The sequence below is a fragment of the Daphnia pulicaria genome, chromosome 6, assembly GCF_021234035.1.
Source record: "Daphnia pulicaria isolate SC F1-1A chromosome 6, SC_F0-13Bv2, whole genome shotgun sequence".
Classification (NCBI taxonomy): domain Eukaryota; kingdom Metazoa; phylum Arthropoda; class Branchiopoda; order Diplostraca; family Daphniidae; genus Daphnia; species Daphnia pulicaria.
In genome coordinates, this window is record NC_060918.1 from 1,276,613 (window position 1) to 1,520,763 (window position 244,151).

The 244,151-nt window shown below is 40.7% G+C and overlaps 23 protein-coding genes, 13 long non-coding RNA genes and 2 other non-coding genes across 59 annotated transcripts; 18 read left to right on the top strand and 20 right to left on the bottom strand.

Moving 5' to 3' along the window:
• The first annotated feature begins 14,949 nt into the window (after positions 1–14,949).
• LOC124343913 lies at positions 14,950–15,837 on the top strand. Its single transcript, XR_006919437.1, has 3 exons — positions 14,950–15,039; positions 15,110–15,184; positions 15,251–15,837. It is a non-coding gene; the product is annotated as an uncharacterized LOC124343913 (long non-coding RNA).
• Positions 15,838–16,154: 317 nt separating this feature from the next.
• LOC124343597 lies at positions 16,155–28,529 on the top strand. Its single transcript, XM_046796979.1, has 5 exons — positions 16,155–16,693; positions 16,820–16,923; positions 23,078–24,556; positions 25,398–25,868; positions 25,945–28,529. Exons 2-5 carry the CDS (start codon positions 16,879–16,881, stop codon positions 26,515–26,517), a joined length of 2,568 nt encoding a protein of 855 aa, XP_046652935.1. The 5' UTR covers positions 16,155–16,693; positions 16,820–16,878; the 3' UTR covers positions 26,518–28,529.
• A 157-nt stretch (positions 28,530–28,686) lies between these two features.
• On the top strand, positions 28,687–32,945 carry LOC124343686 (sensor for unfolded proteins in the ER ire1-like). Of its 2 annotated transcripts, XM_046797115.1 has the most exons (4): positions 28,687–29,603; positions 31,246–31,573; positions 31,645–32,261; positions 32,343–32,945. In XM_046797115.1, the coding sequence occupies exons 2-4, from the start codon at positions 31,263–31,265 to the stop codon at positions 32,495–32,497; spliced, it is 1,083 nt and encodes a 360-aa protein (XP_046653071.1). In that variant the 5' UTR covers positions 28,687–29,603; positions 31,246–31,262; the 3' UTR covers positions 32,498–32,945. The 2 variants fall into 2 exon arrangements, with proteins under 2 accessions (XP_046653071.1, XP_046653070.1); XM_046797114.1 differs by having other exon boundaries at positions 28,687–31,573.
• Positions 32,630–33,739, bottom strand: LOC124343816. Its single transcript, XM_046797306.1, has 4 exons — positions 33,557–33,739; positions 33,413–33,470; positions 33,295–33,345; positions 32,630–33,170 (listed from the first exon to the last, which is right to left on the bottom strand). Exons 1-4 carry the CDS (start codon positions 33,587–33,589, stop codon positions 32,947–32,949), a joined length of 366 nt encoding a protein of 121 aa, XP_046653262.1. The 5' UTR covers positions 33,590–33,739; the 3' UTR covers positions 32,630–32,946.
• An 800-nt stretch (positions 33,740–34,539) lies between these two features.
• On the top strand, positions 34,540–36,421 carry LOC124343888. 2 transcript variants are annotated; one of them, XR_006919408.1, is made up of 6 exons: positions 34,540–34,611; positions 34,680–34,816; positions 34,887–34,952; positions 35,014–35,165; positions 36,166–36,277; positions 36,342–36,421. It is a non-coding gene; the product is annotated as an uncharacterized LOC124343888 (long non-coding RNA). The 2 variants fall into 2 exon arrangements; XR_006919409.1 differs by lacking the exon at positions 35,014–35,165.
• A 546-nt stretch (positions 36,422–36,967) lies between these two features.
• Positions 36,968–37,432, top strand: LOC124343869. Its single transcript, XR_006919382.1, has 2 exons — positions 36,968–37,136; positions 37,240–37,432. It is a non-coding gene; the product is annotated as an uncharacterized LOC124343869 (long non-coding RNA).
• A 2,199-nt stretch (positions 37,433–39,631) lies between these two features.
• On the bottom strand, positions 39,632–41,227 carry LOC124343907. Its single transcript, XR_006919432.1, has 4 exons — positions 41,111–41,227; positions 40,787–41,043; positions 39,883–39,999; positions 39,632–39,797 (listed from the first exon to the last, which is right to left on the bottom strand). It is a non-coding gene; the product is annotated as an uncharacterized LOC124343907 (long non-coding RNA).
• A 1,250-nt stretch (positions 41,228–42,477) lies between these two features.
• Trnag-gcc lies at positions 42,478–42,548 on the bottom strand. The gene has a single exon. It is a non-coding gene; the product is annotated as a tRNA-Gly (tRNA).
• LOC124343759 (neurocalcin-like) lies at positions 42,515–48,396 on the top strand. 2 transcript variants are annotated; one of them, XM_046797231.1, is made up of 10 exons: positions 42,518–43,518; positions 43,663–43,887; positions 46,453–46,522; positions 47,167–47,237; positions 47,316–47,350; positions 47,423–47,473; positions 47,540–47,572; positions 47,642–47,819; positions 47,956–48,059; positions 48,135–48,396. In XM_046797231.1, the coding sequence occupies exons 2-9, from the start codon at positions 43,681–43,683 to the stop codon at positions 48,034–48,036; spliced, it is 726 nt and encodes a 241-aa protein (XP_046653187.1). In that variant the 5' UTR covers positions 42,518–43,518; positions 43,663–43,680; the 3' UTR covers positions 48,037–48,059; positions 48,135–48,396. The 2 variants fall into 2 exon arrangements, with proteins under 2 accessions (XP_046653186.1, XP_046653187.1); XM_046797230.1 differs by having other exon boundaries at positions 42,515–43,518; positions 47,167–47,350.
• LOC124343921 lies at positions 44,783–48,595 on the bottom strand. Its single transcript, XR_006919446.1, has 2 exons — positions 48,524–48,595; positions 44,783–45,696 (listed from the first exon to the last, which is right to left on the bottom strand). It is a non-coding gene; the product is annotated as an uncharacterized LOC124343921 (long non-coding RNA).
• Positions 48,596–49,531: 936 nt separating this feature from the next.
• On the bottom strand, positions 49,532–74,601 carry LOC124343574. 7 transcript variants are annotated; one of them, XM_046796938.1, is made up of 13 exons: positions 74,468–74,601; positions 69,993–70,195; positions 61,972–62,116; positions 60,968–61,061; positions 57,564–57,827; positions 56,105–56,314; positions 54,458–54,713; positions 53,823–54,384; positions 53,535–53,746; positions 52,965–53,467; positions 50,899–51,882; positions 50,325–50,531; positions 49,532–50,259 (listed from the first exon to the last, which is right to left on the bottom strand). In XM_046796938.1, the coding sequence occupies exons 1-13, from the start codon at positions 74,599–74,601 to the stop codon at positions 49,966–49,968; spliced, it is 4,068 nt and encodes a 1,355-aa protein (XP_046652894.1). In that variant the 3' UTR covers positions 49,532–49,965. The 7 variants fall into 7 exon arrangements, with proteins under 7 accessions (XP_046652894.1, XP_046652891.1, XP_046652898.1 ...); XM_046796935.1 differs by having other exon boundaries at positions 52,554–53,467; XM_046796942.1 differs by lacking the exon at positions 50,899–51,882 and having other exon boundaries at positions 52,554–53,467.
• LOC124343916 lies at positions 68,630–78,576 on the top strand. Its single transcript, XR_006919440.1, has 3 exons — positions 68,630–68,742; positions 74,483–74,723; positions 74,808–78,576. It is a non-coding gene; the product is annotated as an uncharacterized LOC124343916 (long non-coding RNA).
• Positions 78,577–79,115: 539 nt separating this feature from the next.
• Positions 79,116–91,719, bottom strand: LOC124343622. 2 transcript variants are annotated; one of them, XM_046797017.1, is made up of 6 exons: positions 91,437–91,719; positions 85,807–85,978; positions 81,402–81,837; positions 81,211–81,333; positions 80,197–81,061; positions 79,116–80,106 (listed from the first exon to the last, which is right to left on the bottom strand). In XM_046797017.1, the coding sequence occupies exons 2-6, from the start codon at positions 85,867–85,869 to the stop codon at positions 79,596–79,598; spliced, it is 1,998 nt and encodes a 665-aa protein (XP_046652973.1). In that variant the 5' UTR covers positions 85,870–85,978; positions 91,437–91,719; the 3' UTR covers positions 79,116–79,595. The 2 variants fall into 2 exon arrangements, with proteins under 2 accessions (XP_046652973.1, XP_046652972.1); XM_046797016.1 differs by having other exon boundaries at positions 85,807–85,981.
• On the top strand, positions 81,844–85,796 carry LOC124343904. The gene is made up of 4 exons (XR_006919428.1): positions 81,844–83,042; positions 83,122–84,360; positions 84,542–84,641; positions 84,863–85,796. It is a non-coding gene; the product is annotated as an uncharacterized LOC124343904 (long non-coding RNA).
• Positions 91,720–101,503: 9,784 nt separating the features above from the next.
• On the bottom strand, positions 101,504–104,235 carry LOC124343678 (carboxypeptidase B-like). The gene is made up of 16 exons (XM_046797103.1): positions 103,995–104,235; positions 103,739–103,876; positions 103,618–103,666; positions 103,433–103,549; positions 103,277–103,352; positions 103,107–103,193; positions 102,977–103,017; positions 102,786–102,896; positions 102,684–102,713; positions 102,532–102,623; positions 102,404–102,453; positions 102,198–102,316; positions 102,092–102,119; positions 101,963–102,019; positions 101,792–101,884; positions 101,504–101,707 (listed from the first exon to the last, which is right to left on the bottom strand). The coding sequence occupies exons 1-16, from the start codon at positions 104,063–104,065 to the stop codon at positions 101,610–101,612; spliced, it is 1,257 nt and encodes a 418-aa protein (XP_046653059.1). The 5' UTR covers positions 104,066–104,235; the 3' UTR covers positions 101,504–101,609.
• Positions 104,236–105,509: 1,274 nt separating this feature from the next.
• Positions 105,510–108,045, top strand: LOC124343917. The gene is made up of 4 exons (XR_006919442.1): positions 105,510–106,235; positions 106,296–106,598; positions 107,832–107,937; positions 108,009–108,045. It is a non-coding gene; the product is annotated as an uncharacterized LOC124343917 (long non-coding RNA).
• A 4,532-nt stretch (positions 108,046–112,577) lies between these two features.
• LOC124343784 (protein jagunal-like) lies at positions 112,578–113,717 on the top strand. The gene is made up of 4 exons (XM_046797267.1): positions 112,578–112,880; positions 112,960–113,101; positions 113,169–113,384; positions 113,457–113,717. Exons 1-4 carry the CDS (start codon positions 112,792–112,794, stop codon positions 113,592–113,594), a joined length of 585 nt encoding a protein of 194 aa, XP_046653223.1. The 5' UTR covers positions 112,578–112,791; the 3' UTR covers positions 113,595–113,717.
• A 65-nt stretch (positions 113,718–113,782) lies between these two features.
• Positions 113,783–119,162, bottom strand: LOC124343645 (ran-binding protein 3-like). 4 transcript variants are annotated; one of them, XM_046797055.1, is made up of 9 exons: positions 119,103–119,162; positions 118,710–118,802; positions 115,894–116,142; positions 115,293–115,819; positions 115,153–115,230; positions 114,892–115,087; positions 114,697–114,821; positions 114,542–114,634; positions 113,783–114,478 (listed from the first exon to the last, which is right to left on the bottom strand). In XM_046797055.1, exons 1-9 carry the CDS (start codon positions 119,116–119,118, stop codon positions 114,230–114,232), a joined length of 1,626 nt encoding a protein of 541 aa, XP_046653011.1. In that variant the 5' UTR covers positions 119,119–119,162; the 3' UTR covers positions 113,783–114,229. The 4 variants fall into 4 exon arrangements, with proteins under 4 accessions (XP_046653011.1, XP_046653010.1, XP_046653013.1 ...); XM_046797054.1 differs by lacking the exon at positions 119,103–119,162 and adding an exon at positions 118,909–119,094; XM_046797057.1 differs by lacking the exons at positions 118,710–118,802; positions 119,103–119,162 and adding exons at positions 116,333–116,788; positions 117,758–117,943.
• A 707-nt stretch (positions 119,163–119,869) lies between these two features.
• LOC124343676 (carboxypeptidase B-like) lies at positions 119,870–122,410 on the bottom strand. Its single transcript, XM_046797100.1, has 16 exons — positions 122,263–122,410; positions 121,995–122,132; positions 121,874–121,922; positions 121,688–121,804; positions 121,547–121,622; positions 121,386–121,472; positions 121,254–121,294; positions 121,075–121,185; positions 120,970–120,999; positions 120,800–120,891; positions 120,692–120,741; positions 120,505–120,623; positions 120,401–120,428; positions 120,257–120,313; positions 120,093–120,185; positions 119,870–120,032 (listed from the first exon to the last, which is right to left on the bottom strand). Exons 1-16 carry the CDS (start codon positions 122,331–122,333, stop codon positions 119,935–119,937), a joined length of 1,257 nt encoding a protein of 418 aa, XP_046653056.1. The 5' UTR covers positions 122,334–122,410; the 3' UTR covers positions 119,870–119,934.
• Positions 122,411–123,248: 838 nt separating this feature from the next.
• Positions 123,249–125,896, bottom strand: LOC124343677 (carboxypeptidase B-like). The gene is made up of 16 exons (XM_046797101.1): positions 125,711–125,896; positions 125,454–125,591; positions 125,330–125,378; positions 125,144–125,260; positions 124,988–125,063; positions 124,817–124,903; positions 124,692–124,732; positions 124,499–124,609; positions 124,397–124,426; positions 124,245–124,336; positions 124,113–124,162; positions 123,909–124,027; positions 123,801–123,828; positions 123,672–123,728; positions 123,511–123,603; positions 123,249–123,426 (listed from the first exon to the last, which is right to left on the bottom strand). The coding sequence occupies exons 1-16, from the start codon at positions 125,779–125,781 to the stop codon at positions 123,329–123,331; spliced, it is 1,257 nt and encodes a 418-aa protein (XP_046653057.1). The 5' UTR covers positions 125,782–125,896; the 3' UTR covers positions 123,249–123,328.
• A 2,730-nt stretch (positions 125,897–128,626) lies between these two features.
• On the top strand, positions 128,627–130,566 carry LOC124343806 (barH-like 2 homeobox protein). The gene is made up of 4 exons (XM_046797295.1): positions 128,627–128,938; positions 129,019–129,102; positions 129,293–129,396; positions 130,466–130,566. Exons 1-4 carry the CDS (start codon positions 128,695–128,697, stop codon positions 130,520–130,522), a joined length of 489 nt encoding a protein of 162 aa, XP_046653251.1. The 5' UTR covers positions 128,627–128,694; the 3' UTR covers positions 130,523–130,566.
• Positions 130,567–133,068: 2,502 nt separating this feature from the next.
• Positions 133,069–153,146, bottom strand: LOC124343690 (cyclin-dependent kinase 4-like). Its single transcript, XM_046797121.1, has 7 exons — positions 152,552–153,146; positions 148,965–149,303; positions 145,064–145,232; positions 135,443–135,584; positions 135,108–135,275; positions 134,845–135,005; positions 133,069–134,766 (listed from the first exon to the last, which is right to left on the bottom strand). Exons 2-7 carry the CDS (start codon positions 149,116–149,118, stop codon positions 134,385–134,387), a joined length of 1,176 nt encoding a protein of 391 aa, XP_046653077.1. The 5' UTR covers positions 149,119–149,303; positions 152,552–153,146; the 3' UTR covers positions 133,069–134,384.
• Positions 153,147–157,187: 4,041 nt separating this feature from the next.
• LOC124343596 (methionine--tRNA ligase, cytoplasmic-like) lies at positions 157,188–162,270 on the bottom strand. The gene is made up of 14 exons (XM_046796978.1): positions 161,847–162,270; positions 161,662–161,790; positions 161,431–161,490; positions 161,226–161,320; positions 160,003–160,133; positions 159,756–159,945; positions 159,607–159,696; positions 159,337–159,523; positions 159,110–159,274; positions 158,826–159,039; positions 158,535–158,748; positions 157,861–158,470; positions 157,586–157,795; positions 157,188–157,466 (listed from the first exon to the last, which is right to left on the bottom strand). Exons 1-14 carry the CDS (start codon positions 162,186–162,188, stop codon positions 157,293–157,295), a joined length of 2,811 nt encoding a protein of 936 aa, XP_046652934.1. The 5' UTR covers positions 162,189–162,270; the 3' UTR covers positions 157,188–157,292.
• A 46-nt stretch (positions 162,271–162,316) lies between these two features.
• On the top strand, positions 162,317–165,333 carry LOC124343632 (conserved oligomeric Golgi complex subunit 6-like). Its single transcript, XM_046797035.1, has 12 exons — positions 162,317–162,649; positions 162,708–162,818; positions 162,885–162,918; positions 162,987–163,116; positions 163,173–163,523; positions 163,603–163,730; positions 163,797–163,889; positions 163,965–164,125; positions 164,234–164,461; positions 164,523–164,684; positions 164,744–164,908; positions 164,970–165,333. Exons 1-12 carry the CDS (start codon positions 162,569–162,571, stop codon positions 165,195–165,197), a joined length of 1,872 nt encoding a protein of 623 aa, XP_046652991.1. The 5' UTR covers positions 162,317–162,568; the 3' UTR covers positions 165,198–165,333.
• Positions 165,334–165,960: 627 nt separating this feature from the next.
• Positions 165,961–167,009, top strand: LOC124343774 (mediator of RNA polymerase II transcription subunit 29-like). The gene is made up of 3 exons (XM_046797252.1): positions 165,961–166,440; positions 166,500–166,561; positions 166,633–167,009. The coding sequence occupies exons 1-3, from the start codon at positions 166,135–166,137 to the stop codon at positions 166,922–166,924; spliced, it is 660 nt and encodes a 219-aa protein (XP_046653208.1). The 5' UTR covers positions 165,961–166,134; the 3' UTR covers positions 166,925–167,009.
• Positions 167,010–167,148: 139 nt separating this feature from the next.
• Positions 167,149–168,912, top strand: LOC124343730 (keratin, type I cytoskeletal 9-like). Its single transcript, XM_046797185.1, has 3 exons — positions 167,149–167,747; positions 167,814–168,323; positions 168,387–168,912. Exons 1-3 carry the CDS (start codon positions 167,736–167,738, stop codon positions 168,813–168,815), a joined length of 951 nt encoding a protein of 316 aa, XP_046653141.1. The 5' UTR covers positions 167,149–167,735; the 3' UTR covers positions 168,816–168,912.
• A 53-nt stretch (positions 168,913–168,965) lies between these two features.
• Trnak-cuu lies at positions 168,966–169,038 on the top strand. The gene has a single exon. It is a non-coding gene; the product is annotated as a tRNA-Lys (tRNA).
• A 1,199-nt stretch (positions 169,039–170,237) lies between these two features.
• Positions 170,238–171,885, bottom strand: LOC124343729 (protein Star-like). The gene is made up of 6 exons (XM_046797184.1): positions 171,643–171,885; positions 171,365–171,558; positions 170,926–171,296; positions 170,632–170,841; positions 170,426–170,565; positions 170,238–170,362 (listed from the first exon to the last, which is right to left on the bottom strand). Exons 1-6 carry the CDS (start codon positions 171,654–171,656, stop codon positions 170,335–170,337), a joined length of 957 nt encoding a protein of 318 aa, XP_046653140.1. The 5' UTR covers positions 171,657–171,885; the 3' UTR covers positions 170,238–170,334.
• A 2,122-nt stretch (positions 171,886–174,007) lies between these two features.
• Positions 174,008–174,849, top strand: LOC124344448 (collagen alpha-1(I) chain-like; the record flags this gene model as incomplete). Its single annotated transcript, XM_046797991.1, has 3 exons — positions 174,008–174,209; positions 174,353–174,463; positions 174,569–174,849. Coding segments are annotated over exons 1-3 (594 nt in total), but the record flags the coding sequence as incomplete, so codon positions are not given.
• Positions 174,850–176,803: 1,954 nt separating this feature from the next.
• LOC124343724 (protein Star-like) lies at positions 176,804–179,087 on the bottom strand. 2 transcript variants are annotated; one of them, XR_006919302.1, is made up of 8 exons: positions 178,965–179,087; positions 178,703–178,893; positions 178,466–178,641; positions 178,203–178,397; positions 177,898–178,116; positions 177,639–177,778; positions 177,423–177,525; positions 176,804–177,339 (listed from the first exon to the last, which is right to left on the bottom strand). XR_006919302.1 is itself a non-coding variant. In XM_046797178.1 (7 exons), exons 1-7 carry the CDS (start codon positions 178,976–178,978, stop codon positions 177,486–177,488), a joined length of 975 nt encoding a protein of 324 aa, XP_046653134.1. In that variant the 5' UTR covers positions 178,979–179,087; the 3' UTR covers positions 176,804–177,485. The 2 variants fall into 2 exon arrangements, 1 of the variants encoding a protein (XP_046653134.1); XM_046797178.1 differs by having other exon boundaries at positions 176,804–177,525.
• A 1,312-nt stretch (positions 179,088–180,399) lies between these two features.
• Positions 180,400–184,188, top strand: LOC124343875. Its single transcript, XR_006919390.1, has 7 exons — positions 180,400–180,731; positions 180,808–181,055; positions 181,304–181,766; positions 181,857–181,972; positions 183,514–183,782; positions 183,855–184,008; positions 184,071–184,188. It is a non-coding gene; the product is annotated as an uncharacterized LOC124343875 (long non-coding RNA).
• A 324-nt stretch (positions 184,189–184,512) lies between these two features.
• On the top strand, positions 184,513–185,057 carry LOC124343928. The gene is made up of 2 exons (XR_006919453.1): positions 184,513–184,661; positions 184,737–185,057. It is a non-coding gene; the product is annotated as an uncharacterized LOC124343928 (long non-coding RNA).
• A 2,673-nt stretch (positions 185,058–187,730) lies between these two features.
• Positions 187,731–188,028, bottom strand: LOC124343881. Its single transcript, XR_006919398.1, has 2 exons — positions 187,865–188,028; positions 187,731–187,802 (listed from the first exon to the last, which is right to left on the bottom strand). It is a non-coding gene; the product is annotated as an uncharacterized LOC124343881 (long non-coding RNA).
• Positions 188,029–190,200: 2,172 nt separating this feature from the next.
• Positions 190,201–192,252, bottom strand: LOC124343857. The gene is made up of 5 exons (XR_006919363.1): positions 192,142–192,252; positions 192,013–192,106; positions 191,490–191,899; positions 191,110–191,389; positions 190,201–190,998 (listed from the first exon to the last, which is right to left on the bottom strand). It is a non-coding gene; the product is annotated as an uncharacterized LOC124343857 (long non-coding RNA).
• A 1,549-nt stretch (positions 192,253–193,801) lies between these two features.
• LOC124343670 (mitochondrial fission regulator 2-like) lies at positions 193,802–196,443 on the bottom strand. Of its 3 annotated transcripts, none has more exons than XM_046797093.1 (6): positions 195,979–196,443; positions 195,694–195,911; positions 195,379–195,629; positions 194,971–195,304; positions 194,419–194,737; positions 193,802–194,344 (listed from the first exon to the last, which is right to left on the bottom strand). In XM_046797093.1, exons 1-6 carry the CDS (start codon positions 196,102–196,104, stop codon positions 194,303–194,305), a joined length of 1,290 nt encoding a protein of 429 aa, XP_046653049.1. In that variant the 5' UTR covers positions 196,105–196,443; the 3' UTR covers positions 193,802–194,302. The 3 variants fall into 3 exon arrangements, with proteins under 3 accessions (XP_046653049.1, XP_046653047.1, XP_046653048.1); XM_046797091.1 differs by having other exon boundaries at positions 194,959–195,304; positions 195,979–196,442; XM_046797092.1 differs by having other exon boundaries at positions 194,959–195,301; positions 195,979–196,438.
• A 265-nt stretch (positions 196,444–196,708) lies between these two features.
• On the bottom strand, positions 196,709–199,520 carry LOC124343626 (integrator complex subunit 9-like). Its single transcript, XM_046797027.1, has 11 exons — positions 199,370–199,520; positions 199,106–199,300; positions 198,839–199,041; positions 198,571–198,772; positions 198,375–198,508; positions 198,198–198,310; positions 197,942–198,122; positions 197,434–197,873; positions 197,167–197,357; positions 196,935–197,102; positions 196,709–196,864 (listed from the first exon to the last, which is right to left on the bottom strand). The coding sequence occupies exons 1-11, from the start codon at positions 199,376–199,378 to the stop codon at positions 196,748–196,750; spliced, it is 1,953 nt and encodes a 650-aa protein (XP_046652983.1). The 5' UTR covers positions 199,379–199,520; the 3' UTR covers positions 196,709–196,747.
• Positions 199,521–199,659: 139 nt separating this feature from the next.
• Positions 199,660–202,541, bottom strand: LOC124343895. The gene is made up of 2 exons (XR_006919419.1): positions 201,550–202,541; positions 199,660–200,170 (listed from the first exon to the last, which is right to left on the bottom strand). It is a non-coding gene; the product is annotated as an uncharacterized LOC124343895 (long non-coding RNA).
• Positions 202,542–203,818: 1,277 nt separating this feature from the next.
• LOC124343589 (replication factor C subunit 1-like) lies at positions 203,819–214,704 on the bottom strand. Of its 6 annotated transcripts, XR_006919297.1 has the most exons (10): positions 214,546–214,704; positions 213,479–214,471; positions 213,164–213,343; positions 212,375–212,762; positions 212,221–212,310; positions 212,033–212,101; positions 209,669–210,856; positions 208,650–209,054; positions 205,587–205,652; positions 204,779–205,476 (listed from the first exon to the last, which is right to left on the bottom strand). XR_006919297.1 is itself a non-coding variant. In XM_046796967.1 (8 exons), exons 1-8 carry the CDS (start codon positions 214,546–214,548, stop codon positions 208,705–208,707), a joined length of 3,261 nt encoding a protein of 1,086 aa, XP_046652923.1. In that variant the 5' UTR covers positions 214,549–214,704; the 3' UTR covers positions 208,060–208,704. The 6 variants fall into 6 exon arrangements, 1 of the variants encoding a protein (XP_046652923.1); XR_006919296.1 differs by lacking the exons at positions 204,779–205,476; positions 205,587–205,652 and adding an exon at positions 203,819–204,192; XR_006919295.1 differs by having other exon boundaries at positions 204,779–205,652.
• Positions 214,705–244,151: the final 29,447 nt, after the last annotated feature.

Below are 244,151 nucleotides of genomic sequence, written 5' to 3' on the forward strand. Positions count from 1 at the left end.
ATATTTTTTTTGTTTTTTTTCGGGAATTTCATTCGGAACTTTTTTTGGGTTTCGCCAATGTGCCGTAAAGAACCGAAAAGAGCAACAGGTGGTCCGATTGTTTTACGCACGGCAGTCTGGAAGACTTCCGGACTCAATTTGTACCTCCCCCCTCCCCCTCCCAAACATTCTTAAAATAAATATCCAGGATCTAAATTAAAAGAAAGCGATTTCTCATTTTGTGTTTTTTTTTTTTTTTTTATTATTTCGTCCAATTTTTTCTTCTGCGGGACTTGTGCGTGTTGAGCTCAGAGGCCTTCTCTGCCGATATGCCGTTGCACACGTGTGTGTGTGTGTAGAGAGGGGAGAGGGAAATATATATGTATAACGCGTGTGTCTTTTTTACCGAACCGGGTCAACACCTAGCCGCAAGGTATATTATATACCATCCGAGCAAGAAACGGAGGGGTCTTCTATAGGGCTGTACATACATTCTCGTTCCGTTGCCAAAGAAATTATAGGTACACGTCCGTGCCCAGCACACACAGCGGTCGGGAGAGAGAGAGAAAAAGGACCTAGACAACATAAGAGACGATGATAATGTTTTTTTGTTTACCTGTTATATATATATGTATGTGTGTAAGAAGCACACCTGATTATTAAGATTAGACCCCCAAAAAATGGTTGCGTAAATTTTCTTACCGGAACTTGTGACAAGTGCAACCGACCGAAAATTGGCATCCAGGTATTTAGGACTCGTCCCGAAAAGTATCCAAACATATACAGATATGGAGGATATATTAAGATTGACCCGCGCAATTTAGATAGACTGTATATATATACGATGTGTTATATTGTTTGGCTAGAGTCGTTTTCATTTTTAAGGATAGTATGGCACTTGTTGTAATACGAGTTAATTTCTTTTATTTCTACTTCAAACTGTTTCCTTTTGTCATTTTATGGACCTTAACATTTTTTTTTCTTTTTCACGTGTGTTCTATCCCGTTTAACGTGTTGATCGTTATAAGCACAAGTTGTTATGGCGAAATGGTACATTTGGGCCTTGGGCTATGCAATTGGGGGGGAAAAAACGACAGGAACTTGTTCCTTTCAAGTCGAAAAGAAAAATGTAACAAAATGAAGCGTTACCGGCTGATTATTATAACAGCACTTTGGCACCGGAACCGGTTGCTGTGTGTTGCCTATTGAATGGGATGTTACCTATACACATCCCGCGCGTTCAAAAAAAAAAAATAACACATAGCACCCGGTTTGTGCTGCTTGTAACATTCCAAAAAAATGTTTTCCACACCGAAAACATATTTTTATTTCCTTCCTCTTTTTTCTCTCGTCGTAACTGTAAACGTCAAGTGTAAGTTTTTTTTTGTGTTTGGCCCGGAGGAGAAGAAGAAAACAAAACAAGGGCGCAAATTTCGCTGATAATCACACATTCCGGCGCTATTCCGCCCGTTTTTTATTTTTTATTTGTTGTTCCGGAAGTGACCGAACGCTATAAATAAACATTATTATTATAAAAGGCCGTGTGTTGGTATATATAAAATAGCCTGCAGGGTTGGTATATTTCTTAAGCGAGGGGCTACTGGTGTATGTGTATACGTGCCATATCCTTCACCTTTCATTTGATTCATAAAAGAAACGGTGAAAATGACCAGCAAAACGGAAGGGTTAATTTACTGCGTTTACTGCCTTTAGACTTTTCTCTTTTAATGTTTTTTTTTTTGGGGGGGGGGGGGGGAAGAATGGAAAAAAAAAAAAAAAAAGAATAAGAAAGGGGGTGTGTGAAGTGAAGACTAGAGATGAGCGTACGGAAGACTGGCGGCGGAATTCCTTCCTTCTCTCATGATCGTAAAAAAATCAAATAAGAACGAAACTATACAGTCACGCTGCTGCTGGATCTTGTCCTATGTAGTAGTGTACATGTAGTCTGTATATAGCCTATACCCTTTTCGTCAGAGCAGCAGGTTGTTGTTTTTGTGCTGTGCCTTTGTAATCTTTTTTTACGAGACATTTAATCTTCCGAGATTTTTACGACGTTGCTCATCAGACTCATTTTTTGAAACACAAAAAAAATATTTTTTCCTTTTTCTTTTACCCTAAAAACAAGAAAAAGCGGCTGCTGCTGCTGTACAGACGCTTCCGGTCCCGCGTTTAATATGACGTACCACTTCTTTTTTTTCCCCGGCTGGTTTTTTTCCCGTCTTATATTTTTCTAAATTCAATTCGTTCGTATGTATCGATTGAATTGGCGGTGTATTACGTGTACACAGTATAGGCCCCGGCGATGATTTCCCCCCCATCGATGACGCAACTTTTCTTTCGATTGGGCGTGAGCGTGAATCATCACCAGAGAGACCGACCAACCGAATGGAATAAACCAAAAAATATAGCTTGTTCCCCTCTCTTATACTCTTGACGTCGTCATCATCATAATAATCATCGCGGCAGCAGTCATCATCATCATCTTATGTACATCGTATGTACTCTATAGAGAGAATATAGCGTGACCCACATTTTGGCTTGGGCGCGCGCGTTTTGGACGGGTGCTACTATAGCCGACGACCTCCGACCCCCCTGTTCACTTCTCTCTCTTTCTCTCCCCCTTTTCTTATTTTTATTTCTTTCCCCCTCCATCTCCTTTTGATTTCTTTTTCATCATCATCAAAACAGCGGCAGAAAAAACTTTTATTTTTTCCGGGTGGAAATGGGTCCGACGAGTTTAAATTGCCCGCCCCGTTTCATTCAACGGTTCGGCGCATGTGCCGCTAATTGTTCCATCTCCCGCCAGACACACACACACACGGAATGTTTCCTTCACTAAGAAGATTGTCGACTATACAGAAAAATAGACACACACAGGGACCTGTCGCTCTTACATCACCCGAGGGCAACAATTGGCAATCGTCCAGAGGTCACGCGGGGAAGAATCGATCGTGAGCGATTGGCCATTTTCGAGCCGAGAACTGAACTCTTTTGCTCGTTTGTTTGGCGATTGACAACAGACTAAAAACAGTCAACTTGTTATTCTATTTTCCGGTTTGATGGCAGACGCGATGCGTATAGTGTCGAGTCGTGAAAAAACAAAAGCCAAACATTTGTTTTTCTTATGTGTGTGTCTCTCAGTATATATGGCCATGACATAACGCAGTCGACCTGATTGGAAAATCTTCGTTTTCGTCTAATGGGAAAAAGAAACAAGAAAAAGATAACCTGCGTTCGTGAAAAGAAAAGAAGAGCAGCCCAATAAAATTCACAACAACCGCCACCAAAAAAAAAGAAATAAAAAGAAAACAAATTCGAAATGTTTTCACGAAGAAGAAGCTCGCGTTCATACGCGGAAGAAGAAGAAGAGAGAGAGGTGAATACATCAGTGTTGTTGTTGGGTTGAGTCTTATTCTTTATGCAAGTGACCCACTTTCCTGTAGAGGTTGGCCGTTGCGCCTTTCCACCTGCTCGCCCGCGTCCCTCACAGCCCTTTGACTTTTGCCTCTTCATATTTTTCTATAGCCATCGCTCTTTTATTTTAAGGGGGGGGGGCTAGCTGGATAAAGGTGCAGCAATGGGAGAGAGAAAAAGAACATGGATGGTTCTCTCTGCATCTGGAAATTTATTGAAGAGAGACACACAGCCATTTCTTTGGCTATTCTTTCTTTCGTCTATTTACCCGCTGGCCGCCGTGTGTGCTGTTGCTGGCGGCCGCATACCTTCACAATGAGCCACAACGTGTATATCTTTTCTTCTTCTTTCTTCCGTCATCTTTTTCTATTGCCTTTTCTCTTTCATCCGCAGGGTTAATTTCAAAAAAGATGAAATAAACCTTTGTTCATTTTGATTCTTCTTTTTCAGGGGGTCGTTACATAATTGGCCGTGTTACAGCAGTAGACAAATGTGGGCCACATTCTCTTTTTTAATTTTTATAAATCTGCGCAATTGCACAAATGAGAAGAAAAGCGGGGATCGTAATATATATAAAGGGCGGTGATATCTAATTCTTCATTTTGATTTGCATGATTGGATTAATAATCTGGAGGGAAAAGTCGTGCCGAGCAGATTCTTTTTTTCTTGCGTCACGGGGTAAAAACCTACTATATCTAGCTAATAATCATATCTCTGGCGATTGGGCGCACATGAGATTTCCCCAATTTGATGATGATGGGGGGGAGCCAGCCCAGCCCAGCCCTAGATCATGATCTCTCGCCCGATCAAAACACTGGATAGAAAAAAAGTTACGTCCAAAAGGAGCGCTGAAAAAGTTTGTTATCGCTAGTTTTTCTCCTTTTTTTTCCAGCTTGTATATACTGTGCCATTATTTGTTTGAATTTCAGATAAGCTGATCGAGTGTGTATCGATCTTGCGCTCTCCTATGTATTATATTCTTCTGCCACATCATCATCATCATCGTCTATGATGGACTCCAAAAGATTTGCCGACAAACGATCTGCCGTGTATTATTTGACATGAATGGCTCCGAGCGCACAGCATGTTGATTATTATTAGCCCATAGACCGAGAGTGTTGTTAATGTTTCTTATACCTTGGCCGAGCCAATATAATACGTATATATTTTCAACTTTTCGATTCTATTCGCTATATATCGTATTCATATGCAGTTTTGAACCCCCCTTGTTATTATTGGCTCGTGTCTGCTGTTGGTGTTGAAACATTTTCTCCTTTTTGATTTGACTGGCGTGGTCGATCTCGTTCCGAATCGTTATTATTTCAAACATGGCGCGCTTCTTCTTCTTTTTGAATGCTACATTGCGCGAAAATGGGCGTTTCCCAATTGATTCCCGATTGAATTTTCATTATGACGCCATTCAAAAAGAAAATGAATCGAGACCAGATGAGCTCCGATATGATTTCTGTTCTTTCAAATCATCACGTTTCGAACGGTGTTGCTAGAATATTAGATCTAAGGCGCTACATGGAGCCTCTAGGCTAATTCAATCCTGTTTCATGAATCCAGAAGAGCATGTTATCCTCTTTTGCACCCAGCAAGTCGGTCTAAATGAAATGGTGGCAAGATTCAATTCCAGTCTAACCGGATCGTTGAACTGTGAAACCTTTTCAGAAAAGAATCTTGGCGCTCTATTGAAATTTCCAAAAAGAAAATAAGATTGAAACAAACTATAAAATACCAAACATGTCTGGATGTCTGTCTATATATTCGATTCTTGCTGGAGATATAAGGAAAAATTCAAACCCAGAAAACGATTATAAACTCAACCACCAAACATTTCCCAATTGAAATCTTATAGACGTTCTAACAATAACTGATGAGGGACTTTTTTTTTATTTTATTTCATCTCATTCGTCTATAATGAGTCAAAACGTTGGGGGGTCTTCGAGTCCCCGGCTGACTCGAACGATTTTCAATGGCCGTCCAATCAGTAAAAAAAAATAATAATAATAAACTTGAAGAGGAAAAAAGCAAAGAAATCAAGGGGAGAAATAGTTTTTGAAACGAGCGCTCCGTTAGATTAACAAGATGTCCGTTATATTAAATTTCCGTGTTGTGTGTAAAATACAGCAAAGGGGGGAATTGTTACCCCCATAAGTTGGATATTGTGTACACACCATTCTTTTTACTTGCGGGGGCGTTGGTCTTCTTCTATCTTCGGTCAACTGGCACACGAAAATAAAAATAATTATCTTATAGACCGCCGAGCATTCTATAAAGCTACATCTTATTAAAAAGGACATAAAGCTGTCAGTTTCCTCTAGACATTTCTTGAGCCGATATTATATGACGTGAGCTGTACATTAGATGTTGCGTAGAATCGAATGTCTAACCCGGGAGGGATATAATAATAGGAGGCACCCGTTGTGGTCTTTAGCCACGCAAGCGCTCGCGCCGCTGTCATTTTCTTAGAATATTTTTTAAAAAAACTTTTGTGTCTACTCGGTCGCCCACCTTCCTGTGTGCAGTGTGTGTGAGGTGTTACATACACACTCACACATTTTTGGTAAGTGAACGAGGGAATTCACGGGATAAAAGTTATATACCGCTACCTATACATATACCTCCCCCGAACGACTAAATAAAAATCAAAATGGTTCAACTGAACGAAGAAAAGGCGACCGATCGCCCGGTCGCCCACCCGTGTCCTCCACGGGCGATACGCTTTAGGCCCAGTCCGTATTATAGCTACACACTACATAGTGTGTATGTATACAGTACATGGAAAAGCAACCGTGAGAAAAGCCTCACCACTTTTACATGATTACGCATAGAGAAGACAATACGCAGCAGGTAGGACGTGCTGCCAAGCTATATTGCCCACCACGGACTATATGCTGGCGGAGTGACCATGTAGTGTATACAGCTAGACACTTGTATATTAGATCGGACCCGACGAGAAAGCATCGCCCTCCTATGTGTCGTCCAGTCCCAAAAAAGAAAAAAAAATAACATTTCTTTTTTTGGTTTTTGTTATTTTTTCGAGGGTCCAATTTACAACAGTTAGACACTCAACTCTCCACCGGAACTTCTCCTTAGCTCTTTCATGTGACCACGACCGAAAAAACCCGCCCAGTTGAAATTCACTTGTGAAAAACAAGAAAGGGACACACAAGAAGAAGAACAAAAGAAAAACGACAGATAATAATTAGTCTCGTGATATTATCACAGGGTATACATGTCGTCTCTACTGACCTCCCCTCTAGGCAGTTATAAGTCATTAGTCGACTGTCATAGTTGCTTTTTTTGATTTATAGTTTAGGTGTAGACGGAGAGAGGCCTAGTCTCATCAAAAATAATGGGGGGAAATTCAAACTGACGGGTCCTTTCACAACAGACAATCAAAAGGGGGGAGAATATGATGATTTTGATGACGATGAGAAAACAAAGGTTGAAACAACTGTTGTTTTGTTACGTCTTTGGAGATATTGGAATGCATAAGGGCCGACCGAATCGAAGCTCTCTCTCGTCTAATTCATTCCTATTGTCTAAACAAAAATAAAGAATAGATGGTTTATTTTCTTTTTTCTTTTTTCTAATTTATTTATTTTTGGCGGAGAGAGCCGAGCCGAGAGAAATGTAAGATTCGAAGGAGCTGATACATAACGAGCGCAGCCCAAGACGGGCAGCGAATTCTCCGCTTTGATGTAGATTTGTGAGGCTATATAATATTCTTTCTTTCTTGTTTTTATTTTTGGGTAAAATATACAATAGCCGACAGCCATTTTGAAGCTCAACGCAGTAGCCATCGACAATCCCCCCCCAAAAAAGAAGCGCCAAAATCGCCAAAATACAAAAATGGCGAGTCGTGAATAATAAAATCGACCCGCCATTTATTCCGTTAACTTTTTCAAAATATAAAATGGCCAGTTGGGCGAAAACGGGTCATCTCAGCTCGGTTGAATCGGGATAATAAGACGAGGAAAAACACATCAAACCATATTATCTAGAGCGCATGTGTGTGTGTCCATTGTCCAGGTATAGAAGAGAGAGATCCAGGTTAGAGAGATGACCGATAGAAATATCTAAACTGTATATACGTCAGATTACCATCGCCAGATCGCCGATAGATAGATATACAGAATTCAATGGAAGATTGTCAGTGACAGTTGCGTGAATAGGTATATAGGTATCAGCACCATATCATGCCGGCCCATTGTCTCGTATACGTTTCGTGGTTTGATCAATGACGGACGACGACGGCCGCGTCTAGATTCTCTTGGCTGGCATCTCAGTTTGAATATTGGCCGAGTGACGAACGGTTTTATTTTTGGGGACATCCTTATACTCTTTTTCCTTTCACGGTTGGCTTATCTATTTCTGTCCGTCCAAGTGCTGAAATAGCCCAAAAAGAAGATGTTGTTGACAAGCGGAAGACGCGCGACAAGTCGGCGGAACCATTGGCCGATATCAATGGCTAGCAGCACTCTCCTCTCGCTTTTATTTATTTTTCCAAGAAGAAAAAATAATAAAGTTTGGGAGGAAACCAACGGACTATCGTTTTGTGGAACAACAGACGGGATATTATTATACGATCGTCTGTGTACGTATATTAGAGAGTCGTAAACATATTGGTTTTTTAATCGATTGTGACGACGATGCCAACCGGTCAAGTTGAAATGACGTCACAAACTGTTTTTTTGTTTTTTCTTCTTTGGGTTATTGAGATGGGCTCGGTCATTCAAGACCAAACAGCGCATTTAAACGGTTTGGGGTCTATACGTGTGGGAGAGAGTCAGTCCAGCTTCTCTCTACACACATTGCAGCATGGGTTATCCCATCCCGTTAGACTTGTAATAATACTATTACGCCGGAGACTTTTTTGATATTCTTTCAAAGACTTTGGCTCTGTAGTACTATAAGACGGTCGTCTGACCGCGGGAATAAAATGTTCAAAGAGCTGCTGTATAGTATATATCGGGTTTGCTTGGTATCAAAATGTGAAGATCCAATAAAAAGGAATACACGAAAGAAGCCCTAAAGCTTTGAAATAATCTTCCATTCTGCGTGTTCCACTGAACGAAAAGGAAATATTTCTATACAGGTGCTTCTGTGATGATGCTGCCCACTTGCTTTTTTTCCCCTTTTCCTTCAGGCTGCTGGCAGCGGCTGGAACTGATGGCCCAGCAAATGCACACGGCGGGCCAGCAGCAACAGCAGCAGCAGCTCTATAAGAGAAAAGAAATAATAAAATAACAGCACTGACCCGCTTACCTATACGCGCGGTTCATTGCGACGGGCGACTGGCGGCATTCCAGAAACTGGAATTTTTCTTCTTCTTCTTTCTTTATCTTTCTCTCTTCGTATTATTATCACTTCTTCTTCTTCGTCTTCTGACTTGCCATCCCATCTTTTTACTACCGTGCAAAAGTCACGTCTTCTATCGCAATGGCTCATCCCATTTTTTCCATTTTTTTTTTTGGGCTAGTTGCCATCGCAATTTTCTTTCGCAGCGCATTCATCATCTGCGCTCTCTCTCTTTTAAAAATTTCAAGATGAAATTTAAAAAAATAAATTTAAGGAGCTGACAAATTGGATAATTTCAACCCCGGAAGTTGAGAGTTGTGGACGGGGTGGAAATATCCATCCATCCGGGCATCCGGAAAAATAAAAAAACCGCGTTCGTATATGGATAGAATTGATTGTGGAATGGGTGATATGCAAATATATCAATGACGACCTTGCCCGCTGGAAGGTTATAATATGTATTACTATTTGATTTTTCTTTCGGCCGCGGCTGTCAAGTGGCTAATAAAAAAGAAACGAATGAAATGGGCTAGATGCAACAAGTGCTCAACTCCAAACAATTTTTCTTTCATCAGTTGGCTGCATTTTTCTCATTAACATGATACGCGATGGTATGCTAAAATCACCCGCCGGCGTATAATACATAGTATCGCTGGATGATTATCTCTTCTCCTCTACAGCACACACAGAGCTCACTATACAGTCTAATATAACTTCTTGGCTGATATGCTCGTTGGCGTTCGTTCATCATCCACTTGTCAAAAAATCAGCAGACATTCAATAATGAAATTACCCACATTTAAAATTCAAACGTCGACTTGATTATCATACACGGCTATATAAACACAGCACGGAATAAATTCTTTGAAAATAAAATCATATGATAGCGAAATTGCCGTTGCGTCTAAAATAAAGTCGGCTGCTGCATAAATACTAACGAGAATTGTTGATTTGATTTATACATATACCTCCCCGAAAAAAAAATTATGAATAAACATCAAAGGGGATGAAAAAAAGGCACCGCTACTACCCGCCATTTTTGAACGAACTTTTTGAACTCGGATGCGCAATGCGGGATTTTTGCGCGCAGATTATAATAGGGTCGAATGGCACGTAGTGAGTATACACACACACAATCCAACAAAGTGATTTGTCGGTATCTTCCCTCTTTTGTATTTTTGTGTGTAAAGTCCTCCTCCTATATACATCTCCTCCTACTTTCTTCTTCTTCATCCCTCTTGGTATATGACTATATGTGTATTCATTTCTTTTTGTGGCTCTATGTAATTTGTTGTTGGTTGTTTCTCCTTTTTGATTTTTTTTTCGTCTATTTGATGTTTGAAGTTACGTATTTTTCCAACTCATAAACCTATTGGTTACTATATTATAATGCGCTAAACAAACGCGAGTCTAGATGTAATACTATTATAAGACTTTTTATTATATAGCGAGTGCTTCGTTTCACTCGGCCTGCTTCGTCTTTTGTTTATTTCTTTTCCATGAGATTATTATTATATCCTCCCTCTCGAAATGGCTGGTGAATGGCTGATATACTTTATCGTCTGGCCGTTCTTCTTCTATTACGGACAGCCACCCCGGATGAAAAACTAAAAAAAAGGCACGTAAAAAGAAGAAGAAGAAGATGATGCGTACGGAATGTTGTTTGATGTTGACGGCCCGACAAAAAGGAAAAAAAGAAAACATCCGTTAAAAACCTACGAGTCCGTGAAACTGGAACGATTTCGCCAGTTTATACGACAATTAATACAGCCGAGCGACACAGTCTTAACTAAATATCAAAAAGACACAGACACAGTGTGTACATAGCAGACGTAATACTACATAAACTGTATTTACACAGAGGAGGTGAAAGACACCAGCCGCAAATTAGACACAGCGCCACAACCCAAAAAAAAAGAGGAAGCTAAAAAATTAAATGAAAATATAAATTTTGGGGAAAACAAACAAACAAACAAACAAAATACATTTATTGATTTTTTTATTGTATTAAACTCGTTTTTGGGCAGTGTGTGGCTACTGGGTCCAGGTACTGTACAGCATTAGACATAACAAACAAGAGAAACAATTGAAAGAGAAGACAAAAACCTTATAGACCCGCCGCAAGTGTTTTGGGGTTAGCCGATCTGGATGGTTGCTGGGGTTCAGCCCTAACGAGGGACTTTTTCGAGCACCAACGAGCGCCGAAGAAAAAAAATATAAAAAAATACAGCTAATCATATAATAATGCTTGTGTCCTGGTGTGATGTGCCCAGCCGAGCACAACAGCATCGATCAGCAGCTAGCGCTCACCAAGACAATAAAGACGAGCGATGACACCATTCAAGCGCTCGTTCTCGATCTTCTTTTCTTTTTGGGCGCAACAAATATTTCAATCAAAATGAAGAACACAGAGTGTGTCCCCTTGTATAGATTGGCCGGCCAGAATAAGATAATGAATGTACATAATATATTCCCTTTTTTGGGATGGGATCAACCTGTTCTACAGCTAGAGGCGAGGTCCATCTTCAAAGCTCTTTTTTTTTTTCGATATGATATGTATACGAAAAGCGGCTCTTTCATATCCTTTTTCTTTATGTAATAATACCACAGTTGATGGCGATGCAAATGGAGAGCCACCACCACCAGCACACACAGCACAGCACACCGGTGTGGAAAAAAAGGGAATGTAGGTTATTAGATTGTTGCAACTGATGAGGTGCGCTCTTGTCTATTTTTTGAGCTCGTCGTGTTCTGGTACACTTTTTTTTTCGCCTTTGTTGCCATGTGTGTGTTTCTCGGTTTCGTTTTCGAAATGTTGGCAGATAGATAAAAAGGAAGAAGAGACGACCACACCAAGTGTCAAAAGAAGAAGAAGAACGGGAGGCGTGTCTTATTTTTCCACCTGCTACTTGCCGAAAGAAAAGATAAAAGAAAGAAAAGTCACGATGATCTCGGTCTCGCCCTACTAAATAATTGACGAATGGTTTTCTATTGTTGCAATCATTTCTTTTGGTGGGGGAGAGAGGAATCCGGATGGCCGCTGGCCATCACCATCACAACAATACAAAAAAGGAACGCGCAATTTAATGATGATAATAAGAGACCAAGCCAATGATGGCCGCCGACCAACAACGAATTGAGGATACGAAAAATTGGACCAATGTCACGGACGACATCTGACGATTTATGTGTTATCCGAGATATAACACAACCAAACGCGCCCGCTATAGTTTTTTCTCTTTCAAATAAAATTGATAATAATCGATTCGAAAATGGCGCCCAATTGTGTATAATGATTGACCCGGTTCAATTTGTGTTTCTTTTTATTTCCCTGGTGTGGATTTTGGCTGGACCATCCAGCAGCAGCACGTGATGAGGAAAAAAAGAAAGTCTCCCGGATCTTTCCACAAATTTTCATTTGATTTCAAGAATTTGAATTTGTATTCAACTTCAAAAATGTATAGTATATTCCGAAACGGAATATTTTGATGGTCTCCGAAAATCAGCGGGGGCTATATTATAGACGTAAAGTCAAATGAGTTAAACGACATTAACGATACGATTCAAAAGAAAAAAAAAAAGGTAAAAAAGAATATCTCAAAAGAAGAAGAAGATAGGGCCTGGAATTATATTGCGGTGGTGGTGGTGGCGGGGCCAGCGTCTAACGGCTTAGCCGCTTGGCCGTTACTACGTAATATCGCGCGTCACATCAAAAAAAGAAAAAAGTTGATGATGAATGAGGCAACGAGGGGCTCCCGCCCGAGAAACTTGTAAGAAAAATAGACTTGGCATCAGCAGAGGAATAACAAAATGAGAAGAGGCAAAAGTTGATGGAGCGGCGACGACTAGGCGCTCGATGCGGAGATTCGAGTACCTGCGCAACGTGATGGTGGTGGTCGCTGCTGCTGAGAGCCTCCTCCAAGGGATTTTGAGAAGGAAAAAATAAGGAAAACGAAAGAAGAGTGATAGGCACTGATTTGCTGGTTGGTCATGGGCCTTCGCTCGCGCCTCTAGACCCAACGCCGGGCCGTTAGAAGCTTGGCCCAGCGTGAAACCCAAACGTAAATGATCGTCTGTGCTGTGACTCTCTGGACTATGGCGCAACAAGTCAGACAGAGTCTAGAAATAGATATGCGCATATGCCGGCCGCCCCGTGTGCTCTGATCTTTTCCGGTCTGAAAGCCCAGCCACTTGTCATATAACATCAGTGAATAAATGTTGGAAATTTATTGAAGGAATGATTTACTAATTTTGTAGATAAGAAACGAACAAGGAAATCCAAAAGAATCTAACGACCAAGGTATGTGTACATACAATCCCAAAGAAATCAAAACCAAAATATAACTGGAGTTGATTGGAGTCTCTGCGGAGAATGAATGAGCTGTTTTTCTTTTTCCGACGCCCACCTCTCTCGACCACACCGACGCCGGCCGCCAGCGACTGGCCACCGGCTCGCCACCGGCCACACCGATAGGTGGACGAAATGATCCGGAAATTCCACGATCCTCCCCGTTCGTATTGTGTGTACAGACTACACAGAGACAACAACATGATATTATATTTCACCTTTTTTTTTCAAATTAAAAACCAAAAAAGAAAATGTGTGCAGGTGCAAATGCAACGGTATTGTGCCTGCCTTCCTCTAGCCAGTCTAGAAGCAGCTCTCATGTGAACGAAATAAATCCGCAAGAAATTAAAAAAAAAAGAGCCGGGCGACGACACCGACTTCCCCACGTCCCTTCAACACAACACCGTTTCTTTTTTCTTCATGGCGTCTATCTCCTATCCATCGGATGCGCCCAGACTTCTTTTTTGACGGGCGCGAATTACAAAAAAGAAAAAAGGGTCCCATAATACAATCAACCAGCTCACACCTTTCCTTGTGTCAGATTGAGCGCGGCTCTCCTTGTGTGTGGGGGCGGATCTTGAATCTATCTTTTTTTTAACCAGAGAAACGGCGAAATAATTTTTTCGAATAAGGAAAAAAACATCACCACTACCACCACCACCACTTTGGTTATGTCTCGTATATGAAATCGCCTTGATGTTGTATTGCGCTGTTATTGGTTGAACTCTTTTCGCACTCGCAAGTCAGACAGCATTCCTGTGATTGCCCTGAAAAAAATAAATAAGTTTTGTGTTGCGGTCGTACAGTTATATACGAAGGTTATTGTCGAGGACATAGAACACGCGTTGCGTAAGCGGACCCGCGGCGCAAAGATACGGCCGTTTGTGTGTGTGTCCGGTACTCACGGAAGAAAAAGAAAAAAATAAGGAGCGACGATATAATAGACGGTAATGGACGTCAAGTATCATCCCCGGCTCTATACAAATATGTGCTTATAGAAGAGAGAGAGAGAACTGCACGGGGGAATGTTGAAGATAATCATTACACACGGGGAAGAAGAAGAAAAAAAGGAAAAAATTATGGTCAAGCTTATAATGTTTCTGCCATCCATCCTCTCTCTTTTTCTCTATTCTATATGGCCTAACGGTTCAATAGCCACACGAACCCCAGCCAACGACCACAGGATGTTTATAGCAATATCCTAACTCTTGCTGGATATATCTATTTTTTTTTTTGACTTTGCAAAAATTGTCCGGGAAATTCTTCAAGCTGGTCGAACCGAAACGCATTTGAATTTTAATCGGCTATTGGTATTTTTAAGAAAGTATACTTGTGTATAGTCGGATCAACAGTAATATTTTGACAGCTTGTTCACCTCGATGGGGGCAACGTTCCCATCATATCGGACGGACCCAAGATTGGTGACGTTATCGCACATGTTATACGCAATATCGCCATTTGGGTACGTTAAAGGGTCATCCGGCCACGATGGTTCTAATATGATTTGGCATTAAAGTCACCAGTATATGTTAGCTTCTATGTGTTATTTCTGTCTGACATTGTCCTTATTCTTTTCTTCTTATTTGTGTTGTTCCCCCTCCCTTACCTGTTGAATATTCGTAACGTCGTGAAACAAACTGATAAGGGAAAGAAGAAAAACGGGGTATATCTTTTTCTGTAGCCCGTGAGAAACTGAAAAGAGCCCCAAAACGTCTACAACACGACGACATATGTGTATTATTGATCACTGAATATTACACAGCCATCGATCTATCAATTTCAAATGAAAAATTACCATTCAAAAATCGAATGTTTCGGCGCCAATAGGTGTCACTTCCGCAAGAGGGTTGACCCCGCTTATCGTTCGGCGATTGTTTTACCCTTTGTTATCAGTGTCATCTTTAATTTGGTAGTTCTGTATTGGCGGCAAAGGTGACGAATCACGTTTCTCCTGGTTTTGTTTGATATCTTTGGCACATGTTAAGCAGGTATTACTGATGTTTTAAGTTTCCACTAGCTCTGTAATGATTTATTTGATTGTGACCTGATAAATTCTAGAATTATTTCAAGCCTGACTTTGGCATGTGGTGTGTGCAATGCATGTGTGTGTGTAGTGATTATTCACTCACTAAGGTAATATCCATGCTGTTGTTGTATCTTTTTTGTCTAATTGTATTCCCCTCTTTTGCCTTGGAAAAGAGTTTGCTCTTTGGCATGGGATCATATCGGTCAAGGTGGGAGGTGACCTGCACCCACCGAGGTAAACGAGATGTGACTCTCTATACTCATCTTCATTCCCTACTTCTAAAGTTAAGTACATCTAAAACGATAAACATGAATGATTTCGCTGAGTTACAGTTACAGCAGAGATCTGAATCCTCCTGGCCTTGTGTGTGATCTATGCTGTGTCTCACCAAGAAAATCTGATGCGTCCCAATAATTTTGTTATTCACCGGTCGGCGGGACGCCTTCGACCGTGTGTGTGTGTGTGTGTGTGTTGTACTTGGCGAGAGGGCCCATTAGATATACAGCGTCAAAGTATTTGATTATTAAGAACGCTGCCAGCGTTTAACAGTACACGAAACTGAAGAAGAAGAAGAAGAAGAGAAAAAGAAGAAAAAGGAACAAGAGAAAATAGTTATCCTTCCTCCTTTCGAGCGAACCTTCTGGGTCATGTGGGTTTGTACATACACACACACACACGACGGTTGTATAAGCCTAGAAGGAATTCCCTCTCTTTAGCTGGTACATTCTTCTTCTTATTTCTTTTCTCTTTTGGTTTTCTCTTCGCATAGATGCGGTGGTCGCTCGTATATCCTTCGACGCCGACCCACCCCCACCCCGTAAGGGATATTCACGCAGCAGAGACGGCCGGCGTCTTCTATTATGTACAGTATATTTCACTATCAAGAAACTGTTGTTGTTGCGCGTATAGCTGTACACACACACACACACACAGCGAAACCACGAAGAGGAGAAAGAAGAAGAAGAGGAAACCCAAAGGCAGTCCCGGGGAGGTAGGTGGGTGGAACTTCTTCTTCCTTACTTCTGCTGGGGGTCTGCTGGGGCTCTCAAGCTATAAGCTATATATGTCTCCCCTCTCTCGCTCTAACGAATAGAATAGTATAGTATAGCAAAGCCAACTGTTTGTTATAAAGCAGCCGGGTGAGCACCAACGGCACGTCATTCGCTTCAAAACCACCAGCCGAACTGGAAACGTCTTTCTCTCTTGCTCTGCTCATTTTTTGTCGTCCTCTCCTCACAGTCGTACGAACATTTTTTTTTTTTTTGAAAAATAAAGTTGAAGTAGCAGTTTTGAGTTGAGAAACAAACCTGAAATCTTGTTGCTCGTGAGCACAAACAGCCCTCCCCCCAAAGAAAAAACAAGTCGAAGTACAAAACTTGAAATTACCGTTCAAGTATTGCATTTTCTGATTCCCCCCAAAAAATCTTCCGCCTTGTGTGATTTGTTTTCTTCTACCCCACGGTTCATCCGCCGACTTGGTTAGTCGTTGATGGTGAAGGATTTTCTGTCGTGTTTTTGTCTCTCTCTCGCGTCGATTGATTTGACACAACGATTAAGTGATTCGGATTATTCCACCTGTGCGCTCACCGTCGTTGCCTTTAACGCCATCCATCAAGGTTCGTTTTTCATTTGCAATTTTCCCCCCCACCAACCCAAATCAAGACTTCCCCACCCCCCCAAAACGTGTGACACAATAATATAAATTTTGTTAATCCCCCTACGATCCTGGACGGGATCTACAGGTGCGTGGTGATACCTAAACGCGCCTACCTTACAACCGAGCCGAGAGAGAAAACAGAAAATGTTCGTGTGGAGGTTACTGCTGGTCACCGCCTTCATAGGCGCGGTGAGTTTTTTTACTCCAAATTCTTTTCAAATTTCAAATTATCTGTCGTGTTTTCCCTCAAAATTTTTGGTTGGGGAGTTTATTCCTCAATCATATCGTAAAAATGATTGACAGTGTACAACCGTCAGGAATTGAAATGATTTCATTTTTCCCCCCGTCTAAAAGTAACGGTGACATTTTTGTGATGCGCCAAACTTTGGTGGTTTTGATCCGGTTGCCAATTCACGTCGTATTACGTACAGAAGCCCTTGACTGCCGTGTGTCATTTCGAGGCTCGAGGGAGGAGATGGGAACAACTGTGTACAAAAAAAAACCGGTCGCAGTGCCTGGAACTTGGCCTAGATACCGGTTCCTCGCTATAATATCCCCCGCCGTCTTCTTCTCACGTACACACACATATACCCAGCGACTTCCTCCTTCTTCTTAAGACTCTGTCGTTACGTATTTTTTCTTTACTAAGTAACGACCACACAGACAACTTTTAAAAGGGACGTTTATTCTTCTTTTTCTTCTTTCAAATTGAAAATGTTTTTAAAATTGTTGGACACACAAAAAAATTTACCAAAAGGGGGGATGAGCTTTTTCACGGATCAGGAAGTCCATTTTGTTCGGCCAGGTATAAAATAAAAAGTAGCTAAAAAAATTTCCACTTAAATAGTCACGTGTTATTTGGAGAAAAAAGCTCTTTTGCTTTCTTGGCTGGTTCAAGTTACGTCTCATTGGATTTATAACCCCTGAAGCAATAGGTTAGAAGAACCTTTCAAATAGGTGTGTGTAAGAGATATCTAGGGTTTTCTCACAAGATCTTTGTCGGTAGAAAATTAAAGTTTTTCAACTCCCCCCATCGTATCTTCTTTTACCCAGTTAACCCGGAAGGTGTAAAAATAAGAAGGGAGAACCCCCCTCTTTTTTTGTCTGGGCTATCGAAATAGTTACGGGGGGGGGGGGGGGAGATGAGGAACTGACCAGTTGCGCAAGATCAAGGCCAAGGACGGGATGACCTCTCCACCTGCGCCCGGAGCACCTGTTCCCGCTTCTTTTGATTTTATTCGGCCCACCATTCACAAAGAGTCCGCTCCTGACGGTCCCTCAGCGGGAGCGGGCGGGACTATTTTAGACCCCGAGTTCCCTATCGTGTGTGTGTGTGTACTTAGTTATTACACACACATTTAGGATATGAGGGGCATAGTATACGGGAGCGCACGCGCTGTCTTATATAATATAAAGCCTTGCGTGCGGCGAACGAGCCTGCCGGATAGTAACGAACGCAATTAGCTCTTCTTCTCCCGTTTTCTTTTTGATCGGCGCCATCTCCTTTTTAAAAAAATGTTTTTTTAATTAACTCTCCCGTTGATATCTTTGTTAGTGTCGTTGTAAATTATCCCTTTTGTTCTTGTACTGGAAAATGTGCGTGAAAAATGTGCAGGGAGGAAAAACGGTCGGCTGTCTCGGTAGTCGTTTTCATTCGCATTTTTCAAATTGCCAATGAAATGCAACGAGAAAATGAGGTTCTTATCTTGTTTTTATATGCGAGATGTAATCAAGTCGAAACGGACGGAGAGAAGTTTGTTGGCCGGCTGCTAGAGGCGAAACTTGACGGACAACATGTACAGCAACAAAAGAAGAGGAATTGTTTTGGGGAGGTTATTTCAAAGAGAAAAGAAACAGGTACACAAGTTTTAAAAAAAGGACGTCAAAGTAGGTCAATCGGTCTTGTGTTACTTCATGGTGTGTAATAAAGCAGCTAGAAGAAGAAGAAGTAAGAAGAAGTAGGAGGGATTGAGATTTTGTGCTGGAGGGGCTGGCTGGCTGGGCTGGCTGCTATATAGGAGGAGGTGACGGCTGAAAGAAGGGCGAAGAACGCGTGTGCGTGTTGTGTTATACCCGAGACATTCCTCCTTGGAGAAGAAGAAGAAGAAGGGAATGGAGCACATTGACCGTTATTATGTAGGCGCATACCTGGCGAGGTGAGGTGGCTGTCGGCTTGGCTGCCGGCGTTATTCCTCCTCCTTTTGGTAAAAAATTCTAACGGGACCTGTCGGGCTTCTTTTTTTTTGGGGGGGGGGGATCGTCTCGGCCCCGCCCACTACACTACCACGTCTTCTACCTGTTATGTTGCACCTTGCTCAGAGCTTCTCCCGTTTCCCGTCTAGCCCGTCCCTATTCGCCTCGGGGCTCCTGAACGCAATTGATGGAGCCCCTTGGGCCTTCTTCTTCTTCCTAGTAGGAAGCCATTGACAGTTTTGTGGCTTCACCTGCACACACACACACATGGGCGATACACACAGAAGAGCCGCACCTTTCTTACCGGGGTACACACATGTGCAACACGTACATGGAGCGATGGAGCGTCCCGCCTTCGGGATATGGGTCGTCAAGTTCTCACAGAGCAACAGAAAAAAACCGCGTTCGCTCGCGTCTCTCATTTTTTTTTCGATTCTTCTTATCCCTTCTGCTATTGCCACTGCTGGTGGCGGTGGTGTGGAATTATTTTATTTTTTCCCAACCCGCAAAAGACCGTTCGTTCGCTTCCGTTCGTTCGTTCATTCATTTTATTTTTCTTCTTTTTCCTTCGTTTCAATTCAGCTGTTTTTGACGTCCATTAAAGACTTGCACGACAACGCGACGACATGGAAAAAGAAAAGAAAAAAAGGGTTGATCGCGTTCACACACCGCGTTATGGGGGCTCCCTCCCTTTTTCTTCTGATAGTGTTGGAAAGAAGAAGTTTACACGTCGTAACTTCACTAGGCCACTAGTTATTTTCCTATCCTTAATAGTTTCATAGTCTTGCGCGCTCCGACGAATTAGTCGTCGAATCAACACGCGATGCGCTCGATTGAATTCTTTTTGTTTGAATTTTCCCGCGCAACATTTCAATTTTTGGGGGTGCTTGGGGGTGCTGCTTGGAGGTTATTAGATTCATCCGAGCGGGTGACGTCAATTGCGAATAAACGGCCGCGACGCGGTCGTGAGCCAAGGTTAACATTAAAGCGTAATAGATGATGCGCGAAACGGAGCAGTTAACGTTCTCTTTTATTTTAACTGTCACCTCCTTCTGATTTTAGCATTTCTGCAAAACCTGGCGGTTCGTGAGCTTCGAACAAGAAAATCAAAATTACCTGCGGTTTAAAAAAAAAACCGTACGGTACGGCTCAGAAAGATTCCTCGTCAGAGCCCCAACGACAATGGCAAATAGCCGAGTCAAATCGACGCTAGTAGACGTAGTACCAAAACATTTTTTAAAAAATGGGCTCGTCCTCAATAAATTTCGACTCTGTTTGTCTGAGTGGAAACACACAGTCTAAAAAGGAAAAAAGAAACACGACTAGTAAATGCCTGGACTCCTTCGATATTTTCTCTACACGGAAAGAAAGAAAAGAAAAAAAAGGCTAGGCCCGTGAGCGAAGGTTGGGGGGAAGACGTTGTTTTGTTGCGGTGTGGGTGGGCGGACGAGGGAGCGACGGCGGTCGGCGGCCGCGCAATTGCCAAGTCGTCACAACGCAATTATTTTCGTACATTATTAGAGACGCTGTTGTTCGTAGTACTTCTACGGAATTCCTAGCGCAGACCCCGAAAAAAAAAGAAATCATCTAAACAATTATTCACAAAGAAGACAAAAAGAAACTGTGCACCCTCCTGCGGCGTTGTTTCCGCCAAGGAACGTCTAGTTGAACACATTCATTATTTCAGTACAGCCAGTAAAAGATTTTTTTCCCCTACTTGAACCCAAAAAAAGCCCTGCAGAACTGTCTTCATATTTTATTTTAAAAACTATTTGATCATGGCGCCTAGGACTGGACTCCTGACCCCCGTGTCCGAGAAAAAACTCATCTTATGTCATTCTTCTTTCTCGTTTGTGCACAGTAGTTAGGCACCGACATACATTTCACTGTCCAAAAAATAAAAAAAGATTAGAAGACGCTTAGTAGCTAGAGGTAAACCAGCGCTGGTGATTGGCTTTCAGCAGAGGAGAGTAGAGGACTATAGTAGGCCAAAGAGAGAAGTTAAAAAAGATTCATGTGTATATAATCATAAGTTTTTTTGGTTGTTGTTGCTGGGCCGGTGCATAAATAGAGGCCATTCAAATGAAGCTTGGCGCCTCGGGTGAACCTGTCCGTTATTCTCTAAATCCCCCCCTTCGCCATAGGTAGAGAGAGAGACTCGGCCCGTTTACCTTTATGGACATTCTTTTTTGGTTGTTGTTGTTGTTGTTGTTGTTTGGAGTTCCTCCTTTTTCTTTTTTTTTTTTACTTCTGGTTAAAAAAAAAGAAATGAGCGAACCCGAGTAATAAATATCGAAATAAATGGAAAGAAAAGTCGGCGTGTCCAGAGTCTAAAAGGGTAAGCAAAGACCTCACGCTGGCAAGTGAATATTTTTTTGGTTGTGCGGGGAAAACTTGGAGGAGAATGTAATCAGACGAGAAAGAATTTTGTGCACACATCAGAAACACCCCGAAAAAAAAAAACTATCCATCTGAGATGGATAGACATAATATAAAAAGAAAAAAAGGAAGTCAAAACTCAGCGTGCAGAAAGAACGGGAGACTAAAAAGAATCTAACCGATGAGAGAAAGAGATATAGGAGGAGAATAGATAACGAACGAGTTCTAGTTCATGTTTTTCCAACGTGATGTTCTTCCTTCTAGATGGGGTTTGACCCAGACAGGGTTTTTTTTTAAGTAGTTGAAACAACATTTTTGCATTGCCAAACTTGGACATGTCGGACTTGTGTTTTCCCAAATGGTTTTTGTATTTCATTTCGTGTGATTGTCTGTGCGTAGTTATATTCCCGTCTTGGGGTTCCTTGTTTTATTTTTTTGTCTTTTTAACGGGGGGGTCGTCCTTTTCCAGTCTCGGCGCGAAATGACTGTGCAAAAGTGCTGCATAACAATGTGATAATGGCCAGCCATATAAGACGAAAATTCCTTTTTATTTATTTTCTGCGAAACAAAAGAATCTCGGGGATTTGACCGCTGCGCTGTGTGAACCGGAGTCGGTTAGGCGGTCAACTCATTTTCGTACCTCCCATCTTTTATTTGATTCCTAAAAGGATCAAACGTTCGGTCAACAGCAGAGGCTGTATGAACAAGAGACTTTAGCTTGATTTGTATTCACGATGACGGATGAAGAGAGAAAGGTCACACCTCCGAATGTTGTTTTTTAAAAATTTCAATTCAAAAGTGCTCTCTCACCCAATCTTTCATTTTAACACGTCGAACGAGTCAAAAAAGAAAAAGAAAAAGAAGAAAAATGTTTGCTGTGTGTGTTGTTCGCGCTTGTTCTTTTTCAGATGCGACCGCCCGTGATTCTTCATTCCTCACGATATTTCCCGATCGGTATTAGACTCGATTAGACTTCCATTTCGCCTAGTCCGAATTGGCCGATTGCACGCGAGCTTTTCAGCCGTTTCTTTTTCTTTTCTTTTCTTTTTGTTTTGTATTTTTATAGTTCGTTGTTGTGTGTTTGATTCATGACTATGGGGGGACGACGATAGAGGCAATTGAGGACACACCGGAAAGGCTCACACACACAAACACAAAAAGCATTACAAGATGGATGGGTTGAATTTTTATTTTTCTTTCGGGGCGCTCGACACGACTCTGAGCGCCACCAGCCATCCAACAATGCGTGTCTTCTCTTAACTCTCTCCAGGGCAAGACAATGTACTGAAAACCACGTAGTACTACTACTACTACACCAACAGTATCCCTGGTTCTTCTTTTCTTTCTTCTTTTTCTAGATGTACATAATAACGTGATAGGTATCGGTGCGTAAAGGCGCTGTCTTTTCTATCTCCCGACAGACACACACACACGTCTCATTGTTCTTTTTTCGTTGGTTCGTTCGTTTCGGAACGCGATTTTTGTTTCTTTTGTTTTTCTTTTTGGGGTTCGGGTTGCTCGTCACGTCTCTCCCTTTGGGCTGATGGCAACTCGGAATGTGATTGACCCAATGGCCTCGATACGATGGCGGCTACTGCGCGCCATCATCATTGTGTGTGTGTGTGTAACTGTGCATGGCTCCCGGTGGATTGGAAAGAACGCGCAGCCAATGGCCGCAATCAGACCGACTTCCTTGTTTCTTGCGCTCGAAATCTAAATTTTTCTTTTTCTTTTGTTTTTCTTTTTCTTTTGAAATTGATTCGGACGACAGGTGGTCCTGGCGGCCGAGGAAGTCAAGAAACCCGAAACCAAGCCCGTCGACGCCAAGCCCGTCGTGCCTTTGCTGGACAAAACAGCCGAAAAGCCCATCACCACCACCACGACCACGACCACCGCAGAAATCGCCAAATCGCCGGCAGATAAAACCGTGGCACAACCGACGGCGGAAAGAGATCCCGTTGCCGCTGCTAGCCCTTCCGCCGCCGGAACACCGGCGGCAGCGGCTCCAGCGGTTGCGGCTCCTGCGGCCCCAGCGGCGGTTGTTCCGAGCAAAGCTCCCGCCAAAGTAGCCGAGAAACGTGTGGCCGTCATCGAGGCCGTTGAAGGTGAAGAAGAGGAGGAAGAAGAGGAAGAAGAAGATGAAGAGCCGCACGCATCCGCACTTCACGCCGAACACCGTGAAGATGTCGACGAAGAGGAGGAAGAAGAAGATCAACTCGCCCTGGAATCGACCAACGTCCAGGAGAAGGACGGAGCTGGACATGGACACGGACATGGTCACGGTCACGGACATGGACACCATCACGAACAAGGTCCCAGTTACTCCGCCCAGCCATCGCAGCATTATCACGGCAAGCAAAACGGACCTATTCCGGTCCCTCTGCCCGTCCCCGTTCATCCAGCATCCGTCGTTCTGCCCACTCTGCCCAAGCAGCAGTACAATCCTCCGGCGCAGTACAAATCTCCTCCGCCCAGCCCTTACATTCCGGCCGCTTCCGCACCGGCTTCTGCCTACCAATCGGCTCCTCCACCACCACCACCACCTGCGCCTCAGCCCATTTACACGCCCCAACGCCCTGTCTACTCTCAGCCACCTCCGCCACCACCCAGGCCTCAGTATCAGCCTCAACCGGCCTACCAACCACCTCCACCACCTCCAGTCCAGCAGGCCGCCTACGCTTCCGCTCCGCAACCCAACTACCAGCCACCCCCTCCACCTCCTCCCCAGGCTTCCTACCAGCAGCCTCCTCCCCCACCCCCTGCCCAGCCAACTTACCAGCAACCGGCCTACCAACCACCCCCACCACCTCCGTCTTACCAGCCGCCCGCCCAGGCCTACCAGCCTCCTCCACCACCGCCACCGGCCGAGAGGAACTCGAACGGACCCACTCACGCTCCATCTCTGCCCGAGCCGGCCCATCAAGTCCAACAACAACAACAGTACCGACCCGAAGCCACGGTCGCTCTTCCAGCCCAGGCCGCTCCGTCTGAACCTTGGCCGGCTCCAGTCCAAGACATGCCCAGGATCGTCTCCCTGGACGTCAAGTGCGAGAAGAATCTGATGAAGGTCTTTATCGAGTTTGACAAGCCCTTCAACGGCGTCATCTTCTCCAAGGGTCACTACGCCAACGCCAACTGCGTCCACCTGCCGGCCGGTCTCGGCCGCACCTCGGCCAACTTCGACGTCTCGATCAACACTTGCGGAACCACCGGCAACACTGAGAACGGCCTTTACGGCTACGGCTCTCAGGTACGTCACCGACATTCGTTTTTTCTTGACTCATTTTCCAACCGTGTGAAATTTTGTTTTGGGAACGGCCGGCCATTTGTCAAACAATTCAACCATTCGGGACCTGAGAGAGAGAGAACACCGTACTCTATAGACTTTTCTGGCCTATTGTATAGTTTGGGTGCACTTTCCGGCGGCCGTAATAGTGTACAGTAATAATAACGTAACGACATGTGTGTGACGTGAAGTAATGGCCGAACACATGCTGCGTTACGCGCTACAGCAGATAACCGTTCATCATCGTATGCACGATGGTTAGGTTCGCGTGCCGATTTTCCCGGTATCCTACCACCGGCTGGCCTTACCCCCCCGAAAAAAAAAGTCGTACGACGTCTCGGTCTCCTTAACGGTGTCTTTATTATGCACGACAAAGCGTATAGAGCTATATAGTCTATACAGTTTCCATGTATCTCTTGGCCATGAGAAATTAGTCTGGCCTCTTCTTCTTCTTTTTAAAACAAACGTTATATTTTTTAGACGTCCGCAAATGGCTAACAATGCGTGTCCGGTTAAGTGTGTGTATGTTTTCTGGTAAGAAACAAAAGAAAGGAGAAAATGAAACAAGCAAATTTGAAGCGGAAGAAAACGGGAATAACGTTCGCCTTATTAGACGTCGTTATTAAACCGTCCAGTACGTTTTCGACCGATTGACGACCCAAAGCGATAGCCTTCAATTATCATCCGCTACGTGGTGCTTGGTGTAAACCGGAGGCTAAATTGTGCACTTGATTTATTTTGGAAGTGAATAACGGTTAACCATAATGAGATGCTCAATTTCTGGTTTGGAATTTTCACACAACAGGCCGGCTCTGGCACATTCTTCGAGAATACCATCATCGTCCAGTTCGACCCACAAGTCCAGGAAGTCTGGGATCAGGCCCGCAAGTTGCGCTGCACTTGGCACGACCAGTACGAAAAGTCCGTCACTTTCCGCCCGTTCCCCGTCGACATGCTGGACGTGGTCCGAGCCGATTTCGCCGGTGACAACGTCGGCTGCTGGATGCAGATCCAGGTCGGAAAGGGACCCTGGGCTTCCGAAGTGTCTGGACTGGTTAAGATTGGTCAGACGATGACGATGGTGCTGGCCATCAAGGACGACGACGGCAAATTCGACATGCTGGTCCGCAACTGCATGGCCCATGACGGCAAACGGGCGCCCATCCAACTGGTTGACCAGCGAGGTTGCGTCACCCGACCCAAGCTCATGTCTCGATTCACAAAGATCAAGAACTTTGGCTCTTCCGCTTCCGTCCTCTCTTACGCTCACTTCCAGGTAATTATTTAAAAAAAAAATTATTTGATTTGAAAATTAATTTCTACAAATTCTGAATCCGTTTTTGCAATTAAAGGCCTTCAAATTCCCCGACTCGATGGAAGTTCACTTCCAGTGTACCATTCAAATCTGTCGCAACCAATGCCCCGATCAGTGCGCAGGATCCGATTACGCGGCGGCAGCTTCGTCTCTGTCGGGCGCCGAGCCCAGGAATCCATACAACCGGATCGGAGCGGTGGCCAGCCGGCCGCGCTCTGAAGCCGAACAGGACGGTATCCAGCGGTCGCCCAGAAGTCAGCGTGATGTTGGCGCTTCCGAGACGCCGTCAGCCGCCGCCGCCGAGCAGCAGGACGTTGGCATCAACCGCATCATCCAGGTGGTGTCGACTGGCGACTTGACGTTCGCCCTGGAACAGCAGAGCGACAACACGACGACCATCGTCTTCCCGTCACGCTCCGAGACGGAAGGTCTCATTTGCATGACGTCGCCCGGCTTCGCCGCCACCCTCGTCGTCCTTCTCCTCATCCTGATCATTTCCTGTCTGCTCTCCGCTTTCCTTTGCATCCGGCACCGGGCCTTCGGCGTCGACCGATCCTTAGTCTCCGCCTTCGCCAATCCAGCTTTCGCCCACAAAAAGGGCCACTTTTAATTCAAATAACCAAAATGTCAAAACCACCAACCACCATCACACATTTTTAAGACTTGGGACTCTTCGAAATCCATCACTGGATCACTGATGGCGCGCCCTATAATCGAGTGTATCCAGCGCTAAACACTAAAGAAGACGCTTTTCACCACTCCACACATCACACGCAGACCCTTCACACACACACACACACAGACAGAGAGACAACACACACACACAACACACGAAGACGTTGGACGACTCTTACAACACGAAATCACGCACAGACTTTGAATTCACATTTACGGGGGACATCTTATTTTAAATATGATTTTGTTTTGACGGACTTTTTTGGACGAGACGCATCACATCACGGGTGACATTTTCTCTGAGCCTAGTATTTAAAAAAACACCAACGAGAACTTCACTTTTTTTTTAAATTTAAGATTTTTTTAAAACATTTTCAAATAAAATGGAAACGACGAACACTTGTATTATTATTACTACGTGACTTTTGACTAAAAATCACTTGACTATTTTCAAACTGACTTTTTCTTGCAGAAGAAATGACCAAAATCGAAACTTTAAAAAAAATTAAACAGAAAATTCGAGAAAAAAAATGACAAAGGGACGACTACATGGGACCGCAATGATTTTATGCTCGATTGTCATATATATAGATATATATATATATTTTAGCTATTTTTACAGACGCACACACTGACGCACACACTGACACTGACAACTTGGGAAAATCAGACGAGGCATCAACGCTTGATTGAATGTTTACATTTTCCCTGAAAAAATTATCGACGGACAAATGCACTTAATAACCAGTTTTGACGATATCATCCTTTTTTTGTTAGGTTTCGATATCAAATAGCGCGATCACGTCAACTTGTCAAATTTGATTGGCGGCATTTCTATCGATCTAATTTTTTTTCCAGTTATTATTTAATTTAACTGTCTGTTTGTTGAGGGTTTTTATCTAATCTTCTGAATACTACGACATCACATATACTATGTGGAGACAAATACTTACAATAATGACGGATCACCATTTTGTAACTCCTGATCTTGGGAATCTTCAAACTTTTTTTTTTTCAACTATTATTATTATTAAGTTTCACTTATTTAAAAAAATAACCTTATTATTTTTTTCGATCGGGAATTTGTTTTTCTCTTGCAAAATATTTGTGTGTGTGTGAGTGTGTTGTAGACCAACAGCGAAACATAACCGACGCGTGTGCACTTTGATTTTGCTCATTTTTCTCCCCTCTCTCCTTTGGCCCACAACTTTTGAATTTCCTTTTATTTTTTTATTTTTATTTTTTTTTTACTTTTGGGGAAAACAAAATTTCGATATCACGACGTACTTGTAATTTATATAATCTTCATTGATTTCCTTTTTAAAAATCACGAAAAACAATGACGACGATGACGCGTGTGACTGCAAAACTTTTATTCCTTATTTCCAATGAATTAATTTTTTGATTTTAATTTCAATGCATTTTTTTTTTCAAATTGACTACTGAATGACCATTGGACGGACAGAGAAACAAAAATACATAAATAAATTAAAAAAATTCATTCGTGCCGGACACGAAAGAAAGAGCTCAGTATAACGCAAATGACGAAGGTGATGAGACGAAATGCATAGAATGAAAGAAAAACTTTTTGTTTTTCGGTGAAGTGTACATTTCGGATGCGCGCATGTAAGAATTGGTGTTCGACTGTTCGTGTATTATTTCGGCAATTCAATCATTGAAATTACAACAAGAAAACAAAACAAAAAAATCCCTACAGTTTCATTTCCATTTTCGAGTTGACACTTTCTTCCATTTCCTGCTTCCGGTCAGTTTATTCATTCCCCCCCCCCCCCCACATTACTAATATTCCTCCTATATGCCCTACACATATGGAACCCCCCTCTCCCAATCATTTTTATTTCCCGTCAAAAAAAGAAAAGAAATCCATTCCGTGTATTGTTCATAATTGAATAAATGTGCGGGGGCGTTGTTGGACCTCCACCTTGATTTTGACGGTTTCATCAATAGGAGGTTACTTTAAAGACATTACTGTGCCTCTCATCACATGTTTTATTTTGATCGATTCGCCGACCGAAAAGTTCACACAAAAGTGATGGTTGTAAACACTAAAACACTTCAACAACGTGCAACATAATAGGCCTTGTGTAGACACGATGAACCGTGTAATAAATCTATCAAATCCTTTTTGTCTTTTTCACGAAAGTTAAAAGAGGTCAATAATCACGGCAGGGTCGCGTCATAATCTATAATGGTCGTTACACGACATGTTTTCTTTGTTCCGTTTTCATCGAAGTCTAGGAAAACGGAAGGAGAATGTGAAGACAAGAAAAGGGCGGCATCACGTTCAACGTGAGCCGTTAAAAAATGGGAAAAAAGGGGCCTCGAACTGCTGAACGAGTTTCGTATTCCAGCTGATTAGAAACAAGAAACTAAAGAAAACCCACGTTCCTACTCAAAACAACAGCAATAGTCGCTCAAATTTCGTCCAAAGGCGGGTCTGAAAAGGAGTCTAAGGCAGTTATCGTATTGCAGTTGCATGCTATGAGTGTGTTTCATATTGACTTGTCAAACGGGCAAACGAACTTGAAAATGTTAATATGTGTTAAATTCCAACGGATCCATATGAACATTTGCGTTAAATAATAATAAATGGTAATAATAAAATTTGCGTTTTCCCGCGTTTTCCAAAACTGTAATCATGGACTAGCGAAGCAAATCTAGTGTTGCCAATATCTAGTTTTCTCGTATTATCCGGTTTTATTCCACTTATTGAGTTTTATTTTATTTTATTTTTTTATCTTAATCAGTTTTATTGAATATTTATGTTATTGAATTTTATTTATGTTTTATTGAATATCAATGTTCGACTCATTTTCGAGATCTGACAAATGCAAAACACCGGCCATCCCAGATTGCAGACAATAAATTTAGGGAACACACAACACAACACATGAAACGTCTTTTTTAATTTATTTTTGAGAGTGTGAGAAAATACTAGAAACCATAGATAAAACCATGCAACAACCTACAAGGACGATGGACATTCTAATATTTTGGCAGGTATGTTTGTCTTGATTTTTTAAACTTGAGCGTGAATTATTTTGTAGTATGTAAAGCTGGCAGACACACTGACACAGGCATAGCTTTCTTTTTTGTCAGAGGCCAGGCTGAAGCCCCCATGAACGAATTAGAGGGAAAATGATGAAGACATAATTTCAGGCATCAGATTTTTCTTTCCAACTTCATCCATGTAAATAAGCGTGAATAAGTCACTTGGTCATTCTTGTTGGTGAAGCAAATTAAACACTTCTGTTTAATCAGTACAGGTTTTTTCAAAGCATTGAGGAGTGAGGACTAGAAATTTATTCATTTAGTTTTTTTATTTAGTTAAAAAAACTAGATAAATCTGAATAATGAACCAAATATCATCTAGTTTATTAACATGTTTAAGGCAACTCAATATTTATTTCATTGCATCATGTTTTTTTGAAAATCTAAATTATTGAATTTAGTTTTATCTTGTCTTTTTTTTTAAATTATTTTAAAACTAAATTTCCAACGCTATCATGGACAACCGAGAGATGAAATCACTATAACGCCGCTTTACTCTCTGCTGTCCATGCGCTCTAATTTTAATTCCTATGGCCCATGAGATGGATTTTAAAGACGAGATTACGCAAACTGATAATGCTAGACCCACTATTCTGCTGATTGCGGTGCCGGATTTCAGTGCCATCTCCAGTTTTGCAACAGTGAAATAAGCTGGATACTGTACTACTACTACTTTACCCGGAAGCTTCCAATGGTCTCTGTTCCGTCCTGGCAATGCCGTTGAGTTTGAATCTGGAACTCTCGTGTATAGTTTACCCTAGCACAATCTCAGGAGTTCTTATCCCAATTTTTCTAACATCGCATCGTGTCTATATCTTCGGGATTATGTTACGGTATGCGACATAAGTGCGGGGATTCTTTGGGGTGGGGATCAGATCACATTTTTTCCTGGAGTTTAACATTGAAATAATAAAAATTATTATTGTGTGTGACACAGTGATAATCTTTGTTGGCGGCTCTTAAAATACGGCAAGAATTTAACCAATAAGTTAATAATACAAACTAATTGGTATAGCTTTAAACATATTGAAATAATAAAAAATATTATTATGTGTGACACCTTGATAATCCTTGCTGGCGCTGTTAAAATATGGGAAGAAATAAACCAATAAGGATAATAAAACACTAAACTAATCGGTATAGCTATAACTACTGCTTCACGTGTAATACTGCTGTAAGGATCGGATCATGGAAGGATCAAATAATTTCGTTTTACTATGTGACGGGCGCCACATTATTTAACTTTATCGTAAATTGTTTCAGCTGCGCACGGCGAGAACTTGTAGGATCACCGGAGATTAAATATTTTTATAACCATAAAATTTGTTGAGTCGAAATAGACGTACATGAACACGCAGATAAGATAGAAGTGTGTGAATGCTATAGTCCACATCTAACGTCTCTGTTGGAGTTCAACAAATAATAAAAGCTTTACTCCAAATTAGATCAAAAGGTCAACAAATAAAAATAAAGTTATCGTTATATTCACAAATGGTTTTTACTTTCAATCGAGATAAGCTGTCTCCGTTCAATTGTCACCATCATATCGGGCATCATATAACACACCTTCGTATTCCGTCGTCATTTTCAGTTGACTTGTTGTATGATATGGAAGTCAGAGTGAACAGACGCAGTAGTCTCAAGACCCGACCGGATGTCGGATTTCTTTTTGAAGGTAAAAATGTGAGTTGTCGGAATCGACCGTTGCGTCTGGGTGAAAGAAGTTGTGATTCTTCCACCATTTACCGCGGAATTTGGAAGGGAATTCCCCCATCGGAACACAAAGCCGCAATCAAAAGAGTTAAAAAAACTGATTGCATGGAACACTGGGAAGTAGTTGTTGACTGGCATCAAAGAGGAACCCTCAATCACTCCAATGTCCTAAAATTGTTTGGATTCGAGGAAGATACTGAATGGAGGTTAACAAATGATTTTATTAAATTAAATTTTAAACAAATAAAGTTAATGTACAATTATTTTATCGAAACAGATATTTCGCCTTGGAACGATTCGATGCCACCCTGGAGCAATTCTGTAACAAACAGTATACAGGGCCGATGCCGTATGACAATCAAGTCCTTTATCAAATTTCCAAGGGGCTCATCTATTTGCACAAGAAAGGCCTGGCTCATGGAAACCTTACTCCGAAAACTATTCTCATTGCAAATTCTGACCCTGTCAAGATGAAGCTTGCAGACTTTGGGTTGTGCCAAGGCATTGCTGCTGATGGCACGGAAACTACTAAACCTACCTTCCATTCAGCAGAATTGAACGACATTATCGAGCGGGATAAAAATTCGGAATTGGATCCAGCTACTGCTGGTGGTGGCAGCAAAGAAGAGCTCAGCCACTCAACATTTTGGAAGAGACCCGAAATAATTGGATCGTTAAGGAGATCAGTATCGAGCTCAGGATCAAGTCGTTCCGTCGAATCGACAGTCCCAATCAAAGATATCAGCTACTCGATCCCTGGTGCTACAGCAGAAGGAGATACGTTTGCAGCCGGATGCTTGTTCTTTTATTTCATTAAGCGAGGTCTGCATCCGTTTGGTGACGCGCATTCAATTCTAAACAATATTCAAGAATGGAAACCTGTCAATATAAAAGGTATCGTAATATAAGCAGACAGATTGAAGGCGCTTAGAACTGTATAGGTTTTATCATGTTTTTTTTTTCACCTTTTTATAGAATTAGACGAACACCACTTTGCGTACAAACCAATTCTCGATCTAATTGGAAACTCGTCAATCGAAGGAAGTCAGCAATTCTTGATTGAGGCAGCATTAAAGTTTCGAGTTGGGGCGTTTGCCGTTGCTTGGAAAATGAATATGTTGAAAAAGTAAAATCATTTTGCAAGTAATATTTCTGACAAGCGACTTGCAGATAGTTTTTCTCCATTACATCAATAATTTCTTTAAAAAAAATGGTTTTGTTACAGAGAATAAATTTTTCGCATGCAAAGTGCAATCCAGAACGATGTTGCAAAAAGAGATGTATTTTCAGAAGTAGAGTAATACACAAAAGGGGAAAAATTTGTGAATTTTGAAATGATGTCTAACAATTAGAAGACAGTGTATATTGCTATAGAATGGAGAGAACACAGAGGATGCTAAACTACTTATGGGCTTCAAGGATTAGCCTACATGGTGGATAAGAAATATTGAATGAGGAAAAAGATTGATGTTGAAATATAAAAATACCAGTACTTTGTATAAAAGACATATACCGGTATGCTCACGTTAAAACACTTGTTTGTTTTACCGTGAGTTTATTCGATTTCGAAAACAGAAAGTTAGCCGAAAATCTTAACCGTACCGGTCGGCAATGGACAACAAAGTTTTTTAAATCCTGTCCAACATCTTTTCCCATTTCCTCTCTTGTCCGTCAAAGTTTCCTGATAAGTCTTGCCGCATGCTGGACTACAAAATGGAGCAGTTCCACTCCAGAAGCATCCGGAAGATGGATCTAAAGGATTCGGTGGCGCTACATTGGACACAATCTGTGGGACGACTGCAACTGTAATTTTCGATTGCATTTAATTAAAACATTGTAAATGATAACAATGAAAGAGCAGCGTAAATACAAAATAGAACAAAATTCTCTTTTGTTCGAAATAGCATTATGAAAAGTATAGCCTTACCCTGACGTTTCTCTCTCAAGTAGGCAGTGGGATTATCGCGAGTTTCCACTTCTGCAAAATAATGAAAACAAAAAAATACATGAAAACATTGAAAACTGAAATGGTAAAACAATTATACCCAAACTGTCGAAATACTGTGCATTGGTGAGCACCATCATAGCCAGCAAGGAAACCACCTTAAAAATGGTTACAGAAAATTAGCTATTTTAAGCAAATTTAGCTTTTTTTTTATTCTTTTTAAATTTTCGATTCAAATTTTTACCAGAGTAATGGAACAGTTCATGGCTGGAGACATTTGTTGAGATTGGTGTTTAAATGTTTCGGCTTTTTCTTCGACACAACTAGGACAAACTTAGTAAGTTGTCTTAACGCATCAGATTTCGAGAATCCAATGAATTCATTTTCATTTGGCTTCTAAACATCATACGGAAATGTACGGACAAAGCGGGCAACTTAAAATTTTCGTCTGTTGATAAGCGTTTACAAAGAAAATTCGTGGCCAAAACATACTACTACTAATGTGGTTTTCCATCCGTTATGCTACGAAAGCGGTTTCCGGGCTTAAGCAATGATTTTTATCACAGCGTAGGGCAGTGCTTATTCAGTTATTCCTCATCGTTCTAAATAGACCTCCAGATTCGGTATCTTTCAGTTTAAATCTAGGGCTTTAGAATGAAAAAAAAAAAAATAATAATAAAATAACCTTGTTGCGGTTTAGTTGATCTATGACAAATTTCTATAGACATTCTCCGAAAATTAATTAATTTACTTTTCATGATCTCAAGACCATAACATTTCAACAATCAACAGAATGAAATGTTTCAATGCCTACACATATTGCTGCATTGCTGTGTTTATATGTTTAGTTAAGAGTAATAACACCATTGTGGCATTGTTTACCGTAATTTCTATTTGGTAGATTACGCTAATCTCAATATCTCATACAAGGAGGATATCCGTTTCTGACAAGAAAAAAAAAAAATTATATTGAAAATCATTAAAGTGGTTAACCAACAGTACAGTCCAAGACGATAAGAAATCATGGATGATATCATGATGAGGGTTAATATTAAACAAAACTAAGTAATAACTATTGATAAAAATATTTTGAATACGTCTTAGTATTATTAGCATGACATATACTAGTTCATAAGAAAAGTTAAATATTAAAATTATAAAAAAATGAAACGGCAGCAATTTCACTATTTCAACGTCGTAAAAAAACAAATACTGCAGTCGACAAAATACAAAACAATCGTTGCGTTACGGCGTAAGCGTAACCAGGCGTAACCTCCAAGTGCGAGTCGACTGGATTTGGTAGGAAGATGGTTTCAGACTAAAAATTAATTTTACAGTATTGGCTTGAATTCATTCCCTGTTTGCAGTAAAGAAATTGCTCCATATATATAAGAACGGGAAACCCAGGAACCGAAGGATCAAGCCCAAGATTTTCCCTCCGCTGTGCTGACTCATGGCGCCATTGTTGCTCAATGCTCATCACAAAAAGTGACTCGTACTCTTGGTAAGCCTATTTACCTTTAAATTTGCAGTGATGGTTAACATGTTACATTCTCTTGTTATTTATTTCTTAGCCAATGTCAGGCTGACTTTTCAGCAAAGAGCGGCAGAGAAGAGGAATCCAATATCAGCTGTGATGTGTAAGTTGAACAGCATTTCAAGCAATTATTCATTTGTATGCAATTTTTTTATCTAATCTAGACTAGACTTATCTGATGCTGTGATTTTGGCAAGGAAAAACTTGTTGAGTGAGGGTTGTAGTTTGGAGGATAGCGAGTTTGGTCGCTTGGTTAATGAGGATGATGCTCTTAGGACCTCGTCTTTTGGTTTCAATCCAAATCAAACTCAACAAGGTACTTTATTGTTATACTTATGCAAATTCTTAATTTGTGCGTAGATTAATATGTTTTATTATGAAGCCTGTATGAAGCCCCACTTTGTGAGATTTAGTTAGTAGTGTTAGTTTACATTATATTGTACAAACAGACATCGGGCATTTGGAGGGAGTAAGAATCGAACCCTGGGTCTTTGTAAGCAACATTTAGTTACTATAACCATTATACCATTTTCGCTCATCGTTTTGAGTTATCTGCGGAAGTTGTTCATATTCTTACGAAGAAACCTGTCTGAGAGAGTAAAGGAATGTTTACTTTGATTAAGGTCCGTAGTAGTAGCTAAGTGGTTCAGTTTAGATTTATTACGCTTGAGTCCCAACTCCCGAGTTCAATTTCTGGCGCATGCTATTGTAGACTACATCAGATATTGGTGTATTGTGACATGTAGTAAGTAGGGAAATATATTACAAACGAGTAACCTGAGCCCCGTTCAAATCCGGGGAACTTTTGTCTAGCGTAAAGTCAGACTGTTTTGCTATTTAATCATCTACCCGTAATAGATTTTATCGTGGGAAATCTGCCCAGTACTTGAAGATTTCGTCATCACTGCGATGCTATAGACATCTGGTGGTGATGCTGGTTGTTGCGTCATCAAAGATTGCGTCATCACGGCGACGACATCTGGTGTTGGGCATGTTTGGGCATGTTCCATTTTGGGGGAGGAGCCTGTGTTGACACATTATCCGTGACAGACACAGGCTCCTCCCCCAAAAGCTTGTTCTTTTATTATATATGGATTTTAAGCTTATGTTTGCGTGTATGTACAGTATGGGTATTTAAATGCTAGATCTCACTAGAGGGTGTAAGTAAAAGGTGAGTACAAGGAATGTTCCAGTGTTAACATTTTTGAAGCTTTTGATAACTTATTGACCGAGAAGAGAGGTTTCTAACAAGGCTCAACTGTGTGCCCATTATGAAATGAATATGGACTGATCATGTGTTTGTGTTTGAAACTTAGACAAGATTGCAGAGGAATATTTTCAAAATTGCCGACTGTCTTTCTAAAGGTTCGAAATGGAAGATGTATTCATTCACCCAAGCAACGAGTCAAAATACTCTAATGTCAATTGGTATAAAGTGAGAAAAGTTTAAGTAATAACCATTTGTATTTGGTATTCATTTTGATATTGGTAGACCCATTCCAATCCCAGCAACGTCAAACTGCAGAAGGAAAGGCAAATTTGGATTTCCTTCGCACTCGAAGGTCACAGAGATCATTACGTAAAACGTGTGATGCAGTGGTGTAGAGGTTGGGTGAGAACGGGATGTGTTAAATAACCATTTGGTTTTCATTTTGATATTGGTTTTTGTAGACCCATCCCCAAGAAAGTCTACCTGCAGGAGGAAAGGCCAGTTTGCATTTCCTTCACTTTCGAAGGTCACGTAGATCATTACATAAAACGTGTCAAAAATTGTGTAGAGGTTGGGTGAGAACGGGGCGTGTTTCATAATTATCAAGCAGGTACAATTGCCGCAAGGCTTAAGAGGTGGAGGGATGAAAAAAATTGTATAAAACGAGAGGGAAAAGGCGATAGAAATTAGTCGAGTGAGCATCTCCGACACGGCAACAACTGTTGCAGCGACACTATTTGTTACCAATTTCCTTCTTCATCGTGTTACCAGTTCGCAATCATGGGAAAATATTATCTTTTTTTTATTACTTAGTGTTGTATTAATGCTACTTTTGACTTTTTGTTAATGTCATTAATTACTGAATATTTTTGTATAAATTTACTGATTGTCTTTTTAACTAAGGCGTCGTGCTGCTGTTGGGTGTTGTACCATTCATGGCTGGTTACTGTGCCCCACTGCCCATGGCGATATATCTGGTGCTTTCATAAAGCAACAACGAAGAAATCAGTCAAGTGATCATCTCCGACACGTCATTAACTGCTTTCTTTGTCGTGCTAAGACAATTCGCAATCATAGGTAAATATTAATTTTTTATTTCGAGTCAATTATTTCTCGTTTTTAATTGTTGATGTGACCAGATGTAACTGCAAATTAATTTTCAAATTAATTAAATTCTTAGTTAACTAAGATGTCGTGTCGTGCTGCTGTTGGGTGTTGTATCTTTGTTGGCTGGGGCGACCACTGGTATACCGATGTCTTCTGGGTATGGCGGATACCAAACCTCAACGCTGCCGCCTTACTACGCAACTCCATATGACACGACCAGTTACTACACCGAGGCCCCCAAGTACTAAACCAAGGCTCCAGATTATTATACCACAACTTATGCTGCCCTTAACTGCTACACCGAATCCCCGCAGTATTATTCTACCCCGAGCTTCACCACCAAGGCACCGGAGTACTACACCACCAAGGCACCGGAGTACTACACCACCAAGGCACCGGAGTACTACACCACCAAGGCACCGGAGTACTACACCACCAAGGCACCGGAGTACTACACCACCAAGGCACCGGAGTACTACACCACCAAGGCACCGGAGTACTACACCACCAAGGCACCGGAGTACTACACCACCAAGGCACCGGAGTACTACACCACCAAGGCACCGGAGTACTACACCACCAAGGCACCGGAGTACTACACCACCAAGGCACCGGAGTACTACACCACCAAGGCACCGGAGTACTACACCACCAAGGCACCGGAGTACTACACCACCAAGGCACCGGAGTACTACACGACTACGTATGTTGCCCCGGCCTTTTACACCGAGGCTCCAGCTTATTACGCCACTAAAGCGGAAAAATACTACACCGAAGCGTCCTAGTACTACTCTGCACCGAATTACTACACAGCGGCAGCTCCTTCGTACTACGTTGGACCGAAATACTACACTGAGGCTCCAGTTTACTACACTACAGCCCACGCTGCCCTCAGCTACCATATCAAGTCTCCGCTCCGTCGCTCCCATACCGATGCTCCCAAGTACTACACAACCAAGGCACCGGAGTATTATATCACTACTTAGTCTGCTCCAACCTACTGCACCAAAGCTGCGATGTCTACCCCGAGCTACTACACCATTAAGGCACCTGAATGGTACATTACAACCTTCGTTTCTCAAGTTTAATACAGGGAGGCTCTTTAATACTAGAGCTGAAATTTCTGATTTATTTATATGTGTTCAGATTTGCCGGTCATATCTTAATAGTTACTAGTTACTGGGAATCATTGTTGATGTTAAATGAGAAAATAAAATTTTTAATGGTAAATTATTTATGACTTCTCTCAACACCTTCAAGCCTACTACGAAAGAGACGTACTGTTAAATGTTTACTCTAAATTGTTGAAGTTAATAGCTCTATTTAAACTCAGCGTGGCTTAACAAAGTTGCGATAGTCTTTGATTTTTCATCGAAGGTTAGAGTATGTAAGTCACTTGCCTAAATTTAAGTTAAACTTCAGAGTTGAAATTTTATTGATACAACTGTTAAACATTATTTTGTTACAAGTTATAAGAAACAATCACAAAACTTAGAAAAGGAATTGCTTTATTTTCCCACCTCCACCCACAATTCCACCACATTTTACAGTCACATACATACATTCATACACATACACTTAAGTTAACCCGTTGGCTGCCACGCCATACAACCCGTAGGTTGTTATTTTACTTCTCTACGCGCCACGTCTGAAGGATCCATGACCAAGGTGGGACTTGCCATTGCTGACAAGTCCGGGCTGACACGGTGACAGGAGAAGATGGAATGCACAACCTCTAGAATCCACATGGTGTATTAGTATGGTGGGGGAACTTTTGTTGGAATCGGCTATCTCGAATGAAGCCAGTTTCCGGACAAGAGGCGGAGCTTAGTGAATTCTCAACAGCCAATTGCAGGGCTGGTCACGTATTGTTGGTGCCCTCTATGAACCAAAATACTAATCTTTTGTAAAATAATTCGTCTGTAAAATAGTATATATATTTAACATTTTCAAGTGCAGACATATACCGGTTGTCGCAATGGTTAGAGATACGAGCTACGACTCCTGGGTAGCCAGTATCGAGTCCCAATTACCTAATTTCTTTTTTTTTTCATATTTGTTGTCTATTAATTTTGAAATAATTTAAGCTGGAAAAATAATACTAAATTACTGTTATTGACTAATTTTTTACGATTTTATAGCTTTATAAGTACATAAGCAAAGTGCAATCGGACTTAGAAAATTTTCAAACCGTTTATAGCTCATAGTTCACCCAATTGTCCACCAGGAAGCGCTGATCATACGTGACCACTGGCTTCAGCCGAGATAGCCGATTCCAACAAAAGTTCCCCCACCATACTAATACACCATGGAATCCATCACCGCATCGACAAGGGGGAAGTCCCTATGGTGCATTGCCTAACAGGCGCCTTGCGGCGAATTTTGGGCTGGTGCGACTGTCCGACCCCGCGGCATGAAAACCACGAGATCGTACAGCGCGGCCCGTGCTAAGGAGCTAGGGGAGAACAAAGGCGTGGCAGCCAACGGGTTAACTAACACTAACACAGATGAAATAATACCAACAATACGATGATCCACGTTGATGACGAGTCTCGGTGATGGTCGCGATTGTCCCTTTTCGTTTTCCAGTGATGGTCCCTTTCCATTGCCAGAAGTATTTTGTTGCGCATTCTAAGTCAGATTTTAAAAAATTGGATAGGATTAAAATACAATACACACAACCTAAATGTGAGTAACTTGTAAATGATGAACTTACATCAATTCACTCCAACGAGTTTCGTTCGCACCAGGACCAGGGGCAACATTCCACGGAGACCGGTGACGATTTTTAAAGATGAGAAAATCCATCTTCTCGACCTCTCCTCTGCATTACCTGAATAGGGACAAAACAACTCTTATTAAGTGACATGCCAATAAAAGTAACATAATACAGAAAGAATCAATAATCAGGTTTTTTAGCTCAAAGATTTAAAGTTGCAATTTTTAAAACTTAAAAACAAGCTTGCAATATTGAGAACTATACACAGAACAAAGCTCACTTGCTAGTCTTAAGAAAATTTCCCGGAAGTATACCGGAAGTAACCACAGCGCCTCAACCATTGAGCTGTCGTCAAATTAAACCACATATTCGTGATCCCCATGAAATTTGGGGTCGATTAAGTGAGATTTAGACGAAATCCAAAATTTGGCCAAAATCGAGAATTTTCCTGAACGAAAATTCTCGAAACCGGAAGTACGCGTACGTAACAAAAATTACATGAATTTTACCATAAATTTTACGAGGATCACGAATATGTGGTTCTTTTGCTCGTCGAATGAATATTTTCTGAACTACTGACTAAAATGAGCAATCCGAAAGTAGAAAACAAAAACACATTTTTGAAAATCTAACAAGTGAGCTTTGTTGGTGGAATAGTTATCGTCAGTTTTCATTAAAAAAATCTCCACACAACAGCTGCCGATAAATGTTTAAAGAGATTTTAAAGTAACTGAAACTGGCTGTTTCGACAGCTGACTATTATCGAAAAGCCATCTAGCGTTAGCAAAAAAAAAACGTCTAAGTTACGTCTAAGTAGGGCCTGATTTCGGAATTATTACAGACACAAGTAAGTATACTATTAGAATAGATAATCTACGAAAATAAGTAAATTGTAGGGTACCTGGGCATAATCCCGTGGTGATTGACTGCAGGTGTGTAACAGCGACACGGAAGCGACCACTGAAGTGTTCCAACTCGTCAGTGAAGTAAGACAAGTTGTATTTTTGTGTACGAAGCGTGGAAGCGATGAAGCAGAAGCTGGATGAGCTTACGCCGGAAGATAAGGATGGAGCAGAACGTTGGACATGGACAAAAACCAGCGTTGGCTCAAGAACCTCCATGCCAGGACCACACGATTCCACAAAGAAACTGCGTGCTCTGTAAAAAAAAATTAAGTTTTACATTAATGAAAATATAAAGATGAATACACCATATCAATCTTTACTTTTTCTAACAAAAACACTGAAAAGTTCATGATGACAAAACCGTAAAAATGGAATTCAAAGCAACCAACAGCATTACTCCACATGTTGAGATAAATTTCCTGATGCTAAAAAAAGTGTCATGAAGTATTGCAGTAGCACGGCGATAGGTGGTTCACTTCACACTCTTCATGTCACTGAAACTAAGTGGAAATGGGACAAGGAAATTCTCTACATTATTTACAAATTTACACAAATTTACCTATAAGAAATAAAACTCTACCTATCTCTTAGCTGATGGGTCGCCTTCTAAACCATAGTAAAAACAGCCATAACAACAAACATGCTGTTGCAGGGTACCCCACCAAAATTGCGAGATTCAGAAAAGATCCTATGGTTCATAAGCAAGAATACCTATGTTACATGGAAATCTGAATTGTAATGGTCTGGTAGAAGTAATGGGGAATTACCTTATCTCGATACATTTGTAATCCTCTATGTGTAGGCTTCAAACATGAGTTTTAGGCTTTTGACAGCATGAAGATCTAATGGATGGAAATTGACTGAGTGCTCAGTCAACTTGATGGAATGACTGATAGTATGCATCTAGAATTTGAAGAAATAAGTTGGTACAGTACAAAAATAAGGAAACTAGGTAAAGATATCCCTACATAATTTGCGAAGTTCAATTTGGTATTTGAAATTACAGGAATCTAAGTATAAATTAGCTACGCCATTTGTTTCGCCCATTTCGCCTCGTTTCACGATGTAAGAACAACACGGGCGAGTTTGGCGACATCTAGTAATGAGTTTTTAATCCTAAGTCAGTTGCACAATCACAGCTGGTCACAGACATGAGTCATAACATATTTGTTACTTTCATATTACTTCAAATTTCAAAACAAATTGAAAAGTTAAACAACGGAGATCGGATAACAAGTTAACTGTTTTTAAGTAATAGATTAAACAATCTTTAGCTAATGATTCTTTCTACAGACTACATTCTTGACTAAATGTTTTCAGATAATTTCAGCTGAAGTTTTCGACGGATCAGACAACGACCTAGAAAAAGAGGTTGTCGTTCATTGATTAGTCATGGATTGGTTCTCTATTTCATATATTGCACAGCTGACAGCCTTACATTTCCGCTTCATAGAATAAATAGAAGCATTCCGTATTTCTTTCTTTCTTCGCTAGATGGTGTAGTAGGTAGGGAATTCCCCTTGTTACCTCCCAGCCGTTTAACTGTACCGTGTGTAGAAAAAATAATCAAAGTTTCTCTATTCAAAGTTTCTCTATTAAGCACTTGATTAAATTTCAAAATAAATTACGAGAATTAGTTGTATTGTGAACAAAACAATAAAATCATATTCATCGGCAAAAAAGGATTTGCATCGACCGGGAATCGAACCCGGGCCGCCCGCGTGGCAGGCGAGCATTCTACCACTGAACCATCGATGCTTATACAAATCCTCTCTTGTCTTAAAATATAAATGTATAATAAAGTTGAAAAGAAAAAAAAAGAAAATTTGCAATATGACAAACAGATATCCACGAAAAACTCATAAACCTGAGCACTCAGCTGTGCGAGCATCAAATCAAAACGTTAAATAAATAAATTTGAAAAATAATATAAATTCAGATATCGAAGAGAGTCACTGCCACGTGCCACGACAGAGATTGAATAGTTTTATATTCGAAAAGCTGTATGTCTTAAAGTTATTGGTAGACAACGATTCTAGGAATACGTCACGACGGTTGAAATTGCTAAGAAATTTAAAACTCTCCGTCTGCGAAAGATCCCAGGCAATATTGCAATGTAATATGAATAATAAACTAGAAAAACAAAAATGAGAGATTCACACAACCATGAAGAAATCTGCTACGTACTACATTTATAGATTTTACTAATACGTACATTTATAGATTTTAGATATAGCGCATACATTCCCATCTTATGTCATAGAAAAGGATCGGATGTGACCGGATATTCCCTGATGTACAACATTAGTAAGAGCAACAGCAGGCGCCGCAATAAAGCCCATTAACGAAAATCAACTATAAAAACACTTAGAGAAGGGAAGACAACAAGATACATACACACTTACAAAGAGAAAAACAAAATATAGCCTGCTGCTGCTGCTTGTGTTGCCGCCTTCAGCCGTCTGTGTGCTTAGTTTGCTTTTAGCGCAACTTTTTTCATACAGTATATACGCTACTATACTCTATACATCTAAGCGGCGCGCGCCGATGCAAAGCCCTCGCCGCTCTTTAACAACGACCTTGGTTTATAAGACATTCTGATAGAGAGAAAGAAGAGTTTGCGCTGCCCGGCCATCCCCGTGTTCAGTTGGTCCTTTTACGCACCCAGTGACAGAGTTATCTTCCATAATCCTCGCTCAGCTTCGTCCACAAGGGGATAGAACCGCCGGTTTGTTTACCCAAAAAATAATAAAAATAAATAAAAGTTTTGTAATCATTTTTCCCCCCCTCGCCTTTGCTCGTTTACAATTTTTTGAACACTTGCAACAAACAAATGAGTTGTACGTCATCATTTTCTGTTAACTATTAACAGGTGATATTTTTGTTGGTCATGCCGAGCTTCAGCGACAGCAGCAGCGAACAGGCGAGCATACTCGATTTCGCCGATGTGGACCTCTGCAGCAAAGCCAACGTCACCAAAGTGAGCAACGGCCAGGAGGACAAGCAAGTTCGACTGCGGCTCAGTTTGGACGAAATTTGCCACCGAACTAATTTCACCCGCAAAGAAGTTCGAGCTTTTTATCGAACTTTGAAACAGGTCAGTACCAAGTTGTTGTTCAATCTTTCCTAGTAGATTTAGTTTGGCCTGAAATAGATTGACACGCTCGGCGCCCACGGTTCAATGACCGAGAAATAATTAACCCACTTTGAAAATAAATTGAAAATAAACCCAACGATTTCGTTTTTAAAAAAAGAAAACGAAAAAAAGGCCAAGCGTCTATATGTACACTTGAAGTCGCAGGAGAGAATATCTTTTCATGCGCGCTCACTTTGATGGGTTTTTTCCGCTTTATAGATGGAAGGTTCGATCCCTTCCAGCCCATTAGCAAATCTTGGCAATATAGTCCATGGTGTATACGATGTTGGCATTTTTTCAATTCGGGGTGGGTGGGGTGGGTTTATGTCCCCGGTGTCCTAATGGGATCAAGTCCTCGCTCCAACCCAACCCAACAGCAGTCAACATTGCTACACGTCAAAAACAGTAAAGGAAATACTGGCCTGGACGCTTGCGGTAAAGATAAATTGTAGAATAATAAAAGATGTCGGCCGGCGAATAAAAGAAGAGTTTACGGCCGTCATTATTCGACGTCAAATTCTTTAGACGGAGGGAGACAAGTTGTCAAGCCGTCTCCGATCGAGAGGATCAATTGGGAGCAGCAGCAGCAGCAGCTCACCGTAAATAAAACGAAGCCGAAACACAACATTTAAATGGCGCTACAACACGTTCTATAAATACTTAGTCTTATCAAAATCGATGGGCAAACACACACAAACACAGAGTGTTGCTCCGTAATGACGCCGCAGCCTTTGGCGGGGGGGATGGAGGGGAGAGAAAAACGTTATAGCAGCAAATTGTAGAAACTAAATGGTTCCTTTCGGAACAATAACTTTCTTCATTTTGTGTACCCAGAGGAAATGGCAGGCTACAGCGGTAAACTCAATTTTCTTTATTGAATCAACAAAGCCGGGGGAAAGAAAAAAGAAAAAGAAGGAAGACAAATTATTGGCGTTTGCGGACTTGTCGAATCGACGTGACTGGAATAATCTGAACGAATCGGTCCAGCAACTCCAACGTCCAACTCAAAAGAAGAAACGAATCACACACTTTTCGGGTCTAGAATGACTTGATTTCGCAAAGTATAGCATATCCGTGATTTTGTCGCTTATCTACGCACTCAGCTGCTTATTATCTACTCTCAAAGACCTAGAAGAAGGGCATAATAGGGCCACGCCCTGGCGACAATCTCTCGTGTAATTTTTCTCTCTCTCTCTCAAAATACTTTGTGATCAAATTAGCCGACGATTGTGCAGAGCTCGGCACGTCGTGACACGCCAGAGCCATTTCTTACTGTTCCTTTTTTCTTCTTCCTATTATAGTAGTTTGCGTGAATTGCTTTTTTTTTTCACGTTGGGAAAAAAAACCCTGTTCGGACTCGGTAATACGTTGGACAAAGAAGCAGAAGAAGAAGAAGAAGAAGGGAGATTTTATATGGCGTAAGATTATTCCTATAAAATCGGGAGAATGTGGAAAACGATAATGGGATGGAACCGCGCCATGGCATCGGCATTGATGGTGGCTTTTGCCAAATACACCGAACGACGAAAGCAAAAGAAGGAAAAAAAAAGGAGCTAGGGAAGAAGCCAGTGCTATTATATAGATGTAGTATATAGTAGTACCTATACGAAAAGAAAATGGCCGGAAAGTGCGTCCAAAACTGTCGATCAATCGATATCGTCACAGCCCCAAGTTTCTTGGCAAAGGATCACGGTTTTTCTGAAATCAAACATCTTTTCATTAACGGAAGTCCTCCGGCAGATCCCCCGGCTCTTCTTCTTATACATTCCCCTGAAAAAATAAAAAAATAAAGGATTTAGGATAGGCTGCTGGAATGCCGGACCAGGCATAGTGCTTTTCTATGCTCTGCTCTGTGTATATATTCGGTGCTTAGATAAACACTATAATATAGGGTATATAACCTACATATCTCAAAGTTCCAGGTGTTGCTGGAGGCTATACTATGTAGCCGCTCTGTGTGTACACAGAGGCGCAAAGGTATTTTGGTTTCTTTTTAAAAAAGCCGCGCGTGAAAGACTTAAAAGAAATCTAATTTTAAAAAGTGCGCAGCGACGTGAGCGCGCGCTAAGTGTCTCGAGTTTTTTTATTATAGCGACCGTTTGCCTTTCCGGCAGACACACACACTCCGGCACGTGCAGCAGCAGTCTGTTGGGAGGGGGGCGAACAAAACAAACTGCGGCTGATTTATTTTTCGCCGATAAAAAGAAGAAGAAGAAGAGTTCGACGGCGACATTCAAAAACATCTGGCCCTTGCTTCTTTTTCTTTTTATTTCGCTTCTTCTTCCACGATAACAAGACGAATTATTGATTATCGTATAATCTATAGAGGGCCCGAAATTGTATAGAAATCAATTGACATTCGATCAGCACATCACGGCACACGTCAATAGATTGATCTATTAATCAGATATCGAATTCCCGAGAATAGCGTTTGAAAACTGTTCTGTTTTTGACCTCAGAGCAATGTGAATACTTTTTGTCGATTTTTTTTTTTAAATATTTTTTGTTTGTTTTTGTCTATATCAGGAATGTCCGCTCGGAGTGGTGACCGAAGAAACCTTGCGGGACGCCTATCATCGCCTTTTCCCCAACGGAAGTAATATATATGATGTGCCTTTGGCATTTATGTAACCATATCTTAAGCCCCATTTCGAATGAGATGGCAAAGAAAAGAAAAATGTATATCTGTACGTAAGCCCACGTCTATATCCCTGCAAGCACAATAATATTACAGTCGGAATGAGCGTTGCCCTCCGATAGGATTACCGTCAGCACCAGCTATGGATTATCAAATTTCATTCTTTAATTAGATTGATGCCGTTTGGCTTTTTTCTCACGATATACTTAGAAAAATAATGCCGATTGAAAGAAAAAAGAACAAAAACAAAAAAGATAGTAAAAAGAATGACGTATTACATCCGAGCCCCTTGACACTGCCCTTTTCTACTGGGCGGTTCTAATATCTATATGTATACCAGAAAACTAAAGTTTTATTACGCAATCACTTTCCCTCCTACTCGTATGTGTATACCACATCAGTCCCTGGCGAACCCGGGCCCTTTTTATTATCCAATATACATAGAGCCTAAACACGCAAATGCATATTTGCTGCTGATTCCCGAACCACAACACGTTTCAATATTGAATGGGGGGGGGGGGGGGGGGGGGCTGGAGAAGCCCTATGACTGCACTCTGTATAATATCTTTTCTACATTTCCCCTTTCTATTTTCATACATCAGACGTAGGAATGTACGTGAAATATGTTTTCCGCACCTTGGATACCCAGGGCAACGGCAAAATTACTTTCACGGTAAGATCTATAGACGTTCGATCAATGACTAATGCGGCTCCTTTCATTTTTTTTAAATATTGGAATTTCGTGCTGCAGCAATTACTCGTGTTCCTGTCGACCATCAGCAAAGGGTACATACAAGTGTGCATTACTGAAATGAACAGCAAACTTACATGTCATTCGAATATATTTTCAAATTACAGAACTCATCTTGATCGTTTGAAATGGATATTCCGCTTGTACGACCTCGACGGGTATCGTAAATTTGGTTATTAAAATATTTAAAGCCCTTATTATATTTGTATGAATGTTATCTGTAGGGACGGGGCGATTCAGCATTCCGAACTATTAAAGTATAATTCGACTTAAATGGGACGAAAATGGGAGACTAATAATCACGCTTTTTTTAAATTTCCAATCAGTTTGTGCTGTGCAATCCACGAGTTGGCGGGAACAACGGAAAAAAGAATCTTTCACGAAACTAAGAAATCCGGGAAGGAAGAAATGTTCAGCGAAAGTGAAAAAGACAGAAAATTCCGCCAGATCAAACTCTGGGTCGATAAAGTCTTTAGGCGGTGGGATTCTAATCAAGACGGACAGGTACAATATTTCAAACTATTCGAGTAAATGTAGCACAGAAATATTATATGCCTTCATGATCTGAACATGCAATTATTCACTGGTGCTTTAATTGTATGTCAAGTCGTGAAAAGGTCTTATATAATTATCCTAATAGGTGACACTTGAGGAATTCCTAGCAAGTTATTCAAATGACGATCTCCTTGAAACTTCGCTTCATTATTTTGATGACTTATAGAATAATTTAACTAATCTTAAAAGGTATGTCACCAACAATGACGAATGAAAATTTTGTTTCAATTCAAGTATGTCATTGCTTGCCAATTTCAATTTCAGGAATCTCAGCATTGTCTTGTGTAACATACTTGAATGAAGATCTGAAACTAGGACCGAATGAAATTGAAAACCATAAAACGACTCCTATATGTAGGCCCTAATTCAAAATTGAATTGAATAGACCTCGAAAACAGAGTGATGAGAAGCATTAGCTCTCAAACATAGCCAATAACAATATTACACTATATATAAGAAAAAATTATTTGTTTGACTTATAGCCTAATGTTTCAATGGGAATGTTTAATAATTGTATACGGATCAACTTAATAAACTGAATTGTATATGTAAGAAGAGCATTTGTCTGGTGAGACACGTGTGAGGCTGAGAGACAGCCAACCTGAACCAACGTGAAAACGTTTCATTATCCCAAATTAATTAACTACATGTACCTGTGCTTTCAAAGTCCGAACACAAGCCTGGCAGTCTGTGTTCGTCTCGATATAATTGGGGTGGTTTCTTGTCTTATCTAATTTTTGTCAATAGACACTATTCATATACAAATAGTAAACACCAACTGCCGGCTTCCGTCGTCTGCTCTTTTTCTTGTTCCCTCGTTGTCCGCTAGATGGCTTCCTCTGCGGCAGGAGTGCGATTTCGATTTTTAATTAATAACGGGAAATGCTAATATGACTTTTATCACCTGATGCCCTTTGTTGTCATCTGCATTTAGGAAAACTCGTGTGATGTACGAAGAGATGTGGAAAAAATTTTGTCAAAACTTTTCCCAACAATCTAAAATGGGACTTCAAGTCCTAGACGACTATTTCTCCCGTCACAAAAATGGTGTGGTTGAAAGGTTACACTTAATAATTTTAAGGACCGAGCTGAGCCATTTCGTCCTGGAAGAAGTTGTTAAAAAAAGAATGTGAAATATTAAAAAATTCGTCGGAAACCAGTTTGGTGCGCCAAATACAACCAAGTTTGTTACACCGTCATGTAATAAAAAAATTTGGTAAAAACTTCTAGATGTTATTTTTCTGTGCGTGTTAACACTAACGACCAACATTTTCGGCTTAAATGGCCAAAATAGAAACGGCTTTCACGCGAATTTTTCTCACGCCAACCTAAAAGGCGTTCAATAGCAGCTCGCCGGTAGGCATTTTCCTGGTTATACACCGCGCAACTGCCATGCCCATAAAAAAAAAACAGCCAACTCTGGAGCCTATAAGACATCAAAATTTCAACTTGAATCCCTCCAACGTTGTCCTCCTTTCCGTCTAAATATATCCGGATGCGCTCCAGCGGGTACACTCTAACGGATTCCGTTGGCAATCATGGAGAGATCTTTGTATAACTGTCTTGTTGTAAAATGGATGATGAGTGGATCAATTGCAAACCAATATCAACTAAAAGCCAAAAAAACCACTGTAAGTTTCTCAATAATACTTGAAAGAAAATCATTTCGTCAATTATTGTATTTCGTTAACCAATCTATGTATAATATTCACGTATGTGAAGCAGCCTCACTGAACTTGTTGAACCAATTACTTTCAAGATGCGACAAATTCTTCGTCATCTGATTTGAAAATTTAAAACAGAAAAAAACGGCGGACCTTCATCAAACAAATCAAAAATAAAACATGAAATTAATTCACCCTCCTAATTTGCGTTTGAAATGACAAAAAAATTATATAGTTTAATCCAGACATATATCATTTGTTTTGTTGGTTTTTGTGGACATATAAAAGATTTAAAGTCTTTGTGGCCCAGTGATGACTTGATTGCATCTTCCATACGTTTTCACTGTAATTGAGCCGCTAGACTGTGTGTGTAATCAATTTTTTTTGTTTTTAGAAAAAAAAATTGTAATTTTAGAAGATGTATATATATGTCACAGTTCGGTTTGTTTGAGGGGATATTGGCCAAGAAGCTCGTCAAAAAGAAGTCGGTCCGTTCCAGGATTGGCTCCTGGACATTCAGCCGAAGTTGAAAGACTCATGTGTCGCTGGGCGGCATCGACTCCGGAAGAAGAACCGGCTATGACGGCCTGATAATGCGTTTCCAATCGACTAATCAAGTCCAATCGGCGGGGGTCGAGACGGGCTCGGCAGTAGCGCAACAGAGCTCCTGCCAAATCACCGACCGTCCATTGTCGATCCATGATGACTCGGCAGACAATATCCAACTAAAACGACCAAAATTGAAATCATTATTTAATCAATCAAATGGATTACATTTAGATTGAAATACCTTGACGACGGAACTGGCTCCTGCCGTGTAATAAACGAGACTAGGAGCGCCAGAACGTGAGGCCGCCAGCCATTGGAGCATGGACTTGAGTTGAGCATCTCCACCGCCGGAAGAGCCGCATCCCCAGTTACCGGTGATGATGGGCAGGAGACCTCCGTTGACGTGCCTAAATGGTTTCTCATCATCCCTTGGATTCCCATTCGTCATCTGTCAATCAAAGAAAAATCAGGAAAATTAAGAATATTTAAATTTTGAATTTGAGCGCGGATTTCAAAATGGCACTCGGTGCAGGAAGCGTTAAGATCAAAAGGAGCCCAGTCAAATGTCAAACAAAGAACATGCAGCACAGCCAAGCACAGACTGACTCAAAGCTCAAGTGAAAGCGCGGGAGAGAAAATAAAATTTAAAGTAGAACCATCGACCACATCTTCACAACCAGCACCAGAGAAAGTCAATTTTTTACAAAAAGAGAAAAGATTTCCGCCCAGTTTTTCCCTTTCGCCCAGTTTGAATAAGCAGCAGGAGCAGCAGATGTTGTTTGGTTTTTTGTCTCTTTTCCGACAGACAGACTCACTTGGCCGGCGTCGCTTTCGTCAATAATGCTGGACGTGTTCAAAGATTCGAGCTCGTCAATGGCCCTCAGACTGGGCATCGAAGTGCTGCGGTGCGACCACGACATGGGAGCGTTTTGCTGCTGCTGCTCGGCCATGTGCTCGGCGATCGTCTTGTGGATGGCGAAAGTCGGACGCTCGACGCTCTCCTGTTGCGGCTGTTCCAGCGATCCGCTGTGACTGCGGTGCAGCGAGTCGTTGCTGGAGATCTTGAGAATGCTCTTGCCCGGCAATTTGTTGGCCGGCATCTTGAGCTGGCCGCCACCACCGCCGCCGCATTTGCCGACTCCGCCGCTCGGATTGCGACGGCTCGGAAGCGAAAGTTGCGTCTGTTTGGATCCGATTTCTTTCAAAATATCTTCGATGATGGTCTCGGCCATCGTCCAGCTGAATCCTTCCACCACATCGTCGCTGAGCAGCGACTCGCTAGACTGGGCGAAATTCTGCAGCTGGTCGTCGTAACTGCGATGGCGTCTCGACTGTTGAGACTCCTGCCGACTGTTGCTGCCCGGCGTGAAACACTCGTCGTCCTCCTCCGTGTTCTCGCCCGAAACGATGATGTCCGGTATGAGACTCTGCTTGAGCTGCTCGGCCATCTGCTGCTGCCAGAGGCTGAGCTGCGACAATTCCATGACGGTGGGCACACTGTTGGAGCGGGCCCTCTGGTGTTTGATGCCGCCGGGATTCTGGTGGCGCTGCTCGCGCGATTTCTTGAAGAACCACGAGCCTCGCCGGGTGCGCGGAGGCGTCGGATTCATCGGCGTCGGCGTCTGCGACTCGGAATCCTCGTCGGCTTTGCTGGAGCGATTCGACTGCGACTCGCTGATGGCCTCGCAGCATCGGCCCACCACTCCTTGCAGGAGCAATTCCGTATTGCTGGCCCCCTCCCTCTCCACTGGCGACATCCGATCCAGCAACACGACTCTCTCCACCGAATGCTGGGAGCTCTATGATATGATACACAAAATTGTCCGTTGATTTCTAAAAAAAAGTTAAAAGTTAAAAGAAAAAACACCAATTCTCCTTTTTTCTTTTTCGTTCGTTTCGTTTCGTGAAGGAACCGATGCGAAACGATTTGTGGACTCGCTCGGTTGCGCTAAACGCGCCAACACCCAAAATCACGCCGGTTTTTCTTTTCTTTCGACACGGTCCGCGTTCCTTTTTACTTCTTTCCCACCCTGATTTCTTCTAGATGGCACAGCAGAAATAATCGGAAAGATTCTCTTTTTTTTGTTTTGTTTTTTGTCTTTGGGGGAATTTCACCATTTCGAATCAGACGAAGCGAGAGAGAGAAATCAGGCCCTGATTGGGCGTATGTCTAAATAAATGCACTACTATATAAAAGGGGAGTGTCCTCAGATATCCGAGTTTAAGGCGTTGATGGCTGACGTGAGGTTTTTTGTTCGGGTGAGATAATGAGCGCAATCACAAAAATGGTCAAATCGATAATTTTAAAACGATGAAAAAAAAAAACTAAATCAAACCACACGAGAGAAATAACATGCAGACGGGCTCACGAACGGTGTTAAGTAAAAAAAATTCAGCGCGCGGACTCGCGGGATGTGGACTCGGGAGGGGTTTGAAATGTGTGTGTAGCTGCTGGCGCGCGGCGTCTTACCTTCGCAGCGCTGCCAAGAGGTGATTGATTAGTGGAAGTAGTACTAGGAGTACAACAAGGAGTAGTAGTGAGAGGAGTAGTAGGAGTAGTAGTAGTAGTGGCCGTCTGCCCTAGTGGGTTGGCCGAGTGGCCAAGAATGGCGGCGAGGCGGCACTTGGCGGCCGGCCGAGTGGCGGTGACGGCCAGGCCTCGATCGAGTCGAATGTTGAAGGAGCAGGATGGATTTTGATGGTATTCCCAGGCCACCGACTCTTGGGTTCGCAACGGTGCTGGGCAACCGCGACCGGGGCAACGGGTGTTTATTAGTGACGGCCTAGCGGCGTGATGATGCGCACTGCTTATACGTGACGAGCCGGGCACCTGCAACTCTAATTCTACTTCGGCCAGTCTCTGCTCCAGCACGATACTCACCAATTGGCAGGCCACTTTCGATTTGCTGTTGCCCAGACTGTCCTTCTTCTTCTGGTTGGCTGGACTCTTCTCCGGCTGCTCCTGATCCAGCGGATCAAGCGTTTCCTCTTCTTCGATGGCGTCGACCGGCAGGAGAGGAACAATGTCCGGCATGGGCAGAACTTGCTCCTCCATGGGGATTTCGCGCTCCACCATCTCCCTGGCCAGCTGCAAGGCCAGCCGCTCGTCGCCGACGTGCTCGTTGAGACTCCACGAGCGCTGGGTCGATCCGCGCCGGATCTCGCTGGACGACGACAATTTAATGTCCTTCATGCGCGTCTCCGGATGGGCCGACAAGTTCTCAATGTTGAGAGCCACGCTGGCAAACGAGTCGCTCAGCGCCCGCTTCAGGAGGCCGTGAGCAAAGCGGAAAACGGCCGCGTTGCGTCCGTTCTGTTGCCCAGATTCTCCGCTTTTTGGATCTTCCAGCCAGTGACTAAATTGGTCGTAGAGCTCATCCAGTTCTGTAAGTGTCAAATGGAACTTGAAATTATTATTGGACAGGTGGACGGGCCATTGGTTTGTTATTACCTGAACTGAATTCCGTACTAAAACTGTAGCGGGACGAATCCTTGGACGAAGAAGATGAATCCTTGGGGACGCTGCGGCTGTTGCTCCGGGGTCCTCGCCGCTCGCGGAAGTGATCCAGCCAACGCTTCTCACGCTCCAGACCGTCTCCGCTGAACGAATCCTCTTCGTTGTGACTGTCCAGAGCGAATCCGCGCGATTCCGGACGTCGATCCCTGTCGACGGAAATTAATGTAAACATTAAGAGCGATGGATTGAAAAAATTTGTCGATGGATTATTTTAAATTTTACTCCGGGCTGCTGTCCGACTCGGTGCTCTGACTCCTTGACTTATTATCCTCACGTCCGTCTTGGTTCGAATCTCCGGCGCTGTGTCGCTGCTGCAATCGGTTGATGAGAGCCGGACGCATTTCGTCCTCGTCCAGGCTGGTGTTGGCGCTGCGGAACTCTTCCGTCGAGCTGTTGAGCTCGTCGTCTTGAGAGTGACAGCTGGCGTAGACGGAGCCGGCCTTTCTGGCCGTCACCGACGACGGAAGCTTCGACAAATCCGGCAGCCCATCCTTTGCCTTGGCCGGCTGCTGTTGCTGCTGTGTCAGGATCTGCTTGACGACAGTGGCTTTGGCCAAGGTCAGCGGGGCGTTCCGACCTCCGCCGTAGAGCAAAGTCGGTTGAGTGGCAGCAGCCGCCGCCGCCGGCCGTCCGCGGTCCGTTTCATCGCCCGGCAAATGAGACTGAAGATCTTGACTGGGCATCGACGGGCAGAGGCTCGGCCTGGGTGACGAAGGATCGCCCGATGAGGCCACCAAAGTCGTGCTGCGGGTCAAATCCGCCCAATCTTGACTAATCGTGTGATCTGGGCCGGCAGCAAATCAAAATAAAACAAATAGAAATGACAAAGTCACGATGACCGATGCCAAATGTTGTACCAATGATCGTGCTGGCCTGTCGACTGCTCGGCGAAGAGTCCCTGGAGGCGCCGACGGGCGGCAGCCGCTGCTGTAATTGCTCCTGCGGCTGCTGCTGCTCTAATCCAGCCGCCGCTGCATCCGGATAATGTTGGCTAAATCCCAAATAAGCCTTGTTGAGCTCACGCAGGACGTTGTCCTCCTCGTACTGGCGGATTGGCAAGTCGCTGTAATCTTCGGCGTCAATCAGACACATGGGCGTCTGCGTCAGTGTCACCTGCGTATAAATAAATAGCGGGGGCCCGGCCAATCCAAAGAATTAGCCCAAACGTCACTCACAATTTCAAACGAGTTTGAAAATGGCAATCAGTTTCTTAAACAAGTCAATCTTGCTGGATTGGATGGCCCTGGAGTAGTACATATCTCTTTTATATTCACGAAGAAAAAAAGAGAAAGAAAAAATGATGACATAATCATAGAGAGTCGATTGGCCAGCCACAACTGGGCGCACATCAGTCCATCGGCTGTGTATCCATGTCGAATCTATGCAAATAACGTCTATTCAACTTCACGGGGAATCAACAAAAGAGAGAGGGGGGAAGCGATATTCACGACGAGAGTCTAAATCGTCCATGTGACGGTTATCGCCATTGTTCTATTGAGCTCGGCAACCGAGTTATTCTATTAAGACGTGCAGACATTCAACGAAAAAGAAAAAGAAAAAAAAACGGGAAATCGGCAACCGGGCAACATTCAAGTTGGCGGCTGGCGCGTCCAGTTGGCTATATAACCAAGGCCTTATAAGGGGCGGGACTGTTTCTTTTCTTTCTTTCTATCTCATCTCTCAACTGTTGATTCTCTTTTTTTTTTCATGGATCTATTCGAGTTTCTATTTTTTAAAAAGATCGCCGCCCGTCTTCAAAGACGCTTCACTGATCAAGGAGGCGTTTCTTATCCGTCCAGTTTTCTTCTCGAAATGCCGCAGCTTTTTTTTTCCTCTATCCAGCGGAGCAGCTCTATTATATACACACGACGCTGCCGACGTCTGCTGCTGCTGCTTCTCCTCTCGGCATTCACGGGTGATTTATGATTTACGACGGCCATTCGCTTTTTTTCTTTTCTTCGCCAACTTTTTCTCACGCGTATCTTTTCAGCGCACAAATATAAAATTTAAGAGTTGACGGATCAGCGCCGGAATTTCTCCCGATCGACTGGCGTGTGACGTCAAAAGTCACCAACACCAAGTCACATCCAACAGACGACCAGCTTTCTCCTCGTAAATCAATCAACTTGGGAATAGATGTCTCTTTTTCTCTACGTCTTTGGAGTATCAATTGAAATTGTAGCCGGGCCACAGCCATCTGCTGTGGCCCAGCTGGGAAAAAAAGCCAACCAGCGACGGCCAGCGGAATTCCCTCCTTTTCCGTGTCGAAAAGAAAAAGAATTGCGACGACCCCGGACCGACTTCTTCTTCTTCGGTTTCCCAATGTTCACAGGGCAACGGACATTCCAAACGGACGACAAATAAGGCAAAAAGGATAGTCGTTTCAGCGTTCAAAAGGTTACAGAGACAAGGAGAGACCCCGCCCGATTAGACGAATGGAGTCAAAGAAACAAAAGATGGTGGGGGGCTAAAAAAATTATCGATAGAAAAATTGTAAAAGTCACCTGCTGGATTGGCGTCGTCGTCGTCGCTTTGGTGGTGGCAGTTTGTTGGCCGGCAGCAGCAGCCGCGTCAAAGACGGCTTTGTTTTTCAGGTCATGAATAATGGAGTAGGTGCAGAGTCCGCTGGCCGTGATGGCCTCGTTGTCTTCCAGCGATTCCACATAAGGCAAGAGGGAGAGCAGCTCGGGATGACTGCTAAATGCTGCGCACTCCTTTCGGGACGGACGGACGGACACGGACGGTCGGCCAAAGTAAAAGAAACAACAACAACAAAGTGAAAATATAAATCGACTTTGAGCTAAGCGGTAGTACAGTAAATTCAAATTAAAAAAAATAAGAGAGAAAAGCGCGCCAAATTCAAAACTCTAATTTAGTTGAACTAAAACAAAAAGAATGAAAATGAAATAGTTCCGCTCGGGAAAAAAGTAAAAAAGATGTGCCGTGTCGAAAGAATTCAAAAAACACATGGGCCAAATGATATGCGCTGGAAACGGTCGTGTTCCGCTCCTCTGTGCCCAGTTTGTGTGTGTGTGTTGAATTGAGACAAGTTCTTCCCTTGTGTGTATGTGTGCTGCTTTGTTGCACACACGGCAGACAACCGAAAATGAATCATCCGCCCATTTTTCTTTCTAGCAGAGACTTTGATTGCGTTTTTGGTTGGAATTTTTTGGTGGATTTTGTTTTGTTTGGGTTCTTCTTGGAAGAAGAAACCCTCTGCTGGGCTACTGAATTTCAATAGGGGGGAAATCTCGCACCGGGCCGTCCTTCTCTCAACTGTTTTGTTTTTGTTTTCTATTTTAACATTTTTTTGGGGGGGTTTCATGAATAAAGATGACGTTAGACTTATACACACGCAACGTAAAGGATCTACAAGCTACACATTGCTTTTATTGTTCTACCTCCTCCTCTTTTGAAAGCTGTTGATGATGATGCTGCTGCTGCCCAGTCTGACCCACCCACCCACCACCTTTTCTTTTTGAAAACTGAAAAATAAAAAACCGAACAAAAATTCCCTCCTCCATCTACGAATGACTTGGAAGAAAAACCAAATCATTCCCGCCGCCCTCGGATAATATGGATGAATCGTGGGATGGAAAACAGAGTCATTTGGCACGGAATTATACAACAACAGCGAGACCGGCGGGGGACCAGTCCAGCAGCTGCAGAGCCACGTAACGTTGTTTTCTTATGGGTTTTTTCATGTTGCCCAGTGCCAAAAGGTAAAGACAAAAATTGTCTAAGACGATAGAGCACGTGCGGAATGGAAGGTCGGCGGCCATTCGGGATAAGGAGGAGGCCCGGGCCCCGAGTTGAATACAAAAGAACGTCGCCGGACAAATATGGACAGCCATACCTCTAAGAATGGCAGCACTACTACATACAAGAAATCTGATGAGGTGTTTGGAGAGATGTGAACAGATTCACTTCCAACATCTTCAATTTCTGTGTGTGTGTCTTTACCTGGGAAGTGCCGTCGTCGAGGAAAGTTCCGCCAATCCGGCGGCTGGCGAAGCAAACGCGAATTCCGGCCGGCGGCTCAGTCGACTGGCCGACGGTTGGCCGATTGTTGTTGATGTTGTTGGACAGCGACGACGGCGACAGGTCCGACGACGACGTTGGCGACGGGTACTCGACGCGTCCGTCGTGACGTACCACCAGCGGGCACAGCGGGCGTCGGCACTGCAGCCACTCCTCCAGCGTGCACCACTCCCGACCCGACATGACCTGACCTCGTGAGGAAAAATGGAAAAAGAGCAACAACAAACATCAAATAATAAATAAAACAGGGCCGTTATACTCGTGTAACACACCATCACATTGTAAATAATCAGCATTTGTAATCGAATGGTTCAAAAGGAAAAAAATTCGGCGCAAATCTTTCACACGATCCGCACGCCCCGTGAGTGAGCGCGCGGACGGGATCGAATAGTCCTACACACACCCATCTTGATTTACATGACTATTGTTGGGTTGTTGTGTTGTTGTTTTACTTTTTTGGGGTTTGTAACGGCGCTGGCCCGCACATTTAAATGTAAATATCGATATCACCGCATATGAACACACAACCATATGAATTACTGATGACTTTTAACTTGATAATTCTTCGTTCGGACAGTTGGAAATATGGGAGAGAGAGAGGTTGAACCCTCGTTTAATTGAATCTCGAATGTTTTACGATCGACGGTTCGATTATCTCTCGACTCCATCCGAAACTCCACACGAAACTAGTCGGTTGGGCGCGCGCGCGAAAAATACAAAAATTCAAAAATAAGAAAAGAAAAAAAGGAATTTTGTTTTTTTTACACAATGTGAATGGCTGCATTGATCACGTCCAGTCATCCAATTAGGAATGAATGCGAATGGTTGAATCAGTGGCCATATTGGGGATGGCAGAGAGAGAAAAAAGAAGAGGGGGGTGGGCATTTCGGATTATAACGTTATTGTTATTTATTTATCTTCTTCTTCTTTGGTGGAAAAGTTGACGGTCTTTTTTTATTTTTTGTTTCTGCGCTGGCCTCGTCGAATTTTGGCCGTTTGTTCCTCCTGGGTAGGACAAGACAAAAGAACCCAGAAACGACTGTGGCAAATGCGAACGAAAAAAAATTCCTCCTGCTGGCCGACGTAGTAATTGAAAATGTTTGGAGAAATCCAAATAGGGAAATTCCCCCAACGAGGAATTTCGAGTGATGTGTCTATTTTTCTTATCTATTTCCTTTTGTTCAAAAACAAAATTTTTTAAAAAATCATCATCCAACACTATAATAGCTGGGCAATCATTAAACAACGTCGGTTATCTGGCGGAGAATATACAAGTTGAGCTGCGTGATGGTATAAAAAGGTTCATCGGGTCTTTGGTATACAACAAGCCAACGAGTAAAAGGTGCCCGGCTCTCTTTCATCTCCTGTTTTTGTTTGTTGATGGACAGAAGAAAAAAAAAGAAATCGCTGGCCATCATTTCATCCCGCATCAGAGCTAACAGAGTTTGACTCCTCCTCCCTGGGAGCCGACCGCGGTACATTTTCCCTTTTTGAAATAATAAAAGAAAAGAAAAATTCGCTCCGTTTTGTTTGTTTTAATTTTCTTTTGTTTTCCAGGGAACTTGTCTTGTCTATTTCAATCGCTGGGTCACGTCAAACGAAAAGATAGGCATCTCGCTCGCGCTTAGGGGGGACAAACATCGTCGTCGCATCCCCGTGCGTATACGTGACGAGCCTACGGGACTAACCGACCACAAGGAAAAATAAATAAAATAAAATCCAAATAACTCGGCGACGAAAAAGAATCGAAAAAATGTTGAATTTCCAAACTAAGAAAGAAGAAAAATAGTTGGGACAACAGAGCAGCTAGCCAACCTTGCCTATATAACGTGTGGCCAGTCCAGTCCCGGCCAAACATGGACGTGATTTTTCCGTCATCAACGGCGGCGGCTGCTGCTGCAGCTCGGGGAAACGGTAAACAGACAAAACCTAATGGGGATGTAACAATAGCGAAAAAAGGGCCACAGTCGAAAAGAAGAAGCCCAAAAATAAAGAAGGAGGGAGGAAAAACTGGTCATTCGACTCTTTTCGGGTTGGCTTGGGATGATGATGATGAAGCAACACACAACCAATCATCCCCAACGCTGATTAGGCAGTTGTCAAAGTTCTTTTTTTCTAAGTTGACGAATTCCGTCCAATCTTTTATTTTTAATTCAAACATTATTCATTTAATTCTTTTGTTTTTTTAGCCCATGGCTTTTGCCGAATCGACCGGTCCTGGTGGGAAAAATTGTTGCAACAGGTGTGCAGCTATCCATGGAAAGAGATGATGATGCATTCGTAATAATCCCATCAAACGACAGGAATGGCAGAGAGAGCAAGAGAAAGAGATGTCTAGAATGCTACTTTTCTGAAGACTGGCGTCTATAGCTGTGGGCCATTTTCCAATGATGTCCACGTCGGAGCAAAGTGACTGGTGCTGGCCCCGAAAGGCGAATATGCCAACCAAGATAGAACCAGTCCTCCTCTTCTTTCATTATAGACGGGGCTGCTGCCTATACACTATCCATACACACACACACACAACGTATTATATAGCCCATATAATATATGGTGTGATATAGGCTCTCTTTTTTAAAAAGAAAACATTTTACAAAACAAAATGTTAAAAAGACGAAAAAATACAAAATTCTTTTTTTTTTTTTTTATTTTTAAAAGGCAACGCATTCCTTTTCAACGGGTTCCATAGTGACCGAGCCTGTGGGAAAGATATGGACAGCCATGCTTCACAGTATGTGTGTGTGTGTGTGTTATTTATACAAAGAAGAAAAAAAAGGAGAGAAAGAAAGAAAGAAACCTGGCTAGGCGCTAGGCGCTAGAGAGATCCGGGATTGCGATCAAGGATGGCATCATTGACTAGATAAATGCACCATCTATGGACACACACGGGCTAAAAAAACCAGTTGACATGGACCGGGCTCTTTTCTTTCTCTATCTCTCTCTCTCTGGCGTTCGTTGGTTCGTTCGTTCGTTTCTCCTATTATGAAATCTCTTTCCCCTTTGGACTATTGTCTCCTTTTCTCTCTCTCGCTCGCCATAAAGCCGATGGAATGGATAGACTCTGAGTAAATACGTGTGTCTTTCACATTCCCTCGGCTAGACTCTCTCGAGAGAGATAGAGCGCTATATAACGTCTATAAATATGAAAAAAAAAGAGTGATCGATACCATATTTGCCAGATCATCATGAATAAACAATATGATACTACATCTCTGGGGGAGAGAAAAGAATTCTGTTTTTAAAGATAGATAGAAATAGTTGGGATGGTTTTTTTTTTTCTTTTTGATGTGGTGTGTGTGTGTGTGTGACGGTATTGTCTCTCTCACCTGCCTGGCAAAGGTCACGTGTCCCTCGGGCGGACGTTCGTTGAGTCGCTGGAAGTAGTGCAAGACGGAGCGCAGCTTGGCCCGCTGCGATCGCCTGGATGACACGATAACCAACAAAACACACACAAAAAATATTAAAAAAAAAGGAATTAGGAATAAAACAAAACAAAAAAGAATTCTCGTACACACGGTTGCTGGCGCACAAACACAATAGCTAACACGACGACTAATCATTTCGTCCAACTAAGATTTGATTCTCTTTTAGTTCTTTTTTTTCTTTTCTCGGTTGTTATTATGATTCCCTCGACCTTTATTGGCTATAACACGCAGAAGAAAAACAAAATATATACATATAATAGTAGTATCGATGGCAGATTTCGGGATTTGTTCGGGAGACTTGATTGCTTTTCATTTTTTTGGTGGGGGTTTTGGCCGGCAATCATAAATCACGACCAGAGTTTTTGGATGCTGTTTTTTGTGTGTGTGTGTGTGTTGGAAGAGATAAATGGAACTTTTTTTTTACAATCTCTCACAAGAAAAACAACGACGATTACATGGGCCGGGTAATTTTCTCCAGACACCATTTATAGCCGCGTCTATTTTTTTGTTTTTTTTTCGTGAGTGTGTGTGTGTGTGTGTCTATACGCTAGTCGCCAGCAATAAGGAACGAACAAAGATTAGACCGTCACACATGCACGGAAAAAGCTATTCATCATCCGCAAAGGGGATTTCTATGCAGCTGCATATTTTCAGTATACATAATATAACCGAGAGAATAAGAAAAAAAAAACATGAACAAACCACATAACCCGCTCACTCATCATCATATTTCGCTCTTCATTTCTTTCTTTTTTTTTCGGTGGAGGATTTGTGCGCGTTTTTTGAATATAAATAATGAACTACATACGTGGTCAAAGTACCTCAAATGTTTGTTTCTGTCTGAATTGTTCTTTTTATTTTCGAGTTTTATTTGTGAAATATATATTGAGTTAAACATTGCTTACCTGTGCAGGTGCTGGAAGAAATGGCCGGCAAAGTTGAAATCCTGCAGAGTCGGGTGGGTCTTGAGTGTCCGTCGCGGGAAAGTGGAGAAGAAGGCGTGGGCCACCAACGAGGCCGCAAATCGCCTATCAATCTCCACTCGATCGCCTGGCCCAACAAAATGAATCAAATCCGGTCAAATTTGATCACAAATCTTTTTTTGTTTTTTTTTTTCTTTGATATAATCTTCGGGAGTGGGGCGTGAAAGAATTGTGTCGATAATAATCCCAGGATCTCACAGCGAAAGAAACAAATAAACAAAACGAAATCACACAGAAAAACCAAAAATAAAAAACCAACAACCGAATTTTGTCTTCCTTTTCTATAGGAAAAACGCGAAAAACACGACCGTCTCGGACGATGAAACAGTGTCGACTGATCTCTTTTTTGTGTGTATGCGCTCCCAGTCCCGCTGCTGCTGCTGCCACTTTGTTAAAGAAAAGAAAAGAAAAAAGAAAGAGAGAGAGAAGGGGCGCTCTCTGGCGTGTCTCTTATAAGGGCATCCGAAAAGGAAAGAAAGAAAAAGGAGGAAAATAAGAAAAAAGAAGTATAAAAATGGTGGGCAGCCCAACGTATATCGTAGAGAGAGAGAGAGAGAGAGAGCAAAGCTCCACGCCATAAATTCCCTTTTGCCCGTTTGGGTTGTCCCGTGCAAAAAAAGTTCCGAGGAAGGAACGAACTTTCGTGTCCTATAAAAATGTGTGATCAGTCGAAGAGAGACTCCTACCTATCTTACCCCCCTTTGGCCCAAAATCGGTTTTGAATTTTTTGAATTTTCCCGCCGTTGTCCTTTCCGTTCACTCCCGTTTTCAAATTTTTCCTCGTTTTTTATTTTTCACGTCCTTCGTGATCATTTTGAAAAATGCGCCAAAAAAAGGGAAAATACTTGCGGGAAAATGTCGCCCTTAAAGAAAAAGAGAGACACACATGTTCCGGTCGCTCGTGCTCTTTTTTATTCTTCACGAGACATAATCAGTGTACAGCCACGCGCGTTCGTGGGCGCCAGTGTCCGTCCCTCATTTGCTTACGTAACCGCATCCCCCCCTCCCGCCAACCAAAGGAGTGAGACTCGCCCCGTTCTTTTCAGTTTCTGCAACGGGTAGAATACAGAGGAGAGCAGCCGTAATGTGGGTCACATTTTTTTCGTTAGTAACTCAGCGCGCCAGTTGGTCGCCAATGTTTGTCAGCATTGACATTGGAATGTTTGTTTCATTCTCTCTCCCGTTTTCTTCTTTCCATCACTGTTCAAGTTCTTTCTCTCTCTCACTCCCGAAAAAACCGTCTGGTTTTCATCTTTCATCACTATATAAAGTGGGGTCCCCCCCCCACCACCACCACTATCACTATCACGGCTCTCCTGCTGGCCAATGCTGACGCATTATCTACTACTCCCGGCCACCCCAGTTTCTTGATTTCGCTAACCAGTTTCACAATTTTGTTTTGTTTTGTTTTGTTTCTTTCACGATTTTATTTTTTGTTTCTTTCACGGAGTATTTTGCAATCCGTTGGCTTTCCAGGTGGTCGTCCCTGTGGGTTGCCGAAACCTTTTCTTGTTTCATTTCCTTTTTGGACATGATGGCAGAAGAAACAATCGACAGTCATAAAAATAATTCAGAAAAAAATATGTACACGGACCCTGAAACCCCGTGCGCAATCAACCGTTCGTGTCATTTCTTCATAGATTCTGATCTATACGCAGGCGCATTCATTTCTTATATTTTCCATCAGAAGCCCCTTCTTTTTTTTAAGTAGCTAGAGCTCTCTTAGCTGCGTGTGCGTGAGTTCGCTCGGGTCCGTGCGCTTAGACACTTTTCTCATTACAAACAACCACACGGCTCCTTCTTTTAAATAAAAAAGATGATAAGAGGTGGTCCTTTTTTCTTCTGAAAAAAAGTTCAACGTTTTCAATGGCCTTTACATGTTATAAAAATACAGGCAGACTTTAGGAAAGCTATATAACATCATTTTCTATTTTTCTATATTTTCAATTGAGAGGGCCACACCAAAAAAATCACTGCAACAGGAGGGAGACAAGTTGAACATTTGGGTGGGCGGATGCTTTTGATTGAGCAAAAAAAAGGACTCAACATGGCAACTAGAGCTTTGGCCATGTATAGGACAACTGGCCCAGGATAATCTCAAAAGGAAGAAAAAAGAAAAATCAAATTCACGGCGCGTCTGCGTGACTAATAGTCATCGCCCCGTTACGCAAAAATCAAAAGTGGGATGACAAATCCTACGAAATGTCTACCGAAAAAAAAAAAAATAAAAATAAAATGGAAAGTCTAGTCCCGTTTTTTTGGGGGGTAGCCTGGGCGACGAAATGTTTTAGGTACCTAGAAACAAAAATAATCGACCAGCTTCTTATTTCTTGAAATTTATATATTTATTTATAAGATGGGGGGGCTTCTATACTACTTATCAGTGGCATGTCTTTGTTTGTTGTTTTCTCGGGATTATTACGCGCTGCTTCACGTGTAAATGGCGTGCGTGCAATCTTTGCTGGATGCTGCCAGCGCAACTTTGCGTGAGTGGAGAGTTTTCAAAACTTGTGTGTGTACACAGATTTTTTCTCGAAAGAGTTTTGTTTTGTTTTGTTTTTTGGGCTTCTCTGATGGAAAATTGCCTTTTTTGAAACGACGAGGGACTGGAGCGAGCACACGGCGACAACGACGACGACGACGACCCGAGAGTTCTAGTGGCGGATATTTACGATCTATCGTTAAGTCTACACACATCTCGTCGCCAGCGCTAGCTGCTGCTGCTGCTGCAGCTGCTGCAATCAGCGTGAGAAGAAGAAGAAAAATTCCCGTTGATTGAAAACGGATAGTCCCGACTCGGATGGCCATACAACGTTTTTTTTTTTTCCCTCGACAGATAAGAATTCACTCCGCCCATCTCTCTCTCTCGACTCGTTTTTTATTCTTTTCGGCGGGAAATTCGATTCGAAAAGATTCGCCTTCGCTTTTTTCGGCATTCGGAGAAGCTGTTAAACGGGAAAACAAAAGAGAAACAGGTAAAAGAAAGAAAACGAGCTAGAGATATCCATTACCGAACGTCAATTATCGGTAAAGAAAAATTAGAGATTCCGTAACCGATGAAGATGAAACAGGATTGAAAACTACTGAACCTTAAACACAAAAATTCCAAATGTGGGCGAGGGAAGTGGGAGTCAACAGGTGGAATGGGCGGCCGGCTCCCGCTTCGACAGATATCCCCTGTCGTAATCATTGGGTAGAAATCGACGAAGGTTATGTACAGGCAACAACCCGAAAAAAAAAAAGTTACGACACAGACGAGAGTCGTCATCCACAACAACAACAACAACAACATCCCCCGACAACGAGAAGTTGCCAACATTATTATTATTATTATTATGCGCTGCTGCCGCCGTCTTGGTTCTATAAAATTTCCACCGAGGAAATGATTTTTAAATAAGAAAAGAAAAACCCGGGAAAAAATAATACGCAACGTCGTAACAAGTTGGAGAGTCGTAACAAGTTGTTGATGGATCGAGACGGCCATTTTGGTGCTGTATACGCTGGCGAATCGAAAACAACAACAACAACCAAAAAATCACAAAGGATAAAGCGCTTGAACACGAAGAAAGAACAAATAAAAAAAAAACTGTCGGGAAAATAAAATTTGCACAGATGACGATTGTTGCGAGCGCGTCGGAATTTCCCATCGGCCGCAAACACACGTCGAGCTGGAAAAACCATCAGACTCACACCTTCTCCCGCTGTTACTTCTGATAAACATGTCCGTTTGGTTGCGCGTTTTTTATTGCGATTGCGAATTCACTTTAGAGTTTGTCTCCGTCGTCTGCTCATTACCATTTCTTCTAAAATTCTATTCGACAAAAATCGTAAAAATCGTAAAAATTCAAAATAAGCGGTTCTTTTTCCCCCCACTTGTCGTGGCTGCTGCTGCTGCAGCTTCTTATATACTCCACCCAAATGTATGGCTCCATGTCTGGCCACATTAGCCGAGCCAAAAGGCGCTGATGCTGCCGGGAGAAAGTAGCTAATACACGGCGCGCAGCTATCGAAAAGGAAAAACAGCCACACGAACATTATAGCCAAAACGATGCCATTATATTAGAAGAAAAACGGCAGGGTCGCTTTTTGTGTCTGAATTTTTATACTTGAAAATGTTGGGTTTTATTTTGTATTTCAGCTGGGGGACTGCTGCATCCACATCAGGAGACACTAAACGACACCATGGAGTGTTATTGTCGTGCAAGTCGAGGAATAATATCGATGGAAAAACCGCAGCCGAACTTAACGTCCAATAGAAAAGTTAAAAAGGATTGAGAGTGAGTGACTTTGATGGCCGATTGCCGCTCAAAAGAATCGGGAAAACATTTACAAAGAAAAAAATAAATAAATGATTTAATCATGATAAATGATTGGTCGTTGGAGTGAACTTGAAAATGCCGCCAGAATTTGAAAAATGGGGATTTATGATTTCGGCGCGCGCTCAACAATTGAAACTTGATGATGATGAAGTTTTTTTCTTTTTAAAATAAAAAGAAATGAAAAGATTCAACGTCTTGTTAGATCTCGGTACGAGATTCTTGATTTGACTCGGGGCGCACCTGCTGCTTGTTTTCTTCCCCGTTTGAATTTATTCACGAGCCAGCAGAGAGCCCCTGATTAGCAATTCCAATATGAGCTCGATATAATGCAACGACGCTATCGGAAGTCATCGATCAGCCAAAGTACAAGACCCACCCCGAAAGGAGAAAAAGATAAAGAACCAGCACACAACACATTCGCTGATTATCTATTCAACATTATGTATAGAAGAACGAACGCGCATCTATATGATGATGGCGACCAACAAGAAGAAGAAGAAGCTCAAAATCAATTTTTTTTAAAACAAAAAGGGCGTCCTCAGTTACCATCGGCTTGTAAAACTTAACCACAACAACAGCCAAAAAACAAAAAAGAGACAAAATAAATTTTTTAAAAAAGAAAGAAAGAAAAAGAAACCGGATCGAGAGAAAGATGATCGCGTCACGCCGACATTGCCAAATATAGGCCGGCCTGGCTAACATAACACAAGGCGGCGAGCTTAGATTATTTATTTTTTCCCTCATTTCATTTCGGTTTTTCAAAGTCGCAAAAAAAAAAAAAAATAACCGACCGGATTGACTCCATGAAAATATTCTTATTTTTCCGCCAGCCCCCAAAAAACAACTTTGCGACGAGCGTGTACGGAACGTGATGAAGAAAAAAGGACATGCAAGGAAAAGATAAAAACAAAATTCCCGGCTGCAAAAATAAAAAACGGGCCACTAACCGAATAATAGACGCCAAAAAGAAACATCTTTTCTGTTAAGAAAGCTATAGCAAGCTAGCTGTAGCTTAGGTCTAGGATATGATGTACGGTTCATTGGCCCGATTGCTTAGACAGTTTTTGGTGGTGGTGGTGGCCGGGTGGGCCTTATAAGGAAGCGCCGGATTTATTTGACTCTGGTCCGGGCACAGCTGTTTCGAAACGGAAGGGGCGGGTGTGGGCGAAATTTGGCCAAGGGTGCATGATGATTGCACACACGTACTACACATCACACACGGTGCACGCTAGAAAGGCTAGAGAAAACGGCAGCAGCCAATAAGAATAAACGTTTTTTTTCGCCGGGTTATGTAGTATCTCGTGAGTGTGTTGTGTGCCACGTCAGATTTTTTCGTCGAAAATGTCCAGCATCGCCAAACAACATTACTATCGCTCTCTTATATCATCGCACACACACACTAACCTTCGGGCGCTTGGTAGACATTTTTTAGGGCGATCCTCGACTTCTTTTCTTTTCACGGAGTCTCACGCTGGGCTCTCGCCAGTGATCCCCATCGTTTTTATTTCAATTAAGATTACGTCTCCCCTCGCTGAGAAGTTGGAAAACAACAAAAACCTTGGCTGTACAATTGGACTAACCCAATTGACTTTTCCTTCGTTTTGTTTTACTAATCACAAAACTTAACCCAACAGTAAACCTACACATGTAATAAGCAGATGGGAATCAATGGAGAACTTACTGGAAATTGGTCGAAATTATCCACCTGTCCATCAACGCGGTCGGTCGGGAATGAAAAATGGCGCGAAAGTGGAGCTCGAAAGAATAACGACGTCCGCCATCGATTAGAACAAGACTAACAATGAATTGATTCGACCGGAGCTCGGTTGAAATTTTCAACAATAATTCAATATTATTATTGATTTTCATGGATAAATACCAAGAATATTTTTTAAATTAAATGCTTCAATTTGCTGACCATAATCTCATGACTGTGATTCAATATTTTCTACAATTAAATTCATCGTGGTCTTTGATAACAACGTGGGTGGGTGAAAATATGGAAAAGGAGGGGTGAGTAAAGAAAAAACTACCAATCACAGGCCTCCTCTGCCCCCCCCCCCCGTGGTCAATGCCAACGATGCATTGAATTTTGAAGCATTCAGAATTAAATCAGAATTGTGAAAGGATGGTCATAAAATTGAGAAATTTTAGTAAAAAATATTTGTAATAATTATCTTTGAAATTAAAAATTTATATTTAATCATTGTTGAAAAATTGCAACAAAGCACCAGTCGAATCGGTGACCGTTCATTTTCATTGTCAGTATAGTTCGTTCGTCAATGGAGGACGTCGTTCGCGCCTTTTTCATTCGCCACGCGTCGATCGATGCAGGAGACCCACACTGGATAATAAAATTGTCGTCCATTTCAAAGTAAGTTCTCCATTTCTTGCATGTTGTTTTTATTAGCTTTTATTGTGATGTCGATACATAAAACGAAAGGAAATGATTTGGTCATGGGTCGGGTGTCGGGTCTGGGGGTCGACACCTTTCACGACCGTTGGGATCCTCAACCATTGGCAAGCGAAATCCCCCCCAAAAATCATTGAATATTCTCTCCTTTTTTATTTTATTGGTGAAAAGAAACAAACTATGAATAAGGAGCGAAAAAGATGTCTGACATCAAAGTGTGTCTGTACTACGTTGGTTCGAAAAAAGAAGGGCGACACAGAGTCGCCGGGTGTCCCAAAAACCAGCCCGAAATTCTCTCGTCTATTATTCTAATATTATGTATTATAATTTATATTACAATTCGTTTTTTTTTTTTTGTTTTTGTCTTGTTTGCTGGTTTTTCCCCTTCCAGTCGGTTAACTTTGTGAAGGGTTCAGCAATCTTGTATCTGCGATCCATTTCATTCAAAAAGACTTTTTTGTTTTTGTTTTTGTTTCGCCGTAAACGGGCAAGATCGGGGCGGCCCGTCCCGTCCCGTTTTTCTTTTTTTTTTTTTTTCTGGTTTTGTTTTGTCGTTGGGACGCGCGCGATACGATCGATGGTATGGAAAACAGGGGGGCGATATATAAAAGAAGAACCAAAGAGAAAATGATCACGAAAGAATAACATTAGCAATAGCCAGCCCAAGAAGAAAATAAAACTTTTTTAAATATTTTGACTTTAAAGATTTCTCTACACAATGTTTTGTTTTTTCCCGAATCGGTAGCCATCACACAGCTGCTGCTGTGTCGTGTTGTTGTTGTTTTTTTTTATTTATTTATTTTTATATTTTTGTGCGTGTGTGTGATGAATGAACTCGGTTCCATCATCTGACAGGTTTGCGGGGTTATCCGCACGGCTTTGCCCTAATCAACAAGGCATCCCAGCATATTCAAAGAGGTTCGGCTTTTTAACATAATGAACGGGTTCGGCCCCCGAGAGATAGAGCGCACACACACAGCTGTGTGCAGTGTGCTCTCGTGTGTACTTCATAGACTTGACGGTGTCTATTCACAAGAAGAAAAAAGAAATCTGGCGCTTTTTTTGAATATAATACACACCCGACACTCCCAAATGAGGCGGCAGAAAACCGAAATCATCCACCAATCCGATTCGTTTTTTTAGATTAGAGAAAAATGGCCAAAAAGAAAAGAAAAATTTAAAAAATTTATTTTTTGGTTATTTTTTCTTACTCTGCTGTTGGAGGCTAAAGTGGAGCCCTCGCAGCGGTTTGAGGCTCTTGAGTTGGAGGGCGTAGTCGACCATGGTGGGCAGTTGGGTGTCGAACAGGTCCTGGCGCTCGTCGTCGCTGAGCCAGGTGTCGACCACCTCATCGCAGAAAACGTCAAAGACTTTCTGGTCACCCAGAGTTTCCTCGTCCGGCTCCAAACTGGTACTGGAAGAAAAACAAATGGATGGCATTATTCAATTTGAGATTTATTTGAAATGTTTTTTTTTTTTTATTTTCAAAAGTTGAGAGCAGCTGCGTGGAGACGTTGGGAAAAAAACGAGAAAAGTCACATTCCCTTTAGAGGAATTTTCTATTGAAAAATGTTCAATGAGGGAAACAACTAATTTAGACACGAGATGTAACCCATACGTATAAAGACTAATGTAGCAAAGTAGGTTCTGCATTCAAACTTTTATTGGCTGTGCAGCGCTGGCCCTTTGAATTCGCTCACAGTCGTGGTGGGTGGGCCATTATTATCATTCAGATCGGGTTGCACAGACCAATTTCAGAGCTATAGATATATATACTACGCACATTCAATCAAGGGCTGGTTCTCTCCTATGTGTGTGTTTAGTCTTTCTCTCTCTTTTGTCGCTCCATAACAAAGAAGTCCTTAATTCGGGACTCACGATTTCACGTTGTTGTTTTGCTGCTGCTGCTGCTGCTGCCTCAGACAAAACAGCAGCAATTTCGGGAAAGAAAAGGAAAAATAAAACTCATTGTCATTTATATGAAAAAAGAAAATAGCTTTGTGTGTAGTATCTAGTGACGTAACACATAACATATCAAAGACATATAAGAAACAACCATTCCCGGGGCTGCTGCTATGTGGTAGCCTCCGCTCTGCTGCTGGTCCGGGACCATACGGGCTTTTGTTCTGCGTGCAGTTTACATATTATACATGTAGTATTTTTCTTTCCTTCTTTTAAAAGTCATCGTATAGTTTTTCTACCCCACCGTTTTTCTCTCTCTCTTTTTTAAAATGTTTGCTTATTTATTGTTACGATTATGCGTGCAGCAGTTTTTATTTTATGACGTTTCGAGGAAATGTTGAAGAAAAAGAAGACGAAAATGCGTTTGTTCTTTTGTTCCGGCGAATGAAAAATCATTTTTCGTTTTGTTGATTTTGTTTTTTGGAGGAGTTGGTTCCTTTTATTTTATTTTATTTTATTTTTTGGCGAAATTTATTTGATTTCACATAATGTTTATTCGGGAATGAGAGTTGTTGAAAGCAACAACTCTGAGCGTGCATTTGATACACGAGTTTTATTTACACTGCGACTATAATACAAAACTGGTGGCCGAGCCACTCACACACGCACACACATATGGACTGCGGACCTTGAAATCACATTTCCAGCGAAACGGACAAGAGGGGAAAAGAAAAATAAAATTTTTTTAAAAAATAATAATTTTATTTTATTATAAGAAGAAGAAGAAAAAATTATAAATATACATCTTTTTGGGTGTGCGATTGTGACGTGGAGGATATAACCTGAGAGAGAGAGAGGCAGAGAGGACGTGGTCAAACAGTTGAAGAGCGTTAGATGTTGTTGTTGTTGTTAGCTGCTGTGTTAGCCTAGCTGAGCTGTTACTAGCGGCTCGAATTTATGGCGCAAAAAACTGACATTTACCAGATGGGCGTCGACCGCCCGATGTCTTTTTGACGCGCTTCTGCGTTTCAAAAATGGCTATACGAGATGAAGAAGGCGAAATGTATATACCGTATACTCTTGTGTGTATAGCCCAAGAGAAGAAGAATTACACGGCGTCTATAAAAATATATATTTATTTATATAGGTGCCGTGTGTGTGTGTGTGTGGTTCCTTTTGAGTTTCGGCTGGTCGCGATTTGTTAGCTAATGAGCTCCAAAAAGAAAAAAGACAAAACTTTTTATTTTTTGCCGCTTTTGTGTGTGTCCTTTCCTAGTCACTCCACCCGTCATAACACCGCCGACCCATTCAAATCAATTATCTTGACTAGTAAAAATAAAAAAAACCTTGAGAAAAATAAAATAAAAAGTCCCCCGACAACACCAATAAGGAATCGCCAAAAAGACCAACCAAATCTAAAATAATTTTTTAAAAACTAATAATTTTTCAAGTCAAAAGAAATACATTTTGCCAAACAATCTCAAAGAATCAGATAAGCAACCCCCTCCGACAACAAAAACTCTATGGTAGCCACATAACAACAGCAGCTAAACAACATGAGCCGCTGTTGTTGTCTAAATATTTCTTTTGATGTCGATTCATCGACCCCCAAGTTATTTGATTTTTTGGCTTTTTTACTCTGTGGAAAAGGCCGAATTTACGAGCGTGAAAAACATTTCAACCGATCTCGAACGAACCAACGAACGAAAAAAGAACGCGTTAAGGAGGTGATGGTTTGTTGTTGTTTTTTTCCTCTTCTTTTCGGTTGTTGTTGTTGTCGAGCTGCTGGAACAGCAACACCATTCATAGCTATTTACCCGTTGGTGTGTGTTGTGTAGCATTCTGGGCACGTCGTCTATATACCTATAGCTGCTGCTTTTGTTGGCCCGTTTATTTGGGTTTGAAGCGCATTTGTTGTGTGTACATTTCCCGCGACTGGTTTACACGGTGCAGGAACCTTTTTTTTCTTCTTCTTTTTCCTTTCTCACCGCTCGTTGACCTTTTAATTCTTTGTTTTAATTTTCACAAGTCCCAAGTGTTTTTTGCCCGCGTGTCGTTATTGTCGTTCTCTTTTACTTATCTGGAAGAAATTGCGCCCGCATAATAATAACGGCGCTCAAACGGCGAAGGTTATGTGACTGCGCCATTTCGGGGCCCCGAATCGCTGCCAAAAAACTTGGCTCGATTAGTCCAGTAGTATGAACCCCCTTTTATTTCGCTGGAGCTCTTCTTCTTCGCAGAGCGAAATAAAAAAGAATTTCCTCTCTCTCTCTCAAATGACGGCCAGCAACGCCAAATACATCTCTATATAATAACGTCTTAAAAGAAGAAGAAGAAGAAGAAAAATCGTCCTAGCGGCCTTATAAGGAGCTCGACTTTTTCTTATTTTGGTGTGGGGGAGTTGTGTGCGATTGTTTTTTGTCTTTTTCTTCTCGTCCGTTTGTTTGAAAATGGGGAGTGTGTAGTGTAGTGGGTTTAGGTTCTAGTGATACTTTCGGGTAGAATCTCAACCAAAGTATCGAAAAAAGAGAAAAGTGCTGGGAATCAAAACATGTGTGCGCGCACAGTTGAATGTTGTAGACGCCAGTCCCAGTTGGTATAGAAGGAATGAAGGCGGGATATAACGTGCCAAGTGTTCAACAACAACAACAACAACAAGGTAGAAAGGCAGAGGTGATGATGAAAGGGATTGAAATGGGTTCCCCCAGCAACTCTCATTCCCATAACAGAGAGAGAGAGAATGAAGGAGATTTCATATTTATGATGGCGCATCTATAAACATTTGAAAAGGAGAATTTTTTTCTTCTTCTCTTTATACACACACGCGTATAGGTCGTCGTCGTCGTCGAAAAAAGTTTTATCGCGTGCCAGGATCGCCACAGCCCCGAACGAGCTCTAAGAAAAAGAAAAACCTTACTGGTTTCATCCATTTCCAATCGATAGAGATTCTTATCTCTCGTTCGGGAAATGAAACAGTCCCGCAACAACAACAACAACAACAACCAACCCAAAAGAAGAATAAGAAAGAGAGAGAGATAAAAAGGTGATTTGATCGCGCTATGCCGCGCCCGGCAGGGGGAACTCTTTTAAAAAACAAGAGATAAGAGAACATCAACAAAAGAGTCGCGGATATTTACGACGGCCATCAGTCGCCACAGTTCAGTTGATTTGTTTTGTTTTGTTTTTATTTTTTATTTTTTTTTAGTTGATTTCGTCTTTTTATTTCTCGCCATTTTATTTTGTCGAGCGTGATCGACACTGGGCGAAAATGCGTTTTGCTCCGTCCCAAATGCAAATTATCCAATTCCAATTGCATCGCGCCATTTCAAATTCGATCAAAATCAAATGCTGACCAAATCAAATAGCTCAATCGTGACCAGTTCATTGAACCGGTCGCATCCAAACACATCCAGACGGCCGCCACTGGGGTGATTTATGAGACTCTGGGATTTTTATTCAGCGTGTGCGCAAAATGGCTAGTCCGTGTAATTGACCGTGTTGGAAATGACGTATCCGGGACACCTCTCTACATGTGTGTGTGTCCACTTGACAGTTATGGCTGGGTAATAAGGACTTTTTGTGCTGGGATGAACATTAGCAATTGAGTCGACTGGACAACAAAAATGACAAGGTGAAATTTCCCTATCCCCCTACGCCCGGTTCTATTTGAACGCGGATGTGAAGGTGACGGTGCGAAAATGACGACAGCAAACGTCAAAATAAAAATTTTAAAAATTAAAATAATAATTTCCAAGTGATGAATAGAGGACACTTTTTTTTTTACTTGCATAAATTGTAGATCTTGAGCAGGGCGTCTTTGAGCTGGACGGCCGTCCGCACTTCCCGTTTCATGGCGTTCAGGTGACGCTGGAGCGTTGGCCAGGTGGGCAAGTCGCACGGAAGGAGCACCAGCGCCATCTCCAAGTCGATCCTTTCACCGCTTCAAGCGCTCACCCAATATCATCCGCCTCAACAACAACAACGGCCAACAACTCGACGGACGCAATTTGTTTTTTGGGTGTCCACCGCCCAGCAATCTGGTAACAATTATCTTTTAAAAAGGGAAAAATTGGGTTCAACACATCCAAAAAGATGATTTCTTCTTTTTCTTTTGGCCAGCGCAGGGCCAGCCAAAGTTCGTTTAGTACAAACGGACGAGATCAAAACACGGCGAATCACAGGCTCACATCATTTCGCACTAATGTAACTGTGGAGACGGACATTTCGACTGCGGAAATTCAAACTGGAAACTGGTTTGTTGTGTAGCCTTGCAGTGTGTCCGGTCAGTGACTGGCTGCGCTGTGTGCAAAGGAGGTAGAAGAAACGGACCGATGCTGGCCGACACAACTGACGATGGTGTCCGACACGAGCCGTCTGCCTTCTGCCCGTTTGTTGCGGGACCTCCCTCTCTCTCTTTTGGCTGTTCTGTGCAGTGCATACGTGCTTATACCCATAGAGCTCCTGCCCAGCTTCTCTGTCTCCTTCTCCTTCCTTCCTTCTCTCTCTGTTCCTTCTTAGCCGAAACGACTTATTTTTATAAATAGATCCCGGGAGAGCCAACCGACGAAGAAGAAGTAGAAGGGAGGTCGTTCGTCTAAAGGACTCACGCTCTTACTCTCTTTTCTGATTCTTTTCGTTTATTCTCTCTCTCTTTGATTTCTTTTCCTTCTTCTTCTTCTTCTTCTTGTGTTTTCTTAGCGTCGTTCGTTTCTGAGCTGGGCGGCCTCGGCACTGCTGCTGCCCGGCTCCCGTCCAGCAGCACAAGCAACAGCAGCGCATTCTTCAATTTTCTTGTTGTGTCTCTCGGGCCAATTAAACCTCCCTGGTTATGCCGGGGGTTTTTAAAAGGACCCCCCTTTTTGTCTTTTGACTTGTACGGGTGGAGATGGGGAGGGGGGGGGGGGTCGTGTATAGTCACGGGCAACTGTGTTTTTACCAATTTTTTTGCCCGGCCAGCAGCAGCAGCAGCAGCCGGCGGAGAATGGCGCCAACATCGTCACCTCGTTGTCGCCAAGGATATCAAAACGTCCGGACTATTTTATTTTTATTTTATTTTATTTTATTTTTCTTCTGGTTGGCGAAACGGGGAATTTTGTGTTTCGCCCAGCACCAGCACATCCTTGTTATTTTCTCGTTTTACAGTTGTGTGTGTGTCGCTTGTCGCCGTGATCGTTTCAATTGTAAACGTCGCGGACGGCCGCCGTTTTTCGTGACGGATAACACACAAAATCACGGCCATAGAAAGAAAGAAAGAAAGAAAAAACAAGAGTTTCCAGTGTTTTGCCCGTCTCGTCTTTCTCCATCTGTTTTTAGACGGACGTGTATACACCACACACACACACACACACACGGGTAACAGTAGATGACACTGGGGCTGAGCCGGTGACAGCAACAAAACAACTTTAAATAGATTAACCGGCCCCAAACCGAAAAAAAGAAAAGAAAACTCTTGTCGCCTAGACTATCCCCAAACCTATAAAAATAAAGGGGCCTATGAATAAACTAGAATTCTAAATTTATTTTAATTACAGGGGCCGGAGTGTACGGTGCGTTCAAAAAATTCTCCTCTCCGTTTTTCACCGGGTTATTGGTTTTTAAATATTATTACGGCGGGAGAAAATGTTGACTATCCTGGCGGGGAAAAGTCAAAATGTTTAAATTCTAAATAAGATGTGGCAGGTGTCAGGGCTCTGTCATAATTCATGTTCCACCAGCTTCCAGACATCCGCCAGTTTTTATTTTATTTTATTTTTTACTTTTTTTCGGGACTTGTCAAAACGGACGGCGAGACTCCCATCACGGACATGTGTCTGAAAAAGTAGAAAACCGATCCCGTCCCTTTTTGGTTTTCATTTAAAAAAAAATTGACTGTAAAATCTTGAAAAAGTTAACGTTACACGTCAAAATAAAAAACAAGATAGCGCGCCGAAACTTTTGAAATTTCTCCCGGAAAAAATAAATCAAAAAGGTGGAACTTAGTATATTATCGTCGTGACTTGGCTGGGCCGAAATGGCTTTCACGTGCGCCCGCTGATTTGTTTTTCATTCAATGATTGAGATTTTCAAACGTGTTTTGATCGGCTGTGTGACGCCTCGATCGAAGCCGAAACGCAATCAACTATTTTGGCCCTTTATTTTTCCCGCGTTCATATTTCGTCACGCCATGACGACAGATTGGAGAATATTTAAAAATGAAAAATCAACCACGTAGCCTTAGTCATGATTACAGTAACTCATTTTTAGTGCGACACTCGATGGTCGAGCAGTTGCGCAATAAAGTCGTCGTCATAATGATCGTTCATTTAATATCTAAGATGATGGTGTTATTTTCAATGTAACGGGGCGTTTTTGTAATTGGTAACACGCAAAGAGGGCGGAACGCGTCGTCTTGGAAAAGTGGAATGATTACATTCGATGTAATTAAAGGAAATTGGATTTCACAAAAAAAACTCAAATTAAACTAAGCGCCGGGATCCTCCCTTTGTTTCTCATTGGCACCGTCAAAAGTCACGAACTTACTCGAACGAAGAGTCGTTTCAAACCATTTTCGAACTCAGCTGCAAGTTTTAAAAATTTAAAACATTTTTTAAAAAATCCGGGTCATATTTTTTGACGGTTTTTATTTTTTTTCAAACAGCCGTTCGGTACGCAACATTGGCGTCGGTTTTTCTTTGAGTGGAAGGGAGTTTTCGCATGCGACGCGGGACTTCCCACGACGTCTCCTCCTCCCAGTATAGATCCACCACCTTCTATCTATCCAAGTATAAGCGGGTGAAAGAAGGGTGGTATATCTACCGTACACAACATCCGTCATGGGAGGAAATGACATTGAATCTCTGGCGCCCGCCAGCGATATCATCTTGCAGCAGAGCCTTTGACGTGTCGTCCCAAAAATAAACGACACCTCACGCCCAATCTCTTGCTCTTGCAGTTGCCATTGCAGTTGCCATTGCACCAAAATCCCAATCCAAGCTAAAATGAAAATGTCCGGATTCCCTCTACCGGGTGGGATAATTGAATCGTGTCGATTGCGTCTTGTTTTTTTTCCCTTTCTAAAAATTGCGTTGCCCATAGCAACGACACACAGCTTAAAATAATAATAATACCAAAAAGTTGGGGTTTGAGATATGGGCGAGTTGTTAGTTCGTCTCGCCAAGATGGTGCCAATAAAAATCGAGGCATAGACATACACGACCCTTTTCCCTATCAATCACGTAGTCAAGAATATTCGCCGTAAAGCGGGGGGTGGTGGTTGGGGGGGGGGGCCTTGTATATAAATATAGCCAAAGGTATTTATAAATATGTGACATACCAAGACGGTCTGGAATGTTTTTTTTTTCCCTTCGACCGATTCCGTGGTGGCATTGAATTCAATGTCAATCGGTTGGTGCGCCATCGCTGCTTGCCGCTGTGGTTTTGTGGCCGTCTCGCAGGAGAATTTTCGGTTCTATTATCATCTCTCGTTATCTTTTAGCTGTTTTATTTTATTTTATTTTATTTATTTTTTAAATTAGAAATAATGAAGTGGAATGAAACGAAGATTGGGGATGTTTGGTTTTTTTTTGGGTCCGGCGGTTGTACCCCGCACGACTTGTACAATTATGTATTATGGAATGATCTCTTCCGCATCGTCAAATCTCTTGATACAAATCCAAATAATGAGATAGAAAAAGGTATAGAAGAATGTAAGATGTAGAGAGAGAGAGAGAGAGATGAGAGCCTTTCAAAAGAAAATTTCATAAATGGGCGGTGAGGAAATGGGGTGGTTAACTCTCATTTTTTTAAATATATATGTTAAGGTTGTGTACAAATTCAGTTGGTCTCCTCCCTTGCCCGTCGTCTGTCTGTGTAGTAGGTGTGTAGTGTAGTGTGTAGTGTGTAAGTATGTAAATGTCTTGTGTGTGTGTGTGTAATGTAGAGTGTGTGAATAAATAATAGTATATATCAAACCGCCCCAGAAGGATGTAAAAGATAAAAAGAAAGCCATACTTAACGGGAAAACAATTCGGAAATCATTTCAGAATTCTGCCCGGTGGCGGAACAAAACCCAAAGCGAGAGAGAGAGATAAATAAATAAATAGATATTTTTGAAAAATTAAATGGAAAAGCGCTCGGTTATCCGACCGACCGAAAAAAAATAATAAAAAAATTCAAAAGAAGAAGAAGAAGAAGATCAAAATGAGATGATAGGAGGAGATGTAATTGAAGGCATTTTTGAGCATATATCGAATACGCAACGAGATAGAGACTTGATGGGGGAAGGAAATTAAAAATAGTGTCCGGCGGTGTATAGGTGTGTATAAGGTGTAGGAGGAGGAGGAATAAATTTAAAAACAAAAATAAACGAGACAAACCCTTTTGCGTTTCGGGGAAACTTAATTAAAACACCCAATATTAGAAAGGAAGGAAGAAAAAACCCATACAAAATTTTGTTTGTAAAATAAATGAAATCAAAAGATGATGGGAGAAATCCAGCCGATAGCGACGACTTCATCTTAGTCAATAACTCGCCGATCGAGAATCGCCCATTCTAGACATCTCCTCATCAAAAGAGTTTTGTGTTTGAAATAAAACTGAATTCAATCAATAAAAACCTCATTTAACCGGTCCAGCAGATGATTTCAAAAAGAGCCAAAAAAGACAGAAAGGAGATAGAGAGAACTGGACAACGCCAAGATTCCAAATGAATACGACTCAATGTGGGGGTGGGGCTCGTCTAATGAAATTTTAAAATAATGTGATAATTAAGTGGATTAAAAATTAATTTTTGTTTTGTTTTGTTTTCCCAGCGGTGTGTCGGGGAAAGGAAGTTTTATAGCCCGTCTCGTCCTATTCGTTGTGTTTGAGTCTTAGTGGTTGTTAGTTGAACTTTAAATATTTAATCAGCTTCATTTGTTTTGTTTTATTTTCTTTTAAGACTGGGTCTCCACGACGGACTTGCTGGGATTCCGGATAAAGTGGACGGTGCTCCAGTCGCGGAAGGGGACGGACGGCGTGACGACGCTGCCCATGCTGACGTTCATGTGCGGATGAGACGGGCCGTCGTGATCGGCTTTTTGCAGCTGCCGGTGGTAGCAGAGGAAACTGGCCACCAGGACGGAGATGACGACGCACATGGCCAGCAGAACGAACAGGGCCGAGAAGCCCGGAGCCGGCAGGCAGATGCCGTAGACGACCTCCTCGCGGATCTTGCCCTGGAAGATGGTGACGCTGGGCACGTCGCCGTCGCCGTTGGTCGAGTTGCTGTTCAAAGAGAAGGCCAAGTCGACGGCCGAAATGACTTCGTAGCCCACTTTGACGCCGACGTCGGCGCTGCGCACGTGACGCTCGTGAATGGCGTACGAACGCTTCGATCGGCTCTTGACGCCCTCGGACTTCTTCTGTCGCACTTCGTATTGGCTCAAATCGTGAATGTGGGCGATGCTGAAATTTGAAAATTTGAAAAATTAGAATTTTTGAATTTTTGAATTTTTGAAAATTTTGGCGGGAAAAATTAATTTTTTGAATTTTTACTCGAATTTGTCGAAATTGAGACTGCGGGGTCCGTGCGGGAATTTGCCGGGTCCTCGTTCCGAATATTTGTTATCTTCGGATTTTTTCTCTCCTCTTTCCAGGGGCCGGTCGATTGGCGATGGTAGAGCGACGCTGAGTCCCTGGTCCTGGGTCTGGCTGCCCGGAATGGGGATCGGGACGTCCACCACTTGAGCCTGGGCTTGAGGCGGAGGAGGTGCCACCTGGGCGGAGGCCACCGGACTGAAATTGTCCTTTTTCTTCTGGAAGAGTCCAGGGCGGGAAGAGCGTTCGGGAGAGCTGGGCTTGTTGCGGCCCAGCAGACCGAAGAACGGACGTTTGCTGCTGGTCTGAGGCTCCGGTTCGACTTCGCGGGCTGGCGGAAGTGGATTCCTCCTCTGGGCCGGATACTGCTGCTGTTGCTGGACTACAGGCGGAGCCACCGGCAAGTTGCGGCCGGGCAACGGCTGAGGCGGCAGCTCGTAGGCGGATGAAGATTTCTGCTGGGCCGGAATGGGAACGAATGACGGAACAGGTGCGGTGGCGGCCGGATTGTAGGAGGCCTTGGTCTCGGTGTAGGCCAGCTGCTGCTCGGCCGCCCGGCTGATGGTCTTGTCGCAGTGTTCCGGGCATCCGTGCCGGCAGATTTCCACCTTGCAGCGGATGTAGACCTGGAGCGAGTCGGGGAACTTGAAGGCGTGGAAGAAGGCGTAGCTCATGACGGTTGAGCGGCCGTCGTTGCTGCGCAGCTTCAAGAATTTCGAGACCATCTTGGGCCGGAGGACGCAGCCATGCTCGTCCGACAGCTGGATGGGCCGGTTGACTCCGTCAGAAGCTTCGCACGACTTGACGCGCATGTCGAATTCACCTGGAACCAAAAGGAATAATAAAATCAGCGACCGCAGTTGCAACAACAACAAGAAGCCGGCCAAGTCAAACGGTGGATATCCGCTCGATTAATCCGCCGCCCGTTCAACTGGAAACTGAGAATCAATCGAAAGAATTTTCTCTTCTTACCCGCTAGATCGTTGATGGCGACGACCATCGTCAGAGTGGAGCCGAGTGGAACGATGCCACTGATTGGACTGGCCCACGGCCCTTTGCCGTTTTGAATTTCCATCCAGCAGTCGACGTTATCACCTGGTGAGAGAAATGACGGTTGAGTTTTAAATTTCAAATGATTTCAATTTGATAATAATGAAATTAACCTCTGAAATTGAGCTCGACGACTTCGAGGTCGGCGATGACCATGGGCGGCTTGGTGGCCGTCTTCTCGTAGTCGTTGTACCACTCGCAGCGGAGCCGTTTGGCCTCGTCCCAGACTTCGATGAGCTCCTCGTCGTACTGGACGACGACCGTGTTCTCGTAGAATTTGCCCTTGGCGTCCGGCTTGGTCCCGCACCCGTTGTAGATGATGGAGAAGCGGAAATTGGTCCGGCTCGATTTCGGGTGGACGTAGACGCAATTGTCCTGGCCGAATTGGCCCTTGGAGAATACCAGACCGGTGAAGGGCTTGTCGAACGACAGCTGCACTTCCATGTGATCCTTGGCGCACATGACTTCGAGATTTTGAATTTGCGGCAAGTTGACGGGCCGCTCCTGTTGCCACGGCTCCTGACCCAGGGCGTTCTGCCCATTTCCTACCTAATTTCCCCAGCCCAAAACAGATAATGAAGATGTTGATTAGAAAAGATTTTAATATCCAACCGAATCTTTTAAAAAAAAAATCATTAATGATGCCATTAAAACTTGTTTGGTCCGTCGTAAAATATTTAAAAAAAAAAAACGACTGTGCTGTATAGAGGAAAGGATATTTAATTATTTATATATGGATCAACCGTCGCGGGGTGTCTTGTGTTGGAAGAATGGAAAAAAAAGCAAAAGATGAAAATGGTTTTTACTTTTTAGAATTGTGGCGAGGTACTGGCGCGAGCGCGCGCTCGACTTTCATCTTTTTATTATTATTATTTATTTTCACGACAGCGTCAACTATGCGCGCAAGTCGTTATAGATTAACTCTCTCTCTCTCTCTCTCTCCCGTCGTGATATGTCGGGGTCTTAATTATCTGCACATAAACCTTCGGGGTTTGTTCTGTCTACCTGATAGACGCTCTACCGAGTTTGAATTTGTCTCTTATTTTCTGTCGGCTGCTTCCCAGTAATTATACACGGGCTATACGGAACGAAAAAATCATCATTTACCGGTACCATTTTAAAGAAATCAAAAGTAATGGAATCAAAAGTCGATTGGCATTATTCGTCGCTTGTCATTTCAGTTTAATTTCGCCGACATTTTATTTCTTTTTAGAATTTTGACAGTTGGCCGAGGATGACAGATGGAGATTGGTACTCGGCAACAGCCAGTGCACAGAGTGATATGAAGAAGAAACCGTTTTTATTTTCTCCGGGTGTACCGGCGGGGGCGTTATACGATCCGGGGCCAAATGATTTCGAAAAATCCGAAGAAAAGAATTTGATTTTTTTTTTTTTTTTTTGTTTTTTAAAGGCGGACAGTGCACGCGATAGGGCGCTTCCTATACATCAAACGCCGTGACCTTTTGGTCCTCCACACAATACGACTATTAAAGCACGCATATTTTAAATTATTTGAAACATATAGCTACAGCAGCTCTGTTATTCTTGATAGTTTCATTTAAATTTCGGCCACTAGTCTTTAAATTTTGTCACGCCATCTTGGCCGGCAATGACTTGGCTTTTATTTTAAAAAAAAAAAGAATGACTGATTTTCCATTTTTCTGGTTGCAGCTTGCGCTGACGCCAAGGCAAATAAACAAACGAGAAATCGGTAGACCGCGCGCGATTGCATTCATGTGAATTGAAATATACCGGTGACTGAAACAGTTAGAGACTTTCTCAAGGATATCTGCTGGTTCTGTAGCGACTAAATCTTTTTTTCAAAACGTCTAGAAAGAGGTGGACATTCGTTGTGTGCATTTCCGAAAAAAAGGAAGAATAATATTAGATGGATGGTTCAATAAGAACAAGGTGTATAAATATACACACACACACAGAGACACACAATCAGGCGACCGCAAAAACCTAACTGCACTTTTCCACCAGGCACATGCAACTTCCTCTTTCGTTCCTTCTTCCTCTTTCGCCACCTTGCCTTATCCGCCTTCTTCTCCGCATTGTCAAGGGCCGTTTCCCATCAGAAAACCCCCCCACGCACAATTCCACTCTTCGTCATGTATATAACTTCACCAACCAAAAAATCGTCAAGGTTCCCTCTCTCTCTTTCGCTTTCCAACAGGGGGCAATAGACGCCGAGCCCAGTGAATTTCAACCCAAAAAAAAATAAAATGAAAATCTTTTTTTTTTTTTTCATATTATAGGCTATATCTCCCAGGGCTTGTATACGTATACATTCGATATACCATCGAGAGGGAGCCAGCCAGCTGGCGGATACACATATGCTTGACAGCCAAAACGGCATGCTATCTACTACCTACCAGAAAACTTTTTCGCTTGTAACTTTTTTCGGTACCGTTAAAAATACATGTATGAGCGCCGGCGAAACATTTGAAGAGAATTGCCAAGAGGAGACGAGTCTTTGCTTGTCACGGAACCCGCCAGGCATCGAGAAATAATGTTTCTTTATGTATCGACTACTTCACCATGTGAAATATACAAATGGGAGAGCAATTTTTTTACGCTGACGCAAAAGGCTTGGCATATTTCACATTTTCCCAACCTGCAAGCCATTCTATTTTCTGATGATTTCGCAAGCGAATGATTAATTCTTCTCGAGGGCAGATGTTATTTTTTAAAACATAGTTCTGATATAATAGTTTTTTATTCGAGCGTGGGTGAGAATTCACGCTTTTATCGTTTGAGAGGTTTGAATTTAGGCGGGTCGATTTTTAATTATGTTTCGATCGATACCTAAGAATGGCTATGGCTAATTAGAATATTAGTGTCGTCTTCTATTTTTGTTTCTCAGTTGTCAGTTTCACAGTTTCGATAAGGAGAGACCACGCATAAGATTATCAAGAAAATAATCACTTTTTTGGAGACGTATACACGTGGCTAACACGAAAAATAGCACAGCAAATATAAATTTACAAAAATGGGGTCGTCGTATCAACTCTGGTCGTGTCTCTGTAGTGTAGAATCGTTCAATCCACACTCCATGCTGTTTCTCAGGTAAAAAAACCAAGAATAGAAATGGAATGATCATGAGAGCTTTAAATAGAAGAGTTAAACCTGTTCCAAAGTTGGGAAATTTTAGCTCCTGAGTCCTGACTAGCATTTGTCATGTATGCCCTCTGTCATGCAGCGGCATGGCAGTTTGTTTCCACCATGTAACCTTTTCCTTTACGTACAGATTTGAGACCTGACCCAGCCATGATAACTACAAGATATTCAAGTTCTGCATGTGCAGTTATTGACCCGTCATCAGCAACAACCTCAGCATCATCACTTGGGTAATAATGTCTGTTACTTTTATTCCTGCAAGATGATCTGCTATTTTATTGATACTTCATGTGATGCATGACTTGCATAGAAACAACATGTAAACCTTAAATTCTCCTGTTGATTAACAATTAGGGTTTACCCACTGCCTCATTTTCCCTCATTTTCAACTTGTCCTAACTTGATGTTACTGTAAACATTTTTCGTAACCAATTTTTTTACTTTTATTTAGATGAACAGCATCCCATATTCCCATCTGATAGGTGACACTTCCCTTTCTTTGAATCCCCTCTGTCCTGTACACCCATGTGAATGTGGGTGTATTCACGAGACTGAGTCCCCTTTTACCTATCCTGCCTGGTGGATTCAACTTTTCAGCGGATGGATGAAACCCTTTGCGATGGATGCCTGGCTGTGGATTTCCCAGGCTTAAAGGTAGGACAAATTCATCTATATTCTCCCTTTTTTGACAATTTGGTGGCGTTTATTATCAATTGTTGCGGAGTACGGAATACGATTAGTCCTGAGCTAGGCCGTTGACTGGAACTGGGTTTTCTCTTGGTATTTTTGTTGACTCAGTTAGGGTTCACTAAGCAACTCATTTGTTGAACTACTGTAGATAAGGCTTGTTTTCTTTTGTACCTCACAACTTTGTCTGTGGGTATAAACCATCAAATTTCTTAAATATTTTCACTCGAAACACTTCCAGCAAAGTGCAACTGATGAAACATTTTTTGAACAAGAGGTTGGCTACTTTTGTCTTTTTCTGAAAAGACTGAAAAGAAATGTTTTTGTTTTTCACCAACAGCGCAGCCATTTCGATCCCGTTCTAATGGCCTTTTCGTGACCGGAATCGCGAAGAGAAAAAAAAAAGGCCGGGAGAATCTACTTCCGTCGTAAATATTTCGTTTCGCTTTTTTATTACATACTCGTTTCTTTTGTTCTTTTCCTCGATTGAATTGTCTCTAAGAATTTTCTTCCGTTATGGTCAATGGAATGAAGCGGCGGCCCACCAAACAGAGATAATCCACTCATTCGTATGTGCAGCTGGGTGCTGTCTGAGCTTATTCGCCCGTTCATCACACACACAGCCGTTTGGTTGAAATCGAAAATGCAGCCATTTGAGTGCTGTTTATTGTCTAAAGAGGCAAAGAAATGTTTGGTTGGTTACGATACCTGGAGGATGGCGAAGAGTAGCGCCACTTTGGCCAGAACGGTTGTCGACCCCCGGCTTTTCATGGTGGTGGTAGATGTGGAAAAGATTGTTGGCTCCGTTCGACGTCCCTCTTGCAATCTGGCCGCGGTGCTGTTCAACGCTCGGATTTGCTCGTCTGGAAAATGTGCAAACCTGCTGGAACCGAGAGAGAGAAAAGTGGCAAAGAAATCATTAGTCTAACTGTAACAAGCCGGCAGGGGTGTACATATAATTTGTGTTCCATTCTCAAAGAACTTCCTGCTGGCCAGATGGACACGACGAAAACACGAACAACGAAAGAAAAGGCTGTCGGGGGGGTAGCCTTCACCACCTGGACCATCTGCTGTCGTTTTCATCTTATAGATCAACGCACTTTCAATTCTGGATTATAACGCTCAGGTGATTGCAACTTGGTTCCGTCTTAACTGGCGTGTGTTACGACGTCGTTGCTCGTCGCCATTTTTGTTTCTTTCTTCCGTTCGGGCATTGCGACGACGCTGTGGCCCCTGGAGGGGTTGTTAGCGCTCGAATAATCATTGTCATCGGCTGATTCACGATGCCCTGATTGACTGACGAGCCGCAACAAGGCGGTCAGATAACCTAACGGAAGACAGCGGCCATCAGCAACTGTCAATTCTATGGGATTGACTCAATCACACAACGAATTTTTCGTTTGAAATTGGCCCAAGGGAATTCACACGAAATTCTGGAGGCCTTTCTTTTTCATTTCTGTAGAGTTAAAAAATACGGTTGGTTTTGTCTAACGTCGCCAATTCATCGACTTCCTACTTTGATGATTAGTCAATATTGTAATGTTTGTTGTGTTTTCTATTGGCTTTCCTTCGAAAAAGGAAGTGATCGTCACCAAAATAAAAAGCGGATGCCCGGAAGCGTTGACCAAAATCGGTGGTAACGAACGGATGTTGTACAACATTCCCCCCACCACTCGTTCGAAAATAAAATTCTTTCTCCTCTACCCAAAAAGAAAACGGAAACTAATAATGGTGTGTACAGGGTTATTGCGTGTGTGTATATATAAACACTATAGCTAGAGATAGCAATGCCATAGTCATTGGACGATTTCGAAATGTTTGATTATTGTAAACGATCGAATTTTGCTTTTCTTTTGGAGAGAATCAGCCTAATAATAGTTGAAAGAAATAAAAAGCAGTCGGCGCAATTGCCTCCAGGTGACTATGGGAGTTGTGCGGCGAGAGTGGTGTGTAGACTCGAAAGGCTCTAGGAGCGAGAGTTTTTATTTTATAGACAAGCAACGGTATTTTCTGACGAAAACAACAAAAAAATGAACGAAACAATTTTTTTTACGAGCGACTTTTTCAAGGTGGAGAGGAAGAAAAAAAGTGTCTGATGTCGTGCAGTTTTTTTTGTAAATTTTCGTTCGTTTTATTTACCTAACGAGACGCCAACAGCCGAGGTACAGCCGAGAGTACGGTCTAGAAATGATGGGATATATACACACAGCCGTCGTCACAGCAGTTCATCAAAAATTGGTCGAGGCCAATAGTCACGCTTCGACTGGCTCTGGATTTTGATGATGACAGTATATATTCCGTTCTTCTTCAAAAGATGGCAAGAAAAAAGCCAACCCTCCCAGTTATCTCTCTACACTACATAGAGAAATGCCGCAAGGCGATGTATCACGTCCCGACATATATCATCCATATTGGGGAGAAACCAGAAAGGAGCTAGCTAGAGAGATAAGCGCGTCACATCCCACCCAACCAAACCCAAAACCTATAGCCAGACTTTGGGGTTCATCCAACACCCATGGCCGATCGTGGAAGAAACTTAACGGTTTCACCAGTTCCCCCCCTTCGTTCCTTTCTCGCTCTGGTATGACCACCAGTTGCTTGTTGTTTTCTCGTCCGGCCAACGCACCTGTTACATCGCAGTTATATATTTTTAAAGGAGCATTCGCGGGAAACCGGCCCAGCGGCCAATGCGCTTGATGATGGCCACTTTTAAAAATTTTTTTCCCAGCCGAGCCAATTTTTGTCCATGCACCATTCGGGCGAAAAAAATAACGAAATAGATTTTTCATGACGCTGCGATAAAAATTTTAAAATGTCGGAGAGAATGCGGGTCATTTCGGTCCACTAAAGCGCGGCAGCATCATGCCAGTGGACCACACAGCGGCGCTCGTCTCTCTCCAACTGTTTGATTTTCATTAACGGAACCGTGTGCAATTTGTCGCTTTCCTTGATTGTCTTACAAGCGAACAGACGGACCAGACGTCAAATTGTTTGAATCTTGGCTCCAGGAAGAATGGCTAAGAAGCTGATGGGAATAACAACCAAACCGGAAAAATTGTGGCCAGCGATGTGGTTGACTCGATGACACGACCGCAGTCGCTCATCTTTCTTTCATTCTTCCTCGGCACACGCTCACGAACGATGTCCAGTCCAGGCTGGGAATCATGGGAAAAAAGACGGTCGACTAATGGCGGGGTGTAACTTTTTCCGAGTCTAGGAATCTTTGTCATTTTCTTGTTTCGAAAAAATAACATTCTGCTGCGCAAAAACAAAAAAAAAAAGGTTCGAACAGGTTGGACACAGTGTATAGTGAGCTGGACACGACAGCACGACTGACGTCACAAGCTTCAACGGTTCATGGAACCCCCTTTGGGCGGCTCACGCTAGGCTTGCCAGATGATGCGCCAGCCGGTTGGAAATCATCATTTAATCTTAATCTCAGCAACAACAGTCTATAGGCTGGCTGGCTGTGCTCTGGGTGGAAGGCTCTTTTCTTTTTCCGGGTTCCAGCAGCAGCAGCTCGTTCAAAACGCTCAGCCCTTTGAAGAAGAAACGGAATTCCAACGGGTTTACCGGTCGTACGTACATAAAAACCAGCTCTCTCCTAACGCGCAATCTGTCGGAATTTGTTGTTTTTTCTTGTTGTTCTCAAGTACAAATGGCTGGCGCGGTCAAGGGTGTTATTTCCGCACTGTCAAGACCATCCGGCGCTCCAGCAATTGGCATCTTGTGAAAAAGACAAAAAAAGCGCCAGGTTGTCAATGGTTTGAGAGCAACGAACCGATTGGTGGAAAACGCTCAATTTTTTATTTAACGACGTGTACGCCAGAGAGAGAGACTCGGGTGAGTTTGTAGAAGCAAGTCGAAGATGTGGTCGTTTTTTTTTTAAGTATCTAAATAATAATTGGATTAAGAACGATGAGAGAATGTCTTTTGCCGATGATGGCGACCTTTTTTGATTACGTCAACTTTTGAACTTGGACCTTTTGCAGTCCTAAATATCTTGTGGCTTTTGGGCTTTTGACTTTTTGTCGTTGCGTGGTTGGTTCATTTTCCTTTATTTTCCTCCCTTCTTATTATATAATAGACTGCGCCGTGTGTCTGTGTCATGATGGAATTAAAAAGAAAAAGAAAAGAAAAGGCGACGATAAGAAAGTCGAGTTGTAATCTCTCCCTATCCACCCTCACTTTTTTTGTTCGTTGTAATCCGATGGACGCGCGGGAGTCACTTGAGATGATGCGGATGTGGACTCTTCGCCTCCTCGTTGAGGCCACTAGTGGCAATTGCGGGTGAAGATCATCATCACGATCTTTCGTGATGTTGAAGCACACAACATCTTATATTTCATTTTTTTTTCCCCCCAACTTGTTATTTTATTATTTCTTTTTTCTAATTTGTTAAACCTTGCACCGGCACCGGTTGTGTGTCGTTCCTCACCGTGGGGTTTTGCGTCAAAAGGCGACACAAACAGTTATTTAGGAACCGGCTGTCGTCACCGACAAAAAGACAAAACTTTTTCTTCGAGCAAATTCCGTTGCTTTTCTCGTTTCTTCTTTGGCAGTTTCTGGTTTCGCTTGCCAACAAACCAGGAAAGATGAATTTTTCTCAGCTAATTTAGCTATTCCCTTGTCTCTCTCTCTTTTTTGAATTGTTATCCCTCGCTACCAAATAGAGACACTTGCCATTTGCGTCTGACGTATTTCGGCGAAAATGCGGAAGAATACCAAAAGGTAAAAAAAAAGACTGTAGTGGCAAATAGGTAACCCCACCCAACAGGTAAATGACCGTAGACGTCATGAGTCAACCACTCAACCCGTAGAGCAATAACACACAGACACTAAAACGGTGAAGGCCTCGGCCATGTCTGGGGATGAGACGGTGGGGAGGGAAAGCAAAATTCGTAACACGTCTCTACATAATATTCCAGTGTCCTCCAGCCATTTTTCTACATATCCCCTCTCAATCACACACCCAAGGTAACTGTAACTGTATGTGTGTGTCTGGCAGGGGGGGGGGAAGCTTTTTTCTTCTTTCCAAGATGCGTAGGGGGAGATCTTTTCTACTATTACGCCATAACTCTCCGCGTATATACCGTTGCTCGCCGACGTACCTCAAAAAGAAATAGTAGGTCTAGGAAAAAAATATACAGACGATTCTATCTGGCCTATCGAGAACCAAACTTAGCGAACCATTCAGAAAGAGAAAGAAAAAAGGTGGAAACCAAAAAGGGCTGGTGGAAGAAGAACCCCAGACGCACACGCACCTTGTTATAAAACCAAGGGCTCTCCATGTGTGTGTGTGTGAGTCAAAAAGAAAAAAAGAACTGAGGGTTATTCTTTATTTTTCTTTTTTTTCCTTTTCCTTTTTTTTTAAATTTTTTGGCTGCTGCTATCGCATGGGGATAACGGCACTTATCCTGGAACGAAGGAAGACCCGACGACTCAAAAGACGACACGCTTGAGGAATGCTTTCCCGTGTGTTAGTATAGTATATTTCTTTTAAAATCCCAAAATGTTTTTTCTTCTTCAAACCCACCCTTCATGGAGAGTATGTGTATATTCTTCTTTTTCTCTCAACAATCCTAACCTAGAAAAATTAATTCCTCGAGGCTTTTATTATTATTATTTTTTCTCTTCATTCGAACCGGGTGGGTTATTCCCAAGTTATTTTCTCTTTTTTTTTTTCCTTTCTATACATATACCGTATTGATGCTGAGGCTCTTTTTGGGGATATTCTTTTTGTTATAGCTTCTATGAACGCTGCCGCGGGATTACATACATAAATACACCACCGGTATAATCATAGAGCTCCTTTCAACAACCAGAAGAAGAAAAAAAAAGAAAGAAAAGCAGCGGAATGTTGATGAGCAGTTACCTGGAAAAAGGTAGTAGTCTATCTATAAGAAAAGAAAAAGCCCCCGAGAGCTTACGTGCGTACCTCAACCCCCCCTATCCCCGCCCATCGTTTTTTCTTCTTCTTCTTTGCCCCCGACTCATCTTTTTTTCTTCTTCTTCTCTGGATGATTGTTCAACAACATTTCTGACCAGGAGTCAAGTCTTGACCCAATTCCCCTCCGGTTGTCATGACCATGAAGGCGGAAATCAATCGACATTCTCGTCTGTCCGTCTAACTGAACTCTCAACTGGTTCTTCTTCTCGATTCTACATAACCCTGAAGTCCGGTTTCTCAGCCAACGGGATGAATTTCAAAATAATGAAACACGAATGCCGGTCAATCTCGTGGCCGCCAGTGCGCCAGACATCCCAGACATCCCCCCCAAAAAAAACTCAAAGATGGGCACGTTTTTGTTTTTTGAATATGAAAATTGTCTTCTTACCTTTTCAATTAGCTAATGGGAAACTGTCGGGTTGATTGGATGGATCCGAATGGAATTTGTGAGACACGATGGTGTAGTAGGGGAGTAGCCCAAGTCCTTCGGTTTCTTTATCGAGAGGAGGAATATAAATCAACCCAAATTGAATGATAGAACCAACGAGGAATGGCAGGAGACAGCCGAGAGTGTTGTAGTAGAGAGAGAGAGAGAGAGGAGCTGCTGAAAAACACTTGCACCGGTCGAAGCGATCCGAAGAAGACTGCCACTGACGGTCGCCGCTGCTAGGTGTATGAACCGTTTGAAAATCGTCCTCAAAAAGAGCTGCAGGTGCTGTTGCTCCAAGGCCTGCGGCAGAGGGGAGGAGCTGTAGGGAATGGGAAGGAGGAAAAAACAGCGAGGTACGTACATGAGTTTGTTGTTTGGGTGGGGGATAAGAAGGAAGACGATGAGTGAGAGATAGCTGCGGGCAGGAGAAAGAAGAAGAAGAAGAAGAGAGTTCTTCTAGCGGACTTTCGCCTCACTGGTTATTACACCAACCTTGACCGTCGCCGCATTGCACACACGTCGTTTTTTTTTAAATATTTGAATGCTTCGCCCAGCCAGCAGCAGGACCGGCGTCTCCGCTGTGCCGGCCAATCTTTTTATTTAAGGGAAATCGATTGCATACTGTACACCTTTTGCGTCTAGACAAATGCCTGGCCAATGGCCCGTCGAATATCCCAAGTGATTATTTTACCTTAAATGTTTTAGGGTTGCTAGTTGCTTGTATTCAAATCATTCTGTTATTATAAGAGATTCAAAATGCCACAGTGTCCTACATTTTCCATCGGGTAATTATTAAATTAAGACAAATTGTAATCAACAGCTAATAATATCAAACCGTTTATTTGAAATGTGGCCAATCACTGGCGACACCATCACACCAGGAAGACATAAACATATTGAGCAACGGTGCTCGGATTCTAATGGACTTTCCAATGAGAAAAGGTGGGAGGAAATATTTTCCAGACATCAGCTGGACCCGTGGAAAGTGAGAAAAAAAAGCGGAAAAGAAAAACGAAAACAAGAACGAAACGTTCCCATCAACTGAGTCTGGCCAGTGTGGGTGCTGGGCAGCAGCAGCAGCAGCTATACAAGTTGATGCGTGTTCAACGCACCGTGAATGGCCAGCCGGGGACAGACTGCTGCTGCTGCTGCTGACTGCCGGAATGTCCGTCCGCCAGACGACGACATGAGGGAATATAAAAAGACTTCCGGGTGGTTTTTTTGTTCACAGGTCTCCTCCTCTCTGATGATTCCTTTTTCCGCTTACGGGGCCATTCCGCTTATAGATTTTTCGGGTCTGTCGTCTGGTTATGTATCGAGTCTCGGTTGATATTTTTTGTTGTTCTGTTGATTCATAATTCAGCATTCAGCCGGAACCGATCGTTTTTCTTCCAAGTTTGTTGCCGACTTGTGGCAATATCATCGGCCAAAAGCGGCGATTTGAATCTCTTCTTATGCGCTCGACTGGCATTTGCATGATTATCATCAATCGCTCTTCATCACATGTTTATGCAAACCTGCTGATCATCCAATGGCTTTATTATGCAACCCCCTCCGAAACACAAAAAATATTGGCGGATAAATTCTTTGGGTATTCCATAATAATTCCGGTAAATAAAGGAAAAAATCAAACGCCCAAATTGCGGATAAAAGCCCAGCCGGAGGGGAAAAATTGAATATCGAAACGGGGCGCGCGCATCTTCGCTCATCATCATCGATAATAACAAGCGCATGTGCGTTCCGTCTCATTGCAGCAACCGAAAAGGCCTTTCAACGTGTGCGCATTTTCCCCGTTTTTTTGTTGTGTGTGTGAGTGCACACACAAATCTTTCAATAAATAAAAACACATCCCATGGGCCGGCCGTTCTCCGTTCGGTTATAGCGGATCTTTTTTTTCTTTTTCGCCGGACAAACACACTCGGCCGATGTTATAACTGAATGCCCGTGTAAATTGCCCGCCTATATAACAGCCCAGCAAACCTAAATATTAGAATACGGTATATATATCTACTATCCGGGAATCTTTTTTTATTTTATTTTTGTGTGTGTGCGATCGTGAGTTCGTGTGATTACCACTCGCACATCTAATGATGTGCATCTCTATTTTTTTTCCCCTGTCTTATTATTATTATATTATATTTTCCTCTCCGTTTCACTAACTCTCTTTTTATTTATTTTTTTTTACTTTATTCTTCCACCTGTGTAATTCTTCCGTCTTAAAAGTACCGGTAAACATACAAGAAGATGATCGAGAGAGAAAAAAGAGCCCCAAAATTATTAATAAAAACAGACGTTGTGTTGGCCTTGTCGTGAGTAATGCAATCTGGCAAGTGGTGCAGATTTTCTGGATATTTTTTTTTTTCACTGATTGCTGTTTGTTTTATCCGATCATGAGAAGGAACTTCTTTTCCTGACAAAACGGGTCGTCCCTTTTTTATTTTTTCTTCACCGGGTTGAACGAACTGGACATTCTCATCATTACGGACTGGTTTTTTGTTGTCGCCTTTTTTCAACTGATATGAATTCAACTAGTATCAAATAGAAATGAGCCAAATGGACATCCATTCGCCTAACTGGTTGTTCATTTAATCTAGACGCTAGTTTCAACCCATGTTTGTAATGTACACAATTTGTCACATCGTTTTTGGTTTCCTTTTCTTTATTTCCCGGATCGAATTGTTGTATGTACGTTTTTCACAGGTTGCACACCTGGTTATAAGTCGATGCTATGCGACGCAATTTGTGTTTGCTGGGCGTGAATTCTACATATTTAATAATCTATTACATGCCGAGCAATACAGGAAATGCGACAATAACATCACTGTTGTTGCGTTTGGGGTCTTTACGACGCACTCACACACACACAGCGTTATTGCCCGTATATATACTATAGTAGGAATTGTTAATGGACAAGGAATAATATTATTATTACGGTCGACCGGTATGCTTATGACAGCAGAAACTAGAGAGAAACCAACTTCGCATCAGATTTTTTTTTTCGCTAGGCACCACTACCGCCGTGATTATTATGACGCTCTCAAGTATGGCTCTTTATTTGATTCCGCCTTTCCGCACCACCGCCTGGGTACCGTCTAACTGAATGTAACAGTACAAGTGTACATGATATTGTGGGTTGGTCTAACGCAGATCGAGCTAATCACTCATCACGTAAATAAGGATCGGATTCGAATATTTTTTCTTGGATGCTGGTTGTCAATCATTACACCCGCCAACTCCGCCAAAGTGGCCCGTGCTTGTATAGATCTGTTTTGCCTTGGCGGAAAAAGTGCAGGGGGAATGACACGCCGTCGATAAATAACAATAATGGCGCAGCAAATCACAGCGGGAGTTTGCTGTAAGAACCTACGCACAATCTGTCTATTTCCTTTGGGGTTTCTTCTTCTTCTTCTTTTTTTAAAAATCGGATCCCCGTTATAAAGTCTTTGGCTTTTTTCAAGCCCCAGCGTTCAGATCGCTGCTGGCCGAGCAGAAGAGGGCTCTGCATACCAATGCTAAGCGTGTATATGTACCCATGTACCCAACAACCGATCCTATATACCAGCCAATCGCATAAATCTTTCGCGCCCAGTCCTCTCGACTCTCTTTGGGGGTCTTTGCACCAGCCAACGCGCCCGTTTGATGTCAAAATCTTTTTTTCCTTTTTTTCATTTTCACCACACGGTGCACAAAAGACGATGAGGAATTTGATGGAATGAATTTTGATACAAGGAAATTGGGTAGCCTAAATCCTTTATAATAATTCAATGGCCGGTAGGGGATAAAAAAATGTGTACCAAGAGTTCTTTTATATTGTGTGTTTTCTTACATTTCACGTTGAATTGATTCCAAATTTGAAATGGAACTATAAATTTCGGTTGTAGCTGGGTCAGTTCCGTATTATAGACGACAGACGACCGCTATAAGACTTATATTTTTAACGAAAGAAAAGAAATTAGACGTCTAGTAACAGTTGGACTGTGTTGTGTTGTGTTGCTTGATGTCCTGTTTTCTGCTCGGTTTGACGCTGTAAAGGGCCAGCTGATTCGCACAAGAGGGTTGGCGATGAGACGGTTGCGGGTTGCCGCACCTGAGATTCTCTGCTAGCCGCTGCTGTCCGCAGCGCAGCGCCAAAAGCCGCAGAGTCTAACCAAACTGTGAACACCGTATAGCTTGATATAAAAGAAATATAATAATATAATGAGAAACGAGAGGAGAGAGAAAAAGGAAAAAAAGATACGGTTGTATGTAGAATTGTAGAACATTCAACTATGAATGAAATTCGGGTGTCACCTGTTGTTGATGCCCGGGCTGAGACCGTTGCGGTATCATTCCCGTCAAAAATAGAAAAAATAAAAATATAAATAAGGAATCCCGGTTGTAGCCTATGTATACATATACTGCTATATAGCGCATGAGTTGGCAGTGGAATAACAAGTGGCTGCATCCTGTACATGACGAGGAATAATGCATAGTTCTATACACAATGTTTAAATCCAGTACAGCGTGATGACTCTCTCTCTCTCTCTCTGCGAGCGGACCCTGTTATAGAGTTCATCCTTCTATAAGTGGCACCCTTCACTGTGTGGTATTTGTGAGAATTTGAATAAGCCTTGATACATACATTTCTCTTTTTGGTTACCTCCTCTGTTGGAAATCATTTACATACTTGTACTACAACGCACCTCTAAAAATCGCTTAGATTTGATTTCCGGGAATTCCAGCAACTTTGAAATGAATATCGAAATGGCCGTTTTCGACAAATTGGCGTGTACGGCAACCTGTGCCACACGTTAATGCGTCATGGTCACTTGAAGGTTTAAGGGCCAGTATTTTCCCGAAAAGAACAATTATAAAACAGAAAAAAACATGTGATACGCGTGTATAGCCTCATTTTCTCATTGCTTCAATTTGCCGTGTTTGGAGGGAGGGGGGGAATGCTATCTGATCCGAGATTCATTCCGCCTCACCAGTTTGAGAATCTAACGAAGCGATCCCGCAATGTAATTATTACCGTTTGCTGGGCCACATAGCCTATACGCAGCATAGCTCTACACGGATGGTGATGGCTATGCGGGAATACTCTCGTTTTGAATAAACCCAGGCTCTGACCAGATCTGATATAGTGAGAAGCTATGTGCACTACATACACCAACACAAAACCGTCCGTAAAGGAACCTGCAGCACGCGAGATATTTAGGTGCAGTTTTCGTTTGAATCGCTAGAGGTTCTTTTTAACTTCCACTAGATTTAAATTGATTCAACTCCTATACGAATATTTCTCAGCATGTCGCCAATTGAATCGGACATAGGCCTTTCGGAGATAAGAAGAAACGACCAGTCACTAGAATTTATCAAAGAAAATTCCTCCCTTTTGTTGAATTGATTTTAAAAAAAGGCCCAGCAGTCGACAGGAGAATACGTCCACAGAATATTGATGTTTCATTCTCCAAGCTGTCGTATTTTTCTATACGCCAATCACGTGCCTTGTAAATTAGATTGCTATATCTGTAAGCTATTCGTTGGGTGTGACGAATTCCGCCCGCGCTCGAGTCAACCCGAACTAATCGAATCACAAGGTTTATGCGATTGCAAATAAATAGAATTTAAGGTTTACAAACGGACATTCTTGCAGACATTCATTGAATTCTGTTTTGATAACTGTATACACCATAGCTGCGTGTAGGTGTACATAGTATTATGCTGAGCTGCTGCTGATTCCAAGTGACTTTTCCTGGTATCGACGATCGGATAAGAATCCGATAGATGTTAAACTGGGTCGTCACGCAGCGCTTCTTTCAACCCTTTTACGGGTGTACAGTAATGAAGAAGACTTGATTCTAACGGCCAGTCATGGTCATCATTCGAACGCGTTTAGTGCGACGTGTATACAGTCGGTCGGCTTGAGCCGGAGCGGAGCTGATTTCCTTCATTTGATTTTATTTTCCTCCTCCTTCATCTTACAGTGGAAAAAGATGCGCAAGGCTTCCTGCATTCAGAGCGTGACAGAGCGCGATCTTTTTTTAAAAAACAGTTTGTTAATAGGGAGAGGCCTTATAGCAAAGCCTCATTGTCGATGCGCGGCCCCGCTCTCTGCTGTGTGTGACTCTCCTGATTTTCTTTTGTCTTCATTAAACTTCAAAGAGACTTGGCAGCCAATTAGAACGGAATGAAAGACATTGGAATCTCTCCTCTTGCTGCCGACGCGGCTTCCTCTTTCAACTGGCCCGCTTCAAGTCTACCCCATAACGATGATGACCCCACGCTGGCCGCCCGTCTAATCGAGGACGAGGTCGAATCAGTAGAAAGAAAAAAAAACGCGCACAGTTCTAGTACGACCGCGACATTGACTTTTTAAAAAGATTTCCCCTGTTATTCTCTTGGAATTGATTTGACCTCTCTCGTAATCTCCGTGTGGAAAACATTTCTGTGTTTCTATTCAATGAGAATCTCATCCTCGATTCAACAAATCAACGTGGCCGGCCCTCCAGCTAATGGCGATTTTTTTTTAAAGCGATGGATTTTGATTCGACGCGGAATGCACTTTTGAACTTATAACAATTCTCACGTCGTTGATGAGCTCATTTTGATTTGGACAAAAAAAAAATCCATCAGGAATTGGACGTGGCCGCAACAGGTGCGATAGTCCGAGAATGTGGAGGTTTTAGCGGAAAATGACGGCGCCAACAACAAGCTTTTTTAAATGTGTTGCGTCGAGCTGACAGTGAAACAGGAAAGGGTTTTTCTTTTCTCCCTGCTTTGCTGGTGTATATATCTTACACAATAAGATTAGGGAGATGATAAAGACTCAAGAAGCTCGCTATAGCCGTGTGCTTATGTACGTCTAGAAGTAATGTCTGTAAAGGTTCTCGAGCTGTTGCTGCGCTGTGGCTCGGGGAGATGGAACTAACGGGACCTGTCCAACTCGAGCGGCATGCCATGGATCACTCGCGCCCCGGACCACCTCAAAGGTATGCCGATCTGAGCGCCAGGATCTGAGAGAGGAGTCTTCTCTCTCCCCCACCATTCTTTTTCCCAAAGACATTGCCTAACTCGACACATAGCTTGAAGCGACGCGAGTCGACATATTACATGGTGCATAGTGATAAAGTAGATTTACCTTGAGGCGAGAATAAGCGATTCGATAGGGATCACGAATCAAAATGACCCAATGAATTTGTGGAGCAAACCAACAACGGAAAAAAAAAAAATCACGATCGCAAAACTATATCATCAAAGGAGATGATTCAGTTGATGGGCTCTTATACCTATGCCAAGATCGATCCATCTCTGCTGGAAGGGACGTGTCTATCTCGCCTCTGGTGATTTGTTTTTAAAAGACAATTTAATGGTTGATTGCGTTATTTTTTGTTTTTCTCTCCATCGAGATTGGGAACTATTAAACACAACATCTCTAACGGGAGTGGAAAAATTCTTCACTGCGATATATACACGGAGATGTGAAAAATGGCCATCGTATAAGACGAGATGCTCTTTTGATTTGAATATTTATGAGGAAATTTTGTTATCACATCAAAGGTTTTTTTTTGTTTTATTATTGGCTGCATTTTTGGTCACTTGTAGCATTCGGTTGTCGCTGTCAGTTTTTTTTTAATGTTTTTTTTTTGTTGTTGTTGGAGTCGGTCGCATTCTCGTCGAAAGTGCCCAGCACCTTCAGGTCACACAGCAGTAGCCGAACACATGAAAAATAAAACTCTCCGGGTCTGGTTTAAGTACTGATATGCAATCCGATCCGCTCTGTCAGATTTCAAAGTCGCCTGACGATCCGATATTGTGTTTTGGAAGCTCGTTAATGTTCATCATCATAAATAACTATCTGGTATCTATTGCACACAGAAGGAAGACGCCGTTTAAAAAGAATCTCAGCTCAGCGCAGAGACGGTCGTTTTATTGAGCGATTCAACTTGACGGTCAACTTATTGATGTCGTTTTTCAACCCATTTTCACAGCGTGATTCTTTTCATCTGTTAATCGAAATTTTTATACAAATTCTTGTTATTTTTTAAAAGTATAGTGATTCAGAATTTCTCTTTTAAAAAATACATTGGTTAGAACATGAATGGGTACTAGATAGGACATGGGGGCAGTTCAACTTGACAATGGCCGAGGATAAAATAGGGCACAACACAGTGTAATGAAAAACTTCTTCTTCTTCTTCTTTGTTGTGTTTTTTAAAAAGTTTTTAACGAGCGAGGCTTTGTTGGTGTGTGTACGTACAACAACATTCCGAAGAGGTCACACCAGAAGAGCTAACGTTTCACCGCCCATTCATTCTGAATGCTTGACGGCGGGAAATAAAGAATTTTAAAAAAATCAACACTGTACGTCCGTTTTAATATTTTCTTACTCGTTTGGTCGCGGAGCCCAGCCAGGAGCCGAGAATAAGGGTCGACGGATGTTGAGCATCGTCGGGCGCAAGGGGATGATCAAATATGGTCTGGCTTTCAGGTGACGTCTGTTTGATGGAGGAGAGGTCATCGCACCGATGTGTGTGTGTGTGTGTGTGCTGTCAGCAGACAGACATGGCTATGTGACACGCACGCACTCGAGTCACTAACTCTGGGCTGTTGGGCGTAATATCCAGTGACACAGATTTTGGGGGGTTGGTGTTCATTTCTGCTTCGTTCACCTTCCATTCGGCTGGCTGGCCAACCTCTGAAAAGCCAACGTCGAATCATTTACATTACATTTAGGTTTGGTTGTGTCGAGGCGTGGCGATAAATTAAGCGGCTGTACAAGAATATGAAGCAAAGTGATTCAATGATATTTGAATAATGATGATACATTTTGTGCAGTTCACTTTTTGCTGTTGTTTGAATTGTCTGTAGGTAATGCGACTTAAAATCGCATCTTGAATCTTCTATATGTTATTATTATTTCATTTATTTTTATTTCACGACACATCACATTTCCGCTCCATCTTCTGTTATTTACTCAAAGGTTTTTTTTACTTTTTTTACGTTGCATGGAAACGAATGATTTTCGCCTGCTAAGCTCAATAGATGGCTTTGGAGATGAATGAAATTCGTCTGCCAAGCGCAATAGATGGATTTTGAGTTTTCTTAAGGTACATAGAACTAATGGTTAAATCTGTTGCCACGACATATGTCGTGGCGCAACGGTCGAAACTGTCTATTGCCACGACATCTTTCGTGGCAATAAAGAGAAAATTGTCTATTGCCACGAAACGCCACGATACGCCTATACTTCCTCTCTAGTCCCTCATTTCCTGGCAATAACACGAAATTTGTCTATTGCCACGAAATGCGTTTTCGTATAAGTTCCACAGGAGATGTTTAGGAGAACTACTAAATAGGGTAAAACTACATGAGCATAATTCCCCAATTTTTCTTGTAAATTATTCCGTGAAACACAACCTTTGTTGTAATCTTGAAATGTGAGGCAACATCAACATCATTTGACAGCCCATAATCACTAGCATCCTGTATTGTTGACGAAATAACTTACCTTTGAGACACAGCGATGAAAATGGACACTGATATTATAAGCCAGTGCGTATATATGTTTTATGATAACGCAACTCGGGTTCTATCGTGTTTATTTCTGTACACCACGAGCGAGGATCATTAGTCAGCATTTTCTTCTTTTTAATTCAGGTTAATACATTTGATTATTTTATGCGGTTTTAAATATTTAAATTTTTCGGCTGAATGAGTTATAGGTTGACTAATGAAGAAGTGTCACGACTTTATGTTTACCAAACTTATGTTCTTGTTAAATTTAATTGAGAAATTCCACAGGAATTTCCAGTTGAAAGTTTTATGTGGAAATTCCATCGAGAAAGCAATCAATAAAACAGGAGGCTATACGCTCACTGGAAACGCTCACGATCATTTTTAATAAGAACTGGTCGGTCAATTCCCCTTGTCCAGTCCACTCGAGGCATTTCCTCGTATAATATTTCACACCGCTACATACAAAACTACTTTGTCTTTAATGTCTCGTTATATATAGTGAAACATGTGCGTCGTGCATTAAGACAATTTGAGCTACACTACATTTTATTCTGCAATCGCTCGAAATGTATTACGAATTACGATCAATCTAAATTGCCATTACACATATTTCCTATTTCTTCCATCTCGATCGCATCTACTGTAATTTGGCAGCGATCTCTTGAGCCATGGCTTTAAGTCCGTTGAATGTCTCGGTGGCCGTAGGCAGAATCTGATCCGGAGGCAGCTCCCAGCCTATTTATAGACACATACACACAAGTTTTCGTTAATAAATAATTAAGGCCACCATTGGAAAGTGACGTTCGCTATAGAAATTACCATAGACGCCAGTGTCGCGGAGCTCTAGAGCGTAAGCGTAAACGACCCCTTCGCCCATGTAAGCATAATCAGTGGAACTACCGGATGCGATATCTACAGCCAAATACCAAATGATCAAAATACTACGTGCGAAATGGTGCGAAAAGAGAATTGCATGAGGTTGAAACTTACAAATGGTGTCGGCGATAGTTCCGTACTGGAAAACAGTGCCATAAGTTGCCGTCAGTGCTTGGATAGACGGAACACACATGTTAATACGTCAAATGAAAGATTAGCTAAGAAATATAAGGGGGAACTTACCGTTGACAGAGATTTCCATCACGCGGAACTGCAATATTAGAAGTAAAGATTATTATTTGCCACACTAGTGAAAATAAAATCAGGGAATATAGCTATAGAGGTTAACCATTTCGGCGTAATCGGTGGGCAGGGCATTCTGATAACCGTAAGGACACATCCAAAACTGGTAGTACGAGTGGATCGTAATGGCAGCTACAACACGTCCTCTGTTAGCGGCCAAAACGTCTGTTCTTACGCAAACGATATATAAAGTTTTCAATCAATTCCGAGCGTATAAAGGCAACATCAAATAAATGTTGTGATTTAGTTTACCGCGGAAGGCGGAGGCCTCTTCTGACGAGAAGGCGGACGGGCCGCGGTACCTGTGAATTATAGGATGGACCATGCATGTTAATTTAGGACAAAATGCACGAGAATCCGTTTTAATTAATCAAATTCACGTGTTAGAGCAGCCGTTGTCAGATGCTCCGGGTCCACCGAATCCGGCATCAAAGTTACGGTTGGGATCAGTGCCAATGCAGACTTCCGAGTTCTATTAAAATTTAACAATTGATTCTTTGTAAATTGACATTTAAAAAAATATGTATCTTACCGGAGTTCGATTTTTGCGCCACAGACGATCCTGCAATCATTTTAAAAAGCAGATTTAAAAATTAAATCTCTTAATCACAAATTTACGTGATGGATTATTTACCGTGGTCCAGGTGTACTCGTAACCATCGGGATTGGAAACGGGAGTGATGAGCCAGTCGGCGTAGTCCAGCAGTGCAGTGATCTCGGCATCGGTACCGTATTTCGTAACAATCTGAGAATTTTTTTAGTAAATTTGAAATTTTTTGGAAGGGTTAAAAAAAAAGTCCTTGAATAAATAACAAGATTAATGACCTCATTCATCATGAAGAGACAAGTGGCAGGTGTAACCCATTCTGTAATATACATTTTTTTTTTTTTTTTTTTCAAAAGGGAGGCAAAAATAAGTTTAAGATTGAAGTTTGTATTAATCAATCGTTTATACCTCGGGCGTGCATGGCACATTCAAAGTACATGACCGGTTTAGTAGCGCTACTTCCAGTGCTGAGTGTTGCCATAATAATACCACGGCCTTACGAAAAAAACAGAACGAATAGATTATAAAACAACTGTGTTATTTTAATCATGTTCTCTTGGACTGGCGTATATACGTACCTTCATAGGTGGTGCCAATAACCGAGGAAGACACCAAAGGGCTAGTTGTTGCCAGCTCATTTACAAAGGCCTCAATCTAAAATGGGCGGAAAATCTTTTTTGAATAGCTGAAGCATTTAAATAGACAGCCGATGGCGCAACACTTATTATTATTACCTCTGAATAAGTGTGGTAGTTTTCAAAATCGAATGCCCGACCGGAGTGCATAGCCCTGCGAAGAATGATGGAACGCTCTTCATCTTCGATGTGTTTGCCGATATCGGAGAATCGAATCTATAAATTCAAAAAATAAAACGTTAGACCCAAATTGATTTAAAATTTTAATTTGAAGTTCAAATTACGGTGTGGGTGAGGGACGCACTGTTCAAAGTGTTTATCAGGTATTGGTACCTAAGGGTTAATCAAAGATAAATGTATTCTTCAGGCAAATGTTTTTGACGTCATTCTATAAACGATATGTACCTTTGAGGGCTGACACGAATATCAACGGGTTCTCCCAGTCTCGACGGTTCTCCCCAGAAATCGTAAGTTCCTTCTTGCAACTTCAACAGGAAGCGCAATTGCTCGTCGGTTTGCGGAACGACACGAATCACCTTGTGTCTTTAATAAGAAACGAAAAAATAAAAATGGCGTCATTTTATTTAGGGAAATGAAATATAATTGAATGGAATCATAAAATCATAAATAAGCTTTCATCGTTGTGTTATATAAAATATACCCAGTGTAATCGACTTTGGTAGCATTGGCCAGAGTGGCCAGAATGGCGAAAACGAGAAACAAAACCTTCATGATGTAACAGAATCACTTTTAACCGATTCAAAACTTACAAAAACGACGATTCTGTTGGAAACTTGGGTGAATTGCACTCGTCTTTATACCTTCCGTTATTCAACTGGTAATCTCTCCTTTTGCTTACGTTCAAGTCGAATAATAGCCAGAGATAGTGCCTGTAGACTATTGACGTAAGCGGACGTAAGGTACTGATGGACTAGAGTGAGGTCGAAACACATTTTTAGTCTGTTGGGAAACAAATGATATGCGATACAGAGTTGATAATTATGAGATCATGTAACGTTAACGATACTTGACAGCCATATGATGCCATCATTGACCTGAAAAAAAAACTTTGCCAACTCAATACACTACTGATAGTCTATACATGTAGGAATATCAGATTGTTATTTAACACGCAATGTATAGCTGTGGAGCTACTTTGCCAGACACGCCAGTCCACAATTTGATGACGTAAACGCGATCATGCGATGAAAAACTACTTTGATCGGTAACCAGACTCGCAGTCAGGACTATTTACCTAACCAACTTGTTGTCTATTCAGTGTTGATTCGGTCGTTTCCATTCGATATTATACTAGGGATACTATTATACGATTTGGTTGGCAAATTGTACCGAATGTCGAAACAGTCTGATTCTAATCTACTAAGTAAGAATTCTGAGGAAATGAACAATTTGCAATGGGCCTATTTCATAATGAATTAAATGGAGACTTAGCGAAAAGGATGTTGTTCCTGGTCAAAATGTAGATAGATGTAACCACTCTACATCTTTGGCACACCATAATCGCCATGCAGCACCAGTAGAAAATAAAGTCACAGTTGGAAATAGTTATTGAAATTCTGCTGGTCGGAAATTGCAATTAAAACAACGCAGAGTAAAAAAAAAAAACACCTGCACACTTGACAACGAGACAAGCTATTATGGAACACTCAGGAACAGCAACAATAGGAGTAAGGGTAGGGAAAATTCGAGAAAAAAGAAAAGTGGTCGGGAAGGGTGACATATCACACAAAGGGTGCAACGGTTAGAGTTAGCTAACCCATTCCACGTAATAGCTTGTAAGGCCATCCCCCTAATATTCTTTTCGCTATCAAATCATTTTCTTTTTTTCCTTTTTTGTATCACGAAGGTCAAAACGTGGTTTCAGAATCGCCGGATGAAATGGAAGAAGAGCAGCGCCGCTTGAATCCTTCCTCACACAAAAACCCATTTGATTTATTCTGTCGTGAGCTTTGGTTGCGCACACGGTATCTAAAGATCTTCATAAATAAATAAACATGTCGACTACTACTGTTACAACTATTGTCGGCGTCTAGTGCAGCGTATAATAATGCCGAGTTGAAAAACAGAAGATTACTTCATGAATCCATGATGAACTCAAATCATAATAATTTATTTATAAAATAACAAAGTTTAGGGGGGCAGGTGCTGCATCTGTTGATGCGTTTCAAGAGTCGCCGGTGGAATAGATCACGCGGTAACGAGTCACGACGGGAACTAATTGCGCGCCCAGCGCGTCATTTGTACATAGTGCGTGTGCACACTTGTTAATTTCTAAAAATAAATAAACGCTAGAAGATTTTCCGAGCTGTTCTCCGCGTATCAAGTTATTAAGGAACATATTATAATTCACCGAAAATCTCTTTCGCCCATAATGTACACGCGAGTCCATTGAAATGACGTGCAGTGTAACACCACGTAGACTAGATAATTCATCACGGTAGTAAGCGATATATTTATATATACCATCAGAAATCTCAGGATATTACTATTTTGTGGTCAGCTGCCACACATTTTTAACGGTTTAAATCCCTGACGGTTTTTGACAGTTCTCTAAGGAAATATGGAAAAAGAGAGAGAGCCTATTTTAACAGGTATTATGCAATCATTCGTTATAAATTTATTCTCCTCAAATCGCTTCTTTCTTTTCTGATTTAATCCCAACTGGATATTTCCAGTTCACAAGGCCCAGTTACCCCAGTATGACAGACTCCGCGTGTGTGTGTCCAATCGATTTGTCATGAGAGCTTCGTAAAATGGGCAACACCGCCAACGCCCCAACCCCAACGAGCCAACGGCCTTCCTGCTTTCTCAGTTCATCGTCTGCTTCCTGTTGTAGTGCAAGCAAAAGCCAAAAGTTATTAGCGTTATTAGTAGTTATTTGGTGAGGCTGCTAATCAGCATACTGTTGGATAGTTTAAATCATTAATTTGTTCTATTGTAGAGAGCATTCTGGGAAGTACGCAAAAACGCAAAAGTTTGCATTGTTTCTCTTGCCTAACCTGTTTTACTCACGGCCACGGGTCTCATCCCGTTACCCCCGGTGGTTCAAACAAAGTTCAAAGGAATGTTTGAAGCAGCTGATGTGTTCAGAACTCCAGATCACGTTGACATGTTGATGCACAGTGAGACATGAATTGGTTCCCCCGCTTTAGATTTTGTAATCCTCCTTACTAAAAAGAATTAAGTGCTTCACGAAGATTTCATTAGCTTTGCTTTTATTAAAAATCACCTTTTCAGCACACAAGTAATAATTATTTATTTCATAATTTGGTATCACTGCAGATTCGACCCCTCGACTTTACTTATGAATTTACTAATAAAAAAACTAATAAATTTACTAATATAAGTACTTAAAAAATTACCAATAAATGTTTTACTAATATGTCATACTAATAAAATTACTAATAAGTTAAGTACTACTAAGAATGAAATATCCACCCATACGGGACCGATGATTAAAACATGGGGTTTTGGGTGGGTAAGTAACTAAAAAAAGTAAAAAAAAAACAAGGTAAGATGAAAATAACTAGTAATAAGCAATTAAAAAGTATCTGAGTAGTAAAATTCAAGTGAAATATAAGAAAAAAACTAAAAAAGGAGCTTAGCTAAAAACAGCTAGTAAAACGCAAGTAACAAGTGTCGTAAGTGTAGTAAAAATCAATTAAGTATTAAGTGAATAAGCAAAAAAGGAGATGGTAGTAGTCTAATAAATTAGAAGGGGGCGTTTTCGACTATCAGGCATTTCACTCACGATTACACGTCTTGAGCTCTTGACACACGTCTTGTAATTGTAATCCAGGGAAAAATAGTTTTAAAACACGATTTGTACTGCACAATATCGAAACAAAAAATTATATTTTAAGAGAATTGAGATAAGGTCCTTCTCTCTCCATTTGCAAAATGCAACTGACGTTAGAGCAGACGAAATTTGCAGCATTGCCGGATAAATATATACAGACTGGCGAAAAAAATACATTCTCACTTGGCAACGTTGCCTATGCAGCGCGGGCTCCGCTCTTTAGCCGCGAGGATCTCCAGCACTCCTCTCGCGGCCGCGGGAGTGCCCCTCCGGGGCCCCCACTCCCGCGGGCTCGAGTCACGCTGGAGGTATCCTCGCTGCATCCGCTCCGCTGCCGCTTGCATCGGCAAAGTTAGAGGGTATTTATTGTGGGTAAATTTGCTTAGTGAGAACAAAACAAAAATACAATCTAATAAAATTAATAAAAGTAAAAATTTATAGTTTATAGTTTTATAAGTTTAGTAACTACTAAAAAGTAAATATTAGTATAAGTAAATATAAGTTAAGTAAATATAAGTTAAGTAACTCTACTGATAAGTAATCGATTAGTGAAAAAAGCTAGTTCTGTTAAGTAATTGATTAGTAAAAAAAAGCTAGTTCAGTTGAGGGGTCGGATCTGCAGTCGATCCCATAATTTTAAAATCTAGAGAAGTTTACATGCTGTCTTTCAATTTTTAGGCCATTCGGTGAACTCTAGTCAGTTGGTTTGCCCCTCAAATAGGCTGGAAATCAATCACATCGTGGTTTTGCATTTATAGGTTTCATCACAAAACGAGATGCGAAAGTATGGCTTTGGAAAAGAAGAAGCTTTTCTGTTCAATTTGTGTTATATGTGTTTACCTTTACTATTTACAGAGAGCATTTGAAAGTTTATCAGTAAGTACACATTTGTGTAAGGATTCTGAGATGCGCCTTTCTATTTTTGATCTGGGTCAAAGTTGATCCAAGTGCCTGTCTCTTTTGTGACCTGTTGTGACCTATCCATTTCCCTTTCTCTTGACCTATTATTTCTCACTTTCCCTTTACTTGTTTTTGGTATAAAACCCAACGCAGAGTCTCATTCTTTAGCTCAGTCTTTCTGGCTCATTCTGTAGTTCAAGTTGACTCTGGTTATGTAGACGAGATGAGGCCCCAGTCAGTATACTCTGGGATGCTATTCCTAGTCTATGTAGTTATTGGAAACTTACTATGTTCTATACCTTTTTCTTCATTAAATGTATTGATTATTATTTGTATGTCGGCTTGAAGAGCCTGAGTACCATGTTGGCTGATCAACTTTCATGTAAGAACAATACAAACTAATTACTTTCAACAAAGGATCTTTTAGTTGACGATTGAGTGGAAAAAGCCACACGGCCTATCCGCTTGATTCGTTACACTGGTGGCAGCGATTACCGAACTCAACGCTACGAGGAGATTGGAGAACCTTGGCCAACCACCCACCTACCACGAAGGACGGCCATACACTCAACATCTTCAAGCATCACGACCATCCCAGGAAGAACAATCGAAGAGGATCCGCTCAGAAGTGACAATTCAATTTAGAGTAGACTGTATGAGTAATATCACAGTTGAATTAAGAATTAAGAAACGCGAAACAAGTTATTGACTTATTCAAGAAATATTGATGGGAGCGAAAAAGAAAAAATTCTCGCCAGCCATGATTAAAGAAGACAATTAAATTTTAATGCATAAATGTGTATCTCACTGTCAGTTCTGTGCAGTTTTATGTCTCTTTATAGGTTGCGGGACGCAACCTGTCGGGAGGGTGAGTGATGTAAGGATTCTGAGATGCGCCTTTCTATTTTTGATCTGGGTCAAAGTTGATCCAAGTGCCTGTCTCTTTTGTGACCTGTTGTGACCTATCCATTTCCCTTTCTCTTGACCTATTATTTCTCACTTTCCCTTTACTTGTTTTTGGTATAAAACCCAACGCAGAGTCTCATTCTTTAGCTCAGTCTTTCTGGCTCATTCTGTAGTTCAAGTTGACTCTGGTTATGTAGACGAGATGAGGCCCCAGTCAGTATACTCTGGGATGCTATTCCTAGTCTATGTAGTTATTGGAAACTTACTATGTTCTATACCTTTTTCTTCATTAAATGTATTGATTATTATTTGTATGTCGGCTTGAAGAGCCTGAGTACCATGTTGGCTGATCAACTTTCATGTAAGAACAATACAAACTAATTACTTTCAACAAAGGATCTTTTAGTTGACGATTGAGTGGAAAAAGCCACACGGCCTATCCGCTTGATTCGTTACATTTGTATGGACGACGTTTGGTATTGGAGTAGGCAGCTGGCGAAGATACGGTGGAAGATGTTCGAACTTCGAAGAAGAATTACTTCCCATTATGTAGAAGGCAAATCATGCAAATAATTAAACTCAAATGTGAAATTCATTTATTTTATTTTTTCTACGTAGCACACCAACAAAACGCAACCATAAATTGGAATTACCTGCTAGCGGAATAGAATCTGATTGAGTTGTATGGCCGAAAACATAGATTCCGTGTTCCAGAAAACGACAGTAAATAAGTATTACGCCAATTGATGCTACATTGTGTATTTGCACTTGGTTCACAGTGTTTGGTTATCAGCTCTAACCCGGTTGTAATTTCCGCTGGTGTTGACCTAATCAAAGTCAAGTTAAAAAGCTATCAGAACAATTTTTGTTTTCTTAAACTAACAAAATTTTCCTGATTTAAATAGGCAATAAGTAGATACTGGTTTACCCCATATAATACTGAGATTTTACGAGGAGTTATAAATCAGTCGTTTCCATTTTTGTTAAGCAATATTTTTTGCAGTTGCTTTGGAAACAGTTGCTTCATTAATATAATTTGTCCTAGTGATTGCGTGTAAACAAGTTGAGATGTACTGTTAAATGTTCACTCTAAATTGTTGAAGCTAATAGCTCTATTTAAACTCAGCTTGGCCTAACAAAGAAGTTGCGATAGTCTTTGATTTTACATAGAAGGTAAGTCACTTGCCTAAATTTAAGTTGAACTTCAGAGTTGAAAATATATTTATACAACTGTTAAACATTATTTTTTTACAAGTTATAAGATAGAAAAAGAATTGCTTTATTTTCCCACCTCCACCCACAATTCCACCACATTTTACAATCATATACATAAATACAATCAAGTTAACCCGTTGGCTGCCACGCCATACGACCCGTAGGTTGTACTCTCTACTACTCTACGCGCCACGTCAGAAGGATCCATGACCAAGGTGGGACTTGCCATTGCTGACAAGTCCGGGCTGACACGGTGACAGGAGAAGATGGAATGCACAACCTCTAGAATCCATCACCGTATCGACAAGGGGGAAGTCCCTATGGTGCATTGCCTAACAGGCGCCTTGCGGCGAATTTTGGGCTGGTGCGACTGTCCGACCCCGCGGCATGAAAACCACGAGACCGAACAGCGCGGCCCGTGCTAAGGAGCTAGGGGAGAACAAAGGCGTGGCAGCCAACAGGTTAACTAACACTAACACAGATGAAATAATACCAACAATACGATGATCCACGTTGATGACGAGTCTCGGTGTCGGTCGCGATTGCACTTTCCGTTTTCCAGTGATGGTACCTTTACATTGCCAATTTGCCAGAAGTATTTTGTTTGCGCATTCTAAATCAGATTTAAAAAAATTGGATAGGATTAAAATACAATACACACAACCTAAATGTGAGTAACTTGTAAATGATGAACTTACATCAATTCACTCCAACGAGTTTCGTTCGCCCCAGGACCAGGGGAAACATTCCACGGAGACCGGTGACGATTTGTAAAGATGAGAAAATCCATCTTCTCGACCTCTCCTCTGCATTACCTGAATAAGGACAAAACAATTCTTATTAAGTGACATGCCAATAAAAGTAACATAATACAGAAAGAAACCATAATCAGGTTTTTTTAGCTCAAAGATTTAAAGTTGCAATTTTTAAAACTTAAAAACAAACTTGCAATATTGAGAACTATACACAGAACAAAGCTCACTTGCTAGTCTTAAGAAAATTTTCCGGAAGTATACCGGAAGTAACCACAGCGCCTCAACCATTGAGCTGCCGTCAAATTAAACCACATATTCGTGATTTCCATGAAATTTGGGGTCGATTAGGTGTGATTTAGACGAAATCCAAAATTTGGCCAAAATCGAGAATTTCCCTGAACTGGTCAGGAAAATTATCGAAACCGGAAGTACGCGTACGTAAAAAAAATAACATGAACTTTACCACAAATTTGACGAGAATCACGAATATGTGGTTCTTTTGCTCGTCGAATGAATATTTACTGAACTACTGACTAAAATGAGCAAACCAGAAGTAGAAAACAAAAACACATTTTTAAAAATCTAACAAGTGAGCTTTGTTGGTGGAATAGTTATCGTCAGTTTTCACTAAATATTTCAACAAAATAACAGCCAGAAAATAATAGCAGGAATCACAGAAAAATGAGAATAAAATAGCAACAATTGGTTTCGCCGTGTTTCATTTTCATGTGCTTCATGAAGGGTGTTCCTAAACTATAACCCTTCATGAATCATGACAAATCAATTGAAGTCAGTGGCATCTAGCGGTCACTCCGGTCAGTAAAGAACCAGTTCCAAAAGAACAGCGCTCGGAATACGTAATAACATAATTGAAAGTTGAAACTTATGTTTCTGACAGCTGAAAAACGATCTAAAAACCATGTAATACTGTTATAGCCATCTAGTGTTTTAAAAAGAAATGCTTCAAACAGTAAAATGAAAATGATCCCTACTCTACAACAAAATTAAAATAACAAACAACAATAACAATTAAAGACATACAAAACTTGATAGGCCTACTCACGCAATATTGTTACACAAGACTGTTGAAGATCGCAACCACAATTCTTTGGGCAGATATCTTCCATAATTCTGATCATGGTCTGAAGAAGAAATAACAAGAATTAATATATATTTTACAATAAAACATATAGCATGAAATTTTACAGGGAATTTTAGTTGAATATTTTGCATTTGTCTCAGTCATAATTCATTTCGAATGTTTGTTTACATACAATCCAAAGAAGAAGGGCGCGATCACAATCTTGGAAACCTTTTATAGGAAACATACGAAAATCCACTTCCTGATCAATCGGAGGATTCGTGTTTCGAGTTTTCTTAAAGGAAGATAAATGCCTTCTAACTCAAAGATAAACAAAACAAAAACAACTAAAAAGTCTAGCAGACAACTTTAAAGCAATGTTGCAATACACATAAAATCAGAACTGACAACCAACTAGAAGCTGGGTCTAGAAGAGAATAAATATATTTTCCTCTCGTAGATTAGTTTGAATTGTTATGAACTTATAAATAGATGAATCTTAACTAACTTTTATAATTTCTATGAAAATTTCGAGTGATCAGGCAACACTAAACAGCATACTGCATCAAAGTGCCTTCTGCTGTCTTCGTCATCGATTCGGCAGGCGGGACCTGGCTTATTTCTGGACAAGCCGGAATTCACCCTATTTGTATATCCTAAAAGAATCTGGTTTTTTTCAAGTGTTTCAGTGTTCAATAGGAAAGGGCGAGAACGTTAAATGCACACATCGTCCTAAGCTGAAAGTTTTGGTTAACGACATTGGAGACTTCTTTCCATAACAATGGCAACGAGAGGTGGTCCAGTCGCATCTGGAACTGATGGATCGGATTATGGACACCGTGAAAGAGTTGCTAACCAGTATCGGATAAGGTATACACACTTGATGTTAAATGTGCAATGGTTAAATTTTAACTGTCTTACATTTGTCTTGTTTTGTGCTGGGTTACAGCGCTCAGAGCAAGTCACGACTAAAAGCTTGTCTCTTTTTCCACATACTGCTGTTTTTTCTGATGCTTGCCAAACTGTCTGCTGACATTTTTGATCGACTAGACATCTTTATTTTGGAGATTGAAGAGCTTGAAATCCCCAAGGTAAATATTTACAGTTATAAATCCAGCTTAGTTTTTTTCTTAACCATAGAGCTAATTTCAATTGCAGCCACTAGTCTGGGAGTATGCATGGTGCTGCAGCCTGCCATTCGTCTTTTATGGCCTATCGTCATTGCGACGCAATGTCATTAGATCCATGTCTGTTTTTGTCATGGGTGATGTTGTTTTTGCCCTTCTTCCTGTCTTCTTTTCCCTGGCATACTACCTTGGTGACTTTTGGCAGTACGTTAGTTCGCGTTCTTCAGATGGCCTGATGTTATGGCAGGTAAAATCGTTTTGTTTTATTATTAACATTTAACGATTTACATTAACATAAAATTCTACTTGTATCCATTAGGGCTATCCATACGCGCTTCTGTGGTACGGATTCTCGTTAGTTGCCCTCCAGATTCACCTCTTCTCTCTGTTTTTCGCACACACTTTGATATCAGCTTGGAGAGCCCGTGGAGGTGCAACAACCAAAAAAATTAACTGAAGTCAAGCACAACAGCTTTTAATACTCGTATTCTCGTGCTCACCCTACTGGATTGATCCTCAAAGCCTGACAAGAAAATACTTGTGTTTGACGATTTGCAATACATACTACCAGCCCTCCCCACCATTGTCTAAAAATATTTCGATCACAAGCTAGTTATACTTCTAGATAACCATCAGCACTTGATGCTAGATTAATTTTGTAATGCGTAACTTAGGTACTCAACATTGTTTAACCAGCGACGATGATTCAAACTACAGGCAAAGAGATGCAAATTCAAAAAAAGGGGGGAAAAAAGAGAGACGAACGTGAGTTTAGGTGCGAGGAGGTCTTTACGCGACAAATATCTCGAATCAAGTACACATATTGTAATATACAATATACAAGTACTCGGAGGGAAAAAAAAACACAAAAAAAAGGGAGACACAGGAAGGTGTCAACCAAAAAACAACATCTTCGTCTTACCTTCGAAGACACGGCTCGTTTTTCAAACAAACACACACTTCGTCAATCAAAGGAGTAAGAAAATTTTGTGGGTACGTTTTCTTTTAATATAGTTGACTCAGCAAAATTCAAGATTGCAGAGGTTTTACGTGCGCGGCAGAGTCAACCCCCTGTATCCCTTAGTTGTTTTGTCATTCGGAACGTTTCTTTTTAGTTTCGTCGCCTAACTCTTCTTCAACGGAAAGAGCTCGTCGCTTGGGACTGCTAGTGCCGTCTTCGTTATGGGGTACAGCCGGGTAAGCTGTCGCCGAATCCGGTATGGAACTGGCAGCAGCAGCAGCAGCAGCAGCAGCGGTTGCTACTCGCGATTGATGGGCCCGTAGAGTAGCCAACCGCCATTCCAAGGCGTTGAACAACGTTTCCGTGTCTTTGAGACTAGCCTAAATGCCAAAAAGGGAACTCGATTACTACAGAACTTTGTATCGCTGCTTTGTAATAGCTACCATAAGAAGAAAAACACGAATCTGATCGCCATCCACGGCTGTCATTCGAATACTTTTGCTGCTAGTTTTGTCAATCGTCATCTCTGCCCATATCTAGAACGAAATCGATGTCAAAATATGGCAATAAAGAACAGTTATATACCAGGTGGGCATACCTTGGTGTTGAGAATAACGCGGAGACAACCCTGTGTTCTCATCACCAGCCTTGACTGCAGTGCGTGATTATCGAGCTGTTTATCGTTGAGTCTTAAAGTTCCACGGCCACGCTCTATCCATGTGCCTGTAGGTTTACAAGAGTTGACCGAGGTCATGTACCGTCCTTGCAACTTCAAATGGAAGATGATGTTTACCTTGAACCTTATCAAAAGTGAAGAGCTTGCCATAAACCTGCAGGGCGTTCTGTTCGTCCTCTTCACCCGTGACAACAGTTACTTCGTCGTATTTGCGTTTTGCAGCTCGCGCTTCCTCCAACTCCCGAGCTGAATCCGATAGGGTCTTGCTTGCCGCTATTCCATTAGTTGAAGCTGTTTCGGATTCAGTTTTCTCCTAAACAACCGAATATACATTTAATGTAACACTACCAATTCCAAACATTATCGACGGCAATTTACCTTAGGAATAACGGTAAATAGATTAGCATTAGATTCAGCACCATTGGATGTAGGTTCTGTAGAGGTGTGATTAGGGTTCTGAAAGAGAAACAAAAGTTATTTCATAATTCCAAGAAAAGTAAATAGAGCAGACGCCATACCGCTACTCTTTCGTGAAGCTTCTGTCCGAACACGAAGTTGGCACAAGCAGTGGGAGTAGGAGGGGCAGGGTTGGCAACAGAAGGAACTGAGGTCACTGTAGTTGAGAAGAGACTGCCGGAAGTAAGAGATGGGCGTGGGACGGCCGACGGAATAACTGATTCTGCAGCTGCTGCATCCGATAATGTAGCCGGAATTGTAGCCAATTCAGAAGCTTCGTCACTACCCTCGCCGGCTCGAGCATTTGATGATGCCCCAACAGCACTGACGTTGTTTAATCGAGAGGGTATCAGGAGTGTCGGTTTGGTTTCGGTCGCATCGGTTCCCGAGTCGCGTCGGGGTCCGGGCTGCTGGGCGGTGGGTGACTCTTCGACCGAAAAATCAACCGCTCTTGAAAAAGGATTTCCCAATGTGGCTGGCTTCAAAATGCTATGGTTTTGGGAATTCCCGGACGACGTAAAAGAATTCCCCGTTCCGATGAGAGACGGACGCAGTAGCGGTTTAGAGGAACCGTTACATTCTGAGGCATCTAAAAATCAAAAATATGTTAGTCAGTTTTCTGTGTAAACAAATGTGAATAACTGGTCAGTCTGTTTTTATTACCATGAGACTCTTTGAGGGAATGGCTTGTTGAAGACGAAGCAGAAAATCCGACAGCTTGAACCGAATTGGAGGAGTTGCAAGGAGACGAAGCTGTAGCACCAAATTTACTGGGCGCTATGATGGAAGCGGACGAATTGTTTACTGTGTCACCGCTATTCTCATTGTTCACTCGACCAGGAGAGCTTCTAACGGCAAACGGGTTGTTCCCGGCTCCGGTTATAATCTTTGGACTCGAAAATACCGACCCACCTGTCATAAGAAATCAACGTTCGAGTTTCAATCAATTTGATTACACAAGTGTGGACAAAATCAAAACGACTAAAAATAGAATTGGCATAGTCTAGCCCATCAAACGCATGCAGTTAGATGCAAGACACAGAATGATAACGCGATAAAATCCTACTCAGCATATTCGGTTATAAATAATAAGAATTCGTACTTAATCGACGATACTGGGAGCAGTATTTCATTGCGGGCGGCCAGCCGTGGCTGATGCCCGCTGAATGATGATGACCAAACAGCTTGCCGATCAGGTACAAGCCCACACGCAGAAAAAATAATACGCGCGGCGAGTGGATTGCACAAAATTCAAACGGAACGCGCCGCCGACTAGGAATGAAGCGGACTGAACCGTACCCGGACAAGGTCTGTGCCGAACTGCGTGAAAACTTTCGAGTCGAGCTATTTCCAACAACAGGAGGCTCGCCAACAGATTCGGCAAAATTGCTTTCGAGTAAGGTCGCGTTCTACGACGCTCAACCGCCAAAACCGATTCCGGCCGCTTCAAGTCGTTCAGGGGCGATAAGAGGGGGTTTGATCCAGCGGCGACAAAGAAAAGTGGTATATCGAGCAGAGCTTTCCTGAAGGCCGGGGTACATTCCTCGCAGCCGAACACCTAGCAATAAAGAGATGCAACGATTGGCTCTATTCTCCTCAACCGCATATCTTTTTTCATGTCATCTCTTGCATCACTATGCATTCAAGGCAATTTCCCCAAAATCGATAGACCAACCTTGTCCCTTTCCGGCTAAATCAAATTTTAACTACGGTCTGCCGACAAAAAAAAATTGATTTAAAATTCCATTTCAAATGAGATACGGAGAATAAAGACCGGATGAATGAAAGCTTCCTAAATTTCACGTAGACTACATTATTATCAGTTTCTACATCCAGTTAGAACTGGATGTAATAAAATCGTTTCACGTTCTGTTCACCTGTAATTCACATTGGACTTGGCCAGTTCCAGCCGGATTGATCAATCTTACGTATCCCAGGGCAAGACTTTTGACTCCCTTATCTGAATAGCAACAAAATTGAAGGTAGCGAAATGAAACAAAGTACGATTTGAGACGGCAGGTTATTAACAGTAGTTAAGACTTCTTGGTATAGAAGGTGCAGCACGTTCCGCCCATCCCCTTGATTTCCGCCATGTACGCTGTAAAAAGGAAACAAGAAGAAAAGGAGAAGGTTGTGTTGTTGGCAAGGCTGAAGTAGGTCAGCAGCATAGACGAACCTGAAACCGGAGCTAACCGGTTATAAGCTGTTTGGACGTTTGCGAACTTTCAAGCAACTCTTTCCTTCTAGTCTCCTACCAACCTTGGCCTTCATCTCCGCCTCCCCGTTGCTTACTCAAATACCCTACAGCACGCGACCAAACGACGAGCTGGCTCAAGGTTAAGAAAGCTTGTATACAAATGACGACGATAGAAAGAGGACATGATTGGTCAATTCGCATTGCAGTGAACCACGTAATCGCAATCGAACAAAAAGAGTAAATAACAAGAATTAGCTAATGCCTGACTCACGAACGTTGATGGCAATTCTAGAACCAAAAGAAGCAAGCTGAATGAATCGTGATCCACACCAAAATATGACAGATTGCACAACGAAGAATTCACAACCCTTGATGATTGTGACAACGACGCCAAAGCAACGGCTGTGGAAGTTAACCTGACGCTTTCTTCTAACAATGTCGGTAGTATTGCAAGAAGTGATGGAACGCCCTGTATGGCGACTGCGCGTCACGGTCAGTCCCAAACGACTGGCTCAGACCAGTCGATTCCAACCAAGTCTCGCAAAAGGCAAGCCCGCTTCACTTCGCTTCAGAAAGAGAAATGGACTGAAAGCTGAGACCACCCTTGAATTCGCGCAAGGACCAAGGACGTGTGACTGTACAATGCGCAGATCTAAAAGGGCAAGATGCAATTAACAGGATAGATCAACTTGGCTGTAATGTGAAGAATGTAACCGTGTAGAATCACCTCCGATGCCCTGCCTTTTAATAATACACACGTAGCACTACATTAGAGATTATCTAATCTTTCAACGGTAGCAGGACGAATGAAAGAAATATTTCCATAGCATTTAAGCCTTTCAGAACTGACTTTTAAAAGACAATGTTATGGAAGAGGGTCTTAGTATAATTTCTGGAGCTGAAGTCTTGCCTTTACCATTCCAAAGCATTCCACGAGAGCAATAACATTAGAAGTTGCGACAAAGTTATTACTCTTTCAGGTATGTGAAAAGAAAAATGTGCACACTTTCCTCGTAAAGGAAATACTTAACTTGTGCAAAATGCAAGTGCAAATACTATCGCTAGTCCATTTTTCTAAATAAAGGAGACTACCTAACTACTTTGTTGACAAGAAGTCAGAATGTAACAGTTGTCATTCGACAGGATCCAAATTCATAATGCCTTTCTAAAAGCAAATGAATTTCTTGGAGGGAGGTTATATCTTGATGGTATGAAGAAGCTTTACAACTCTAACACAGCAAACAAATAAATTACTGAAGTGTAGGTGAGAAAATGATTTTACCTGAATTACATGTTGATGGTGAACCGTTTACTGGATCGGGGTTATGTTCTGATGGACTGGAGTTTGTCTCCACTTCAGGTCTGACATCAGTACCTACAAAATACAATGTATGGTCAATAAAAGTGAAGGCTATAGTTGATAAGGAAAAAACAAACAAAACAAGTAAAACATGCTAAAATTTGCAATGCGTCGTTCTCACACAACAGCGTCGTAACGTCTTGCGAGTGCTCGTCTTTACTCATGTCTGACCAACTTTTACTTTAAGACATTCAACCAAATGAAAACTTTATAACAGTAACGAGAAAATCTACAGCTCAAACTGCGATTGCTAGAAACTTAATCGACGTAATGTTTGTACCACACATGAGGTTTTCAATTTTAAGTAACGTTTACCTTCAAAAGACGCCATTTTGAATGTTCTTTTTCAGAAGTTGACATGTCGTTGTATTTACGGTTTGGCGTTTGGCTGTCTATTTTTATTTTATTAGAAAAAAATAATAAGAAAAGTAAAATGTAAACCAACATTAATATTGACAGTTTTAATAAATATTTGTTTATTTATTTTTAAATTCTGGATTATATTTATATTGTAATTTTGAAAAAAAAAAAATCATGAATGAGCAAACAGCCAAGGCTATTTACATACGACGAATGACGAGTGGAAACCTAGCTCCACGTCGCGCAAATGATTTTCTTTTTTAACGTAGCACACAAACAAGTTATTTCCACACGTATACTCTAGCCCGATGGACTCGATACACTGCAAAGTGCAAATGTATAAAATCTTGTAGACTGATCGATAGATCTGCTCAGTAAAATAAGGGCAATGGCTCTGCAATCTTCTGAAAATATTTTGTCCCGCCAACATATGATGAGTAAATTATTTTTACACAATCGTGTGAAAGATTGTTTTCCAATATGCATAATATATATTTCTTAATTATTATTTAGTCGCTAGTATTAAATATTACGCTGCTTTTGTTAAATATTGAGAGCAATCGAGTTACATAAATATAACGTGATTCTCGGCCACACACGGAGATAACACGCATGAGAGTTTCTTTTTTCCCAAATGAGCTGTCAGTCAAGGTAATTAACTGTCCATCATCGTCATGAAGCAGGTCAAAGTCACTAGACGAAATAAATTTAATAAATCAGACTTCATGATGAAATGTTTTTATTGAACGTGCACTGTAAGATGCTGACTGTCAAATGCATATTATGTCTAAGGCAATTTAGCAGCGATCTCCTTAGCCATGGCTTTGAGTCCGTTGAAGGTCTCGGTGGCTGTGGGCAAAATCAACCTGGGAGGCAGCTCAAAACCTAAAAATGAAGGTTTTAATTATGAATTCATAACTGACTGGAAAAGAATTAAAAATTAACCATAAAGGCCAGTATCGCGCAATTCCAGAGCGTACGAGTACAGCACTCCTTCAGCATCGTAGGTCCAATCAATTGATCCGCCGGAAGCCAGATCTATGGCGACAAACACAATTGATATAGAGCAGGATAGAATTCTCACACCAAATGTGAATTTGTCCACTTACAAATGGTGTCAGCGATGTTTCCGTACTGGAATACGGTACCGTAGGTGGCCGTCAAAGCTGTATTCACCAAATTAAAGTCATTTTAAAATGTGTGTAAGCCCTTGAAACCTGATATTAATAATTGATGTAAAATATCGATCTTACCGTTGACAGAGATGCCCATGACGCGATACTTGAAAATTTTAAACAAGAAAATATGTTAGAATTTTACGTGTTGCAAGACACAATTAGGCTAGTGGTTATTATACCATTTCAGTGTAATCGGCAGGAAGTGTACTCTGAGAACCGTATGGGCTCATCCAAAGTTGAGAGTAAGTGTGGATTGAAACGGCGGCAACAACACGTCCCTTGTTGGCGATAATGAGATCTATACAAATAAACGATTAAATTTATAAACGAAGATGATAACATAAAAAAAAACTTTTGAAAATTTACCGCGCATGGCAGAGGCTTCTTCGGTAGAAAAGGCATATGGGCCATGGAAACTAAGAAAAAAGAAAATTAGATATCTACGTTGGTGAAGAATCTATGTGATTGTCTCACGTATCGGAGCAGCCGTTGGCAGAAGCTCCAGGTCCACCGAATCCAGCGTCGAAGTTGCGGTTGGGGTCAGTGCCATAGCAGAGTCCTCCGTTCTTGAAGTTAAAATCAATGTAAAAGAATCAAATTAATGCTCCATCCACGAATTGAAAAAAAGAAGAGCTTTTATTTACCGGGGAGCGGTTTTTGCGCCACAAGCGATCCTGCAATCAGAAAAAATAATTTGAATCTTTTTTTGTTTTTAAATCTTGTACGATCATTTTATCTGTCAAACATACCGTGGTCCAGGTGTAATCGTAACCATCGGGATTGGAAACGGGAGTGATGAGCCAGTCAGCATAGTCCAGCAGTGCAGTGATCTCGGCATCGGTACCGTATTTGGTGGTCAACTAAAAATAGGACTTTCATTATTTAATCAGTCCTTCAAAAATAGAAGAGATATTAGAGGTAAAATTACCTCGTTCATCATAAAAAGACAAGTAGCGGGAGCGGCCCATTCTGCAATACGAAAGAAACAAAACAGTTATCGATGGAAATACACAAGGATTTGATGATTCTACTGATTGATTATTGACTAGGTTTATTATACCTCGGGCGTGCATGGCACATTCAAAGTACATGACTGGCTTGGTAGCGCTACTTCCAGTGCTAATGGTAGCCATGATGATACCACGGCCTATTGATAGGTTAATTTAAGATCATGATTACAAATTTGTTTTCTTTTTACTTTATTTCGTGCACTGGAAATACCTTCGTAAGTGGTGCCAATAACTGAGGAAGAGACCAAAGCGCTTGTAGTAGCCAGCTCGTTCACGTAAGCTTCGATCTAATGTGGAAATTAATGTAATAATTAAGATGGTTAAAAAAAAAATAAGAAAAACGTTAGTGTACTTCGGGGTAGGTGTGGTAGTTTTCAAAATCGAATGCTCGGCCTGAATGCATAGCACGGCGAAGAATGATGGCGCGCTCTTCATCTTCGATCTGTTTGCCAATATCGGAGAATCGAATCTATAAATTTCAAAAATAAAAACGTTATCCAAAATTGATTTTAGATTTAAATTTCTTTGTAAACATTACAGTGTGAGACAGGGAGACACTGTTCAAAAGGTTGACCAAGAACTGGTAGCTAAAAATGAAATCGAGCGAAATTTAAAAAAAATTTAAGTTCATGTAGATAACAAAGTGTTGAAATCGTTACCGCGAAGGGCTGATGCGAATATCAACTGGTGCTCCCAGAGTGGATGGAGAGCTCCAGAAATCGTAAGCTTGTTCTTGCAACTTCAACAGAAAGCTCAGCTGCACTTCTGTTTTGGGGACTACGCGGATCACCTTGTGTCTAAATGAGAAAATGGCGTGATTAAGGTCAAGGAAATATATTGAAATAAAAATAAGACAACAACGAAAAAAAAAACCCGATTATATATAAAATAGTCTTTTATGTATCGTGTCGTTTTATTATATAATACCCAGTGTAGTCGACTTTGGTAGCATTGGCCAGAGTGGCCAGAATAGCGAAAACGAGAAACAAAACCTTCATGGTTGACACAGTCACTTTGTATGCGAACGAAACTGGAAAAGCCCAAGCGACTCTGTTGGGACGCACAAGAATTGCGCTTCTTTTTATACGCTAGCCCTACTGATTTCATAGATACAGTTTCATTGCTACATTCGAGTCCAAACGAACAATAAGAAACGTGACTGTGATATATTGACATGTACTGAGTGACAGATTGAAGGATGGTAATTCCACAAGATAAGCATTTGCGCTTACCGTCTCGCATGTCTACAAATTGATAAAACCATCGATGTTTTCCCGTCTTCTAAACGGTAACATCAACAGCATTTGACAGCCCATAATCACTAGCATCCTGTATTGTTGACGAAATAACTTACCTTTGAGACACACAGATGAAAATGGACACTGATATTATAAGCCAGTGCGTATATGTTTTATGATTTCTATCGAGTTTATTTCTGTGCACCACGAGCTAGGATCATTAGTCAGCATTTTCTTCTTTTTAATTCAGGTTAATACATTTGATTATTTTATGCGGTTTCAAATAATCAAATTTTGCGGCTGAATGAGTTATAGGTTGACTAATGAAGAAGTGTCACGACTTTTTTTTTGCCAAACTTATGTTCTTGTTAAATTTAATTGAGAAATTCCATTCCACAAGAATTTCCAGTTGAAAGTTTTATGTGGAAATTCCATCGAGAAAGCAATCAATAAAACAGGAGGCTATACGCTCACTGGAAAAGCTCACGATCATTTTTAATAAGAACTGGTCGGTCAATTGCCCTTGTGATTTGCACACACCCTTGTCCACTCTACTAGGCATTTCCTCGTATAATATTTCACACTGCTACATACAAAACTACTTTGTTTTTAATGTCTCGTTATATATAGTGAAACAAGTGCGTGGTGCATTAAGACAATTAGAGCTACACTACATATTCTGCAATCGCTCGAAATGTATTACGATCAATCTCAATTGTCATTACTATTTCCTATTTCTTCCATCTCGATCGCATCTACTGTAATTTGGCAGCGATCTCTTGAGCCATGGCTTTGAGTCCGTTGAAAGTCTCGGTGGCCGTAGGCAGAATCTGATCCGGAGGCAGCTCAAAAGCTATTTATAGACACATACACAAGAGTTTTCGTTAATAAATAATTAAGGCCACAATTGGAAAGTGACGTTCGCTATAGAAATTACCATAGACGCCAGTGTCGCGGAGCTCTAGAGCGTAAGCGTAAACGACTCCTTCGCCCATGTAAGCATAATCAGTGGAACTACCAGATGCGATATCTACAGCCAAATACCAAATGATCAATATACTACGTGCGAAAAGAGAATTGCATGAGGTTGAAACTTACAAATGGTGTCGGCGATATTTCCGTACTGGAAGACAGTGCCATAAGTTGCCGTCAGAGCTTTGATAGACGGAAAACACATGTTAATACGTCAAATGGAAGATTAGCTAAGAAATATAAGGGGGAACTTACCGTTGACAGAGATTTCCATCACGCGGAACTGCAATATTATTAGAAGAAAAGATTATTATTGCCACACACTAGTGAAAATAAAATCAGGGAATAGCTATAGAGGTTAACCATTTCGGCGTAATCGGTGGGCAGGGCATTCTGATAACCGTAAGGACTCATCCACAACTGGGAGAACGAGTGGATCGTAATGGCGGCTACAACACGTCCTCTGTTAGCGGCCAAAACGTCTGTTGTAACGCAAACGATATGAAGTTTTCAATCAATTCCGAGCGTATAAAGGCATCATCAAATAAATGTTGTGATTTAGTTTACCGCGGAAGGCGGAGGCCTCTTCTGACGAGAAGGCGGACGGGCCGTGGTACCTGTGAATTATAGGATGGACCATGCATGTATGTTAATTTAGGACAAAATGCACGAGAATCCGTTTTAATTAATCAAATTCACGTGTCAGAGCAGGCGTTGTCAGATGCTCCGGGTCCACCGAATCCGGCATCAAAGTTACGGTTGGGATCAGTGCCAACGCAGAGTCCCGAGTTCTATTAAAATTTAACAATTGATTCTTTGTTAATTGACATTTAAAAAAATATGTATCTTACCGGAGTTCGATTTTTGCGCCACAGACGATCCTGCAATCATTTTGAAAAGCAGATTTAAAAATTAAATCTCTTAATCACAAATTTACGTGATGGATTATTTACCGTGGTCCAGGTGTACTCGTAACCATCGGGATTGGAAACGGGAGTGATGAGCCAGTCGGCGTAGTCCAGCAGTGCAGTGATCTCGGCATCGGTACCGTATTTCGTAACAATCTGAGAATTTTTTTAGGAAATTTGAAATTTTTTGGAAGGGTTAAAAAAAATAAGTCCTTGAATAAATAACAAGATTAATGACCTCATTCATCATGAAGAGACAAGTGGCAGGTGTAACCCATTCTGTAATATACATATTTTTTTTTTTTCAAAAGGGAGGCAAAAATAAGTTTAAGATTGAAGTTTGTATTAATCAATCGTTTATACCTCGGGCGTGCATGGCACATTCAAAGTACATGACCGGTTTAGTAGCGCTACTTCCAGTGCTGAGTGTTGCCATAATAATACCACGGCCTTACGAAAAAAAACAGAACGAATAGATTATAAAACAACTGTGTTATTTTAATCTTTTTCTCTTGGACTGGCGTATATACGTACCTTCATAGGTGGTGCCAATAACCGAGGAAGACACCAAAGGGCTAGTTGTTGCCAGCTCATTTACAAAGGCCTCAATCTAAAATGGGCGGAAAATCTTTTTTGAATAGCTGAAGCATTTAAATAGACAGCCGATGGCGCAACACTTATTATTATTACCTCTGAATAAGTGTGGTAGTTTTCAAAATCGAATGCCCGACCGGAGTGCATAGCCCTGCGAAGAATGATGGAACGCTCTTCATCTTCGATGTGTTTGCCGATATCGGAGAATCGAATCTATACATTTCAAAAACTAAAACGTTAGACCCAAATTGATTTAAAATTTTAATTTCAAGCTCAAATTACGGTGTGGGTGAGGGACGCACTGTTCAAAGTGTTTATCAGGTATTGGTACCTAAGGGTTAATCATCAAAGATAAATGTATTCTTCAGGCAAATGTTTTTGACGTCATTCTATAAACGATACTTACCTTTGAGGGCTGACACGAATATCAACCGGTTCTCCCAGTCTCGACGGTGAGCCCCAGAAATCGTAAGTTCCTTCTTGCAACTTCAACAGGAAGCGTAATTGTTCGTCGGTTTGCGGAACGACACGAATCACCTTGTGTCTTTAATAAGAAACGAAAAAAATAAAAATGACGTCATTTTATTTAGGGAAATGAAATATAATTGAATGGAATCATAAAATCATAAATAAGCTTTCATCGTTGTGTTATATAAAATATACCCAGTGTAATCGACTTTGGTAGCATTGGCCAGAGTGGCCAGAAGGGCGAAAACGAGAAACAAAACCTTCATGATGTAACAGAATCACTTTTAACCGATTCAAAACTTACAAAAACGACGATTCTGTTGGAAACTTGGGTGAATTGCACTCGTCTTTATACCTTCCGTTATTCAACTGGTAATCTCTGCTTTTGCTTACGTTCGAGTGGATCGAATAATAGCCACAGATAGTGGCTGTAGACTATTGACGTAAGGTACTGATGGACTAGAGTGAGGTCGAAACACATTTTTAGTCTGTTGGCAAACAAATGATATGGGATACAGAGTTGATAATTATGAGATCATGTGAAGGATACTTGACAGCCATAATCACAAACATCCATCCCTTATTATTGTTCTGGAATAAAAAGCGAAAACAATAAGAGGCGATATAGCAGCAATAAACACCTCGTTTTTTTTGTTCAATTGAAGAATTTTTCACTTGAACAGATTGTAAATGTAGTGCGCGCTTGATTCCATCCAATAGAAAAATAAATTAAGCATTTCGTTGGAAATGGAATTATGCGCAGCAGAGACACGCTTAGAAATTCAGGAATAGTTATTTTAGAAAATGTGAGCAATCAGTTCAACAAAACAACAGTGATTGCCATCTGATTAGTCTGGTAAATAGTTTGAAAAGAGCAGAGGTGAAAGAACGGCTTCGCCAAAGAAACTAACCTTTGAAACACACTTTTGAAACAACACATTCCGATAACAAAATCTATGTGGTTAGGCTTATTTAGGCTACCTATCGTTGCTAAGCATTTATTTTATCGTGCCTACATGATCTTATTATTATTAAACTTCAAGAAAATCAGAGCCAAAAAGAGCGGTGATTCGAAATGTGACCTTGCAGTCTCGCCCTTTTAAAGAATTTTTGACACAAATATCATGTCAACCGGTTTCCTCAGACTCCAGAAGTTGTTAACGACAAGTTGTTAGACCAAAGCCCCTCGCAGATAGAGGCAACCATGTTCCACGATTTGCGCGGCAATTACGAATTCCTTTCGTCTTAATTAAAAAAAAATAAATAAAAAAAAATCCCGTTGCGTGATGGAATGAGACCAAAAGGAAATCATTAAACGAAAAGGAAATCAAATCACCTTGCACGGTACAAGTGCCGTGTTTTATTATTGATAATATATTTCGTCTGGTATAATAGTCTAGATATTTCTTTGGAAGCATTGACCGCGCGCGCTCAGCGCCAAAGTGCCAGAAGGGCCAAAGCCAAACAATTCAAACTTTCATGGCGAGTTAGACACAATCAGCAAGCTACAAACGTATATATGAATAACCCTGCGTCAGTTTATACGAAAAACCTGTTTTCGGGATGAATAGAAAAATATGAAAAAGTCTGTAAAATATATATAGAAACAGCCCCCCAAGAAAATTTCCGACATTTACAGAATGACAGCTTGAAGGGTTGAGAGGAAAAGTCTATAAGATACATACAGTACCCACCAAACTATTAGGTACACCCCCCTATTTTCAATGCATTCTTATGGCACTACGTGTCCTAGAAAAATGCAATAACTCTTGAACCGCTTGGGCTAGATTTTTTTCCTTTTGGCCCTGAGTAGATCTAATGATGATCTACATTTTTTCTACACATGAAGTTGTCGTAGGATTAACCCCCACGGCGCTACGGTATCGTTCAGTTTATTAGGTACACCCGTTTTCCCCCCATATGCGCCGTGTTAAATACGGCGTTTTCAAAAATTTACAAAAAATACTAAAAATCAAGCTAAAATCTTTTTCTTTGTGCCAAAAGATGCAGAATTCTTCACTCTATACGAATATAAAGAATAATTTACAATCAAACCAACTCAGAGAACCCTTCCCTATACCCTAAAGTTTTCCACTTCAAAATTTGTACTTTTTACTACACACTTGCACTGTCGCCCCCATAGGCATTAGAAATTTCGACAAATTTTGAAGTGGAAAACTTTGAGGTATAGGGAAGGGTTCTCTGAGTTGGTTTGATTGTAAATCATTCTTTATATTCGTATAGAGTGAAGAATTGTGCATCTTTTGGCACAAAGAAAAAGATTTTAGCTTGATTTTTAGTATTATTTGTAAATTTTTGAAAACGCCGTATTTAACACGGCGCATATGGGGGGGAAAACGGGTGTACCTAATAAACTGAACGATACCGTAGCGCCGTGGGGGTTAATCCTACGACAACTTCATGTGTAGAAAAAATGTAGATCATCATTAGATCTACTCAGGGCCAAAAGGAAAAAAATCTAGCCCAAGCGGTTCAAGAGTTATTGCATTTTTCTAGGACACGTAGTGCCATAAGAATGCATTGAAAATAGGGGGGTGTACCTAATAGTTTGGTGGGTACTGTATTCCACCCGTGACTGCTCGCCTGTTTAATGGTCAGTAACAAGTGACCGCGCATTTCCATCCGGATTGCAGGTAGCTGCTCTCCCAACAGAAGCCACTGTTGGATATGTATACTCGGTGAAAAAAAAAAAAAACAATCTTATAGTATACGGCACGCCTGTCATTTGAAATGCAAAAACGGAGAATTTTCCAAGACGGATGATGATGAAGTAATGCGGATAAAAAAGAACGACAGAGATCCATTCAGAATTGTTTCAATGGTCAATTCATTTCATTTTTTGGGGGGGGGGCTGAATCTCAACTACTCTCATTTCTCACGTATGTGATGTGCCCGGAGAGACGTGTAAACCAGGGCGGATTATAACCTGACCCTGACGACGGATGCGTCGTTTGTAGAACCTGAGTGACGCGGATGAGGATGCTTCACGACGTCCGCGCGTGATGTGACGCAACAGATGCAAATGTCACATTTGTTAAAAGAGGGGAAAGAGAGACAAGTTAGTCGTAGTTTCATACAAGTCGGTGGGAGGGACGAAAATTACGGACGCGTGAACAAATTTCATCCGGCCGGAATGAGTTGTCGTTCCACCGTCGACAATGCCGGTCCGATCGTTTAACATTCAAGATCTACTCGATTACGATCCTAATAACGACGATTGCGTTAGCAGCCAAACAAGATCCGCCAAGCGAGAAAAGGAATCCGGTCGTAAAGAGACGGAAGAGACGGACGTGACCGTCATCATCGACGTCGAAAACCATCACCAGGATAAAGTGTTACTTCACAAGGACGAAAATGGCATCGACCGGAAGAACAAAAAAGACCGAACCCACAATTCAGAAGGTTAGTAGGCTACCAGGCAGTTTTCTCAATTGACAAAATTGTTTCAATCTATAAAAATTAATCCGCAATTAATCAAATAGTTCCATTGCCGATTTACATCCGAGCCGATGCGAAATTCTGCGGTTCGTGGCCACCAAAGAGACGCATCCGCACCGTCTTCACAGGTCCGTCTCTTATATATTTATTTATTATTATTTACACGCACGTCAAATTAAAAAACTAAAACCCCCCTTCCCAAAAAAAATTTTGATTTGTGTTAAATTTAAACTTGTTTTTTTTTTTTCTGTATTGGCCAAGACGAGTTCCCGGGAAACTTATTATAATACTTTTCATAATTTTTTGGGATCAATCCAGTCGGTCAGATTAATCAACTTGAGAAGCGGTTCCAGACACAACACTACTTGACGGCGGGAGAACGGATCGACTTGGCACGCCACCTAAATTTGTCCGTCTTGCAGGTGTGCAATAGAAATATATATAAAAGCTAACGCAGCACCATAATCGCCCGAGCTCTGATGCATGTTATGCCCACCCTTCCATAAATAATGTAACAAATAATCTCCCGGAAAAGAAAAAAAGAAATATTTAGATTGAAATAGAAACTTTCGTTCGCAACTTTTCAGCACGTCCAGTCCAGTCCGACATCTAGAAAAGAGAGAGATCCACTTTGGTTCATTTGGTTGGAATTATTTCTTTTTTTCATTGACCTGGAAAAAAGCTTTGCCAACTCTATACACACTGCTGATAGTCTATACATGTAGGAATATCAGATTGTTATTTAACACACAATGTATAGCTGTGGAGCTACTTTGCCAGACACGCCAGTGCACAATTTGATGACGTAAACGCGATCATGCGATGAGAAACTACTTTGATCGGTAAACAGACTCGCAGTCAGGACTATTTACCTAACGAATGTGTTGTCTATTCATTGTTGATTCGGTCTTTTCTATTCGATATTATACTAGGGATACGATTATACGATTTGGTTGGCAAATTGTACCGAATGTCGAAACTGTCTCATTCTAATCTACTAAGTAAGAATTCTGAGGAAATGAACAATTTGCAATGGGCCTATTTCATAATGAATTAAATGGAGACTTACCGAAAAGGATGTTGTTCCTGGTCAAAATGTAGATAGATGTACACACTCTAAATCTATGGCACACCATAATCGCCATGCAGCACCAGTAGAGAATAGAGTCACAGCTGGAAATAGTTATTGAAATTCTGCTGGTCGGAAATTGCAATTAAAATAACGCAGAGTAAAAAAAACAACACCTGCACACTTGACAACGAGACAAACTACTGGCCACTGATGCCAAAATGGAACATCAACAATAGGAGTAAGGGTAGGAAAAATTCGAGAAAAAAGAAAAGTGGTCGGGAAGGGTGACATAACACACAAAGGGTGCAACGGTTAGAGTTAGCTAACCCATTCTACGTAATAGCTTGTAAGACCATCCCCCTAACATTCTTTTCGCTATCAAATCATTTTATTTTTGTTCTTTTTTTTGTATCACGAAGGTCAAAACGTGGTTTCAGAATCGCCGGATGAAATGGAAGAAGAGCAGCGCCGCTTGAATCCTTCCTCACACAAAAACCCATTTGATTTATTCTGTCGTGAGCTTTGGTTGCGCACGCGGTATCTAAAGATCTTCATAAATAAATAAACATGTCGACTACTACTGTTACAACTATTGTCGGCGTCTAGTGCAGCGTATAATAATGCCGAGTTGAAAAACAGAAGATTACTTCATGAATCCATGATGAACTCAAATCATAATAATTTATTTATAAAATAACAAAGTTTAGGGGGGGGGGCAGGTGTTGCATCTGTTGATGCGTTTCAAGAGTCACCGGTGGAATAGATCACGCGGTAACGAGTCACGACGGGAACTAATTGCGCGCCCAGCGCGTCATTTGTATATAGTGCGTGTGCTCACTTGTTAATTTCTAAAAATAAATAAACGCTAGAAGGTTTTCCGAGCTGTTCTCCGCGTATCAAGTTAATAAGGAACATATTATAATTCACCGAAAATCTCTTTCGCCCATAATGTACACGCGAGTCCATTGAAATGACGTGCAGTGTAACACCACGTAGACTAGATAATTCATCACGGTAGTAAGCGATATATTTATATATGCCATCAGAAATCTCAGGATATTACTATTTTGTGGTCAGCTGCCACACATTTTTAACGGTTTAAATCCCTGACGGTTTTTGACAGTTCTCTAAGGAAATGGGGAAAAAGAGAGAGAGCCTATTTTAACAGGTATTATGCAATCATTCGTTATTTATTCTCCCCCAAATCGCTTCTTTCTTTTCTGATTTAATCCCAACTGGATATTTCCAGTTCACAAGGCCCAGTATGACAGACTCCGCGTGTGTGTGTCCAATCGATTTGTCATGAGAACATTTTTCCTCTTGGTGTTTTCCGGAAAATTTTTTGTCTGTGTGTGTGTGTTAGCCTACGCATTACGGCATTAGAAATTTAAAAATCGGGTATTTAAACGGGTAGATTTGTGTTGCCATCTACCGAGTTTCCTTTTTTTATTTCTGCCCGGTCATGATAAGCCGACGTTTCAATATATAAATGGACCACACAAAAAATAACAAGGATGATTAATGATGATGATGATAGAAAAAAATAAATCAATGAGAGTGGACGAGAAATCGTGTGATTTAATTTATTCCCCGTACAGAAATAAAAAAATTAAAAAGGAAATGACATCATTTTTCGTATGTAAATTTTTGTAATTTTGATTTTTTTTTTGTTCCCCAGGAATTTCGTCTACGGTAGAAAGAAAGAAAAAAACAGAACAAACAAATGAAGAAATAAGGGAAATCCCGTTGTTAGCCGGGATTATCTCAATGAAAAAGGCGGCGGCGGCGGCGACAGCGCAAAGGTGCACGAATCGCAACGTGATGCCCGCGCGGGACTTTCTCATCTTGTTGTTTTCATTCCGAAAAAAAAAAACCCACTCGAGACGACAGACAACATTCGTTCGTGAGTTGGCAAAAGATTTAAAGAGACGAGGGAGCTCTCTGCCAGGTTTTTTCCCATCGCGAGAGGGGATTTCTTGAATATCATCGATCACCTTTCACGTAAACCCCCAACAAGTCAAGTGACAAGCCGCTCGTTTCTCCTCATCACAACACGTGTATTTACCATGGATTATACAAATATATATATATATATATACTTGCATAATTAATTTTGACAAAAATGAAAAAAAAAAAATGACAAAACATTCAAAAATCAAATTTTTTTTAAAAACATTGTGTTTACGTAGTTTTTATAAAATATAATTCCAACTGCCGATCCGGCCGATTTTGTTTTACTCGGCCGGATCTCGTCGTTGTAGCGTATGGCGCACATCCCCCCCTTTAAGTCATCGCATCGGCGATTTCGTACATGAAAAATGCCGATATAAAATCGAGACACTAACAAGATATCGGGCGATTTCCAAATGGATACAAGAAAAACAAAATTACACGCACAAATAACCAAGACAAAAACAAAAAATTCGATGTAAAATTACACGGGAAGAAATTAAGACTCCCTTTTCGCTATTTCAGACAGCACCAAAACGGATGGAGACATTTCCTATTTATGTCCGTGGGGGTGTGAAGTCAATCATATTTGAATCAAGGGGCAAGTACAGGGCACATGATTGTTTGCTTCAAGACAAAAAGTTACATAGTACAAGATACCATTAAAAAAAAAAATCACAGAACACGGCGATTTGTGAACAACAACGCGATTGGTTAACGAGGCGGTTAACGCATTTTGGTCGGAGAGAATAATAAGTTGTTATTGGTCATTGAAGGGCTATTGGCTTACTTATGTTTATCGTCCAACGAAAGGCGAGGTCGATTTCAAAGAAAGTCTGATCGTGTTCAATCAAAAAGAGAATAATTAAAAAATAAATAATAATAAAAAAAAAAATATGTTGGGGGATGACTTAGGTGGTGTGGTTTTTATTTGTTGTAGCTCGGACTGTAAACTAATTTTTTTCCTTGAATTAATCGAAAAATAATGGTTTAACTGACTTGGCTGTGGGTGGGATATGGAGGGATGGAGGTTTGAGTTGTGAGTGACATATTGCGCTGAGAACGGATTGAATATTTCGTAGGAAATTGGATTTTTTCTATATTTTCTCGATTATGGCGGATCGCCAGTGAAGGGCGACTAATAGCAAAAAAAAAAAAAATAAATAAAAAAGGAGACTACTTTGAGTTGTTGAGACTGTTGTAACCTGGCTGTAATTTTTTCTGATATGTAGAAAGTTTCAATGAGACTGTGAGGATGTGGGCAGAAGTCAGGGCGAGTTGGAGAGATGTGGAGACCTGTAGGATATGTGTAGATTGCGGATATGTTGTTGTGGCAAGAGGTTCGGTTTCCTTATTGTCAAAAAATGATTTCTTCCTTCTGTCCAGTTATTTTCAATGCTGTACAACGGGCCATAGAAAACTAGATGATATTCAGAACATAAAGTAGTATGATACAGAAAAAAGAAAAGAAAGAAAAAAAAAAACAAACAAAATTATGACATTCCATTTGGCGAACACTGTAAGGTACAAGTACAAGGTTGTTGTGGCGGGCGAAATCGGCTTAGCACTGCAACACGATCATGATTCAATTGTAATTCGTAAACGACGCCCATTCATTCGTAGAAAGAAAGAAAAATAATAATTTATTTCGCAATTGTAGAGTGAAAGTAAAAGTGGGGGAAAAAAAAAAATTATTATTTCAATGGGTAAGTGGGTATGTTGGTAAAGTAAGATGAGAAATCGGCCTTCTTATGTAAGTTTCTTGTTTAAAAAAGGGACCGGAGAGTCTCGGAAAAGTAACAGAAGCTGGGGGGAAAAATTTGATTTAAGGACATGATTTGAATCGAGTAAACGGACCGATTCGATGGAATGACGATCGCTCAAGTTTAGAATTGAAATGATATTTTAAAGGGGTTAAATTGAAGGGGAGGTTGACATCTGTCGTTCCGCCGGATACTCTGCAGAGCGAATTCGGCAAACTATCACAGTCGTTCCCTTATAGTCATTTAAAAAAACAAAAAACAAGATTATCATTTTCGTTGTCGTTTGGTTAACACGCAAAACCCAATTGCGTGTGAGGAGGAGGATGAGCTGGAAAGTGAAGTCACGGAAGGAAACTAAAGAGAAAAACTGCTGTGGCTGTTATGGGTTGTTGTACTCTAGACATTTTTGCATTGGTTGTTGCTGGTTTCGGGGGTTGTGGGAAAACTAAACTTGAAAAACAAAAAAAAGTACTGCTGCTGCTGCTGCTGCTGACCAACGGGGTTCAAAGAAAACGGGAAATAAAGGAATTTCACCCCAGGTGAAAAATGGAAATCAAAGTTACAGATAGAAAAGAAGGGCGGAGGTAGCGTGAAAAAATTAAGAAAAAGAAAAAAGTTCCACGAGTCAATTGTCGGGTTCGGGTAGCTGGCCGTCAGCCGACGAGTGGCCAGAGTCGTCGTTGCTACTGCAGGACATGGGGACGGGCGTGTCGGATCGAGCGGAATCGGCCACTGGGCTGCTGCTCGAAAGAGAAGAGGTGGAAGACGGCGAGAAAGTGATGGGCGTGTAGCCGTCTTCGCGAAAGTAGCGATGCTGCAGGGCCTCGGCGGCCGTCACTCGCCTGGCCGGGTCGAAGGCCAGCATCTGTTCCAGGAGCTCGGCACCCGCATCACACAACTCGGATGAAGACACAGCGTTGCTGATGGACGTTGGCGGCCGATTGGCGAAATTGTTCCAGGGTAGCGACGTTTCTGGCCATTCGTCGATCGAAGGCGTTCCAATCACACTGTCGAAATAAACAAAATAGCGGAATTAAAGAAAAACAATCCAGCTGGGGGACTTGAGCTGTTGGCCGTAGGCTTACTCGAAGATTTTGGAAAGTTGATCCGCTTCCGATTGGCCGCTAAAGAGTGGCTTCCGGCGGAAGAGTTCGGCGAAGATGCATCCGCACGACCAAATGTCGATCGGAGTGGCGTAGCTCGTCGTCAACAACACTTCCGGCGATCGGTACCACAACGTGACCACCTGGAGCAAAATTCACGACGTCACAACCCACTCCATTTCGTCACACACACACAAAACAAAAAACGCCATATTAAAGAATGTGAAGACAAAACTGCCACTCACCACTGAAGTGAGAACCATGTGAACGTCGTAAATGCGGGCCAATCCGAAATCCGCCAGCTTGACCTGTCCAGCCGCCGTGACCAGCACGTTTTGGGGCTTCAAGTCTCTGTGGACGATCCGGTTGGCGTGCAAGAAATCCACTCCGCTCAGTATCTGATACATCAAGTACTGCCAGGTGGTCACATCGAGTCGAGAGTGTGGTGGACATCCATTAGCCAAAGACAAAGAAAACCAAATTTCCAATCGAGATTAGACACATGTGTTCTTCCAACGCAAAAGGTAATCTCCAAAGTGAAATAAAAATGAGAAAGAGAGAGGTAAAAAATTGAACGAACCTTGATGCGTTCAGCTCCGAGACCAGGTGATGGGCACCGTTCCAGGTACGAGGCAAGATCCTGATCCACGTGCTCAAACACCATGTAGAGGACCAACTGTTGCTCGTGCTCCAGCCGCGGGCCGTGGCAAATATCCAACAACCTGGAAGATAGATAGACAAAAGCTAACGTCAAAAATGGTTATCAAGTTTCTTGGCTTTTTTTGTTGTTGTCTTGGATACCGGTCGTCATTCTATTTCTTTTTGGGGGGTTTATCAAAGAGTGCTGACATGCCAACACGGAAATAAAAATGGAAACTAAACAAAATGGAGAATTTTTGTCCGGGGACAATAGTAGTTTCTTGTTGCCTCCGCTTCAACCGACAATCACAGGACCGACACAAAAGGAAAGAAAAGAAAACGGCAGATGGCGCCATGTCACTCGAGTGCAGAAGAAGAAGTTGCGGTGGGAGGATCGGTCCGCCGTCCATCAAGGACTTCATCTCAATTAAATATCACCCATCATCAAATTTCACCTCTTCTCCATTGAAGATGAGAGAGGCCGAGCAAGTAAGAAGATAGTGAGAAAGAAATTCGATCCGACGATCATTTAACAAACAATTTTTTCTTTTCTTTCTTTCTTTCTTATAGACCCGAGTTCTATTATAAGTTTTCTTTTGAGCATTGGCCGGTCTCCATTCAATCACTAGTAAGGGGGAAACAAAAAATACATCCATCACACAAAATAGCCCCCCAAAAAATCCATCAGCACACTAGACTATTGCCCCTCTGGTATTGAATTCCACCAGAGAGAGAAAAACATCCATTCTGGCACATTCTTCCACATACATTTGTGAGAATGGTGTGTGTGTGGATGATGGCGATGGGCCTATAAATCCTCGACCGAAAAAAGCTTTTAATGATCCGAAACACGAGTCACTTCACACTCGATTTCAGAGTGGCAAAGAATCGATCATTAAAAACAAAAGAGAAGGAAACTGCTTCTCTCTGAACCAGTTTTCCTTTTTCTTTCCTTTTTTAGTTAGTAGTGGCCAGTCAAGTCCAGAGTCTTGGCGACAAAAAAAAAAAAAAAAAGATTTTCTTTCTTTTTTTTTAAATTTTTATTTCGTGTGGAATGCCAAAAAAAAAAATTTCTAGTGTGTTAAAAAGTTCAAGGCAGTGTTTCTTTTTATATATATATATTTGAAACAAAAGAAGCCGCTAGTTTTTTTTAAAGAGCAGGGCTGGGTTTCCTATAATATAAAAGGCAAACTACTAAAAAAAAAAGACGGACCATTTCGGGCTTTTCTCTGTGAATGATGGGACCCCGAAAAATAGCCCCCCAAAAAGAAAAAAAAAAAAAAAGACTCGGCCCATGGAATATAAACCCCCTCTAAGAAAATGGAACATTACAAACACTAAGGGTATATATATATACGTATACCTACAAGAAATAAAAAAGTTTTGGCCTTCCATCCTTTTGAAGAGCTCAGTCATGCCGAAGTATAGGGACGGACTAGAAAAAAGGGGGTCAAAACTACATAGAGTGGGGGGTTGTTGTTATTATAGAAAGGGGCCCTTCTTCGCTGTGCAAGAGAGAGAGAGAGAGGGGATAGTGTACACCGAAAGGAGGAGCCCCATTTCCTGTGTGTTCTCCCGCGGTTCTCCTCTTCGCTGCGGTCCTCCGACCACCGAAGAGAGAGAGAACAAACTCTCCGCTCGCGCTGAAAGGTCTAGCGTCCATCTCCTCAGAGATGTTTACTCGACTTTTTCCATTCAGAAAAAAAAGAAAAGTATTTTCTTCAAATAGAAAGTACACTCGATCCTGAAGGGGGGGAGGAAAAAATATGGAAGCCAAAACAAAAGCAAAAGACGAAGCAGTCGAAAAATGCCCAGCCCTCACCACTTACGACGACAACAACTTCTAGCACTTAAAAAACAAACATGTCTGTCGACCTCATCAGATAACATTTTCTCCTTTCTTCACGTCCAGCAGCAGCAGCAGCAGCAGCTAGGAAACTATCTTCGCCCAGTTTTGTCTTTCATCTACTACCGATTGATTTATGAAATATATTATTTGGGAGAGTCCGTTTTTACAGTTGCAAAGCTTCCAGGAATCCTCCACGTAGTACATGTTTCTCTTCCGTACGCGCATTCCAGTTTCCCAGTTGAACCAGTTTCAAAAGACCCAATTGTTTCCAACTGACTCGGGCGGTCATAATTCCATTTGGAAAATAAAGAGGCAAGCCAAATGCGGGGATGGTTTAACAACTTCCTGCGCCTCACAAATCTAAAATTCCACCAACTTGTAGATCTACAAAAGAATCCCTGTATAGTTCCTTAACTACTTGCTCTCCCTTGTAACTCTACAACTTCATATCCATCCAATTTCCGCATACACTCTTGTGTGTGTGTGTGCAGTAGTGGCCGCTATAACCTGGTTAGAGTAGGAAAATAAATTCCACCCGATGGGGGGAATAACTCGGCGACAGAAAAAGAATTTCAGACGATTGTTTTTTTTTTTTGGGTGGTACGTACGCGGCGGGCATTTCAAATGAGCTCGAGCGTTACAATCAAGATCACCGGCAGCAGTCTTCTTCTTCTTCTTCTTTCCATTATTTTACTGCTGCTGCCTGCCGACTCCGAGTTCGTCATCCAATGTGGCGACATTGTCTGAATGTCATTCAGTTAGAGTGCTCGGTCGACAGCGGTCGAAAAAGAGTTTTCTGGTTTTTATTTATTTCGCAGAGAGAGAGAGAGAGGAGCCAATCCATTAAGATCAGCCATCCATCTCTTAGTCCCTTTCATAGTCCCCCCCCCTTCACACACACACAGCCCCCCCACCAATGGAATAACGAGTTAGTGTTCCCGAGTGGTCCATTAATCACGCGGACGCTTTTGCGCCAAACCTAGTCCTTCCCTCTCTCTCTCTAAAAAGACACGCAGACACGAAAATAGAGAGAGAGAGAAAAATAAAACCTGTATGGAGGATTAGCAAACACACGGGGGCCATCGATATTCTAGCCAAGACAAAAAAAGAAAACGAGCCAACACATTGTGTGTTCGTGATTATAGAGCTCCCGTTCAATCGAAGAGCTATCTCTTTCTCTCCCGAATCAAAAAGAAAAACAAGTTGGAACAAGAAGGGGCATCGGGAAACGAGAAAAGAATTCCCATCGCATTCCAATCGAAACCCCAAAAAAGAATGAAGAAGAATGCAGACGATCCAGCAGCTACCAGACGACAATTATGTCGTAATGACGTAACGCTACCAGCGACCAATCTGGCAATAAATCATCAAATTCGTCCACTTTTGATGCGATTCCAAAATCACGAGAATGCGAAAAAATATAAAAACATGTTCTCCTTCTTTTAGGTTTTGAATCAGAGCTCGTGGTCAAGCACAGATTGTCGGCCCTCGAAAAACAGACGGAGATATAGTGCGCACCTACTATATAGACATTCCTTCAATCTTTGATCTCGTTTCTGGTTATTTCTCCCCCCCCCTTGCTGGCTACAATTTCTCTGAAATATTCAAATGATGATCGAGTGGAGAAAATCACCCAAAAACTAGTTCTCCTTTACTGGAAATTTTTATTTTTTGGGAGAAAAATAAAATAAAAACAAATTCTTTTATTTCTCTTTTATTTTTTGTTTCGATTTCTCAGCGGCAGCTCCCGCACTTCCCGCTGTGCGTGACACGCGCTGGCATACACCGATAGCTAAAAACCCCTCCGCCATTGACTTGTCCATCACAAGATGGAATGCTCTTCTGTTACGGGGTTACAGACAAGAGGCGGCACAACACAAGCCGGGCGGCTTTCAAGACACAACAAGAAGGAACTGGTGGGGGAACGAAAAAAAAGACAAGATTTTGTGTTCTTCTTCTTCTTCTTTCTTTTTGTGTCTACCTCTCCACCGTTTGACCCCCCCACCTGCTGTTTGCCGACCTCCTGTACAAGGGACAATTCAAGAGACTGGAGGAGGAAACAAGTTGACTGTTGTATTGATTGCAGTGGTGCTACGAAGGAAAAAATGAAAATAACTTTCAGGTCAGTCCAGTTCAGTGTGTTCTTCAATTATTGAAAATCTCCCGCAGAGTAAAAAGAAAAGAGAGCGACTCTCTCAAATTATCTATTGGAATGTGTTTCTTTTCTTTCTTTTAAACATATTCAACACACAATAACAAACCAATCAGAGAGCCCAAAAAGAGAAGAGTATAGGGGTAGGTAGGAGGATGTTTCCACTGAGCGCGGGGGGATATGATTAAGAGCAACAAGGGCGCGGACAGTACTAAGAGAGAGAGAGTCTTTCACGTGCGCCGGAAAGGTCAGAATGAACCGAAAAAACATCAAGATGATGATGAAGGAGTAGCAGTTGGAATGAAAAGAGCTGTGGTGTTGTGTACTACTACTTGGCGGTGGAGAGGGAATAATAATTTCTAAAGAATGCAAACAACCGGTGGCGACTCTCTGGCCCAAAATAAAAATTTTAAGGAATGTCCGTCTTATTTTTTGGTTTTGTTTTACTTTTTAGACATTTCGTTGCTCAAAGAAAAATGGCTTTCGGCCGGATGCAATCAAAACCAAGGAGGAGGAGAAAATATGCACCTTCTCTTGTTTGAAATAATAAAATCCCCACTTTCAAAACTAGCGGGCAAAATAGGAGGTGTTAAAACTAACACGGGCCGAGAAATGTGTCAACGTTGTAGAAAGAAAAGAAAAAAAGAGAAAATTCTGAAAAAGAAAAAGTTAAAAAAAAAAAGGGCGCGAGCGTTTAAAGACGCGTGTTGATTTGCTTGTTTGATTGTGTGTTGTGTGTGTGGGTCGTGAAATGTTTGACTTGGAATTCATTTTCCCACGACGCATTTTTCTCTCCTTTTAAAAAATAAAATATTATCCCCTTCTTTTCAGTCAATTTTCAAGAAAACAACGATAGAGACTTATACTATCGATGATACAAGATGACCGGCCAATTTTTATTTTGTTCCAGGGGTGAAATGGCGCATTCCAAAATAAAAAATAATTTTTTTTTTTTAAAAAAAGGGCCCAGCTATATGAGGAGGGTGAATTAACAATCGGAAAAAAAGAGCTTCCCTTTGTTAATAAATAATGATGAAACTTTTTCTCCCATTCAGGATTTTCCGGACGGAAATGAGGAGAGTAAAAAAAAAGTGTCTGATTGGTTCATTAGGCTCGATCGTTAATTCCATGTGTGTGTGTGTGTTGGACGGGAAACCGCAACCATGGGGGGGGGGGACAATATCACGACCAAACAATTCGTGAGTGTAAACTACAAATAAATCACACGTCTATTCGGATGGAGATTACTCCTCCCCTCACAAACAAAACGATTGGATGTTGCGAGTCTGTGTCACACATTCGAGTACAAAAGAGCCGAACAGTTTGTAGACAAGAGGGGAAACAAGAGTCTGAAGAATGGAATGAAATAAAAATAAGAAACACATTAAAAATGGGGGGGAACCAAACTAAAAAAAAATATATATATATAGGAGGAAACATAAAAAGATCTCAACTTTCTTTTTAGTTCCATGGCGTTTTTCGGACTCTCTAATTATTGTCGGTGGGTCTCTATCCTCTTCTTTTTTTTAAAAAAAGAGCAACCTATTTCGATATTCCAAGATGAAGGGAGAGACCTTTTTTTTTTTTCTTGGAAAACAGAAAAATATTTTTTCCGGAAATTTATTTATTTTTCTAGGAGATTTATCCCATTTTTTTTTCATCTTCTTTGGATTACGTTTTACCTTGGAACCTGTCGCTCTGCTTTGTAATTAGGAAACAAAAGTATACATAAAGAGAGACCCCCGACTAGCCGCGATCCTGCTTCATCATCGTCTATGGCAGAGCTTATACAACACATCAAGCGTGTTGACACACTGGAAGGAAAACACAAGCGGAGAAAGAAAAAAAGATTTTCGAATAATAATCATAATCATAATAAAAGAACGATTTCGTCAAACAGCGGGGCGGATCTTGGGTGCCAAGGACTCGCCGGCACTCTCAACATCTTATACACTATACCAATATTCCATTAACAAGGCGCGATTTCTCTCCATGTGCGTTTCTTGGACGTCGAAGTTTTGACACACAAAAAAAAAATTGAATGAATGGACACTTTTTTTTCTCTCTATTTTAAATTTTCACACGTTATTGTTTTTGACGTCTCTTTTGTTACGACCTCATAAAAAACAAAAAAAAATTCTCTTATGGAAGAAGTACCGCCAGTCTAGACGAATAAAAATGAGCTCGAGGAACAAAAACAAACATCACGCAAGAAAAACAAAGGAAGCGCGAAATTCGAAACGATTATGAATCATTCAGACACAAAAACAGGCTAATAACAACATCATCGTTCAGAGAGAGAGAAAAAAGAAGACTGGTCGCTCGTTATTAGACTATTAAATGTCTTGTTGTTGTTATAAATAATCACGGCAATTCAAAAATGTTTTGGAAGGTAGCGCGCGGCCAGCTTCCATCCACCGTCAGTTTGTCTAGTTGGAAAATGATGGACCGACCACTTTATTATTTTTTTTTTTTTTACAAACAGCATCATTAAAGATTTCTTATGCTTCTTCTTTTAGAAACGCAATATAAGAGAGGGGGGAAAACAAATGGACGGCTGGAATCAATTATTCTTAATTAAATCTTTATCTACGGATTACGATCAGATGGGCAAGACCAGGCGGGGGGCTGTGCCCCCCTCGCCCACAGAGAGAGAAAAAAAAATTTCAAATAAATAAAATATCTAAAGAAAACCGGTTCTAACGTGATGGAACGCAAAAGACTTAAGAAATTTTTTTTTGGGTTCTCCGATAGATTTTTGTGCGCATCTTTATAGCTGTAGCGCTCAACAGCTGTCGTCAAAATAATTTATTTGGAATTTTTTTTTTCTGTTGGGGGTGTTTTTCTTTTTCTTTGGAAAATAAACATTTCTTGTGTTTTTCGCCATTAAAAAGAAATAAATAAAATTAAAAAAAAAAAATGAGGGAAAAGAAAAAAAAATATTTCTGAAAGCCAAATAGGATTTTCCCCAATTTTTCCTATTTGAGAAAAGAAAAATTAAATGAGACCAGGTATGTGACAGGAGGAGGACACAAATAAAGGAAAAATAAATATATCGGAACGTGGCTCCGGCTCCATCCATCTTACGGAGGATTCTCTCTCAAAAGCATTATGAATGATAAATGCTGTTTCCCGTGACAGATGGATATCCCTCTGCCTCAAAAGCAAGCCCCCTAGAACCCTATTAGGTCACAAGCTATGGTCTCATCTCTCTCCCTCATCTCCTCCTTCATTTTTCGGGGGCTCTTGTTGTTGTTGTTGAATCGTTGATGATTAACGGTATCGGATTGTGTCAACTTTTTCCATTTAAATGCATAAAGAAGTGGAAAAAATGCTTGACACGGACGCAACAACAACACATGAATAGTGAGCCAAACAAGAATTTGTTTGGAAAATAAAAAAAAGTCGAATAAATAAATAAATAAATAAATAAATATTTTTCCTTTTAAATATAAAAAAAAAAAAAATAACTTTTGCCCCTTTAACTGTAAACTTCCCTTGGACAAGAAAATATGAATGAACCGCGGGAAAGAAAAAAAGGAAACCCTCATAAAAATGGAGGGGAAAAAGTGCAGCCACCCAAAAATAAAACCACCGCACTGCACCGGTAATGAAAATGAGGCAATCTAAAAATGTAAATCTTTCTTTCTCTCCCACTATGAAAAAGTTTTTTCAATTGAAAACAAAAATGTGTGTGTAAGCGGACGACATATAACGACATCATACGGTGAAGAGGAGGAGGAAGTGGAGGAATGCCGCCGTCACAGTCAACAATTGGTAGGCGTCTTACAGAGAGACGAAACATTCCACCAGCGCCCCCACAACTCCTTTAACTCCTTTTCCATTTTTACAAGTCTATAATAATAATAAAGAAAAAGGAGCAGAAGGGAAAAGAAGCTGGGACTGGCAGGGGGCCGGCCATCATCTCACAAGACTTCTTGGTTGCACAACACACGATTATTATTAAAGTCGACGTGCCAATGAGCCTCAAACCACAGGGCACCTACTACGACACGATAATAATCATCATCACCACCACCACCACCGGTAATAATAATAAAGGGGCTCGACATAAAATAATTCAAAATGGAAACAAGAGTTTTTCTTTTCCCTTTTTAAATAGTTGTCAAAAAAGTGACTTCTCCACTTTCCCACGCTCAAAAGAGTCTCTCCATAACAAGACACACGGCCGTAAAAGAGGAGGACACAATTTAAACAAGAAAAAAACGGGGTGGAAGTATATCTCTATTGGATTTCAACGATTACAATCAATCAATCAATCAAATGGTTTAATGACTTGATTTTCTCGTTTGTCAAAAGGGAAACGACAAATTCCATTCGAAGGTGGTCGAATAGGTAAAAGGCCCGTAACGAAAGCTGAAACTCGACAAGAGCTAAAGAAAAACAACGAGCCGCCATCATCATCATCCGCCATCAGTCAGTCGTTGCAAAAAGACTTGGTCGTTTGTCTTTTTCGTTAATGGACAAGAGAAAGGATTCAAGTGGATAAGATGTCGTGAGGGTATATAGGAGAAAAGCTTAAAGGTAAATGCCAAAAACTGTCTCTCCAGTCTATATAAGAAGAAGAGGACATAAAAGAAAAAGAGACGTGACGTCACCAAGAGAATGTTCATTCATTGTCCCCTCAATCCCTTTTTTGTCTCGTCAAGAAAAACCAAATTCCTTTCCCGATTGTTTTCGGTTCAAATAAATAAAAAAACAAAAAAAACAAGTCTGGTTTTTATTTTATTTTTTTGGGTGGCTGTTGTGACAATCATGGCCGTCATCATCACCAGGTATCGCAAGCCAAGGCAATAATAATCAAATAACATTCTTTTTATTGTCTCTGTGTGAGTGTGTGATTGAATACTTTCGAATACAAAAGGAGGTCCTTCAAGAACGACGAACCCGAATGGCAGGTTCAGGTCCAGCGAATATTATTTCTTCTTCTTCTTTTTATTGTTTAAAAAAGAAGAAAAAGAAGAAGACAACGAGAAAACAACAATGTTTGTTGTGTTATATTACCTACAGGATTGTGTCTATCTCTTTTTTCTTTCAAAAGGTTATTTTTATTTTCAACTTTAAGCCACCCCGAATTCTATTCAAATGCGACAGACCGAAGCCCCCCCAGCAATCTACGAAAAATCAAGAGCTCTCTACAATGATGAAATGAAATGGCGCCTTTATTGTTCAAAGTTGACGGGACGGGGTCACACCGAAAGAAACAAATAATACGCCAAAAAAAGAATTGAGTTGGTTATTATTATTAGACTGAGAAAACTATTTCTCTTGTCTAGTCTCAAGTTTGACTTTTAAGAGAGGAGGTCCCTACAAGGAATTTTTGTTTGGTGTGGACCACCGCACTTTTGGATCCGCACCGGAGCATTTTCAGAATTTCTTTTGTTTGGCTCGGCAAATGGCCTTAGTCAAAAATTGAGCCGTCAAGTCCGTGTCGGGACATTTGGCAAGCGCAATGAAAAGCAAGGAGGAGGAGGAGGAATGCGCAATTGTTTGAACTCAAAAGAGAAGGTGGGATGCTTAAATTTTAAAAATTGACTTACCGGACGATGTTGGGGTGTTCGTATTTTTCCATCTGTTTGAGTAGGGAAATCTCCCGGAGCGTCGACATGGGCACGCCCTCTTCCGTCAGCGGCACCCGCACCTTCTTAAGCGCCACCATTTGACCCTCGTTGGCCGTATCCCGGGCCTTGTACACCGTTCCATAGGCTCCTGTTTTTATGCGCGCGATACAAATCAAACGAAATAAATCATCAAAATTGCTCAGTCAAAAATAACAAAACCAAAAAACAGAAAAATAGAAACAAAAAAGTGAGAGAGAAATGACGGCCTCGTCACGGATAGTTGGACATGTTATGCAAATGCAAATAGCTGCGACTTTTGGAACGGCTTCGTGACTACTGGAACGGGTTATAAAAAGAATGGAATAAATATATATCATTGGACGCCAAAGGGGGTGAACTGAACCTCTCTCTCTCTCTCTCAATCTATAACTAACTACCAGCATCTTGAAAAGAGTTTTTCGGACATTGCCAACATTCCAGTCCTCATTCCCATCCATCCAGATTAAACGAAAAGGAGTCAAAAGCCACCCACCCACCCAACCTCGGACGAGGAATCTCATCACTTGATACAGGATAGAAAAAAGAGCCTGCAGGAGGTCGATAATATGGAACAAATCAGAAGAAAACGAATTTCATCAAGTCTCACATTTGAAGAGATTTAGAGCATTAAACAGGTTTCATCTTCTTTGTCTCGAATGTCTGTCTATTTTGTCTGTCTCATAAAAGCGAATTCGACTAATCACAACAACAACTAGAGACACAGACAACCTGCACAACATTTGCCAAGGACCTCAACTGGTCCAATATTTCCAATTTCGCAAACTGGATGAACAACGTGTGGATTATTCTAGTCATTGGAGCCATCCACATGAGTGAATAGCCCACCCATTCTCCTTGAACGAGGAAAAAGAATTGACTTGATACAGGCAAAACCATTCCAATGAAAACGAATTTCATCAGTCTGACATTTAAAGAGATTTCGAGCATTAAACAGGTTTCATCTTCGTCTACAAATGTCTGAAAATGTCCGTCTCATAACAACGAATTCACCTAATGACAACTAGAGACACAGATAGAGGACCCAAGGACCTCAACCGGTCCAACATTTCCAATTTCGTTAACTGGACGAACAATGTGCGAAGGCTCCTTTTTTTACATCAGTCTGCAAAATCATTCCGCATTTCAATCGAATAAATTGAATTTAACCTCAAAAGATATTCGAGTCTGAGTGGCCAAAGACAATCAGAGACGTCGAGTGGATCGCAAACGAATTGATGAGCAAAGATTCGGGATTAACGACGCGCGGCACAACCACAACGCAAAGTTCAAACGAAATCATTTCGCAGAATAGACAAAAGCGTCAAAGATAATGCGCCCATCTGCCTCCCCCTGAACAATTGTCGTATTTCTTCTTTCTGTCTATCAAAACACAAAAGAAGAGAAGAATAAAACTTTCTTATCGTCTATGAGGGTCGCCTTTCGGCGACGAGGCCAGAAAATAAAACAAAAACACACCAAGAAAAAAGCCAAAAAGAAGAAGAAAAGATGCGAGAAAATTCCGACAGGCAGGTGCGAATCCCCCCCGTCTCCCTTTTTTTCTTTTTCAAAAAAAAAAAAAAAGGAGACAAAGGCCAACAGTTGAGTAATAACGAGGTAGCAGATGTTTTCGTGTCCTTCCCGAAAAGATGTGTATGTGTTTTTTCTCTCTTTCTCCTTTTAGAATCTCCTCTCTCAACCTCGTTCCTCCTTTTTTCTCTCTGATGGGGGTTTTAAATTAACACAACAATGAGGTGGCCGTGCAGTGCTGGTGCTCACGCAATACACCCAGGCAAGTAATATAGTCACGTGACGGTTGACACACAAGGCAGATGTGGTTCTGATGAGGGATGTGCTTATTATAAATACTGTCCAGGTGTTATGTGTGTATATACAAGGGGAGAGAGAGAAAGCAAGGGGGGTTGGCGCGTCATTCAAACGAAAGAGAAAAAACTCAAATTCACTCACGGCTTTAAAAAAAAAAAAAAAAAAAACAGACGCATGATAGAAAGAGGGGGGTGAGAGATGGGGAAATGTACACGACCCTAAACTTGTTGAACCGGAAACAGCTGACACCGATCCCTTCGTTTTTTTTTTTTTATAGTTTTTGTTTGTTGGAGAAATCGGAACTCGCGATTGGAATTTCCGATCCGCAGGGAATCGTCAAAATTCTTACGACTAATAAGCGAAAAAATGTCTGCCCTTTTATTTGACTTTTCATTTCGCATCCCCCGCCTCGGTATAGAAATTCCTGGGCGAATTCCATCGGAAATGCTATCCGCTCACGATTCTCTTTATTCAGTGTTATTTCGGCAACACATTATAGATCCATTAGGAGCTCAATCGATCAAACGATGGACGATCAACGGAATTTTCTTTAGACTTTTGGGGAAATACGTCAAAATGTGTCTGACCTCTTTAACGTCAAAACTTTACTATTTTTTTCCACCAGGGGATTTTCTATCTCTGATATTTTTGCAGAATAATGTTCCAATGATGTGCACCCCTGGAAGAAGAAAATAGTAAAGTAAGAGGAGGGGATATCGAGGGCAAAGAACCTTCTTTCACAAGAAGATGGATCTTTTCTTTTTTTTTCCTAAAGAGAGGGGGGAAAACTCGGGGGGTTGTTGTTGAATCCCTACCAATAGTTTTCTGTATAGAAGTACAGAGAGGAGGGACGGTATTGTGGAATTCTTTATTCCTCCCCAAAATCTTTTTTCAACCGAAAGTCTATACCCAAAAGCAATGACTAAGGGCGAAAAACCGAATTTCTCGGTGATTGGGGTAAACATGAAAATATTCCAATTTTTGCAATCCGTCGTCTACCTGTTGGAATGATGCAAAAACATGATGAAGTAGCCAAAAAAAAGTAAAAAAAAAACCAACATTAATAACATCTCTTCATAGCTCGGGGATTTTGAAATTTTCATTAAAAACTTTTGGCCAAGAAGACTTTGTTGCTCTCCCAGGTAAAAACAGTTCAGGTCAAAATATACACATTCCTCGGCTACTTTATTTTATATACGCCATCCCCACCCCCCCTTCGCCCTAATATAAACCCCCCAAAAAAACCCAAAGGAAAAAAAACCGCCCTAAATAAAAATTCGATGAAAGAAGAAGAATGCCAAAAAAATCCCTAGCTAGGTCTTACATGGCCATACTTTATTATTATATAGAACAGCCGATGTACAAGTCCCCCCTTCTTTTTTTTCTGGTGGGGGTAGTTATTTTTATATCTATATATACACACAGCAAGTATACACACATATAGACCTAACCTAGTATAGAAATAGGTCTTTTCATAAGAAACCCTATATATATATATAGAATCCCTATTGAATCAACCCCCCAATACTACAAGTCTAACGGGAACAAGGGAGGAAAACGGTTGCGCAACCTACTGTACTTGTACGTAATAATAATAAAAAGAAATACAAGTAGGCTTTTTATTCTCTAGCTTCTCTTATGGCTCCTTTATTATATATATACGTGTACTACGACCCCGTAAGGAGACATTCCTCACTTTCCTGTTCTGATATCCCCCAAAAAGCTCTTTGCCTCCTCTATCTCTCTATCTCAAAGATATAACTGTATTATCACACAAAAAATGTCCTAGTGTGGGTGGCAGCTCGGCGTGAATGTCGAGAATGTGTTGGGGAGGCGATTTGTCCACGTCAAGTCCCGAAACGACACACACAAAAAAAGGGGGAGAAAAACTCTGCTTCACGGAAACAAGTTGATGAATAAATTCGAGCAAAGTGTTCCGAAAATGAAAAAAACCCCTTCGACTCTCGTTTGGGATTATGTCGGCCATTTTGTTTCACTTAGTTGTTATGTAACGTACCATTGCCGATGAGGGCGATTTCTTCGTAATGACTGGAATCGCCCATGGCACGCCTCTGCTGCTGCTGCTGTTGTTGTTGTTGCTCTCCTACAACGACGACTTTGGACGACATCGAAGACTTTTTGTAAGCCATCGATCCTGCAGTGCTGGGCATGACTTATTTTTGTTGCTTCTTGTGCTCAAAGACGGGGTGGAACGTGCGGGGGCCCACCAGCCGGAACTTCCGTCTTCAGAGATGACGACGACACTCCCCAACTCCTTTGCGTCGCCTCCTACACCGACAACAACCAGGAGACCATCACAGCATTAGCCAGTCCGCCTCGTCAACATCGCCATCACCTAAATAAAGTAAATAATCGATTAAAAATATGCCAAAACGATCCAATAATCGACTCGATAAACACAGATGATTATACACAAATATCAAACACATGAATCAATAAAACGGCTCCTAATTTACTCGGCAGCATCAACGTGTTCACTGGCTTCAGTTTGAATTGATTCGTCACCATCAAAATCTATAAGCGTCCGTCTTGAATCTCAGAATGAAAGAGCCCAGATGGAGCCCAGCAAGTCTTCCATGACTGAACAAACACAGAAAAAAGGAGGAAGCCGTTTCTATACAATTCTAACGTCTCTCATTCAAAAACTTCCAGTTCCAGTAGTTTCCTTTTAAACATCTTCGCGTCTATTGTTCCAGTCACCAGAAGAAAAAAAAGTCCGATCGGATCCTCTAGCTCACAAGCAGCTGTTGCTTCTGCTTGTTCCAACTGCTTTTTTTCTTTTTCGCTCTTTCCTCTCCCCTTCCTTTGGCAAAGATGTATGAATGAATGGATGAATAGGGGGGATAAGAAATGGAAACATTTGTGAGTGTGTGTGTGTTTGTGTGAGGAGAGAGGAGGAACCCCACAAAGCTCTCTTTTCCAACACCCCCGGAAGCGGAGTGTTAGTAAACAGGGCTATAAGGACAGAGGGGGTCATATCTACTGTATCTGCATCTTTCCTTTGCCTGTTTTTTCCCCTTATATATTTTTTCACGGAGCATTCCGGTGTGAGTGCGGAGGAAAAAGATAGTGAGAGAGAGAGCCTTAAAGAGGGAAAATAAAGGTGAGGAAGAAGAAGAAGGAAAAATATACATACAAGGGAAAAAGAGAGAGAGAGAAAAAGACTTTGTCCAGTCATCTTATCCGGTCAAACATCTGCCCGACAAGCGCGTACCAGGTCAAACAAATATCAATGGAAACTTTATATTCTTTTAAATAAAAACTTTTTCTTCTTTTACCTTTCTAGATATTTTTACAACCTACTTCTTTTGTTTTTATCTGTCAATATTAAAACTGTACTAGCCCAAATAACCGCCAATAACGAAAACACACATTCCTCTCTACACCGCCGACTGACTGCCCACTTAAAAATCCCAAGTCCAATTTTAATCGCTGATGGCAATACAATTTGGATGAAAAAATGCGTTTATCGCACATCGAGATTAACGGATCACACATTTTGGTAGACGTTAATTCGTGGAAGAGATGATTTAGTTTGCGCAGTGCGTGATATTTGTTCCACCCACCCAGGAGGCCAAAAATGAACGAACGCCATTTAAAAATAAAAATTGGTGTGGGGGCACTGTCGTCTGCATTCACGAGATGGAAACTGACACAAGCGCTCATAATACGCTGATAAAAACTCATGGGTAAGAGAGAATGAGTGAAATCAAACAGACGGGAGAGAGAGAGAGAGAAAGATGTGAGAAAGGCCAGACAAAACAGGGCGCCACCACATGGGGAATGGGGGGAACAGACATACAGACAGTCGCACAAGAGTTAATAATAAAAAAATAAAAAAAGTTGCTTGTTGAATGTAATTTAGTTATGACAAGACCAGGCCATGGCAACACGCACATGTGTCTCAATCGAGACTAAACCCTCTCACTTTGACTTCCGCATCTGATAAAAACAAAAGATCCATTTCCTCGAGTGCCAACTGCGGGATTGACGAGCATCCAGATATCGAAGGTAATGGCTAAGTCACTTGTTCATCATTTCGGCTTAGAGAAGAAGCTCGTGCAGTTCAAATTTCCACAAGAAATCTCATCGAGATAACAACTAGACTGTAATTGATCAAATGCCCAGCGAATTTCAGCGATTAATCGAGGAAAATATCCGGACTCACGCCAGAGACACACACACACACACACACAACGTATAGACACGTCGTGTGTATAATAATCGGCAGTGATGACGTCTAAAGTCTCTCCCGAACGAAAATAAAAAGACAAAACTGGCTCTGGCACACACACGCCACTAGGGAATAAAAAAACAAAATGGCCGCCGCCGCCATTTTAGGCAACTCACGAGACGCGCCTCTCACGGTTCTTGCCAACATGTCGTGCCATGTCAACTGCGGGATAAAAACCTTTCCCCTATTCCTACACATTTGACAAATCGAGTCGCTGTAATTCAAACTTTATTGAAAATGAAATATTTTCAATAAGATAAGAAAAATCAAATGAATGGAGTGAAAACCGGACGTCATATCACGAAAGGACACGTGATCGGATCATGGGAAGTCGACGTCATAAAAAAGAATCAGTGACGACACGATCCATTAATTTTTTTAAAAAGGATTTTGCAACGATTGGTGTAATTTAGAATGGGGCAGTAGTAAAGTAAAGAACGATGTTGCATGAACATCGTTTACCATTTACATCGATTTGCTTTTTCTAACTGTCGGTGAAAGAATCTTACAAAATTATGCAGCAATGCAGTCGGTTAAGTGTCTAAATAGGGGAAATTCAAATTTGAAAAAGTTAAAAACAAAAAAGACCATGAATGAAGAACAAGTTGGCCGAAAACCAAAAACACTCCACCCTGGAAACTAAATAACCAAAATCCCTTTTTTAAACCCTCTCGAGCTGCTGCAATGACGAAATGATTATATCGTGGTTTGACGAGGAAACCTCAAATGTATAATCAGTCGGAAATTGACTTAACGTCCTGGCGAGTCATACTATCAAAGTGAAATTAGTTTTTTTTCGAAAGACGAGTTAACTTTAAATATAATAAAAACATGTAGGCTCATGGAAGATAAGGAAGAGAAGGTCAGGACTTTTTGGGGGAGAAACGGAGAGGTCGCCAAAACATAAAAGGGAGATCCCCGTTTTTTCACACGGTTCTCTCGGTGACAGGACCCTCTTCTTCTTCTTCCCACACACACACAAAACTATATACTGTACACCCTTCTCTCCTAGAAATTCAATCAAATCTAATGTATCGACCAAGTCGAAGCTAGAGAAAAAGTGTCGCGTTGCGTCTAGACATGGCAGCCATTGGAGCGATCCACACAAGGAAATCTTGTACTAGTCGGCAATTTTTGACTCGTTTGGCCATTTCAACATGTGTGTGAGTCTGGTTGCCGTATGTGTTATGTAAAGAACGGCGCAAAGTCTGCGTTGCTTTGCCACGAAGCACAAAGTAAACAATCAATATGGCCGTCAAAATTGGACATGGGGGTCATTTAAATTCCATCACGTTTTTTTTTTTTTTACCCAACGACCAAACAAGAAAAATAAGGAAAATTTTACGTACCAAAAATCAAGGCTCAAAATCGGCAATCCGGTCACTTGAAATCGCTAACCACGCGACAGAAAAATGGCGAATCCCCCCGGTTATCGACGTGTTGATTTCACTTGATTAATATTTTCCCAAAATAAAATTTTCCAATTCAGTGTTATTAAGACGTGTCAAACTTGTCGTTGGGTTCAATTGGGCACAGACACGATGGACACTTTTTTGAATGGCAGTTCAGTTCATATAATTGATGAGAGATTAGGAATATATAAATGTGCTCAAGTTTCTTTGAAATTGTGTTTTTAGAGAAGAAGGAGAGCGAAAGACTTGGAGATCTGACTGGGACGCAGAGTTGGGATTGAATGGAGAGAGACCATGGAGAAAAATGGAAGGGGGCATGGCCAGGACGATTTTTCAGACCCCCCCTTCTTCTCCTGCCTCCCGGTGCACTACACCCAATGATGGCCCCTCCCCTCTCAAATGGGGTCCGCTGTAAACCGAATGGCGGCTTTCGAACGGGCAACACATTCCGGTAAATCTTTTAACAATTTGCACGCAAGTCCTGCTACTCATTTTTTATTACCAATTTTATGTTTCACTTGAAAAGATTAAGACTGTTACTGTGTGCACTTTCTCGACGGCACAGGCGATTCTAGCAGACGATGATAAAAATCCAACACGTGTCTAAACAATCGAGCGCCATCAGGTGGCCATTTTATCGGACACAATTTATTCACAGACTTTTACAGCCACAAGTTGATCGTTTTAAGTTATGTAACAATTTAAGTTATCTCACATTTTACTGGAGATCGGACCAAGGGTAATTCAATTGATTGCACAAGTAAAAAAACGGAGATATCGACAATTGTAAACAAAAACACAACGGTGAGAGCTTCCATCTATCGGCCAACTCGTAGTGATTGGAGTCATTTCAAAAATGACTTTCAAGCTCGTACTACTTCCGGAGCTGAGCTTCAAGCAACATAACCCCTCCCTTCCTTGAAAAAATGTAAACATTGTTCCTACTCGAGTGTCTCATTTTACTAATAAAAAAAAAATAGACTTAAGAAACTAAAGAAATAACAAGGCAGAGAGAGACCGTGTCGAAGAGCGCCGGGAGTTCGCAACCTTGATTCATATCTTAGTTCCTTTTTTTTATATTTATTTATAATAATAATTCGTCGTACGAGTGCTGTATACAATTTTTATTTTTTGTTTTTTGTGTAATCCTTCGACACAAATTCCATTTTCAAAATTTTCCCTGCAGATAAGTTTGTCGTTATGCCGGTATTTTATTATACAATAGATTCCAGCGCTATCTGTGGCAAGTAATAGCTCTTTCAGGCTTGTGTGTGTATAGAACTCGATCTTCACATCGCCTTAAGCCCTTCTCCAATTTGAAACATGGAGACTTCTTGCATCATAGATCAGCAGACCAAAGTACACGGCGAACCAACTCACGAAAAAACAAAACAAAAAAGTATTCCAAATATTTTGTCTCCAAGTTATTCTGCCTTCGGGGAAATGAACGCAAAAATTGTGAACGCAAAAATGATTTAAATGTCTCTAAAGTGATCCTTCATTCGAATCTGCCTGTATCCCATATTTGTCAAATACTTAATAAGAATGCATTTTAAATAGAAAAGCGCATAAGCTTGGATCCGATCGACGAATATAATTTAGTCCAATAGAAATAGAACCTTCGTTATATTAACAGCGTTGCTGTCCGGTTACACTCTGTTTGCGGCAGGATTCCTTAATGCATTTTGTCACATATTGACCGAGTTTTTCCCTTTTATTGAAAAATGTCAATCATTCCAATAACTTTTGCCGAAAATGCCGAACCCATTTTCAACAAATTCGTGTAGAAATTCTTGCACATTTCTCTGTGGGTTTTTTTTAGTAGATTTATCTTTATTTGTTACGTTGCGCCATATAGTTTAAGAGTCCCGATCCATGAATACCAAAAGTTCACACGATAATCATTTGCACTTACCTGCTAACTGATAGAGTAATAATGTGTTGCCTATACAGCCCGATCTGCCGCGAAGAAAACAAATAGGATTCCCGTGTGATAAAATTGTTAGCGAGTCAAGACTAACTCACAAAATACAAGAAATTCGAAGCTTTATAAGTCTCAGAAGAAGAGAGGCATTATTAAATGTTGCTGGTTCAGCTTCGAAATCTTTTTTAACTGGTTTGCTATACATCAATCCGGCCACGGATCGAAAGTCAAGTTGATTTATTTACGAAACTTATCAGTGATTGATCGAATGGAATGACAAAAATGGATTTCCCCTATCAAATTTCTTTTCTCTTTCTCTTTTGTCTTTTTAGTTGCAGAGTCGATTGATACCAGAACAAGGTACGTCCTTTGATTCCAACGCGCGTCTCTCATAAGGAAATGGACATTTATATTTGAATGGATGCGCCTTTTTGACTAGTTATTATTCGCGGATTTGGCTAGTTGGTCGTCGTGATGCATCATATCATTACTCTTCGAGATTGTCGCTCTGTGTTCTGAATTTTCTGTGTGTCTAGGGTATTCGCCGCCGTCGCCCTTACCTTGGCCTTGGTTTAGATATATCTATGGCCTGGTGATTGGACGGAGATGTGTATAGACACACTGGTGCTGTGTGTTCACATAAAGGCACCTTGTTTCTTTCAACAGCACACAACCAGCATCGTCGTCGTCGTCGCAAGTCTGATTTGAATACACCTTTTTATGGCGTGGAGAATGTCGTTGGATTGCCGGATCTCTTGTATGGCAGCGCAGGGATTTTCCCCTTTTAACAATTTTTAATGAACACACATACTGGGCTATTTGTACACACAGCGCTTTAGGGGCTTGTGTGCTGCAACTGGGACGATCGAGGTGGTCGATAAGTAATTTCTCAATAATCAATGGAATTGTTTTAATGAAAAAAAAAGGACTGAATTCCAATTGGTTTATATGCTTGTATCGAAGAATCCCGCCCTCCGGGAGCAATTCTTACATAGTCTGCAAGCCAATGCGCTAACAAAGGCTATCTTTTCATCCGCAGCAAGTCGTGCTGTGTGTCTTTTTTCGGGGAGTCATTGGTAACTGGAGAACCGTGAAGCGAAAACAAGGTTCGTTCCTTGTTTTTACCTTCGCCAAAATTAGGCAATTTGAAAAAAAGAGACATTGTCAATATAATATAGACTGGTACGTCATTTTCATCATTGATTTTGTTTGAGCAATGTAATCTCGGATTAAGTGGAGAAACGGGAGCTATAAAAATCGTGACTGGATTGAACTTATAGGTCCTATACTTACGTAACTATATAAATGAAACTTTAAAAGGTACAGCTGCGTCCTCTGCGACCTTTTCGTGTGAGGACCCGTACATTTCTAGCACTTTCCAGGACACTTTCATTTTCTTTGGCTGAATTTCGAACGCTCTTGACTTAATTTCCCTCATCTCTGCCACATTTTGCGCAACGTCGATTGAGAACCTGATTGTTGGACGGGTGTCTGGCCAGTCTTCCCTTTGTTTCTGTAGCTAAATCATGTTATATAATTTAGAAAACACGGGTTGAAAAACGTACAGTATTTCTGTTCTTTGAAAACCTGATTATTGTCGATAATTTCCCAGTGAAAGTGAACTTGATTGAAAAAATTGGCAAATCCATAATAATGGCAAACATATCTAGAGCAAATAGACAAATGAAATCCGTGTTGGATCACATACTTTCTTTCGGGCGATATATTTAATTATTTATACATTCATATACAAAATATCGAACTGCTCCTTCCGTGAATTCCAGCCATGCCATGGAGTTGACCAAGTTGGGTGAGTTTGGAAGTTATTCTTTTGAAAAACAAGTCTGACGACGAACGACGACATTTCAACATGCATTTCAGAGTGGCACACTGGTCGGCAAGAAGAAGAAGAAAAAAAAGCTGCTTGTGAGGGGCTTTCGGTTAGTTTGAAAGATTACAAGTGACGCTGCCGGACAAGTTGAAGAGAATAGTTTCGATTGACATCATTCCGCCCTTTTTTTTCTCCCCGGAGATGGTCATGAATTAATCTCAGAATTTTCCTATATAACCAGCATTGTTGTTTTTATTAAACGAACATGTTATTTGACCGAATTAAACATTCCGTGAGCTGCGAACTCAGCCGAGCGTGTGAGGTTGGCTGCTGGAGCAGGAAGGGCATGGAACACCACCACGGGTGTGGCGGCAGGTTTTTTTTTTCATCTCTCCATTCATGAATGAACCTGCCTGCGAAATATTTTAAAAACATCCAAATGCGTCCATCTCAGTGTCAGGTTAGATGATCATTCCAAATGATATCCTCCTCCCAGTTTTTCTCCATAAAGTGATGGCATAGAAATGATACGCATCGCAAAAGTTGTCAAGATCATTTATAGGTTTTTAGTTTGCTCTTGTCTTGTAAAAATAATACGATTATCTTTTATTCCACTGAGACTTGAGTGATTCAATCAAATTATTATTGAAAAAAAAAAAAAATCCCGTTACTAATAATGGGGCCACCAATTCGTAAAAGATATTTCAACTAAGGAGTTTCTTAATCATTTATTGCCAAAATAAACCCACTTATCAAACCAATTAAAAAATTTCAATCAGTTCGCAAGGAGGGGTAAAGAATTTGAATTGTAAAACAAGTCAATTTGCAACCGGTCTTTCCCGACCGTCTGTATTGTCTCTCCCGTTTAATCGAAACATTTTTTTCCCCCTCCCAAATAAGGAACAACATACCAGATTGATTAATCATTTTTGTTGCCCCTTTTTCTTCCCTTTACTGGCGGCTGGATTGGCCGGAGCAGCGGGGTCTTTTCCTTCGGCCAGAGCCAATTGTTTCTTCAAATCCAGGAGAACAGCTACGGCCACATCGATGGAAGCCTTGTCTGCTTTGGCAGTTTTCAACCCACGAACTTTGTCACCCTTATATCAAATAGAAAATGATATTATTTTAGCGTTGTTAAATCATGATTAAAAGTGAGCACTGGAGCGGATGCAATCAATCATCTAATAATATTTTTGTTTTTTAATTTTCATTCAACCTGTTCGGCAACTTGTTTGGTCAGATTTTCAAGGTCGCTGGATGACGGCGTAGGCTTCTCGGTTGCTGCAGGTGGTGGCGCTTGATGGATTTGTTTGGCTGCTTCCTCCGCAGTAGCCAGCCTTTTCTTCAAATCTAAAAGTTCAGCTACGGCAGCTGTAACAATGGATTTCTCGGCCTTGGCAGCTTTCAACTGGCGCACTTTGTCACCCTTTGGGGAAGAAATTAAAGATGTTAAAAGTGTACATGGAGAAAAGGAGTGTAGCTCAATGAAACCTGCTGGGCCACTAACAGTGCCAGATTTTCTGGTGTTTCAAGGCTGTCTGAAGCTGCTTCTTTTGCCACTGGAGTAGCTGCTGGATTCCCTGGAGGAGGAGCAGCGGATCCAACTTGGGCGCCAGAAAACTTTTGCTTCAATTCGTCTATAAGTGACTGTTCAATCTTCTGGAATAGGGGGGCAGGCTTGCCGATCCGGTGGCCGGCAGGCAGACGACAAGTGAATTCCGGTATCAAATGGTTGACGTCTGATGTGACACCCAATTGTTCCTGAAGTTTTCCAGATAGGTTTGGCATGTACGGGAGTAACATGACCGACAACTGACAAATAATGTTGGCGCATAGACCGATGACTGTTCCGGCCCTCTTTTTCTCTTCATCTTTGGTACTCTTAATCAACACCCAGGGCTGGGCAGCTTGCATCAATTGATTGCCTAAACGTGAGATGCTAAAGATGGGTCTGATGGCATCGCGTAACTTTGCATTCTCCAGTAGAGAAATGTATTGCTTCAGTTCGCGGTTGATTCGAACTAGCAACATGTTTTCTTCTTGACCCAGTGTCATGGAAGGTACACAACTGTCGTAGTTCTTCTCCAGGAAACTCAGGGCTCTGTTGGATAAAACCGGACAATGTAAAACGTCGGCATTCTCGAAAAGTTAACAATTTTAGGTACCGGTTGGCGAAATTGCCAAGGTTGTTGAGTAGTTCAGTGTTGTTCTTAGTCATCAAATCAGCCCATGAAAAAGTCGAGTCTTGCGATTCCGGACGGACGTAAAGCAGATAAAAGCGCCAGACATCAGCTGGAATGCCCGTTTCCTGGGCATTGTTACCAAAAACCCCGACACCACGACTCTTGGAGAACTTGCCATCCTCGTAATTGAGATATTCTAATGAAACAGTAGAAAGCTTTAAACATTCTCTTCTAATCAACTGGAAATACAAGTTAAACGGAATGTTCGCATACCAGTGGCAATCAGATGATTGACCAGCGTGTACGGGTCGTGTGTGCCCAGTTGAGATGAAGGGAAGACAACGGAATGGAAGGGAACATTGTCCTTGGCCATGAATTCGTAATGGACGACCTGCTCGCGATTTTTCCACCAGCGTTCCCATTCTTCCGTGTAGCAAGCCGTGATGCTCAAGTACCCAATGGGGGCATCAAACCACACGTAGAAGACCTGTGTGCACACAAATTCCGAACATGCCATTATTACAGTTCTAGATAAATCTCAAGTACAGTTTTGTCACCTTGTCAGTGTATCCTTCAAGAGGGACAGGAGTGCCCCATTTCAAGTCACGAGTTATGCAACGTGGCTTCAGGCCTTCCTTAATCCAGGAATTTGCAATGACGCGGGCGTTATGAGTCCATCCAGCTGTCACACTTTCCATCCAGCTTGTCAACTTATCCTCAATCTGCAATAGTTTAAATAGAATAAGCCAAATCAAATCAAAACCAAACTAAAAATCTTATAAACCTTTGGTAAATTGAGGAAAAGGTGCTTAGATGTCTTAATCACGGGAGTATGACGGCACATTTTACATCTTGGTAACTTGAGTTCAACGGCATTGACCAGCTTGCCGCATTTGTCACACTGATCACCTCTGGCATCTTCGTAACCACACAAGGGACAAGTGCCTTCCACGAACCGATCAGCCAAGAATCTGTTGAAAAGTGACGAATTTCACGGAATGACATTGGGATATTTTTTTTTCTGACGAATTTAAGAGAAAAAACAGATCGTTACATCTTGCAATGCTCGCACAACAGCTGTTCCATAGTATCCTCCACCAAGTAATTGTTGCGATGTAATTTCAAGAAAATGTCTTGAGCAATCCTGGTATAATCATCAATGAGTCAGCAATTCAATAATAATCAAAATTTTTAATGAAATACTTGGTTTGATTGGGGGTAGTAGTACGTCCGAAATGGTCGAAGCTGATATCGAACCATTTGTAAACCTCATCGTGAAGTTTAAAATATTTATCGCAAATTTGCTGCGGAGTTAGACCTTCTTCCAATGCTTTAGTTTCGGTAGCTGTTCCATACTCGTCTGTTCCGCAAATATACAACGTGTTGTAGTTTCCTGTAAAAATATATAATTAGAATTTGAATTACTAGTCACAATACAAAGAAAACTTACGCAATCGGCAGTAGCGAGCAAATACATCAGCTGATAGCACACAACCAATAATATTGCCCAAATGGGGGAAATTGTTGACGTAAGGTAAGGCGCTCGTAATCAGAATATTACGTTCTCCTTCAACAGGTAACCTGTAGAGAAATAAACGTTTACATTTAAATTTAAATCACAGTTAATAAAATCTTAATAAAGTAAAAGAGTAGACAAACAAGTTTATCACGTTTACCAAGAACAATTTTTCCCTCTTGGGAACTGAGCATCGGCCTAAACTGTCTGGACTTTGTGATATTACTGTACACGTGTAAGTAATTTTAAGTTGGTAAAAGAAAATAGTAATCTCATCAAGCAAAAACTCAATATATTTTTCTAGCACAAAAGTTTATCGCTTCTTTTCCTTCGTTTAACAAGGTCAAATTATAACCTTGTGTCAACACCCCAATGGCGCGTATTACTTATCTGCCAGACAGCTCTAGCAAAGTAATGTAAAATATTTGTTTTAATACTAAACTCGTCATTAATCGAAGGAAAGTATGATAAATTATCAGTGGAATTCACTTAAGAAGAGGGTGAGAGAGATTTTCTCAAAAAAATTTCCCTCTTTTTTCCTTTCTTTAAGCATTCAGCCATGCCTTTAGGTAATGCAAGGTCACATCATCCCATCAGAAAAATGCAACGAAAGGAAGGAGGTGGAGAGAGAGAAAGAAAAAAGATGGCGGATTTCCCCCCTTCGACTAGCCTAGTATGACCTCGGCTGACCTAACTCAAGGTCAATCCCCTTTGGTTCTCGTTTCCTTTTTCCCAAATAAAAAGCCGGGAGATGTTCAGAAATTCATCAGTTCAACGTTGTCTCTTAGTACACTCACTTGTCTCAGCACAATTCCATTTCAAGCTTCCAATTACCACCCTGTTGCTACCAGCTCCTGAGAGCTCTACACAGAAAGCTGTTTTTATTCGACACTACATGTATCTAGTATGACCAGTTATTACGAGTCACTGGGTATTCATTGTAGGGTCGAACAATTGCAGCCATTTTCGTCAGTTCGTGCTTAGGTAGATTCAACTAGTGTAACTTAATCTAAACTGTTTGTTTGTAACTACATTATTTTGCTCGACTGGTGCTCTTGGTTGCTCGGTCTTTAGGATTATGATTTAACATTCCTAAAGCTCGGCTAGCAGGATCCACCAATTAAGCTTGGACTACTTACAATCTACATAATACTTACACTGGATGGATGATGGTTTTTGGCTTAGGGATGTTACTTTGTGCCCAGTACTTTACTGCCTCTTCTATTTCCTCTGCGCTGATGGCTGCTTCTTCCTGAAAATATTGAAAAATAACCTGGTATTAGTCTAGGTGAACTTTGCCCAGATTAGACTTGTAATTGTTAGTCACTGGGTAAAGTTTGTCCGTTGACTAGTTCCACTTACCTCTTCTGCCTGTTCAGTGGGCGTCTCCTTTATCTTGAAATTCATTTTTAAAGCTGTTGCCTGCAGAAAATTTGATATAGTTTGAGTCCAGTTTTACATACCCCATAGAATGTATTTAATATCTCTGGGTTATGATTAAGACTGGGCAAAAGCTATTTGCCACAACGTGTAATGAATACTTTGAAAAACTGTTACATGTACTACAATGATTGGAGATTAAAATACATTTACCTTAAACTGATCACTTGTGTATATTTGGTTGAACCACTTCAGTAGTGTCGAGTAGCTATCCATAAGCTTTCCGTTTGAGAGTTCTAGTAGGGAACTAAACACTATCACGTCAGCTGCAGACAAAGAATTCTGAAATTTGTGAAAGGTTATTAGATGCATTAATTTTTATTGAAATAGTATCTTACTCCAATAAGAAACTTGTTGCGAGTGGATTTGTCAAGATGTTCCAACACAGTGACGAGTTGATGAGGCTGCTTGTTGGTCAATGCCTGCACTTCAGGTTGTAGGATCGTACTTTCCCAATCCATCCATTTGTCTTGTGATGGATTAACTTTCTTGTGGCCATTAAAACAGAATAGATACCATACAGCCGAGTTTGACGAGAAAAGTCGACAGTCTTCGTTGATGATAAGGACCGGTTTCTCAGCCGATGGCGAGATTTCTAATTCGATCGAGATATTGAGATATTCTGCTGCCAGCAAAACCTTCAATCCGGAAAGATCGTTGGAACGTGTAATCAGTTTCATTTTTCTAATGAAGTATAAAGCTTAACACATGTCAAGATCCGAAGAAAATTTTTTGAGAGGGGATCTTTTCGTCTGTATACTTATTGAAGAAGGTTAGGCTAATCAGTATCTACTAACATTGACAAGTGAAAATGAAATGATAACGTGTTCGAATCAATTATGATAGTACCCCAACAATTAACTTTCCTCTGATCACCGTCTATAAATTTTAAGAATGTTATGTTTAGCATTATGAAGTCTAGAAATGGTTTTTGTCTGGTGTCCATTTTTAAAAATCACTTTGAATCTGCAACGTGTCAACATACTGCAGACGAATTCCTGCCGCTGTCAACTGGGTAAACTATTTGCTATTCGATCCCACACAAATTTTTGAAAATAAAATGGAATCAAGTGTGGAAAAAGCCAATCCTTTGGCAAAAAAACTAGCCAAAATTCAAGACAATCAATTTGAAAATGACAAAGTATTTTAGTCTTGTACTTTATTCAATTTGGTTTCTAGAAACATTTTATTTTCGTTAGGATACGCTTGAAGCCCTGAAGGAATTGTCAACCTTTTTCAGCGAAAACAGTATTCGAACTCGTAGGAATCTTCGTGGCGAGATTGAAGGAAGAAGCTTGGCAATTAATCAGGTAGCCTACTGTTGTTTAATTAATTTACGAAACAATTTACATTTATCTTCGTATAACTTGAAATAGGATATTTTTAAAGCTTTCCATCAAGTCAAAGAGGGTAAACACATAATTTCACAGATTTTTTAATGATAAAATTAACAGACCAAGCAATTTTCCTTGATATAGCACTAAATGATGTGCACTCTCAAGTATTATTCATGGATCAAAGCTGCAAAGGAATGTCAACCAAACTTGCTGCTGTTAAAACAAGAACTCATCAATTGATGTCTCAAATGACTAGTTTTCAAACTGCAAGGTTGGTCCAATAAAAAACAAAACAAACTACAACTAATGTTATTTGTGTGGTTTTAGCAATCAGTTAAGTATGGAACAAATGGTGGCCAGCAAAATGATTGAAACCTTCCAACTAACACCTGCAGAAGTGACAGAACTGCAAAGCTTTGACCGATCTGTCAATCCAGAGTTTTTTACAGCATTGAGGAAATCTAAGCATATCCATCAACAATGTAAGCAACTCCTTCAAAGTGGCCACCAAACTACTGCTTTCGAAATAATGGAGCAAATGGCGTCCTATCAAGAGACAGCCCTGGAAAGACTTTACCGTTGGACGCAAAACCAATGCAGGAACGTTGATTCACCAGATTCAAATATTTTGCTTACCCAAGCGATTTCATGCCTTCAGGATCGGCCCATTTTGCTTAAGCAAGTCGAACAAATTTCCATCTCATTTTTACGATAAAGATATTTATTTGTGTGTATGTGTGTCAAACTGTCAATTTAGATACGTTGTTGATGAATATTGCACCGTACGCCGTGGATTGGTTGCGAGATCATTTCTTGATGCCTTAACTGTGGGTGGCCCTTATGGAACTCCTCGACCAATTGAACTCCATGCTCATGACCCTGCTCGTAAGCATTTAATTAAACTTGAAGCTATTAGAAATTTTCTTACTACATTGGTATACGCTATTACAGGTTATGTTGGAGACATGCTCGCTTGGCTTCACCAAATGACTCCAACCGAAAAGGAAAATGCGCAAGCGCTTCTTAAAGGCTGCGACAAGTCAGGTTAAATTTTATGACATAGTACATGGTAATTTTATTTGTATTTAAAAATACGTTTTATTTATTTTATTTGTGCAGACATAGGCGAGTTAGTAAAAGGCGCCTTGTCAAATATTACCGAAGGTGTGTGCCGCCCGTTGCGTTTGCGTTTAGAACAAGTGATCTCGCCTGACATCGGGCCTGCTGTACTGCACACCTTGTCAGGACTAATTCGATTTTATCTCAACACTATTGGCGAGGTATGCATTTGGAAGGAGTCCATTCTCAATAAAGAAATACCGAACCCTTGTTTGTGTAACAAACAAACAGATGACATATATTTTAATCGTTATTCTTTGGAATTTCAGGTGGTGCCGAACAGTGCGTTGATAGAAACTCTGAACGACATATTCGATCAATGCCATCACACGTTTTTGACTTCCTTAGAGTCTCACGTTCATAGGCTTTTAGAGAGAATTCAGCCTCCAAGCCAGGATTTAAGTCCTTCTCTCGGAGTTAATCAGCTTCTAAATTTATTAAGGGATGTTCTCTCAGGAGGACATATAGTAGATGCACAAGCCTCCGACGTCGCTGAAGTATGATTATCATTTAGTTTTTTAATGTGGAAATGAATAATCATAATTGTTTAAAACTCAGGTGGTGAGCAGAGTTTTGGACCCCTTGATGCAATTTATAGAAAATACTGCTGGTCGTCTTCCAAGAGCTGATCAAGCTGCTTACACCCTCAATTGTGTCTACCAGATTCACTCATCTCTGTCTCTTTATGAACATGTTGAAGAACGCTTGGAGAATTTACAGGTAACTTTAAACATTGGACGGCTGTTTTTAAGCACTTCTTCATGCATTTTAATTTTCAGGGACTAATGGAAAATCAGCTAACACTTTTGAGCACTGAGCAAGCCACAAGCCTTATTCACAGTTTGGGATTGGGTCCAGTGTGTGCCCTTTTGCAAAATCAAAATGATGGAGAGTTGTTGTCTAACATCCCAGGAATGGACTCTTCTAGTTTGCAATCATTTCTGGTATTTGTTTTCCTCCTTCAGTTTGGATTACAATGTTATTGATATTTAAATTTACGTTCAGATCAAGTTGGATGCCTTGCTGGGAGCCCCAGATGCGTTACAGCTTGCTCAGTGGAAATTGTTGATCAGCGGCTCTCACAGAAAAATAATCCAACGACGTGCGCTTGACACCGTACTTTCCATTTATGAGCAGCTGTATGATGCTGTTCACAATCCAGCTAATTGTTATGAAAATCCATCAAGTATTATGCCAAGAACACCTCAGCAAGTTAGAAATTTACTTGCATGATTATACTGTCAGAGGGATATTTTTTTATACATATTTTCACTTTAAGAAAGATTTTCTAAATAATTTAATTTGTCAAAATTTACTTTGTAGAATCCCTACAAGGTTGTTACACAAAAAATTACATTGCTGAGCACTATTTGTTTTCTTTTTTCTCTGCTGGTGTGGTTAAATGTGTTATTTCTGCTAATGTCTTTGCTCCCTGTTTTAAAATAAAATATAAAGAAAGGGACAGTGTTAATATTAACAAAAAGAGATATTTTTAACAGATGATATTACCCTTATGATAGGATGTTCAATCTGCTGCTCGTGTTTAGGAACAAATTTTTCAACTTTTTGAAGTAGTGACCATCCAACATGTAGCCCAATAATCTAAAATTTGGGGAAAAAAAGAAGAAAATGTAACCATAAGAATAAGATGACTACAAAGAACATGTTTCAATCTGTGTGATTATTAACATTTAACCGAAAAAATTTATTGGCATAAACATTTAATATTTATGATTTTCTTACATTAGAACCACGTTAGATCGTGTTAGATTAAGAACTAGAACTATAACTTTTACGTAACATAACTTACAACGGGAACCATAGTCAAAAGTACCAAATTTTTTTTGGTAAATTTTGCAAATCTTTGTGAAAACGTCAATTTATCCTCCATCTTAATAACGTCTAAGAATTGAACGACTGGATTGACACTGAAATGAAACAGAAAAAAACAACTCGGAAATCAGAAACAAATCTGAAAGAAGCAGACGATATAATTATTGTCATAGAAACGAAGCAGACTCTTTTTTCTACAATTGATCATCTCATCTGGAGATCTGATCTGTTCATAAAAAATTGACGGTCTATCGTCTAACAAGTGCTTGAACTGCAGATTACCTACCGATTTTCCAAACTATCTATCCAAGAAGTTAAAGAATTTTTATTCCCAGTAATGGCGATGCATATGACTGGAATGTCAAATCAAGGAATGATGAATTTGACCCCTCTGCAGCAGCAACAGCTTCTCCAACAGCAACAGCAGCAACAACAACAGCAACAACAACAGGCAGCAGCTAATAATAATCCTCAACAAATGTTGCAACATCAACAGCAATCACAGCCCGTTCCAAACCAGCAAGCAGCAGCAAATCCTAATATGCCCAACCCAGCGGCTCCAAATCCTGCTGCTGAACAGCAAAAGCTTGACCACATTGCTAAAGTCAAAACACTTCTTTGGCCTCTGAAAGAGAGTTTAATTGTAATGTAGTTTTTAAAAGTGTTAATTTTTAAGTAACTAATATTGACTTTGTCTTCTAGGCAAGTTTTAAAACAGCTGCCCAAAATTTCAACCAAAATGGCCATATAGATTTTGGAACTATGTATGTCATATGATAACTTCTTTGTGATTTATTCACTGTTAAAGTTTATTTAAATGTTAATCTTTCTGTAGGAAAGGAACAGAAACCAATGTGCCTAGATTTGACAAACAACTAGAGGAATTTTACTCAATTTGTGATCAAATAGAATTAAACCTTCAAGCGGCAATCGGGTGTGCTTCCCAGATTAGTACCAGCCAACGACACGTTCCTGCCCTAGTCTCTATAGCAAGGCAAGAGCCTGTCATCAATCAGGAAATGATGTCTTATCCAAACTATGTTGGCGTGGCAAAAACCCAAGTTGCCTATGTTAAAGACGTAATTGATACTCTGAATGATGCCGCTCAGAACTTATCCAATGACTAAATTTTTTTCCCCGGGATACACGAAAAAAGTTTGCCATTTTTTATATTTATAAAATACATTTGTCTGGCGTTTGATCGCACAAGCATATCAGTATACCAATGATGATTTAAATTTCTCCATTTGAATCTAGATTTTACGTTTGTACAGCACCCGATGGAAAATTGTCGGTCGCGCGTTACTTGCAGTCGTGAGCACTTTACCGCTATTTCATTGTCCCGTTTTATTGTAACGCGTGATCTGTCGATCTCAATTCCCTCCGTGACTTGGTTTTGTAAAAAAAAACTTATTTTGCATTTCCCCCCACTTTCACGGGCTTTCTATATCTTTGTGTAGGCATTACCGACATTTTTTCCAAGCTTTAAGAATAATATCCTACTGGATTTTGTCCATTGCAGCATCTTCTTCGCGTAAAAAAGTCAGGTTCATTTTTTCCTAGGCAGCTTATAGTCAATTGATTTTGATGGCGAGTCAGCACCAGAAAAATCTCTTGTCATGTATTTTGCATTCGGTATGAATGTGTGTTGATGGTGTTGACGAAGGATGACGCGTTTTTATAGGAAAGCAAAAGAGTTGAGGTAGGCATTGAAAGACATATTTGAAAGACGTCACAATTCAGCTGTAAATCTAACAGCACATCTAAGAGGCTCCAATTTCTCCGGAAAAAAATCGTACACGAAATAGGAAGCTTTCGAAGGCTTCTGTTGGTCACTTCTGTCGATCTAGTTTCTCTCATCTTCAACTTCGCATTTATAAGCAAGAAGATTCAGCAGTAAATCATCCAGTTCCATTCCGACTTCCTCCAACCAACAAGATGTTTCTCAAGGTAATCTGAATGTCCTCTCGTTAATTCTGATTTAATTCCACTAAAGTATTCAATTTGATTTCACAGGCTTTCGCAATCCTGCCAGCGATTTTTTCCTTGGTGACGGCTGCTAGAATGAACTCGGCTATGGGATCCAAGCGAGGCGGTTTCAGTCTGGAGCCTTTTGGCCATGGCACCCATCATTCGCATGCATTGAAGACCATTCGATCGTCCGTCGACTCGTCAGGCAAAGCCAATGAAAGATCGCATCCCGAAAATGAACTGGATTCAGCTGGATTTGGAGCTCCAGCATACGGTAGTGTGGGAGCGGCCGGGTTTGGTTCTCCTGTTCAAGGATTCGGTGGACCTGCTGGTCATCATCAAGGCGGAGCTAGTGGATTTGGACTTGGCAGTCAATCAGGTCCCTTTGGTGGCTCATCTGCATCCTATAATGATCAATCAGGATCAATTGGCGGTCCATTGGGCTCGTTCGGTAGTCCAGCTGCAGCCTTTGGAGGTCAGTCCGGATATGGAGGAGGTGCGCAAGGAGGAGCTCCGGGATACGGCGCTGCTGCTGGTGGATATGGAGGAAACTCTGTTAGTAAATCAAAGTAATTTTAATGAATTGAAAAAAAAATCACAAAGTATTTTGTTTAACAGGACGCTGGAATGCCCTATCAATTTCAGTATAATGTGAACGAGTACGGCAACAACTTTGGCCACTCTCAATCCAGCGATGGCAACCAAGTTACTGGGCGCTATTTTGTTCAGTTACCTGACGGTCGTCTTCAGACTGTGGATTTCAAATCGGATCCATTAAACGGCTACACTGCTGATGTCCAGTACCAAGGCCAGGCACAATACCCCGGAAGCAACAACGGAGGCTACTCTTCCCAGCCATCTGGAGCGCAGTACCCTTCAGGAGGAGCTCAACAAGCTCCACAAGGCAACTATGGCAGTGGTATTGGCGGCGGGTCCGTCGGACAACTACCACTTGCCTTCAACGGTCAAGGAAATTATGGAGGTGCTCTTCCTAGTGCACCTGGAAGTTTTGCTGGCCCAGGAGCCTTTAGCGTCAAACCTTACTAAATTCTTTAAAAAAGTTTCAAAAATAACATAACAGAAATGTAGACGCAAAATTACAAACATCTGTATTGCAGTTTATTCCAATAAAACATTATAAATGATGTCTAGATATATTTTTAGCAATTGGTTAATACTTAGATTAAAAATTTGTAAGCCCGGCTAGCTCAGTCGGTAGAGCATGAGACTCTTAATCTCAGGGTCGTGGGTTCGAGCCCCACGTTGGGCGAAAAACTTTTTAGTTTTCAAAAAGAAACAATTTTACTGCAAAATCTGTTTTAGAAAAATTTGCAATCGACAGCAATGCATTTAATTTATTTATTTGAATGGAATTCGTATTTGAGTAAAACTTTTCGATGTAAAAGTTGAAAAAATAACTTTAGAGAGATGTAATAAAATGCATCGACCGGGAATCGAACCCGGGCCGCCCGCGAACTGCTATCTGTTTGGCAGGCGAGCATTCTACCACTGAACCATCGATGCTTATTTTCAAATCAAATAAGACATAAGTAAATTAGGCCAATACGTTAAGCCCTATTCATCCCTTAGACGTCGTTTAACTAACTATCAACTTAACTAGTTTTGGATACGATAATTTTTCTATCAATCGCCTTGATTTATAAAATGCAAAAACCCCTGTCAAATTGATTTAAAAGAAATGACAAAATGTGCATCGACCGGGAATCGAACCCGGGCCGCCCGCGAACTGCTAACAGAATGGCAGGCGAGCATTCTACCACTGAACCATCGATGCCTGAGTTTCTAAAAATATAATCAAATGAAATTAATATCTTGAGCCCATACATCTATTAGACGTCGCTAAACTAATTTTCGACTTAACCAATTCTGGAAACGATCTTTTTTCTATCAATCGCCTTCATTAATCACTAATTGCTAATACCCCCTATCAAAGTGATTTAAAAAAATATAAAATGTGCATCGACCGGGAATCGAACCCGGGCCGCCCGCGTACTGCTATCAGATTGGCAGGCGAGCATTCTACCACTGAACCATCGATGCTTATGAATATATGGATTTATATAGTAACAATTTATAAAATATCTTTTTTCGTTAAAACTTTTGAGATACCGTATATGGATTTTTACATCATATGTTACGATTTCGCAAGAGAGATTACTTATACAAACGCAACAAAACAAAATGATGCAGCGCGTAAAACGTAACCCGAGGATCGCGTTTTGGGATGAGTAATAAAAAGTGAAAGTTTTTAAATTTACCTAGCTACGCTACGCTTGCCCTTGGGTAGTTAGGGTGAAACGATGATTTGAAAAATGGAAATGGGGAAAAATAATTTTTTTCTTTGAGCGACGGAAAGAAAGAAGATGCATAAACCTTTCTTCCTTACCCAGGGAAAATTGCTTTGAAAGCAATCACGTTTAGATAAGGTTGATAAATGAATTATGAGTATACAAGTATAAATTCCAAATTCGGCCTATATTTGCCTTCAACTATAAAGGAATATAACTTTCGTCTGTGTTGCTTCTTTGCCTTCATCTTCTTTGAGTTAGTCGTCATAGTCGTATCGCAAATCGCTAAAGAAAATTCATTTTTAAAAATTGAGTAATGAAATCGTCAGTTAGTAAAAAAAAAAAAACCTTAAAAAATCTTTTACGAAGACGATGTCACGGGCATATGGAGTTGCAATTTTTCCAAAATTAACAAACCCGTTCTCTTCCATGAATTTGACAATCCCAGCTTCCCCTTCCTCGACGTGTTCCCATTCAACCACCAACGTCTGCCAATCAAAGTGTATGTAAATAATCATATCTTCTCAAAAATTGTAGTGTGTGCGATATGGTACCTTAATGTCGACTTTGTGCCATGGAATCGTTTTGAGGATTTTAAGCTCATGACCCTCGACGTCGAGACTGAAAAAATCCACAGAGGTCCGTCCGTAGGCAAGAAGAAATGAGTAAAATGGAAAACATTGCACGGTAATCAAGTGATCGTTTTCAAACCACGAAGACTTTTCTTGAATGCTTCCGACTTGGAAAACAGATTTAAAAGTAACCTTATACAAATTAAAATAATGGTTGCCACTTGTTAAATATTTTGCGATTACAATTAAATTAAAGTGTAAATTTCAAACACCTACTTCTGTGGGATAAGTCTCCAAGCTGAGACAAGCTGGAACGTGCGTTGCTTTCCTTTTGCGAGTCAACAGAGAGTCGTAAGAACCACGATCCGGTTCGATTAGTAGCCCCGTCCAATTTTTGTATCGCTCCATGTATATTGTGTTGGAGAGGAATTCACCGTCTGAAGCTCCACATTCCACAAAGAATCCATTGGCCTGGTTGCGCAATATTCGCATGATTGCTTTGGCTTGACCGGCCGATGGATCGGCTGTTTTTGGATTATGCAAATCAAACGGAACTTCTGGTCCCCATGGTTTCTTTAAATAATTCTTTCTAATAAGGTCAAGTACACACGGATGGTCCTGTTGCAGTCGATGAGTGTTTGCGTATTCTGTACGATTTAAAATTAATTTTTCAGCTAGCATAAATAAATAAAATGCATATAATCTTATATATTACCTAGTGTGCAATCTTTAACATGCTGCGATTGATGTTTACTCTCTTCCAACAAATTGTACTTGGTGGTAATACCATTTGAAAATTTTCGGTCTGTGCTTCTGTTCTCATGGATAAGAAAGAAAAAAACGAATAATCCCACACACAATATAATAGATGATCTCCGACGTGCCACAAATATTCTGATTCCTCTAAAACTAAAAATTATTTTATACAAAAGTGAATAAGTAGGGAATTAATAATGCAATGTACCGTGAAATATATGTATGTATATAATTTACCTGATGAAAGACATTTTAAGAGATTCGATATACTGATAAACAAGCCGAGAATTAGTAAAACTATTCACACATAATATAATTGCATTTATTTTGAGAGAAACACAGACATTAACCGAGATGTCCTGGGCCACGACTGCAATATCTTAAATTTCCAAGTTTCGGTAACTTCAAACAGCAATATAGTGGTATAACAATCTAAACACGATCTTGCTGTGCCAGTGCGGCAGTACACGTCACCAGCTATGGGGGAGATGTGGAAGAATTTTTGATAACCTTCAGTCGAAACTGGCAGTGATATATAATTGATAGCTGCGGGGTCTTTGAGCATTGTGCGTGTGTGTGTACCAACAACCATCTTTTCTGTCCAATAGAAGAAATACTTTGGGGTTCATATATCCTCCCTATTGTAGATAAGAATCGACCATAAGAATAGTATCTGAGAACCAGTAGTCTAATACTATACAATCCATTAAACAAAGGTTCCTAGCTAAGTAGCCAGTGATGCAGGGAATTTTATTTTTGATTCAGAATCTAAAAACAGGGAAATTTTTTAAATCACAAAATTGTTATTTGTTTGAAAATGGGTCTCATCGTCATTGTATTTCTTAAATTTTACTATTATCGCTGTAAGTCTATTGTTTAACAAATCTTGTTTTATTAATGGGGGAATTATTAACCCTACAATTTTTTAGTTTTTCCATACGTTATTATACATCGAGTCTCTTTGTATCGTTGTTTTTCAAGAGATCTCATTCGAAGTTCGTGAGGTAATTATATATAGACGTCATTCAACTAAAAAACTACAAGATGCAGTTCAATCAACCCTAGCTTTGACACTAAGTCTTACTGCGTCGGTACTAGTTATAACCCATCAGCTCTATATATAGGGAATACAAAATAAAACGTGCTGAGTCGATGAATTCAACAGCGTGTTGGCCACTGGCATTTATCCTTGACTCTTGCTCACCTTGATGTTTTCAATGCATGTAGGCTATTCGACCTTAAAGTTACCAAAATAATGCAATCCTGCGGCAGCATTGCTTTTTAGGAAATTCATTATTGTATGAAAGCGGAATCTTGTGATCGAAACTAATTATTACAATATCTTAAAGTTTTATCTAGGATGTAAACATAAAGGCTATAGCCTACACATTTAGTTTTGTTTGGAACACAAACAAATTGCCTGAAATATTTACCTACATAATATTTAATTGATCTGTGTTGGTCAGAGTATCTTGTAGGCGTGGCTTCTCCTGGTGTACGTGATGCTTTCCATTCGAAAAGTGAAACACATTCGATGAAATTTATTCCTGGTTTTCGATAATTCAAAAATTTAATTCGATAATATAATTCGACCGAATTCGATTTCACATTACAGCTATTATTAGTCTTTGGAAAAGAAAAATAATTTTCAGCTTAAAAAAAAATAATTGGTAAATGATGATAAATAAATATCTTTCGATGGTTTGAATCGATTAAAAATTATAGATATCAAGTCAATAAAAAAAATTATTTGATCGATCACATCGATGTGACGCGAATAACGTGCCATAATAGATAGGCACCATTTTAATTAAAATGACGACTCCCCATTTTCAATTGTAATGATGATTACCTTAATGCCAATTAGGGATACAAATAAAGCTGCCGTTAATTTTCAACCTGAAGCAAATCAATTATTCGCAGCACGAAATGCCCGCGCATTATACTAAGTTTGACCATTTAATTCTTGGCATGCCTTTGCAGGTTCAGTATAGTTTATTTTTATCCGAATAGCTGTGCGGAGTATATACGAATATTTATCTATAGGACAAAAGGCTCATCAATCTTACATATATATAAAATAACTGCAGGAATTGTTAATTAAACCGTTTCCAGAATGTAATCAGTATATAGTTGGGTTTTTCCATGAAAAACTCCCATCATCACTGAAATGAGATTCATAGGATTTTTTATCTTCAGCATATGACATGTAGCTACGCCCTAAAGAGTAAACAATAAGTAACTTTATTTTTGTTTAATTTTTGAACTGGTTTTTCGTCGTACCAAAGTGCATGAATGCGTAAATAATCCTAAGAAAATAAAGAATAATTTGGTGGGATGGGGCCTATAGTACATTGCGCCATTTGATTTGCAGGTCAGCGACTTGTTACTACAAAAGATTCGAAACAGTTTGTTTGCTCAGGACGACTAGGGATATAGGTTTTCGTAGAGCGAAAGAAGCAGCGACTGAATGTTGGTATCTTTCTTTCACACAAAATATATAATATGTAAAAACTGCTGCAAATAGGCTCCTATATAGAACACACCTAGGTCCTAGTCTTTAAAAGAGGGAGCATTTGTTCGTGAGAGATTCATAGTGAAAATGGGTTTCCTCCACAATGGGGCTTTTTTTGTATTATTCGTGGTCATTATCAACAGCATTGCTGAAAAAAGTGATGGGTACGAACTACCCTATCCTGCCTTACATCTAGAAATACCATATGCCGATTACTACACGTTGTTGCGTATATTATCGGTTTCTAATCCATTACTGAGCGAATTTTACCAGAGAAATTCCCCACAAGGTAAATACTATGGTGCATTCGAAATGTTGGCACTAATGCATTATTTAAAGCTGATTTCACAGCCAATAATGACAAGCTGATGATTACCGTTTTTTTACAAATTAAATTCTAGCATAACAGTTCATTCTTTAAATGTACATTAGATTATAGGCCTACTATGCCAATTGCTGTGTTTCCAAAAAATCAACAATCTTCTAACGAATATGTTCATCAAAATAACCGACCATTTTCTGGAATTCTCCGAGGGCCTCCAGGTAATATAAATAGATAATGGCGACACTTAAAGTAAAACTTTTCAAATCGTAAAGCTATTTCGTAGATCCACTATAATTTATTATACTATTTTCAATATTTTGAAGGGCCACCTGGCCGTCCCGGACCTCCAGGTCGGGATAGCACAGCTTCACGCATAGATGCTTTTCCTTCAAATGCAGAGTTCAGACAAAGTCCGGGACCACCAGGTCCACCTGGCCCACGAGGTGACCCAGGACCTCCAGGACCGATGGGTTCAACCGGCCCAGCATCGACGGCTCCTGGTCCTCGAGGTGATACCGGTCCCCAAGGCGATGCGGGACCACCTGGTGCAGATTCAACTATTGCTGGTCCACGTGGTGACGCAGGAACTCCAGGTCCTCCTGGCGCAGACTCAACCGTTGCTGGCCCTCCTGGACCACCTGGAGCAGACTCAACCGTTGCTGGTCCACCTGGCGCAGACTCAACCGTTGCTGGCCCTCCTGGACCACCTGGAGCAGACTCAACCGTTGCTGGTCCACCTGGCGCAGACTCAACCGTTGCTGGCCCTCCTGGACCACCTGGCGCAGACTCAACCGTTGCTGGCCCTCCTGGAGCAGACTCAACTGTTGCTGGCCCTCCTGGACCACCTGGCGCAGACTCAACTGTTGCTGGCCCTCCTGGACCACCTGGAGCAGACTCAACCGTTGCTGGCCCTCCTGGAGCAGACTCAACTGTTGCTGGCCCTCCTGGAGCAGACTCAACTGTTGCTGGCCCTCCTGGAGCAGACTCAACTGTTGCTGGCCCTCCTGGATCACCTGGCGCAGACTCAACTGTTGCTGGCCCTCCTGGACCACCTGGAGCAGACTCAACTGTTGCTGGCCCTCCTGGACCACCTGGAGCAGACTCAACCGTTGCTGGCCCTCCTGGAGCAGACTCAACTGTTGCTGGCCCTCCTGGAGCAGACTCAACTGTTGCTGGCCCTCCTGGACCACCTGGAGCAGACTCAACCGTTGCTGGCCCTCCTGGACCACCTGGAGCAGACTCAACCGTTGCTGGCCCTCCTGGAGCAGACTCAACTGTTGCTGGCCCTCCTGGAGCAGACTCAACTGTTGCTGGCCCTCCTGGACCACCTGGAGCAGACTCAACCGTTGCTGGCCCTCCTGGAGCAGACTCAACTGTTGCTGGCCCTCCTGGAGCAGACTCAACTGTTGCTGGCCCTCCTGGACCACCTGGCGCAGACTCAACCGTTGCTGGCCCTCCTGGACCACCTGGAGCAGACTCAACTGTTGCTGGCCCTCCTGGACCACCTGGCGCAGACTCAACCGTTGCTGGCCCTCCTGGCGCAGACTCAACCGTTGCTGGCCCTCCTGGACCACCTGGCGCAGACTCAACCGTTGCTGGTCCTCCTGGAGCAGACTCAACTGTTCCTGGCCCTCCTGGACCACCTGGTGCAGACTCGACTGTTGCTGGCCCTCCTGGCGCAGACTCAACCGTTGCTGGCCCTCCTGGACCACCTGGCGCAGACTCAACCGTTGCTGGCCCTCCTGGAGCAGACTCAACTGTTGCTGGCCCTCCTGGACCACCTGGTGCAGACTCGACTGTTGCTGGCCCTCCTGGCGCAGACTCAACCGTTGCTGGCCCTCCTGGACCACCGGGCGCAGACTCAACCGTTGCTGGCCCTCCTGGAGCAGACTCAACTGTTCCTGGCCCTCCTGGACCACCTGGTGCAGACTCGACTGTTGCTGGCCCTCCTGGCGCAGACTCAACCGTTGCTGGCCCTCCTGGACCACCTGGCGCAGACTCAACCGTTGCTGGCCCTCCTGGAGCAGACTCAACTGTTGCTGGCCCTCCTGGACCACCTGGTGCAGATTCGACTGTTGCTGGCCCTCCTGGACCACCTGGCGCAGACTCAACCGTTGCTGGCCCTCCTGGAGCAGACTCAACTGTTGCTGGCCCTCCTGGACCACCTGGTGCAGATTCGACTGTTGCTGGCCCTCCTGGCGCAGACTCAACCGTTGCTGGCCCTCCTGGACCACCTGGCGCAGACTCAACCGTTGCTGGCCCTCCTGGAGCAGACTCAACTGTTGCTGGCCCTCCTGGACCACCTGGTGCAGATTCGACTGTTGCTGGCCCTCCTGGCGCAGACTCAACCGTTGCTGGCCCTCCTGGACCACCTGGCGCAGACTCAACCGTTGCTGGCCCTCCTGGAGCAGACTCAACTGTTCCTGGCCCCCCTGGTTCTAAAGGATCACCTGGTGCTTCTGTAGTTGGCCTTACTGGTCCTAGGGGGCCAATAGGCCTCAAGGGTTCCAAGGGCGATGATGGTTTGATTGGACCGAAAGGCGGAGCTGGTTCAAAGGGATCGAAAGGTGACGTTGGTCCAAAGGGATCGAAAGGCGACGTTGGTTCAACAGGCAGTACTGGAGTTCCAGGTAATGTAGGACAGAAGGGGAATAAGGGAGATAAGGGAACTATAGGGTGAAGGGTTGGGCAGGCTGCTACAGCGTTTGTGCTTTAATTCAGTTTATGTATTTTTTGTTTTAATATAATGTATTTTAACACATAGTTGATTTGTTCTAGCTGAATATTGAGAGGAACAACACAAATTTGATACGACACATCTGCATGTAATGGAAATAAAAGTTATTTGTTGAACCTAATGAGAAATGTTTATCGCAGGGATATTATTCAAATTATTAATTAAATTTCCCCAAAAGGATTCTGTTCCATACGAAGCCTTTTTTTGTGGTAACCAATAAATAAAGTAGCTAAATAATGTCTCGGTATGGTAAAATATTATCACTGGTGAAAAGTAAAAAATAAAAACATTCTACATCATCAGCAGATATAATAGTTGATTCAGATGTATTGATCCGCAATTTGTGGTCAGAAGGTCCTTTAGAAATAAAGCAAATAGCAGACATGATAAAATGAAATAATGGCTTATTTAACTTATGATTTCAAGGCTTGCTTTCTTACAATATTTTCAGAAACCTAATTAGCATGTCTTTTTTTATTTGCTGATTTTTATAGGCCTAAGGCCTATTCATCATCGTAGTCAACGTAGTCAAATCTCAAGTCACTGAAAACATAGAGATCGAGAAAAAAATTGGGTTAAACAATTTCATAAATTTAAAATAAAAAAAAAAAAAAAAAAAACATTTAAAAAATTGGATTGGTGTAACTGAAACTTACTCGAGAAAATCTTTGATGAATACTACATCTCTTGCATAGGGAGTAGCGATTCTCCCAAAATTAACATAGCCTTGTTCCTTCATGTAATCGACGATTGCGTAGTAACCTTCCTCAACGTGTTCCCATTCAACGGCTATCAACTTTTAACGAATAAAAGTAAATCGAAGGAAAATGAAATTGTATTAATGCATGTTAAAAGCGGTATAAAATACGTAAATGACAGCATTTTGAAAAGTGAAAAAAATATTGTTCTTCTTACGGTGATATTGACTTTGTGCCACGGAATAGTTTTGAGCACTTGGAGTTCATGTCCTTCCACATCGAGGCTGAAAAAATCCACCCAATTTTGTCCGTGGGCCAGCAGTATAGAGTACAGTGGAAAACATTGGACATTTGCCAATTTTCCGTTATCCAGTTCAGACTGTGACACTTTACTGCCAATGATTTTCCCGGTGATCTCAGTTTTATCGAATGAGACCTTTTTGTAAGATGCGATTATGCGTTAAATACGAATTATGCGTGACAGGTACAGTACATTTTATAGGATATTAAGAGAAATTATACTTCAGTTGGGTATTTTTCGAGACTTAGACAATTTTGAAGTGTCCAAGATTTGCGATTTCGTTTGACCAAATTTTGGAACGATTTTGGTTCGGGTTCGACAAGCAGTCCAGTCCAGTTCATTTCTCGTTCCAAAAATAGAGTATTGGAGAAAGATTCGCCATCGGCGGCACCACTCTCAATAAAGAACCCGTTTGTCTGTAATTGAATTTTAAAATTTTTTTCTTAAAATCAAACGTGTGTAACGGAATGCAAACAATTCATACCAGATTTCTTAGTAATCGTAGAACTGCCGTCACTTGACCTGCAGATGGATCTTTCACATTGGGGTAATCCAAAAACAGAGGCACATCCGATGGTGACGGTTTGTTAAGATGCTGGCGACGAATAATATCGAGTAGACAAGGATGATCTTGCTGAAGTTTATGCGCGTTTGCGTATTCTTTCAAGAGAATTTTATCATTAACAGTTGCTGCCAACTAATTCACAAGACGTTGACTCACCGATAGTGCAATCTTTGACGTGTTTTGGCATACCCTTTGTTTCTTCCATCAAATTATAAAGAACCTTTTTCTTCGTCTGTTTGGAATTATGTCGACTGTCCGTCGATGGCCATGCAATTATTAAAATTAAACCAATTGACACTGTGGATAGCAAGAGCGAACGATGTCGAATCACAAATAATCTGATGCTTCTAAAAGAAACCAAAAATAAAAAAATAAAATAACAGATTGATATCACTATAGTGTAAAAGAGTTCACTAACCGTAATGTCGTCATTTTGCCAACGGGAGGTAAAAAAACGTATACGAGTATTAAGAAATCCTCATTGGCGAGTCTAAACTTTTAGATTGGTTTTCACCGACCGCCACTAACGAATTGTTCCTGCCAAGTGAGAACCCCGAAATCCCCTTAAATTATTCCTCTAACATTCTTTAATCAGGAAATCAGTCCGATGCCAGTGGCTCTTCATTGCTGATTACAGTCAGCCGACGGCTGAAATTCTTTGTGAGCTTTGAAGAGATCCCCTTGATGCCGCGTTGAAATTGATCGAAACGTGTCTGACCTTCATGCTCTCGAGTTCGATGGATCGTGTCGGTTGCACTTTACCTTGAAGGAATACATTTTGAAATCATGGAGATATATCGTTGCAATTATAATCTCATCTCACAAGTCAAATGGGAGAGGTGACGTTGCTATATTTAACTCTTCTTGCTCTGTAAAGCAAAAGGAGCATCATGTGATCGCCTTTGTGCCTGGGCACTAACCACAAGGTGCACCCTATTATATTCGGATTGTAAGATTCCTATAGGCTTAAAGCTTTATCAATGTTTTAAGGCCAAAAAGACAGTTAAGCAAATAATTGATTAATGTTGGCAGACGTGCTGAAGCAAATACGATCGCGAGTGTCTTAGTGGAAATTAACCAATATCATGTTATCCGCTTGGAAACATAATTTTGTTTAACATTAAATGATTAATGAATGATGATGATTAAAGAAGAAGCCATCACGTGCTAGAAAAAATATTATTATTTCCCGGTGAATTGAATTACGTTCAAATGAAAACTGATGGCATGGAGAAGAAAGGAACAATTTATGCAGCATATTTAGCCAGAGGGAAAAAACAGGAAGAACAGGGCAATTCTCATTCAGTCATCCATCAATGTCGTGGAATTTTTGAGTCAATAAACTCGATGAACGCAGAGTCTGGAGATCTGCTGCTGTTTTCTGAAACTGATAACATGAAGTAACATGAAATTCATGCTGGTAATTCAAAATTAGCGCGCTGACGCCACCAAGTGCTAGTTAAACTTACTAGTGATGACGGGACTCATAATACACCTAGATGGTGCTGAAAAATGTCGGCCATTGCAAAATGTTATGCCTCAAGCATGCATTGCAACAAGGGCTGAGTTCAACTTGTCATTTTCGTGTGTTTTCGTTTCATCATTAAAATTAAAAAGAAAATAAAAATAGTGTTTGACGTTCTATAATTTGCTAATGGCCGTAATAAGACAAAAATAGCAATAATCCGACGAGAGTTTATTCAACATAGATTCGTAGACAGCGGCGCTTCTCAGTTATCACCGATACACGACAGTTCGTCTGAATTGGGCATTCTGTAATCAGAATGGTAATCAGCAATTCAGCATGCACGAAAATTTGTTAAGGCTCTAAAGCCATACGCCCCATGGTGAGTCAGCCATTAACATATTTCAATATTTGTATTACTGTTTCAAAGTTTCAATCTTGGTTTCAATTATTGAATTGCTTTATTGTAGTGAGCATTTTGCAAATTAGCCTGTTTACTCAAAAGTTTAAAGTCTAAATGTATGAAACAGTCTATGTTCCCAGATCACGTTGACGCAACAAGTGATGAGGAATGCTGGATTGTTTCGCATTCGATTTTTTTCAATCTATTACTAAAATGAAATAAGTGCTGTAAGAAATTTTGGTTCAGTGTGTTTTTATGTCAAAATCAAATCACCCCACCATTGGGGTGGCACCTGGTTGCGCACCAGCAAGCATGATGTAAGATTATACCGATAAGTAATACCATTATTCTTATCTTTTATTATAGCAGTAAGTTTAAGCTCTCCAAGTACAGTGTGAATTTACCTCTGTTTGTTAAAAATTCAGCAATGTAGGACAAGTACTTGATGAAGTGAACTCTAACTTTCAGCGACAGCTTCACCTACCTGTGTGAACTGCCAGACACATTGCGGAAAATAAGAAGAATTCCAATCTCCAGTCTACTGGCATGTATTACAATCTCAGAAGGGTAACAAACTATTGAAGAAAATCCAATGGGAAGAATAAAAACTTTGGTGTGAAAAAGTGCAGACTCGTTGAAAGGTAACTCAGTTTTGCTTACATGTTCAAGACTAAACAGAAAAAAGTTTAGTTTGCCAACTTTTAATCTTATCATTAAATGGTGAGATGGGATCTTCCACATCCCATCTCTTACAAATTGAACAACAAGATTATGAGTATATGAAGATGTGATTATTTGTTTAAGTAAAAATAACTTCTTCTGGATATTTTAACAAATTCCTTATTTCTCTTTTCATATTCTGGAATCTTTTGGTCACGACCAACATGAGCTCAAATGCTGGTTCATTGCACAGCGCATCTTTGTCGAAAAAACTAACCTCTGAGTCTCTGACAAGAAATTAGCATATCGTTATGGGTAACGATTTGATTTAACAGCTTTACATGTTGAATGTGATCCTAAAGTAGAGCCGGAAGATACCGGTGCGCCAACATCCAACGGTGCGCGATCAAGTTACCTTACGATTCATAGTTCCGATGGAATCACTATCAAGGAGAAAAGCAGTCGAAATGTCCTTTACCAACTGATGTCATCTTCAAGTTGGTCACGGAAGTGAGGAACAGGACGCATGTCAACCAGTACACGAACTAACACTCGATTGACGCGAACACTCTTGCGCTCAATTGTGGTAAACGAACTTTCGGCGCATTTGTGATTCAACAGTGAAATGGATGCCCATAAATTCTTTTCGATGCTCAATAATGAAATGCTTACTGTGTCTTCTTTGACTAATGGTAAAAGAGGGACTTAACTTTTGTTTAAATCAATTTTCTCATTTCTGTGTTGACTTAACTAAATATTTTATTTTTATGCATTTGTGGTAGATCGGCTTGAGGTTTAAATGGGATGCAACTTACAAACTACACCGACGTTGCAACCGGATTTTTTTACATCTGCAGTCAGAACGTTTCCATGTAACTTTCACTCCACCATCACTACGGTAGGATTTGTTATTTATAATTAAAAACCCTTTATTATTTGCTGCGTGATTTATACAGTGTTTCGGGTTCGTGATGATAACATACTCGAAACTCTTAGCTCAAATGCTCAAATGAGGTTCACTTGCGTAAATGTTCTGCTCATTTAAATGGGCAGGCATCTAGAATCGAAGGAGTTGAATTTGACTTTCAGCTGTTTTTGATTTTTTTTTTAAATAATGTTTTTAAGTATTTTGCGCTGTGATAGGTTTATCAAGTATCTGTATTAAATCGACAGTCGTGTAGTATGTATTTCTAATAGCGCTACTAACTTGTACCGTTAGGTTTGATATCCGTTTTTTATTTGGAATTTCAACGTGTTTTTTTAAATTCTCAGCAGCATGGAAGATTCCCGCGGATGGTACTCTTCTACCATTGGCTATTCCCGGCATGTGACAAACTCGGGTCAATTACTTAGCCGTTTTCAACAGTAGCCTACATGCGAATCGGGAAGACGGGCATCAGTATCATAGTGGACTGCCATAGCTGCGTTAAATAAATGAACATCGTTACAGGGTAACGTAAAATGGGGAAGTGTCGTTGGTTCCATCTCTCACCGCATTGTGACATACAGGGTCTGTACTTTTTCTTCAACACCTTAGTTAGGCTAAAACGGCTTAGGGTTAGTTACGGATAGGCTTTCAAAACGGATTACAGTTCTGCTGAGAGTAGCAAGCCTTTAGATTACGAACGGTTCTAAAATCTAGCGCATTGGTTTTTTTGTTATTTTTTGCTGTATCCATCGGCACCCAACTACCCATTTCAGGTTGGAAGTCAGATATCAATTAAGATATTGGAATGCGAACCTCTTAACCCAAGGAATTCGATGCCACTATATATACTAGCATTTGAGCATCCGGTAATTATTTGTGATCATATGTCGTATCAGACGTATCTGCTGTAAGTGTTGCACAAACAATTTAGACATTCAATTATTTTGGTTACATCGGCGAGTATTTGGCAAAACATTCTGTTCACGCACTATCTGTTTTGTTCCTCGATGCCCAATCGACAGTCGCAGTATCTATGTTACCCCCGTCCATTGTTCAAACAAGGCAATCAAGTCAAGGAAATGTTTCAACATTTCCGTATCAGATCAATAGAGGAGATAAAGCATGGATTGTTTTGCTGAAAAAAAAGTGAATGCTACAAGAAGATTTAACTGTGTCTTTATAGAATTAAGTTACCACCACTTACCTTAAAGTCAAATGCCAAGCTGTTCAAGTTTATTGTGACTGTTGATTGTCTCTGCATGTGAAGAATCCAGTGATGAGGGATGAGTACATGTTGAAATGAACTCATACATTCAGTGTCAGCTAACTTCTACATAAATTCTGTTACACATCATTTCGTCTGAAAATGAAGAATCAACATTGGTTGTGGTTTCACATATTGAAATTTTCCATGCAAACCAGCAAAACAAGATTTAGTAAGACTTCGGCAACTTTTTATTGTGTGTATATTTGAAGTTAACTTGCAATTATGTTATCTGGACATGTAACAGAATTCCTTATTTCTCTACTCTGGAATATTTGGGTTACGACCGACGAAGAAACTGGCATCCTGGAAGAAATTGACGATAGTGAAGAAACTAATGTCGTGGATTACCGAGCAGCCTCATTGTCCCATAAATTCCAACAACCTGCTTACAGTTTTGAAACAGAATTTGGAAAGGCCGTTTGTCGAGAGCCAAAAAAAAAACAATTTGAAACAAGAATTATTTAAGCAGGCAGCCCCCACGATACACAGTACAGTTGAAAAAAGAACGTGAAGGTCAATATAATTAAAGAAAAAAGTCCTCGTAAAAAAAAAGACGCTAATAATTAATTTTAATTTTAATTTCAGCGACAGAAAATCCTCTCATGATCATCATCCAACGGGTTATGCTCGTCTAACACCGTCCACCGGAAACGTTGATGTATTTAGTATCTTATTGGTGTTTATCCATTTCATCAGCTAAAATTTCTGAAATAAAGTTTATTTTCAGGAATTCATTAAGGTAATGTTGAATTTCAGAATTTTCTATAAGAGTCCTGAATTTTTTTGCTTATTCAAACTCAGAAACCATCATTCAAACATATCTTCATACTCGGAACCCGATATACAGAAGAAAAAGTGCAGCGGCCTTTTTTCTGTTAGAACAGCAGAAGTACGTGCCCAGACATCTTTGATAAAAGTAGGTTTTTTGTGTTCGACTTTATTGGGATAAGTTAAAATATGTGTTATATACTAGGTAACTCACTCAATTGGTGAATGCAAACTTTTTTCCCATTGAATAGCTAATGAAAGTAGTGTCTCGCCTAGTAGACTAGCCAAAGTAAGTGTCTCTTAACTAGTGTTGTACTTTATCTACAATATGTGTACAAGATAATTTCTAATGATATAGAAAACATAAGACTATATTTCCAATCAATAAGAAGAATTCAAGTGAATGTAAATTACTATCTGTTTTCACTTATCAGGGAAACTGTCTCGTCTTATTAACAGGAATTCTGAGGTAGTTTCAAAATGTGTTTTAATTCTGGTTGTTTGCATTCTCTTCTGCTTCAGGATCATCATGGAAAAGACTATCAACTTTTTCTCGGAGATGAGAAGCCTTTTCTTCTATCAAAAACCCAGAGTGCTCCAGTAATTGAATCCAAGTCTTTGGAGGTACTCTAGTTAATACTTCATGTTTGAGTAACCATTCCTCTAAAGTTTCATTATTTCCAACCGGATCTTCTTTAGCTTCCGGTCCTGACAAATCAGATGAAGCATCCTCTTTTGCATGTCTTACAGCTTGTTGCAATGTTCCCAGAGCTTCAGTCAGTGCTGCAGCTTGTTCAGTGGCTAAAGCTTCAGCTTGTTGTCGGGCAGCGGCTGCAGACTGTGTCACTTCTTTTTTCTCATCAGTTAATTTCAATAGCAGTTCCTTTTGATTGCGAGACTCTTCCGTCAAATTTTAAAATCTTCTTTGCATGAGTTCAATTCTCGTTCTAATTCCAGAATCTTTTTGTCTGCTTCCATCACCGCGGATTTTTCTTGGTCACATTGGGCTTTCGAGATGGTCAACTCGTTTTGCGCTCCATCTAACAGTCTGCACTTTTCTTCTGTTTCCGTTTTAGCGACGTTTACCGCATTCATTAGTGCGGATTTTTCGAGTTCGACGATGGACTTTTAATTGTCAAAGCGCGCTTTACATCTCGTCAAATCTTTTTCTGTTTCATCCAAAAGTCTGCATTTTTCTTCTGTTTCGGTTTTAGCAACAGTTACCGCATTCGTCAATGCGGATTTTTCGAGTTCTAGAATAGCTTTTTGGTTGTCAAATCCCGCTCTCAAGTTAGTCAACTCGATTTGCGCTTCATCCAATAGTCTGCATTTGTCTCTGATTTCTAATTTAGCAAAGTTAACCACATCCTCTAAAGCGGATTTATCTTGATTGAGGATGGATTTTTCGCTGTCAAAGTGCGATTTCAAGTTTTCCATTTCGACTTTCGCTTCATCTAAAAGTCTGCGTAATTCTTCTGTTTCAGCAAGGGTTACCGCATTCATCAGTGCGGATTTTTCAAGTTCAAGGATGGATTTCTGATTGTCGAAGTGCGCTTTCAAATTCGTCAACTCGGTTTGCGATTCATCCAAAAGTCTGCGCAATTCTTCAGTTTCACATTTTGCAACCTTAACCGCATCCACCAAATCGGATTTGTCTTTATCGAGGATAGATTTTTGTTCATCAAAGTGCGCTTTCAGTTCCGTCAGCTCGGTGTTAGCCTCTTCTAAAAGTCGACACTTTTCCTCGTTGTCCGTTTTAGCGACCTTAAACGCATTCTCCAAAGCAGATTTGTGTTGGTCAAATGCGCTTTTGAGCAGGTTAATTCGAAATTTACGTCTCCTTGTCCACACTGTTCTCCGGTTTCAGGAATGTTGAATTTTCCTCTGTCTTCTGCTCTGAGATGTTTGCGAGTAGGACTAAGGAGTTCCAAAAGCCAAGCACTTCCATATAGAAAGATTGTTCCGACAGGGAAAACAATGAATGAAGTAAACATTTTGGTTTCTTAAGTTTTTAGTTGATTGTGCTCAACACTATGCCCTATTGAGGTTTCACGTTGCCTCTTTAAAGGTTCTAGGCTGTCGGCTTGAAGAGCAAGTATTCACTATTCAGTACGCAATGTTTTTATGAATATTTAATATTTAGAAATCTTCAATTTCATATTTATTTATTTAGATTTTTTTTTCACATGTATATTCCAAAAAGAAAATTTAAATTTAAATAATTTCATGAGCACTTGTGTTAATTTTAGTAACGTTCGTTATCAGAATGGCAAGGCTTGTCCCCTTGCGTAATTGCCTCATAGCTATTTTACCCTTTTTTTAAATTTGTCAGAATTTAACTTAAATGTTAAATATTTTATTTAAGATTTAGGCAATTAAAATTTAATTTCATAATTTGGATGACAACGTAATATTGCAAACATTAAATTTCGAGTGTATGCTAATAATAACTGTTTTAATAATTCTTTTAGGTCCTCAAATATCAACAAACAGCGGGGGCTACCTATGAAACAAATCAGATATGAAGCAAAATAAACTAACAAGCTATTATAAATGTGCAGGGAAAATTAAGATACTTTTGGCAAAATTTTGTTAAAATTCTGTGGAATTATAATTTTATTGAAACAAACAGCAGCTAGGTGATTTAATATCCCGAACCATTAATGGAATTTGTTTTAGAGATTGACTACTTTAACAAAAATTAATTATCTTAGTAAAACTAACAATCCCTTACTTAAGACCAATGTTATTAAAGAATTACCACAGTTTACCAGAATTCTCTTCTTATATTCGGATGGGAAATTATTGTTACATGCTAATTTGAGACAAGCAAGCATTTAGTTATATGTTACTAGAATGGGTGTCAAAAATTACTTGCTTTGCGCGTAAACGCTCTAAAATGCGCGAAAGGTGGGTAAGTTAGATAAGGTTAATTGGTTAGTTAGGCAAAAATGCGGTATGCAAAAATGCTTATTTGTTCAATGATTGGTAAGAAATTTTCGACGCGGAAAAAAGTGATAGAATGCAAAACAGAAAGTACTGCGTAGCTTATTTAATAGAAACATGAAGAGTTGGTAAATGTTGGGAAATATTGCAATCCAATTGGGAAACCCTAAAATTTGAATTTTTCATCAAGTGAGAAAAAAATTAACAAAAGACTTCTAATTAATCCGTTTAAATCGAAATGAAATAAAACACACATTAAATTTAATTTTTTTAATAATATAAAATGTTTCATTCGATGATTTAATAACCTAATTTCCTTAACCTTAATAATAATTTCAATATTTACAGTTTAATGTTATTTCATACATTTACATCAGCTACATTATATGCCTATGCTTCGTTTACTTGTATGTACAATCACTCAAGACAGGAAAAGACACTATCTTGATTGACTGCAACCAGGACGATTACCTGGCCAGTGAAGAAGAGAGAAGGATGTTAGGCCAATTTTGCTAGAGAGTGATTAGTCATAGTAAAATTCCTGGTTAAACTCATGACCTTCAAAAGTTTTCATCAGGACATGTGCCTTCCAAAGGTCCCTGATCGACCAGAGCTCTCCTGATCCTCCTGATTATCACAGCGGGTGAGTGACCAACGGCGGGCGTTGGTTAGTGGCTAGTTAGGGAAACAGGGCCACAGAAAAGAAGGGAGCCCAGATATGCACTTGTCATTTATCTGTGTCCACACAAATTATCAGTCTTCAATTCCAGCAATCTCTTGTTGGTTTACAAACAACTGTAACAGTGGAGAAGGATTAACCTGAAAGGAGAGTATAAGCAGAAATAATTTTCAAACATTATTGTAGTGACAGAAAGCATTACCTCAAATCTATCAATCTTACATTGTCCTAAATTAGAACTAAGTGGTGGTCACCACAAAATCTTGAGTAGCAGCATTTTCTTGCTGTTGTCCACAAAATACATTGCAGCAAAGAACTGGATCTGGTGAAGGCATCAATATCTTGCAGATTTACAACAACTTGACAGGGAAAAGTTAATGTGAACATTATAAACCTTAAAGAACACAGCAATTTGAAAAATGTTTGGTTAAATAACTACCTTGCAACAAATTGTTTAGCTTGTGAAGATGTCAGCTTGCATTATTGGATATTTGGATTAGACCATTTTATTTCTACTGTCACTAGCACATCTAATGGAGTAGTTGGACATCCTGCGTTGTGCATTCTCCGCAAATGCGAAAATCTCATTTGTGTCCAACTCGGTCTGTGTCGCCTACAGCGTCTTATGGGAAAACCAGCTTCTCCTCGGTAAAAAAATTGTTTTCTTATCTATGACTCTGATTTTCCCCCCTTTTCTTCCTAACAGTTAATACTTTATTCATTTCTCTATTACCTAATTTTTATTTCTATCCCGAATTCCTATACGAATATCTGGTTAATTTTTAATTAATTTTTGTTTGTGACTGGTTTTTTTGTTCGTCTCCTGTAGCAGACGTTTCTAGACGTTTCTAGACAGAATCGACCACGCTACGAACGAAATTCTTCTGCCATTTTAGAATTGGGAAATAAAAAATTTTATTTTTATTTCTTTTTTAATTATTTTATTGGGGGGGCTTTTTCATAATTTTAAGTTAATTAAACTAAAAGCCTGGAGATTTTAATTTTAGAATCTGGGCCTTTTATAGTAACGTAGAGTTTAGTTCAGGAAAATTCTCGATTTTGGCCAAATTTTGGATTTCGTTTAAATCACACCTAATGGACCCCAAATTTCATGGGGATCACGAATATGTGGTTTAATTTGACGGCAGCTCAATGGTTGAGGCGCTGTGGTTACTTCCGGTATACTTCCGGAAAATTTTCTTAAGACTAGCAAGTGAGCTTTGTTCTGTGTATAGTTCTCAATATTGCAAGCTTGTTTTTAAGTTTTAAAAATTGCAACTTTAAATCTTTGAGCTAAAAATCCTGATTATTGTTTCTTTCTGTATTATTTTACTTTTATTGGCATGTCACTTAATAAGAGTTGTTTTGTCCTTATTCAGGTAATGCAGAGGAGAGGTCGAGAAGATGGATTTTCTCATCTTTAAAAATCGTCACCGGTCTCCATGGAATGTTGCCCCTGGTCCTGGTGCGAACGAAACTCGTTGGAGTGAATTGATGTAAGTTCATCATTTACAAGTTACTCACATTTAGGTTGTGTGTATTGTATTTTAATCCTATCCAATTTTTTAAAATCTGATTTAGAATGCGCCAACAAAATAGCCTACTTCTGGCAATGGAAAGGGACCATCACTGGAAAACGGAAAGGGCAATCGCGACCGACACCGAGACTCGTCATCAACGTGGATCATCGTATTGTTGGTATTATTTCATCTGTGTTAGTGTTAGTTAACCCGTTGGCTGCCACGCCTTTGTTCTCCCCTAGCTCCTTAGCACGGGCCGCGCTGTTCGGTCTCGTGGTTTTCATGCCGCGGGGTCGGACAGTCGCACCAGCCCCAGATTCGCCGCAAGGCGCCTGTTAGGCAATGCACCATAGGGACTTCCCCCTTGTCGATACGGTGATGGATTCTAGAGGTTGTGCATTCCATCTTCTCCTGTCACCGTGTCAGCCCGGACTTGTCAGCAATGGCAAGTCCCTCCTTGGTCATGGATCCTTCTGACGTGGCGCGTAGAGTAGTAGAAAAATAACCTACGGGTTGTATGGCATGGCAGCCAACGGGTGAACTTAAGTGTATGTGTGTATAAGTGTATGAATGTATGTATGTGACTGTAAAATGTGGTGGAATTGTGGGTGGAGGTGGGACAATAAAGGAATTCCTTTTAATATGTTTGTACATTGTGACTCATCATTTATAATTGAAGATTGAAATCTTACATTTTTTACATGAATTTCAAATGGAATTTTGGATTTTATTTTCAGAGTTCGTAGATCAATGGCAATGTAAAACCAAACACAATACTTGTCTTGATATCCATTTGTTACACCAAGTTAATTAAAAATTCAAGAGTAGGTTAAGAACAAACACTTAACAGTACGTTTCTTTCGTAACTTGCCCAGAAAATGAAATTCGTCCAAGCATCAAAATGTTCTTGTTAAAAGGATCTTTTAAAGCAACAGACGCTCTTCTAAAAAACAAAAAATCTAATACGTTGCAATGTTAAAAGGCTTAGAGGTGTTAAGAATTCTCACAAAAAAATCAATTACTCATTAAAAAATGTATTCTGATTTGAATCACTACTAACAAAAATTTAGGATAGGTTTAAGTATTCTTGAAGTAAGCTGGAGAGGCATAAGTTGTGATGTAATATTCAGATGCCTTAGCGGTGTAGTAACTCGGAGCAGAGAAATACTTCGGAGCTTCGGTATAGTAGCTGGGGTAGAAGCGTAAGTAGTGATATAATACTCAGATGCCTCGGTATTGTAGTAAACAGGAGCTTCAGTGTAGTAGCTGGGGGCAGCGTAGATTTTGGTGTAGTAAACTGCGAACCTCGGAATAGTAATTCGGATCACCGTAGTGGGATGAAGCGGCCGCTGTGTAGTAAATATGTACTGTCTCAGTTGTGGATGTGTAGTTGGGTGCAGAGTAATATTTGGGGGTCCCGGTGTAGTACGCTGTAGCAGAGTGGTACTTGTGAGCCTCGGTGTAGTAAGCTTGGGGAACATACGTAGTCGTGTAGTACTCCATTTCTCTGGTGGTGTAGTGCTTGGGAGCCTTGGTGCAGTATGCTGTAGCAGCGTAGGTTGTGGTGTAACACTCCGGTGCCTTGGTGCTGTAGTACTTGTGGGCCTCGGTGGTTTAGTACTTGTAGGCCTCGGTATAATAACTTGGATCGGAGTAGTACTTATGGGCGACTGTGTAGTAACTGGTTGTTGCGTATGATGTTGTGTAGTTAAGCGGCGACGTTGCGGTTTGGTATCCGCCATCCCATGAAACACCGATATAACAGTGATCAACCCAGCAATGGACGATAACCGACGCAGAACGACGCCATAATTAACTGAGAAATAAATCATTTGAACATACAATTATCAGTTATAATTGGCATATCGACAAACAGAAAAAAAAAATTGAATTGATGTTAAACTCGATGCAAAAAAAAAAAATTTACCGATGATTGAGAATTGGAAGAATGCAGTTGATGACAAATATTGTGCTGCAGTTGTTGCCGTGTCGGAGATGCTCACTCGACTGATCTCGATACCCTTTTCCCTCTCCCTTTATACGACTTTCTCATCCTAATCCAGCTCTTAAGCTTTACGGCTATTGCACCCACTTGATAACACTGCAACACGTGTATTTCTCACCCAACCTCGGAGGAGTTCGGTACACCGGTGGTCGACCCGCCAGCAACGATAGAACACCCAACAGCAGCACGACGGCAAAATTAACTGAAGAAAATTTAAACATTGATTTTCATTTATAAATAATTAATCAATAATGTAAAAATGTAGAATGATCCAAATCTAAATGTAAAAAAGGCATATTTACGCATGATTGCGAATCGGTTGCACGATCAGGACTGCAGTTGGTGACGCATGGAGTACTACAGATATATCCGTGTGTAGTAAGGTGCAGAAGCGTAGGTTGTGGTGTAATACTCGGGGGTCTTGGACTCTTGGTGTAGTCAGAAGCCTCTGTTTAGTAGTAAGTTGGAGCAGAGTAATACTTCGATCCATCGGTGTAGTAAACTGAGGCAGCATACGTGGCTGTGTAACATTAGGCCTTCTCAGTGTAGTACTTGGAGCGTCGGTTAAGTAACTGGTCGTTGCATTTGATGTTGTTTTGTAGTAAGACGGCGGCGTTGCGGTTTGGTATCCGTCATCCCCAGGAGACATCGGTACACCAGTGGTCGGCACAGCCATCAACGATAACCAACAGCAGAACGACGCCATTGTTGACTAGACAATAAATAATTTGAACATTACCATTCAGTTATAAGTGGCATATTAACAAGTATAAAAAACAAGGTTGAATTTATTCAACATTCCATGTAAAACACGCGAATACTTACCTACGATTACGAATAGGAAGAACGCTGATGGTGACAAATAGTACACCACAGTTGTTGCCGGGTCGGAGATGCACACTCGACTGAACTCTAACGTCTATTCGTCTAACACCTTTCTCTCTCCTTTTATACCACTTTTTCTCATCCTTATTCACTTCTTAAGCCTTGTGGCTATTGTACCTGCTTGATAATAATGAAACACGTCCCGTTCTCACCCAACCTCTACACCACATGATACCTTTTACGTTATTATCTCCGTGACCTTCAAAAGTGAAGGAAAAACTGGCCTTTCCTCCTGCAGGTTGACGGGGATGGGTCTACAAAAACTAATATCAAAATGAAAAGCAAATGGTTATTTAACACATCCCGTTCTCACCCAACCTCTACACCACTGCATAACACGTTGTACGTAATGATCTCCGTGACCTTCGAAAGTGAAGGAAATGCAAACTGGCCTTTCCTCCTGCAGGTTGACGTTGCTGGGGATGGGTCTACAAAAACCAATATCAAAATGAATACCAAATGGCCTGCTTATTTAGCAGCATAGAGCAAATTATACCTGCTTGAAATGTGCAACACGTACCATTCTCACCCAACCTCTACACCACTGCATAACACGTTGTAATGATCTCCGTGACCTTCGAAAGTGAAGGAAATGCAAACTAGCCTTACCTTCTGCAGGTTGCTGGGGACTGGAATGGTCTTCAACAACCAATATTTAAAAAATATATAATGGTTATTACTTAAACTTTACTCACTTTAAACCGCTTTATACCAATTGACATTTGAGTCATTTGACTCGTTTCTTTGGAGAATGAATAAATCTTCCATTTCGAACCGTTTGAAGGAAAGTCGGCTATTTTGAAAATATTCCATTGCAAACTTATCTAAGTTTCAAACACATGATCAATCCATATTCATTTCATGATATGCACATATCTCTGTTCCGATGAGTGAATGTAAATATTGCCTCCACAACGTTCCTGTAAGCTTAATGCTTACTTAAACCAGCTTAAAGCTTTAAAATAGAATAGCTAGGGTAGTAATTTTTCGAAGTAGATGATAGACCAATAGTTCATTAACAATGGAGTTCCCATCAAATAAGACACCAAAGACACCCTTCAGTGAGATCTACCCTTCGGTTTCAATACCCAAACATCAAAACATAAGCTTAAAATTTGTTGGTTTAAGGTAACTAACTATGTGTGATTACAAAGGCCCTGGGTTCAATTTTAATTTCCTTCACATGTCTGATTCATCATTCATCCTCCATGCCTCCATGCTATGTTCCACTCTTTCCATGTCTGTAACTGAAAGTAACAGAAACTGATGTTATGTATCTGACAGCTAAAACTATAGCCATTTCGACGAGACAGCATTGTAAACAAATTCCTGCTCTAGCTCATCGAGAATAATAAAAATAACCAACAACAATAACAGGCAAAAATCTAAACAAATTCATGCTTACACAATTATTGAACAACTTCAAATCCTACTGCTGTCTTTGCTTTTGCTCATATTTTGAAAGCCATCTGACGGACAAATTTTCAACGACCAAAACATTAAATTTTTTTTTCAATAACCTGATTTAAATGCAATTACCATAACAGTGAAATATTTTTACAGATTTACCTCATGATTCTTTACAGCATAAACTGTTGCTCGGTAATAAGGAACTCGCATACGCTGTGCTATGAGCCGAGATGTTTGTCACTGTGGGTAGCTACGTTAAAAATAATTTCGATTCACATTCGCCTAGAGATACTAAAGAAGAAAAGAACAATTGTGATACTACTTTTCAATCGGCAATATAAGTTTTCATCTTGGGAATTACACAGTAGGAATAATCAGTAAGCATAAAAGTGAAAAATGGGAGGTGTTTTTTTAAGTACAGTTGTCTAAAAATTCAGACATTACAATTTGGCTTAAAACAAACAGGATATCCACCAACATCGTAACATATTCCAGGCCAAATAGTCAAATATTGGTCAATTTTTTATTTTTTTTAACACGAGTCCACACTGTGAAAAAAGAAAGAAAAGATTTTAAACGTTATACCCTTTATAGGAAGATGATGACAGACAAAAGCGAATGGCCGCACTCCAGACAGACTAGACCCCAGCTGCTGTCCCAAGATGTAAATCAACTGGATACTCATTATTACCCCCAGATCCAAAAAAGCATCAGAAAGTTCTTTTAGAAAAGAGGCATATTTAGTTTTCGAAATTATAACTTGGTTGAAATAAACGCAAAGATTCGGATACACTAATAGAGATTCGCCCAATCGCAGTCATCAACTCCTCTGTCCAGTTTTTCTAAGCAGATGCTGGCCAAACTAAACAAAAGAGAAAATAACTATTTAAAGAGGTAACTCTTTTAACAACAGTGGAAACAATTTCAATAATTTACAGGCTGTTGAATAGTTCCGTTTTCTTTGTCGGCACAAACTGCTTCTGGACGAGTATAGACAAAGAGCTTTCTCGGACTGGGTGGAGCAGGTTTAGGTTTCGAATTCGTTGGCTTCGGTGCGACAGGTGAATTAAATAGATATTCAGTAGACTCCGAGAAGGAATCTTCACGATCTTCACGACTTTCGCGTTCTGGGGAATCACTTATTTGATTCATTTGTGCAAAACGTTTCCGCAATGCAAGAGCTATCATCGTTGAAGGGTCAATGTCGTCTTTATCTGGCCTGTTCCTTCCTTTTACAGGAGTTGCATTCACCGACCTTGAAGAAAAGATTGAATTCATTAAGCAAACACCAGAAAAAACATTTCTCTTCGCCTCTGAAAATTTCAAACACGATAAGAAGCTATTTTACACGGAGCCCAGTAAGAAAAGCAAAGGACTTACGTTCACCAATCCCATGGCAGACTACATATAAAGTCATTTTGTAACACACATAATTTAATACAAGAAAAAGAAAATCGTAAAATGAATCAATCTTACTTTGAGTCGTACCTGTCCACTTTCTTCAATTTAACTTTGCCCATGTCTTTTAAAACATCTGTCATGGAGGGTACTGACATGGCTCGTGACTTTCTGTCTACTTGATCTGTGGCTTTTAAGCTCTTATTTTGCAATGATTCAGCCAAAGATAGTTTTCTGTTAGGTGTTTCGTTGGCAGTTCCGTTAATGGGTAGAGGAGGAGGTGGAGGAGGAAGAAGTCCAGTAGACATTGGAGGTGGTGGAGGAGGTGGTCCAAAGAGCATGGTGGCAGGCGGTGGTGGAGGTGGAGGCGGCATGAAAGGCGGAGGCGGTGGAATGGGAGTAGCAGGCATGCTTCCATAGTCTACTAGACATGTTTGTGTAGGACACAAAAGAAGAAATTTATGCAAGTGCTGCAAGGAAATCAGCGAAAAAGATTACCTGACGTTCCTGGTTTATTGTTTGTCGCAACGTTAACTATTTTTGCAATCTGTTCTCTCAAACGAGATAGTTCATCCTCCAGAGCCGAAATTTTGGTCATGGCCACTGTGTCAATTGTGCTTTGAGAGCTGTACATTGAATCAGCACATACACTTGGTGGAGATGCTGAACGAACAGAAGGAACATCATCTTCATATGGAATTATTTCCGAATCAGCAATGGATGATGATGCTTTGGGTTTCATTTTTTTACTGGATAAAATAAGAAGTAAGTTAAAAACACTATTGAAATGCTGCACGATTATCAGTTACTTACTTCCAAAAGTCAATTTTGCCATTGTTGTCTAAAGTTGGAATGGCTGCTAAGCCTTCATCAACTGTGGATTGTGCATCCCATTCTAAACTAGATGAATATTCTGAGTTCACAATTGTAAAGTGTATGCGAGGCGACGGTTTGATGGGAATCCTGCAAGCTAATTTTCGTATTAAGCTCCTCTGATTTCCAGCATCTCCCCTTTGAAATATGAAAAGTACCTTTGGGCAAAAAAAAAAAAATGAAATATTTTTTTCTAGAAAAGTGAAAGGTTGCTTCAATACTTACTTGGTCTGAGGCATTTACCAACACAGAATCAATTCTAAGTTGCTGAGCAATGAGCCAAGCAAAATCTTGTAAATCTATACGAAGCTCCTGAAGTACATCGATTACCGTCCTCATTAACTGACCCATTGTTATGACTTTTTTAATATGGCAATCGAAAGAAATTTAACGAATAAGAAAGTCACCCATATGACCAGGAAATCAACAATAAAGAAAAAAACGCTTCAACTTGGGGGTTTCAACTTAGGGATAAAACAAAGCGAGCGAAGATTTAACTCAGCAATTCTCCTCAAATTGAGGCTACATACTTCAAAACAAAGTCAATATTAGTTCGATGACGAGAGCAACTACTGCCGTCCCTAGTAATATGGGTTAGTCTAGTAAACTGAATGATATGTAAATGAAATTCACAGAAATTACAATGCAACAGACGATATAAAATGCAGCATTGCCATTTCACAACGTGATAACTTTGGAATATTTTAAAAAAAGAAAAATTATAATCTATAGACGTCATTTCCCGAATAGAATTCCGCGTGATTCCTTTACAAAATTTAGTATTTTTTAAATTAAAATTCTAGGGACGTTGTTAAGCTCAATGCACTCCAAATTTAACCCAGTTCTTTCGTCAGAATTTCTTTGTTCTCACGGGTAAAAGGTAAACCGTCGATACATCTTTCACGACCGTCACTTTCTACAATTATTTATCCTGCTATTTATTTTTATGCTTGGGTTTAATGAGAGAAAAATTCGAATGTATTTATGGTGATGTTCACAAACAAGGTAGACATTGTAGCAAAATATCCCTTAAAGTTCTCCGTAGCGCTTCGTCGTGGCAGTAAACATGAGTGTTGGAACCTTCTAGTTGAATCACAGTGTCCTCTCTTGGCTAAAAGACAAAATTGGAAAGAAAAGTTATTACGACTCTTGAAATGACAAAATGATATATGGAGTAGTACCAAGTGAATGACGACGCCTCGAGGAGTGTCTTCGACCCGAGCATCTAGCAAACCATGTTGACTGAGCAAATGCAACAGTTGAGTTGTGTCAACAGAGCCCCAAGGATGGCGAGGCAGCATTCTCTCTGACGCACTGTACAATGTGCCTCCTTCCTCTTCGTTTAATACCTAGATTTGAAAAATAGTAAAATCTATGAGACACTGTCAAAAGTTAGGAGAACAAAGGACTCACTTTCAGAGTAAATTTATTGTCACGAGCATCCAATTTTCCAGTCAGAGTAGAGGCTGAAAGGCCCGTTTTAAATTGGATGGGTTCGAGACGAGAGGCCAGGGCCGGATCAAGATGCACTTTTTCCTGCTTCCTCTTAATTGGTAACTGTAACACCTGGTAGGACTTCATACCCAATGCTGGTGGATCCAATTCTAAAAAAAAAGAAAGAAGAAGGTTAACTGACTGGTCAACTAGATCCAGTTCAACAGGACTCGATCGAAGACTTACCCTGAATAACCAAGTCTGATCTTAAGGGAGCCGACACTGGCGGGTGGAGGTAAACGTCTGGAACGAGTAAGTTGCCTGGCTTGAGATCGCGTATCAGTTTATTGGCTTGAGTGAAGCTCAAACTCGTGTCAATGGGACAGTGAACGATTTTCATGGTCAGTGGTTGATAGGGGGCCAGGGCTTCCAGGTAAGGGAAATCGGGTTCAACGAAGACGATACTGTGGTTGCTATGACTACCCCATAACTCTATGAAGTGAACTACATTGCCAAAACGAAGGGAAGGATGACCGCAAAATACGACACATGGCTGTCTGTACTCGTTGGTGAATCCTTCGGCATGCAGGCTTGGGAAGTGTTTCAGTCGACCATTTTTGATGAGGTGGGCGTGCGGAAATGGTTCTTCTGGGAGATAAACTTTGCTCTGCTTGCCTGAAGATAACCTATATGAAATGAGGATGATAAGTTGACTAAACATTCTCGGAAAAATAATAAATGTGACAAGCCGAACCATTCAGCGAAGATGTTGGAATAAGCCAAGGAAGTTTCGGCCACGGGAGAGAAGAAAAACAGCGGAATCTGACTAAGACCAATATTGTCTAAATGAACTGAGAGACATTCGAACAGATCGTAAAGAAGGCCGGAAGGGTGACAAGGGACTAGGCAAGATCCGCCTGATCGTAACGTGGATGCTGCAAAAGGTATAAGGAAACATTGTCAGTTGTTTTTTCTTATTTCATTTAATAGAATTTCACTATTTTAATTACCAACTGCCATGCAGAATTCGCCCAACATTGAATCTGGATTGGCCACGGGGGTCTGAGTCAACGCTGTCAAGATCAGGAGATCGGCATTTCTAAGGGCAACTTGATCCATCGGCCTGTACAAGGAAAAAATTGAATAAAATTAATTTGTAAAAGGAAAACTAATTAAGCTTATAGAACCTTGGATGGGTCGTGAGAGTAGATGAAGCGCTCACGTACGCAATCTTTTCATAGCCGGAATGAATGATCCAATTGCAACTACCAAGGGAATATCCAGAACTGACGGCCATCACAGTTAAAGCACCGCAGATATCCTAAAAGAAGTCGATTAATATTGTTTCATAAGAATTTTTTAAAAATCCGAAAAATGACGTACAATTTTTTCGTTGAAGCCAACCATGCGAACTTTTGCCAGGGCTGCATTGATTGCTTTTGTGGAATAAACTTTCTTCCAATCATTTGGTCTCAGAGCCCCACTGAGAGGAGGAGGAAGAGACTGGAGTACTTGCTTCCATCTGTTTGCTCGCTGATTTTTGGGAGTCCTTTCCAAGTAGTTGACAAGTTCTTCCATGTAGAGCCTACGACAATATAGAAGAATACAATATACTCTCAATATTGTGTGACAACAATTGCAGGTTGCATACTTTCCAATCTGCAAGGTGGGTTCAGTTGCATATACCCTCCCTTTAAAGCCAGTTTCTTCTGTGATGAATGGCAGTGCCAGCATGCAGGCATGATTCGACAGCAAAATGGTATCCACATCAGAGATGTCGAAAATGTCTGACTGAGGGGGCAGTATCTCTATTGGGCCATCCACCAACACTCGATTTTCACATTCTTTCAGCTCCTATACAGCATAAATGAACATTTGAAATGACACAAAGATAGAGAAGAGATCAAATCTAACTCACTCCATCAAGAAGTGCAGCATCCTGCGTGTCTCTCGGGATCCAGTTTGGTAAATTTGAGAGCCTTTTGCTGGCAACGAGAGGCAGAGGTAGAAAATGAAGGGCCGAGTTGATATCCAGCCCACAATCGAGCATCAGCGAAACGCCTTTGAAATTCAAGATGTTGCAGGGTTTATTTGGGTTGGCGCCCAGACTGTACTATGTAAACAGAAACTGTGTTTATCAGACCGCTCCATTTCGGTGAAAGGAAAATATTAAAATGCTTACGATTTTCATGTTGTGGGCGCGTTTTATCTGACAAGTGACAAGAAAGAATTTTTATTTCAAACTCGGTATATGACAGATAGATCCAGACTTGTTTGTTTGTCCGGTTCGTACTTAGTACTTACTACACGAGCTGCTAGCAGACTAACATTTGAAAACCCAATGCAGCGTTGTCATTCTTCAACTTGTAAAAATAAGTTCATTTTATTTTATTATTTTATTTTTAAAAAATAAGAGCGCCGGAACGCGAAAGAAATAAATCTAGAATACAAAATTGAAATCTGAATCATACATTCGTTTTTGAGAATGTGTATTGAATAACGCCATCGGATACGTAACAAACAAGCGAAACAAAAGAAGCCACAAAGTTACACACATTTTGTCAATGATTAAGAACGAAAGAACATTATATCACTATACAGTTTTGTTGGTTGTCAAAAAAAAAAGAATTCGTCGATTGTGTTGCAAGACACGCCCTTATCAGTTCTCCGTCCAGTAGGGTGTTCAACTAAATCTTGGTGCAACCAAGAAAAAGGAACTTTCCAAAAAATCTAACCGGACTGGTGAATGATAAGGCCAAGTCATTGAACCATTTTCTCCACAGCGAGAGATGATACGTGATGCTCCTTCAGCTTCCGGTGTCGAAATGCCTCCTATATATTTGATGCCCCTGCAACAACAGAAGAAAAAAACACACACACAATAAAAAGAATCCAATAAGCAAGACCAAGCAAGAAAATGAAGAAAACAACATGGTCGATGATCGGCTTGGCCTCTGTGTTTGGTCGGGAGTCTGCTGTGTGTCTGTGTGAGAAGAGAGAAATAAGAGCAGACACGGTTACTAAGGGGGAGAGAAAGGGAAATGAAATACGATGGGGGGGGAACACAACACACACATCACAAATGGGTGTCGGAGACGACCAACGACTATACCCAAAGAGGGGAGAGCATTTTTCCTCTGTATATATATATACGTGAGCAAAAAGGAGAGAGTGAACGGTCTTTTACAAAATAGGAAACATCTGCCCGGCTGCTGGCCCTTTTCCCATATCAAAAAGGAAAGAAAAGAATGAAAAAGAGAAGCTTTTGTGTGTGTGTTTGATATATACCATGGGGTAGGTGGTGGTAGTAGTAGTACAGTAGTGTAGTTGGGAAATCAAAAGAGCTCAGGGGCCTCCCCCCTTATTCACCAGAAATGAAAAAAAAGAGAAAATGTCGATACTCTGCTGGGTCGGTTGAGTGATCTATCGAGAGAAGAAGAAAAATGTGTGTTCCAACACACGATAGCTGCTGCTGCTGCTGCTAAAGGCTCTTACAAGAAATTGAAGCCGGAGCAATGTGAGATGTGTCTCTCAACACTCGAAGAGAGAAAGAAGAGGAAGCAGCAGCAGCAGCTTGCTTACGACGTGTTTGTTGTGTGTGACCTCGTCTGACCGTTTTAACCATCAACGGATAGAAGGGAGGGGAGAGAGAGTTCAAAGTCTTTTTTTTTTCTATTCAAAATATATATAATTTTTCTTCTCCCCCCCCCCCCTCTCACTGTGTGTTAAGAATTTATTTTACAGCCGGTTCAAAAGGTTATAAGCGATAATGCAGCTGGCGCTCGGGAGTGTCTAAGCAACAACATTGGGCATGTCTGCCTCTGTCTGAGCGTGTGTGGCGTATAGATTAGATTAAATGGACGAAGCAGGGGGGTGGGGATGCAATTGAATCATTTGAAGGACATGGGAGAAAATTGCTCCACTTCTTTTTTTTTTCAAAAATGTAAACGTCAAATAAAAATAAAAAGCCTACGGATATTCAAACGAGTTTGGCCAGAGTGAATCTAGAAAACAAAATGACGCGTCCGGTTTCTTTAAACTTAAACGAATCATAGTTGGCAACCGCGAGATAACACACACACCGAAAGAAAATAAGGTCGTTATTACACACACAAAACGGATGTTGCACTGACGGTCTGAGAATTAACTAACGAAATTTAGAAAAGGAAAAAGCTAAAATGGAAAAGAAAAATGATTGTTATCGGATGCTGCACGGAGGGAGTGAGAGAAGGGAATTAAACCAATTAGCAGTTGGCATTTTCCGACTAACGTCGTATCCGGTCTCTCCCCCCCCCCTTCATCCCGCACACAAATAAAAATCACAGAAAATAAATAACAAATTAAACATTAAAAAAATATTACCATAAATATGCTAACGTTGAAAAATGATGTGGTGACGACGACGATATGTGAGTTGAGGAGTCACATCATCAAACAAAACGAACTGTCGACGTTGTCTCTCCATCTGCGACTACGGCCACCACCTCCTTGCCCACCCCACCTAACTGTCTGCTTCCCCCCTCCTGACTGAGCGACGGCAGATGGCGTCGGCGTCGAACCCGGACTCTGAAAAACCGCCGGCCAAACACACACACACACAACACAATTGCACACACTAGATGAGAGAGAAAACGTGAAGCCATCTTTATACCATGTGAGTGTGTACGGGCGCTTCTACTCCACCCTCTCGTCGACTCATCGATCGGGAGCACATCCCAACCCCCCTCCTATTGCGACGGTGGCGCTGACGTCGTGCGACGCTTAGGATCACTCCCATTCTCTTGGCTCTCCCCGTGATGATGATTCTCGGCATTGTTTTTCTTTTACAACCCAACGAATTTTTTTTAGTTTCTTATCCTTTTAAAATATTGGCAACATCAATGCAAACCCCATCAAAATAATGTGGAAACGGAAATCAATTCTGAAATGATAGAAATCGACACACTCGCCGCGAAATACCACGAGATTGTACGACACGCCGAGCCTTTCGTATATAATAAGATGGCCGCCTTTCTCTCTCTCCTAATGATTTTTTAAAATTTGTTTTGGCAAAATGAAATTGTGTTCAACTAACCTTTAGATCTGCCAATCAAACCCTCAAAACCGATGACGAACACGACAAACTAAAAAATTTAAAAGAAAAAATGAAAGAAAAAAAAAGAAATTGGACGAGAGGAAATTGGGAACGTCCGACGAGGACGTCGACTGGCCGATGACTGCGATCCGGCGACACGCAGTGAAGAAACTTTAATACCGCCCCATCTCTCTCCTTCTGTCTTTCGTCTCTCCCTATATGTATCCTCCTCTATTTTGTACAGGGCCAGCAGATGCGTGTGTAGGGGAGGAGGATGCTGTACAACCCACCCTTTTCTTTCTCCCACCCACCCCCAAAAGATAAACTTAATCTTCTAGTCGATAACGGGCATAAACGCTGTGCTCTTCTTCGACATCTTCTTCTGGTTTTGTGACCCACCCAAAAATGTGTGAGAATTTTTCTCTTTTATCACTCTCGAGTGTAATTTATCGAAAAATGGCCGCCACACATTTTTACACACACACTGAGAAAAAAAGAGATTTAATGAAAAAAGTTCATTTCTTATCAGATGCACATGCGCAGCGATGGGGGGGGGGAGAAATTAAACAATTAGAATATGTGCGGAATTTTCGGTGGATGGGGGGGGGGGGGAACCGTTCTGTCGATCTGTTGCCTATTAGGAGCAGGGCGTAGGGCGTATTTGGTACTAGTTTTAATGAATTCACCATGTTCCATGCTTTTTATTATTATACGATCCAGCAAACAAACAATTTTGATGAAATGCTCTTACATCTATACCGAAAAGTGGTGCTGGGCTGACACATTTTTCCTTGACAACCGAGCGCAGAAATGCGATAAAAACAGACACACGGAACATTTCTTGTATTTCTTTATCATAAACGGGAGACAAATAAAATACCCAGTTGGTCTCTCTACTAGGAGTTATCACACATGTTCACTCCCCCCCTCTCTTGAATGTCATTTTAAAAGCAATTGAATAACAAGAAAAATTCAATGAGAATTTCCCAACTTGTTGAAGGATTTCTAAAAATCAACTTGAGCACGTTGTATAACTCTACAATTTCCAGCAAAGATATTCAAAGTGACAATTTGAAGAAAACTTTGATGTTCTTGTGTGAGTCTCGTATATGTTTTAACGTTCAGTTGGTGTATAGGGTGTGTGTGTGTGTGTGTGTGTGAGAGAGAGAGAGCTGTGAAAAATGGCTGTGCACCAGTGAGCGCTCAGCCATTTGATCCCGGCGACCGGGAGGAAAGAAACGGGGCGAGGCCGCCGCCGCACACACTCGGTGGTGGTTGGTGATAACTGATAAGCGAGAGAGATCCATCCCTCCCGACATTTTCAAGAACATACACATACAACATATTTTTCTTTTTTCTTCTTCAGTCGAGAGTCCATTAAAATATACACACAAACTCTCTCACCCATATTTCGAATGCGTTCAAATCTATTTCACGAACGAAAAAGAAGAAGAAGTGTGTAGGCGCGGCTTAGGCAAATGAGCCGAAAGAAACAGCTGGCTCTTTTTTATAAAAAATCCTGGCGAAAAAAAACAACAACTTTAAAGCCTATCGGGACGAAATAAAAAGTAAACTATATTATAATATCAGTCATGCAAGCAGGTGACGTCACCCCCCTTTTTTTTCCGGACCGTGTGTAGCGTGCACAGACGCTGATTTATAGCCCCAACATTTGACTGGGACAGCAGGACACACAAGTATACAGGAGTCGGATACATAATAAATCCATTATGGCCATGCAATTCCCCAAACGCTATTAAATATCCATAAAATGTTGAGATATCCGCGTGTGCGTGCGTGCGTCATTATCTCGAATTGAATTCCATCGATTGCGATATCGAGAAGAAAATTCATCAAGTGTTGACCAACAACTTGAACGGAAGAGGAGGGCCCAGATTTGATCCCGTCAAGAGGGGCGGGTCTTCAATAATCTACCGGGGAGAGAAAAATACATCAAGTATTATTACACAATACAACCGCCGAGTAGTTTTCGTCGAGTGGAATTTTTTCCCCATTTTTCTTTTCTCCCTTTTCATTGCGATCGATGAAACGTTCAACCCACAGTGTGCTGCACATGCTGCTGCTGCTGCTGCGGCCATTGTTGTTGCCGTCTGAACTATGGCGCGCATATAATCCCGGAGTGGAAGCTGCTGCTGGCTGGCTGGGAACGGATCGTCGACGACATAAAAGCTCTTCTTGTATAGAGAAAAAGGAGCAGAAGGAGAAACGTCGATACGAACCAGGAGCTATATGTACACTCTACTAGCTAGCTAGCTGGTTGGATAGCACAGCAGCAGCAGCATGTGGTTTCAATTAGCCGCTCTTCTCCCGGTCCAAGTCGGCCGGGCTCTGGATATTATATAATCCCGGGCTATATTATACCCTCCCACTATACACTTACCCCTATATATATACAACGTGAATTGAAGCCGCCCTATTGTTTCTTCCCCCTATATAGACGCAACAGAAACACACCCATCATCCAGTGGATGGGAAGGAAATTGAAATGGTCGAATCTATACGGGCATTTATATTATGATGATATAACCGAGAAAGAAGTAATAGATGTACATGATAATACGATTCATCTTCTTCTTCTTTGAACGTGCACATTTGATAATCTCCTACATAATAACTCGCAAGGAAATGAGATGGGGTCTATCGCTCTATGAGATGACGGAAATGAACGTGTCGCCAGTCTAATATCCGAGCGGAAACATGTCTGTGTGTTGTACTCTAAACCGGACAAGTAAAAGAAGAAGACCAACTGTGTACAACAACAATACGTGGAAAATGCTAAGAGACAAGAATCTGGATAGAGTGCTGCTGGGATACGGTTGACTGGATCTTCCGCTCGAATTGTGTGTGACTCGAAGGCAGCCGAAAATGTGTAAGTATATAAAAGAGCAACATGCAGCACAGCCAAACATTATCCGTGCACACACACACAGACAGACAGACAGACGCACAATGTCTCTTTACGTCAATTCAAAAATGCGCGCTCGGTCCATTTGTGTTGCGTTTGCGAGAGATGCTGTGGGCGGCTCAGCTCAGCTCCTTATTCTGGCGGGGCTTTTCCATCCGCTGAGCTTCTTTACACAACAACAGCAACAACAGAAAAAAGGAGCATAGACAGAGTTTTTCGGGTAATAATAATCACAATAACGGCAGCACGGAGAGAAAAAGGGGAGAGAAAAAACATTGATTTTACCGCCCTTATTTCAAATCCCCGCCATAAGAGAAGAAAAGCGGAAAAAAGAATGGAATCGTTCCATTAGAAAAAAAGAGAGAGAGATATCAATGAGAATACTATATAAGACCTCACAGCGCTAGCGGGCGTCTAGAATCCAATTATACTCCTGGGCTCCTTGTTGGCGGCGGTTTTTCGCTCCTAATAATGATAAAAAATGATTTTTTCTGTTTTTGGAAATCGATAAAACGTGGAAATCCTGCGGTGAAGAAAAAAGTTTAATTTTGTTTATAACGAGTGAATATAGTCAGACATAAAAAGACTTATGGCAGTTATATGCACAGTGGTACGTGTCTTTTTCCCTTGGATGGATTTAAAACGAGACAGGAGCAAGGAGCGGGGGGGATGGTCCTGGAACGAACCAAGGCACGTGACACGCCTGGAGAAGCCCAGTCCAATATATTTCCTGCCATTGCGAGATTGACATCTTTACGGCATCGACCTATAGCAAGCAGTATACTACACCAGACCTTTTCCTCCCCCCCCCTTTTCCTATACACATTGGTGTATACTAACCTAATACAATTTTTTTCCCATTCTAAAACACATTTTTCTGACGATAAAAACTTCTATATATTTTTCTTTCTCCTTTTATATTTTTTTGTTGTGTTTTCGGTCGTTCGCTCCGTCGCTCCTTGTTTCATTTACATTTCATTTTGATGGGCCCCGGCTTTAGCGAGTTTCTATCTCTCGGCGTGCAGCAGCCAGCCAGCAGCCCCCAGCCAGCCAACCAGCGTGCAAAACCCCCCTCCTTCCAGCAGACATCCAAGATTTATATTTTATATGCCTATATGTGTGTGTGTGTGTGTGTGTAGTAAAAGAATCGAATAAAAAAGAAAAAGGCCGAAACAACCAAAAATAAAAATGGCCACTTACATTTTACCGTTTTTCAAAAACTTTAGAAATTTCAATTGAATTTCGAATTTAATTGAAATAAAGGTTTAACCTCTGTAACCCCGCCAAACAGAGAGGGGAGGGGGGGGGGGTGATTTCCCGGCGACTGTCAGACGAGATTAGCTGCGAGTTTTATCAGGAAATTATCGCCGTATTTCAGAGGAAAATGTTACGCCACCACGCTACTGTGTGGCAGTACTACTACTACTACTACTGTACACACTAATCCAGCTTCCGTCTTCCAGGCATCGCTCTGGATATGTCTGTCTCTGTGTTACGTATACGTATAAATCAATAAAACGGCGGTGGGGAGAGCAACTCTCTCTCCGGCTCCTAGTTTCTACCGCGCTCACGCTGCACGGCAACAAGCCGCCCGTCCCATCTAGAAAAATGTCCAGGATAGAAAAATGTTGAGTGTCCAATTGCGCAACAAAAGGAGAGCCTGGAAAAAATGTCTGACCCCAAAACGGATGATAGTTGCTTAGGCAATGAAATCTAATTCGTTTCTATGGTTAGGAGCCCAAAAAATCAATTTCCCGCGGTTATTAACATCATCCCGAGGATTTTGGGAGGGGGGGGGGCATTATCTTTTGGGCTTATAATTTCCTCCTTATTTGATGATTGGTTGACAAAACGAGAGAGAGTCTAAGAAAAAGAATACTTCGCCCCCCCCGTATCCATAGTCTTATAAAGCCAAAACCGTCAAAAATAGAAAAGGTGAGGTGTAATTGGACGCAGAGGAGCAATACCTCGACGAGGGTCCTCCACGTACACAGCAGACTCCCATCCGAATCAATTTTTTTCTTTTCTTTTTAACGTAGGATCCTGGCTGGTAGAGATGTTATATATATCCATCCAACGCAGCCATCATATTGAAGAGGCTCCTCGTATACTATATTGGATTACAGCCGGCTCCTTTGCTACACACACACACAGTACAGAGTAGACTCTGTACTGTATAGAGTAATAGCTCCTAGTAGTTGGTAGTTTAGAGACCGGCACACACGGGGGTACACACACATACAGAGAACTTTTCATTAGTTTCATCCGTCCGAATATGACGTCTCATTCTCTCTCCCCCCAACCATCCACTCTCTACAATCTAAACGCATCTCTCACGGGCTCCTTATTCCGTGTTACTACTATATCTAACTATATGTAAACGTATTGTTTGCCATCTCTCTGACGAGAGGGCGAAAGGGTCCCCATCAATTCAAACGCCGTTTGGTCTCGGAACCTTCACGTCCGTGTGTGTGTGTAGATATTTTCTTTTTGTTTCACGAAAAGATTGGGCCGCATTCCGGATATATTCGTGTGTAATAATAATAGTAGAGGCTGCTGCTGCTGCCGTGTGAGCACATATTCACACACACACACAGACGATGCAATATGCAAGGAGCCGTTGCGCTGCTGCTGGATGGATGTGGGGCACATGTGAGATCGAGCTCTCCACTGTGTGCAGCGATATATATAACATTAATAACCTTCTTTTCTTCGTATTCCGCCGGAATAATATCCAGTGGGTGTACCAGGAGAAAAGAAAAAAACAAACCCAAGAGAGAGACGCGGCTGCGAGAAAATAAGAGAAAATATGTTAAGCATAAATCTACAACTTGGTAAATTTTCTATGACGTCTACAATTGGGAGCCAGACATGAAAAACAAAATTTTTTGTATTAGTAGTGTAGTAGACGATTTTTTTTTCTTTACAGGATGGATGGTGATCAATATTCTAGGGTGACATGAACAAAAAAAATTTCATGAAGAAAAATCCAAAATTGAATTTTTCTCCGTAAGGCTCCTAAATTGACAAGTGGCTCCTGACAAATTCCCTCGGTAACCAACTTCACACACACAAAAAAAAAAAACTTGAATAAATAACAAAAAAAAAAAATAACCCAAAAAAAGGAGAGGGGGACGAGGATATTGTACGGGTTAGGAGCCTACAATGATATTTACCCCAATCAAGAGGAACTCTAATATAGGGGAGTTCTTATAAAGTTGGGCGTACCGTCTTTTTAACGGCAATGTGTGTGTGTGTGTGTGTAATCTCCCACCCTCCTCACTATAGCAGTACATAGCAGCAAATAGCCTAGCGACTCCTAGAGAGAGAACCCCCCATCCCTCTGGAGAGTAATGGTTAAGTTTGTGTGTGTGTTCCCCCCATCTGCGTCCCATTAGATTGAGAGCCAAGTTTCATTAAGGATGCAATATGCCAGTAGTATAGAGTCTCCTTGCTACTCACCCCCAGTGCCCAGGAGCCGCCCATTGCATAGCAGCGGAGGAAAACACACGGTCAATTATTCAGCGGCTTTCTTGCGACCTCCACGGCCACCGCCTCGACCTCTGGTGGCAGCTGGGGCTCCTGTTTTTTTCCTGCCCGCCGCTCCTGCTGCCGCTGCTCCTGAGCTGCTGGCCGTCTTCTTCGATTCCTTCTTGACTTTGATCATGGCATCCAGCGATGGATCTTCGCTCTGCTCCTCATCGTCCACCTCACCAGCCAATCCATCCTCATCTCCATCCAGGGCTTCCAAATCGTCGGCCGTGTCTTTCGATCGGCCCTTCTTCACTTGGCCGGCAGCGTACGGTGTCATGTGAGCTTCTTTGTTGTAAGCCCGGGTGAAGGCCGCCTTGACTTTGCCTTCGATTCCTGGAAAATCAACAGCAACAAATAACCAGCGAGGAAATAGAATCAATGAAAAACCAACCACACGACATCCGCAACAACAATGGAGGGGGGAGGGGCTCTCGCCACCCAACAACAACCCAAAAGAACTAGGCAACCACTCTACTTGAAATGTTTTTCCTTCTTTACTCCACCCACCCCGAAACACAAAACACATCTGGTTTAGGAGGGCCTTGGATGGGTACATCGGAATCGAATCAGCCTCCGCCAGAGTCGTATAAGACGAGGAGGGAAAGATCAAATATTCCAATCGGGCTGATGGGGTCACTGCATAGCCATCAGCAACGCTCAAGCCTGGAGAAGAGCGCGAGAAAATGGACTTTTTTTTTTACTCAACAGGAGAAGAGGTACAGAGTGAACCACTTGGGAACCCTTAGGCCTTTATAGATCTTTTCTTCCCCCCTTTTTATCTTAATAAAAAATAAAAATATAGAAAAAAAATCTATCGAGTGGCCTCTCTCTCGATCCTTTTGTGAAAAAGTTTAAAACATATTTCGTGGAAAATGTCCAGCGAAGGATCAAAAGGAGCCCCACTTCTTTGTGTGTGACTTCATTTGTAGATGGAAAGATATATATACCGGCCATGATGTCTGGTTTATGTGGCCATTGAGCCACCTCGAGGAGCGAGTCGAGATCCTCCCTCATCAGATCGTAGCTCTCCATCGCCCGGATAGCCTCGCTGACCCCGTCGGCTCCTGACCGCTTCAAAGGTCCGACGATCGAATTGAGGACGTAGGGAAGGTAGTCGAGATTGACGGCCCGCTTCGATCCAGAGATCTTGAGACGCATGTGCGTCTGCAGCTCCTGCAGGAGACGGTCCATCTTGTTGGTGCGCGAATTCTTGCCCAGCCAACTGGGAAACACGATTTGTGAGCTGATGAAACCCTCCATCAGCTGGCCGGGCACCACGCTGGCGAAAACGGCCTCCACCGGTAGCAGACTCCAAGCGTTCTGTGAGCGGATGACTTTCTCGATCAGGTCCGTCTGAGACATGCAGTGGGCGGTGCGGCCCAGCAAGTCCAGCGTCTTGATGGCGTTGCCTTTGGCCGCCTGAGGCACGACGCACGGATAATTCTCCTGGACGAACAAGGGACCGAAGCTGTAATCCTGGAAAAAGAGGCCCGTCTTGTCGTGGATGCTCATTCCTTTGTGCTCCTCGGCGGAGAAGACCTTCTTGACGACGTCCCACGGTCCCAGTTTGAGATCCTTCTTGCTCTTGGACGCCTCCAGTTTGGCGCTCTCGGTCGACAGGCTCTTCTTGCCCGAGGCCAGCATCGACAAGTGGTGAAGAACCTGGCGGACGTCCTGATTGGCTCCCATGATGATCTCGTCGAGAGCTTCCGGTTTCAAGCTGAGTCCCTCTTTGAAGCAGATGCTCATCATGGCCCCGCGGATCTGCTCGATTCTCGGCTTGGTGAACTTTAAATCGTAGCAATAATTGGAGAGGCTCCTGATTTTCGGGTGCTGCCGGTCGTTGCAGATGCAAACGACCGGGATTTTCGACGTTTTGATCATGGCAATCAGCTCCTGGATCCCGCCGCGGTCCTCGTTACCCGCCATGCCGTCCACTTCGTCCATGACGAGCACCCGCTTGCGGCCGCCTTCAATCTGAGCCGAACCGTGAGCGTACGACGACAGCGATTGCGACGACAAGAGCTCCATCACGTGCTCGTGCAGCAGCCGCTTGCTCCTGGTATCCGAAGCGTTCATCTCCACCAGGTCGTAGCCCAGCTCCTTGGCCGCCAGATGGGCCGTCGTGGTTTTTCCTGCATGGCAAAAAAGATACATGAACCGATAAATATAAATATCTTAAGAACCCTCCTCTCTACCCCCCAAGCAATTTGTATTAATTATTCAAGACGATCGCGTTCGAGTGAACATTACGATTATCGATCCGACAACATCCGCAAACTCAACCCGAGCTCCTGCCTCCAACCCGAGCTCGTGATTTATTCGGGAGCCAGAGGGGGGCGTGGCTAAAGTGCGACAAGACACACAAGAGGCTCCTTAGTGTTTTTCTTGTTGTCCCTGAACTTTTTGGGTTGTTGTTCCCCCCCTCAGGGCAGACAAGAAATCCTTGACTCCGGGATAATTCCAAACGAGACATGTGACTGAAACGTGACTCCTCCGCTCACAATGACAACGGCCGTCGGCCGATTAAACCCGGAATTGACTTGATTAAACGCGCTCAGCTTCTCTCTCTCTTTCTCGGCCCTTGTCGCTCCTCTTCTCTTCTTATGTGTATAAATAAAAGGGGTTGGCGGATGAGGAAAAAAAGAGCGCGGGCAAGGCGGCAGCAGCAGCAGCTGAAACATCAGCTGTCCAACTAAGTTATTAGAAATGAGAAACGGACGAGGAGTAGTAGTAGCCTAGTCTGTGGGCTGCCAAGGGGCTTAAAAAGGAGCCAGCAGTGGGCGGGTGTGGGGAGAGGAAGCTGTGCGCCGGGTTGCTGGAGGTAATCAAGAGGAAAAAAGGGCCCCACACATACACACACACACAACCGAGGGGAATAAAATCAATAAAGAACTGGGCGAATGGGAAAGAAAGAGAGAAAAAAAGGGATACTACTATAGAACGACTGCCGGCCGCACGTAAATAGAAAGGAAAGAAGAATATATATTGATATATAATCTCCTATTTTCATTTTCTAACCCGCCGCTTTAATAAAACATGGGTCGACTGTCGCGCTAAGCATTCCGTTCACGATTTAGCCGGACGGACGCCGAGACATTCCTCATTATCGCTCACACCCTCTCCAAAATCCTCCCACGCACAAAGTGCACGGACATCTCTCGACTCAAATGTCATCACATTCTCTAAGTCGGGATAATGACCTGTTTCGCACGCCATCCTACTACTACTAGCTGGACGCCAAAGACGGGCACAAGGAAGGAATGTCAATTTGAGAATAAAGCGGGTTTTAAGATATGTAATATATATACCAATGCCAGGTGGGCCGGAGAGCAAAGCGGCTTTGAAGAAGGCTCCGTCGTCGTTGGTCGACCAGGGACCTGAATGTGTAACAAGGACGACGGAAAACAAATTGTTTAGTTGATCCCATTTTCCAGGGGTGGGGTTTCTTTTGCTTTTTCGCCAGAATCTCATTCATAATTGATTGAGCATCACTTACTGGGCTTTGCAAGTTTCTTGCCGCGATTATCGTACCAACTTTTCAGCCAGTAGACCAACTTTTTAGCGATGCTCCGATCTCCGTGCATTCCTGAAATGACAATTCAAATTGTTGACTTTCTACCACGACAAAGTTTTCGGGGGGTAAGACTTACCAATCACTTGTTTTAAGCTGGTCGGTTTGTACTTGTCGACCCAGGGTAGTTGGGCTTGGTCGTTTCCTTCGGCGACTTCCATTTTTAACGAAATGGGCTCGGCTTTCCTGATAGGAGCGGCCGTGCTGCTGCTGCTGCTACTCTGCTGCGGTTTGAGATCGATTTTCTTGGGTTCGGGGGATTTCTTCTTGGGCGGACTAGAAACAGTAATGGGCTTGCTAGGAGGCTCTGGCTCGGCTTTCTTGGACGCGGCGGCTTTATGGGCGCTCCTAGGTGTCGTCGGGGCTTTCTTGGCAGCCGGAGAACTTAAACCTTGGCCGGCAGGTCTTGTGGCGATCAATTTCAAGAAATCATCTTCACTGAGCATGGGTACATTGAGATCCTTGGCCTGTGCGAGAGAGAGAGAGAGAGAAACCCCAAAATCATTAAATAGTTACTAATGAGCGCCAAGAGAGACACAAAGGCGAGAGCCAGTGAAATCCACCCTCAAAGCACATCAGAATCAATCTAAACGGCTCTTCAATATTAGTGGCAGGATCGTGTTTCTCATCTGAATAGAGTTGCAAATGCCGATTGTTCTCTCTGCTCGACAATGTGTGGTAGTAGTACCACCTAGGAGCGTTTGGCGACTTGAGAGAGAGAATGAATGGGCGAAAAATGAACCAGACAGAGGGAGAGACAAGATCCTCTAGCTGAATGCGTTCACTTGAAATCAGAGCGCCACTGTCTCTCTCTCTGGGCTTGACAGCATACATGGAAATCGTGTGAAGGACCAGGTGAAGGACTTACTTTCGACAGCTTAGAGGGACCCGCATCATCGCCGGCCAATAGATACGTCGTATTCTTGCTGACAGCTTTAGGCGCTTTGCCGCCATATTTCTTGACAAGCCCTTCGGCCTCTTCACGGTGCAGGGATTCCAAAACGCCTGTAACGACAATGGTCAATCCCGTCAGACATCCCGGAGCTCCCTGTAGGGTAGAAGATACAAAAGAAAAGATATATAAGGACGTTGTCGTCATCTTTCCTTCATATATAGCCCAGACATATTAACAATACACAATTTTCAATCTCGTGTACGCGTGTGTGTGTGGGGGGGTTATTACCTCCGGAACGGGTTTACTGCCGGGATTTTTCGCTCCGCCGTCTCTGCGAGAAGCAAGGAATTTCCGGTAATTCTCGGCCTTTTCTTTTCGCTTTTCTAAGGCATCGAAGGCCGGCGAGTCGATTACATCTGGGTCGTCGTCGTCATCATCTTTGCTCGACTTCTTTTTGGGAGTTTCTTTGACAATTGTTGTCTCCGCCTTCATCTTTTTGTTTGACTTGGGGGTTGAAGAGGTTTTATTTGAATTAGAGTCCAATTCTTTCAGCTGGGATTTGATTCTTTTGTCTTTCTCTTCACTGGGTTTGGCATCCTTAGTGGGAGTGCTCTTCTTGGGAGTGACGGATGAATCAGCAGCCTTTCTCTTCTTGTCAGAATCCCTCTTTACTTCCACCCGGGCTGACTCTTTTGAAGATGTTTTCTCATTTTTAGATGGAGGGCTAGACTTGGATTTCTCTTCCTTGGCAGGAGATTTGATTTTCTCTTTCTTGGTTGGAGAATCGGGTTTGCCCTTTTTACTTGTTGACTTTTCAACCACTTTTGACTTTTTCGTCACTGGGGCTTCATCCAGCTGCTGCAGTGTGGCTTCAAAATCTTCATCACTGTGATCTTCAATGACTGTTCTTTTCCTTTTCTCTGGTATTTCCTTGCTCCTCTGGATGGGCTTGTTGCCGAATACTGAGCCGATGTCAACAGGTTGAAGTGGAGTTTCAGGTGTTTTGGCATGTTTCTTGAGTTTGGAGGCTGAAACAACAGTCTCCTTCTTTGGTATGTCTTCCACTTTTGTTTTCTTTAAGGACGCTGGTTTCATGATAGGCCCTTCCGAGTCTGAATCTGTGGAGTCAACAAGAACCATGGCTTTCTTCTTTCGTTTCCCTGCATCCTCGTCTTTCACATTCGATGCTGAACCCGGTGATTTCGACGATTTCGGGGCGATCGACGTGAAAAAATTTCGAATGTCTCCCTTAACTGCAGCAGTTTTGGGACTTTTGGGAGGCTGTCACGTGACAAAAACCAAAAAAACATAATAAATACGTGCTCAAAACTAAAATTTTAACCAATGATAAATACCATGATGACCAAATAACGTTTCCAATGATTCAACAATCAACAATCGTAATACTTAAAGACATAAAGTCATAAACTCAACGTTTTCGAGTATTTTATTTAACAGACGACGATTGCTTTCACAAGGGTGGTTGGCGCCATCGTTTGGTAACAATACAACGTTTTTAAATAAAACGCTAGGTGGCAGCATCGTCTATGGACGATTTAAAAATCACGCAATAAATATTCGAAAAGGGAACTTGTTTTTACACACAATTTAGTTCCTGGTAGAAAGAAGAGCTCCTGCAGGCTTTGGGAGAGTGTATTAAGCATCATATTTCCTAAAAGTTTCTACCACAGACCACACTTAGTTTGAATAGGAGACGAGCTTCACTGCCGTCGAGCTATTGTGTCGCTGGTGAAAAAAGCGATAGAGTTAATCTCAATTCGAGGTTAAGGGGTCTTTGGTGAAAACATGTAAATACAAAATTTACAAAAAAAAAAGAGAAAACTTGTACATAGACGCAGGTTTTTATCGAGGTTCCGAGATGAAATATGATCTCATCCGCCGATGTAACGCAAGACGCCGAGTGGGACCGCCGCCTTGTTATGGTGATGATGCCGCGCGCTTAATTTATGACACAAAACCTTTACGGCTGTGGAGAAAGAAATTCATAAGAGGATTTTTGCATACCATCAAAATGCGCGACTTAAACATTTCCTCTTTTATTCTTCTTCCTTTTTTATATTTTCTCTCTCTCTCCGGAATTGAATTTTTTTTAAATACACCGCCGTAGGGAGTGAAAGAGAAATCGGCGTGAAACGGAAGATAAATTCCGTCATCCATCAGAAAAGGTAAATCACCCGATGTGGAATTGATTATCAATTCGGGCGATCACGGCTTATTTCCCGACAAGATTACGACTAGCGATAGGAATACACACACACAAGAACACAATGTCGACAGTTACTACACGTATAGATTCCTATTCTCTTGATTGAACTTTCAACCTTTATTTTTTTCTTCTTTACTACGTTAGTACGTTGTTTGTTGCTGGCCTTAACCGCTTGGTCACATGGCTCCAGTCATTGGAGCATTACTCACGGACTCGGCGGGAGGCCCCCAAAAAAATTTCAAATTCATTTTTTTTTTCATCTTCTTCTTTCCTCCCCGTATTTTCTCTTTTCCTTTTTTCTTACCCTCAGAAAGCGATTGATCCTTCTCACCTCTATCGAATGAATACAAATTATAATCAAAATTTTAAATCTTTACATATATTTTTTTTAATGTTAGGTGTATGTAATTTAAGTATAAGTAACTTGTAAGAGTATAACGCATTGACTGGAATATACACGACGAGACGAGAGAAGGATCACGTAATTATGTGTACCTCTCGTAATGAATTGATTATGAGTAATGACTAATGAGCTGATTTTTATGATTTTTATCAAGCCTGTAGATTCCGGGCAATGTGAACCCTATAAAGAATTTGTAAATGGCTTTGCTCGTATCTCTAATAATCGGTTCAAATAAAAAAATTAGGGTTGTTGCGACAATTTCCAACAATGAACCGTCATATTTATTGAAAGATCTTGAGGTAGAAGAGAATATGAAAGCAACATCAAGGATAGCAACTGTTTTAGATCGATTTGCAAAGGAACTTGTTTGTTATTGTCTTTGTCATCTTGATCTTCTTTTAACATGCCTCCCTTTCATTTTGTTTACGATATTTTCACTCGTTCCTGGTGTCTAATGTTTTAAAAGGCGCCATGCGTTCACCGATTCTAACAAGATCACCTGGGAATTAGTGCTGTTGGGTTAATTTGAACGCCGTTAAGAAGAATAAGGTTTACAAATATTCCTCGGGCAGGTCTAACCCAATAGTGAAAACAGTTAAATAACTTGTTAATTGGTCCAAGAATATTAAACATATTTAGAAAGTAATGCAAATGGCGAAGTTACGATACAGAAAATATTTATTGATACAGATGGTATCTAAGCAGTTAAAATTAGCGCTCACAAGAATCTTCGCTGCATTTGTTCGCAGTTGGTTCATTAATAGAAAGTTATCTTTTTCTATTCGTAACGCACCCCTGTGTGTAGTCAGCAATTTTCGTCATGGTTGCAGCCTTTGGCGTTCGATTAGCGGCAAAATTGCTCAAGGCATTTTTTCGAGTTATACCCTCGGAGTGGACATAATGCAATTGCGGATTGGAATGTACGATGTCAGATATTGAAGCGAATAGATTTGTATGCGATGAGTTGTTTATTACAGCGTCGGGTACGGTCGGGTGTTATTGGCCCAGTAGTTCACATAATGTCATCCAAAAGATAATTTAGAAAAATTAACATTTTATAAACGGGAAATCAGTGGGATGGAGACGACGGAGATTCTTGACAGACACGCGCGGGCACGTTCCCATGGCTCCACCAAATTTAGTAAACGATAAATTTGCATATCACCACCAGAAAAGAGTCCTGATTTCATTCACAATCAAATGAACTCAAAAATAGCGCGTGAGAATGTCTTGTTGGTTGTGATCGTGAGAAAAACGATGGTTTAGAACTAAACTTTTGCTATTTTCGGCTATTTCATATCCAATTGTTGCAGGAAGTTCACTTTTGACTCGAGAACTTTGAATGCATCGCTAATGCGCATCAGCAAATGCAACTGTAAATGAGTTAACTCAAAAGTCTATCAAGATGTATTGGCATATGTTTGACATGAGTTATTACCAATGCGAAGAACTAGGTAACATATTTACCTTGAATTTTTTTTAATTTAATCAGTGAAGTACAAGTATCAGCCAGATACAGTAATGACAAATGATATTTATAACAACACGAATGATATTGACAGAGCTCTCTTTACCACTCGTACGTTTATAATTTGACTTTGAAACGGCTGAAACGCTTTCCCTGTATTGATTAAATTTTAAAGTAAGTATAAGACTTGCGGATGTGCTAGGAGTTGAATGGTGTACTAGCCGGATACTTTTCATTCATCCGTACTTAATTCACTGCATTCATTCCCAAAGAAATGGAAATTAACTGGCCGTTCACGCGGTTCACGCTGATTCAAGTCCAGTTCATTATAATTAATTTAGATGTTTGTTAACCCGACCCCAGAAAGTTTCATATAATCAATTCACACAATGTTTTAAGCCATATCTAAAAGCAGGCGACCCTACCCCCGTCGTGCGATTGCGGATTGGAATTAAACCACGGCAGATATTGAAGCTACGAATGGATCTGTCGGCGAATGGATTTGCATGCCATGAGTTGTTTATTACAACGTTGGGCGTTGGCCGAGTAGTTTACATTTACTGTCATGAGTGTCATCCAAAGTGATAATCTAGAAAAATTAACATTTTAAAAACAGAAAATCAGTGGGGCGGAGATTCTTGACGACACGTTTCTAGACGACATGTTCCTAAGGCTGAAGGCTCATGAAAATTAGTAAAAGATAAATTTGCTCACCACTACATGACGAAAGAAAAAGAGTCCTAGTTTCATTATCACAAGCAAGTAAATCCAAATTTTAAACTATATCCGTGCGTGAGAATGTATTGTTCGTTGTGTTCGAGAAATAGTTTAGTTTGTACTTAACTTTTGCCATTTAATGTTTAATCGATGCAGGGAATTCACTTTGCCTTCAAGAACACTGAATGTATCGCCAATGCGCATCAGGAAATGTAACTTTAAGTGGAAAAACTCATAAGGAATTCTAGATGTATTGACATGCTTGTTCATACAGGTTGTCATTGGCGAATAGAAGAAAGATAGGTATTTATATCGTCTTAATTTATAGTGTTAATCAGTTGGTGTTAAGTCAATAGTCTGTTTTGAACGTGAAGGACCACGGAAACACTGAGGATACAGACATTAACTGACGGAAAACATGCAGTTGTTATTATCGCTAACTCTGGTATGTCTTTCATGACAGTTTCACCAATCTATTTGTTATCAATTTAATGTGTTACTTTAAAGGTACTGATGTACGTGAAACTGAATGGTGGGCTAGCCGGACACATATTACACATCCGTACTTGGTTCAAACCACTCACTGTCAAACAAATTGTGAGCAACTGCCTGTTCATGCTGACACAATACCAGTTCATTGTAATTAATTTAGATGATGGTTAACCCGACCCCACGAATTCCAAATAATCAATTCACAACACGACACGCCGAAAACCTAAAAGCGGGAGGCCCCCCAAAAATTTAAAATCTACCTATTCTTCTTCTTCTTTCCTCTCCGTATTTTCTCTTATCCTTCTTTTTCTAACCCTTAGAAAGTGATTGATTCTTCTCACCTCTATCGAATGAATAAATATATACCATATCACTAAATAACGAAAGAAAAAGTGTCCTGGTTTCATTGTCACAGTCAAATCATCCCCGAAAATAAAACTGTTGCGCGTGAAATTGTCTTTGTTTGTATAGCAACCGTGAGATGAACGCGGATAAACGATTTTTTAGAACTTTACTTTTTCTTTTATTTAATTAATCGGTGCAGGGAATTCACTTTGCTTTCAAGAACTTTGAATGTATCGAGAATGCGCATCAGCGAATGCAATTTTTAATGGGTATACTCAAAAGAATCACTAGATGTATTTGAATACTTATTGACACATGTGCCAGTGATGTAGAGTTGAAAGAAGATATTTAAAGCACACCTTTTTTGTTTATTAATTTAAGTCAATGGTATCAATTCTCAACACCCCAGGAGATAATATCAAACAGAAGACTTGATTGTGTGCACCATCAAATTTTCTACCCTATTCGCTCCTGACTATTAATACTCAGTGATGGGTCTTCGAAATAAAGTAAACCTTGTGAAATTAGTTTAGTAGGCGTGAAATAGGATGGTGTACCAATCAGATACTTCTGACACATCCGTCATTGATTCACTACATTAATATTCAAAAAATGGAGTAAAGTTGTTTTTCACGTTAATACACATCCAGTTCTCTCATTAAATAATGCGTTTATACCTAATACTAAAGGTTTAGAACAATAAATTAACACTCCGATACGCCATAACTCTAAATGAAATGCAGAGTTGCTGTACCCTGAGTTGATGATTGTTTTACCCCAGTCTTTCAAACCTTATAAGAATCTGTGAATGGCTGTAGTCGCATTTCTATAATAAGCTGAAAATAATATTTGTTTAGTGTTACGGCAATTTGCATCAATGAACCATTCAATTCAATAAAAGATCATCAGGTAGAAGTGAATATGAAAACAACTTTGAAGATTACAGCTATATTGTTAAATTTTAAAATCTAACCCGCTTGTCATTTGCAAATGCCACTTTTATACCAATATATTCCTTCGTTAGATTTAGAATGATGCTATGCTTTTCTACAGCCCAATTATGCCAGATTGTTATCCCTTAACCTTCATGACGTAATCGTAGATTTGGCGGCTGAAATCTTGGTTATCGAAGTTAATTAGGTTGAAGGACATCATATGTGCTGTAGAAATTTATTGTCTCAGACTATGTTAGCGCTCACAATAATCCACACACTTATTGATTACAGTTGGTTCATTATTAGAAACGATCAGAAAGTTAACTTTTTCTATTTAAAACGCACCGTTGTGTGTAGTTAGCAATTTACAGTCATCGTTGCAGCATTCGGCCGCTAAAAAGGGTCATAAGAATCACTAGATTTATTTGAATACTGATCGACTTATGTAACCAGTGATGTAGATTTGAAAGAAGATATTTAAGGCATACTTTTTTTATTATTATTCAGCGTCACTAGTATCATCGCCCATTCTCCGAGATGATAACTGGAGACAGGTATCTTGATTGTAACTGATTCAAATTTTCCTACGCCATTCTCTCCTTGCATTGATTACTATTCAACAAAATATTATTTTTAAGCGTTTAAAGTTAGTGTTTAAAGACTTTAATGTGCGTGAAATAGGATGGTGTACCAATCAGTCACTTCTGACACAACCGTCGCATGTTCACTGCATTAACTCGCAATAACTGAAGAAAAGTTGGTTTTTCACGCTGATACAAATCCAGTTCACTCATTAAATACTGCGATTATACCCGACACCAAAAGTTTAGAACAATAAATTAACGATGCGATAAGCCATAAGTCTAAATCAAATGCAAAGTTGCTGTACCCTGAGTTGATGATCGTTTTATCCCAGTCTTTCAAACCTTAGAAGAATCTGTGAATGGCTTCAGTCGCATTTCTATTGATAATAAGCTCTTAAAAAATGATATTTGATTAGTGTTGCGACAATCTGCAACAATGAACCATTAAATTCATTGAAAGATCATCAGGTAGAAGTGAATATGAAAACAACTTTGAGGATAACGGCTATATTTTTACATTTTGATATGTAACCAGCTTGTCATTTGCCAATAACACTGTTATACTAATATATTCTTTCTTCAGATCTGCAGATCTATCACTTATTACTCTACAGTTTAAAATGTCTGCCTTAATATACATCTCTGTTCACTATGTGATGAAAAATCTTTTGCTGTAATCTTAGTGATCAGAAGTGTCATGGTTAAAGAGCATCACTTAATCTAAAGGAATAAATATAACGGATCCTGATCCATAAATATTAATACTCGCGGTCCAAAAGAATCGTTACCGATACTTTACAATAAAAATTGCTAGATAGGTTTACATTGATTCAAAGCGGACTATTTAGACGATCACAATAATCCACACGGTTATTGATTACAGTTGGTTCATTATCAGAAAGTTAACTTTTTCTGTTTAAAACGCACCGCTGTGTGTATAGTTGACAATTTACAGTCATCGTTGCAGCATTCGACCTCGTTCGAATAGCGGCAAAGTTGCTCGAGGCATTTTTTCGAGTTATACACTCGTAGTGGACGTCCTGCAATTGCGGATTGAAGTTATAACATGGCAGATATGGAAGCGAATGGATTTGCACGCCATGAGTTGTTTACTATAGCGTCGGGTGGTGGTCCAGTAGTCTTCATACTGTCATCCAAAAAATGTTATAGAATAACAACATATTTAAATGGGAGTTTACTTGCCATCTAATTTGGGAAGACGGTGGAATAAATAATCTAGGCCTTCAGTTATCATTGTTGAAGTTTTAAAGTAACACTCTCATATGACGTTGCGCCGAAACCAAGACGAACGTTACCATTAACCGGAAACCAAGCCGGAACCAAGGCCGTCGAAATTACCGAATGATATGGAATTGCAAGTGAATACGTTAGTCATCCTACTGTCGAAGGAGAATTACTTCCTAATAATAAGCTGTCTATGAGCGATTCTTGATTGTATGATGTAGCTCTGTAATAAGTGTAAATAATACGGTATGATGCAACTCCATAACAAAGAGTTATTGCATTCCTCCAACTTCTTGTTAGTGAGCTAAAAGTTCGCTTTTTTTTAAATTTAATTTTTCAAAAGCCAATAACGCATTTATGGGTTTGTTTTGCTTTCTCAAACGCGTTGCTTTATTCGCATACAACCCGCCACATTTTCCCTCCGGCTAAATCGGTAGAGTAACGGCTCTTCATGTAAGGGGGCATTTAAACAAAAAGAAATGATTTAATCCAATGAGCAAGTAGTTTTCACGTTGGTTTTCTCACTTTTTTTCTGGGTTTAAAATACGGCATTTGCAGGGCATTTGTAAAGCGGCTTTGCTGAGTTAGGAGAACGTATTGATGAAAGGCATGCGGTCATTGGCCCCCCCGACTACAGCCCTGGCCTCAAAACGACTTTGGACCCCCTAACATTGGTCCCCCTCCGACTACAGACCCCCCAACATTGTCCCAACCCCCTTTTGGTAGGGGGGCTGTTGTCGACTAAATCAGCCGGCAACAGCCCCCCTGCCAAAAATTTTTAAAGTCCATGGGGGTCTGTTGTCGGTCGATTTAGTCGACAACAGCCCCCTCCCTTTCTGATGGGGGGACTGTTGTCGGTCAATTTAGCCGACAACAGCCCCCCCCCCCTCTCGTTTACGTTGTGTTACATCATAGAACGTGGCCGGGACAAATTATCTTTTTATTGATATGTACATTTGATAAATATAATACAATAATAACGCAATTACAATTTTTCCTTCAATTTGCCTGATCTAAAAAAAAAACGACGCAAACGGTATAGAGTGGGTTGTTGATAGGATATTATATAAAAAGAGAGAGAAAACAAACAACTAAAACAGGCCCTGGACGCCGGATACCATGGCCAAACGGCGCAGTTTATCTTAATCGCCGTTGGACAAGTTGGATAAGTTGAATTCGGTTTCAACGATGGACGGTAGGCCGTCAGCCGATGCTTGGCCTGTCGCTCAGATGGTCGGTGACATGGCCGCCATGGCCGTCGCTTTCAGCTCGGCTTCAACGGACGTGATGGCGGCCATGGCTTCGCCCTTACCGCTGCCGATGATGCTGTCGATGCTGAATGTGGGCTGGGATTGAAGCCACCGCCTAGTGGATGCTGTGGCTGGCCGGATGAATGACCCATGTTGTGCGGATGATGTTGCTGCGGAGGCAGAGAGAAGACCGACGGAAGATCCAAGCCGCTCAAATTGAAAAGTGGTGGCAAGAAATTACCGGGTCCGTTGGCCGGTCCGTTGACCACCGCCGACTGGGTCGGCGGCATCCGATCCTGCGGAGCAGCTAGAGGAGTGGGCGGGAAAGAGGCCGCCAGCCACGTTATGGCCGGATTCATGAGACCTCCGGCGAAGCCTCCACCGGCGATTGAAAGGATGTTGCATAGACGGCCCAACATTATTATCAGTGTACTGATATCACATAATGTGGCGCTTTATACCGCATCAATTTTCTCTTTCTTCTTTACATAAGCAATTTATTTTTTGATTGTCTTAATTCTCTACACTTCTCTCATTTTTAATTAGACTACTTTCTTCATTTTCATTGTAAAGAATTTTTTTAAATTTAAAATTACACAAAAATTGCAGCTATGTTTTTTATTTTTGCGCGACGCCGACAAAGTACAAATACGTATAAATAAAAAAGGATTTCTATAGTAGCAAAGCGCCGTTACTATGACGAGATATCAGATGTATGGTTTGTTCATTCAATCACCTCTCCAATTGAAGTTGCCAAAAGAAGTTGACTTAGTAGATCTGGTCGAAATCGGCTTGGAGGTTAAAATAAATTCTCGAAATTCGAATGAACAAACCATATAGGCTATCTGATATCTCGTCATAGTAACCGCGCTTTGCTACTATAGAAATCCTTTTTTTATTTATACGTATTTGTACTTTGTCGGCGTCGCGCAAAAATATAAAACATAGCTGCAATTTTTGTGTAATTTTAAATTTTAAATAAATTCTTTACAATGAAAATGAAGAAAGTAGTCTAATTAAAAATGAGAGAAGTGTAGAGAATTAAGACAATCAAAAAATAAATTGCTTATGTAAAGAAGAAAGAGAAAATTGATGTGGTATAAAGCGCCACATTATGTGATATCGCAGTACACTGGGAAATTATATTGGGCCGTCTTTGCAACATTCTTTCAATCGCAGGTGGAGGCGTCACCGGAGGTCTCATGAATCCGGACATGACGGAGGCGTCCGCCGCTTTTCCGCCTACTCCTCTAGCTGCTCCTCAGGATCGGATGCCACCGACCAAGTCGGCGGTGGTCAACGGACCGGCCAACGGACCCGGTAATTTCTTGCCACCGCTATTCAACTTGAGCAGCTTAGGTCTTCCGTCGGGTTTCTCTCTGCCTCCGCAGCGACATCATCCGCATATCATGGGTCATTCATCCGGCCAGCCACAGCATCCACCAGGCGGTGGCTTCCATCCCAGCCCAGCATTCGGCGGTCAGGATCAAATGTACATATCAATAAAAATAATAATTTGTCCCGGCCACGTTCTATGATGTAACACAACGTAAACGAGAGGGGGGCTGTTGTCGGCTAAATTGACCGACAACAGTCCCCCCATCAGAAAGGGAGGGGGGCTGTTGTCGACTAAATCGACCGACAACAGACCCCCTATGGACTTTAAAAAATTTTGGTAGGGGGGCTGTTGCCGGCTGATTTAGTCGACAACAGCCCCCCTACCAAAAGGGGGTTGGGACAATGTTGGGGGGTCTGTTGCCGGGTGGGGGTCTGTAGTCGGAGGGGACCAATGTTAGGGGGTCCAAAGTTGTTTTGAGGCCAGGGCTGTAGTCGGGGGGGCCAAAGTCGCATTCCCTTGATGAAATAAGTGATAAGATATTGAAAGCTTTGGTAGTAGCCTAAACGAATGCCGCCCAGGCTGCAAGACCACAGAATATATCTTAGGTGATGCCCTACTTCTTTCACGTGGATGATAAAAAAATTGCGATTACGCCGACAACCAACAGTTTCTGAAAATGAGTTACGTTTATCAAAACATCTCGCCCATTTTGACGTACAAACCGATTTGATTGTGCCATCGACACGGCAGAACATGAAGGTTTTAACGCAAAGTACATTTATCATCTACTTTTGAGAAGATGGTCAATTAATAAATTTCAATTTTCTTTTCGAAAACACGTTACTGTGTTTGATGTAACGACTCTTTTCCTAACACTTACGTTTACCCAGAAGAATAGAAGATGATGATACAGCGGCGGTCACAGTTTACACTAACTACACGTGTCTCGCCTGTTGTTCACCTGTGCCCGAGTGTACGAAACCCATGATTATAATATATCACATGCCAGCAGGCGTTAACTGGGCGGCGTGTGTGAATGAGGAACTTGGTCCACAAATATCAATCTTCGTATTACGTAAGATTGGTTGACATAATTGCGAAACAGAAATTCTCGATTGATTCTCATGGATCGAAAATAGATTAATTTTGGGCTAACAAAAATTCGCGCTGCATAATATCACAGTTGGTTCACTGTCAGAAAGTCAAAGTTTACATTTTCTTTTTGTAACGTACCGCTGTATGCAGCATTTGGCGTTCGAATAGCGGCAAAACTACTATTAAAAATCCGTGGATGGCTTTAATCGCATCTCTAATAAAATATTAAAATCTTGATTAAAATAAATGTGTTGCGACAATTTGCATCAATGAACCGTTAAATTGATTGAAAGATCTTGAGGATGAAGTGAATTTGAAGACAATATCAAGGATAGCAACTTGTTTAAATAAATTTTTAATAGAACCCGCCTGTCATATCTTCGTTATCATAATCTTCTTTTAAAATGCTTTGCTTTTTCTTCAACGATATCTCCACATCTTCCATCTGTTGATGTTAAGGGCGGCGAAGATTTCATGAAGATCAATATGAAGAATGCTGCTAGAAAGCAGGAACTTAGATCTAAATTGTTCTTCAAGATGACATGCCTAGGAAGTGGAAAAGCTTAAATCGATGGGTATTGGTCCATAAATATCAATTAAATTCAGTCAGTTTTGCTACTGGCGGAACTCCGAAACAGGAAATATTAACTGATACAGATGTAAACAAAGCAGTTAAAATTTGCGCTCACAAGAATCTTCGCTGCAATTGTTCCCAGTTGGTTCATTAACAGAAAGTTATATTTTTTCTATTAGTAATGCACCCCTGTGTGTTGTCAGCAAATTATAGTCATCGTTGCAGTATTTGGCGTTGGAATAGCGGCAAAGTTGCCCGAGGCATTCTATATAGCGTTATTATAGCGGACGAAGTTTCTTGACGGGCACGTTCCCAAAGCTCAAAAGGCTCCAAGAAATTTAGTAACGATAAATACGCATATTAATAATACATGACGAAAGATAAAGTCTCCTGTGTTTCATTATTATTACAATCAAATCAATACAACCCAAAAATAAAACTATAGCGCTCGAGGATGTCAGAATGTCTTGTTGTCATAGTCATCGTGAGAGAAACGATAGCTGAGAACTAGACTTTTGCTATTTCCGGCTGATTCATATCTAATTGGTGCAGGAAATTCACTTTTGTCTCGAGAACTTTGAATGCATTGTCAATGCGCATCAGCAAATGCAACTGTAAATGATTTGACTCCGTAGTATCACTAGATGTATTTGCATTCTATTTAACACATGTAATCAACCATGCGAGGAAGAAAAAAACATATATGCGTCACATTCTTTATAATTATAATTTATGGAGTTGCCACAAGTATCAGCCTGTTGATCATTGTCAGAAGAATGACGATGCGAAGATTCACGATTCCTACTATGAATCTCCTCAATAATTCGTTGACATTTTTCGTCTTTAAAAAATGGCTAATACGCTGTGGTTAATTTGATCAAATTTAATTTAAGACTATAAAGACTGTGATGTGCTCGGAGTTGAATGGTGCACCAGTCGGACACTTTCACACATCCTTTCTTATAACACTGCATTCATTCACAAAAAAATGGAGATTAACTGGCCGTTCACGCTGATTCAAGTCCAGTTCATTATAATTAATTTAGTTGTTTGGTAAAACCGACCCCAGAAAGTTTCATATAATCAATTCACAATGCGTACGCCATATCTAACAGCAGGTGACCCCCACCCCCGTCGTGCGATTGCGGATTGGAATTAAACCATGGCAGATATTGAAGCTACGAATGGATCTGTCGGCGAATGGATGTGCATGCCACGAGTTGTTTATTACGGCGTTGGGCGTTGGCCCAGTAGTTTACATATACTGTCATCCAAAGCGATAATCTGAAAATTTAACATTTTAAAAACAGAAAATCAGTGGGGCGGGGATTCTTGACGACACGTTCTTAAGCCTGAAGGATCTTAAGCCTTAAGCATGAAAATTAGTAAACGATAAATTTGCTCACCACTACACGACGAAAGAAAAAGAGTCCTAGTTTCATTATCACAAGCAAGGAAATCCAAATTTTAAACTATATCCGTGCGTGAGAATGTCTTGTTCGTTGTGTTCGAGAAATAGTTTAGCTAGTACTTAACTTTTGCCATTTCATATTTAATCGATGCAGGGAATTCAATTTGTCTTCAAGAACACTGAATGCATCGCCAATGCGCATCAGGAAATTTAACTTTAAGTGGATTAACTCATAGGGAATTCTAGATGTATATGCATGCTTATTCAAGCAGGTTATCATTGACGAATGGAAGATTTATAGATCTCAACCACCTTAATTTTAATTAACGATTAGCTGGTGTCAAGTCAATGGCTGATGTGGCCAATATGAATCAAGAATGCTCTGAAGAATGCAGACAATAACTGATGGCTAGCGTGCAGCGAAAATTGTCGTACATTGCTTCTTGTATCTTGACTGATACACCAACTTAAATATTAACATTATAATGCGCAACTTTAAATTTACTGATGTACGTGAAGCTGAATGGTGCGCTAGCCGGACACATTTTACGCATCCGTACTTGGTTCACTGCCCTAACTCTCAAAAAAATTGAGAGCAACTGCCTGTTCACGCTGACACAATACCAGTTCATTCAAATTAATTAAGATGATGGTTAACCCGACCCCACAAATTTCAAATAATCAATTCACAACACGACACACCGAAAACCTAAAAGCGGGAGGCCCCCCAGAAATTTAAAATCTACCTTTTCTTCTTCTTCTTTCCTCTCCGTATTTTCTCTTATCCTTCTTTTTGTAACCCTTAGAAAGTGATTGATCCTTCTCACCTCTATCGAATGAATAAATATATACCATATCACTAAATAACGAAAGAAAAAGTGTCCTGGTGTCATTGTCACAGTCAAATCCTCCCCGAAAATAAAACTGCTGCGCGTGAAAAATGAAATTGTCTTTGTTTGTATAGCAATCGTGAGATAAACGATATTTTAGAATTTTTTTTTTCTTTTACATAATTAATCGGTGCAGGGAATTCACTTTGCTTTCAAGAACTTTGAATGTATAGAGAATGCGCATCGGTGAATGCAATTTTAAATGGTCATACTCAAAAGAATCACTAGATGTATTTGAATACTGATTGACACATGTACCAGTGATGTAGAGTTGAAAGAAGATATTTAAATCACACCTTTTAATTCTTTATTTAAGTCACTGGTATCAATGCACCACTGAAGACGCTGAAGCTTACCTGAGATAGGAAACTTGGTTATCTCCCTATCATCATGTTTTTCACTCTTTTGACACTTCTCTATTAATATTCAGTGATGAATCTTTAATTTAACGTCAACCTTCTAAAATAAGTATTATAAGCGGGAAATAGGATAATGTTCCAATCAGATACCTCTGACACAACCGTCCTTGATTCACTGCATTAATATTCAAAACATGGAGTAAAGTTGTTATTCACGCTGATACAAATACAGTTCACTCATTGAATAATGCGTTTATACCCAATACCAAAGGTTTAGAACAATAAATTAACACTCCGATACGATAACTCTAAATGAAATGCAAAGTTGCTGTACCCTGAGTTGATGATCGTTTTACCCCAGTCTTTTCTTTCAAACCTTATAAGAATCTGTGAATGGCTGTAGTCGCATTTCTATAATAAGCTGAAAATAATATTTGATTAGTGTTGTGACAATTTGCATCAATGAACCATTAAATTCAATGAAAGATCATCAGGAAGAAGTGAATATGAAAACCACTTTGAGGATTACAGCTATATTGTTATATTTCTAAATGTAACCCGCTTGTCATTTGCCAATGCCACTGTTATACCAATATATTCTTTCTTCAGATTATAAAGAAAGTTGCTTGCGTTTCTACATTCTACAATGCCTGATTCCAAGTGCTTCACCTTCACCATGTAAATTTACGTGTGTCGTTGTAATCGTAGTGATCGGAGGCGACGTGGTTAAATGGCATCTCTAGAGCAGTAGGAATTAATTAAATGAATTCTGGTCCATAAATATTAATACTCGTACTCCGATGTAGTCGTTACCGATACTTTACAATAAATATTCTAGATAGGTTGACATGAATTCAAAGCAGACTATATTGGCGCTCACAATGATCCACACGCTTATTAATTACAGTTGGTTCATTATTAGAAACGATCAGATAGTTAACTTTTTCTATTTAAACGGACCACTGTGCGCGCCGCTGTTTGTAGTTAGCGATTTACAGTCATCGTTGCAGCATTCGGCCGCGTTCAAATAGCGGCAAAGTTGCTCAAGAGATTCTTTCGAGTTATACTCTTGGGGTGGACGTCGTGCAATTGCGAATTGGAATATAACATGGCAGATACTGAAGCGAATAGATTTGTATGCCATGAGTTGTTTATTACAGCGTCGGGTGTTGGTCCATTAGTTTAATTACTGGCGACCAAAAGATAAAAAAAAAAATAACATTGTAAGACGGGAGTAAACTTGCCATCTAGTATGGGAAGACAGCAGATTTATAAAACGATGCTCTAATTATTTTATTAATTTAAATCCTAATGTAACACTGATAACGATGCTTCGTCGAAACTACAATCGTTTTCATTAATCTTATCTTGATCCAGATTGGATATAACGATTCAACGTGAAAGTATTTACATTAGTTATCCTGAATGTGAAGGAGCATTACTCCATAACAATAACATGTCTGTGGGCGATTCTTGAGTGTATGAAGTAGCTCTGTTAAAAGTGTAAACAATACAGTGTGTTACAAGTCCATTACAAAGAGTTGTTGAATTACTTAAACCTCTTGTTAGTGTGCTAAAAGTTCGCTTTTCAAAAATGCAATTTCGCATTTATTGGTTTGTTTTGCTGTCTCAAACGCGTTGCTTTATTCGCGTACAGTACATCGCGCCACATTTTCCCTTCGGCACTAGTGAAGAGTAACGGCCCTTCATGAGGAAGTAAGCTAGGGGGCAGGTAAACAAAACCAAACATTTGAACCAATGAGCAAGTAGTTTTCAAGTTGGTTTTCTGGGTTTTGACTTCGGCATAAGAAAAGCGGCTTTGCTGAGTTGGACGTATTGATGAAATAAGCTAAAAGATATTGAAAGCTTTGGTAGTAGCCTAAACGAATGCCGCCCAGGCTGCAAGACCACAGAATACATATCCTAGGTGACCTACTTATTTCACGTGGATGATAAAAAAATTGCGATTACGCCGACAAACAACGGTTTCTGAAAATGAGTTACGTTAATCAAAACATCTCGCCCGTTTTGACGTACAAACGGACTTGATTGTGCCATCGACAGGCAGAACATGAAGGTTTTAACGCAAAGTACATTTATCATCGACTGTTGAGAAGATGGTGAGTAGATAAATTTCAATTTTCTTTTTGAATACACGATACTGTGTCATTGAATAAACTCTGTTCCTAACATTTATGTTTATCCAGAAGTATAGAAGATGATGATACAGACACGCTTATAATTAACACTTGACCACCCGTGTCTCGCCTGTTGTACAGCAAAGCCCGAGCGTACGAAAACATGTATACATCGCTTGCCAGCAGGCGTTAATTGGGTAGAGTGAGTGAATGATCCACTTGGTCCACAAAAATCAAACTTCGTATTACGTAAAGTTGGTTGACATAATTGAGAAACAGAAACTCTCGATTGATTCTCATGGATTGAAAACAGATTAAATTTTCGTTACCAAGAACTCACGCTGCATAATATCACAATTGGTTCACTGTCAGAAAGTTAACATTTTCTTTTTTTAACGCACCGCTGTGTGTAATAAATTCATAATCGTTGCAGCATATGGCGTTCGAATAGCGGCAAAACTGCCCAAGGCATTCTATTAAAAATCCGTGGATGGCTTTAATCGCATCTCTAATAAAATATTAAAATCTTGATTAAAATAAATGTGTTGCGACAATTTGCATCAATGAACCGTTAAATTGATTGAAAGATCTTGAGGATGAAGTGAATTTGAAGACAATATCAAGGATAGCAACTTGTTTAAATCAATTTTTAATAGAACCCGCCTGTCATATCTTCGTTATCATAATCTTCTTTTAAAATGCTTTGCTTTTTCTCCAACGATATCTCCACTTCTTACATCTGTTGATGTTAAAGGCGGCGCCGATTTCATAAAGATCAAAATGAAGAATGCTGCAGGAAAGCAGGAACCTAGATCTTAATTGTTCTTCAAGATGACACGCCAAGGAAGTGAGATAGTATAAATTGATGAAAATTGGTTCATAAATATCAAATAATTTTAGTCGGTTATGCTACTGGCTAAACTCCGAAACAGAATATATAAATTGATACAGATGTTATCAAAGCAGTTGAAATTAGCGCTTACAAGAATCTTTGCTGCAATTGTTCCCAGTTGGTTCATTAACAGAAAGTTATCTTTTATCTATTAGTAACGCACCCCTGTGTGTTGTCAGCAAATTATAGTCATCGTTGCAGTATTTGGCGTTGGAATAGCGGCAAAGTTGCCCGAGGCATTCTTTAGCGTTATTATAGCGGACGATGTTTCTTGACGGGCACGTTCCCAAAGCTCAAAAGGCTCCAAGAAATTTAGTAACGATAAATACGCATATTAATAATACATGACGAAAGATAAAGTCTCCTGTGTTTCATTATTATTACAATCAAATCAAAATAATCAATACAACCCTAAAATAAAACTATAGCGCTCGAGAATGTCAGAATGTCTTGTTGGCATAGTCATCGTGAGATAAACGATAGTTTTGAACTAAACTTTTACTATTTTCGGCTTTTTCATATCTAATTGGTGCAGGAAATTCACTTTTGTCTCGAGAACTTTGAATGCATCGCCAATGCGCATCAGCAAATGTAACTGTAAATGAGTTGACTCCGTAGTATCTCTAGATGTATTTGCATCCTATTTTACACATGTAATCAACCTTGCGAGGAAGAATAAAACATAGTTACGTCGCATTCTTTTTCATTATAAATTATGTAGATGTCACATGTATCAGCCTTTTGATCATTGTCTAAAGAATAGCGGAGGTTGTTGAGTTCCTATCCTTACCCTCTACCATCTTTCGTTGACAAAGTTCAAAGTGACTGATAAGCTGTGGATAACTGGATATGGAGATTAAATTTAATACAAGACTATGAAGACTTTGATGTGCTCGGAGTTGAATGGTGCACCAGTCGGACACTTTCACACATCCTGAATTATAACACTGCATTCATTCACAAAGAAATGGAGATTAACTGGCCGTTCACGCTGATTCAAGTCCAGTTCATTACAATTAATTTAGATGTTTGGTAAACCCGACCCCAGAAAGTTACATATAATCAATTCACAATGCGTTATGCCATATCTAAAAGCAGGTGACCCCCACCCCCGTCGTGCGATTGCGGATTGCAATTAAACCATGGCAGATATATAAGCTACGAATGGATCTGTCGGCGAATGGATTTGCATGCCATGAGTTGTTTATTACAGCGTTGGGCGTTGGCCCAGTAGTTTACATATACTGTCATCCAAAGCGATAATCTAGAAAAATTAACATTTTAAAAACAGAAAATCAGTGGGGCGGAGATTCTTGACGACGTTCTTAAGCCTGAAGGCTCCATGAAAATTAGTAAACAATAAATGTGCTCATCACTACACGACGAAATAAAAAGAGTCCTAGTTGCATTGTCACAAGGAATTAATGCAAATTTTAAACTATATCAGTGCTTGAGAATGTCTTGTTCGTTGTGTTCGAGAAATAGTTTAGTTTGTACTTAACTTTTGCCATTTAATGTTTTATCGATGCAGGGAATTCAATTTGCCTTCAAGAACACTGAATGTATCGCCAATGAGCATCAGGAAGTGTAACTTTAAGTGGATGAATTCATAAGGAAATTTAGTAGTATTTGCATATTTGTTCATACATGTATCATTGACGAATAGAAGTAAGAAAGGTATTTATATTGTCTTGATTTAAATTAACGATTATCTAGTGTCAAGTCATCAATCTGATGTGGTTCTGACAGACCACTGAACATTTGAGGAATTCAGGCAATATCAGGTGACTCGTATGTCGCCGATATTACTGTTAATTCCTCTGTTTCTCATGACTGACACTCAAGACTAATTAGTATCAATTATAAAGTGAATCTATAAAGTAACTGATGTGCGTGAAGTTGAATGGTGTGAAAGCTGGATGCATTATTCGCATCCGTACTTGGTTCACTGCACTCACTCTCAAAGAAATTGAGAGCATGCCTGTTCACACTGACACAATACCAGTTCATTAAACTTAATTTAGATGATGGTTAACCCAATCCCACAAATTTCAAATAATCAATTCACAACACGACACGCCGAAAATCTAAAAGCGGGAGGACCCCCAAAAATTTAAAATCTACCTTTTCCTCTTTTTCTTTCCTCTCCGTATTTTCTCTTATCCTTCTTTTTCTAAACCTTAGAAAGTGATTGATTCTTCTCACCTCTATCGAATGAATAAATAAATACCATATCACTAAATAACGAAAGAAAAAGTGTCCCGGTTTCATTGTCACAGTCAATCAAATCATCCCCGAAATTAAAACTGTTGCGCGTGAAATTGTCTTTGTTTGTATAGCAATTGTGAGATAAATTTTAGAACTTTACTTTTTCTTTTACATAATTAATCGGTGCAGGAAATTTACTTTGCTTTCAAGAACTTTGAACGTATAGAGAATGCGCACCAGCGAATGAAATTTTAAACGGGTATACTCAAAAGAATCACTAGATGTATTTGAATACTGATTGACACATGTACCAGTGATGTAAAGTTGTAAGAAGATATTTTAAACAACTTTTTTTTTTATTTATAATTAGTGTCATTTGCATCAATGCATAACGAGAGAGTAACTAGATCCAGAGAATAGGTTGATATTCACAATCAAGTTTTCTCCTCGGTTGGCATCAATCCATCCATTGATATCCAGTGACGGATTTTTAATCTATTATGTAACGTGTGAAATTTGTCTCTATACGCTTTAATGTGCGTGAAATAGGATGGTGTACCAATCGGACACTTCTGACACACCTGTGCTTGATTCACTGCATTAATATTCAAAGAAATGGAGAAAAATTGGCTCTTCACGCTGATACAAATCAAGTTCACTCATTAAATTATGCGTTTAAACCCGATACCAAAGGTTTAGAACCCTAAATTAACAATCCGATACGCCACAACCCTAAATGAAATGCAAAGGTGCTGTACCCTGAGTTGATGATCGTTTTATCCCAGTCTTTCAAACCTTAGAAGAATCTGTGAATGGCTTTAGTCGCATTTCTATAATAAGCTGAAAATAATATTTGATTAGTGTTGCGACAATATGCATCAATGAACCATTAAATTCATTGAAAGATCATCAGGTAGAAGTGAATATGAAAACAACTTTGAAGATTACAGCTATATTGTTAAATTTTAAAATGTAACCCGCTTGTCATTTGCCAATGCCACTATTATACCAATATATGTTTTCTTCAGATTTCGAGGGGAATTGTTTGCTGTTCTACAGTCTACAATGCCTGTTACAAAATGCATCACCTTTACCGTGGAAATTTAGGTTTGTAGCTGTAATCGTAGTGATCGACGTGATTAAAGGGCATCTATTGAGCTGTAGAAATTAAATCAATGAAATCTGGTCCTTAAATATTAATACTCGTACTCCGATATAGTCGTTACCGATACCATACAATAAAAAGTCTAGATAGGTTGACATGAATTCAAAGCAGACTATATTGGCGCTAAAAATTATCCACACGCTTATTAATTACAGTTGGTTCATTATTAGAAACGATCAGATAGTTAACTTTTTCTATTTAAACGGCTGTGCGCGCCGCTGTTTATAGTTAGCGATTTACAGTCATCGTTGCAGCATTCGGCCGTTCGAATAGCGGCAAAGTTGCTCTAGGCATTTTTTCGAGTTATACACTCGTAGTGGACGTCGTGCAATAACGGATTGGAATTATATATCATGACACTATGACAGATATTGAAGCGAATGGTTTTGCATAACATGAGTTGTTTACAACAGCGTCGGGTGTTGGTCTATAAGTTTACAAACTGCCTACTAAAAGATAATTTAAATAATTTTCATAGTCAAACTTCAGTGAATCAGCCATCTAGGTTGGGAAGAGGGTGGTTTTATAAATCAATGCTTTTTATTTTCATTATTAAGTTGCAAAGCACTCTGTATTAACTTTGCTTTATCCAAATTCCATCTATATCTATATTCCGGAAACCAAACCAGAATAATGGATCGAGAAGGACGCATGTGTTTACATTGGACAACGTAATTGAGAAGGGGCACAACCCAATAATAATAGCATGTCTATGAGAGATTCTTGGTTGTGTGAAGTTGCTCTGTTAAAAGTGTGAATTATACGGTATGTTGCGAATCTATAACAAGGAGTTATTGCATTCCTCAAACTTCTTGTTAGTGTGGTAAAAGTTCGCTTTTCAAAAATGCAATTTTTTAAAAGCCAATAACGCATTTATTGGTTTGTTTTGCTTTCTCAAACGCGTTGCTTTATTCGCATACATTCCGCACATTTTCCCTCCGGCAAAATCGTTAGAGTAACAGCTCTTCATGAGGAAGTAAGGGGGCAGGTAAACAAAACATTTGAACCAATGAGCAAGTAGTTTTCAAGTTGGTTTTCTGGGTTTAAAATACGACATTTGCAGGGCATTTGTAAAGCGGCTTTGCTGAGTTAGGAGAACGTATTGATGAAATTAGTGGAAAGATATTGAAAGCTTTGGGTAGTAGCTTAAACGAATGCCGCCCAGGCTGCAAGACCACAGAATATATCTTAGGTGATGCCCTACTTATTTCACGTGGATGATAAAAAAATTGCGATTACGCCGACAACCAACGGTTTCTGAAAATGAGTTACGTTAATCAAAACATCCCGCCCGTTTTGACGTACAAACCGATTTGATTGTGCCATCGACACGGTAGAACATGAAGGTTTTAACGCAAAGTACATTTATCATCGACTGTTGAGAAGAAGGTGATTTGATAAAATTCAATTTTTCTCTTTTAAGATACGTTACAATATTGACTTATACTTATATTCTATCTAATGCATCCGCTTAGAAAGTGATGAAATAACGGCGGTCACATTACACACTTCACCTGTGTCACGCCAGTTGTTCTCCGATGCCCGAGCGTACGCAATCTACGCACATGTACACACAGCAAGCACAGAATTAATTGGAGGGCTTAAACATTATGCCGTTGATTTGGCGTTCGAATAGCGGCAAAACTGCCCAGGGTATTCTATAAAGAATATGTTGATGGCTTCAACCGAATCTCTAATAAAGCATTGTAAATAATTTTGTTGCGACAATTTGCAGCAATGAACCGTTAAATTCATTAAAATATCGTCATGTAGAAAAGAATTTGATAACAACCGTAAGGATTTACGGCCATTTCAATCAAATTTGAAATGGAACTCGCTTTTTATCTGCTTTTGACGTTTTTGTAATTTTATATATATCGCTATATTTAGTTAAAAGTATTATTCACTCGTATTTTTTCCAGTGGCGGTTCAATGAACTCTAAACAAGAAAATTAATGCTTGCCTTTTCCAGTTGAGGGATTACTATATGGAAGCCAATGAGTGATATTCTTAATGTTAACTTCGAATCATCTGTTAATATTATAACTTGTAGGAGCTGATTGCGAAACTGCGAAATTAAAAGTCATGATTGATTATGATGGACTGAAAAAGACTTATTATAAGCATACAAGAACCTACGCTAAATTTGCCCACAGTTAGTTCATAAATTGAAAGTTATTATTTTCTATTTGTAACGGCCCGCAGTGGGTCGGTGTCAGCAATATATAGTTATAACGTTGTAGCAATTAACATTCGAATTTTTAGCGGCAAAGTTGCCCAAGGCATTCTTTCGAGTGGACGTCGCGCAATTGTGGATTGGAATATAATGAGATGGCAGATATTGCTGCGTATAGATTTGCATGCCATGAGCTGTTTATTACAATGCTGGGCGCATTGTGCTGGTATTTTCTCTTTTCCTTTTTTCTTACCCTCGGAAAGCGATTGGCTTGGATAGTGATCCTTCTCACCTCTATCGAATGAATACAAATTGTAATCAAAATTTTAAATCTTGATATATTTTTTTTAAATGTTAGGTGTATGTAGTTTAAGTATAATTAACTTGTAAGAGTATAACGCTTGGCTGGAATATACACGACGAGACGAGAGAAGGATCACGTAATTATGTGTACCTCTCGTAATGAATTGATTATGAGTAATGAGCTGATTTTTATGATTTTTATTAAGCCTGTAGATGCCGGTGCAATGTGAACCCTATAAAGAATTTGTAAAGGGCTTTGCTCGTATCTCTAATAATCGGTTCAAATAAAAAGATTAGGGTTGTTGTGACAATTTCCAACAATGAACCGTCATATTTATTGAAAGATCTTGAGGTAGAAGTGAATTTGAAAGCAACATCAAGGATAGCAACTGTTTTAGATCGATTTGCAAAGGAACTTGTTTGTTATTGTCTTTGTCATCTTGATTTTCTTTTAAGATGCCTCCCTTTATTTTGTTTACGATATCTTCACTCATTCCTCGGGTCGATTGTTATAAAAGTCCGTATGAGTGCACTGATTCTAACTAGATTACCTGGGAATTAGTGCTGTTGAGAAGACTTGAATGCCGATAGGAAACAATTGAATAATTACAATTTTTCCCCTGGCAGGTCTAACCAAACAGTGACATCATTCAAATAACTTGATAATTGGCCCAAGAATATTAAATATATTTAGAAAGTTGTGCAACTGGCGAAGTTACGAAACAGAATATATAAATTGATACAGATGGTATCTAAGCAGTTAAAATTAGCGCTCACAAGAATCTTCGCTGCATTTGTTCGCAGTTGGTTCATTAACAGAAAGTTATCTTTTTCTATTCGTAACGCACCCCTGTGTGTAGTCAGCAATTTTCGTCATCGTTGCAGCATTTGGCGTTCGATTAGCGGCAAAATTGCTCAAGGCATTTTATCGAGTTATATCATCGGAGTGGACGTAATGAAATTACGGATTGGAATGTACGATGGCAGATTGAAGAGAAAATTGATAGTACACGATGATGTAATTCCATTCATTCATTAAATATTGTGTTTGTACCCGACAAAAAAGTTTAGAACAATAAATTTACAATGCGATAAGCCATAAGTCTAAATGAAATACAAAGTTGCTGGACCCTGAGTTGATGGTGGTTTTATCCCTGATCTGTGAATGGCTTCAGTCGCATTTCTGCTGAAAATGATATTTGATTATGGTGCCACAATTTGCAACAATGAACCATTAAATTCTTAAAAATCGTCATGTAGAAGTGAATTTACAGCTATTTCGTTATATTTTGAAATAGATCCCGCTTGTTATTTGCTTATGACATTGTTCTACTAATATATTCTTTCATTAAATATTCGTAGGTATATCACTTGACTATCTAAACCATAAATTAGATTTTAGACTGATTTCTTAAATCGCATCTACTCTTTGATTACTGCGGAAGCCATTCTATAATCTCAGTGATTAGTGGAATATTTATGGAAGACATCAAGTGAAATTCAGAAGTTAATTAAATAGGCACTGGTCCGTAAATGTCAATACTCACACTCCGTAAAGATTGGTGCCGGTAGTGCAAAATAAAAAATCTTGATAGTCTCACATGAAGTGAAACCAGATTAAATTTGCGCTCATAATAATCTACACTCTTGTTGATTACGGTTAGTTCATTATCAGAAACGATCAGAAAGTTAACTTTTTATATTTAAAACGCAACGCTGTGTGTAATTAGCAATTTACAGTCATCGTTGCAGCATTCGGCCGCGTTCAAATAGCGGCAAAACTGCCCAAGGCATTCTATTAAAAATCCGTGGATGGCTTTAATGTTAATCGCATCTCTAATAAAATATTAAAATCTTGATTAAAATAAATGTGTTGCGACAATTTGCATCAATGAACCGTTAAATCCATTAAAATATCGTCATGTAGAAACGAATTTGATATCAACTATAAGAATTTACGGCCATTTCATTTCAATTTGAAATGGAACTCGCTTGTCATTTACTTTGGACGTTTTTGTACTTTGATATCGATCGCTATATTAAAACGTGATATTCTTCACTCGGAATCTTATCTTATAGTGACCCCCATTGTCACTGGAAAAAGATAATTATAAATATTATCTCGGTGTACAATTTGTGGGAGAACCTCTAAGGATCCAGTGAGTAATATTCTTAATGAAAACGGCGAATCGCCTGTTAATATCAATACTATAAATCTGCAAGAGTTGATTGTAAAATTACGAAAATGTAAATTAAGATTGAATAAGATGGACTGAAAGAGATGTAACGTTTGCATACAAGAACCTATGCTAAAATTTGACCCACAGTTAGTTCATAAATAGAAAGTTACCTTTTTCTATTTGTAACGGCCCGCTGTGCGTCGGTGTCAGCAATTTATAGTTATATCGTTGCAGCAATCGACGTTCGAATTGTTAGCGGCAAAGTTGCCCTACTTGGATCACTGCACTCACTCTCATAAAAATTGATAGCAACTGCCTGTTCACGCAGACACAATATCAGTTCATTAAAATTAATTTAGATGATGGTAACACCCGACGCCAAAAAGTTTCAGATAATCAATTCACAACACGACACGTCGAAAACCTAAAAGCGGGAGGCCCCCAAAAAATTTAAAATCTACTTTTTTCCGCTTTTTTCTACTTCTTCTTTCCTCCCCGTATTTTCTCTTATCCTTCTTTTTCTAACCCTTAGAATGTGATTGATCCTTCTCACCTCTATCGAATGAATAAATATACCATGTCACTAAATAACGAAAGAAAAAGTGTCCTGGTTTCATTGTCACAGTCCAATCATCCCCGAAAATAAAACTGTTGCGCGTGAAATTGTCTTGGATATAATTAGTAATTCTTGGCTCAACATAATTATTTTTAAATTCCGCAAAAGTTTCAGTTGGGGTTGTGGCTACAAAGCTAGCGCCGAACGTTTAGTTGACATAAACTTAGGGTTGCACATTATAACCTTTTTTTTCTTCATTTAATCATGTTAAATTTTCGAAATATTAAAGAGCATTAACAAGCGATTTAGAATGCTTCGAACTCTTAAATCAACTTCCATCTGCCAAAAGGATTGAGCGACAGAAGGAAGTTTATTATGTGATCATAACGCCTTTTAATTTTCACCTTAATACGATTGATGTTCTGGAAAATTTCCAGTTCAGCTATGCAAAACCCTACTACTGCCGCGGGCTCGACAATTGAATTTAGAACTGCGGGGAATATCCGAACGCTGTGCATCAATTTCAAATAGGCCCTCATTAGTGGTGTTAAGCGACAGCAACGGATGAAATACGATTGAAAAATTTATCTGTACATACGTGAAGCAACCCTACATGAAGACTGATAAAAATCGAACTGTTGTTAACCGTTGAAATACTGCGATTGTATTCAGCCGATACACAAATAATATTGCATCAGCCCATTACACTTACAAGTAATTCAGTTGTAATTCAGTTCGTTAATTAAAATTTGATTTTAATTTTGAATGATTGTGCAAAGTGCATGGATGGGGAATTAGTAAATCTTGGCTCGCCACTGAAATTTCGTTCCTTTCGGAGTTCGGACACACCCTAAGTAAAATTAATTTTTTAAAATCACGTTAAAGTTTGGATAGTAATACTTCTGTAGATGTAGTGGATATAGAACTGGCTTTGTGAGCCAGATATTGCTCATATTAGCCTACAGCCTATGGATGGTTAGAACCTTTTTTTCCCGGCAAAAACTTTATCAATGATGAAATGAAATGATGACGTTACAACAATAAAGCCAAGGCTCGGTACGCACGAAAAAGTCTGAAAAAATATTTTCACGCCAAAACACGACACAGACGGGTTGTTGAAAGCGTTATTAGCCACATCAAAATCTCACATCAATTGAGTCGTCGTATTGTAACCGGTCAACTGTTTTAAAAATCTTTTGGATTTCTTATGAGCATTAAAAAGCGTCTTAACATGCTATGAAATCTGACATCACCTACGTATTTTGAAAATGAATGTTCGGCATAGTTTAATCCGTTCTATTATTGTGACGCCATGCAATTATAAATAAAAAACGATTTATATTCTGGGTTTTTATCCAGTTTGATGCAGCTAACTGTCCGTGCTACGAAGTTATTAAACATATGATGAACGTATATCAACATTGTTATTGTATTGATATATATGTTTATCGCTTCTATCATTGTTCAACGTAGCACGTTCAGCGTGTACCTTTAAAAAATTTAAATAAGTATTTAATCGTTAAACCGTAGTAAATTAAGACTGGTTAAAGTCTATCTAATGTGCGTTTGTTGTACTACGTCGTTTGTATTGAGACAGAATTAAATAAATTTGCATCGCCCCGTTACGCCTAAGAGCAATTCAGTTCATTGGTCTGAAATTTGATATTCCTTTTGTATAATGGTGCATGGATATAATAAGTAAATTTGGCTCAACATAATTATTTTTAAATCCCGCAATAGTTTCCATATTCATACTGCTGTTGGGGTAGTGGCTGCAAAGCTAGTAATTAAAGTCAGGTAAGAAGGTTCAAATTCTTCTCCGGCAAAGACTTTTATCATGATTATTAATGATGAAATGATGACGTTATAAAATAACAGCATATAAATAGCCAAGGCTCGGTACGCACCAAAAAGTCTGAAATCAAGTCCTCGTATATGAAACCGGATAACTGTATAAAAACACATTTAGGGCGGCTTACTATTCTTTTTTTCTCTTCATTTCTTACCATACATATTAAAATTTCCTATGAGCACTAACAATCGTCTTAAAATGCTACGAAATCTGACATAAACTTTCATCCACTAAAATGATTAAGCAGCAGAGGTAATTTCACATCGATAACATAACGCCATCCAATTCTCATTTTAAGACGATTTATATTCTGGTAGTTTTCCAGCTAGGTTCAGATGTCGCGACTGTTCGGACTTCGGATGTTGTGGAAAATGGTTCGTTATTATTCATTCATCCATATGAAATGGAACTCAATTGTCATCTGCTCGCTGCTTTCGACGTTTTTGTACTTTCAAATAGATCGTTATATTTTACTGTGTCTAACTTCACTCGCCGTAGATATTTTCTTTGCATAAGGAGCAATTCTCAAGAAAATATAAAGTATGAAATAGGTGCCAAATGTGAGAAAATGTCTCTAGCTCATGGAGGCGAGTGACTTATTCTAAATCAATGGAAATAGTAAAATATTATCAACAATATTAATCTGTAATGGGTGACTACGAAATTGCGAAAAAGAAAAGCTTGATATATATAAATTGACTGAAAATAGACTAATTCCGACTAATTCGCGCAAACAAGCTCTTACGCTTAAATTGATCACTGTTGGTTCATAAAAAAAAGCTATTTGTAACGGCCTGCTGTGGGTCGGTATCAGCAATTTAATTATTCGGTGCAGAGAATTCACTTTGCCTTCAAGAACTTTGAATGCATCGCCAATGCGCATCAGCAAATGCTATTTGCAATTGGTAAATTAGAAATCATCTCCAGATTTATATGCATACTGTTTGACACATGTTATCAATGATGATTGGAAAGCAGAATCATATAAATATTTCATAAATTTTTGTTGTAATATAGTTCCATGCACTCCTAGCTCTCCATAAAAGGGAGGTTTAATTTTTCTGTTGTAGCCTATAGAGCAATTTAGTCTTCCCTAAATTGTGGAATGCTTTGTTTAAACTGGAGCGTTTCTAAACTGAATTTGATCAATGGTGGACATATATATAATGGCGCGCGTAAAGTGATGTGGTGTACTAATGAAGCAGTGTTACACATCCGTATTAGGTTCACTGTATTCATTATCTAAGAAATGGAGAGTAACTGGTCGTTCACGCTGACACAATTCCAGTTCACTGTAATTAATTTAAAAGAAACGTTTACCCGACCCCCAAAAAGATACGAAAAATCAATTCACAAAACGATTCGCCATAAATCTTAATGAAATACAAAGTTGATCTACCCGGAGTGGATAATCGTTCTATCCCAGTTTTTCAATAACTTTGGCCATTACATAATTATTCGGTGAAGGGAATTCATTTTGCCTTCAAGAACTTTGAATGCATCGCCAATGCGCATCAACAAATGCCATTTGCAATGGGTAAATTCGAAATTATCTCTAGTTACATTTGCATAATGTTTCACACATATTATCAATGATGTAAGGAATACAGAATCATATTACTATCACTTTACTTTTAATTGACCATTAACGTCGTCTAGTTCCAATACATTGATATCTGTTCACATGAAAAATCAAACGTTTTCACCACTCAATTCAAAAGAGGTAGTTGACAGTTTCTTGAATATGTGAAACAGTGAAATGTATTGTACCCAATGAATACTGCAATAAATTTAATCGAAAAGATACATGGTATTAGCGCGCGTGAAGTGGTATGGTGTATCAACCGGACAGTTAATGCTTCCGTACCTATTTCACTAAATTAATATCCTTAGAAATGAAGAGTAGCTGGCCTATTACGTAGATGCAATTCAGTTCATTGTAATTAATTTAAATGTAAGGTTTACCCGACCCCCAAAAAGTTACGAAAAATCAATTCACAAAACGATACGTCATAAAACTAAATGAAATACAAAGTTAGTCTATTCGGGTGTTGATGATCATTCTATACTTCTCATTCCAGTTTTTCAATCGAATAAGGAAAAAAACGAAATCCAATCGATTTAAGTGTCTAACGCTCAGACGAGCTGAAGGGCTGT

Coding starts and splice junctions, on each gene's coding strand:
- LOC124343670 (XM_046797091.1), bottom strand. CDS start 196,104: ATGGGTCAGTTAATGAGGACGGTAATCGATGTACTTCAGGAGCTTCGT. Junction 195,912..195,978: donor TGGTAAATGCCTCAGACCAA/GTAAGTATTGAA, acceptor TTTTGCCCAAAG/GTACTTTTCATATTTCAAAG. Junction 195,305..195,378: donor CAATAAACCAGGAACGTCAG/GTAATCTTTTTC, acceptor AAACATGTCTAG/TAGACTATGGAAGCATGCCT.
- LOC124343816 (XM_046797306.1), bottom strand. CDS start 33,589: ATGTCTCCAGCCATGAACTGTTCCATTACTCTG. Junction 33,471..33,556: donor TGAACTGTTCCATTACTCTG/GTAAAAATTTGA, acceptor ACCATTTTTAAG/GTGGTTTCCTTGCTGGCTAT. Junction 33,346..33,412: donor ACAGTATTTCGACAGTTTGG/GTATAATTGTTT, acceptor ATTATTTTGCAG/AAGTGGAAACTCGCGATAAT.
- LOC124343622 (XM_046797017.1), bottom strand. CDS start 85,869: ATGAAAAGCCGGGGGTCGACAACCGTTCTGGCCAAAGTGGCGCTACTC. Junction 81,838..85,806: donor TACTCTTCGCCATCCTCCAG/GTATCGTAACCA, acceptor TGGGGAAATTAG/GTAGGAAATGGGCAGAACGC. Junction 80,107..80,196: donor CTCAATTTCGACAAATTCGA/GTAAAAATTCAA, acceptor TTCAAATTTCAG/CATCGCCCACATTCACGATT.
- LOC124343784 (XM_046797267.1), top strand. CDS start 112,792: ATGGCAACGAGAGGTGGTCCAGTCGCATCTGGAACTGATGGATCGGAT. Junction 113,102..113,168: donor AAGAGCTTGAAATCCCCAAG/GTAAATATTTAC, acceptor TTTCAATTGCAG/CCACTAGTCTGGGAGTATGC. Junction 113,385..113,456: donor ATGGCCTGATGTTATGGCAG/GTAAAATCGTTT, acceptor TGTATCCATTAG/GGCTATCCATACGCGCTTCT.
- LOC124343729 (XM_046797184.1), bottom strand. Junction 170,566..170,631: donor GGCACAAAGTCGACATTAAG/GTACCATATCGC, acceptor TTTGATTGGCAG/ACGTTGGTGGTTGAATGGGA. Junction 170,363..170,425: donor TTCGTAAAAGATTTTTTAAG/GTTTTTTTTTTT, acceptor AATTTTCTTTAG/CGATTTGCGATACGACTATG.
- LOC124343806 (XM_046797295.1), top strand. CDS start 128,695: ATGCCGGTCCGATCGTTTAACATTCAAGATCTACTCGATTACGATCCT. Junction 128,939..129,018: donor CCGAACCCACAATTCAGAAG/GTTAGTAGGCTA, acceptor TTAATCAAATAG/TTCCATTGCCGATTTACATC. Junction 129,397..130,465: donor TAAATTTGTCCGTCTTGCAG/GTGTGCAATAGA, acceptor TGTATCACGAAG/GTCAAAACGTGGTTTCAGAA.
- LOC124343596 (XM_046796978.1), bottom strand. CDS start 162,188: ATGAAACTGATTACACGTTCCAACGATCTTTCCGGATTGAAGGTTTTG. Junction 159,697..159,755: donor ACTACCCCCAATCAAACCAA/GTATTTCATTAA, acceptor TGATTATACCAG/GATTGCTCAAGACATTTTCT. Junction 157,796..157,860: donor CACTGTTAGTGGCCCAGCAG/GTTTCATTGAGC, acceptor TCTTCCCCAAAG/GGTGACAAAGTGCGCCAGTT.
- LOC124343730 (XM_046797185.1), top strand. Junction 168,324..168,386: donor GTGGATATGGAGGAAACTCT/GTTAGTAAATCA, acceptor TTTGTTTAACAG/GACGCTGGAATGCCCTATCA.
- LOC124343759 (XM_046797230.1), top strand. CDS start 43,681: ATGCCGAGCTTCAGCGACAGCAGCAGCGAACAGGCGAGCATACTCGAT. Junction 43,888..46,452: donor TTTATCGAACTTTGAAACAG/GTCAGTACCAAG, acceptor TGTCTATATCAG/GAATGTCCGCTCGGAGTGGT. Junction 47,573..47,641: donor CAGCATTCCGAACTATTAAA/GTATAATTCGAC, acceptor ATTTCCAATCAG/TTTGTGCTGTGCAATCCACG.
- LOC124343774 (XM_046797252.1), top strand. CDS start 166,135: ATGGCGATGCATATGACTGGAATGTCAAATCAAGGAATGATGAATTTG. Junction 166,441..166,499: donor CTCTGAAAGAGAGTTTAATT/GTAATGTAGTTT, acceptor TTTGTCTTCTAG/GCAAGTTTTAAAACAGCTGC. Junction 166,562..166,632: donor CATATAGATTTTGGAACTAT/GTATGTCATATG, acceptor ATCTTTCTGTAG/GAAAGGAACAGAAACCAATG.
- LOC124343686 (XM_046797114.1), top strand. CDS start 31,146: ATGGTTTTTACTTTCAATCGAGATAAGCTGTCTCCGTTCAATTGTCAC. Junction 31,574..31,644: donor GAGGAAGATACTGAATGGAG/GTTAACAAATGA, acceptor TTATCGAAACAG/ATATTTCGCCTTGGAACGAT. Junction 32,262..32,342: donor GAAACCTGTCAATATAAAAG/GTATCGTAATAT, acceptor ACCTTTTTATAG/AATTAGACGAACACCACTTT.
- LOC124343574 (XM_046796935.1), bottom strand. CDS start 74,601: ATGGCGCTGGTGCTCCTTCCGTGCGACTTGCCCACCTGGCCAACGCTC. Junction 70,196..74,467: donor AAGATCTACAATTTATGCAA/GTAAAAAAAAAA, acceptor TTTTTCTTCCAG/TACCAGTTTGGAGCCGGACG. Junction 50,260..50,324: donor GAGCCAGTTCCGTCGTCAAG/GTATTTCAATCT, acceptor TGGTCGTTTTAG/TTGGATATTGTCTGCCGAGT.
- LOC124343724 (XM_046797178.1), bottom strand. Junction 178,642..178,702: donor CGTCAAAGATTGCACTATCG/GTGAGTCAACGT, acceptor TTCTCTTGAAAG/AATACGCAAACGCGCATAAA. Junction 178,117..178,202: donor TCGAAAAATACCCAACTGAA/GTATAATTTCTC, acceptor TCTTACAAAAAG/GTCTCATTCGATAAAACTGA.
- LOC124343676 (XM_046797100.1), bottom strand. CDS start 122,333: ATGAAGGTTTTGTTTCTCGTTTTCGCTATTCTGGCCACTCTGGCCAAT. Junction 121,186..121,253: donor GTCTTTTTATGATGAACGAG/GTAATTTTACCT, acceptor TCCTATTTTTAG/TTGACCACCAAATACGGTAC. Junction 121,000..121,074: donor ACGATTACACCTGGACCACG/GTATGTTTGACA, acceptor TTCTGATTGCAG/GATCGCTTGTGGCGCAAAAA.
- LOC124343597 (XM_046796979.1), top strand. CDS start 16,879: ATGTTCGTGTGGAGGTTACTGCTGGTCACCGCCTTCATAGGCGCG. Junction 16,924..23,077: donor TCACCGCCTTCATAGGCGCG/GTGAGTTTTTTT, acceptor TTCGGACGACAG/GTGGTCCTGGCGGCCGAGGA. Junction 25,869..25,944: donor TCTCTTACGCTCACTTCCAG/GTAATTATTTAA, acceptor TTGCAATTAAAG/GCCTTCAAATTCCCCGACTC.
- LOC124343690 (XM_046797121.1), bottom strand. CDS start 149,118: ATGCCCAGCACTGCAGGATCGATGGCTTACAAAAAGTCTTCGATGTCG. Junction 135,585..145,063: donor GAACACCCCAACATCGTCCG/GTAAGTCAATTT, acceptor TCTATCTTCCAG/GTTGTTGGATATTTGCCACG. Junction 135,006..135,107: donor ACATGGTTCTCACTTCAGTG/GTGAGTGGCAGT, acceptor ATTTTGCTCCAG/GTGGTCACGTTGTGGTACCG.
- LOC124343678 (XM_046797103.1), bottom strand. CDS start 104,065: ATGAAGGTTTTGTTTCTCGTTTTCGCCATTCTGGCCACTCTGGCCAAT. Junction 103,667..103,738: donor ATTCGTGTCAGCCCTCAAAG/GTACATATCGTT, acceptor ATTAACCCTTAG/GTACCAATACCTGATAAACA. Junction 103,550..103,617: donor GTGCGTCCCTCACCCACACC/GTAATTTGAACT, acceptor TTGAATTTATAG/ATTCGATTCTCCGATATCGG.
- LOC124343677 (XM_046797101.1), bottom strand. CDS start 125,781: ATGAAGGTTTTGTTTCTCGTTTTCGCCCTTCTGGCCACTCTGGCCAAT. Junction 124,904..124,987: donor TATTGGCACCACCTATGAAG/GTACGTATATAC, acceptor TTTTTTCGTAAG/GCCGTGGTATTATTATGGCA. Junction 124,028..124,112: donor AGAGGCCTCCGCCTTCCGCG/GTAAACTAAATC, acceptor GCGTTACAACAG/ACGTTTTGGCCGCTAACAGA.
- LOC124343626 (XM_046797027.1), bottom strand. Junction 197,358..197,433: donor ATCAGACTTGGTTATTCAGG/GTAAGTCTTCGA, acceptor CTTTTTTTTTAG/AATTGGATCCACCAGCATTG. Junction 196,865..196,934: donor GAGGCGTCGTCATTCACTTG/GTACTACTCCAT, acceptor TTTGTCTTTTAG/CCAAGAGAGGACACTGTGAT.
- LOC124343632 (XM_046797035.1), top strand. CDS start 162,569: ATGGAATCAAGTGTGGAAAAAGCCAATCCTTTGGCAAAAAAACTAGCC. Junction 162,919..162,986: donor TTTCCATCAAGTCAAAGAGG/GTAAACACATAA, acceptor TCCTTGATATAG/CACTAAATGATGTGCACTCT. Junction 164,126..164,233: donor ATCTCAACACTATTGGCGAG/GTATGCATTTGG, acceptor TTGGAATTTCAG/GTGGTGCCGAACAGTGCGTT.
- LOC124343645 (XM_046797054.1), bottom strand. CDS start 118,951: ATGAGTAAAGACGAGCACTCGCAAGACGTTACGACGCTGTTGT. Junction 115,088..115,152: donor TATTTACCGTTATTCCTAAG/GTAAATTGCCGT, acceptor TCGGTTGTTTAG/GAGAAAACTGAATCCGAAAC. Junction 114,479..114,541: donor TTCGTGTTTTTCTTCTTATG/GTAGCTATTACA, acceptor TTTGGCATTTAG/GCTAGTCTCAAAGACACGGA.
- LOC124343589 (XM_046796967.1), bottom strand. Junction 213,344..213,478: donor GCAGTAAACCCGTTCCGGAG/GTAATAACCCCC, acceptor TCTACCCTACAG/GGAGCTCCGGGATGTCTGAC. Junction 212,311..212,374: donor CAGCTTAAAACAAGTGATTG/GTAAGTCTTACC, acceptor TTGTCATTTCAG/GAATGCACGGAGATCGGAGC.